The 288,358-nt window shown below is 31.3% G+C and overlaps 2 protein-coding genes across 2 annotated transcripts; one reads left to right on the top strand and one right to left on the bottom strand.

Annotated features, from left to right (window-relative positions):
* Positions 1–72,642: 72,642 nt before the first annotated feature.
* LOC131850119 (uncharacterized) lies at positions 72,643–73,874 on the bottom strand. Its single transcript, XM_059200286.1, has 2 exons — positions 73,748–73,874; positions 72,643–73,619 (listed from the first exon to the last, which is right to left on the bottom strand). Exons 1-2 carry the CDS (start codon positions 73,872–73,874, stop codon positions 72,643–72,645), a joined length of 1,104 nt encoding a protein of 367 aa, XP_059056269.1.
* Positions 73,875–111,228: 37,354 nt separating this feature from the next.
* LOC131850147 (zwei Ig domain protein zig-8-like) lies at positions 111,229–240,138 on the top strand. The gene is made up of 8 exons (XM_059200320.1): positions 111,229–111,535; positions 190,496–190,694; positions 210,047–210,180; positions 218,582–218,659; positions 219,927–220,059; positions 228,004–228,123; positions 238,326–238,523; positions 239,786–240,138. The coding sequence occupies exons 2-8, from the start codon at positions 190,589–190,591 to the stop codon at positions 239,917–239,919; spliced, it is 903 nt and encodes a 300-aa protein (XP_059056303.1). The 5' UTR covers positions 111,229–111,535; positions 190,496–190,588; the 3' UTR covers positions 239,920–240,138.
* Positions 240,139–288,358: the final 48,220 nt, after the last annotated feature.

The raw sequence follows: 288,358 nt of genomic DNA, 5'->3' as shown, positions 1-288,358 counted from the left end.
CCACCACTATCGTTTATCATATTACGAGATTCTGCTCCTCTTGTGTATGTATATCATTAGCATTATTCAACTAATTTATAGTTCAACTTAACGTTATCGATCGTCGGACGCCTCATTAATATGACTAGATGAAAAGGGGATTATTAGTTAGATTTTAGACAAATAACCCCATTGCTAGCAATGTACCACGTCGAGTTGACTTCCACGTAGTTCACACTGGAAACCATCGCAATAAATTCCTGATGAATTTACCACGATGGGCTAACTGACCTGACCTCATGTACATCTTATCATCTTCGACTGGTGCCCCGCCAGCGTAAATCGTTAGCATAGGCCGGTACACCATTATATCATTACTAAATATACCTAATGATTATGTACATGTGTTATCATTTACGAGAATCAAGATATTACTACGTCTCTACAAATTTTACTATCATATGTCATCCTTCAAAATGAAACATAATTGTACCAGTACAGAATAGATTGGCAGCAGTAATACGTATACAGACGACTTCGTATAGTTTCTCTTTAGATACTTAGTGAATGTGCCGTTTAATTAAATTAATATTTGAATAACAATGTCAAAGAACGAAATTATGGAATGCGGAGTGCAAGCAGGAGATTCCTAATGACATCCTCCAAGTAATCTGAGTAACACCGAATAGCTTTCCATTCAGTAGACGTTTATTTCAAACGTTTGGTGTAAAATAGCAGCTGATAGCGTTTTATATATGGAACTATTCGAATAGATGACGCGACTATATTAATTCTCTGTAGTGAAAATGCGATATTTTTTAGCCATAATAAAATATCTGGTGCTTTGTCTGTATATTGGCGATGGAGTCCTTTCCCACTTTTTAAAATAATACCGAATGTCATTTACTATCAAATGAAATTTACATAAAAGTATTTTTGCTTTAATATTCTAAATAGTATTTTACAGTAACCTGCTACGTTTTGTCACTTTCATAGGGTAAATAAGAAAATAATTTCTTTAATTAATAACTATATTTAATTTTATAGTACCTAATTATTGTTATTTTTAAATTGATTGAGTAATGTTTTTTAGCGAATTATTAGATAAAAATGAGTATTGATAGCTGACCGATCAATTTATATTAATGATTTACAAATATTCATAACGTTGTCACTTGCGCCCGTTTCCACTAAAATTTCTTTCTGCTTCGCCTTTTACTAAATTTTTATCTCAAGAATTCTCTGGATTACTTCCTCCCAAGTTGCCGATTTGAAATGTAATTACGAAGGTTTATATTTGGAAGTTAATTAGCATTTTCAACTTGGAAAGTTATTTGCAAGTTTTACCAACATTATATTTTTTTTGCCTGTCAGTCATTAAGCTTCTGCAAAATTTATTACATAGACTGTTGACCTTTTTCGGAATTGTGTAAATTAAAGTGATCCTAAGAGACATTATTGTAAAGGACTTGCTATTTTTTACTCTATGCTTACCCTATAGTTGAATCGTGGATAGATTATTAAAGACCTTGTCATGAAATATAACTTGAAATTTTAGTATTTAATATTTTTTTCAAATAACAATATTGATAGAATATATTAATAAAAATATAGTATATATATATATATATATATTCTACTAGAATGCGAATCCATATTAATATAAAAATATCTCTGATATATATTTCGGTCTAGTTTTACAAATAAAATGTTGAGCACAAAATAAAATTTAATATGTTTTTGTTCAGTTTGTTAAGGAATTGTTAATCAAAAGTCTGATATATAGATGAAAAAAGTATGTAATTTTTTATTAAAAATTCAGCCCATATCTCTGACTAGGTAGACAGATACAACCGACTTCCATCCGCACATACAACTCTTGTTTCATTTACATTCATGACTCGCATCGTATATACATATGTGCACGCCAGTACCAGAGACTTCAATCCTGAAACTTTTATAATAATAGATATTTATATCATTTTGAAAGATAAAAATGTCCGCCGTCTTAGAATTAAAAATCTAAAACTTATTTTTCAAATTAAGATAGGTGTATATTATTTTGATAACATCAGACTGAAATGTATCTTATTTTGTGGATACACTCCTACTTACTGTACATGTAATAGAAAATTCCAGAAAAGATTGCGCATTCCCCGGGAATGCAATCGCAACTCAAAGGGAAGCGACAATAGTTCGCTGTTTCACTCTACACAAAAACCTGTAATACCTATATCGCATATTTTGAATTCCGGCGAAATTGCGTTCCATGCAATCCAAAGAAATATTACATGGGCCAATGATTTATATTTTAGAGGGAGCATTCACGGTCTTGTGTGGCGTTGAACGCAATTTTAAATTTTCTGCTTTAAAATACAGTGGTTGGTCAAACGTGGAAAATTTTATATTTATATAATATTGTGGTCTTTTTATTGGAAATGAAAATGCTTTTTAATATATGGTATTTTAAATAAGCGTACGGTTCATCTGATGGAAAACGCTAACCGTAGTCTATGGACACTTACAACACCAGAAGCCGGCTCTTAACAATGATTGACTCTCCAGTGACAGAAACACTAATAAAAGAATTAAAATTAATCTGAGAATTGAGGCAGATCCCTTCTATTATTGTTTGATATTATATCTTATTACACGTGTAAAAAAAATTGTTAAATTTGTTTAAAGTTTAAAAATAGCTGTAGAGTTTAAAATGTACATATTTTAGTTCCAATAACAAAGAAACGGTTCACTTATCTCCGTCGATACTGAAGATGCATTTGATTAAAGTCGGTCAGTTCTCCTGTAACAATCCAGCTAAGACTTGGGTACAGGAAATTTCACCCAGAATGTTGTCTAATAGCCCGGAACAAGCGCCTAAGTGGCGAGACCACATTTTATTTACGGGTCATGCTTTCACAACGTGAGGTCCATTTTTCTCGGACTAAACCGTGAGAGAAAATACATGTTGTTCCTGTGGTAAGATAAAGAAACATTGTGTGTACCTAATATGGTAATTTTGTGGTAATTCAATTAATTTATTAAAAAAGAACACTGGTTTCGTTACAACAACCGATTAATGGTCTTTTCACATGACGAGGATTTGGTGGCTAAATGGATTGCTATAGGCTTTTATTCCATACTTTCTTTTTCTTATATTTGTGATTACTTCCCATAAACACATTTTACTAAATACGTGGGGTGAAATGGTATACCATATATTCTTACTCTATATTTAGATAAATACTGAGAATCTATTATCCTAATCCTATTTGTACACTTAAAGTGCACAATTTTTAATAGAATGACTTTATATATTTAACGTTATATGGGCGGGTATCAGTGGAGAATGATAGTGTGATTTAGCACATAATTACGTAATCACTAGAAATTAGCTTCGTAGCTAATTTCTTAAACGGGAGTTCCTAACAACTCCCATCCACCCCCTCTTTAGTTTATTTCTAAATAGAAAACTTCTTCCTTTTTACTTCTTTAGATAGAAATGACACATAAAAATGTATGCAAAATTGCATTACCTCGCGATGTGTCTAGAAGGCACATCCAATTCTATAAAATCTCATAGTAAACATTCGTATCGAAGTCGAAACTCGATTGAAAAAGGGATCTCGTCTTTATAGATGACAATAGTATCGATTTACATTCCAAAGCGGCGGGTCCTATACTAAGTTTGTTCATCGTATCGGTACTTACACACACAAATATTTATCACTTTCTCCTCAACAAAAGAAAACATTGTAAGGAATTCCCGAATCTAAAGGAATTGAAGCATCTATAAAATGTGTTGGGAGATTGGTGCAAAGCCCAATACGACACGCGAAGTACATATTCTAAACGTTGCGTATTCAAAGTAATTCAATATTCTTTATACAAGGTATCATTTTAGTTTGGCTTTATACCCGAGGTACTAGTGCTATCTTGGGAACTCTTTTTTATGTAACTATAATACTATCGGCCCACCTGATGGATCAGCCTAGAATTACTTGAGCAGCACCGTCAGTATTATAGTGAATTATTACGTTTATGTATCCCCCTCATAATAGGTGAGGGCAACCTTAATAATGACAACCCATTAGGTCTAAATCCGAAACCCACCTTACTTGTAAGCTGTATTTAGGTAGAAATGTGTAGGACTCTCTCTTACTCTGTACTTATGTACTACAAGTGTACTACAAGATATAGTAATATTAATAACTATTTAATGCGCACAGATAATAAATAAAGAATAAAAAATAGTATGTTCAAAAAGTGCATTACAAAGGAGGTCTTAACGCTATCTGTACTCTATTAGAAACGAGAGTAATTGTTATTATTAATATTTAAAAAAATCTCTTTTAAATTAGGCTTGACAACTCGAAAAAACTATTTTGTTCATAGATAGTTTATTATATAAAATAATTGTTTTTATTTTTGTAATAAAGTTCTTAAGGGAATAGAACTGAATTACTAATAAAGCAGCTGGCTTTAACTAGTATCATGTAACCACATTAAAAACTGTTAAGCTAACAATATTTATTGAAATAACATTTTCACACAGTGTTTACTTACACATACACCCATTTATATTTTGAAATATTGTTATCCGTAGAAACATAAACCATTATTCAATTGACAATAGATTTACCCGACAGTTTATTTTTTATGAAAGGATACCGTATTATTTATTTATCAATATCGAGAGAAGAATATCTGTTATTTCGTCATCAGACACATTTAAAATTTCAAAACATGATCGTCATTGTAGGAATATCCATAACGACTCGTAAATATACCCAAAATTCAGGGTCTCAGTATATAAAAACATCACAAAAATTTTATTCGTTTCTATCCAATATTCTACCCAGGTATATATAGAATTTATTCTATAATAATAGCATGATGAGCAAAAATAGACTTACTTTTGAATTTATATAATCGGTCAATAGTCAAGATTGACCTAATTTTGCAATTTCTATATTATTTATATGTTCTTGTTGCTCAATTCTCTTCTAATTCAGATTGCATGTCATTTATTTACATTTTTGACCATTTATAAAATTATTTTATGTTATGATAGTTCCTGTTTTCCGTTTAAGATAGCTACTTCAATTGATAAGAACTAGCAAGAAACTTAACTGATACCTGCAATCATCGTTCTTCTTTTAACAATCATAAATGAGATAATAAATAGAACTCTTATAACTGCTTGTTATAACGTCCATTTTGGTTTCAATATTGTAGGAAAATCCTATATAAAAAAGTTAATCCCCAAATCCTCTCGATAATCTTTGTTACCTCTACATGACTCGGGTGAGGGTACGAAGTGGTCCATTTTTCATCCCCCGCTGTTCCCACGGGCTCGCTTTAGTTTCAATAAGGGGGTGAGATAAGAGCCTCGACCGACGAGTTGGGGGTAAAAAAATAATGTTTTTGGATAAGGAATTTAGGGGTTCATCTGATAAATTAAGTATGATGTACGGTTTTCCTTTTTTAGTTTCATATTCGTTGAAGTGTAGCTAGTTTTTATGCTTATAAAAAATAACGTATGTTACACAAATTGTGACTAGAGCAGGAACACAATGATTTATTAATAAAAAATTAATAATCATAATAAATGTATATATTTCCCAAAAGGGCTCACAGCGAAGAAGAATTCAAAAGTAACATAAAAACAAATATCAAAAATTCAAAGTTCATAAAAAGAATGGTGGACAATCTGCCTGCAACACAGATGTATATCATTTCTATAGTATACAATCCGTTATTACTCTCATAAACAGAACAAACAATATATGTAATTAACATCAGCAGTAATGGCTGGCTCGTCCATCATACTACTGAACGAGTACTGCATATAGAGACTAATCTGATTAAATCACTTCGACTCATTTATTACTTATTGAGTTACTCAACCAGTTGGTACTGTATTTATTATTTTAACTGTAACAAATTAGTTGAAAAGTGTAAAGTTACAACAATTATTTAAAAGAGCAACACGCAAGTTTCTTGCTCGTTCTCCTTCTGATGAGACAGCTTTCCAAATGAGCGGTGGATTTAAAAAAAGTAAAGATTTTTCAGAAATGCTTAAACGTAAGTTTATTTGAATAAAGCTTTATTTATTCATTATTTATGTTGTACTGCTCTATTTATTTATTCTATGCTATACTTACAAAATATTTGGATTTTTCTATTACTTTGCCATATGATTATCAGCAAACGAAGAAAAATTTTGCTCTCAAAAAGCTTCTGAATAAACTCGAAACAATTGACGGGAAAGACAAAAACATAAGTTCATTAAATTCTTGGTAAGCAAAACCTAACATCATACTAAAAAAAAATTCAACTTAACGACACGGCGTAAAGTTGAAAACAAGTAAAATAATAACGTATAGTTAAAGATCTGAGCTATTATAGGGTGTAATTACGACTTGTTTAAATATAATTATGATGACATAATCACATCATAGACATAAGAAATAGACAATATTCTCTGTCAAGTTTCCAGCTCTTGAAATTCTTGTTAAGTTGCCAAGTTAATATATCCAGTTCTACTAGACATTAATTGAGGATATTTTAGGTTATATTTCAAAGTTATTATGATAGTATAATTTCCCACAGAATATTTTAGTTTATATATAATATTATTCTTACGACTCCATCTGCCAGTTTAAGATAAAAGCCTATGTCCATGTCCAGTCATGTTCAGCCTTGAGGTACAATATTAACATTCACGTCATATTTCATTTCTTCAGTTAGTCAAAAAAACAAATAGACAGACGTACAAAGATTAGCATTTATAATTAATATTCATATATATATTAGGGATCTTCAATAAATATTGTTGAAAATTGTTGCAAAACTTAAAATTAAATAATACTGACAGTAATTGTAACTTAAAATATTATAGTTTATTATGTGTGATATTTAATTTCATTCGAACCTTGCACCAGTATAATCACTACACTAGAGCAACAATAGTTTCTCTCATGTATATCTAATAAATAATTGATCCTCGTAAATGATTTCTTCTGCAATATTTAGGGTATGTGCTTTACTATTCTGAAGGTCATAAGTTCAAATCTTGTCGCCAACATAGTCAAAAGGCAAAGTCAAAATAGTTTATTTATATAGGACAGTTTAGTTGCTTATGCGTGTCAATTTTTAATCACTATACCTAGATCGACTAACTAGTTTCTTTAGTCGAGAAGAAACTAAACTGGTACATTTTTTATTCTATATTTTACTTGAGCATGTTTCCCCCATGTATTCCAATATTTGTTTTTTCTTGTTATAAAACAGGGAAACTTCTTAACGATTTGTTCTTGATTATTTAGGATGTTGATCGAGCCGCAGCCGTTTGCCTAAATGAAACTCACATAAGGGCTGTAAAGGTTACAACTGGTAAATTCGGTTGAGCAATCGTAAATCGATCTGCACCTTGATATTCTGAGAGCGTCTTCATCCGCACTGAAACACATAAATGCAATAACTTGGATTAGATTCCAACCCGAGGTATAAGTTAGGGTGGGGCGTTAATAAATTTATATGCCATACTTGAATCTCGATATAACTGTAGATTTATGTAACTCTTGTTTAGGTTAGATTTACGTCAGTCATGTTTGCGATTCAATTTGATTTATATAATTTCGTGCGAGGAATCGAATCTACAGTCACCGAAGTAAAGCTATTTAGCAATAACCAATATCAGGATCAATATTAAATTAAATTAAGCCCATTAACTTAAAAAAAATACTTAGATGTGGCAACACATGAAAACTACACGACAGTCACATGACACCGTAATATACATGATGCTGTTCATGTCAATAGATGACTGTTACCACTTTCAATTAGGTCAAACATGACCTTTTTTATAGGCATTTACATAAAAATACATTAATTGAATAATTAAGCTGAATTTTCTTTTTTGAAATGAACTACCAAGCTTTATTCGAAGAATAATATCATTACCAGGTTTCGAATTATGTATTTAAACTAATATTTATGTAAGTTATCATTATAGTAAGATCATTATTGTATGTTTTTTATATATAAATCTATATTTTATAAGTATAAAACATTTTTAGTAGTTTATACGAAAACTGTAATTTGTATATATATATACTTAAATTAACATCAATTCTCACAATATTATTATTGTTACACCTGAACTTGTCTAATCGCACCTCTCCATTCTAAGGTTGCTTGGAAAAGATTTTTAGCGAGAAGGATGCCTATTGTTACCTCTTTGTTTTGTTCATTGTCATATATTCGTAAATATACACACATTATAGAGTACATATATATGTTTTTCTGTGAGACGAACAATTAAGAATTTTTATTTCATTTCATACTTTTCTATCCGATACTATGTCATTAAATAACCTAAGTGTACATAAGCTAGCTACGTATTGCTATAGAGAAATATAACAATAACAAAGCAAGTGGTACAAGGGTGGATTTGTTATCCCTCGGAGGGATTTGTTCCAGTCGGTGTAGGGTATCAGAAGGAAGAAATTGTTTGGACGGCAATGTGTACAAATAACACTCTATATACTATATTTGTAGCTAAATAATATAATTGTTTATTAAAGATTTCAGATCAATACATTGAGAATTTACTGAAGATTTCTAATAGAAATTTTCTTTTAGATGAATAGTAAAAGAACAACATACCAACAAAATAGCTATTTAATATTTTTAAGTTGCTAAAGATAGCTATTTAATAGTTTAAATTTTATTATTTTATCTCACTCATTTCGGTTAGCAAAGCAGTTCCTTTATGATCTATATTATGCCTGGGTGTGGATATATGGCAGTCAAAATTGTAGGATTCGCAAGCCTGATGCCTTATGTTCTACTAATGGGGGTATAACGAACTTCAGATGATGAATTTGTAAGGTTCTTTTACTATATGTTAATTTCATAATTATCGAATTAAATATGATTTCTCTTTAGACTCTAGATAACTATATCTCGATAGTTTCTTCATATGTAATACTCAACTCGCAGTCCTGTCACGGTCGCATTGGAAGGATGGACATTGCGAGCTCAAAAATGACCACACCAACAACAATGAGTTAGGATATAGACCGCATTTATTAGTACGGATTACACATTACATATTTGGTCGGTGCACTATATACTACAAAGTGATTGCTGTGGTTATCTTCATATATAGACATATATATATGAAGATCATATAATATATATATATATATAGGCGACTGTAATGATTATATTCACAGAGGTAGACTTTGTAAAGTCGTCTGTGCTGATGTCTACCTATTTTAGCCGCAAAGCAGGTTTATGATGTGTATGACTGTATTTATAGTGTTCAATATTTATTAGTCAACCTGTAATAATGTCTCTTACTCCTGAAAATGCATCAGAATCCTCACAATGCTGGAAACCGGCCAGAGTCAGCGCGATACAGTCAGGACTGACGTTGTGCCGCTGTCCACAGTACAAAAAGTTCTCCAACGAGGAAACTGGTTCTAACCAATGCAGGCCAGGAATAGTCAAAACTAGATGTATCACAGCACGAGAAGATCGATACTTAATGAACACCATGCTTCGTAATCGCTTTCTCACAGGAACTGTACTTACAAATTAGTTTCGACGTCTCGGAGGAAGTAACCCAAGTGCATGGACAGTAAGACAACGACTTGCTGAAGCTAACCTGAAACCATTTAGATCTGCAAGTGGCCCTAAACTGGAGAATGGTGATCGTATTTCAAGACTAAGATATGCCCAGAATCATTTAAATTGTATTCCTGAAGATTCGTTGAAAGTTACATTCTCCGACGATAAAAATTTATGCTCTACAAGCACGATGGAAGACACAGAGTATATAGAAGACCAGGGGAAAGATTCAAGCAAGCATGCATAGAAGAAAAAGTGGGCTACGGTGGTGGTTCTATACTCGTGTCGGCCTGAATTTCATCTGAGAGTCGCACAGAACCTGATGTTCATAGAAAACGGCTCTTTAACCAGCGTAAGATATGTGGAAGAAATCCTTAATATACACGTTGGGCCATTTATGGTCAATTTGGGCGAGGATGCTATTTTTATGCATGACAATTCCCGACTTCATATAGGTATAATTGTGAATGACTACCTACAAGAGATGAACATTACTCATATGGAGTGGTCAGCACACAGCCCAGATATCAACCCGATGGAGCATGCTTGGGACGAGCTAGGGAGATGCGCAAAACAACGAAACCCTCCCCCAATTACGCTTCGTGAGCTCAAAATTGTTCTCACAAAGGAATAGGAGAATATTTCCCAAGATCGTATAAAGAACTTGGCGTACAGCGTGCCAAACCAGGTAAACGGTAAACCAGTAATGAAAGCACGAGGGTGTATGTAATGTAATGTAAGTATGTAATTTTTAATAAATAAAATATAGTGACTTATAATTTTTATTGCTTTCATTTAAGAGGTATTACATTGTCTATTAAACACAATTTATTTTATTAGGCTAGCATTCTTAGTTTCCGAGATATGTAGGTTTTTTAAGTGAGCCGAATTCATTGCTCTCGAGTGTATAAACAAAAGAATACTTTATCAGTATTATTACATTATTAAAATACATAGTTAGCATACACTAAAATACATACATAAGATGGCCGCAGATAATCTAATTTTACTATAGATACCAAAGTAATAGTAGTAGCAAACGAAGACGAATATGTCTATCTGTAAAAGTAGATGATTACAATTAATAAACATAATTATTACCATCTACCCACTGGCCTTCAGTTTATCGGTAATCATGGCTGTTAAAATACACCCGAAATAAAATATCGGGAACTCAATAAAAATAAATCGTGGTAAGATCCCGTCATCTTGTCTAACTATACGTATAAGGTACTAAAGCGACTAAAACGTATGTTTTATACTTTTTCTCGTTATAATTGTACATAAAAACATTATATAAAGGACATTTTGAGAGTTCATTCCGCTGAGTTTTTTTTATATACACGTATTTGGTATATATGGCAAAGAAGCTACACCTAGTAGGTAATGGCTATGGTTGACTATACAAATGAAGTGTCATAGACATCCTGTCAGCAAACGTGGTATCTCTAGTATTTGTCATATGTTGCCATTCCGTAAATTTAATTACCTTGTAATAAAACAGCGGTGTGAATTGACCCTAAGATTTGAAAGCCGATACAGACCGCTATATAATTGAAATAATTGAGCCCACACCCCAATTTCAATATTCAATAGCCCGTTTTACTTAGATAATGAATTTGCAACTGGATATTACTCCAAAATAATTTACTGTAACTTAATATTGTTTTGTACCTACTTCATGAATTTTATATATTGGAAACATTAATGAAATTAGGCTTAATTTGCGTAATTTACCAGATGGTCGCTAGGCTTCGCTCTACAACTTTAAAGGAATACCTATATTTTTAGGGTACAACTGAAAAAAATTTGGACTAAACGTCTGTCATAAAAATCATAGGATATAATACGATCTTGGCTTTACCTCTTAACAATCAGATCTTTCAGAAAGCCTAGCGACCAGCGCTAGGCTTCGTTCTACAACTTTAAAGGAATACTTATATTTTTAGGGCACAACTGAAACATGTTTGTATAGAATACAAAACCTATGCGTCAGTAGATTAAAAACGTTGAATCCTTTTTTAAACCACTTTATTAATGAACACAATAAAACACATTCAAATCGCTTTTTATGTAATGATTGATTTTTATATGGTTTGAATAATAGGGAAAAAATGTTAATATAAAAAAACTTAATTTTTGTAAGCAGTTAAAGTGTCCCATTTACCATGAATATGGTAAATGATTTTTTATTTGATTATATATAGTTATTATTATGCTGGCTGTTCTGCTAATTAGTCTACTTTTTTAAAGATACGTCCTACGTCCGCCCTCATGATACAATATATCTTCTCGTTAAATTTAATTATGATCCGTTGAAACGATTAGGATACCTCTCAAAAGTTCGTATTTATTATGTTACTATGGATAAATAATGGTAAGGTGAGTTAATGCCGGTATACCAGCAAATAGTGAAATTGTATGGAACATTCAAATTGAATTAAATAATCACAACTGTGATCTTCAAGGACTCAAATTCATATAATCGGAAAGATAAACCCACTCACTACCCACTGAATTATTTTGGGTACATATAAATACAAAATTCGATATATAAACATTCTTTAAATAAATATATAATATGTAATCATGAAAAACATTATCCAACTTAAACTATATTATAAATAGCATAGTGCTTAAAACTTGACTAATAAAATTTAACTAAATGCAAATATACATTTTAAATAGTTTTTAATGAAATGAGTACAATTACAAATAGCATTTAAACTTCTTTATAAATAGCATATTGTTTGTAATTAGTCCAATAAATATTTCAGCTTAACGTAATTATTAAACTAGAATTCATTACAAACTGTTATTATCTTAATGTAATTGTAAAAGTTTGAAACTTGTTTAATTATTAAAATTTTAACACGCTATTTATTCCCTGAAGATTATCTCAAACAGACTAAATGTCATAAAAATCATAGGACATAATACGAGAGTACCTATGTCTTGGCTTTATCTCTTAACAATCAGATATTTAAGAAATACCGAGGTAGATTTTGTAGAGAGAAACTTGCCTTGATATCTCTATATCATCTATATCTATCTATATAATTCAAATGAATAAAATTGTATATGACGATGTAATATATCTGTCACTATAGTCATTGACTATAGCTTGCGTGTAACCGCATCATCACTTAGCGTTAGGTGATATTGCGGTAAAACTCTCAAATTTAGAAATAAAAAAAAATATTAAAACCGTTTTCCAGTTTCATAGAATTATGTATGAATTTGTTAAAATTAGCAGAAATTATAATGGGCATTTATAGCAGTACAGGTCTTTTTCCACGCGGAAATTCTTGAGGAATACCAGAACAATTTCCTATGCGGGCCTCATAGATACTCGCGATTCATAGTCTTAGTTACTGTGTTATCAGTCATCCCAGTCTGTGGCGACTAGGATGACTGATATGATTTCATGCTATTCCTATCGATCTTCACCGCTACCCCGCGAACATCCAACGTTGGCACAGACGAGTGAATTATTAAATATTCATCCATTAAAAAGCTGGTCTATTTCTAAAACATTTATCTAAAATAAGTCAAAAGATCTTCATTTATTCACATAGACTATTACCACGCACTCATCCGATAGTTACATCTCTGAATAGCTTAACCTTTTGCAAGGCAATCCAGACAGAAAAGTAGACATTGTAGAATAAAAAATGTTGATTTCACACCACTTTCAACTTTATCACTTTAACATAAGGTTGTGGTAAACGGCTTTAATATATTTGGCTCCAAGTATTCACAGGTTTCGCTGCCTTTATGAGTAGAGTGTCCTTTCATCTCACTCCTTTTTAACCTGGAGGCTGCAATTATAGTTAGCTAGCCTCGGGCTTCCTTTAGGGATCAGTGAATTCTTATAAAATAGACATTGATAATAGTTTTAAGGCAAATACAGTATCCAATAAGAAGCTTCACATAGTGATGTAAAGAAAGCAATTTAATAAGAGCACTGACCATATGTCTGTGAGAACAAAAGGTAATTACAGCTAAACTTGTAATTGTTTAGTTTTAAAAGAAAATTTTAAGTAGGTATAAATCTATCTTCAAGATTTCAGCCACCAACTGAAATCTTGGAGACAGATTTATACTGCTTAATATTTCCTTTTAGCAGCAGGTGTGTTACGTTTCTAATGGGGAGATATGGAAAGTAAAATTATAGGGTATTAACTACTAATCATGACAACTTAACTTAATTATTCTGCGGAATGGTAACGTATTAAGGGTACCACGAAAATCCGATGTAAGGTTATATGTTTCTTTGTTTACGTTTACATACGAGAATTCTTACTTGACATAATTTGTCTTGATAGTTATTTAAAAAATAGTACTTAAATGAAGTATTTCTAACGTTTGCAATGCACTAGCCGTGCTCACAAGCAAAAAATAGTAAAGATGTTCTGTAATGAATTTTGTTATATATTACAAATACAATACAATAAACACAATATTGGCTTGAAATAGGTAACATTAAAGTGCGGTGTGCACACAAAATAAAAACATTTTTAATGTTATTTTTAATAATAAATATTCTCTTCTCCTTTACAATAAATAAAAATACGTTGTATCATTCCTAAAATAACTTGAAACTATAATTGTATCCAGTTCTTTAGTTCAAAATTATACGGACTCATTTTTATTCTCCACCCGATCTGCGCTTGGCAATTTTTCAAAGATTTTTCACCTTTTGTACTGAATGTCGCGTAGCCGGCAGTTTTTCAGTTTTTGTTGACAAAAATACAGGCTTTTTTATACTGTTTCTTCTTTACTTGACAAAGGGAGCTACGATAAATTTATGTAATTTACAGTGGTAAGATGCGGAAACACTGGAGTGGTGGAAATTAGGTTAGAGCTGCTTTCCTTGTTTCTTGAGAGTCTGTTTTTCTCAGAAAAAGCAAATGCTGAAAAATATATTTTAGCATTATAAATTATAAAAATGTATTATATAATACAAGCAAATGGATATCGTAAATGTGTAATAAAATGATGCAAGTCAGATGAAAGCAAGAATAAATATTTATGTAATAAATTTGAAAAATAGATAAATACAATACGAAATAGATATAAAAAATATGTTATTCAGTATTTTCATTGCAGGTGAGTGTTAATAAAAAGTATTAATTAATTCTTTCCTTATCGTAACACTATAAGATAAGATATGTCAGTGGTGGTTTTACTGGCCTAGTGGCTTGGTACCGTGATTAATTTTTTAATTTTGTATTTTGTTTACCTTAATTTAATTTGTTCTTTAATTTAATGAGTTTAGGACTAGAAGGCGCTGTCTCGGTTTATTTAATTTAACTCTGTCTACTTATATTGCATTTATTTTGTGGTAATGATTGATATTTAATAATATCATTTTTAAAACTCATGCTCTTTTTTACAATAATATATTTTTTTAATTATACAGTTGAACCAAAGCTTGTCATTGGAAGTAGTATCACTAGTAGTTCACTATATTTAGACAATAATTACGCCACTTCACTTCGCTAACAATCAAGACCGCAGTGTTTGTTTACATTTCCGGTAATTGCTGCCGGAAATGTTGTCTGATATTTAAACATGATTTACGGAAAATATATATTAATTTACACTTAAATATTATTTCATTATCAGGGATATAAAACTACACTACGTTTTTTTATATGACAGAGTACAAAATTAAAGTAATAAGGTTGTTTTTACGAAGTTAGTAACGCATACGAATACTTAAGACATAAGAAATTTCTGAGTTCTCCTGACTATGTAATCAAAACAAAAAGTTTATGTATTCAAAATAAACAACCCAACGGGAAAATACTTTTTTATATATACATAAATTAAGGAAATACTCTCTTCGCTTTGCTTATTGACCGTGTATTATCTTGTCTATTATAAAATTTCTTTGAAATATACATATAATATCTAACTAATTTATTAATTACAAGTTTAAATTTTTTCTACTACCGGAAATAAAATCCTTAACACTGTCCACGGGTACATGTATCCACTATATCAAGAAATCCGCTAACAAGTAATATGTGTTAATCGATCCATATACAAACATTTCATTTGTTTGTACAGCCGTTTAAACGTTATTGGTTAAAAGTACCGTCAACGCTTTCATGATTTCACGTTTATAATATAGTAAGACAACACTATTATTTGTTATGTTTATTTAAAATGCAATCCGAAAAATCCAATCACAATACTGATTCAAATTGGTTTATTTAATCCAATTAAAGCACAACAGATGCTTACATTTGTCTTACAAATTGAATCTGAAGATTTGATCAATCCAGCATCTGGGGACCATTGAAATTAAAGGCCTCGATGAAACAGATAAAAGCAATAACATCTTAAGAATTTTGTTATTTATACATTTGAATATTAAAGGCTGTAGGTAGGTGCCTGTACCTTTTTGTGTTTTTATTATTGTTATATGTTTATTTTTTTAGCTTGGTTGTCTAGCAGTTTCGCTCACCGCTTTACTTCCGATAGTAGCGGGTTAGATTCCTCGCACAGTACAAACATTTGTATTAGTGAGTATGATTGTTTGAATCGGTCTGTCTGTTTTCTATATGTATAATGTATCTATTTAAAGAAAAATGTAAGTATTTATATCAGTTGTCTAGTACCCTTAACGCAAGCTCTGCTTACCGTGGGACTAGATGACGCTGTATTAATTGTCCAGGGCTATTTATTTTTTTAACTAAAGACATTTTGTACAAAGTTGTACGTTGGTATATATGTGTCATCTGTTCGTGCTGCTAGCAACTTGCTTTGAAAGCTGTGTTTTCAAAGGAGACATGGTAGAGAAATTACCCGTAACCCAAGTATGGTATCTTAGTCTTCAGCGGTAGCACCGTATAAAGTAAAAAATATTTCTAATTTAATATGGCGATTTTCCTTAATGTAGTTGTGTAGTATACACAACTATTAAGGTAAAGCATTATGTTCTTCAAACCGACCATATAAAAGGGTTTTTAAAGGTCACGCATATGAAGAAAATAAAAGTTCCGTTATTTTGATAACCATATTGAGTTGAGTTATGTTATACGGTGAACTAAACATTTATGAAATAGTAAACTTAGCAAAAATAGTCTAGTAGTGTAGTAACCTACCAGAATAGATATTCATTGCTATCACTGAATATCATCCGTCATATAGTTTCTAGAAAGTTTTTGCTAAGCAAAGTGGAATTCCTGCCAGCAGAAGTATCAAGAAAAGAGCATATGATTTTTTATTACTGAATGGTAAACACTCATTTTTACACATGAACGTCTATAGAATGTCTGAAATATTTTCATAAAATAATTTCGATGTATATTTCTCGTACTACAGAATTTTGTATCTTGTATTATGGAAATAAAGATTAATATTTATGTAACGTGGCTTAGTTATTTGCTCATAACATTTGCCAGTTCAATACTAGGGTTTGACCTTCGTAATCCGGGAAGGAAACTGACAGTTTGACCGGCATTCTGAACGAGATACTCTTTTTGCGGAAACTCTATCGTTATTTTGATATTAACTGTACTCAGATTATATTTAATACTAGATATGCCCCGATGCTTCGCTCACTTATAAAAAAATGTTAAGTAGCGACAAATAAGAACTGGAGTAGTGAGTAGGCGGATTCGATAAATAACAATTTAGATCCTTTTACATTTATCTTATCTTATATTCACTTAAGCCCATACATTCGCTTGTATTTAGCTTAATAGCTATGCTTATAAGCATAGCAAGAACGCTTTTAGACATTTTTATACGAAATGCAAAACCGGGTAAATCAACATATACAAGAATAAAAAAATAACACGTTGTAAACATTAAACGCCTATATTCAAACTCTGTAAGAATGTTGGAAGATTTGTTTTGATTCATAATATATATATTTATAGCAACGTAAAGATTAGTATATTATTTATCAAAATTTTTAATGACTTAATCTCCCTAAAGGCATATACTTTATATGCATTTAGGGAGAATCTATTAATTCTAAATTACAAATTAGTAGATTCTCCCTAAATACATATAAAGTATATACAATACTTATATAAAAACAGCAATTTAAAAAAAAATACTGTCTGTCTGCTGTTACTTCTAACTTTGATGAATTTGACGAGAATATCACTTGCAGATTACTAATATTAATAGAAGTAACTCAGTCTACTTTTATTAAATAAATTTTATTTATTAATAAAAGTGGACTGAGTTTAGTTATATTCACGCTGACGAAGTTGCGGATAACAGCTCGCAATATATAAAAGTTAAGCTTTTTTTTTCAATAGAAGTGTCTTCAAGTTGTATGAGAAAGAAATTAGAAGATATCGTGGTATAGGACATTATATATCAGGAATGACGAGGTATGATGTAACACTGCTGTTAATCTATTTATTCTATCTATATAAAAAATATCCTCCTCATCTGCTTCTTCTTTATCCCATTCATTTGTGGTCGGCGTAGTGTGTTTTTCTCTTCCATCCCTGTTAGCTGTCATCTCGATATATATACTCCAATTCTTGCCATGTCATATCTTTTATCCTTTCTTTTTTGGCATTCGTCTGCCTCTACAACCACAGTCATGGGTTTTCACACCTAACTTAAAATATTTTCTTCATTCCTACGCATTATTATAAAAACAACACAAAGTAATTTAAAATTTGAAGCGTATTTTGTTTATACAAACTTATAGCAACATTTATTAAGATTCACGCCGAAATTAACGAATAATTTCCAAGGCGATGGTCTCGCCCCGTGAAATATTACCTATCCGAAGTAATTGGTAAAATGATACAAGCAAGATAAAGTACAAACTACTAATTCATTAAATCTGTGCTGAGTAGAGGAAATTTATAGTTTGTTACCGCCACTACTTGTACGTCGCGGGAGACTAAGGAGCTCTTTAATCTTTCTGAGTATTCAAAGTAAGGCTATTCGAATGAAAAGCAAACTTAATTTTAATTACACTATGTTTACCAATATAAACTTTGTGCAAATTTATTTGCGTGGATACTTCTGTCTCACCTATTTCAAAGGCCAAATTGCTTGTTTTTTAAGTTGTATTTTGGTTGTAGGTTGCAGATTAGGCATTGAAATTATAAGATTGAGGGCATGATTATTTTGTCTTATGCAAAGTATACAAGAGTGGTATTATAGGTGTCATGATAACGTGATGTCCAAAATCACATGTTCATGTATTTAGATGGTTACTGTATATTATAGATTCTGATCAGTAATACTTTTTACGGTAATTCACATGGGAAAAGCTGTGAAATGAAGCTAGTTAAATAATAAATATGAAGCTACAACTGTCTATCTGTAAACGAGATATCACAAATTTCTATTTCAACAAAATGTATCAAAATAGCCAGAAACAGCGACGCTTATTCGTCAAGAGAATACTGCAGAGTGAAACGTGAGTACAAAATCAAAAGAACAGTGTACAAGGACAGTGAATATAGTCGGTAAACAAAACGGGCAAAGGGTTCCGTAATAATTGCGCCCCTGGGCTGCAGCTTCAAAAGCTTTGCAGTTGTGTACAAAGCACTTGGAGCTTAAATATTTTTTAGTAAATATTATATACCATATGTGTTTATAACGATAACTAAAAATGTTTAATTAAAGAAATTCAAATTTCATAATCATTTATTCATGTAGGACGGTTTAGCCGCTTATGAACGTAATTTTTTTTTAATTATAATTATATCCCTACCGTCTAGTTTAGTATACAGATTCAATTGAGAAGAAGTGGCAAAGAAGGAACTTAATTGGATTTCTTTTCTTTGTAAAGCCAGTTAAAAATAGTGAAATATTTCGAATATTTAGAACATCTAAGATATCTTATAGGAAGTCATAGAAATTGTTTTTAATATCTATTTCACAACAAACAGTATTTCATTATCGTTGAAGTGTCAGAAAAGTTCGAGTTGTTCACTGAAAATATTTTACTATACTATTACAAAATATTTTCAGATATTAAGTATTTTTAGAACTTAAACGTGTATATTACGTGAGTAGGATGTTGGCACGGTGCTTCTACTTAAAGAAGTTATGAATTTGCTTCTCGGGCGGGTCAATTAATAAGTTTGCTAAGTAATTTTTAATTATATTTTTAATAAAAAATATTTTATTATTGAATTTAGTTACAGGATACTCTAAGTCTAATTCGTCTACATCTCTCCATATTCAGAAATAAATTCCTCAATTTCTGTCTCTATTCGTTTTATAAACATAGGTTCTATTTATATATTATTAATTTAAGCGACATCAGAACCTCTCACAGCATACAATTCCCTTCAAGGGCATTGCAAATTACATTATTTAAATAATTAAACATAATTAGCTCCTAATGTTTCAATAAGTATAAATTAAATTAAAATAAAATTAGGTTAAAATTGTTAACAATTAAATTCAATTTATAAATTTAAAATAAACCAGCTGAAATGGACCGTTTTAAGCATTTATAAATACGTTAATAATAAAACATCTGGACGTGCAGAATCGAGACGTGAATATATCTCGAGTAAGGTATTTTGTAAAGCAAATAAAATAGGTTTAACAAAGCGTTCGAAAAGGCACCCTTCGGTCTATTTTCCTAGTAATGAAGTATTCATCAGTCGCCGCTGGCTCATGTACATTATTGTCCAATTTAGAAGCGACGCGGCAGTGTTTTAATGCAATTAATTACTTTTTATACAATATTTTATACTTCAAAGAAGACGGGTATAGTTCAAAATAATTATTTATGTTTATATTTTAAAAACACCTGTGTAACTGTTTTTCTATTAGGCACGTTGATAGTGGATTAAAAAATATAATCCATCACATTTAAAATTTATGTTCTTGTTCCTACGTAATAGTTATGTCTTGCAGTTACACTGTGATGAAATCAAGAATAAATTGTATTTACTCTATATCCAGTGATATCTCCATCAGTTTCTATAATGAACTATATAAAATTAAAAAATATATGAAATTGTCCTAGAATCACTTGTTGTAATTTTAATAAATTGTTCCATAGTTTGTTTATTGAGCACTGTTTATTCTCTAAAGCTTGAGAACCGTCAGAAGCCACAAAATCAAATTTCTGTTATAAAAATATTAATCATCATATTATATCGCAGTGTACTAAATTTTGTGATTTAGGTATATATTATAATAATAAGAAATATATATTTAAATCAATGTGTTTCTTTATATCTACTTTTTTCCGTAATTTTATAAACCTAAACGAATTATCGCAGTCGTCCAGTACGAAAGTAGATAGGAATTATTTTTCATCCAAATTACATTTTGCTAAATTTCATGATGATCATTTGTCACCAAGATTTTACAAAAACAATTTTAGAAATAAGGAAATATTTTTTTTTATTTTTACCTATATATTACATTTAAAAATATGTAAACATACCATATATAATAAAAGAAGCTACAATATTATAACCACTTTATCATAATATTATCATGATTATATCTTTTATCCGCATTTTTTACCACGCAAAACTTGGACCAAGCCCTAGCAAACATTTTGAGTCGTTAATGAAACGCTATTCGTTGCTTTTGATACGAGGTAATTATACTGACGTCAGCTTATTGAGACCTACCATGTCAGTTAGACGAAGGGTATTCACTATGAACTGTTCCGTATTTTACTATGCATTAATATGTAGCTATTTTGTACAGAAAACGATTACGAACGTCTTTTTGATTTTAACATCAAAAACAGCGCTGCTTCTGACAGGTGACATTTAAAAGAGCGGGTTGGAAATTTCAAATGCATGTTATTTTGTTAAAAACAAATAATAATTTTAAACGAATATGTGTATTTGATGCAAAATATTAATTTGTATTTATTATATATAATTGTATAGCAAAAAAGCTGACGGAGTTTACATAGCAAGGTTAGACTAAGGTACCCAAGCACGGCTTTTTACCGTCTACCTCTGGTTAGATTTTTTAATGTGATTTTTTTTGATAAATAGCATGCTTGCTGACTGCCAAATTGACCCCGACATTTTAGTGCTGTATGTATAAATATTTTTTTAATTACTAGTTCCCTGACGGCTCCATGTAGCGGACTTTGAAAAAAAGGGCGAGCACAATAGATCTATGCATCGCAGTGCTACAGGTCTTAGCACCTGACAATACCCCAATACCCTCAATAATAAAAAAAATGTTTTTAAGAAAATATGTAATTCTTCAAAATACAAGATTTTTAAGAGCAATACCATATATTATGGAGACCTACTCTTCGCAGTAATTTTAAACGTACAAATTATTGTGACGAGAGATTTTAAATAATTATACAACTTTTCCAATATATACAACATGTGTAAATCTATATTTTAAAATAAATTCTGCTCCGAACTGCGAATCGCACGGTAAGCTTTTAATCCTGATTGTCATCGTTTCATCGACAGAATATTCATTACACAGTCTGGCTTTATATGGTTATTTAGTAAATTTTCATGCATTTGAAATGCAGTTCATTGGGCTCTGTTCTCCTATGGGAATGAATATATTTCGTTTAAAATGTTGTTCTTTTGATTTATAAAGAAATGAGAGTAATATTTTTCTTCAGGTATAGATAGATGAGGTGTGATGATTTGCTAGATATTACAACTAACGAGTAAAAAGAAACCTATGGTGGTCTTTATACTTATGTATAAGATATACATATGCGAAAAATTCTTTATTCTTTAGTACAAGAACAGGATTATGTAAGCTCCTAAATAAATGAAGAGATAAAAAGAACAGAATTGTGGAATTATTCCAAATGTGTGCTGAAAAACAACACTCTTATATTGTTACTATCTGTGCCGGCAAACATTGTTTTGCCATATAAATTAATAACGCTATAATAAAATAGGGGTTGATGATAGAAGAGTGAAAATTTAGGATTGCATGTATTTTTGTATGTTGTATCATAAAAAAATAGAAACTAAAAATTTTGTCTAAAAAATAACTAGGTGAACTACCTTTAACATTTAGAGGGTATGAAAAATAGATGTTGGCCGATTCTCAGACCTACTCAATTCGCTCACAAAATTTCATGAGAATCGGTCAAGCCGTTTCGGAGGAGTATGGGAGCGAAAACTGTGACACGAGAATTTTATATATAAGATAAGAACTGCTACAATATATTGCGCACCGTTCTGTTCGTAATATATTGCAAATCTACTCTGGAGTCTAATCTCAATATCTATTTAAAGCCACTCCATTTTTTACACATTTTTTAAAAATAATAAAGATTATATCGATAGAAATATCAGTAACTTCTTTTATTCACCACGAAATATGGAATTAATATGTTGCTAGTGAATATTTAGATTTATAAACTGTGTGAAACTGAAGAGTATAAAAAGTGCATTGCCACTGGATTGCTTCGTTTCGCGCTTGACATTTCATTGGATTGAAATTAGTTTCCAGAGTATATCTCGGCTGTTCAGTAAACACATAGCAATACACGTGCCCGTAGATTTATGTATGTGATATGGGGATGCTTATCTTTCTTTGATTAATTTTAGTCTATATTATTTTATACCTATTGTGTTGTACGTATTGTAAGATGGGGAATACGAGTAATAACACCAAGCATTCTATTAGCACTTCCGTTATTTGAATAGATATTCGTAGATATAGAGTATTTTATGTATCTTAATGCAATATACAATACAATAGCTCTAATTTCTTTGGATATTTATAATAACCATTTTTTAATTTTTGTAAAGTAACAATTAATGTTTACATTATGGAAATTCTAAATAAATAACCGAGAACTATTAACACAGCGCCATCTAGACCCACGGTAAGCAGAGCTTGTTTTATGGATATTAAACAACTAATATAAATACTTAGATTTTTTTTTGTATATACAGATCGACACAAAATCATACTTATTAATACAAATGTTTCCACCTTGCGAGGAATTGAACTCGTGATCATCGGAAGTAAAGCAGTATGCTATACCATTAGACTACAGAGGCAGTAAAATTGTGTTTGGATTATATTTTAAGCGTTTATAAATCAGCCATATTGCCTTCCTAAATTCACCACACAGAATCTACAAGGTTAATGGTGTAGATCTACTCGAAGGTCAGACCTATAGAATTCTACAGGGTCTGTTATTACACTCAAGTTTCTATCCCATGGGCCGGGCAGTATATCAATATTATTACACATGATATTCTGAATTATTTATTATCTAAAATATATCCATATTGGCCATTACAAGTTTTAACACTGCCAAAGTTTGAGTATATAATTTACACAAAATCATGGGATCCAACCATGTTTTGATTATAGAAGTGGTGCATGCGACTTCGTAGAAGCGCACACATATATACACTAGCTATCTATGACTGAAAGTCCTGACAAAATAGATCCAATCGTTTCAGAGATTTAATTTGCAACAACAGATAGACAGACAGAAAAATAAAAAAATATATTTAGTAAGTATATAAATACTGTACTTACATATGGTAAGTACAGTATTTACATCATACACATTCAGTGAAAAACTATTGATATGAAATTACAATCAGATTTTACGACTTTGTTTGTATAGATAAAAGATATACCTAAAAATCATAAGCGTATAGAAACTAGCTCAACTTTCCAATTTCAACTAATACAATCCATGAAGACTGAGATATCAGCCTTTTACAGAGTTCATAGGGATCTTATACCATAACCGGTGAAGGAAACGATCTGAAGTAGTGACTGGTGAGTAATAACTGCAGCCTATATGAACGAACTACTCGTTTTTGTAACATCATGTGACTCCCGTGGCATCTTTCATGGGTTAACCGGAAGACTATTATGTTATGCCTCCTTATATTGTAATTTTACTGCCTTGTCATATTCTTTATCCAAAACACCTCTTATAAATCATGCTGATTGTCAGCTGAAATGAATGAATGGCGAGACAGGGGTACACCCACGCATGTGACTTTGTACTGTTTACCTCAGTAAAAGTCCATTGTCCATTTATTGGAATTTTTCTAATGCTGTTATTCATAGTTGACCTTTACAGTTTCACTGTTCAGTGAAACTAAAATGTGGGCGAAATCATAGGGTATAATCATAAAGTCCAAATTCGAGTAAAGACTTATGAAGCAGGTCTCAATCACTATTTGAATGAGTCAGACTTTCGATTGCTGTCATGCTCATATACCCTTTAATCTAGAACAGAGCTCACAAATATAGTTGCTTAACGAAAGAAATATCCATCAAGAGACACCCAGAAATTGTTATACAAAGTTTCCTTCTGAATATTTATATATTTTATACACTAATCCCGTCCAATGTCGCCATCCTCCAGAACATTGCTGACCTCATTTATTGACACGTGTGTCCGAGAAGTTTCCATAATATACGACACCCCAGGGCCGGGGAAATTTGTGCGAACAACACCACATTAATTAATTCATCCGTTCCCTCCGAGGGACAAGTCCTTTATGGAAGACTTTGATTTAGTATTAGCTAATATACACCCCACTGTTGGGGGTGTTGTAGTGCAATGTAAATTGATGGATGATCTGGCTTTTCTATAACAAAGTTTGGAATGATACAATCTCTAATATATGATATAGGCGCCGGTTTCGTCTGTGAATCTGTTTGTATTTCTTAACTACTCAATAGTTTTTATATGGTTTTATACGCTATCATTTACAGAATTTCATTTGGAAGGTTTATATGTACAACATCTGCATATTATATACACTATACGAATATACACTCATGCGAAGCAACAGCGGGTTGTTAGTTTGATAAAATAGAACAATTTAAAAATATTGGGCCAGTCACTGAATGTTTGATTTAATTAATATGCAAATTAATGTAAAATTAATTTGATTTAAGAGGGACGTTTTATACTACGTTGTAACTATGATACTTGAATCATGTGACCCATTGAATTAACTCAGACGACTACTGGTAGCGAAATTACACAAAATTACATAAGGAATTATATGGAATGAAATGATCTTCTGCACAATAATAATTCACACAGCGACATCTAGTCCCAAGCTGTGAAGAGCTTGTGTTATGGATACTAGACAACTTATATAAGTACTTATACTATACTTTATTAAATACTATTTTATAGTTAACTAGCTACTCACCCTGGCTTCGCACGAGTTTAAATCTATTATATATATTCATATATTCCTCTTGAATCACTTTATCTATTAAAATAACCGCTTCAAAATCCGTTGCGTAGTTTTAAAGATTTAAGGGACTCACAGCGACAGCGACTTTATTTTATACTATGTAATGATAGTTTGAATTCAAACAAACTTATCTCTATAATAGCGATTTCTTCCAGGCAACCTTAGGATGGAGAGGAGTGATTAGACTGTGTCTGGTCGAGGTATAACAATTAGTTGTTGGATGTACAATTTACAATAATTTATATATCATATACACATACACATAAATACATATATATATATATATATATACATAGTGATGAGATAGCTTTCCGAATGAGCAGTATATAAAAAGAAGGATAACTATGACTATTCAAAATTACTTAAATTAAGCTCATTTGGATCAAAGGATTTTCTATTCTATTATTTTTTGTAATTTATACTTTATGTATAAGTGCGAACGGTTCCTAATCACGGTGGTTTTCTACTTTCCCTAGTCGCGCCCATCGTGAACTCTGTAAACATTAATCTTGTCACGAATTGCGAACTAGTTCAATCAGTATTGATTGCACACGCCTTAGATGGGATTGACTTGTATTTACCTTTAATAGACGGTGTGTTACGGAAAGTTATATTTGAGAACTGCATTTACTATTTTTATTATATTCGAAAACTGTTAGGATTGTTAGGAAAATGTTAGGACACTTGATACGGCACGATGAATTTCTGAAAGTTATTGTTGAGGGAAAAAGGGGAGAGGAAGACCAAGGCAGAGCTGCATCAAGCAAATTAAAGACAGAATTGGAGTCGTGACGTATCCATGTTTAAAGAGTATGACTAGAGCGTAGCTCTGAAATTATGAATCTGAAAACATCATAGGTATATACGGTCCAGATAAGAAGAGATCATGTTACATTACATATATATATGCGAGGACTGTATCTTAATGAAAGTGTATAACTATATATATATGATGGATTGATGCATTGTGTGAAAGATAATATGTATAAAAGGAGAGTAAGCTCAGATATGACGGCCGATAGAGTTCAGTGAAAGAGGATGACGTACTGCGCCGACCCCAAATAAGAAGGTGATGATGATGAGACGATAAACATTTCAATAAAATTGAAGTTTCTGTTTCTCATTTTAAATTAACAATATTTCACTTAATGCATATGAAAGTATATATATACTAGCCGTGCCCGCGGTTTCACCTACATGAAATTTATAGCCTATGTGTATAAGCTGTATAAGCTATATTACTCTATAAGCTATATTAATAAATACTATTATTTTATAATCTCATCATTCACACATTCATGACTCGATCAATCACATAAGTTTCATTTACCAAAGCTAAATAAATCAAAAGGTACGTCATCAATATAAAATCAAGGATTTTGTGATCTCTTATCCGTACGGCAGTCTAACGGTAGACAAATAGTTTCCGAGTTTATATGGGTCGTTACTACTTGATTCATAGTCGTTTAGTTTGTTTTCCTTGCTGTGATACTTGTTTTATTATTTCTACTTTATAACAATCTTCTCTTATTGTATTATTTGCCTTATTCGTAGTCATAAATGTTATGCACGCGTGCTCTTGCTAGCTAGATTAGATATAATCTTTATTCAAAGAAACTTAAATTAAGCACTTTTGAATAGTCATATTTTTTTATTCTACTACTCATTCGGAACGCAGACTCGTCTCAAGAAAAAGGAGCAAGAAGCTAGTGTGTTGCTCTTTTAAATAAAAGTTATTGTAAGTAAATACACATTAATAAGGATTACGCCTGCGACAATCAACATAGAAAACGCTACGCTATAAGATGTTTGAATCTTTTTTCTGGCACATTGAGGACTGACTCTGGCAGTTTGTTATAAAACCTTACGCAATTCCCTTAAAACAAATGATTAACTTTCGTCAAACGGCACTTAAAATACGTTTGTTAATATTTCGTAAGCTTTTATTAATGTGATTGCGATTTTAATATTATTTCTGGTATACATAATATTTTAAATTATATTGCTATACGGGCAATCTATATTGCACCATTTAGTATTAAACTAGTTATAGCTAAGCTTTTAGGTAGCTATAGATTTTAAAAAATCGTTGCCATTACATTGTTAGTTGGAGATGAGTATGGTGAAGAGGAAATTGATGAGTATATATGTACATATCACGAGACATATATTTTAGCTGAAATAAGTAGGCGAAGCCGCGGATAACAGTTAGTATATAATAGAATTCACAGCACTTAAAGACAATAAAACGGTACGTTAGTATGTTGAACGCAAACTTATGTAATACACTTGTAAACGAAACTACTGCGCTGTAGCTGAAAGCAATACAGCGAGCGAATACGAACGAAATTACCCTTTTCCAGCTGTATAGGCTGCATAACATTATTATTTATAGTGATGGGACCACCGTTAAATATATCGACTGTCGATTATTATTTTCATCTATTTTTATATTACAAATGGTAACACGGCTAATGTCTTGTAAATATCTTGTCGAAAAGTGTTTCTGTCTACATATTGAAACTGTACAAATTTGAAACGCGTGAATATTTGTAACATAGTTTTACACATTTTTGGATAAATTGGATAAATGGTTATTATTTTGTTCACTAATATTAGATCAGATTGTATAAATCGTTATATGGTTAATTACAGTAGGAAAATGTTGATACGCTTGTTTTAGTTTCTGTATTTCATCTAAATCAACAAAATAAAAAAAATATTTAGACCTATAAATATTAATATAACGTAAAATTTTAAATAAACCTAATTGAATATATAATACTAAACCTGTAGGATCCTAAACTATGGCCGACGATGTCCAAACAAAACCAATAATTAATAATAATGCTATCACTGCAGTTTTTGTGTTACATATTTAAGAACCTGATCATTAAAATAATGTCTTCAAAAATATAAACTACTGCCTTTAGATATATGCTGACATATATATTGAAATTAATAAATCGATAAAAGTTTCGAAGGCCCATCACTAGCTTCCTACGTTCCGACGAAAAGTTCAAATACACGTACAGTGTTAAGTCAATACTGAATTGTTAGAATAAGTCGTTACATTAGTACCAGCCACTGTCTCTATTGTAAGGCGAGGACCCTAGTAGTACACTGGTTAACTACCCTGATTTATAGAAATTATGGAATTACGCCTAAGCAAAACGACTTTTAGTGTATTTTTGGGGGTTTTAATAATTAAACGCGTTTTTAATTTGTTACTCGGGCGCCCATTCATCCTGGAAGGAAGATGTCCAGCCAGAACAGTATTTCATTGTAATCAAGCCTGGTCGAAGATTTGAGGGACGGTTGTTAGATTCAAAATGATTTTTATTAAATAAAAATACAATGGTTTGATAATCTCTGTTAATTTGAATTTGTTCTTTATTCATTTTTTTTATTATATTTTATGGACATGGCAACGCACATGTTTATACGTTGCCAGTTACAATTTTGTTTTTATATAGAAGTGTAAATTTTGAAATTTTATTACAGATTACAATAGTTCACAGATATATAATTTGGATACTTATCACTGTAACTTAACAGAAACTACAACACGGACAACTTTTTTACAGTCTAACTGATGTAGATCTGCTAAATCTCAGTCTCAACGATTTCAACCGACAAGCACCTTGAAAGTTGTATTTTGGTTGTAGAGTACTGATTAGGCAGTGAAATTACAGGATAAGAGGCATGACAGCTAGGCTCTCCAGAATAGCTGCATATGAGTGATATCAAGGATGTTTTCAAGTTTATATGTATATAGTATCTGAGCGACAAAGCTGTGCTCAGAGTTTTTCCTAAACTTGAACTAGATGACCTACCGACTTCTTTTTTAATCAATTGGAATAATGGAAGCACAAAATGTTTAATTACAATGCACAGACAAAAGGACAAAAATTCTAACAACAGTTTTGCGTTCCATTACATTGATAAAGCCCGGAATTATAGTGTTTGTCGTATATTTTTCATTTATAGACCGATGAGTTACATTCTTATTATAGGTATAAAGCTCGGATTATATTTACGAATAAGCCCAACTGGTAAAATCCAACTGGTTAGGCAATGTTAAATGAAAATTTCACCCGTAAAATGTTAAGGGAAAGGAAAACAAGATAATTGGAGCAGGCATCGCTTATCAGAGCTCGGAGGATGTCCGTGCCGTTAATTCCCGTCAGTTTCCGTCGTTTGAGCGTCACTGTGATTTAACTTAATGACGTCGACATATAAGATATGTTTGAATAAATTGAAATAAAATGGTAATGAGCCTTGTCATTTACTTCTTTTCACCTCAAAGCCGATAACCATACGGCCAGTCTGACATCTACGATTTCGCATGAACATATTGCAAGTATAATAGTGACATACCACGGAGACAAATTTCTAACAAGATGTTGAATAATTAAATATTAATAATAATAACCCAGGACAATTTACATAGCGCCATCTAGTCCCAATCTAAGCAGGACTTGTTGTATGAGACATATACTTAAATATATTTTACTTTTGCATTTACAATGCATGCATGTATGAAATCTACATAGAAAATACCCAGATCGACATAATCATACTCATGAATATAAATGTTTTTACCGTGCGAGGAATCGACCCCCAACCATCGGTGGCAAGGCAGTGTGCTAAGCCGCTAGATCACCAAGTCCTTCAATAAATAACTAAATATATATTAAGCGGTTCTCCGCTTCTAGTTTTCTTAGTCCTTCTGGACTCTAGTCTACTCTAGATTTTACTGAAGTATTATAGATTTGGTGAAGTCATTTGCATGCTCAAGTGTATCAATTTCAGATATATCAACCGCGAAGTAACCAAGTTGTGTTAAGGCATGAAGCTTTAGGATAAAAACGAGCATCCCATGATGACGTGATATTTACATTACTATCAAGCAGACCGTTAGTTTATTTCTTATTCTGTTAATTGCAAAGAAAGATGACGTTCTGTGATAAGCAATGAGTTTTCTTAATGTCTGATTTTAGGGATGTATTCAGGCTGTTTAAGAGGTCGTGTCATTATATTTTAGTACCATTAGCGGACAGAGATTATTAATCAGAAAAAAAATCAAATGTCTTATAAATAGAAAAATTAGGAATGATAATAATGTTAGAAAAGATCTAACTTAAAATTCATATTTAATGTTACCTGATTTAACAAAAGATGGAGTGCGTAGCGGTGTCTATGTTGATTGCCGCATGCCTAATCCATATTAATGTAAGTCTACTTAAAAAAATAATTTATTTAGAAGAGCAACACACAAGTTTCTTGCTCATTCTTCTTGTGATGAATCTGCGTTCCGAATGAATGGCAGAATAAAAAAAAATGTGACCATTCAAAATGTGCTTATATCAAGTTTATTTGAATAAAGATTATTTCTATTCTATTTTAATCTAAAAACACTTTTTCACATCTAAATCTATTCATAACTTTGACTTCAATAGTTAATCTATGGTAATTTATTTTCTTTATCCATCCAAAGTTCATTTTATCATTGTTTGTTCGTTTCCTGTGATAATGATAATGATTTATCCCATTAACTTTGGTCCAATGAAATTTAATTGACTCACAGTTAACTCTGCGGAAACGGAAGCCTTTGGCTCGTATTTCCGTTGTAAACAATCCACTGCATAAAAGTGGTATAATTTGTATTGAACAAGATAATACTGAAAATAATAAATTGAGTTGTTCATAATATTGCTAGATATAACGGCGTTGTTGATTGTTCGTGAAACATTTTGGTTATGATGTTAAAATTACCGGTTAATGGCACTTGTTGGAGTTTTGAATCTATTTATACTAACTGTTACACGCGTATTCGTCTGCTCAAAATTTCATCCCCTTCCAGATTATATAGATGAAGATCATAAAAGTCCATTCTTGTGATTCATTTTTTATGTCAAATTTATTAAGATCTTTTGTTAATTTTCAAATGTTACTAAAATAAACATTAATCATTTCAATGATAAATATCGTAATATTTTGTAAAATTATGCCAGTTTTAATTATAATACTCGTTGAGAATTAAACTTACGGTCGGATCTTTATATCATTTGTTTTGATGATTCAAATTATTAAAGTGATAAAATCAATGTAAAAAGTATAGTATAATATGTTTTGACTGATCTATTGTATGCTCCTAGTGGACATAGAGATACTTATCAATATATATTTATTTGTATTTGCATAAAATTATTTAATTACATTTAATTTTCACTTGACTGATATTACGAAAACGTTTACCATAATTCTACATGGATGACCAAAAGCATTTAATTTACTTTGATATTCAAAGCGTGTATTTAAATTACATTAATTACTTAAGCTATTTGTAGTATACACACACCGTTATTCTCTTAAAGACTGTGCCTTAATGAAGATTGACACTTAAAACGTGGAAATCATTTGTGAGATATCTGTAATAGGCATTAGGCCAAAAATAGGTAACGATATACTAACTAATATTATTAACGCAAATTATTTCACAGCGCCATCTAGTCCCAAGCAAAGTTTGTGTTATGATTACTAAACAACTGATATAAATACATTTTTTTGTAAAAACATACGGAATGTATATAGAAAATACCCAGAACGACACAAACAATCCTACTAATAAATACAAATGTTTGTAACGTGCGAGGAATCCAACCTGCGGCAATCGAATCTAAAGCGGTGTGCTAAACCGCTAGACCATCGAGGCCATATATATTTCAATTACACCATGGATATGACCACTATGTCTTGTGACATCCATATTACATAACGTCAAGATGTGGCTCTGAAATTAGAATATAGCTTAAGAAGTAAGCTGGTTGGCGGTGAAACAGGGGTAATCACAGAAACGACTTTATACACAATCTACCTCGATGAATTCTAAATTATTACAATGTGTATATTTTCATATCATAAGAACATTACCAAGGAATAGCAGTTTCGCAGATTTAAGGCAGCCCTACTTATCTTTTCAGTTCGCGGATCGCTAGAAAATGGGACACGATCTCAAGAACTTCTTTAATAAAAAAAACATAGGAATTAACTTCGGAGAACTCATTATATCAAGTAGTTATATAAACTTCATTCAATCAATCAAATTATATTTGATTATGTATTTGTTTTTGATATACATAAAAGTAGAGAATATCTTTCCACAGAGGGTTACGCCGTGATAAACAGGCGATTATGTAATTTGCTAGTAAGTTCATAGATTAGATAGCGGCCCCCATACAATTACTTGTGTACCTCCGGGGGTCTACGAACCACAGGTTCAAAAGCACTAATTTAAAGCAACAGAAACTATGTCTCAATCCAGATTGCTTCCTGTCTTTGAAGTAGTACATTTAACTAGTATCTCGTTCCCTCAGGGAAACAAATGCAAGTCCAATATGTTCAGAACCGGAGTTGACATGTCGAAGGTTGTTAAAAATTCTATTGGAAACAGAATTATCAATTGAAGTTATATTCAGTTATGTCGGCAAGTTTCATATTATTTAATTTTTGAAGACACATTATAGATAAAGTTGGAGAAGTAAGTAATAAAAAAAAATTAAATCATTTACGATAGCAGTAGTCGAGTGGTTTACACCGCTTTACTTCCAGTTGTCGCGGGTTATATTCCTCGCATGATGCAAACATTTGTATTCAGGAGTATGATCGTTTGTATCTATTTCGGCGTTTTCTATGTATATATTATTTACAAAAAGAAATATATTTAAGTAATTCTATTAGTTGCTACTAACCTTAACATAAGATCTAATTACCTTGGGACTAGATAGCTGTGTGTGAATTTTTGTGTGTGTGAGTTAATTTAAGTATTAAAACACGAAATTATGATTATTAAAATGTGACTAGCTGTATCGGAGTGTAGGGGGGAGGGGGGATGGGGGTATAAATGACTGCTCAAATTGGTGGTGTATTATTTATGAATGACTCCTAATGGAAACACCAATGTTGATATTAATCCTTAATATTAACAGCTCATAACAGTATACAGCTTTGATTGGCTTACCAGGACAGGAAATACGCTGGATTGTTGGATGAAATATATCACCCATCGAGATACGTGAAGTATTGTTTTCATGAATCGGTATTTGACAATATATTCGCGGTTTTATAAATTGGCTCAAATATATTTTTAAAACTGCATCACTGCAACGTTGGGGACCAGAGACAAAACAACGGTTACTTGAGATTCAAATTCGCTAACGATCTCTCACGATACGCATCTATTGACACAATTTTTATTAATTAAAAAACTAACTCTCCGATCTTATCTCTTCGATTTTATTTATACAACCAAATTCCTCATCTCACTAAAACGCGTATACACAATGCCTCTGACTATCCCTGTTATATGATTGTCGAGAAGGTTTAATTAACAAACTATTCCTCTCTATGTCTTCTAAGAATTTATGATGCAGACCTCTCTTATATTTATTCAAGTAAAATGTTAATTCTGTCAATAGAATTTTGTTACAAAACTTATTCAGGCGTATTACAATCTGTAACAACAATAGTAAATGTACCAAACATTGAAACCAGCAAACATTTTCTATCTTATAACCCTTACAACTCAGTAATCTGACCGGAGTTCCCTATTATTTTACAATAGCTAGATGTTATAACTTCATTAATTACTTGCCTTGAACCCTCCAAGCCAATATTTCGGTTAAAATTTAATTACAATACCTAATACAACTAAGATTTTAAGGGACTACATTAAATGTGGGATTCAAATAAATATTACAATACACTTTCATGACTGTAATTACAAAGGGATGAGCAGAATACCTTGTCAACTGTACAATTCAACTGTAAAAAGCTCCCAAGTCTATATTGAATGTACATATAATCGTTATAAGGTTTGGTGTCTAAATGCGCAAATGAAAATGGAAAGTGGAAAGTGGACTGTATATTTGATTTTTAGAATGAGAGGAGGCAAGGTATCTGGATTACTATACACCAGCACACTATGACACTCCACAAACACCAATATTGTCTATATGCAAGTCTACGAAATTAGTCTATATATTCTCCAAAATACTAATTATAATGCGGGTGAAAAAACTATGATAGCCACCATTCAAAGATCTCCGAGCTACTATGTACATGTGCGACAGCCCGAATCTTGCCGATCGGGCTCGAGTGAAACATCTCTGTCCTTTTCAGATTCCTTGCCAAGGAAAGAGATAGATGTGGCGGGGACGTAAGGAAAGAAAGATAGATATACAGGCGCAAACAAGGTTCATTTATTCACGCACTGTTGGTGTCGGTCAAGCTCTTGCCATATTCCACGATCTTTCATCAATCTGTTTAGTAGTTGACGAATTACGACACGAATTCAATTCAGTCTTTAATTTGCTTGATGTAGCTGTGTCTTGGTCTTCCCCTTCCTCTCTTTCCTTCTATTTTTCCTTCGATAATATTATATATAAGTTCGTCTTGTCGTATCAAGTGCCCCAATAATTTCCTCCGTCTATTCTATATGATATTTAAGACCTATATCTTTTCATGAACCCTTTGCAGTACTTCTTCAGTTCTTATTTTATATTTCCAGCGAATTCTTTCCATATTTTTCCAACTCTACATGTCAAAGGCTATAAGACAATATTTAGTTTTAATACAGCACTATTTTTGTCTCAAAGTAAACAAAACTTTTACGATGTGTACTAAACAACTGTTAGAACTACTTAAATACATATAACATATACATAGAAAAGACTTAATTTAAAACAAACAATGATGCTAGTGAATACAAGTTTTTGTTATCGTGTCAGGAATGGAACACGCGGACATTGGACGTAACTCGCTGTGCTACACAGCTACAGCACTGATGCCATTATAATAATAATAATAATCTTAGGACATTTCACACAGCGCCCTCTAGACCCAAGTTAAGCTAGCTAAAGCTTGTGATATGGCTACTGTATAACTGATATAAATAATACATAGATATTTTTTTGCAAATACATACATATTATACACAGAAAACACCCAGACCGATACAAACAATCATACTCATGAATACAAATGTTTGTGCCGTGTGAGGAATCGAACCCGCGACCATCGGTCGTAAAGCGGTGTGCTCTAGCGGCCTAGACCACCGAGATCGTCGAAGTATTAATTGTCGTTAAAGTATTAATTGCGGGTTTGATATTTGAGTTCACAGAAGTAGGGCGGAATGATTAGACCATCGAAGCCGAAGAATAAGAGTATAAAACAAATGAAACTTCTAGTAGAATAATCAAGCCAATTCCGAACATTAACTCTAACAACAAAGTTTGGGGCGTGCCTAAGTCATTAGGTTTCTCCTAACAAACACCTAATTACAGCAGTAGTTACTATTACTCGTATAGTTTATGACTAACATAAACATAAGCCACGTAATAAAATACTCATATAACGTTTACACACCTACTCCTGAAGCTATATTGCTGTAGTAATTTCTCGTTTCTCCACATCGCTCTTATGCGGTTTTGAGTGCTAGTTTTGATGAATTTTCAGGATCTATAGAATTAATTTTATTGATGGTTTGTATCCTAATCTGAACATATGATAAAATATTAACTAATCGTCTGTACATGCAACGAGAAAAACTTGGGGGAATTTATAAACCTAACAGAATCCATAACATTAGTTGTTAAAATTTATTTATTAAAACTTCAGTGCACATATAAACAAGTAAAGGAGATGATTTTAATTTAAATTTAAATTTAGAAGCAGTGGAGTAAATGTCAAGGGGTATTTCATTTCAGTATCTAATTATTATTCCAGTTCTAGGTACGTTTCATTAAAAAAAGTTAAATACTATTGTTATTCCAACATAAAGTTATCCAACTACTCCAGTCTCCAAGTAACTGCTTTAGCAAGCTGTGTTTCGGTTTAAGGCTGAGATACAAATTACAGAATAGGCATGTCATCTTAGTTCTACAAAATGGCAACGTGTGAAACATGCCCGTAGTATTATTCATGCATAAAGGTCACGAATAATATTATTAAGTGACTATTAATTTGTTCAGTTACATAAAACATAAAGATTTTTAAGCTACATTTACAATTGTTGCTTTGGCCTCGATAGTCTAGCGGTTTAGTACACCGCTTTACGTCCTGGTCTTTTTTCCTTCCGCATGGTCGGTGGTTCGATTCCAACAACATTTTCTATGTGTGTTATGTATGTATTTACAAAACAATATATATAAGTATTTTTATCTGTTGTCTAGTACACATAATACATGCTATGTTTACCCTAGGACTAAATGGCGCCGTGTTAAAAAAAAACTAAGGTCGTTTGTATTAGTTCAATCTCTATGCATATAGTGCATAATATCTACCAATACACTTATACCTATATTTCGGATATTCGATTCATAATCGATTCAGTCATTCCGATAGTTGGTATTTGCCTTTGTTTCTCATCAAGTTCAATATTGCTTTTGTCAGTCCGTCGTGCTGCCGCGTCTGTACATGACAGATGTCATGATTCCGAATATAGTTGGGTTTTAGCCTTTTACCTTCTGAATGTTTTGATTGTCGAAAAAAGTTTCCAATAAAAATATAGTAAGTAAGAATATTTTTTTCGTATATCAAGTCATAATCTTGATAGAATACTCATGACCAATTTAATTAATATAAAAAAAACTCACAATAAAAAAAAAAATAACCAACAGAACCAATTTCACCAAAAAACAAAATATAAATCTGAAATATAGTTTTATATTTTTCATATTAAACTAAACACATGACCGCATAGTTTATGTGATTGTTTTAAAACATATTTTTTCTTTGTTTATGTTAAAAGTTACCTAACCTACAGATAATATAATATTACATACCTAAACTTATCTATATATTTTATGAAAATTACGACAAACTTTATAAATATATAATAGTAATGGGTAACTGCTAAAAAAATATTCAAATACATTCAACTCAATGAATGTTATGTCGAATGCCACGGTCTCATTTGTTATTTAACTTTGAATTAAATTTAGTGAAGTTGTAAACTTAAATCTTTTCAATGGTTATTTACAATTGTACAGATTATATTAATGAGATATTTGCAATAATATTATTTATGAGGTCGCGATATTTCGATATTGTTACAAATGTACTTCGACATTTGTAACAATATCGAAATATCGGACCTCATATACATATAAATAAACAGCAGTTTATATGTACAATGTTTAATAATTTGTGTAAAGCCTATAGCGTACAATTACACATAGCACTTTACATATAATTGGCAGAAATTTGGAACGGTAACTGGAAACCTCTAAGCTGCTTGGGTACTTTGAACGTCTAATACTGTTGAGGAGCTATCTTGTCTCTACCATTGACTTCCGGCAAATGCCGCCGGAAACGACATGTTGCATCGTCAATTACTTGCACATGTTAGACAAGGTATGTATTCCACTTCTATTATTCGTATATAAAGCTTTATATATAATACTACATTGATTCATGGGGCGGCACATCCAAGACAATATTGCTACAATTGGCAAGAGCACAAAGATGTGTGATGTAGGCACAATGATGTGATCAGGACATTAAGTTACTTATAGTAAGACAATTATTTGTTCAAAGACTAACATTAAGGCTATATAACATTATGAATCTAGAAAGAATAAGTAATGTTATAAAATAACGCTGATATTATATTTAAAATCTTAAAATGTAACACGTCCTGTCTACAAAAACATCCCTGTTACCTTTTTTTTTTTTATAACACAGGGGACAAACGAGCATGCGGCTCACCTGATGGTAAGTGATTACCGCTGCCCATGAGCACCCGCAACACCAGGAGAATTGCAAGTACGTTGTCGGCCTTTTAAAAAGGAATAAGCTCTTTTCTTGAAGGTTTCAATATCGTATCGGTTCGGAAATACCATTGCTGGAAGGTGATTCCATAATGTGGTTGTGCGAGGCAAAAAGTTTCTAGAAAACCGCACTGTGGAAGACCGCCATTCATCCAGATGATCAGGATGGTATTTCAGTTTCTGGCGGGTGGTACGGTGGTGAAACTCAGCAGCTGGTATTAATCCGAACAATTCCTCAGATGGGCAATCTACAATAAGATAAACATTGTGCATGTTAACAGCGAATTTTACTCCTTGCAAAAATACTTTATTTAATTGGATTTTATCACTAATTTATAATAGTATGGAAGAACTGTTACAGGTCATAGGATAAAAGTAGTTATATAATGTAATCTAAATTCTTATGAAAATAGTAAATACAAAAAAAATTAATACATAAATTATACATACAAAACCTCCTCAATATATACGTATAAAAAGTATTATATTGTATGACAAATTCTCTCGTATTATCGAGTCAACTATAAATCTATGGTTGTGTTCTTAAATAAGATTTTCATTCATTTTCGTTCGCTATAAAATTACAACATTTTGTGGAGTATTTATACTCATATGCCTTTAGTTTACAAATATGTTATGTTACTATATATATATATATTATATTATCTGCATTTATGTATATTCAAATGGTATTGATCTATATCACGATTGCTATTTCCTGTTTATAGGAGAATATTTCTTTCCTCTATTTCCATAGTGTTAATTCATTCAAGCTGATCTCAGCTGATTCAGAATTCTAGACACGTAGAAAAAAAGGTCGAGATATGGTTGAAATCGAATGGAATCGAGCTCATACAGGAATTCATATAATCGCATACCGATTATTATTATGCATCGAATGCCAATTGAATAACTCGGATAGAACTCGTGAGAAACCGAGAGAAATAGGTGTATGGGACATATTTTTCGCTTGTATTATCATATTTTCTTTTGCATAATTTATTTACCTATATTTTATTTTATGGAAAGAAAAGAGGATGACCAAGCCCATCAGTGAAACAAAATATTGTAATAAGTGTATAAAATCCATAAAAAAGCATTATGCAATAAAATTCATATCTTATCTGTAAATAAATATTAAGAATAACAAATTATTTAAAAAGGTAAAGAAAATATTAAAATAAAATAAAATAAGCTTATCCATTAGTCATAAATTGCCAGATCGTGATTGAAAGTGCATATGTTATTGATTGTTACTATTTTTTTGATATATTTATTAGATTAATTACGTAACGAAAATTTCTTGTAACGTTTTCTTCCCTTATTACAACTTTTTACTAGCTACTTGCCCCGGCTTCGCCCGGTTCGGTGTACATGTATTATACATATAAACCTTCCTCTTGAATCACTCTATCTATTAAAAAAAACCTCTACAAAATCCGTTGCGTGTTTTAAAGATATAATACATAGGGACGGACAGACAGCCACAGCGACTTTGTTTTATACTATGTAATGATGATTATAATGGTGCGACTGTCATAGTGCGATTTTTACTTATACTTCTTCGCTTTTATAGTTCGGTTTGTGTTCTACAGCCGTCCGTGATATCTGGGACAACATCCAATCTAGACCTAAATTTGCTTTTCCTATATATGTAACCTAAAAAGGTATAGAACATCGGTATGTTATAATAAAAACGATAAGACTGTGGGTTGGTTACAGTGATATGTGAGTTTTATACGTCTTTTAGGTAATGTGGTAATGTAACAATGGTTTCAGTGTTTTTTTGGTTTGGTTTGTGGTTTGGCGTTTGGTTTATTTGGTAAGCACCAAATATCTAATAGAGATTATTAAGAGCGAGGTGGAGATTGCATTATAAATATAACCATCTTCAACAGTAATGTAATGTATTAATTCCTTCTAAATCGAGGAAATGTGCTAATAAATAATGTATTCATTTATTAGCACATTTCCTCGATTTAATACTTAATTTATGCTAATTTTATAATTCTATCTCCACATTCGGAATGCAGAATTAGATGATTAGAACATATAAGAACTGTAGTGCGTCCTTTTTAAAAAAAAACGTATTCAATTTTATAAAGGTAATGTTGTTATAGAAATTAAATGTATAAATTACGATTATGTATTCTTGTGGAAATTAAAAATGTAAATTATATCTTGATTTATTTCAATATTTTTTAGTTATATAATGAACTACCAAACTACCGTGGCTTCACACGGGTATTTCAATTAATTTATACAAAATCTTAACACATAAACCTTCCTCAGAAATCACTTTGTTAATATAGGAAAACTGAATAAAATCTGATCTGTAGTTTTTGAGATTATCGTGAGTACACAGACAGACGTTTAAGGGGACTCTGTTTAGATTGTTGACAATGTGAATACTTCGAAGTGTTATTGAGTATTTTGTAGTCAATTCAATAGCAAGAGCAAACTTTAATTACGGAATTATAACAAGTTTTGATACGTCTTTCATGTACTGAACGAGAATCGAAATGTAACGAAAACGACAACGTATGTTAGTATTCGGTGATTAAATTAATGAAATTCCTTTCATTTCATATAAAACGTATTGAGCAAAATTATAGGGCTCATGGAGTCTGTGTAATGCTCTTTATTTATTTACGTAATCTACAACTTATACAATATATACGTATTATTTAGTACTACATAATTAGAAACGCTAATGAGAAGCTTTTAACTTGTAATTTATTTTGTAAATTTAACAATATGAAAAAAGTAATATATAAAATATATAAACACAATTTTTTGTTTATACATTATCGACAATATATAATCGTAAAAAAATGGTTTATTTGTCTATGCGTGGTTATATGTGATATAATCTCAGAAACGGTTTAACTGATTTGGGTGTTCAATAGACTAATATATTGTGGTAAACTTCACTTAAAATTTAGTATTTGTTTCATTTCAATCAGTTTCAAAACACGCGTTATAAGCATACAAAGTCACTTATTACTTTAGTGTTACTAAATGAATAGCATATCCAGTGGTATTTAACACAAATAGAAATTTCATTAAACGTTCCATATTTGTCATAAAACAATGCTTAACCGGCTACTTTTATTGCTTCAGTTCAGAGTAGAATAGCAAAAGTTGTTATGTGTTTAACAGACTCCTGTGTACCTACTAGTATAATAGGAATAGTTTGCGTAGAATTTATCTTGACGACATGATATCCACTTGTGTATACGTTCAAGATATCAAGCTAATATATAGATAAGGTCTATCTAAAATAGTGTTTAATCATTTTGAATGTGAGAGCTTCGTAACCTTGTAGCCAATAACTAGACTTAGATCCCAATTATCGTTTGTATTCATGAGTATGATTATTTGTATATGTCTAGACCTGTCTACAGCATATATGTTGTTTTTGTAGATACATACTATTTACAAAATTTTAATTTAATGTTCAAAATTATTTTAATATTTTTATCAATTATTCAGAATTCATTGTACAAGATTCCTTTCATTAAAAAAGTTTCGAGCAAAATGTGGGCATATCTAATATTACTCATTACACAACAAATTTAATAGTTGCCTATGCCTCTAGTCAGAAGAATCAGCTATACTAGAATAAGAATGGTATCAGGTCAGTTAGACCACTGCGGAGAATTCTAGAATGAATTTCTATTTTTTATAGCCTGAGACAAACAAGCCTGGGGCTCACCTGATGGTAAGTGATTACCGTCGCCTATGAGCACCCACAATACCAGGGGAATTCTATGAGGTCATTATAATGTTTTTAGTTGATTACAATGATGTACTCTCTTTGCGCTATACGTAGATAGCATCATTTCAAGATAATGGGGTGAGGATGAACTGAGATCAGTTAGCTTAGATGGTTTTCAGGGGGGAACCGCGATAAGGTGTACCTGAAAGCTAGCAATTATGCTATTACTATCAATTATTTCCCTACTCCCCGTTTCTCTATAGTATTGTTATTTGTAGGTATTCCCTGTTGGCAAATGTTTTCAAACAAATCTAAAGTATTTCGGATTGTATCCGGAACACGGTTGGGTTAGTCCCAAGTCGTTAACGAAACCTTTATACTCGTTACACTACTGACATAAACTACGGCCCTTCGCAAACTACAGACTATCCCATTCGGTAGTTTGTCTAATTTGGACATTTTGTTTCTACAAGGCAATGTGATCATCGTAAATCATTTTATAGGTTTGATTTTCGGTCTTATCTTAGGAATGGACGTCTCTTAATTGGATTTAGTCAGCATCTTTGCAGTGTGCCTATAGGTATGAAGAATAAATAGTTGTAGAGACTAATGGCACAAGAATTTATTATATCTTAATTAGTTTGTTAGAAAACTTACTACAAATTCGTACAAGAGACACAGGCATAACGTCTTAATCGTTAAACCTAATTGGAGATTTTGTTACTACAATGTAATTTGAGAAGGAATGCTTCTCAACATGAATTATTTTATAGCTTTGATTTTCGGCCTTATCTTAGGATTGAAAATCTCTTAATTGGAGTAATTATAATAACTCTAACATACTTTATGCAATGCTATCTAGTGCTAAACATAACTGCGAATATACTAAGATTGCTTATTAAGTTATAAAAATACTTAAATATTCCGTTGTGTTGTAATAATAACAACTAACATAATTCACGCAACGCCATCTAGTCTCAAACAAAGCAGTGCATATACTAAGGTTACCAAAATAAGTGATAGAAATAATTATTTAGTCCATTGTGCTGTTCATGTAGTGGCAACGGTTACCGCTTACCATTAGGTGGACCGTCAGCTTGTTAGCCATTCCAATTAGATAAAAAAAATAACTATAAGTAAAACATAAAGTCAATACCTAAAAATAAAAAATTAAATCAAAATGAAATTGTCTATGATACTATTTTTATATATATTTTTTTTATTTTGATATATTTGTACACTCGCGCAAATTTTAGCATCTATAAACTATACGATAAACAGCTTTGTGTGCACATAAAACTATGCCACTTTTTAGCACACAGTAAATAATTTTCTTGTAAATTTCCTAATATTTATATTTAATAAAAAAAAATTGTATGCTTTTGAATTGAAACCTTCAATCATTTAGAAGTCGGTTGAAAATTAGAATTTTGTAACTAAGTAAATGCATTATATGTAGTTAGAGTAGACCACCCTTACCAGAGCCGGCGTTTACGACTCGCTCACTTTCGAAATAAAGGCTAATTTTCATTGTTGTTATTGTGTGGTTTTTTCATTATTTAAAATTTTGTATCAATTGACTTATTTTTAAATCCTTTATGTAGTCGATCGGGCTGTGGAGAAAAAAATGTATTACACGAATAAACGTTTTTTTTATGATCTGTTAATAAAAGTAGACTTATTATTGAAACAAAATTTCTTTTAGACAATTCAACAATGCCAATTAATCAAAATAAACAAAGAATACAGACAATTAATATAATGTATTAATTAAGCAATTCAAACAATCATATCCACAAATGTTTGCATAGCAAGAGCAATCGAACCCGCGACCATTGAAAATAAAACCGGATGCTGAACCGCTAGACAACCAAGTCTGTCGACAAGTTAACTTATATATATAAGTACTATATACGAGTGTCTCTTTATTATGAGGACCGTATTGGTGGTTAAACATAATTTGGCACTTCCAACCTGCACAAATTAGATTTTTTTTATACCAGAGTAGTTACACGGCTTCCATAGCCTATGAACGCCTGAAATATCTATATATATATTACTCAAAGGTGACTGACATAGTGACCTATCAACGCACAGCCCAAATCACTGGACGGATCGGGCTGAAATTTGGCATGCAGGTAGATGTTACGATGTAGGCATCCGCTAAGAAAGCATTTTGATTAATTCTACCCCCAAGGGCATAAAATAGGGAATGAAAGTTATATTTGTCAGATTTTAAACCGATCGGGCTGAGGAGAGATAAAGCTACTATGACGTAATTCCCCATAGAAAGAATTTTGATAAATTCCGTAAATTAATATAATGTAATAATATATAAAGTCCTAAACAAGTTAGAGACTATATTTGACCTAGCGAATTACTCACGTTTCACCTGAATACAGCTTTATTGTATTAATTAAGATAATATAGTTAATTACGGTGCGTACTAAGTAATTGAAATTTCAAAACTGCGTTCAGCAATTTACGTTCTATATACGTCAGTAGTTTCTGTTAGCTAGCTACGAGTAAGTACATCGAAACTTTATTATTTAGAAAGCTGATAATTATATTTGTAGATAGTAGGAGAGATAATACACCTATGTAATTTACAAGACCGTTAATATAATGTAATAATATATAACTATCTACAACGGCCTTGTAATATTTTAATGACTACAGGGTGATAATACCAAAGTATAGTTTTTTACATATTAAATAATAAATTCATTAAATAACTATAAAATTAAATATCATATATTAATAGTCGTTTAATGGTGAAGCTTATGTGATGAACCTTTTTTTTGTCTCTAGTCAGAAGAATCAGCAGCAGGTATTAGAATGAGAGTGCTATCAGGTTAGTTAGACCACTGCGGAGAATTCTAGATTGAATTTCTATTTTTTTTATAGCACGAGACAAACAAGCTTACGGCCCATGAGCAATAGGGAGAACCAGGGAAATTTCAAATGCGTTGCCGGACTTTTAAGAAGGTATTAGCTCTTTTCTTGAAGGTTTAGGAAATACCCAACCGATACAATATTGAATCGGGAAGGTGATTCCACAATGTGGTTGTGCGTGGCAAAAAGTTTCTAGAAAAAAACCTGATGAGTGAGATATTGAGGGTATATATTGATAGGAAAAATACGAAGATAATTGAAAGTACGACAGCAGTATAATATATTGTTACAAAAAAGAATATGTCAAAGGAAATATGATTATAAAATATATCAAGAAGTTTGCTACTAATGGTTTATACGGATTCATCGAGTTTGAAGCTGTTTTTTTATTTGATAGCAATTATTATAATAATTGCTATCAAATATAGAAACGATAATGATCGTAGTTATAGTTTATGAGGACCTGTCTAAACATTTAGAGACTCAAATAATTTTCTAGATGACAAAAGAACTTCAGAATTTTTTTTATGTTCAAGGAGACGAAAGTGTAGTGAACCAGAAAACGACAGCGGAGCTGTGACGCCAGAAGCCTCAGTTTTCTCGTAGTTTTTTCTTCAATGCCACCAAATAGCGCTCCATGTCAGTCGGTTTTTGAATTTTTAATATTAATCGATATTGCTAGTTAATACTTTATTAGTAATATTATAAATACGAAAGTCTATCTGTTTGTTGCGTTTTTAACTGTGAAAAGCTCATATATATGTAGCTAAGAGAACTGAATAAAATTTGGCCTGAAAGTAGACTGTATTATTAGGATGGACGTAGGCTATTATTTATCTCATAAGATATTATGAAAAGGAGTGAAAAACGGGAAAAATTTTTGCAGACGAAATTAGAGATAACAGCAACTTTTTTTATATATTAACAACTTATTTGTACATAAAATTACTTATTATTATATTATAACTTAACCCGAAACTACATGTTAAAAGGTCCACATTTGTTAACAAAGTCGTAACAAAGCGCTGTAATTTAATTTCCAAATAATAGAGTGCATAGATCATAAACTTATTGCAACAGAGTTGCATTAACTTCATGCAATTCCGCTAAATTGATGCTGTATTACATGGGAACATTTGAACTTCTGTTTCAAACTATTCAACGCGAAATTACTGTTGTTACATACCGCTTTTGAATTAGACAATGTACATATATATGTATACCTTATATGGTGTTCCAATAATTGTATATCGAGGTATAATTTACCGGTAAATAAACTGACGGTCCACCTGCTGGTAAGTGGTTACCGTCGCATATATATATGAACAGCGCAATAGTAGTCACATTATCATTTCACGAGGTTAATATAAAGATTGAGGACAAAGATGTTACGTATTTTAAGGGTAATCCTTCAACCGATACGCAGCTTCAAGGCAAACTGCCTCGCGGCTGAAGTAGGTGAGCCTGAGGTGGGTGGGAATACAGTCTCGCCTTTTCGTATATTAGCCAAACGCAGATAACTTTTTGCAGAGACTACCTGGGTAAATTGCAACTATAACTATATATAGGTATTGTAAGTAGAAACACTAATCGATAGCTGAACTGAAAACAGAATGTCCCCGCGTTACTTCAGAGTTACATTGTTGATATAGCTACGTAATTTGCATTCCACTATATGAAATACCAAACGAAACTCTCCTGGTATGTTTTTGTTTAATATTATTAAGATAAATTTAATCTCGAATGTAGTTTTAATAAACTTAGTATGTTCACATATGACAGCCAATGGATCAGTGGACGAAGATGGCATTTTGCGCCAAACCCAAATAATATAATAAAAGCAATGCAATAATAATGATGATGTTTTTATTAGAGTAAAAGTGTATTAGATATAGTCGAGAGCGTTGTGGCACAGTGGTTTATAGTACGACTTCTAGTCAAAAGTCGTGAATTCGACATAAAAACATATGTCGATTTCACGAGCATTTTATAGGTGATATATAGGTGGTATATATTGGTATGTACCGCCAATATGTACCACCTATAAACATACGTGTCAATTTATCTGAGTGATTTCTGTTGATGGAAATATTAATAAAAAATAAATTTTATTCTACTAAAGAGACGATCTTACCATTCCATGGATTCACTGTGCGGGTGCTGGGACTATCATTTGGCAAAAGGGGCAAACTCCATTCAGTTCCCAGGACTTAAGACTCAGGTTTAGGCTTAAGAGGCTCCTTGCCGACGTACCTCAACACACACCATTATCACTCGTGTGCCTTTCCCCGCCCAGCCAAATTTTGTAGGAGCCTGTTAGTGTAGCTTTAGAACATACTACAATTCTAGACAGGCCAAGATCTTTTAAAAGATTGCACAGACATTTCACTGGTATTTCTCTTGGCTCCTCAACTTCAACCGCACATAAATTAACCACATAATATTAATTAACAATATAGCCATTTATTAATTAACAATTTAGTACAGCTATTCTTCAGTTTAATAATGTTTCATCATAGATATGATGATACATTATAAAACTCAAAAATTAGAAGTATCTTACTATTTTTTTTTCATTGTTACAAAGTAATTACATGTAACCTAATCGTGTCTGAAGTCAATCAATATTTTAAATTATATGAACTTTAAATTTTCCACAAATCTTTTTATGAAATTTTCATTACATCACATTACGATATACTCCTTCTTGTGACAACCTTTAAATAAAACGTCTCATTGAAAATTATATCTACCGTATCCTGTCTCCCACATGCATTATAATAAAAAAGGCGGTACAATTTGCCGAAAATTTTCCGGTTTCTCTTTCACGTTGCGTCGAGTTTGTTTTGAGTGACATAAAAGAAAGTGCCTCATTATTTAGAGAGCCTCTTAAAGACGATTTTAGTAGACAACCCTAAGAACTTATTTATGTTAAATGCTATTCTGTAATGTATTTTTAAGAGAATTGTGTTACAGTTTCCACTGCCTTCATAAGCCATTGCTATAATACTGAATAACACTTTCGTTTGCGCAGATGAGCACATTTGATAAAATTGTGTTATTTGATAACACTGAGTTTTTTTATCGATTTTTATAGTATACGTATTACTGGTTCATACGTAAGACAAATGAAATGTAAAAAGATAAGAGTTCAAAGGTGAAATTGATTGAACTAAAATTATACTATTTCTATTCTATTACTGGAATAAAAATAATATTATTAGGACCACTATGAAATCTGTCTGACAACAAAATTATATTTGTATGTATATCTGTTTATATTTCTGACTCTCCTGTAAAGAAAATATCGATTACAAATAAAAAAAAATTCAGAGAGTGCGGTAGACTGGCTCCGTATAATGTTGAATTCAAAATAGTCGTATATTAAGCGACATATGAATACCACAAAATCTGTCAGAGAATGTCTCTGACTACCCCATCTGCGATAAGTCATAACAGTATTTCGTGGCGCCACTAGGCTCCCACTCGTATATATATATAATGCCAAACATTTTCTTTTTTCAGTTGTCTTTCACTATTTTCCGTATAAGCTTAACATTGTAAAGCCAATAGACTAACCGTTTATGAATTTCTAGAATGCAATGAAACCTTCAGAGTTGATATCACGCCTGCAAATGCTCAGACGCTGTAGGTACTCAAGGGCGAGGTAGTTTTTTGTGATTGGGTAAACAAACTCATTTGATATCCTCATAGCATGTAACTTCTTATCAAAATCACTTCATATTAAAATATAACGTCTAAGTCACTTCATATGAAAATATATACAGCTGAGGACAGAGAAGCATTATGTAGGTTCCACTTTATATTCACAGCCTGGTACCCAAATACTTAAAACTTTAAACTTATCATCATCATCATTTCAAACAAATATATTTCAGCAATGTAACTGATTCACGCATAAACATTTCCCAATGCTTCATTTATGCATCCTGTAAAAATAACAAAATCATTAGACACCGCTATTTTACAGCCCTTAAAAGGAATACGTCCCCTTATCTGTCTTTTTAGAGACATTTAAAATGTATCAAGACGTCATCGAACGGGCCCTTTTCTAATGGCCATGCCATTAAGGACTTTCAGTCTAAATTCCCAGGGACAAGTTAATGAGCGCTAGGGAGATTTACTGCAAAGAAACTCATTAGTACACCTCAATTTATATTTAAATTCTGTTTAAACGTGTAGAGTTAAGGCGTAAAACGTACATACATTAGCATAAGAATTTCATACTCAAAAAGGTATGGACAAGTAATAAAATTTAGCACTAAACACTGCAGAATTTACAAATAAACATAAGGACTAGTTGATACTGTAATTTTATTTTGAATGTATTGTAATTGTTTTATTATCTACTATACAATTAGAAAAAACAAAATAGGTTTGTTATGTGACTGGAAAGGAAAAAAGCCGCCAATGTATTGACAATTATCGGCTATATAAGTTAACAAAACCACAGATGTCACAAAATAATTTGTATTCTTTTCATACTACGATGGTGGCAATCAAGCACACGGCCCATTCCATAGTAAATGGTTACCGTAGCCTATGAACGCTTGAAACACCAGGGGTATCACGTGCACGTAGCCGACCCTTAAGAACATTTTTCTTGAAAAAGCCCCATGCTGTAGCCTCGTGAGAAAACTTCGGCAGGAAGTTCATTCCACAATCTAAGTGTATGCGGGAGGAAATTCCTCTGACACCGCACTGTCCGAGACACTACTACTTAGGTTCCAGCGTGTGATACTTCCCATTCGTTGCTTTTTCTCAGAACAGGTAATTTTACTGATATAATTGTTAAAATTATATCAGTAAAATGACTGCTTATTATATATAATTAAAATTTGAATATAGAAGTGGTATTAATATAGAAGGGTAAGTGGTTACTGTCTGTTATAGTTTTATTTTATTTGTGTATAGGTAGAACGAAAAGACTATGTATACGGAGATATATATTAGGAACGACTATTGATATAACAGAATAGAAGTATAAAACAAGAATGTACTATAAAAGAACTTTAAATTAAAAAACAAATTCAGAATATGAAATATAGTCTTATATAGATATAATATTATATATAGATATAATATTGTCGCCTATATACATTATACATGTAGATGATCACAATATAATATGATGCCTATTATGCGTTGCCATTCTGTACAACAAAAGCTATTATTTTAATTGAAACAAAACAGCAACTTTGTAATAGATGAGATGGAGGTACACCAGCCTAAGACTTTTACAAAACCTTCCTCAGTAGTTACTAAACTGCATTATACTAAGTTTGAAATGGTTTTGTAATTGTTCAGTGGAGTTAAAATGTTATAACTGACCTTAAAAATAACATGGTACCGGATATAATAGAAGGAGCGATCGATTAAACGTAGAGATCTCGTAGGCTCACCATGACGCAGTGGTTTCTATGAAAACAGCTTAGGGCTAACAAAAAGGAGATATAATTGAAGAAAATGTTTTCAAATATCATCCAAAATGGAAGATGTAAAGTGTGTAACAAGTTCCACAATAGTCAGCATGTTGTGTGATTTTTTTCAGTTAATAGATGATGATGGAATTATGCTCTAATCTGCGATAATGGATGCTGCACCAACGTATAGGTGGAACGTCAATGTAGGATGGATGATAGGATGAGGATGAAGTCAGACTGACTTCATCCCCATCTCATTATAAATTCCAAAGGGTTTAACTACAGTGGTAACAGGAAAACTCGAAGAAATGTTGGCTAGCAATTGTGGTCTTATTTCTTATTAATAAGAATCTTCTCTTCCCTGGGGTAACAAAATATTTTATAAAAATCATGCATATCCCTCCTATACCTTAGTATCTATATTGCTAAATTTGCCTAGAATATGTTGGTTTTCAGAGTGAGATATAGGAGAGTTAAATATATATTAGATGCTTTAATACTTACCTAAGGTAGCCAAAGTTTATTCACCTTGAATATGGGAAAATTTCATTCTTCTTTCTTCTAACCCTAATATCTTGTGTATGTAGGCAACCTTTATTATTTCTTACCAACCAGTAATAAATCATTTTTCCGATAAAAGCGTGAAGCGATACACGACTACTTATTTTAGTCTATACGAAATTAAACCTGTAACAACTTAATATTGTTTCAACAATACAATCAATATACTTTTTTATATTATTTACTGTTATTTGTGGTCATCAATATAAAATGACAGGATAAGAAGTAAGTTATCCTAATCCTCTGGTATGCTAACGCATGAGTGTCACTTGCTAACGTAATTCCCATAGTGCTGTTGAAGGACGTAACTAAATATTTAGGCAAAAGATACCGTTAACCATCCGCCTCTCCGATCGAACCCCGTCCAATTCAAACTGGGATCGAAATTACGACGGCCTGAGCCGAGGTTCGAATCCCTAACGGTGCCCTCAGAGTAAAGTAGTATCCGTCAGGCGGCAGTTGGCCTTTAGTCGCTCCATAAGTTCTTCGGCGGATTTAGAGTGCCATCTGCACTCGTCCCCTATCGTCTGGTGAAGAGTCTGAAAAGCCAGCTGCGCCCAACAGCATTAGAGTACTACAAAAAAAACACCCAATTGCCTGTCGGTTTGTTTCCAATAAAAAAAGAAAATACATAATACATAAAAACTGGTAATTTGGCGAGTTTAATGCCATATGACATTCTCTACCAGCTAACCATTAGGTAACAACATACAGCAATTGATGGGTGACAGAGACAGCAAGTGGTTTGAAAGGACAAACCTATAATTTTACCTAACATAGTTAAATATATCTTTATAACACTTGATATAAATATAAATACATAAAAATAAATATATACTTACTAAATACTATAATATATATATATAATAGTGACGGCTTCGGTGGTCTAGGGGTTTAGCACGTCGCCTTACTTCCGATGGTTATGGTTTCGAGTCCTCGCACGGCACAAATATTTGTATTCATGAGTATGATTGCTTGTATCGGTCTGTGTGTTGTCTATATATAATACGTATGTATTTATTAAAAATCTAGTAATAGAAACCCACAACACAAACTTTAGGTAGCCTAACTTGGTACTAGATGGTACTAGATTAATATAAATCTATATAATGTAATTTAAAATTTATTTTTATTATTGTTATGTACCAAATAAACTATTTTCTTTCTTTCTTTCTAGATGTCGCTGTGTGAATTATCCTGAGATTATTATTATAGTATATAATAATAATATCTACTACAGTGAAAATATCTCAAAAATTACAATGATAAAGGAAAATTAATAGAAGCTGCTAGTGAAATACAAAGTACATGAAAATTATAATAATTCAGCTGCGGTATGAGGAGTTTCCGGCATTAGTTTCACGGTAGTATGTTTTTACGGGCACCTCAAAGTGATTTATAGTTTAATATAAAATAGTTTTTAACCCTCCATGCAAGAAGTGGAGTGTTTTAAGTTTAAACCCTCTGTATTTATGAGCCAGAGTGTTATTGTAATATAATGTAATAATATTACATATCAACGCAACCAATATATTTTTATTAGGTACAGATCAGAGTTTATTTGTTTGAACGTGTTAATACCTAAAAAACTTACCTAATAGGCTTATTTTTTACTGTTTAAAAGTTTTAGGAGCCCAGTAAAATTTAAAAGAAAATCAGACAAACGGTCATCGAGAAACAAGCAACAAAATAGGCGGATGTTGCGACTATGAGGTAGGTCAGGATATAATACTTTTTATGATACCATAATGGTAGCAAAGAAATATATGTTCAGCATCATGTTAAATGATTATAATTGCCTATAAATGTCTGAAACACTAGGAATGTCACTTATGCAATACTGATTTATAATATAGATATTTTAAAATATTTTTTCCCGTGTAAAATGCTGATGTTGATCTATAGAACTAAAATTTAAAACCTTTTAAGTATATTTTGACGTTTTTTTATAGACATGAGAATGTAATGGTGCACTCGTCGGCGCTAACGGTATACGCTGGGGCACCAGTGGAGGATGATAAGATGAGTATGAGGTCAGGTCAGTTAGTCCAACGTGCTAAATTCGCCAGGAATTTAACATAATGGTTTCTAGGGGAGACCACGTGGAGGTCTACCTGATATGGTATATTGCTAGCGATAGGGTTATTAATCCACATTACCAACAATCCCCCTATATCGTATACGTATACGTCTTGACGTCATCCGTTAAATATAGAAATTAAATCTTTCCTTTTTACTTATTAACTTTTAGTACGTACCTGCTAGTTTAGATTTACTGTGACAGAAATAGAAAAACATTGTTGCCGGTGCACAAAAAGGGAGTAGCAATTTTGTAAGCCACGTGTTACAGTAAAAATGCAATATCAGACGTATTGCAACATGCCCGTTGTTGTGCCCGACGTCGTTATATACCCTCGTAAATCCTCAAGGGTCACCTAAGGGGAATACTTCCATATGTTTATAGTCTGCGTGGTGTTGTCCTCTTTAGTCGAATCTTGTTTGGTGAAGGTCGAATAATAAAATATACAGTTGTATTATTTAAAAAAAAAAATGTACTTTATAATAGATATATAATAATAATAATAGTGATAATATTCTTTTAAGCTCTCTGTATTATTTTTTGTTATGGAAAATATTTTTTTATTTATTGACTTTTTATTGTATCAGATGTATATTATAAGAAACTATACTATTATTTTGTACGTAAGTATAAAGATTTCACCACCGTCGTTCAACTTAATTTTTATTGATTCATAATATGTACTTACTTTCTAGAAAATTTAGCGCACATCGATAGTGTAAAATCATTATTTTTATAAATAATTATTAAATAATAGGCATTTCGGCGCAGGAAACTATAAAATTTCCTTTTTAATCTATCTGAATCATTCATCAGGGTACTATAGTTGTGCATGCATACTTGTCTGTAAGGCAACAACAGTGTTGGGTTATATATTATTACTATGTTATTTTTGTATGTTTTGTTTTATCGAAGTAGACTTTGTACAATGTCGACTAGTCTACGTGGGTATATCTGTCTCACCTATTTCAGCCCTCCAGAAACTTCTTCTGTAAACTATGTTTCGATTAGACAGTGAGATATAGCAGTTAAATTATAGCTTAGTTCTATAGAATAGCAACGAAAGAGGGGCTTTTATGAGAATGAAGTAAATGAGCATGAAGCTAGGTCAGTTTGCCCATTTTGGCAAATGGCAGTTTACTACGGTGGTTTTCAGAGGAAACCGCGTAGAGGTCGACTTGACATGGTACATTGCTGGCAATGGGGTCCTAGTCCTCATTATCATGTATCAATGACCATTTCCACTTGCCGTTACGTGGGTCATAAGCTTGTTTGATATTCCAATAATGTAATAAATAAATTTGAAAACGTTGTAACAACATTATAACATTTGTTATTCCACGTGGTTTTAAAGTAAACAATTATGCTTAGCCAACTCAAGTATTAGGTTTTTCTTTGCAAGGTAGAATAACGTAATCCTTATTTTCGTTCACTCTGCTCCGTTGTTTTGAATTAAAGCGAGAAAGCGAGCACAGTTTTATTACAAGTAAACAAAGCTGCAAATCTGGTGATGTGTAATTCTTATAAATTGCTTTAGGAATGTGAACATGTTTTGCAATTGAGAACGATTTATTGAATAAAATAAATTTAGTCGACAGAATGAAATCTTAGGTATTGTATTAACGATTCTTCGCGAATTAAATTGATTTAGTTCCTAATAGGTTAATAGGTTGTTAAGCAAAGATAATAATTAGGTATATCTATAAGTACTGACAATGCTAGACAACTTACAGATACAATTAGTTATTTTCTATTAGTAAATACCTAGTATGCATAGAAAAAACATTACCTTAATCAATACAAATATACAAATGAAAATAAATATGTTGTGTACATATAGAAACTATCACCCTCAGAGAACATGTTTCAAGCTTCCAGTATAGTGTAAGATTATATGTAGATTTAGCATAAAATTCGTTAGTTCATTACATTAAAATTGCATACTGCCTTCGTATATGTATATCCTAGAAATCGTAATATTCAATTTATAACATTCTATATTATATTCACATTGTACCTCGACCTTCATTTGTACGCACACATAATATATTTTTTTTAAACATATTATACCACGAAAATACATTTGATTAAATTACAATATATTTAATTGTTGCTAAAGGCTTGTTTAATTTATCACTTACGATTTACGCCTTGTATTTTCGATTCACAAGCATCAAATGAGATTTTGTAAAGCAGGCACACACCGTGGGTGTTAGAAATTTCATGGTGGTTAGATATATAAACGTTAATATAGATGTTTTGGTTGTATCCAGACGGATTTGTAATATGATCATGTTGGAGGCGTCTACTATCTAATGCCGCTTGTTATGATGGTAATATCCAATTTTGACCTTGCGTATACCGCGTTGTTAGTAGCGTGTACAGCGAATAAATTATGTATAACCTGCTCATACAGCCTATCTCGGTTTATTGTTATTGTAATATTACAAACAAGAGAAGATTTTTGTGAGGTTTTCTCAACATTCTATAGCAAGTTTTACACTTTAGAAAAATACATATATATATATATATATACTAGCTGTGCCCACAGTTTCACATATGTAATATAAATTTGTAGCCTATGTGATATTCTGATATATGATCTATATTATTACTACATTTGATAGCTTTAGCATGAAAGAGCATTGCATACATTCATACAACTTAACATACAAATATCCGCATTTATTAAGGTGTTTTTTAACGTCACGTATGTTTTACAATAAGATACTAAAAGATATTCCGTATTTACTGTTTTCTAAATTAAAAATTTTCATCGATCTCATTTGTGTGTAATATTTTTTTATTAAATATAAATAATATGTAATTATATGTAAGTAATATGCATATTTATCCCTAAACTTTCAATTATCGAAAATTCCTGTCGACTTTAAAATAACTACATTTATTTATTTAGACGATATATATTTTAATATATAACATCTAAATAAATCTCGGACCAAATGTATCTTTCAAATAATACAAGATATTTTCAAATCGGCCAGTAGAATCGTAGTTTTCTTTACGCATAATAAAATCTGCTTCCTTTGTATATTAATATATATATTATACAGTATGTAGACACAATAATGTAGAGTACACTCTGTGACGGCAGAATTAGGTGAGACTGCTGTACCCATGCAGATGCCTTTATTCAAATTCTAACTCTATTCTCTATCTGTTATCTAGTATTCATAGTTAACACTACCATTACCAACGCCATTTTGTCACAAAGTGAATGTTCACTTTGTGACAAAATGGCGCTGCGTGAAAATTCCAGTTTTATTTATTAGATTGTTTTGGATTTATAATAAAAAATAATATGTGTAAACAAACAGAAACTCAATTTAAGAGCAATTTTTCTGGCGCAAATTGAGATGGATCTCCATGAGATTATAACAAAACACCGCCATGGCTTGTTATTTTATAAACAGCTGTGTAATTTAGAATGTCTACCGTATGAGTGGAAAATACTACATAAAATATTGTTGAATAATTACCTATTCTACCATTTTACCGGTTATTTTACACAGTAACTGTACCTACAACGTTATCTCGTGGAAACTGCATGATTAACTCCTAATCCTACTGCGATCGTATTTTCAGAAAATGTTTAGTTTCCACTTTAACTTTATTTTGTTGTTTATTGGCTGTTGTTTATTCTCAGTTCAATTTTTCAATTATAATATAGGAAAGGTATATAAAAAATAGATACATATCTATTCTATGACCTATCTTTCAAATGTATATATGTAAGTCATAAGTATATAAACGACTTTATCTGTTAGTGATCTTTTTAACGTCTAAACAATTTAACCTATAATAATAAAATTTGGTATAGGTACATATAGCAACTCAAAACTTTTTAATTTCGATCATAAATGAAATATAGATACATATGACTATAAAAAACTTTTGTTTTTATTGAGTTCTACAGTTTTTATAGATCCTTATTTTAATTTTCTTTTTATTATTTTCTATATTTATTCACGTCAAATAAAGTTGTTCAATAGGTATGCATAATGTATTAGATTCCTTATTACCGACTAAATAATTCATTTGTACCTAGTAGATCTGTAGATTGATCTGTTTAGTGATAAATCACTTCGAGTATATTTTGTTTCATAAAAAACCTTAACAAATGTTACAATATTTAGACCGGATAATTTGAGAGTATAGTGCCCTAATTTGTTTTTTTTTTTACTATAATGTTTGCTTAGAAGATAATCAGTCTAGGGCAAGAAGATAATTGGAATCCATTCGGTTTTATTAATATCTTGTCTTTTGGCAGAAAGTTGAGAAATTTTGCAATTATAATTATTAGAATTAATTTAATAAACATAAAATAGACAACATATCACGTAAAAGATGCTGTCAAGTCTTAACCAGCATTTGTCAAGATATAAACCGAAGAAAATAACTATATGATAACAATGGTTAATCTTCCCTTTGGAAAAATGTAATCAGTATTATATAATATCTTAGAATGAATGTAGGTATATGGACCTTCCTTCATAATTTCCATTGATTAAGCGAGTAACAATCCAGGCAGAGTTATTCCCATAATAAGTGAAATCTTATTAAGAGAAATCGCCGGCTTCCCTGTAACAATGGCGCAAACGTAATAATTGTGTCGTTCATGAACAATTCTCTCTTCGAAGAGTGGAATATTGTTTTACATACAGTCGTAGTATATGCTAAACAATAGTAATAACTCTTTGTCGTACATAGAGAAGAAATACAATAAAAAAAAACAGTATTTGAAACGTAAAAACGAAAGATGTGTCATTTGTTTACCGAGGTAGACGAAGCCGTCTGCGAATCTTTTTTTTTTCTTGGAGAAAATTGCTCATGGAGACTCGCCTACCCTGGGGGAGGCAACCGGGTACTGTGACACTCCTAAAACTCCAAGGTATCCCGACGTAGCGCCTATTGCTGGAGTCGCGGGATTGCAATGTCTGTCCAGCGCGACTCCAGCAGCGTCGACACGCTTTAGTGTGCGAGCACCTTCGCTTTTTGTATTTGCGTATCTCCTATTCCAACTGCTTGATAACTATATTGTAAACTGTGTTTGATTTTGAAGGTTGTCTAACTCTAAACGTACATTGGACTCTGTTTTCTTAGTTAGTTAGTTAGTTTGACATTTAACATGCTGAGCCAAAGCTACTAACTCTAGTAACCTCAGCTGCGCTTCTGAAAGGTTGCCTTTCTAAAGCGCGACACTTAAAGTGAAATTATAGTGGTATAAGAAATTATAGTACATGGTGAAATAGCAAGTTATATAGGCTTAATACCTTAGTCCTTGAGAATGTATGTGGGTTATGTATAGGAGGTTACATAACGAAATGATAACCGTATATAACTGACACTTTCATGTATACGAACTATGCCACTTCCCATTACATATAATGTGTGTACTCCATTAAAACCTTTGATGTTTGAACCACTAATGACGATAAAGATTAATTCGCCAAACTAGTGAACAGTAAGTCACAAATATAACTCATCCTTTCCTGATCTTTATAACAGTCCTTACTAATCTATGACGGCTTACAGCTAAGCTTTGTATTTTCAGCGATCTCCAAAAAGAGGAGTTTTCTGTGTCTGTGTTTTTTTGATATGTTTTATACGTATGCTGATCTAAAAGATTCCTTTTGGAATCTAGTGGCTTTAGTTAATTGATGATTCCATAGGTATTTTTGCAATAATTTAAGTAGGATTTCTTATAAGACTATTATTTTTTAAATAAATTTCTAAATAAGTATGTATAATATCGGTTTTATTCCAAAATTCGTTGGCCAGGGAAAAGAACTCGAGTAGTAAAGATGAGTGTTGATGTGTATTGAAAAGAAAACTCCTACATCTCACAAGTCTCGAAATCTGCTCCAAGTTTTTCTACCTAATTCGCGAAAACACGACACTCATGGTAAATACATGAAATACTACGAAACTGATTATAATATCAGGAGATATTGCATCGTATTCTATTAATTTTAAAATAGGGACTTCTTTTTTAACTATTACTAAAATTATTAAGAAAGGAATATGAAGAGAAGAAAATTTGTTCCATATAATATCAACTAACTAAAAAATATGTATATATATGAATATCTACATACGTGTGGGCGATACAATGTATGGACTGCATGCGTGATCTAAATCAAACAATGGATAGAAAATGGTTAATACTTATAATGAAATACGAGTACAAACAGTATCAAAGCAAAAGTGACAAACAAAATATGATAATTCTATAAACGATTTACTAATTTACATTTAAAATTAGTACAAAATTAAATATATAAAAATGTGCAAAGATTTTGCAACAAATCGTAAAGTATTTATATATAACTGCTACGTACTCGTACGGAAGAGACGAATGGCAAAATAACCATACACCGTCTCACTCAGAGCATGACCTAGTCTGGTTTACAGACGGGTCCAAAATAGGAGATGATGTAGGATGTGGAATATGTGGTGTAAAACCAAAAATCTGCAACTATATAGGCTTAGGAAAATACGCCTCAATCTTTCAGGCAGAGACTTACGCCTTAATTAGATGTCTGGAAGTAATCCTAAGCCTCAACTACATCAATCAGAACATATACATTTATTCGGACAGTCAAGCTGCTCTACTAGCACTTAACTCGTACGAAATCCGTTCTAAACTTATTAGAAACTGTATCCTGCTACTAAATGAAGTAGGAAGCAGAAATAATATTATACTGAGATGGGTCCCCGGGCATTCAAATATTGAAGGCAATGAGAATGCCGACCATCTGGCAAAGTTAGGGGCAAAAACCATCCAACTGGGCCCCGAACCCTTCTGTAGTGTGCCTCGTTGCCTAAAACTGCGACATCTCAAATTAATAACCAAACGAGAAGCACTGAATCACTGGCAAGAAATGCCAGGATTAATACATTCAAAAGACCTAATATCGGGCTTCTCGACCAAATACTCCAATAGATTACTGCTATTGAGTAAAAGCAACATATGCATGATGACTAGGGCCCTCACAGGACACTGCAAATTGAACAAGCATATGGCTAAGCTAGGCCTATGCACGACAAGTATCTGCAGATTCTGCCAAACTGAAGAGGAAACGCCGCTTCACATCCTATGTGGTTGTAGCTCACTCATGCATAAACGAAATATCTCCTTTGGAAAGTTTACACTCTTTCCCGAGGAGATAAAAACGATCGCTCCTAAGAATATCCTTCAATTCTTGTCCCTGACGGGTCTAGGTAGCGAACTCTGAAAAGGGCGAGCACAATAGATCTATGTAGGTCGCAGTGCTACAGGTGCTACACATCTGACAATAGCCCAAACAACCCAATAAAAAGAAATAAAAAAAATACGTACTCGTATTTCGTCATATCTAATATGCTTACACTGAAGAAAAACTTTTTTCTTATAAATAACAAAAATACCGATGATCCCAACTGATCTGGCAATACCATTTAAACGGCTTAAATTTCCGGTTAAAATATTTTCTAAATAATGTAATGGACCTATATATGTCTTAATCTTAAAATACTACGCGGATTTTGGTTCGTTTTCATTTAATAGACAGAATAGATAGACTTAAGTGGAATGTTTAGGATATATAACGTCCCACTACTGTACACGGATCTTTAAACGCGCGATAACCTATATATCCTATGTCCACGCGGACAAAGCTAGTATCTAATATGCTTACACTGAAGAAAAAAGTAAATAACAAATTAATTTTATTGGATGACCCTGAACGAATGAATTACGTCTCGGACTATGAGGAAAGCAAATAAGACGTAAATATCTTACAAGAAAAACTCATCAAAGTGAAGCAAACACGGGTAATTTGTACTCCATAAACATTGTGACATAAAAAGCGAGTGTTTCTCATCGCTTCGGGGACGTCAATCCAACTTTTTAAATTAAAGCGAGTAAAGAAAGCAGGGAATAAATCTGAAATGAAAGAAACCGAGATTCGGACAATTTGATATTTACAGATTCCGCGGATTTTTGTCGGAGCGCAATTGCGTAATGACGTATCCAGGCGGAATGTCTAGACGCATAATAGAGCAGTTTAACTGTACCGACTTAGAATATTTTTGTATATATTATAGGTACATTACTTGGATGGATGTCTCACCTATTTCTGTTACCAAGTGGCTGCTTTGTAAGATGTGTTTTAAGGGTGAGAAATGGCAGTAAAATACCTGGAAGAATCACATCTTAGTTCTCACCCAATAAAAATAAAACAAATTTCAAGTAATAAGATACAAAATACGGTCTCGTCGCTTAAATTGTCTTATCTTTTGTTTATTTCGTTTGTTTGTTTATACGTTTAAATATTGCTAACAGTATTTCGGTTTTTGGTCTTGGTTTGGATTGGTCGACCTGCACATGATCTCAACTAAAAATCATCGTAGTTAATTCTTGATGAATTTACGATATTGAGCTACGCACAACACATGTTCTCGGATTATCAGTCACTGATGCCCAGTATGTACTGTTTGCTTAAGCAAGTACTATAACATCATTATCCTCTTTATAATATTAGTACAGACATATTATTTTAATAATGCAATTTTATATTTCTATCTATTTACCCTTGTGGGGTACAAGGTAGAAATGTAAAATTGCATCTATATATTACGATATTTTAAATATCACATATATAAAAATATCATTTTGCTACATTCCCTTCCAATCCTTTCCAATATACATATTGCGTTTGAATATAGACTAATCTGAAAAAGACATAATTTGTGCCAACGTGCGGAGCGATCAGTCAATTCATGATTGAATAATACGATAAACTGACATATGTACAGCATTTTTACATTAATGTCATGAGGATTCTTTGACAGACAGACAGGACAGATATGAATAACTCTTTTATTCAAAGGGTTTGGGAAAACGTACGTGATAAGATATACGGCACTTAAATCAGGGGCAATATTGGAGTTGTGATAGGGATAAAGTCGGGTGATCAGCAGACACACACGAGGCGATCTAAAAATCGATCCAAGAGAATCTCCTTCACTAATAATGCCATCTAGTTTTAGGGTCGTGTATAAAACAATAAAGGACCTATAATCCGGATTAAAATCTGTATATAAAGTTTCTTTACCAACATTTCAGTTTGCAAAATAATTATATTGTTATTTGTTTTTAACTCCGTCGTAAGACAAACTTCTTGTGCCTGTGATTGTTTGTGACTTATTTGGTACTTAACATTTTTAATTCTATTATTATTGAGGACGATCACCGATACAACGAATCATGAGTATGATTATTTGTATCGGTCTGGGTGTTTTCTATATATATTATGTATGTAATGCCAAAAAAAATATCTTAGTATTTATACGAATATCAGTTGTTTAGTACCCATACTACAAGCTCTGATTATTGTGGTACTAGTTCGCTCTGTGTTAATGGTTCAGAGTTATTTATTTATTATTATATTAACGTGTTACTAGTAGCATTTTGTAAATATTTTTACATCCTTTGCCATATTCTATTTGAGAATAAATTAACAAATGTGGTCAATGTAACTATTTAATTGCAGTGGTTGAAGAAACTTCTCTCACCAGCACCTCAAAATCTCATTCACGTATCATTCCAGCGACCCTTCCGGGATTTACCTTAAAATGTAACGGCAAAGAAGAGCCACAATTAGTAGTCTTTGTTATTTGAAGGCTTGATTATACGAATACCTTTTTGGATTTTTTAAATCAATGCTAATAACGTTTCACATATTTTTGATTATTAGTTATTAACTACTAACTAGCTTAATTCTTAATTAATAACCAGTTTAGCAAATATTATTATCACATTTTTTAAATACAGGCTGTATTTAAAAAAAATTATTATTATATTTGTTTTTACAACAATGTTAGCTAGTTTTATATGGGACACATAATTTTTCGTACAAATTAAGAGTGTACTAATTAATCGTAATATAACATAAAGAATAGAAAAATCTTAAGAACTGAGTCAGTAGAATGACTATTTATTGAGTTTTCTGATGCAGATAATAAATCTAGTATTTTCCCCTTAATGAAAGGGGTTGTAAGTAAAGAGGAGCAGTGGTCTTAATCATAGCAACATATAATTACCACTTGATTTATATGCATTTCCATCTATTAAAAAAAGGCCCTCCAAAAAAATATTGATGTAAATTTAATAGGATTAACTGCCTCGGTCATCTTATCGTTTAGCACACCGCCACTTTCGATGGTCGCGGGTTCGATTCCTCTTACATTTGTATTTATGAGTATTGAGGGTATTATCTAAAATATTATGTTTGTATTCACAAACAAGTAATCAATATATTTGTATCAGTTCTATAGTAGCCCTAACACAAGCTTTCCTATCTTGGAACTAGATGGCGTTGTTGGAATTGTCCTGAGTTATTATTATACTAAAAATAGTAAGAAATGTCAAATTTACATCAACAATTGAAAGGAAGACTTCTATATTAACGCCACAAAACCCCATTCAGTTGTCTATCCAGCGGCCATTCAGAGATACGTCTCGAAATTTCACCATAAACGAGAACCACAATTCACTTGGCTTTTGTTATCTGATGAGTTTTGAGGATATCAGTTGGATTTTTTTATAATACCACTGTCAGCATTTCAGTTACTTGAGAAATTATTCAATTGTGCGGACGACGGGAATGGAATGGATTAAGTTCTACTCCATTGTTTTAATAGCTGGATAGTAAGAACGGAGTGTTTTAATTAAAATATGAGACTATATACAGTACCAACATAATGTAATTTATCATTTATAAAAATAAATAGACTTCACATTATATAATTAAGTAGGCTATGAATGTTATAATAAAAAAAAATACTGTAATTATAATGATTGATACTAGTACCAACGTAATGTAATTTATCATTTATAAAAATAAATAGACTTCACATTTTTATAATTAAGTATGCTATGAATGTTATAATAAAAAAAATACTGTGATTATAATTATTGATACTAGTACCAACGTAATGTAATTTATCATTTATAAAAATAAATAGACTTCACATTTGTAGTGAAACACAAGCTTGTAAGATGAATACTGCTTTATTGAGAGTTGAGGGTAATATTGAAAACATAAACAGCAAACTACTCACATAATACACTACATCTTTCCCCTTAGGAAGTATAAGATACATAGATGCTAGTTACACAATGAGTAGGTATTTAAGGTGCTAAGGTACCAACATATGCTTTACAAATATATGTAGTAGCCATATTTTAAAATAACATTAATAGTTAACTATATATGCAAAACTTTATTAAATTAGTAGTAATATCTACTAGTAAGTAATATATTATTACAATAATATGCCTTGTGAATACATTTTAATATTTACTTAAATGGCACTGAAAAGTAACTAGGTTATTAAACATATTTTATATAAACTTATTGTTCCGATACTAAATTGTTAACAAACTTATACAAAACTCACTAATTTTCAAAATTATAAATAAAATTAATCTAAGGTTTTCTTATCCTTACTCGCCTTCTTTCTAATGGTTACAAATTGCGTATCATGAGAGCTCGGTAAAGTGAATGTAGTACGTGTATGATTAGAAACGCGTGTCTGGGTAGCATTTTCTGGCAGGTAAGGACTCACCTCCGCATCTGACGATGTTGCAGTACTGGATATAGGAGTCGTCAGCCCTTTTCCTGTATATTTTTTATCTGCCATACCGTCTGGACTATTCGTACCTGTGTGTGTTGTTTGCTCGCCCACTGTACGCCGCTGTCTGCAGATTATATGACGACGATTACGCCTATACCTACGACCGACACCATCTTCCAATATGTACGACCGCGGCTCCTGTGCTTTTTGTACCACTTTCATAAAACGACGTGAATTACCATCATTAATGACTACCCTGTCATTTTGTTGTAGGCTGGGAAGTTCCTTATTCCTTGCCCGTCTATCATAGGCTGACTTCTGCATTTTCTGTTTGTTTACCAAATTATCAAAATTAACCTTGTTGTCTACTTTTTCGGATAACAGCGATTCGTAAATTGGAAGACGGGTGTTTAAACGTCTTCCCATTAAAATTTGGGCAGGTGAATCCACAGAATCCCTAGGTGCGGATCTCAAATTTAATAAGCTCAACTGAAAATCATGGTCCGAATCATCGCATTTTTTTAACATATTTTTTACCGTACGTATCATACGTTCACTTTTTCCATTGGATTGTGCATATAAGGGGGATGACGTGGTATGGACAATATCCCAATCGGTCAAAAACTGTTTAAATTGTTTAGAAGAGTAAGCCGGTCCGTTGTCTGTTATTAAAAATTTTGGTATACCGTGCCTACAAAATTGCTCTTTCATTGCTCCGATAACACACGTACTTCCAATTGAATTAATTTTATTAACTTCGACATAGTTCGAAAAATAATCTACTAAAATAAGATAATATTTCTTTTTATATTCAAATATGTCCGACCCTAACTTATTCCATGGTAATTTAGGAATAGAATGCGGTACCATCGGTTCCCGCAATGGTCGCGGCGCATGCACCGCGCACGCGGCACAGTCGCGCACGACGCGCTCCACATCGCGCGACATGCCGGGCCAGAACATCACCTCACGCGCGCGACGCTTGCACCGGTCGATGCCTAAATGTCCCTCATGTATGCGGCGCAACATATCGTCTCTCAATGTACACGGAATGTATACGCGATCGTCTTTAAGAATTAAATTTTCTATATACTCTAAACTATCCCTGTATGACCATAGCAAACGTACTTCTGGTTTCACGTTATTTTTATTTCGCGGCCATCCATTATTAATATAATAAATCAAAGTTTGAGCCAGCTGGTCATTTTTTAATTGATCTCTTATTGAATCTAGTTTTTTATCACTGTACTGTAAATTTTGTAACATAAAACATGTTTGTGCTTCTAATTCGTCATTAATACGTTCATGCATAAGTACAGGGAGTGCGGCACGTGATAAGGTGTCCGCTATGTACATATATTTCCCGGGCGTATAGACAACTTTGAAATCGTAATTTTGTATACGTAACATCATGCGCTGTAGACGCGCCGGCACAGAAGATAACGATTTTTTAAATATCGCTTCTAACGGCTTATGATCCGTCTGGATAGTAACATCGTTTCTACCAAAGATATACTGATGGAAGCGTTCACACGCAAATACGATAGCCAGCATTTCTTTTTCAATTTGTGCGTAGCGCCGTTGTGTGTCGGTGAGTGTGAGTGACGCGAACTCGACCGGCCGACCTGCCTGCAGTACCACGCCACCCAACGCTTCCGCGCTCGCGTCTACTGACACAACTATAGGTATTCGGTTCGAATACAGCGCGAGGACTGGGACAGACGTGATTAAACTTTTTAATTTATTTATTGCGTTCGTATGTTCAGGTCCCCATATCCACTCCGAATCTCTCTTTAGAAGCGTTCGTAACACCACAACACTTTCAGAATAGTTCGGAATAAATTTAGAAAGATAATTCACCATACCTAAAAATCTTTCAAGACCTTTTCTGTCTTTCGGTACAGGCATATCGACTATGGCTTTCACTTTAATACTATCAGGCCTCATACCATGCTTATCAAAAACATGCCCTAAGTAAGTAACCTCCTTTACGTTAAATTTACATTTTTCTTTATTAAACCGAATCCCTATTTGTTTAGCTTTCTGAAGTAATTTTTCTAGTCTGACATTGTGTTCCTGTTCACTAGATATCCCCAAACTACAATATCATCTATGAATGATTCGATTCCTTCTATATTTTCGAGGTGCTGTCTCATCATACTATGAAATAATTCTGGTGCACAATTGATACCATAAGGTAGTCTCAAAAATTGGTACCTACCGAAAGGGGTGCCGAAGGTACAGAGGTCAGCACTGGCCTCGTCCAGCTCCAGCATCCAGAACCCGCAACGCGCGTCCAGCACGCTGAAGTGGGTGGCGCCGCGCAGCCGCGCCGCCACCTCGGTCACGGTCGGCAGCGAGTAGTGCGCGCGCCGCACCGCACGGTTCAGAGCACGCGGATCCAAGCATACACGTATATCACCGTTTTTCTTTGCAGCTATGACAATGGCATTCACCCAGTCGGTAGGATGACTCACCTTCCTTACGACTCCTAACTTCTCCATTCTTTTCAACTCAGTAAACAACTTGTCTCTCATACCGAGAGGGATTCGGCGAGTAGGACAGATAACGGGAGTGACACGATTATCCCAATATAATTTTGTGTTTCCCCGGTTGCTTACCTAGACCGTGAAACAAATCCGAGTAATTATCAATATTTAAAGTATTTATTCTTTGAACGGCTCCTATTTGCAAACATGCGTTTAAACCCAGTATATTTTGACATTGCATATCTGCGATAACAAATTTTAAATTATACAATTTATTTTTAAAATTAATTTGTAAATTACATTTGCCAATTACGGGAACTATATTGCCCGTGTACGACAACACTTTTTTATTATATGACAAAATACTATTCGGATGTATTCCCAATCGGTCAAAGTCCAACTTCGACAATACATTTATCATTGCACCTGTGTCTAATTTAAAAATAATACGCTTACCATTAAAGTCAATAATTTCTGTCCACTCGTTTGGCACATATTTTTTCTCTTTAGACACATTTACCATATTTACGTATAACACTTCATCACTCGAATCTGACATCGTAGCACTCATCGTATACACCCTCTCGCCTATCACTTTATTCGAGCACACCCGAGCGAAATGACCTCGACCGTTGCATACGAAACAAGTAGATCTCAGCGCCGGACACCGCTGCGCATCGTCACAGTAGGTATTTCCACAACGCCTACAAGGAGTGCCGCCCGCGGCTCGCTCGTGTTGTCGGCCGCCGTTGCCGCCGCCACCGCGGCGCCCGCGTTGGCGTCGCCGGCCGCGGCTCGAGCCCGCGCCACCGCCGCGCTGTGCGCCGCCGCCGTACACCGCATCCACACGCGCCCCCGACGATGTCGCCATCTCGATCTGTCTACGTTCCTCTTTAGACATCTCGGCCGCCTCACAAATCTGTACCGCCTTCGCAAGCGTCAGGTCCTCCGCCCGAAGTAACCTGTCACGCACCACGTTATCTAGGATTCCACATACTATTCTATCTCTCAGTAAACCGTCGACCAGATGTTCAAATTCACAACCCTGACTGAGTAATTTTAATGCAGTTACATACTGATTTATGGTTTCTCCCGCCACTTGGTTGCGTGTAAAAAACTTAAACCTTATGGACGTGACATTCACTTTCGTTCCAAAATGGACGTCAAATTTATTTTTCAAACATTCAATATCCTCTGCGTTTTCATCTTTTGTATAAGTAAATGTGGAGAAAATTTCATAACCCTCAGCTCCAATGAGATTCACCAGCAAGCTCGCCTGCACATCCTTGGATTCCTTACTGACATCCGATGCTTTTAAAAACACAGCAAACTGTTGCCACCATTTCCGCCATGTTTCAGCTCTAATGGCGGGATTGCCATCCACTTGTAATTCCGAAGGAGGACGTGCATGTTCCATTTTGATTAAATACAATCGGCACAGACACTATATTTAATGCTATACACACTAAATTTTATCTTTTTATTAATATTTTGCACTGTTACGTATTTATTTTATTTTAACCGCTGCCACCATGTAGTGAAACACAAGCTTGTAAGATGAATACTGCTTTATTGAGAGTTGAGGGTAATATTGAAAACATAAACAGCAAACTACTCACATAATACACTACAACATTTTTATAATTAAGTATGCTATGAATGTTATAATAAAAAAAATACTGTGATTATAATGATTGATACTAGTACCAACGTAATGTAATTTATCATTTATAAAAATAAATAGACTTCACATTTTTATAATATAAGATCAAACGAACTTCTTGAAGTGAAGTTCGATCGATATTATATGAGTTGCTTCATTCGAAGATATTATTATTTACTATGTAGTCTCTTTAATCCTACATGGTAGCATCGCACAATTTAAAAAGTTTCTAATTTGACTATTGACAGCACAATAAAGTCGTTACGTATCACGTGACTGTTTTAAAAGTTTCCCCTTCCAAAGGCTACCTCGATAGCTAGTTTCGACTGCAGACCTCATTCTTTTTAGAGTACCTAATTCTGGCAAAACTTATAGGGATACAGTAATCTATTAGTGCATAAGGGGGGGTGGGAATTTTATATCTTCGAATGAAGCAACTCATATAATATCGATCGAACTTCACTTCAAGAAGTTCGTTTGATCTTATATTATATTACGTTGCTTCATTTCTCAGATATTATTATTTACTATGTAGATGTTGAGAGTTTAAGCACGAAGTTTTGCTAAATAATACACAATGTTCATCTTCAAACAAAATATAATTATATTTCAAACAAAATATACATTATAAATAATTTTATGTAATAATAAATCATACATTTAATTTTTATTCAATCATAAAATCTAAAATATATATATTTACGCCGTTCTCACAGGCAATATTGCATTTGCAAAATTGCTTACATGGCCTATAGGACGATTATAAAATTTTGCAAATGCTTGAGACTGGGGTGTCCAGCCGGCCGTCCTGCGTATCGTGTCCAAAGAGAGACCTGCGGCTCGGGCCGCGGATGTGGCGGCGTGACGTGTGCTATGTGCACTGAACGTCGTTACGTCTACCCCACTCTCACGCATTATGTCCTTGATCCAGCGACTTATTGACTGCGCTGAAGCTGCTTTATGAGGTCGCTTGATTGTCAATATAAGGGAATCAACATTCTCGGGCCTAATCTGATTTGTAAGGAATAAATAATCATTTAAAGTTTGAGCGGGACATATACTACGACGGTCAACAAAATAAGGCAGTAATAGTATGGGTTGTTCTCTACCTGCAGCAGATGTTTTGATGATGTCTGGAATACGAATTTGTATTTGATTGTCCTCTATTTTAATATTACTGGTTTTAATTAGCGATAGTGTCTGTACACGATGCGCTGTACATAAAGCGAGTAAAATTACTAACTTTTTTGTAATTTTATTTAAAGTTAGGTCTCTGTTTGGATACCAATATGAAATATAATTGAATACAATTTGTGTATCCCAAGTAAAACTGTATTTTGGCAAACTGGGTCTTAGTTTATATACTCCCTTTAGTAGACGACTAATTTGCTCATTGGAGCCTAAGTTATTACCAATTAAAAGTGAAAGTGCAGAGCGATGACTATTTAAACTACCGTAACTAGCTCCTTTATGAAATTGTTCAGTAAGAAATGATAATATTGATGGTACGGAACTTTCAAAAATGCAATTACCACTCTTAAGGCAATAATTCCACCATAATTTGAATGTAACATTATATTGTAGCTTGGTTTTATTAGATAAGGAAGACGTCATTATATTTATTGCCTCGGCAGGGACATTTCTCCTGGTAAACGCGAGCCGGAGAGCTTCGCTGCAGCCAGGGTAATCTTGTGACGTTGCGTATGATGTTCCCTGTGAAGAGGTAAAATGTCGTGAAATAAAAGTATCTCAGATATGACGAGACTTTTTAATAAGGGAAACCAAGGTTGAGAAGGCCAGTATGGAAATACTAATATACCTGTGGCTTTATCGTCAACGACCTTTTGTAAACATTTCAAAATTAATGAGAAAGGTGGAAATGCATAAAAATGGTAATTGCTCCATATGAGAGTGAAGGCGTCTATAGCCATAGCGTCCGGGTCTCGTTTCCATGAAACATAACGTTCACATTTGGCATTAGTGCGAGAAGCAAATAGATCTATATTTGGTTGACCAAAACTATGCACTAAATTGTTAAAAACCGAGATAGGTAATTCCCATTCAATATCTGGGTTATGTTTTCTGGATTCTTCATCGGCTTCAATATTTTCTTTAGTATTAATATAAGAAGCGAACAGCCATATACTCCGCCTCTCGCACCATTGCCAAATCGTTTTAGTTAATTCGTTCAAGTGTGGGAATTGAATTCCACCCATACGATTAATATAACTAATAGCTGTTGTGTTATCGATACGTAATAATATAGTACACTGATATTTATTATATGCAAAACATTTTAATCCCATAAATACTGCAAGTAATTCCAAATAATTTATATGAAATTTAGATTCACTACGTTTCCATCTACCATTAGCGCGTTTTCCTTCACAAAATACACCCCATCCGGTTCGTGATGCGTCTGTAAATATCTCCAAATGAAAATAATTATTTTTTAGAGGGGACGCGGTAGAAAATATATTTTGTTTCCACCATTCTAAATCGCCTATGATATCTTTCGTGAGTTTAATTTTCACATCATAATTGTTATATTTTTGAAGTGCCAAATACTTTAATCTTTCAAAAGATTTAGTATATAACCATCCATATTTAACTGCGGGACAAGCGGAAGTTAGAGTTCCAATAAATTGAGCAAATTGTCTAATAGTGCAGGATGGTAATCGTAAATATTTATTTACCATTTGTACTATATTATTTCGTTTTTCGATTGGTAAAGACATAGATAAATTTACCGTATCAAATACGAAGCCCAAAAACTTACATTTTTGTTGCGGTATTAAGTTACTTTTATCGAAATTTATTATAAAACCCAAACATTGAAGAAGTTTAAGAGTTTCGTTCACATTTTCAACACATTTTTCGTAAGTATCACCAATGCACAGACAATCATCAAGGTATATCACAGAAATGAAACCGCGAAGTCTCAAATACCCTACAACTTCCCGCATAATTTTTGTAAACGTTCTCGGCGCAACAGATAGACCATACGGCATACCCACAAATTCATACATATGCGTTATAGAATTTTTATCCACGAACTGAAACCGCAAGTATTTACGATGATCTTTCGCTATAGGTACAAGTAAATATGATTCTTTTAAATCAATGGAGGCTAAAAATGAATTTTTTGTAATTAAACGAGAAGCAGTTCTATAATCTTCCATTTTAAAATGGGTTTGTTGTAAAAATCTATTAAAACATTTTAAGTTTAAAATAAATCTTTTGTCGCCGTTTGGTTTTGGCGTCAAAAATGTTTTTGAAAGAAATTGGTTCTGGGAGTGGATACATGGTGTTATTGCACCTAGTTTTAATAATTTATTAATAGCTACTTGCATGTCATGCGTTTCGTTAGAAGAAAGGTGACGAGTAGGTCTTAAAACCTGTCTAACTGGTTTACAAAATGGTAAATATATTCCTTCGTGGATCCACTTTAGAACAACAAGATTATTTGTAATCTTAACCCAGCAATTATAAAAATAGTGAAGTCTGCCTGCGTGTACCTGTATTAACGGCGTGTTGTGACACGTTGTCTCGTCAATGTCGTTCGTCTCGATGTTTGTGGAGCTGGAGCAGGTGCTGGAATTATGGACCTGCGTCCCATTGTTGATGGAAGTCTCTGCCCTCCTCGCCCCCCCCTGTTCGACGGATAGCGAGAAGGGCTTTGCCAGTTTCCCGGAAATCGCGAGCGTATCGTTGATTGGCTATTGTGGCTAGTAGAGGCTTTCGGATGATCCCCATGCTTCTTAATTTGAAGACCTTGTCTTTCTATTGTTTTTGCAGCTTTAATTTTTTCCGATAGATTCTCTCCGAATAATGTTTCATCTCTTTCCTCCTTTTCTATAATATTGACAAAGGTCTTATCTAAACTACCACATAATAATTTCGTTCTTGTTTCTGTCTCGGTGAAGTGCAAATCGGATAAAATACGGCAACTATCTGATAATATTTTTATTGCTTTAACTTTATCATCTGATTTCAGTAAAACTGTCATGGCTTTATTAATTGCAGTAATGCCTAGGCCCAGCTGCTGTTGTTTTATTTCCAGTTTTTTGTCTCTACCCCGGTTAGATTCCGCAACTGCCGCTGAAATTTCTAGATTTAACATTGGTGCTCTTAATAATTTGCAGTTTTCGGGTATTAAATATTCTTTAGTTAAGGTATCCTTAATCTCTTTGGTCAGACCTTTGCGTAATATAGGCAGCCATCTTTGTGCTAAGTCTTGGTGAATTTTTTCCCCATATTTTGGTTTTTCAACACCAGGATCACCCAAGGCACTTAAAAATTCAGCGTCCAGCGTCTCTTCTTCCATCTGCTCTTGCTGCACTTGTGGGTCTTCATGTGGTATTATTTCGGATTGCTGCACTTGTGGTACCTGATGCTTAATACATTCAGGTTTTTGCACCTCCTGGACTACAGATTGCAGTCGTAAATCGTCTTCATTTTGCCACGACGCCGTAGCCACAGAATCGTTCTGCTCGCCATCTGAAATAAAATTTCAGTATTATAAATTTCATCCTCCGTGCCAACATAGTAGTTAGCATCCGGGAAAAAATACAAGCCTTTGTGTTAGTACTACTAACATCCTGGCATGTGGCGTACTGATAACTTACCGTATATGAATTCTTCGTCGGAGGCTTCCGAGTAAGTCACCACGTGTCTTCGATTTTTCGACTCTAATTTTTTAATTTTATTTTGGTAGTGTACAATTTTTTCTTCAGCACTCCGTTTTTTCGGCATATCGCTCTGGAACGTGTGATTGCTACCACGCACGAAAAAAGAATAAGGAGGTCTGCAGTCGAAACTAGCTATCGAGGTAGCCTTTGGAAGGGGAAACTTTTAAAACAGTCACGTGATACGTAACGACTTTATTGTGCTGTCAATAGTCAAATTAGAAACTTTTTAAATTGTGCGATGCTACCATGTAGGATTAAAGAGACTACATAGTAAATAATAATATCTGAGAAATGAAGCAACGTAATATAATTAAGTATGCTATGAATGTTATAATAAAAAAAAAACCTGTAATTATAATGATTGATACTAGTACCAACGTAATGTAATTTATCATTTATAAAAATAAATAGACTTCACATTTTTATAATGAAGTATGCTATGAATGTTATAATAAAAAAAAATACTGTAATTATAATGATTGATACTAGTACCAACATCTAGCATAATTTTGAGAATAATTTAATTAAGTTCACTGGAGAAATTTCAATGCGATCATACTGTTCTTGAGTTTAGTGCAATATGCATTCAACGATTCCAAGAAAACAGAAATGCTTTTACTCCCAAGTATTTGCAGCAATTTGCGAGTTTAGTTTTATTTAGTTTCGATAGTAAGTTAAAGCTTTGATACCTATCACAACTTTAAGAGAGACGATAGAAATACCAAATTACTGGATAATACTGTTGGAAACATTCTACAGTAGTTAATAAAATGTGTCTAGGGAAATCATTGGACAACTCATTCTAGAAATGTCTAGAAAGTTTAGAATAATAATCAATACTGATGCAATACAGGTCAAAAGTTTATTTGTTTGAATGGCTAATACATATGTGAAATCATTACACGAATTAAAATTATTAATATTTTAAGGCAAACTAGGTATTAGTCCACTTGATGGAAAAATGCTACGTACTTGTTAGATAGAAGAAAATATTTTAAAGAAATTGCACATGAAGGACATGTACTTGCAAATGAGGAATTGAACATGTGGACAATGAAAGGCCAAAAAAGAGTTAGATGGACTGTGTGAATAGTGATATGGTAAGAAAGGGAGGAAATAACAGCTGACATAACAACCTCAACAAGAATGGGATAAGGCAGAAGCAGACGAATTGAAGATTTAGTGCAAAGTAATCTTATTAAATTTGAAAAGGGCCATATTTTATTTGTACACTTAGGAAATAGTCTATGTATAAATAATGTTAGTTTATTAATTTTACTTCACTTTAATCCTATCCTATTCTATATTCAATGTCTTTCAACTGAGACAAATGCTAAGTTTTAATTTTGGTTTTACACAATAAAAGCCCCTATTCCCTTAGTATTAGGCAAGATAATACTATTATCATTAAATGTCAACAATGAACTTTCAGCAAATAATAAAACATAAAAGATTATTAATTGTATTTTAAATCCAGTTCAGATTAAATATTTAATAGTTTTAATATTCATGAGTATGATTGTTTGTATCGGTCTGGGTGTTTTCTATGTATATCGTATATGTATTTACAAAAAAAAGTATATATTGGTTGTCTAGTACCCAGAACACAAGCTGTACTTACCTTGGGACTAGATAACGTTGTGTTAATGGTCCAGGGATCTTATTATTATTATAGAGTACAGAGACATGATAATGATCATGTGTATAGATTATGATTATCACTTACTATCAGGTGGCCTGTTGTTTGTTTATTGTACCAGTTACATAAAATCAATAGTTCCTTTTACTTATTTGAAGATTAATATTGTTTATTACATTTTATTAATTAACACGAAATTTGCAGTGCCTTACTGGTTGGGTAGTAATGTACCTAACATTTAGAGAGAATTCAAGATTTTAATATCCTATATCTTTCAGAGACAGGGGTTGAACGGGAAGCAATTAAGTTCACTAATTAGCTTATATGTCATTCCGTATGGCGTGTATTTATATGAACATCGGCATCAGCGTTAATCACCCTTATTCCGAGCAGCCGGCGAGCGGTTTCCTATGAAAGTACATATGAATCTTAATATATAATAACATTCACTATAGGCATATACATCTTTAGTATTAAATGAAATCGCTTCCGCAGTTTGGCAATAGATAGAGTGATTCAAGAGGAAGGTTTATATGTGTAATACATGTAGCTACTACATTATATATGATAATTGTAGAATATGAATCTCGATAATATCTATATCTCGACAAACTAAAAAGGAGTCTGTCGTTACTTTCGTACACTCAGACGATCGAGAAGTCAATATATATATATATCAATGTATAGTTCTAACTCACACGGTGAAATCGGTTTAGTAGATCGAGAGAATTCTTTCAACCTCACAAACTGTACGTTTAATATTAATGTAGATATAAATAATATAAATAATGTATATGAAACACGAAAAAAAATATTCGTGTTAAAATTCAATTACCTGTATATATTATCTGTGCCTGTATTATCAATAACTGTGCCCGCGGGTTCACCCGCATGTAATTTATAGCCTATGTGTTATTCTGATATATAAGCTATATTATTGTAAAGTTTCATCAAGATACGTTACGTCACTACGTCAGTAGTTATTGCGTGAAGGAGTAACAAACATCGAACTATCTATTTATCCATACATATTCATAAACTTTCGCGTATATACTATTAATAAGAAGACAACCTCACTTTCATGTTTATACATCTAGTATGACTAATGCTGTTGTTGTCATCTGTGTTATAATAATTTTACGTAAGGTTCCTTCTCGCATCTAACAAAAGGAGCATTTACCCTATAGTTCGTGTTAAAGGGTCCATAATATGATGAGACGGAAAGGGTCACCGACCTCATGATTGAGCATTTCGCAACGCCGGCATGTGACGCTTAAGTAGGGTCTTTACAATTGTTGAACGATGTTTATACTTACATAACTTACATAATATACAGGGGGTTACATAAAATTAATTGGAAACCTTTTTCTCGATCACGGTGCACCTTTTTTTGTTACTAAAGCAGAGGACAGAAGGTTGTGCACATTATTTAAGAAGTCATTCAGGATTTAATATATATTTATCTAATTGTATAACGCGAACTGTTAATACAGATAAAAATATAGTATTTGTTAATCAGGAATATAATCGATTTTTGTACTGTGTGTGTGTGTGTGTCACACAATAATCCAGAAGCTCTAATAAAGCTCAAAATAACATTTGAGATTACTCAGGGATGACATTACTCACATTGTTACTAAGTCAACTAAAAATAAAGATAATTTAGGTTCATAATCACCGAGGATACTGATGGATAAACATTAAAATAACATATGTACATAATAATACAATACATGCAATTTATATTATAACTCCCTCTGTCTCTCTCTCTCTCTCTTTTCTTTAAAATTATTTATTTATTTATACTTTAACGCATAAATACAGTATATAAATGTACATATGGCTAACTTAACACCAAATGGAGACTCAATTTTGTGTTAAATACCTACCGGTCAATTATATTATTTTAGTAAGTTAGAGAAAATAAAGTTTATAATTAGCTTTTGCCCGCGGCTTCGCTCGCGTTAATTTATCACTATGTCAGTCACCTTTGAGTTATATGTATATAGATTCATAGTTTTTATAATCATCTATTTAATTAACTAGTACCGGTATTAGTGAAATAATGAATAATGATTCCGCCTCTTGTACCAAATGGTACATAAAACAAATGTTTTATTTAGTCTCTCTGATATTGATTATATAACTAACTCTATCTAACAAACTAACTCTTGTACATATATTTATATTACTATTATCATAGTTCCAAAATAGTTATTCATTAAGAATTCCAACATAATTGGTAGTCTATAGAACGGTCTGTTTCATATTGAATGTAGATGCTTATCTAGAACCCGTCTGGAATATTACTAGCATCTAACTGAGCGAGGCGTCTCATGCATAAGGGATTTAATATGCCATTGACATAAACTACTATTAATTCTGATATAGCCACATTAGACAGTACATAGAAATAGAATAATAGAAATAAAATAACATAGTTATAAAAGTATATAAACAAAAAGTTCGCAAAAAAAACGAGGAGTAACGTCTAGAATTTAAAATGACACAAAAAGAAGTTTTAATGTTACGTCATATTTACTTTCGTGAATTTTGGTAGCGTAGTGTACTAGAATATTTTTATTTACGAATAATATTTCAAAACAGCGAGAAAGAAAATATTGGTTCCATTTATTTAAAACTAGCTACCCACCCCGGCTTCGCTCGGGTGTACATGTATTATATGTACATGTAAATCACTCTATCTAAAAAAAAAACGCTTTAAAATCCGTTGCGTAGTTTTAAAGATTTAAACATACATAGGGACAGACAGCGCTAGCGACTTTGTTTTATACTATGTAATGATTACATTACTTTAATTTTGCTTCAAGTTTCGATTCAAAATTTACTTCAATTAATATTCTCTTATCTGTTTGTTGACATGTGTGTGTTGACATTGTGTTTCAATGACATATGTTAATTAAACTTAAATAGTCATGTCTAAATAAATAAAAATTAGTTACATACAATTCAATTGTACTTATATAATAAAAAATATATTTTGTTCCTATATATGTTAATGTGGACAATGTTTTATGCAAACAAACAATATCTTACTTGATTTATCAGTTGATATAAATATCAATTAAATACTACATAAACTTGTAAAGAGTTGTGATTGTTGTGTTTTAAGATAAGATGAAGTACCGTCAGTGTCAATTATTTTGATTTCTTTTTGTCTATTTATAATTGCAATAAGCTACCTGATATATATTAAGTAGTAAACGAAACCTATATACATAAACAATACCATGGTATCGCTTTATCATGTAATGCCAGTAATACTTCTGTGATACTTATATATTGCTGTTACGGAGGCCTGAGATGTCATACCGCCGAAATATATGATTATACCTTATCTCAACCTAAAGCACATCTTCAAATAAAAGCAAGGTGCTTGACGGATGAAATAGGTGAAACGGAGGTACTCAAGCATATGACTTTGAATAAAGTCTACCTTGCTAGTTATATATACTTGATAGGCATATATATATAAATAATATATATAATAATACGTAATGATTAAATCTTTTCTCATATAACTCCATGTTAATTATTGATGTATGTTAGAATTACAGACTCATAATACTAATTTAAACTACTTACTAATTCTAATAAATTTATATATTTTCAATGTATTATGATGAACTTAGTACTAAACTTTATATTATGTACAGATTTCGTCGAATACATTACAATATTGTATTAATTTAGAGAAATTATTATTCCAAGAAGTTATTAGTGTTAAGGTCTGAGAATGAAAAAAATATCTTACAATAAAAACATCTTAGTACCCTAGAAAATCAATGTATGAGTGGTATCACGGATATCACATGATAACGTGATATTTATAGTGCTGTATGTATGTAAGTAACGGTTACTGCTTACCATCAGGTGGGCATGTTTACCATTCCAATTGCATAAAAAAATAGATAATACATATTTCAGCCATATTTATGTATAAGTCAATAACAAATTCTAGGTTCTGCCGCAGCATTAATTTGCAAGCCTTTATTACTTTCAATTTCACGGAATAAATCAATATGATATTGAATTTAGAGATGGGAATTTTATTCACACGCTTAATAAAAGAGACGTGAATCGCTAATAAATACGTTCAGGTTTCCAATATCAATATTGGAAGTGAATTTTTAAACGATTTAAAAAAAGAATCAATATTAAGTACAATTAATTTTTAAATATTATATATTTTTCTTTAGTTTATAGAATGACTATTATTACATAGTTAGTGATAATGTATTAGCAGTTTTTATTATAATGAATATATTCTAAATTCAGGGTTATATTTGATTTATACTCAGATATCTGTAATAGACCTATGTATAATAATAAAGAATTTCAGACGATTTGATTGACTTAATACATATACAAATAGTACTATCATATAGAAATTTTACTAGTAAACGCGAAGGTTTGTATGGATGAATGGATGTTGGTTACTCTTTTACGCAAAAACTCCTAGATAGGTTTTGATGAAACTTTACAGTAATATACTTTATAAACTAGAACAACATACAGGCTATAATTTAAAAAGATATTATGTAATTTGGGAAAAATATAATGTTAAATGTCAAGTAAATGTAATGCAGACGAAATTGCGTCAACTAATCTGAAACAATACGAATTATTAAATTATTATTATGTATTGTTGAATATTATTACAACCTATAGAAATATAACATAAAATTTATATTGAAGACTTTTATATCAAGTTAATAAATTTGATTGCAGTCACTGGTGTAAATCACAACTTGTATCCAATCGTAGAGATTAGTTCGACATTTTGATACGGGGCAAGGTCCCGGATATGTCTGCATCGTTTCCGGTTGCCGATTGCTATCAAATTTCAAATTTCGATACCGTTCCGAGGTTCAGATTTGGTTGAGACCTAAATTGTATTTCGTCGTACCTGTTACCTCAACGGTTTTTTATAGTAAACTGTAAAATAAAACATAAATCTGACAGTATAAATGAAGGTAAAAATTTCTTTAAATGCTTGGATATTTGGAATAGGAATATGAAATACAAAAAAAAATGAAAAATTCGAGACTTGAGAAAAAAATCTTAGAAACTATCATAACCTAAATTTGCAAAACGATTAGACTATTATTGAGCATTACGATATGACTTTAGAGCAAGTAAAAGGAAAACAGTTTAGTTAAATTTTTCTATGTACTTTATATATGTATTTAAAAAAATCGTAATCGAATTCTATCAGTTGTCTAGTACCCATAAGACAAGCTTTGCTTAGATTGGGTCTAGATGGCGTTGTGTGTATTGTCCAGTGATATTACTATTATTGCATTCAAGAATTAATGAAATGTAACTCGATAAGCATGTAATCAACTACGTAATAATTTGTAACGCAATCAGTATAAAATCGTCTCTATATGATTCCAATCAGAGATCGAACGAACGTGGGATATAATAAGAGTTGAACAGTTCACTCGTACAATGAGTGCGACTGAGATCAGCTAAAAGTATTCTCGATTCAGCAGAATCTGGCAGACGAGTGAAATGACATTGGGATTTTTTCAATATTTTTCCCAGACCTGAATATTCTTCAGTGTTTCCTCTATCAAAGAAAGTAGAATAATTCCTATATAATTTATCGTCTGTACGTTCATTTGAGTAAACATAGAATTAGATCATAATATTCTCATATTCTATGTATGAGAATGTTATATCTATGTTAATGGAAAAAACAGTAGTATGTTGAATAAAAGAAAACATTAATTATTCATTGATGAATCTATACATACTGACATTGTATATATGAAAACGTGTTTTATCTTTCTATGTTACCTTTTCTTTAAGCGGCTGGACGAGTAAAAAGACCTCGGATATACATATAAAACACATGAGATATGTTTAATGTAAAAAACATGAATTAAGGATAATTTTTTTTATATAACACAGGGGACAAACGACCATGCGGATCACCTGATGGTAAGTGATTACCGCCGCCCATGAGCACCCGCAACACCAGCTGAATTGCAAGTACGTTGTCGGCCTTTTAAAAAGGAATAAGTTATTTTCTTGAAGGTTTCAATATCGTATCGGTTCGGAAATACCATTGCTGGAAGGTGATTCCACAATGTGGTTGTGCGTGGCAAAAAGTTTCTAGAAAACCGCACTGTGGAAGACCGCCATTCATCCAGATGAACAGGATGGTATTTCAGTTTCTGGCGGGTGGTACGGTAAAAAACGGATATATTAGAGAATTCTAACACATTAAGTTATATTCGCGTCAAATTTTTTTTTTTTTGCATATCTAGCTCCGCTCCGTAATGGTCTCGTTACGGAGTTAAACAATATGATATAACCAGCTGTTACCTGCGACTTCATTCGCGTGGAATTAAAATACATAAAATTTCTAAAATAAGAATAGCCTAAGTTAAGCCTTATAACATTAACTATCTGCGAGTGGAAGTCCCGGCAAAATCAGTCTAACTATTTCAAAGATTAGCAAAAACAGACAGACAGAAATATTTTTTTCTTATGTAAATATCTAAGTATATACTTTCATATGCATTTAGTGAAAATCCGTGAATTTGAAATTACAAACATACAGTTTAATTTCATATATTTATATACTTATAAAGCCTATGTCCTTCTCAACACCGAGGTAAACTTTGTAAAAACTCGTCATCTTGAGTACCTGCTACTACTTGAATAGTACTAGTCTCACCTAATTCAGCCCCAAAGCTGTTTGCTTTATCAGATGTGATTCAGTTGAAGAGCGAGTTAAGACAGTAAAACTACTGAATAATATGAATACCAATAAGTCCTTCAGAATGGGAACGATTGAGTGGTATATCACAGGAGTCACTTGATAACGTGATGTTAGTAATGCTATAAATGTATATAAAGGTGTATATAATACATCTCTATAAGGCAGAGTGCCGGCGAGTTTGAAGTGTCCAGAAGGCAATTGCCCGTAACATAGACTGTCCCATTCTAAGACACTGGGTGGGACAGGTAATACGTTATATTACCTGTCCCACCCAGGTTATTGGTTTATATTTTTTATTCCATTTTTTATTACTATCATAGATTAACAAAAAATAATAATAAAATGGAAATAGTATGTAAAACAAAATTTTATGAACCTTGTTTTGACGTATGATTATGAGAGGTATGTATGTATGTTACTAATATAATGGACTATGTTGTCTGATAACAAAATATTATTATTATATAGTTGAGTTTTCTATTTTACATGCACAAAAAAAAAACAAAAGTACGTAAATATGCATATTATAGAATATCATATATCACCGAATGTGTTTATTTGAGTAAAAAAGAATTTAAAGTTGCCATCATAATTTCTGAATTTTCCACACGGAATTGAAATATTGAAATACTGAAACTTTCAATTACTATTAGTTTAGCCGTCAGATTGGCCGTTATTCCAATCAAATATGAGTATATAAAAATCCAAATTCTTAAATATATCCCTTCTAGTACATATATATATATACCTATATGTAAATAGATAGATAATATTGGCAACCGTTTTTGTTAGTTACTAGTTGTTTAAAGGTCGCTATGATAAATAGTTTCATTAGGAAACGACCTCGATATTGAGTGTTGTGCTTAGTTCTAAAATGTTCCAATATTGTTTGTTCATTATTCAGGCTCGAAAGGAAATGCGTCTGTAAACTGAAACCATCAACCATATTTCACTTGAAAATTTTAACTTTAATTAAAGGTCCTAATAACATACTATTAAATAAACTATAAACAATATTATACAAAATATATTTTATCAAAAAAGTTACTTAAGGGGATAAAATGTATATATACATATATGTAGTAGTAGCTAGTAATATAGTTATATATGTAGACCATATTTCAACCCAAGCGATTATGGGCGACTTACTAGTCGTTTAGTTAAAATTTAAACGATTAATTAAATTGGTCCGCGTATTAAATAGAACGGAGTTTGGACTTTAGCGCCAACATTAATTGAGGGCCTTTATATTATTTGAGAACGTACAAAGTTTGTATATTTATGGATATATGGAGAATAATTCAAGGCAATCTGTGAGTACTGTAACTGGAATGGCAAGCAAGCTGACGGCTCATCTGATGGAAGTTATCGATTAAATAAGTAAACGCTATTTTGGACATTAGAAATAATAATATCTTAGTCAAGGCTCACGTGTTTGAAGTTACCCCGTAAAAAGAGAGATATATAATAAAAACCTAGACAATTCACACGGTGCCATCTAGCTTAGTAGTAGTAGTTTGTGTTATGGATTATACTATATATCACTGATATAAATACTTATACATTTTCTTTTTGTAAATATATACATAATATGTACAGAAAATAACTAGTCATACTCACCAATACAAAGGTTGTATCATACAAGGAATTGAACTCTCAACCATCGGAAATGAAGCCTTGTGCTAAATCGTTAGACCACCGGGATCATCACTATATTACGCTCTAATAGTAACTAACTATGTGTTCTTATTTACCTAATAAATTTACTGTAATTTAAGAATATCACAAATTGATCAAACTATACTATTATTACATGCTATACAAAGTTATTGTATATGTAATTCTAACAATATTATTAATTACACATATTTTATATTTAAAATCTATATTGGGAAAAAATAACTTAACGGGGATTTTGGCAAAGTGCCATTTGTAAGAGGAAACTTCCAAAACAATGTGTTAGTAAGCAAACTTCGCCGCCACAAGTAAAGATGGCTACCGGATGTCTGAGGCGGCTGTGGTTAGAAACAAGAACCATAAGGGTCGAACCACGCTATAATGCCGACCCCAGTTCGTTCTCTAACCAAATTTAATTTTGTAAAATATTATTAACTAAGAAGCAACGTAATAGAATATAACTATGAGGCAACATAATAGAACAGAAATAGTATTTATTGAAATAAACATAATATAAACATTTTTGAGATACTAAAAAGAGGAGTTTTTTCTCCCCATATAGGGATGGAAGTAGGGACCTCGGGGTCCCTATTAAGATTATTTGATTAATAATTTTACTAAGACTATATGAGATGGCAACTACTGTCATGCTAAGGCTCTCAGGCCTCTCTAAGTTGAGTACCGGCTTCCCAGCCGAGTATATATTGTAATATATTTTTTACAATTATATTATTACATATTCCAATATATACTCAATTGATTCCTATATTAATTGACATGAAAGAGCTGCCAGTCGGGTTTCTTGCCATCACTCTGCTGCTAAGTGTACTAAATTGGTTAATTACATTTGCATTTAACTGCACATTCATTGAATAAATAAACGTAGAGTGGTTACATGTATATATCTAAATGTGAAGTATTTATTTTATTTTAATCCCTTAGAAAATTAAACGTAATATTTTTAATAAATTAAATGAAAACTCAATCAGTTGACCGGATAACAGAATATTACGCTGTGATATCTCGTTGAAATGATTAAATTTGTACTATAGTTTTCTTTTATTTTACTATTGTAACAAAATATTATTGTAGAAAAATAAGAAGGTATTGTAAAAAATTCTTAATGTTTCAAGTTCTGTCTTTTTTATATCGATTGTATATGTGTACAATATTTATTTACTTATTTTATTTAATAATTTACGATGCTCAAGACCAACCCCATTTCGAGAGTGGAGCGGCTGGAATTTTGCCACAAAGCCAATTTTAATTCCTTTGTCCCTTTTTGCGACGAATTTTGGTCAATAACTGTCATTTTGCGGAAATACCAGACGATATGATCAACTGTACTGGACCGGGATGATCAAATGACATAATCTCTGATCACAAAATGTGCGCACTTCGCTATATAAATTCAGTTTATCTTTTTTTTATTATGTTAAATGAAAAATAAAACAGTTAAACATAACATCCATACTTACTAATACTATAAATGAGAAATCTGTCTGTCTATTTTTTACCTTTTAATGGCTAAATAGAATTTTTTATGGATATTGATATGGCAAACAAATTTATGGCCCATCTGATGACGAATGGTAACCGTTCCCAAATAGCAACTAAATTAGAATAAAGAATTAGAGATATTTGATACAAATACTTACAGCTATATTGTGTATAGCAACTAAATTAGAATAAAGAATTAGAGATATTTGATACAAATACTTACAGTTATATTGTATTTATTTTTTCTATTTTGTAAATAAAATTATTATATTGGGTTAATACAGGAATCATACTGATAGCGAATGTATTTTAAAGTATAATGTATATGGTAAGATATATCTTTTCCTCCTTTATTATTTCTATAATATAACAATTATAGTCCCAGAGCGTAAGAAATTTACCAATAAATCAACCAATTCAAGTACTTACTACACTTGCAATATAGAATCAAATCAATTTGCTGAAAACTTTTCTAAAAACCTTATCTAAGTCCTCTCGATTCTCAGTTTCGATTAATGAAGGGCGGGAATTCTGCCCTAACAGTAATCCGTTTAACACCTTAACTTGGTGAATTTATCGCAAACTTCAGGCCCTCGGAACGAATTCCCAACTGATTATACCTATTTATTTAATATGATAAGGAGGCCGCCAGAATCGTGACGAGTAAATTCGTGACAAGTAATTTTATTCAGTAAACAATACTTTTTTTCAGCGGCGTCGTGGTTTAACAACGACAAGGCAAAGGAAGGCAAAAGTAAGAACTTAAAGATCTTACTTTAATGACATTTCCTAGATTATAACACGAATATATTTATAGTTAATAAAATAAGTTAAAGGTATATATATATATATATATATATATATATATATTTTAGGCGATAAAATCATATATAGTGATTTAATTTGATTAAACTTTTTCATAGATATCAGTTTGTGTTTAAATTTATTTTTATTATTTTAACGTAATAATAATTTCTGAGGATACCTCACACAAAGTCTCACTAAGCAGAGATTATTTATGGGTCCTAAACAATGATATAAATGTTTCGTGTGTATTTAAAAAAAATATATATATGTATATAAATTTTTTTAAATACACACGAAACATATATAGAGAATGCCCAGATCTATAAAAACAATAGTATTAATGAATACAAATGTATGTACCGTGCGAGGAATCGAACCTACGATGATGACGACATAGACATAGACAAAACGATGTGCTAAACCGGTAGACCAACGAAACCGTCAATTAAAGGAATACACAAATTACAGTTGAGTTACAAAATAAAACAGAAACCCATCCAACCAATAATTCAATTGTTTTGCTAGTATGTAAAAAATATTTTTAATTTACGAACACACAATTAGAAGAAATTAATTTCCATATTTGAAAATAGAAAATACAATAACATTTCCGAAATTCGATAACATTTCCGAATTAGAGAAAAGAAATCAAAGTACAAGCAAATGGCCAGACAAAAATCAACAAACTCCGGTTATCGAACTCGGAACCCGTCATTTGAATGGAGACAGTTTCAATTTGCTTCAATGATTCCATTAACACGCAATATAAATGTTGAAGGGCGCAGACAGAAGGGCGATACAAACAGAACAGTCGAAATTAAGACGGTTTTACAAAGGTAAATTTGTAAAATGAAATTACTATGGCGCTATAACTTGGAAAACTCTAAATTATTTGGGTATCGTGCTTGAAAGGTGAAATGGTTTATTTTTGCGAATTTCTGAATGTAACGTTATATTTTTATAATCAAGTACTAATAATAATAATGGCTCGATCTTTTTCTTAATTATGTTCGAAATTCAAATTGAAAAAAAATGTCTTCTTTTGAAAATAAATAAAAAAAATCATTCCTTTTTTCGGAATACATTTTATGGTCTAGTGAATAAACGAGTTTTTATTTTTAATGTACTAATCCGAACAGATGCATTCGATGATGTTAATTGAAAAATTCGTTCAAAATTGAATTTAATTTCTATGCATTTTTAATGGGCATTGTACGGGTATCATTTTTTAAATACATTTATTATGAATTGTTTTTGTCAAATCGACTTTAGTTTTCCTTTATTTTGTATATTATATATGTATTACATTTAGGGGTATATTTTATTCAGCATTCAACTGAATAAGACGTATAGTAACATATCATCAAATGAGAATGAATAAGCAGATATCGAATCAGTTCGAATTCATTTCTATTTTGTGTATATAAATAAATTGAACCTGTCTATTGTGCTGACCAACTCATTAGCTACCACAAACCACATTAGCGCTAACATTCCCCTAATCATTGAATTGCTACTCATTTATCAAAATTTATACTGATTGGTTGCGTTTATCTAAATGAAGTAGGAAGTTGTAGTGCGCACGCTGAAGCAGGATCAGGATTATTTAAAAAAGAGCACCATTTAAATTTCATGTATATTCTTCTTGATTGTATCTGCTTTGTATTAAGCAGGCTTTAGCAGCATCAAGATTTATTTAAAAAAAAAATCTATTAAATTTCTAGTTTATTCGTCTTGACTGAATGTGCTGACAGGATGTGATATAAAAAAAAAACAATAATATTATTAGTAATATACTAATGATCTCTTTGATAGCAATGTCAGGTTGATCTTCAATTAGTTCCAACTGGAAATGAGCCTGCTAAATTCCTGGTGAATTTGCCACGATGGGCTAACTGACCTGAAGTCATGCTCATCCTCCACTGGAGCCCCGCCAGCGTAAACCGTTAGCACTGGTACACCATTCCAAAAAAATATAAAGGTATATTCAGACGACTTTGTACAAAGTATACCTTAAGTAAAGTTTATATTGAGTTTATTAGTACACAGGTTAGTTCTATTCAGGATGTGGTCCAATCAATTATACAGGTCGTGTTATCAACCAGGCTGGAATTTCACTTCTCAATAAGATCACGTAATGTAGATTAAGTAATAGATAATTTGCTTACGGTTTGTATTTAAAGTGTATTAGTTGTTATATCATTTCTGTTTGTTCTACAAAATATATCTCACTCCTACCGATAGATACCCCGTCCAATTCAATTGGGGATTGAAATTACGACGGCCTGAGCCGCGGTTCGAACCCCTAGCGGTGCCCTCAGACGAAAGTCGGCCTTCAGCCGCTCCATAAGTCCTTCCACGGCTTTGGAGTGTCATCTGCACTCGCCCCTTATCGTCCGGTGAAGCTGTAACAGCATTAGAGTAGTGTGAAAAAACAAATCGATAAGATTACAGATTTTATTACACTATATATCTATATATTAAGATAGTCGAATGAAATAATAATATGAAAACGTAAAGTTATAAATTTACTTAATGACCACAAAGTCGGATCAAAGAACATGACGGTGGATGTTTTGTAAACTTCGACTTTGAAAACAAGCCGTCGCTATAATGTGGTTTCCCAAATGTGAACTTGCGGTCATAGCCTACAACTATGTTCAAATAATTTATACTTTAGCACTTGAGATGGAAATCCGGATAAAACTTTACATATATAGGACCAAAACTGGAATATAATAATTTTGTAATATCTTTAGTATAGTAGTATTTATATACATATTTCTTTTTTACCCTCGATTATCTAGATGGGTTCGGTAGTCTAGCGGTTGAGCACGCCGCTTTACTTCCAATGCTCGCAGGTTCGATTCCTCGCACGGTGCAAACATTTGTATTCATGAGTATGATTGTTTGTGTCGATGTTCTCTATGTATGTATTTACAAGAAAAAAAGTATTTATATAGTTGTTTAGTACTCATAACACAAGGACTGCTTACCATGGGACTAGATAGCGCTGTGTTAATTATCCAGGTTCATTTGTTTATTTATGGGTCTACGCCCATATTACGTGTTGCTCTTCTGAATGATGTATTGAACTCGGATATAGCTTAAAAGACTAGTATTGGCTGTGCGGAGAGCAAACTGCGATTCAAACAAATATTTGTGGTCTCACATGAGTTAATGATAGCGGAACTAAATAAAATAATACAAATTTATTAAGTAATGAAATGGACTTCCAAACTAACTAACTAATTCGATAGAATATTTACTTAATTTTTCGAGTATCTTGAAGAAATCTATTTCAATAACTGAACACTATTTTTGACTGCATTGCCATTGTCTTCACGCCGAGTTGCTACGTGAAAAATGTAGTTTAAGAACATTTTACTTGCCCCATTGTGAGAACTTAGCTAACTAAGTTTAGAACTTGCTGATAGATGGGTGTTTTTTGACACTTGCTAGCAATGCAGATCTCTTTATTATTGGCTACTATAGTTTAGAAATATATCGGACGCAAGATGATTCATTTCAGAACGAAAATATGTATAATTGGTTAAAAACCTACACGAATGAATACTTCAATTGAATTAAAAAAAAATTGATTTAGCATCAATAGATATTTTTTTTAAAGTTAACTAATGAAATAGTCACAATGTAACAATATTATTTAGATAAAAAATAAACAAAGAAATTCCATAAAATTAAAATGAGTGGAACTTTTGATTCCTTAACTTGCTGTATAATTAAATTAGTGAACGAGTAGTAGTCATAGTAGTAGAATATCGATATATTTTTTATTTTCAAGTTTTATTATAAATAATTTATTTTTCCTAAAATAATATTGTGTCAGTTTTGTTATAAATACTTAATTACCATAAATATCGTAAAACATTTTAAAATTTATTTTTGTGTCCTGAGAATGAAAAGTATTTTTGGCTAGAGTTTTTATAATGGATAAATTAGGTAACAGCCAATGGTGGTAGAGAACTATTGGAGGATAATAGCATAGCCCATCACGGTGAATTCACCAGGAATCAATGATAATAGTTTTAAGAGAAAACTATAAGTATATAAATATCGACTTAAGACACTAAAAATGTTATCCCCAATTCCCCATTACTAACAATTTGCTCTAAAATACTAGCGTAGTTTAAATATTGATTTATGTCTTTATGCTACAGCGTATATCGAATAACATTTTAAAATTAACTTTTCTGTACCATAAAATTCAATTTTATTATTATTAACTTGTTTTACTTGTTTAGAACTTGTTTGTTAGACTTTGTTGTACATTTTGTCCACACTATTTTAGTTTGTTATTCTATAGAGTGGCTATCAAAGTTTGTTAACACCACCTCTGTTGGGACAATATAATCATGATCAACTCGGTAATATGTATTTAGTGTAAACTGGTATACAATATTGTGACATACATTATATAATAATAATCAGAAAAAAATAAAAAAATAGATGTCTAAATAAATATTTTATTTAATAAAATTTGCTGTCTTCAACAGTTATTTTCGTTATTTATTGAATTTTTAAATGTACTAAATTTTATACCATCAATAATTTTACAAAATTACAATTTTCGTCGTTAGATAGTGTTATAACTAACATTATAGATATGCGTAAAATTATTCTTTTCAAAATCTAATACAAGTATTGTGATGCATGAAAAGCATACTGACCTTAGCTGTCCTGTTTGAGGCAGGACAACAGACCTACGTCTTTTGTAGCTCCAAAAAGGAGCGGAAGAAATTCGTGGAAGGACTTACCTTCCACGATTTTTCTCAGCTTCTTTTTCGCCCTGTGACGATATTAAATAGCCCACGGCCAACAAAATCCTGGTCAAACCACAATGCGTGACAGTAAAACACAAAATTACAATAACAGTAAAAAGCTTCTATATATAGCAGGTGCATCCCCAAACCGGCGTTTTATGGCAGAATTAATGTGAGCCGTCAATTTTACTTTATTACGTCGCGCATCGGTAGCGAGGGTGGGTACTGGAGCGGTTCTTGAATAGCTGGTGTCGGCGGTTATGAATTCCAAAGAGTAAGTTGACTATGAATAAGCATCCTCCTTCTACAGTAACGTTAACAAGCATAAATTGAAATATGTTGTTGGGGAAATAAATATGTAACAAGTAAGTTGAATTAAAGTGTTTATTTTGTTTCAGTGTTGCCATGTATTTATTATCCAGACTAATATTATTAATGAGAAAATGTGTTTGTCCAACTATTTCTTTGTTAATTTTTGACATAGTCTAAGCTCTATTTTATCAGAGACTGGAAAGTCGTATGTGTGGGTAACCTATGTCTAACCTATTTCAGCCATCAAGCAGTTTATTTTACAAAGTTTTTCGATAGAAGGATGAAGCAAGGCAGTGAAATTACAGGATAGAGGCATAATGATATCTTAGGGCTCCAGAATGACAACGGTTATCACGGGAATAACATTGAGACGTCTGTAGTACTGTTCGTATATGTAGTCGAAATCTAGCACTTACTACCAGGTGGGCTATCGCTAGTATACCATTTCAATTACATTTACCAGACTCGATCCAGTGGTTTTGCGGTCAGATATTGCATCTCTGTGAATTTTCTACCGTATATATTATGGCGAGTATTCTGAGGAATTGTTCAGATTATCTAAAAATCATCTCTAAAATATCATCCTGATCATCTGGATGAATGCGGTTTTCTAGAATCTTTATGCCATGCACAACCACATTTTGGAATCACCTTTTTTTCCACCTCCTTTCAACCGACACGATATTGAAAACTTTAAGAAAAGAACATATTCCTTCTTATAAGGCAGGCAATGCAGTTCCCCTAGTATTGCGGGTACTCATGGGCGGCAGTAATCACTTACTATCAGGTGAACCATAAGCCCGTCTGTCCCTTATGCTATATAAAACAATAAAAAAATAAAACGTACCTAAAGTAAAACGTTAACCTTGACATATTATTTAATTTGATCCCTATCCTTTCCAAGTTATACTTAATTCAAAGCTACCTATAAATATTATGCAGTCATCGCTAGCTTTTTAAGTAGATTACTTATTAAGCTTGCTTCATCGAAGTTTCGGGTGTTCGTTGGAAATTTCCAAAGTTTAAGATCTTTGAGAAACTTCTTGGCCTTGGATAGAAGTGCTAAATAGTGTTAATTTACAAATGGTTTGTTCACAGTTGCTGAATTATTATATTCTACCGAGTTATTTGAAACTAGTTTTTATTCCTGACCTCAACTCTTTATCCGGTCACCTGTTGATGTCATATTGAACACAATATTTTGCACTACTCATTTATATCGTTTACATACTTATTTATACGTTTATTTATTTATTCTTTTGCACACAAAAATGTATACATGGCGGACTTAATGCCTTATGGCATTCTCTACCAGTCAACCGTCGCGTTGATCAGAGATAATAAGGCGGTGCACTTTAATAATTAATTGAAAGAAAAAAAGAAAAACAAAAATTATAACAAATAGATACAGAAAAATAGTACATATATATATACAGATGCAAATATATAAAAATACTAATATACCAATATAAAATATATAAGTTTATGGATTACATATAAATAAAATATAAATTTAAACTACATATAATAAATATTCATATCTTCATCATATCTTGAATACTATTAAAGAAATTTGGAATAATGTTCACGCAAGGACCTCTTCAAGGTAAATTTGGTTTGACATCTTCTAAGGCCAACAGGAAGTGCATTCCAAAGGTTAATGGCAGAAATAGTGAAAGATTGAGATGAGAAATTAGAGCGATGAGAACTATTTACATATTTATTTCGTTTAAATTTTACAGTCTTCTTCAGGTTTAAACAATACATTGCATTTACATTCGAGTCTCACCTTGCATTGCGGCCTACCGCTCTCAATAATCATATGTTGCATATTGACTATTATGTAATACCTAAGAATTGCCCGTGATGACCAATCTCTCAATCAATCAATCTGTATTAATTAAAATTACAAATGAAAAAAAATGTAATAATTTTCAAAAATGTCTGTTTTTGTTTAATGCAGTTCTTTTTTTATATTTAACAATTGCTGTATGATACAAAAAGTAGCATGTGTACGCCGACCTTTAGATATCTACTCTCTGGTACTGCGAGTGAAAGATGGGCCTTACAAACTTACTCGTATTTGTCGAGTTGTATTTCTTAATAGAATTAGTAGGGCCTGTTATTCTAAGCAAATAACAAACTTTTTATTGTATTAGAAGTTTGATGGTACAGTGTTACGAAATTGGCTTGTCACCTTTAATAGGAATATTTGTAACGGTTTTATATAGACTATCGGTTAATTTAGTTTGTATAAAATGATTTTTATATTTAAATTAAAATTCAAAGTGGTATTGTACCTAATACTTCCCTAAGATAACAACATACCTTTCACATACTTCTAGAAGTTTCTATTATATTTGAGGCCGTTACTCTATTCAATACGTTTCTTATTATAGTTATACGCTAGTTTTAAGTATTTATATAAATTAACCATAATTATTTCATAACGTAAAGTAAAACACCATCAGGTTACATATTATAACTTTTCTTTTTTGTGTAATGCATACTAAATATATTATAATAATATGTATCATTGTCAATGTTGATAGCGATTATAAAAAAAATAAAAAGTAAACTTTGTACAAAGTAGTCTCCACAGATAAGTGTACGTTTTCTCAGTTTGCTTCGTAAGCTATGGTTTGGTTACTTCTATCAAGTGGCAGTGAAATTACAGGGTATAAAGATATTACTATGGTACCTAGTGCTCTGAAATGGCAATACATGAGCCTACGTGGTGTCAGTGTTGCTATTTGTGTATAGGCAATAGTTGCCACAGTTGATCGACTGAGATGGTTTGTTTGCTGTTCCATTTCCCAATAACCCTGGACAATTAACACAGCGCCATCTGGTCCCACGGTAAGCGAACTCGTGTTATGGGTACTAGACCACTGATATAAATACTTAGATATTTTTTTATGTAAATACATACCAAAATAATAATTAACTAGCTTTTGCCCTAGTAATTTATCCCCTTAGGAGTGGAATTTATCAAAATCCTTTCTTAGGAAATGCCTACGTCATAGTAGCTTTATGCATGTAAAATCTCAGCCCGATCGGTTTAAAATTGACAAAGTTTCATACAAACTTTCGTGCCCTATTTAATCCCCTTGGGGGTAGAATTGATTAAAATCCTTCCTTAGTAGATGCCTACGTCATAACATCTACCTGCATGTCAAATTTCAGTCCGATCCGTCCAGTGGTTTGGGCTGTGCGTTGATATATCACTACGTCAGTCACCTTTGAGTTATATACATAGAGATTAAAATTGTGAAGATATTTATTATTATTTGATATCAAGATATAATCTTAATGTAGTTACACCCTTAAATAAAATATTACGAACTTATAAAGTAAACATACCTCGTATTTTATGTGTGTATTTTTATATTATATTCATGTATAATCACGCGTAACTTTTAAAGTAATCCGATTAGGGTTATTCTTTTTTTATTGTATAGACTATTTGGGATCGTTGAGAAGTTGGATGGAGTGAATTAGGAGCTCAGTTGAAGCTTTTAATATCAAAAATTAGCTTTGGGTCGCCTTTACACTTTGTCACAGAGTAGCAGAGTATGGGCCATATTTTCAATGTTTAATAAATGATTTATAAATATATTAGCCATGTCCGCGATTTCACCCAATTTAAATTTCAATACAAGATATAGCCTATGTGGTATTCTGATGCATAAGATATATTATTGTAAAGTTTAATCAAAATCCGTTCAGTAATTTTTGCATGAAAAAGTAAGAAACATCCGTATTCAAACTTTCGCGTTTATAATACTAATTAAGATTAAGATGTTATTAGTTACATTATGTTTCTTACTTTCTTTTCTTTATTTCTTTCTTTCTTTCTTAATCCTACAGACATTCCTATACAGTTACCATCGAAATAAGCATTATAACATAGTCGAGAGTTACATGTGTTTGTAACTACTTATATGACATATGAAACATTCTGAAACCAATTCCCAATATATCCGATCGATCTGGGAATTCGTAATCACCTTTAGTCACCTCGAGCGCGACGGTTAATCGGAACATCTCCAATCTAGATACTCATCTATGACAAAACTTTGAATTGGACCCTTAATTTTCACATATTGGGATGGAAAACTGAGTTTGTATTACTCAAATGTGTTAATTGCGGTTTTTAATTGAATAAACGCGTCGTGATCCCTTTTGGATTGACTATCTTATTAATATTACAGACACGAAAGTTTGTGAGTACAGATAGATGTTTGTTACTCTTTCACGCATAAACGACGAACAGATTTTGATAAAACTTTAAAGTATATTATATATAGCGTTCGGGAAACTCTGATATATCTTTTCGTCCCAATTTCCGCAGTGTCTCAAGACGAAGGTTTACGACCAATGTGTGTTGCCAGTGATGACTTACGGAACAGAGTTGTGGTCGCTAACTATGGGCCCCATCAACAAGCTCAGAGTCACTCAGAGGGCAATGGAGAGGGCCATACTCGGAGTTACTCTGCGTGATCGAATCAGAAATGAGGAGATCCGCAGAAGAACCAGAGTGACCGACATAGCCCGAAGAATTGCGACTCTGAAGTGGCAATGGGCAGGGCACATAGCTCGTAGGACAGATGGCCGTTGGGGTAGTAAAGTAGCAGAGTGGCGACCACGGACCGGAAGACCCAGCGTGGGAAGGCCTCCAGCAAGGTGGACCGACGATCTGGTCAAGATCGCTGGAAGGCATTGGATGCGAGCAGCGCAGGACCGATCGTCGTGGAGATCTTTGGGGGAGGCCTATGTCCAGCAGTGGACGTCTTCCGGGCTGCGATGATAATGATGATGATGATGATGATGATATTATATATTAATTTTAAAAGATATTAAGTAAATTGGGCGGATATACAATAGAAATTAATATTGTATTTGTCAAATAACTTGTTCATCTACGTTGTATGTATGTCAAATCAATTTCAGTAGTAGTTATGTCTCATGTACCGATCAGACAATGACAAACTTCTCATCATAGAAGTTTAACTTTGTTGGATCGTTTGCGGCGTTACTTGATGAATATATAAAGTTCACTGGTAATATTGTAACAAAATCTGATCGCTTTCCATGCCCTGTAACCTACAAAACGATCAGATTTGTATATTATTATAAATGGTCAACGTAAATTTTTATATGTATATTTGAAATGACTAACAGGCTGGCGGGCCACCTGATGGAAAGTGATATCACAGTCACATGGGCCATGTGACGTCTGTGACACTCATGCATTACCATAATTTAACTTTATGACGAAAAGAAATTTCGCTATCTTAATGATTTAATTTTTAGCTGCCTTTTTTCACAGTTCTTGTTCATTTCAGCTATTAGGTTTATGTTCCTAGTTTTTAGTTCTACGTGAGTATGCCAGTAATCTCTATTCATTTTTTTCCAAATTATTTTTCTCCTAATTCTAAACTACAAACTAGCATTATTGCGTGGCCAATACTGATTTTCTATTTATCTGTATGTTTTTCATGTATTTACTTTTATTTTAGACCATTATATAACCATTCCATTATTAATGAAAACTTATAAACAATAACACTTGTTCAACTAAAGTCATAATTAATTAGCTAATGACGCCCAAGCGAGAGTTTCATATTTATAAAATAACTTAATCATTAAGAAAATGAGGGTATACTCACATTATAGCTGTTCCCTTCTACTCTATTAATATTCTACAGGCAAATATTTGCCTATAGAATCAGTCCAGACTCGCTTACGCCTGTTGAATTTCATGTAAATATTTTGGGTGTTTCCCTACACTGCGTTGATTTGTGTCGAGTTTAGGATGTTTACACAAACTTCTACGTAGTTATTACAGTTAGAATATTTTTTATATGTAAACCAGCAAGGTGACGCGTTCAACATCGTCTTAGTGACATTTTCCCCGTTATTGCTACATTTTTAACGCAGCTCCGCCTCCTATTGGTCGTTGCGTGATATTGTATAGCCTATTCGATACTTTCCAATACTAAAATAGTTAACAATATCGGTTCAGTAGATCCAAATATTACACCCTATAACTTCACAAAGTCACAAACTTCACCTCTATATAATATTAGTACAGATGGAATGAATGTTAAATAACTTGGCAGAAGACCTGATAGAAAATCGCAATAGTCGCTTATATTTATTTATTTATTTATTCAGTAATAAAATACACACTTTAATACAATATAAACTTACAGCTAATTGCCAACACGTTTATAATTTAAAACTATTATACTTAACTATATAAAGACAGGCAGATTCTAATTTTATTTATTATAGAAAGCAAGGACTCTGTGTATACGTCAGCATTGTAGACTATACCCAAAAATAAGTTTAAGAGCTGCAATTCTCGAACAATTATTAGCGTCTCTAAATACATAAACAGCACCATATAAATAACTAGCTTTTGCCCGCGGCTTCGCTCGCGTTAATTTATCCCCTTAGGGTGGAATTTATCAAAATCCTTTCTTAGAGGATGCCTACGTCATAGTAGCTTTAAGCATGAAAAGTCTCAGCCCGATCGGTTTAAAATTGACAAAGTTTTATACAAACTTTCATCCTCTATTTTATCCCCTTGAAGGTAGAATTAATCAAAATCCTTTCTTAGCGGATGCCTACGTCATAACATCAACCTGCATGCCAAATTTCAGCCAGATCCGTCCAGTGGTTTGGGCTGTGCGTTGATAGATCACTATGCCAGTCACCTTTGAGTTATATATATTTAGACTATTGTACAGTTGACAGTTACATGTTTTTTATCTTGTGATGTTAATACTTTATTTAATAGTTTCACCGCCAATCCAAACATTATCTAATAAATAAATCTCGCTAGAAATAGTTGTAACGGAGTATCCGCAATTTTCTATAAAATTTTCATAGGTAAATATAGATAGGTATGTCATGACTTTTTTTTATCATAGTTAAGACAAAGAAAGAAACTACTATTAAATAACAAAAAGGAGATGTGTAGACCCTAACCTTAAACATCCACGTGTCACAATTAATTAGTAAGAGGCCGAGGGTATTTATTTGAAGCCCCCTACCGGGTTAAATATCTACTTGTGTGTAATTGCTGACTAAACAAATTTACTGTTTTACAATGTATGCAGAAATGCTTAATTAAATTTGGTTCTAGTATACATATAACTGGATATGTTTTATGTACGCTAAGGATATTAATTATCAAAATTTACTGCCTGTGTCTATATAGTTCTACGAGTATTGTTATTATGAACTAGTGTTTACATGCGATTGTGCCCGCGTCGACTTTGAAAATATAATTTAGGATATTACAGTTGGCAATGTCTTCTTTATAGTATCTCTGGACAATTTACACAGCGCCATCTAGTCCCAATTTAAACAAAGCCTGTGTTATGGGTACAAGACAACTTTTTTAAATACTTAAATACATATTTGTAAATATGTACATAATATATATAGAAAATACCCAGATCGATATAACCATCACACTCATAAATAAAATAAAATATTTGCTTCGTGCGAGGAATCGAACTGAAGACAATCTGAAGTAAAGCGGTATGCTAAACAGCTGACGACCGTGGAATTAAATATCTACAATTGCTTAAATTCTGACTATCTCACGATATATGTAAGTTTAATAATCATAAAATACGTATTCCTAAATAATTTACAATTAAAGAAATTAGATTTCATTTTCCTTCATTAAATTATTTTTACATTCATATTAACTTATTTATTTTTTATATAAGAGAACTATGTGAACTATGATAATATAAAGTTTCAATATTTGAATATGTTTCAATTCTGTATGGCACGATATCGGAAAATTCAGAAATTAAATCGGCAACTTAAATTCCTTTTTACTCAAATAAACACGTTCGGCGACAAATATGATATTCTGTAATATATCTACTATATAACAGTATACATAATTATTTTTTTTTATTCATTTGAAATGACAAACAAGACAGCTCACCTGATGGTAAGTGATAATCGTCGCTTATATACATGAACAGCAGTAGGGCCATCACGTTATCATTTCGGAAGGCTAAAATATCTTACCACTTATTGTGTAATTTCACTGCCTTATCGTCCTTTCTATTGAAGAAACACATTTTACAAAGCAAGCTTCTTGGCGGCAGAAATAGGTGATACTTACTGATGAGTTGCAGTTTGATCGCCGAACAGTTAACACTAGCTTTCCAAGCTATTTCCGAACTCTATTCAATGCCTGATGCCTCGTTGAGAGGCGAAATGTGTCGCAAAAAGGATGTAGATTCAACAATGGTCAAAATTTGATTACGAATAGATAAGGTCGTATCGCTTTCAGAACCGAGAGTCAGATTTTCGTGTTGAATATTTGTAGTCTCACACATGTTAATAGTAGCAGAATTAAACATAATAATATTATTATGAAGGATGATTAGGAGCACGATGATTTTAGTCATCCTATCATCCTTCACTAGTGCTCCGTCAGTGTATATACTAGCGAGTGGATCATTCCTTTATGACCCATTAAAGAAAATATGTACAGTGCACTGTACTAAATTTCAGTGTCTATTTGGTCCATTGTTCAATTATGAACATAATTTAATATGTAAATGAACAAAGTTATCCAAATGTAAGCAATTTTCTAATAAGTCCTAATACATTTTCTAATTAGCTTAATTGTGATACAACGAATGTTTTAATGCATTAGTTCAATTATGTGGAATTAAACAGGATGTACTAATTAACTTAACAATAGGTTATGTATTTGCTTACTAATTACGGTAATAACATTGAATTAATTATATACTTACACATTAGTCCAACAAGTTTATGTTATATACACATCGAATTATAAAAAGATAGACACGCTTTTGACATCCGTATTCAAGTTTTGGTGGTCTAGTATATTATGGTATTTAAAGAAAAAAGTATGTAAGCATTTATATCATTATATCATTACTTTACAAGCTTCCGATGATCGCAGTATTAATTGTACAGTTCGATTCCTCGCAAAAATTTTAAATACGCAACATCTGTATTCAAGAGTATGATTGTTTGCATTGGTTTGGGTATTTACTATGTATATTATGTATGTATTTATAAAAAAAATATGTAAGTATTTATATCATTAGTGTATATGATAATGGATAAAGGATAAAGTAAGAAACGAAGAAGTGCTACACAGGGTAAAAGAAAAAAGACAAATATTGAACACAATAGAAAATAGATGAGGAAAAATGTTAGGACACTTGATATGGTACGATGATTTCATGAAAATTATTATTGAGGGGAAAATAGAAGGAAAGAGGGGGAGGGGAAGACCAAGGCATAGCTACATAAAACAAATCGAGGACAAAATGGGAGTCGTGTTGTATCAAGAATTAAAGAGCATGATGGAAGATCGCGGAAAGTGGCAAGAGCTCCACCGACAAGAGCATAGCTCTTAAATTATGAATGAATGAATGAATATTAGTATATATGTAAAAAAATATATGTAGTTACAGTAAATATAAATATATTTTTTCCTTTATTCTGAAAATTGATTGTAGTTCATATTTTTGTCACACCTCACTTGAAATACCGACATTTCGATCGCATCAATATCACAATAATCTGGTTTCAATACCAAGAGGAGATTTTACTGCCTATATTTGGATTAATTTTGTTTGTTATTGCATGAATATTATGGAAAGCAACATCTCCGGAGAGTCAGTCAGATACCTATATAAATTGATATACAATATTTTTGGTAAGAACTAGATTTGGACTCATAATAAAATATTTAAGGTCTAAATACAATAGTAAACCCCACGATGTTAACTATGTAAGAATTAAGAAGTTATAAAACCTTCTAGCACTTTCTATACTCTACATATTTAGATTTTTAAATGTGTCACTTAAGTACAATTTAATTTTAACTACAGGATGTCAGTTTAACTATGAAGTGTTCAAGTTAAAACAGTTTTTAAGCGACAAACTTGTTCTAATTAGAGTTAGTTCTCTTTTGATCTTGCACAATTTTATGTGGTATAAAAACGTTGGTAAAATTACTAACTTTCATAAATAGACGTGAAAAATGTGCAATATTTTCAGTAATATTATTTTTGAACTAGTTTCTGCCCGTAACTATATCTGCGTAACCATGTTTATAGGGATAATATTAGATAATGTCGTCTTATATTTGTAATGCTACGTAAATGTCAATTTTTATCATGATCACTTAAGTTATTTCTAAAGGTAAAATATGAATAGAGTCGTCTAGGTTTTTTTTTGTTTATTTTGCTTCGGTTGAAGGGAAGGATATGTCAGTAAAATCCATGGATATGAAATCATACATCTTAGTATTCCAGAGAGGCAAAACAACGAAGATTATTACCAGTTTTGTATTGCTGTAGCACACACATGCAGGTTTACCCTAATTGGATTGTTATACTTGCTATGTAATGTTATAATTAAGCTTATATGTGTGTACTAAGATACTAATAAAAAATATTATCTATCTGTCTATCTATTAAGGACTATATATATAATGAAGAGTACTTCCTGTAGGCGACGATTCCTACTTACAATCCAGTGATTTGTTGTTTGTTTTGCAATTCCAATAAAGATATAAACATAATAAATAAAGTAACTCTTGTATTAACCATCAATGCGTCAAATTTCTATACCATTGCGGTTTATGAAATTTATATGTACATTGGTTACTGACGTCACTCAGACTTCACCTATGACCTTTTATTTTGGGATAATAAACATATGCAAATAAACATCTTACATTGTATTATTAATATTAATATTGTTGTTAACGTTACACGCATTATCTTCTGTTCTCTTGGGAATTTCAGTAATTCCTTTCATAATTAATACCTACGCAACGAAACAATACATACTATTGGAATAACCAAAATTATAACATTAGTTTTTTAAATTGGACTCGCGTATTTATACGTAAAATGAAGAAAATCACGTGATAATATGGACCATAATTTAATTTATTTACCGTCAACTTTACCGAATATTTTACCGTCTCTCCCTGAAGAGCAACAGACTCTTTAGTTTACTCATAATCAAAGCGGTTGTAAATCTGCTCAAATCTGGAACTTAATAATAATAAATAAAACGTGGTAAGATCCTGTAATATTTGTCAACTAGTTGAGCCTATGTATCATATATTTTTGTTTGTAGATAACTATTAGAAGAAACAAACACAAAATTTAATAAAGTACTGTACCAATATACCTATAAAGAGAGAGGCCGGCTTTTGTTATGAAGAAAATAACCTCTAGTACCATTGAACCGATTTGAGCAAATTCGCAAAGTTGATGGTACCCGGGAGACACTGAAGCAAGTCACTAGTAGAAGTGATAAAATTTTGGTTCGAAAATAATATATATAACATAGTGAAATTAAAACGTTTTGCAGATGTATATTCTGTAGTCTATTTCCATATCTATATAGTATACGTGAAGTCTAGTTCGAAAATATGTAGACATCATTACATGAGTTGGCTAGTATTTTTTTAACATATAACATACCACCACTACCTTCTGTCTGTTCTCCTCTACCCAAAGGTTATCTGGATGAGAGCGCTTTAGCGGTAAGACATTTTGTGTATACTCTAAATATTCTGATTTCTTTTGTTAAGGTGCAATAAAGAGTAATAAATAAATAAAAAAAATACCGTCATGACTGTGTCAGTCAGAGACATTAAATTACTGTTGATATTGTGGTGAAGACAACTCTTGACATAACCACATTTAGCTGGTATATTTGAATCCAGGAAGCAGTGGACTAGTCTACAGCTGCAGCACTACTCCAATTTCGATATTTTTGTTTCATATCGGCGTTTCTTACACCGAAGAGTCAGTTAGATATTTAAAATAACATACAATTGAGTTTTTTTTCTTTGGTTTCAGCCAGATTTCAATTTTCGATCTTCTGAGTGTAATTCAGTACAGTGTAGGCCGCAACGCTCTCAAATTAATTAATTTATTATTATTAGTGGTTAGGTGCTTACAACCGTAAACCTTTACGAAGAACATTCAAGATACGCGTGAGAAGGCTCTATAAATATATCCTGACAATTGCTAGCTATAAAGCAGGTTTTGTCACGTGTCTACAACATCAAATCTAGTCAAAACTATCTCGTTTATTAGGTGTGGTGATAAAAGCCGGGGGTTTTGTTATAATTATGTGTATAACTGGATGTTATCACGCTACCTGTGTTCTAATATTGATACAGAAAGTAAATACATGAAGCGATCTATATGAAAGTGGATATGGTATATGTCGATTCAACAACAAATTAATTGATATTTTTATATTTTAAGTAAATAAAGGTTATGTAAATGTTGTTTATTTCACAAAGTTCATTTTTGTTTACTTTTAGCATGGATAAATCCTTCTCTCGAAACAAGTAGCTCGTAAAATTCGTGAATGTAACTTTCTACAGATACCACCTATTTTATCAATAATTACTAAAATAAAACTATTTAACTATTATTGTATTTTATTAATTAAAAACAAGCATACGAAAATGAAGATTGATAAGATATTAGTATATTAATTACCTACTGTAGTCTGAAATATTATTACTACTATTTTTTATATCAATAAATAGATACACTACGTATCATCTGCGTGCATAAATTACCTATCTTAGCCGTAAAGCAATTTTCATTGTTAACTGTGTTTTAGTTGAAGGGTATGATATGACAGTGAAATTACAGTGTACAAAAGCATGACATCTTGGTTGTCCGTAATAACATAAATAGATAGATAAAACCTCTATTCATATCCATTGAGATACGATTTATGCTACAAATAAAATGCAGAAAAGATATATTTAAAAAAACCGTGAACGCTACTGGCGTCACATTATGATGTGATTTCTGTACTGTTGTCTATGAATTTAAGACAGATAACAATTACCATGCAGAAACCATTAAAAATAATACATTCATCTATAATAATGTTCATACTCGTACAATATGATGCCATGTCCATCATAATTTTTACCACCTCCACGGATCTCTGGACAGGGCTGCACACCGAATATAAATGCGCTGATTATTTACAAATAGCCTTATTTCGTGATTCGTAGCCGACTGTTGTCCGTTCATGTTTGATCGTCAGCTCGATATTGTTTATATTGTGCTAACATTTCCGGTATGCCTATTGTTTTACTTATTTCTACTGGAAAATCCCAAAAATCTGTTGGAAAGGCAAATGACATGCAAATTCTGATACAAGTGGTATAAACAACCTAATCTTTGTATGTGAGAGGAGGTATCATTAACAATGGAGACAATCGGCTCAATTCTTAGGAAATGGGTACATTTTCTAAGAATTGAGTCTCCTGTGCTAGACTGCTGACATGTCAATTTCGATGCGGTCTTTTCTGCAAATGGTTGCCATTAATTCCTGGTGAACAAGAGCTTCCTCTAATGGACCTGACATCATCCTAATCTTCATTATATTGTCTATAAGTAGAAGAAATAGAGATATGTATGTTCTGGCGATATTGGAGCAAGTCGGTACTAATAAATATTGGAATACTTTAATGCTCTTATTTATAGTATCAAAGAATAGAATAGAAAATTCTTTATTCAAATAAACTTACATTGAACCACTTTTTTTACCCTAGACAATTAATACAGTGCTATCTAGTCCCACAGTAAGCAGAACTTTTACATTGCATTGATTATTTATTTTTTCATTCAGTAAAGTGTCTCATCACAAGGAGAAGTAGCAAAAAATTAGCTGTTGTTCTTTAACTACTAATAATACTAAATCATTAGAGTCAAAATATTGAATAGACAACCAACCGGTTGAGTAACTAAATAAATATAACCAAAACTAACAAAGCTTTTAGCTTTGTAAAATGTTCGGAAGTATAGATACGCTGTTTTACTTGTAACACGGAGAACAAAACCAAAATATAAATCTAATACTGTGGCAAATAAATAATTATACTTGTTTGATTTCACAGCCATTGGGTTTCCCCAATAATTTATGTAGTGTAACAATTTATGTTGCGTTACATCGCCACTTAGTTGTATACAATAAAATACATTGTATACAAGAATAATTCTCAGTTCTTCTCAATTGGATCTATATACCGAACTGGACGGTAGGGAAAAAAAATATAATGTAAAAACTTGACGTTCATAAGCGGCTAAAATGTCCTACATGAATAAATGATTTTTGAATTTGAATTCGAATTTAATGTATACAGGAACTTTTCCCACATATATTTATTCATATATATACTAATATTATAAAAAAGGTAAAGTTTGATAGCTTGGATGTTCAGTGTAATGACAGATACATTTTCGATTTTTTTTATTTCTGTTAGTGTTACATAGCCCATTTATGGCGGAAGGTTTCCAGACTATATAACATCATACTAAGAGCATAAGAAGCGGAGATACAATTAAATGTCGCAGAATGGGGAAATATGGGGCATATAGGAAGTTGCGTGCATATGTATGTGTGAGCATCTAAGATGGTTTGACCAAAGAAGGCCATGCTCCTTGCATCAAATGTTAGAGGATAATGGAATGTCATCCAAGGATAGGTTACGTCAATTATTAAAAAAATAAATAAATTATCCTGGACAATTAACATAGCACCATCTAGTCCGAAGGTAAGTAGAGCTTGTGTTATGGGTTATATAACTGATATAAATAATTAGATATTCTTTTACATACATAGAAAACATCCAGACCGAGTCAAACAATTATACTCATGAATATAAATGTTTGCACCGTGCAAGGAATGTAACCCGTGACCATCGGAAGTAAAGCGGTGTACCACTAGACCACCATGGCGTAGAAATGGAAATACAAAATACATAAAAATGTTAACAATTAATTTAGTTTGTTATTTGATAGCTCAAGCTTGAATGAAGTTAGAATTAGTCAGTATCGTTTTGTTTTCCGTCACCGGAGAATTAATTAGGAATATTAATTGATACACAAAGTGTTTTATTTTTTATTAAATTGTTAAATTTATAGTCTACTTGCTGACCCTCACAATTCCATCTGCAACAAACTTATTTGACATTTATAATTATATTTCGCCTAATTTACATAATATCTATTTAAATTATAGCTTAATGTTATTCTGATGAATAAGCTACATTACTGTAAAGTTTCACAAAATCCGTTCAGTAGTTTCTGCGTGAAAGAGTAACAAACATTCATCCATACTCACAAACTTTCGCATTTATAATATTAATAAGATTTTGTAGTGTCGGTTTAATCTCTCGATCTTTTAGAGTAGTCTAAATGCTATAACCATACGGAAGAATATATGTTTTTATTCTGTATGTCTAATCTGGAGTCCATCCTAATTCCAAGCTATATTATACGGGGCAGGGGACCAACCGGCCGCCGTCTCTTGGACTAATTGTGTGGCTTATTTTCGTTGTTTCGGAGATTTAGTTAGAAATATAAATTGACGGATAGTATACCAAAACTTTGTTCAAAGTCTCCCTCTCTAATAGAGTTTATTCAAATACCGTCAAATAAACTTTTAAGTGTAATTTAATGCCGGAGATTGAATTATTAGGGACATTATTTTAAAATGTAGATTGGGCGCCTCGTGTCAAACAATAGCCGTTGAAGATTGGTGGAGATCTCTTGTTAACTTCTACAATTCAGATTGCTTTGGCACTGTCTTGAGTGTTAAGATAAAGCGAAAAACATAACGCTTTATTTTTATATTTTATTCCCACAAAATACTACGATAATATAACGATACTAAAATTATTTTGTTTATTAATTAAAATTACGGTAAATATACATTGTAAATAAAGTGGCTTTTAAAAAAAAGTAATTCAATTGAGAATCTTGCCAGTTCTTCTCAATTGGATCCATATACTGAACTGGAAGGTAGGGTAAAAATTATAATATAAAAAAATTACGTTCATAAGTGGCTCAAATGTCCTACCGGAATAAATATTTTTAAATTTGAATTTAAAATTCTTTTAATGAAATGAATAGAAAAAATTGAAATGATAATCTCTATTTTTAAACCGATATAAATGGCCTGCTTGAAATTTTATTGAATTTTAATACGAACATACACCCTACGTCATTTTATTCCCACCTACCTAGAGCAATCAGCGATTTTTTATGGGGCGAGCCTATTGCCATCTCTCAGATTATTTTGGTTTGTTGACTGTGTTTCTATAACCGGAGTATCGGTCAACTATATAAATTGCCACACATTTTATTAATATTGGCTAGATTTCAACTCATAATATTTCGGTGTAAATGGGTAGTAAACCTCTAGATCACAACCCACGCTTACTGCTTTAAAATTACACCATACAACACGGCTCGAACTTTCGAGAGGTTTTTGTCTTCAAATACCACTTGAGGTTTGGCAACGGCTCGGAACAACCTGTATCATATACCTATTAAACTTAAATGGACTTTTTAGGGATCAAGCATCGATTTCCCTGTAAACGTCTATGGGCGTGATTGAAAAAGTTTCATATTTACGCTACAACAATGAGTCCGCAGGAAGTCATAAAGGTTGATCAATGAGTAAATTAAGCGGAATTACAGGATAAGAATACTTCTTATCCTGTAATTCCGCTTAATAAGTCCTCTAGAATGGTAACGAATGCTGTTCAGATATTCGACAGCCTCGGTAGTCTAGTGGTTTAGCATATCGCCTTTCTTCCAATGGTCTAGTACCTATAACACAAGCTTAAGTTAGCTTAACTTGGGTCTAGAGGGCGCTGTGTGAATTGTCCTGAGAGTATTATTATTATTTTCACTGTTGTCTTATTTTCCTAGCATTGCTGGTTCTGTATGATTATTATTATTATTACACAGGATGAAGTTTACGACATACCATCAGGTGGGCTTTCTGCTTGATTATAATTATAATTATACAAAATAAAAATCAATACCTTTTTTTTATTTCTACCTCCTTCCGGTATTATCCTAAATAACCTATATGATTAGATATCCTAAATGTTTGAATACCCTACGCAGATTTTTTAGAGTAGGTTTATATTTTAAGATGAATGACTAATTGAGTTATTTACCCTTTTATTTGGGGTTTTTAATGTAGCAATATAAATTGATGCAGTCAGCGCTGACAGTAAACGGTGGCAGTGCAATATTGGAAGATGATAGGCCGAGGATGAAGTAAAGCCATGGCATAAGCTTTATAAATTGGTTTTCGAAAAAGTCTTTCATTAAAGCAAAGTTTCAAAAGAATGACGGTTTCCAGTGGGGACCGAGTGGAGATCAACACAAATTCTTAACGGTTTTTTCTTATTTCATCTATATATAATATATGTATAAAGGAAGGAAATTATATTATAATATAAAAAATTTGACGTTCATAAGCGGCTAAAATGGCCTACATAAATAAATGATTTTTGAATTTTGAATTTAATTAATGACATGGTTTTCTGTGGTCTACATAACGTAATATACTGAGAAAAATCTTTATATAAGTACTTAGGTATTGTCTAATACTAGTAATCACATAGCGCCATCTAGTTACAAAGTAAACAAAGTTAATACTATACAGATTGAAGTGAATCAAAATATGATACCTATCAGACTTCTAAAGTATCAATTTCTTAAAATATTAGATTTTCGAGAGTCTAGATTCGAATTGCATGAAATTCCCAGAAGACTACATGTAGGTACAGAGATCCTCTATTGTGAAGATGTCTTCTTTTGAATTCAATATAAATAAATAAATGTCTTTGGATATATCACTCAACGGCATCTAGGTTCAAATGAAGAATACGTATTATGATAATAATAATAATAGATAACCCTGGATAATTAACACAGCGAGCGCCATTTAGTCCCACGATGAGCAGAGCTTATGTTGTTGGTACTAGACAACTGATATAAAAACTTAGATTTTCTTTTGTAAATACATACCATATAGTTTATATCGGTATGGGTGTACCATAACCATACCGATATAAACAATTATACTCATGAATACAAATGTTTGCACTGTGTGAGGAATCGAACCTGGGACCATCGGAAGTAAAGTGGTTTGCTAAACCATTACTAAATTAATAAACTATTAATACATTGTGTGATTAATTGTATTGTTATTGGGTGTTTTATATGTATATTATGTATATATTTGCAAAAATAACGTATCTATGTATTTATATCATTTGTTTAATGCCGATACCATAAGTTCTGATTAGCGTGGGACTATATGTCACTGTGTGAATTGTTCTGATATATTATTCTCGCTGATCTATAATAATTGATAACATCTACCAATTATTTTATGAACTCCCGAGATGCAGTTGACTTAGGCGGAATCCAGTGTATAATCATCTTTGTTTTATTTATATATTACACAATAAATAAAATTTATATATATTATTATTATTTAAAAATAGATAATATACTCCATAAATATTGTCATACAAGATATATGTTGTGAGAAACTGTATGGTTCGTGTAATCACTCAAGTAATGTTTGTGGATGTCTCGGGTAGCAAAAACGTGCATGTTTACCCAGCACTCAACGACCCCTTGCATTCAACCCCTGTTAGTACGGGATGACATTTTTAGCATAAAATATATTATATTTTCTTCTATTCTTATTTAAATAAACTGAGATTTATACAAACTTACTTATATATTTTTAAGCAAAGGTATAATCAATTGACGTAATGAATAGTAAAAATAATAATGGTAATAATGCGGTTGAACCAGATGTTAATGTTATTAAGATTCTCTTTTACGGTGCTGCATACTGGTGCCACTGAAAACTAGCGGTATACTGACCCAGAACATGTCATATTGGTACTATATATAAGGAAAAAAATTGTTTACTTAATATATTTCATTTTAATTTTATATTTATATTATAAACACTGAATGAATATTTTATTTCTAATAATTTATTGACTTTTGCATCAATGATCTACAGCTAGAAATATAAAAAGTTCAATGGCAAGAGTGAATGTTCTAGATCACATAGGTTATAAGCACAATAAATACAAATAAATAAATGACTTTGAACAACTAACACACCATTATTATACTTTATAGAGTTTATATTTATACGATACTATGTTCAATGTCATACAATATGACAGTAAACATAGTACACACGCACAAACACATCACAAATTATTAAAAAAATGCGATCTTTCATTGAATAATAAATAAAAACTTAATTTATTAATATATACGATATACGACATCTCGCCTTGTCACGGTTACGAAGAGGTAGTAATTACTTTGGTCATAATATAAGAATGCAAATTCAGTGGCGGAATGGTGCCAATATCTTGAAAATACTGCCTCCACGCGGCGCGTTGAAAAATAGTGATTACTTTAAATATTTAAATTTTAATGAATTCTTGAACTCGAATAAATAAGAAAAATAATGGATAGACACAAGAACATAGACATACAATTTAAAAGCCGCGCTGTCACAAACATCAAAGAACGTACTTAAAAAAATACACAATCCGAAAACAAATACAAATGGGTACTTGTAAATAACAAGACTTTCCCTAAAACGAATTCATATAGAATTTAATGAAAACCCCATTCTGAAAATTACCTCCTTTGTCGGCAACACACTGGATTTATAATCTGTCCTCTCACATCAGTATTTAAATAGCACCAAACACGATTTTATTTTTCAGAGGTTTCGGGCATGCGCCCAAATATTTCGTGGGTCCGTTTTTCCCCGGTTGTGCCGGTAACGCACACAAACATAACTGTAGGTGATCGGTTACAACCACATCTACAATTTTGGGTATCACGACAGCGCAAAATCACGGACACTACCGCCTGAAAACACACACAACGACAAGTCAGCGTGAATACACACTGTTCACCAATAGGGTTGTAGCACGCACACACTATCAATTCCAACCCTGGTAATGCTACGTGCGTTAGTATCGTGCAAGGTAGCGCAGTCTTCGAGCGTACTTGTCGTTATCCCGAATGCTCGTATTTTATGCTCGTTGCAAAATGTGGCCAGATGTGAATTCGTAAGCAATAAAATCGTAATTAATAGAAGTGGAGACAACTTTTTGAAATATAACTGGTTGGGAAAATTGATTGTTCGTTCCAAGAGGATTGTGAAAACTTTAAGAATTTTTAAATAAGTTTATAAGTGAAGTGAATGTATGGTGATTTTACAGTTCTAACATAAATAAGTGAAGTATATAATACACGAATTGTTTGTTAAACGGCAACAAAATTATTATAAGGATAAATTGACAGGTAAGTTTATTGTATAGCAAAATAATAGCACTATATATCATTTATGAAGTGTTATTTCAATGTGCATATTATTCAAGCATGATAAAATTTTAAATATATATATAAGTATTATTTTTTAAGATGAAAACTGTCAGATTATGCAAAATATATAGTTTACGAATTATATATATTTTCCTTCATATATTATGTACTAGCAGTGACTAAATGCATGCATATCCTTCAGTGACTAGATAAATACATACTACCGGTAATTTCTATTAACTTAATATTTACTCAATAGTAAAAGTGGAATAGTTTATTGATCATATTAAATGCAATAAGTATAACCCGCGAATTAGAGTACACCTTTCTGCCATTAGTAATTTTCTTATAAGAAAGTCAATATTATTTTGTAATATTTAAAATTCAATCTACACGACCGCAACGTTAGTCATATACGGGTTAGATACAAAAAAGTTATCACACCAGCAGATAGTGCCCGGTTTCAATAGTGTCATATGTGTTTATCTCTTTCAAAACTATGCTCGCCTAGTACAATATACTAACCGTTGCTTCTCAATTTATATATTCAAATATCCTATATGTTCATAAAAATCTTGACTTATTTCCAAAAAACAGCAATATTCATAATATTAATACAAGATTTAAAGACAAACTTGCTGTCCCCAAGTATCGTTTAGAAAAAGTTAATAGGTCTTTTATGGGAATAGGTATAAAAATTTACAATAAGATACCAAAGGATATGTTGGAATTACTCTTAAATAAATTCAAAACATCTGTTAAATCATATTTACTGAGCAAAGCCTATTACTCACTAAACGATTACTTGAATGACGAGTGTGCATGGCAATAGTTGTTCATGCACTGAATTTTCATTTAATGTTAGACATAGACACCTATATAAATATACATTGTAAATAAACTGGCTTTAAAAAAAAAAGTAATTCAATTGAGTTTCTTGCCAGTTCTTCTCAATTGGATCTATATACCGAACTGGACGGTAGGGAAAAAAATAAAATTATAATGTAAAAATTTGACGTTCATAAGCGGCTAAAATGTCCTACATGAATAAATGATTTTTGAATTTGAATTTGAATTTGAATAACATTAGACATGTTTGAGAAAAATTACGGGTAAGAACGTGGTAGTACCACGTTTTATTTATTTTTTAACGTCGTCGTATGTAATAATATCGCGTGATTTTTTCTAATTGTAATTTATAAATAATAACCGCGTCAAATGTGAAACATATATATGTAATTTTTTAACTTAAAAAAAAAACTATGGTTTTGCTAGTTATATGTGTGTGTTATTCTACCACTAGAAATAGTTCTTATTAGTGTATTTTTTGTTTGGATAAATATATAGTATTAAGAGTTCGTTTGAAAGCGTTAATGTCTTGAATTAACAGTCTATTTAAAAAATATATATATGTATTTGTTAACGTATTCTTTAAGAAGTTTTAGGTTATTTCGCTACGCCGGTAAGGGGACAGAGTAAATATAGAAGGAAAGCGAATCGACAACGAAGTAATAGCACATTATTTAAGTAATAGTTCGAGCTGGTGATATCATGCTATTGGATGCTTATGAAATTAATCAGCAAGTTAAATATTGTATAGTAATTACTTATAAGCTGATAGCTACTATAACTGAACATCTTCATAGTATAGCATACAATTCTCGCTTTAGACATTACTACTCGAGATTTTTTGATTAACTACATAAACACTACTAGTAATCTGCCCCGGATTCACACGGATTAAATTATCGAAGTGGTTTTTTATAAACCATTTTACTCTCTGCTAATATAATTCTATAGGTGTGCGATTTTTAAAAACACTTTTTTAAGTGTTTTTAAAAATCTTTTTAGAGTTTTTTTTACGTTTACAGAATATACATTTTTTTCCTCTTTGTATTATTACATTAGGTAAGTTATTTAACAATATGTTTGCATTATAAATATCAAGTTTTAATGCAAAATATATTTGTTATTATTTAAAACAATAGTAACCAAACATCTTTACTAATATTATAAATACGAAAGATTTTATTGTCTGTTTGTTTGCATTAAATAGACTCCAAAACTTTTACTTTAATTAGATTTCTTAAAAGTTGTTAAACTTTTTGATTCCTGATTTAATCCTTAATTATATTTTTTTTATTATTAATCACTGATGAACATAGGCAAAAATATTACTGATTCGTATGAAAAGTTACATAATGTAACTCAACCTATAAAAAAAATCTTGTATTGCGGACGCTACGGAAATTATTGAAAGTAGAGATTTACAAAGTGATATACTACAGTTTTATGGCGAACATTAACATCAAAGGGTTTATATGTGTGCTAAAATTTTACTAATATTATAAATACGAATGCTTGTGAGTATAGATAGATGGTTGTTGCTCTTCCACGCAAAAAATACTGAACGGATTTTGATGAAACTTTACAGTAACATAGCTTATACATCAGATATAATATACATAGGTTATAATTTAAAAAGATATTATGTAAATTGGGCGATAAATAATGATAAGTGTGAGGCAGACGTAGTCGCACGTGTCAGCTAGTATATATATTTTTTTTAATTTTGTTTAATACCCGAGCGAATCCGGTTCTGGTCGTTAGTTTTAAATTGAAATCCTAATATACCAAGTTACTTACAGAGGTATGATAATCAGAGTCGGACCAAGTTGCAAGAGTATTAGTGGGCGATGAATCCCTTACTAACTCAACACTCCACGCAACTTCAGACACTTTGATTATACAGAATCCTCAGAGCTATTAGATGTAATTTGAATCATCTTACCTATTTCTATTATACAGTAGCTATAAATGCATTGTTGTCTTTCTGTTTGTAGAATTATAGTAGGTTTGTTAGCGGTGTGTTGTTTACACGCCAGGTCACATGTTGACCGGAGCGTGTTTATTATTAAAAACTTGACCTTTAAAATTAAATAATTGCAGTAGCGCGTGATTTTATTCAAAGACTATGGCAACCTTTATCAACGACCATTCCTCAAGGACATGACCGATTGGAATTTTTTGAGTGCTGAACGATGTAGGCCCGAAGGTCAACATTCGGTTGAAATTTTGTCTGGATCGGTCAAGTATCGTTACAAAGAGTGCAAATCTGATCTCTAATATGGGTCCGCGCTTCGCTCTCCGCCCGATTAACTGATTGTCTAACGATTTAGCACACCGCTTTACTTTCAATGGTCGTATGTTACTTAAACATTTGTATTCAACAGTATGATTGTTTCTCTGAGTGTTTTCTGTGTTATATCATGTTAGCTATTCCCGCGACTTCGTCCGCGTGGAATTTAAAAAAGATTTTTTCTAAAATAAAGCCTAAGTTACTCCTTATTATATCAGCTACCTGCCAAAAAAAGTCTCGTCAAAAGCGGTCCGGCCATTTCAGGGATTAGCCAGAACAGACAAAAATTGTAAAATATGTTATTTTGGTGTATGTACCATATTTATATCATATGCATGTAGTAAAAAACGGTTATTTCAATATTGCAAACAGACACTCCAATTTTATTTATATTTTTATTATTTAAATAGATGTATTTAGAAAAAAAATGTGCCTAAATACTTATATCAGTTATCTAGTACCCATTACATAAGCTCTGCTTACCATGGGAATAGATGGTGCTGTGTTAATTTAGGGATATTATTATTATATCGATTTAACTCATCTAAGATAACAGAACTCAGATGAGTTAAATCAGAGACATGCCAACATTACGCTGTTTATATTACAATTCAGTGTGGTAGGGAGCAATCCGTCCGCCGTTTCTCGGATTGATTTAGTTTGTTATCACTTCTTTCATTACTAATCAGAAATGTGGTAGAGTCAGAAATATATAGATAATAAGCACACTATTTTTTACCCAGATCTGGGTTCTACCTGATATAGATAGCGATCTAAGTTTACAGATTATAAAACTAAAAAAATATATCGCAATTAATGATTGAACATAAAACATATTGGTCCTTAAGTGAAATGAATTTATAATGGAAACGTTTTAATCAATATCTAAAGGAGTAGTAAAATCTGAAGGGTTTACATAGGAACTTAAAATCTTGCATTTTCTTGTTTTATCCTTATATTGCCATGAAATACATTCTTGCGCCAACCACATTGTCTTATATCAAGAATTTTGAGCTCGCCCTATTTAATGGTAGAGAGTTTATATACTTAAATATTTTAGCAGGTGACTTTGAATTTGATCTCGTTCTCCAGATGCTAATCAAACGCTATTTCACTCAAGATATACACATAGGTATAAGTTACAATCAAAATATCTACGCATTAGAAAATGAAGATCCTAAATTACATAATATTATATGGAATAACCACACACTAATCACGGACCTTACGTAAGTAATATGAGGCATAAATAGTTGAAATTTAGTAGATAGTATATACGCAAGCAACCGCTGAGCGAGGAATTTTGGAAATTCTCACGGGAGTAGAAAATAACTGTGGGGGTAAAGATGCGTGTTTACTTACAGTTCGTAATATAGATATAGTAAATGTAAATAATATACTTGTATAAGTGTCGTACCCATAAGGGTTCAAGACGTTGGGATTATAGTCCACTACAGTGGTAAGTGCGGATTGGTATATTTATTCGAATCTCGTCCCAAGTATTTACATTATGTTACGTTATCCAGAGGTTTATTCGGTATCTACTCGTGTATATTGAATACTGAATAGCATGGAACACATTTAGAATATACGTGGCAACATAATAAAAACCGATAATACAAAAAAGGAAACTTTCAATTACTTTCGTGTTCCTCAAAAGTATATAATTTCAGATTGTGCACGTGGCGGCCTTGGTGGTCCATCGGAAACCATCGGAAGTAAAGTGGTTTAGCGCACAGCTTTACTTCCGATGGTCGCGGGTTCCATTCCTCGCATAGTGCAAATATTAGTAATCATTAGTATGTTTGTTTGTGCCGATCTGGGTATTTTCTATGTATATTATGTATTTACAAAAAAAAATATCTAATCATTTATATCAGTTGTCTAATATAACACTAGCTCTGCATACCGTGGGTTTAGATAGTGCTCTGTTAATTGGCCGGGATCATTTATTATTAAGTGAAAGTTTTGATATGATGACTAGAATTACAAAAACTTATATAAATGAAAATATGGATTGATTTGCAGACAGTAAATTTGAAAGTAACAGTATTTCCAATTCTATTTTGATAAAATACATTCATAGTTACCTATGAAAAGAAGCGAAATCAAATTACCTGAAACTCCATTATATATGTTAAATACACATGTATTATACAAAAATTCAATGACTCTTTTAGCAATTCCATATCCTTTTGTAGAAATTTTATTATGATTAAGGTCGCTTTCTATTGTAAAATAAAGTAATATATGCGAATAGTCTATTTATCAACGTATATACTATACACTTATTACACTTTTATAATTAAGTTGAATATAAAAATACCACATTTAATATATTAAATTAATCTGAACGCTGTATTTAAGGTCATGAAATTCTATATATAATTTTATATATGTGTGCAAATAATTCAATGAATATGTAAATGACTGAATGAAAACACATAGAAAATCTGAAAAGAATCAATAAAACAATACATTCGCAGAACTCGAGACTCACGAGTAATTTTAGGTCAAACATTATTTGACATTCCAACTGTTCAAATACTTCCCTGGAATGTTCAAACAGACTTGTTTGTTTCCCGACTCAATGTTCGAAATAATTCCCACGTTTTTCAATTTGGCTCGGTTTCCGAACTGTGGCTTTTAATTTTTAATTTAAGAAGAACGCAGCGTTTTAACTCTCCGGATGAATTTATTCTTATTTATGAGAGTCGTCGTTTCGACAGCGCCTTGTCGTAGTGGGTTACAAGCTCGACTTACATCAAAAGGTCGGGAGTTCAAAGTTTCGTTTTCGTGGAACAAAATATTATTGTATTATATTATTGTAGTATTATTAGAAACTAGTATTATTTAAAAATAAGACATTCAGTAGGTATGTTTTCGTTATTATTTTCTGATGTCTTTATAAATAATAAATTTATTTAGTTCCGCCGTGCCTTTGCCTTGTACTCATAACTTTGTGAGTTATATATTAGCAGAGCATAAAGTCCATATCACCCTGGAATTTCAAACAGTGAAATAGTTTTTAAATCAGTCAGTTTTTGGAAATTATACATTACTAGTCTAAAAAATAAAACCTTACACTTATATAATATTACAGTACCCAAAAGTATTATTACTTACTAATAATAATATTAAACCGGCGATCTCTGTAGTCTATGGGTTTAGCATACCGTTTTACTTCCGATGGAGCGGGTTCGATTTGTATTCATGAGTAAGATTGTTGTTATTGGTCTAGATGTTCATCAGTTATCTAGTATCTATAATACAAGCTGTGTTTAGTTTGGAACTAGATGGCGCTATGTGGTATCCAGGATTGAACAAATATCTGATCTATACTATGTTTATAACTTAATATTGTTTCAGTAAATATTGTATAGTTCGCCTATTCGTTCTATTGGTACGATCACAGCATCTGTATCTATATCGAGTAACGTTAAGTAACTCATTTTTCGTGTCTAAGTTTATCTTGAAACTTCCCTCCTAAGAGATTGTTGCCTCTTGTTCGAGAAGCACGGACTTCCTTATTATTTGATCGATATATCGCCAGTGGAGTTATAATACCGCGTTTGTCAAATATATAACATTTTATAAAAAAAACTAGCGACCCGCCCCGGCTTCGCATGGGGGATTACAAATCTTTGAATTTCTCAGCTTGTTCTATACTATAACACGCATGCATTATACATATAATTTGTAGACAGTATTTCTGTTAAAAACACAATACAAGATAACAATATTATTAATCTAAAATTAAAAACTTTACAAAATACATATAATTACGTATTAAAGTTCAAATTGACTTTTAAGTATTGTTACGAAGTCGTTTGTATGGGAGTGTAGAAAAGTTGTTATCTTTAGACTTTTACAGGCAATTTTTAAAAATCTTATCTCCGTAGAATAATAATGAGACTTGCAGTCCCTTTGTCAGTATAATATATCAGTCAACTTCCACGCCACCCCTTTGAAAATCATCGAAGTTAATTCCTGGTAAATTCGACACGATGGGCTAACTGACCTGATTTCATGTTCATATAATGATCATTACATTGGTGCGAATACTGTTAGCGCAGGAGGATGCACCGCACCATTATCACCCATTAAACATTCTTATATATAATAATAATATAATATATAATATACTAATAATGGGGAAAAAACCAGTGTAAATAATTTAAGAATAGAAACAGGAAAGTAAATACTACATGGCTTTTATACATGTATTTTTTTTTATTTCATGGTAACTAATTAATAACCCTCAGCTATACAGATGGATAGCATATCATTATTTGACGTCCAGAGTATTTTGTATCCATTTCCATTCCGGAGAACTTCATACCGTGTCATTTTACTACTATATCACACTATATTTGTGACAGAGGACTGTATTAGGCTGATTTAAAATGAGACGCGTTCTTAGGTGAGGTGAAATGTGTATCAGCTATAGGAGAAAACGAAAACTAAAAACTAGGAATATAATAACAATCGGCATATAAAAATAGAACGTCATAATACACAAACATATGTAAACATAAAATATCAAAAGGTAAAATTGAAGTTTGTAACATTTGAGATATGCATTATTAGAAAAAGCATTTAGAAGCAAAATCGCCGCTTAGACATTTCGTTTTTAATTGGTTTAAAGAAAGCACATACTTAATATTTCCTTTAACGATAAATATTAAAAACTGCATATAAATGATTACTCATTTATGATAGTTTACAAAAAAATATATATTTATTTAAAAATAAATAATGTAAATAAATGAATTTTTGAATGTTAGAACTTCACTAATCCAATTTATTCTACGCTTATATTATTTGTGATATGATGTCATGGGATGTCAGCTAGTTTTAGGTGAACGATGCCCTCCGAGCTATAAATAGGAGATCAACCTTGACGAAATGTGATAGTATTTTTAGATTTTCAATCTGGAGCACGATGGTACTCTGTAAAAATGGGCTCGTTTATTTTACGCATACTCAGGAAATGTGATGAGATCGGAAGCTAGTTCTGTTCCCGAGTAAAAAAAAAAGTATTATTATAAAAATAATGTTAATTTGTTTCTTTCAAGAATAAAAATGCCTGCTAGCAGCATACACTGGCAGGGTTCTAGTAGAGGACGATAGAAAGAGAATGAAGTCAGGTCAGATAGCACATCGTGGTCAGTATAAAACCATGATAATTTCTAAGGGTGTCGATCGTGGATGTCGATCTGACAGAGTACATAGCAATGGGGGCGACTATTCGTCATTAGAATAGAATAGAAAATCTTATTAAAATTAATTTATTTTAAGCAATTTTGAATAGTCATCACAAATTTTTTACCGTCGATTTGAGGGTTATCTCATCACGAGGAGAAAGAGCATACAATAGTGTGTTGCTCTTTTAAATAATCATTTTAGGTTTAAATTTTTAAGTGGAATCGTGTGAATACGAACTACTAACTAGTATTAATTTATTAAGGCCAAATAAATACACAGTAAGATTAAATCAATCGTAGTGATTAGACGAGACCAGTCCCTACAAGCAGCACTCGTTGACGAGTATGACGTATGAGACAGCCATCACTACGCTCGACCATATTATGACCCAATGACCCGTTACTAACAATCCCTTCCCTTAAATATTAATTTGTAGCGAGCGGAACAATGTTTCAACATATATCTATTAAGTAATAGTTGAGAGTTTGATATTAATACAAATATGTTTATTCCTGTGACTCTAAAGATATCTCTGACACATAATTAAGTAGAGATGTAGGTATCTCTACTCTGCAAGGGACTACCAAAATTTTTTTAAATAAAGTACAGAGTAGTACTGTTTGAAAACAAGTATGAAAATAAACGCATTAAAATATCCAATTATATAATTATAAGTAGCGGTAGATTAAAAAATGTAATGACTATTCAAAAGTGCTTCAATGTAAGTTTATTTGAATAAATGATTTTCTATTCTATTTCTATTCTATAAATTTATGTATACACTGATAAATGTTATCTAATATAAAAAGTTGCTTTAATTAAAAATAATCAGCTTTGTAAATGTTATTTAAAGAGACTTAAAATTTTGAACGTAGTCTAGTTAATGTATTCAATGAAAATTAATTATACGTCCGAGTAAAGGAAAGTCAAATGAGTTTTTTAAATAAGAAGATTACGAGTATATTTATTTCTGTTGAATAACGTCAGTATCTTATAAGCAATACGTAATATATATTTGTATTTGCTTACAGTATAATTTATGTTAATCGAATTTAATAAGTATGAGGAAAAAGAAGTCTGTAACTATGCTAAAAAATATTAATATTATGGTTTTTTCGCTAGTAGTCCTACATAATCAACAAACAAACGATTTCGTTGTATATTTTATTTAATTTGAACAATATTAAAAATATACACATTTTAACTGTTGTCTTAACAGGTCTGTCTTTGGTCTCAACCAGATATACCTTAGTCTCACCTATTTGCAGCATAAGCAGCTTGCTTTGTCAACTGTATTTCAGTTGAAGAGTGGCATAACATCTTATTCCTTTGGAATAGCAACGTAGTCATACGTTAACAGCAGTCAGTATAATAAAATAAAAAGTTCTAGACAACTGATAAAAATACTTAGATATTTTTTTATAAATACATATGTACATAATATACATACATAGAAAACACCCAGACCTAAACAATCATTCTCATGAATACAAATGTTTTTACCGTGCGAGGAATCGAATCTGCGATCATGGGAAGTAAATGTATCACAGGCATCACATAATAACGTTATGTGGTTCATGTATACAGGGACCAACAGGTTGCAATCAGCTTGTTTGCAATTATGCATTGGCTTATACTAAAGGTTAAACCTTTATAACAGTAAACCCAGGTGGGTAGTATGTATAAGGCATATATATATATTCTATCAAATCATATCAACTATGTATATGGTCAATGCAACACATGATAATATATAATCTAGGAAAATTTCATTAAGTATATTATTAATCGAACGTGACAAGGAGCGAACGTACCGCCGTCTCTCGGATTAATTTGATTTCTTATCGGTATTTCTATCGCTCATTGTACGAAGCAGAATGAAAGTAGAATGAAAGTAATCAAAAATCAAACACAGCATAGAATATGCAGATTCTGAAGGATACATATACATTAATAATATGCAAATACGTGAGCCAGTGCGCTTGAAAAATAGTGTGGCTGTAAATATACGATATGTTCGTGAGGGATAACGAATTGATTGAAGGATATCTCATCCAGTGAAATTACAGGTTAAGAGGTATGATGTCTAAGTCCACCGGAATGACAATGCGTAGATGGTGGTAGGCATTACCGTCATATACATAAGTAAGGATTACCATTTACTATCAGGTCTTACAAGGCTGTTACACCATTCCGTTGTGATGTGTCATGAAATCGGTTTCTTTAATGAATATAAGCTGTTTGGATACATTCGGTATATCACGTATGTTTAGATATAATAAAATAAATATATTTTTTTTAATTAAATTTAAATTTAAGCACTTCTGAATTAGATCTGAATCATATTGATCGCATTTTTAAAGTACATTTCGAAAGCCGCTGAACACAAGAAAAATGAGAAATAAACTTGCGTGTTGCTCCTCTAAATAATTGTTCGAACATTACATTTTTAAATTAAATTGTGTGAATATAAACTATCAAATAACGATAATTTATTAGTCATATATATAAATAAAATATCGACTTTTGCTAAATACGATATACGTTTTACGTCTTAAGTTTTAAGTCTAAAGGCAAACTTGTTAGTACTCGCACTAAAGTGGACAGTACATTATTATATTGTGAGTGCACTTTAGCACTAAGAACATAACAAAACAACGGGACGCTATTGGTATCTGCCATATGTTCCCTTTCTATACAACTACGGTATTATACCTATTACTGTGTAATGAGCCTATTAACAGCTTCTTGGCGGCTGAATTAGGTGAGACTGAGGTAGCCCGCAGAAGACTAAAATTTTCCCTCTCTAGAAAGATAGACAAGACTTGCTATTATTTTTAACTTTAATTGATTTTATAGGATTTGTTTTACACGATAAAATTCTCTTCCCGCATCAAAGAACTGACAAACAAAGAATGTTAGATAGAACAAAAGACGGAGGAAAAAGTTACTTATTTCATAAGTGTTACAAGTGAACTTCATTTAGCGGAAATCCGGTGACACTTTCCTGTTCTCGGATTTAGAGGCAATTTACGAGAATAATTTTGAGTGTGGTGTTGTTACAAAGGGTTTGTACAAATGTTTCAATTAATTTCTTTTATTACGATATAGTATGTGTTAGTACTAATGACGATTTTGCATAGTGTCGTTTGCGTCTGATCTATTATGATATTTTTTTCTATTCAATAGATTAAAAAGATATATCTATAAGTCTTCTGGCTATTCTAATATATTTTTCTTATGGTATACTACTTCTGTTCTGTTCCCGAATTCGTCCGCGTAGTATTTAGCTTTATTTTTCTAAAATAAAAGTAACATAAGTTCTTCCTGCTACCTGCCAAAAAAAGTCCCATCAAAATCGATCCAGCCATTTCAGAGATTAGCCGAAACAAACAAATGTTATTTTGGTGTATGTACCGTATTTATATTCAAATGCATATGTAAAAAACAGTTATTTCAATATTACAAATAGACACTCTAATTTTATTTACATGTTATTTATTTATCAACATTATTCATATATTTACATTTTTTTGCTATATGTATATTTTTCGAACTTTTTAAATTGGTCATGCAGTCAAAAACTGCATTTAGAGAGACTAACGATTTTAGAGAGATCCCTTGATTTTATATCCATATATCATGTGTTCTTTGAACTATTTACATAAGCCTTTGTTGGCCCGATTCCATGTATCGTGTTTAGCACTTGCTTTATGTCTCCAAAACCTAACTTGAACAAATAACGTAATATGTCAATGATTTTATTCGATACGTTTTCACAAAACTTTACAGCACTTGTAATTTTGGAGGATACTTTGACAGTAATGATGATACTGCAGATTGAATTCTGAACACGAAAAAACTTTTGAAAAACGTAACCATTATTTATTGAGTTGATGTCGTTTGCAGTTTGTTTGATTTTGAAACGTTGTTACTTTTGGCATGATTTGAAAAGTATCGTTTATTGTATAAAAGATTTTTATGTATTTATTGTTGCAATTAGACAAAAGAATATTAGCAAAACTTTTTTTATGATTGTTTGCACTTATATACATTATATAAGTAGGACCTGATACGAAGTTAACATTAACAGCAAAAAAAAAGTAAATGATGACCCTCCTTCCTCCTCATTGAGGAAAAATGACAATTCTACCAATATATATATACATACATACATATATATGAACAACACTACTTTGGATACTTGGATTTGGAAGGACTATTATGGAGATGTCATGCATAATACAATTTCATTGTCATTTCTTACCGGAAAATAGGATATAGACTTTCAAAGCCACCACCTTGGAGGCTGCAATGGGTAACGTACAAAGTCTACTCTACAAATTCGATCGATCATTTCATAAACTAGTAGTTTGTTTCACAAAAAAAGTCAACTAAGACTAGATTTTTACTCTAACAGTGTGTTCTTGCCTACAAGGTTAGTGAACATAGAAACAATGAATTGCAAGAAGTTACTCTTTCAAAAGTAACAGACGTACAAGATTTGGTTTCGATGTACCTTATTATTTATACATATTTCTTATTCTAACTCAATAAATAATTAGTTAAAGTATTTTTGTGTTTAATTTTAAACTGCAGTGTGACATAGTGGCCCCTGCGCAGAACAAAATTTAAACATGATTTTCTTAAATCAAAATAACTATACAAGAACGCAATAGCAAATATTTCAATACGACACCAATATGGTATAGAAATATTCTACTTCCATAAACACATTACTTTATTTTTCGAGTCATAAAACAGTAAGATTATTCTGAGAATCCGGTCGTAAAAAAAATAAATCGTATCCTCATCTCAAATGAAGTACAATCCACTTTACGCTTGACATAATCGCAGATATTCAATTTATATTGTACCTCTCGGATGATCCAAGAAAGAAAATACCATTATACTATGCCGGATATATTATTGACTACAGTATTATTATAAATATGTATATATACACCAATAATATATCTTAACGAAATCTTTTAAAGCGATAGTGGAAATCCATGACCAAAAATACTAATTAATATATAAATTGTATTTTCTCGGAATCTTTAAAGGCGTTAGGTAGGCAATACCGAGTGAAAAATCATGAATCTTTCGTAACCTCTGTATTAATTTTTATACCATATTTATATTTTTAAGAACTCTTATAGGGGTATTTGGTCTATCATATTATGTTTATATACGATACCTATACAAAAAAAAAAACTGAAATGAATATGTAACTCTAACCGTATATTACAATCACTTCCAAATGCTCCACGATTTTTTTTCTAACTAACTATTGCAAATAAAGTTTAAAAAATATTTTTTCTAACAGTTAACGCGTTTTAGAAAACTCAAATAAAAACGAACAGAAAACTACGCGTTACTGAAATAGAAACTTGGCGATAAAAAAAAACGAAGCCTAATCAAGACCCCGGCTGCAATATTTCAAGGAACTGAATCTCTAAATTGGCCTCAATGCAAATTTCTAATGGTACAATACAAAAATTATAAAACGCTACAAAGGAGGTAAATTTATAAAGGCATCGTTACTTTGATAAATCGCGTTGTACCATTCACAATCACAGAAATTTCACTCAAAGGAATAAAGTACGAGGCAAACATACCGATACGAAGAAAAATTAGGCTTTGATAATACTGAATTTGTTCAGTATTGTTGGAATTTGTATTATATTTGTAGACTATTCTATGTTTGAAATGCATACAAATTTAAGTTTCCGCGTATCTCATAGCATAGCGTAGCAAGGAAATTTAATTTTCTAGTTTTGTAACATTGTTACATTTTGGTTATCAGAGAAGCCATCCCAACTAAAACAATATTTTCTTAAAGTATTGAAATTTTCTTGAAAACCTTTGTGTCACTTTACGTTTTTATCCAACTCTGTGCCGACGGAAATGAAGATATCAAACCAAAATTTATCTTCTGAAAAATTGCCGTAAGCTGGCGCCCTTCTGAACGAAATATGGACTTAAAGTCTTGAGTTCGGTACAACATCGAGAGTTGACAATGGCTCTGACTAGCCCATTTGGGACTAACAGTCGTGATGGTATTTTAGACGTTTTGTTAGATATACTTTTTATTGTTTATTTCTCAAATTTTTGTATTCGTAATACATTAACACGTATTTTGAAGATATAAAATTATTTTGCATATCCTTCCTGGCATGCGATTTCTCATATACACATGGGAGTTATACCTTTTGCAGAGTTATAAGATAGCCTCTACGGTGCATACATATAATCTATTTTGAAAAATGATTCTCTACAGAAATAGACAGAAATAAATATCAGATATTGTGCTACGGCACCCGTGTCTATCCCTATGGAATAAGTATGCGCTAAACAAAATAGTAGGTCAGTGGAACTTGTATGAAATATGACTTAGTAATTTTGTGTTAACATTATTCTAATTTTTAATATAATTTAAATGAAGACGGTTCTCAGTAGGAATTTCTATAATTGCTTTACGTAGATACGTATGACATTAAGTGAGTACTGAAAGTCTTCGATTCAGAATTGAAGATTAACTGAATTCACAATGCATTCATTTAATTCCAGCTACCCGCCCCGGCTTCGCCCAAGTAATAATTATTTTATATGTTTAACACCTTTATTTTGTACCTTTCTCTTTTCACTCTATATATTGCTAAAAACTGCATTAAAATCCGTTGCGCAGTTTTAAAGATCTAAGTGAACAAACAGCAAAAGCGACTTCATTTTATACTATACTAGCTGTACCGGTAAACGTGTGTTTTACCTTAAAATAAAAAAAAATTTAGGGGTGGCCTACCCCTAACATTTAGTGGGATCAAAAATAGATGTTGGCCGATTTTCAGACCTACTCAATACGCTCACAAAATTTCATGAGAATCGGTCAAGACCTTTCGGAGGAGTATGGGAACGAAAACTGTAACACGGGAATTTTATATATAAGATAAAGTATGCGTAGTATAATTTTACATAAATAATATACATACATACATTTTATATATACAATTGGTAATTTTATATAAATAATAATGTAAAGCAAACTAGCTGCAATTTGATATATGTTATAATTTTCACTACCGTTTTGAGAATTTCTTTCTAAAGGTTTTAAGGTTAATACGATCTCTTCCATATATATTAAACACCCGTGCAATTCGATGTGGGTCGCTGGTATTATAAACAAGACATTAATTACTACAAAAAGACGTTACCGACATCCGAAAAACAAATAAATCACGCCTTTATTTATATACAACAATAATTTACTTCCTTTCTTCAAGGAAAACGTTACATGGAATTGTAGTGAACAGAACATTGGCCTATTTGTATAATACAAACATATAAATATTTGTAAAAAACATATCTGTTTTCTATCACCAGTCTTTTATTTCTTTTTAAGGTGAAATAGATTAGCATTTAGAAATAATAATCTTTTATTATTCGTTTAGACATATTGTAATTTTAAAGTATATTTTTAAGATGTACATTTATAATTCAATAAATAAATAAGAATCTGCAGGTTGTCTAAAGTTAATATTATTTTTTAATATTAATGTGAGCTAATTTTTAAATAATTATATTATTTACGTTGGAATAATTAGTTCAGCAAAGGACGTCTTCCGGGCTGAGATGACGATGATGAATTATGTAGAATTGGAATAATGTACACAACATCCAATTTTAATTTCACTTTCTATACGACGAAACATCAGGTATTTATCTCTTCATTTATACATACTAAGTAATTTACAAATACGAAACCAAATAGTAATAATAATAACATATTTTGCAAAGATACACTGAATCCAAAACATGAATTAACGACTAAATGTAATAGTAATACAAATAAATAAAATATATTAATTTCAATAATTCATTGTAGTAATTTAAAAGAAAATGCTACAATTGGGTAGGTACTTACCTTTTTTTAAATGAAAATATCAAAAACTTAATAAATACAGTTTATAACATTTTAACAGCTTAAATTTAACGAGGGGGAAAGCCTACGGAATTAGGTTTATGGATACTGCATCCAGGCATTTGTGCCCTCTCTGTTGGATCACATACAATAGAAAGACATGGCAATACGTGGCGACATCTGTGTGAAATTTCACGCTGGCTTTCCTATTGTTGAAATTGCTTCAGTGGGTTTGATCCACACATATTGAAAGTAGATATTGTCTCACAGATATGTTGTTTCAATCTTCTTATATTACACTAGTATTCTCACCCTGCATCGCTTGTATGCAACATTTGTCAAAATTTTTAATTTTTCGGAAATGAAATACATTTTTCTTTATTTCAAAGCAACATTGCTATTTATAAAATCCGTTTAGTATTTTTTGAGCATATTTAATGATAATTATTGCTTAGATGTAGCCCTTTGAAGATGATAAAATCGCATTCTATAAAAAAATAAGTGATACAGATGTATAAACCTAATTAATATAATTGAATTAATTCAATACCAGTCTTATTCAAAGTCTATCTCTAATAAGTAATTACTAGAGATAGGCTTTGTATAAAATTGCCAGCGTGGGTGTCTCTGTCTAATCTATTTCAGCTGATCGCAAAGCAGCTTTTTCGTAAACTGTGGCAGTTAAATATGAAGATATTTTACTGCAGCATATGAAGCGATAGTCCAATATATATATTTTTTCTATAAATATTGAATTCATATATATATATTCATGGATGATAATAGTATGGTGCTCCCGCCTGCGCTAAAGGTATACACTGGTGGGGTACTAGTGGAGGATGATAAGATGAGCATGAGGTCAGGTCAGTTAGTCCATCGTTACAAATGCACTAGGAATTTATCACGATGGTTTCCCAGGGGGAAGTACGTTGAGGTCAACCTGACATCAAAAGGACAAGCAATGTACCATATTGCTAACATCAGTCCACATCACATCACACACATACTAACAATCCCCTTTCCCCCTAGTTAGATATTCCGATTTGTTACAGTAGACAAATAAATATCTATAATGGTTAAAATATTAAAGAGGTATTGACCTACTTAGAGAAACTCGGCGAAAAATAAAAGTACACCATAAAGCTTCGGGTAAGTCTGTTTCTTATCTCCCAAGTTTATTCTGCCTTCAAACAAGATTACTCCGGAATATTATACCTAGTTTATTATTTATTTACGTAAAGGTTTTTCGTATTCGTGTTATAAGTTTGTTATAAGCAACGCTTAAAGCCTCTTTAATTATTTTATATCTGACTAAAGAAAGTTAAACTTCACATTTGTTTTGAAATATTCGAAATTTGAAAAAGAACTCGTTTGTTTGTAATAATTTATTGTACAATAAAACTTTAGCATAACAGGATACAAAGATCTTGAATGTATAATATAATATATAAAGTTAGAACACTTGTTTAAACGTGAACTTAGTAAGTTTCTTATTCTTCTTGTGATGAAATAGCATTCTGAATTAGGATACTATTTACATATATTTAAGTATATTTGAATAAAGAATATTTTATTCTTAATCAATAAATTAGTGCAATGGCGGAATTATCCCATACATCTATATTTTTTTTATTTATATGACTTTTATGCACACAGTACATTTGGTGTACTTAATACCATGCTGTATTTTCTACCAGTCAACCATAAGTAGTGCTGTGAATAATTCTCGGTGGTTAAATTAATCACAAAAAAACTCAAGACACAAAATGTGATATAATAATATTGATAAGCAACTGTATTTCTGTGTTTCCTAATATACCTTTATAATCAAGTATTATTATTTTGCATACATTATTCTACACTAGCTATTACCTGCAGCTTAGTCTGCAGAAACATACTATCGACAACCACCATTTGGGGTAACAGCCGTGACGGTAGATGCCTGTCTATTTTAAACATATGAAGTTCTTCTCTGTATGTAATGAAGAGTTGTTATTTATAATTTTAAATAATAATACGCAGAAATATAAAGAGTTATATATATTGTAACATTAATAGTTTGTATTAAATTAAAATAAAAATGTTTTGACTTGGTGCGGCCCTGCAAAATCACCCTTATTCTTCTGGTACAGTAACCATATTGGAATTAAAGTGGAACGTCATGTTGTTTACAATTTTTGATTGCAAAATAAACGCATCTGTACCTTACTAAAAGTTGCTACCTCACTACTGATTTTTGGACAATATGGCTTATTATTTCCTCCAGATGATATATCAATATTTCTTATTTTCGCTTTCCTCAACGTATTGTAACGCCTGTCAGGACTGTCACACGAAATGAGATATAAATCTCTTTATGAAGCTCCCATTATACCTTGAGCTACATGAGGGCGTAAAACCTTACGCCTTAGTTTCAGATATGTATTTTACAAAAGAACGCTGCGGATCAACATTAGTTGGCCATCTCGTATCGGTGACATGCGTCTTGGTTATTTCTATATACTTATGGCTACCTTTGATTTCTATTATTGGTGTAGGGATATAGAGATATTGGGTGATTTAGAGCTTTGGATGTATTTTTTGTGATCTGTATGTAAGACGGATGGAAGCGACTTTTCATTTGGTTTTGAGATGTTACCTGAAAATGTACAAAGACATTTAAGTAAATAAATTACATTAATTAGAAGACAATTCGTTACAACATGTAACGAATTGTCTTTCTACCAGTTATTTAGTAACTATAGTAAACACTCAGCTTAGTTTGGAAACAGATGATGCTGTGTTCATAATCCTTTGTATTATATTTTATAAGCAATTTTAATGAATATCATTAAATACATCTCTTAGTTGAAATTCACTAGTAGACTGTTATTGTTATTATAACAATAAGAGTCTATTAGTGAATTACCAGCTATGCCCGCTATTTCAGCTGCATGAAATTTGTAGCGTTTATGTTAGTTTGATCTAGAAGAGATGTTAGTGCAAAGTTTCATCAAAATCGGTTCAGTAGTTTTTACGTGAAAGAGTAACAATAATTACTAACTTTCGCGTTTGTAGTATTAGTAAGAAGAAGTGTACATCATCATCCAGCTACATAAAATAATATTACATACATACATTAGGTCTGATTACGTCATCACTGTTATCCCAAATGGGAGAGTCATAGGCATTATCAATTATCGATGCTGTGGTGAACGCAATGTTTGACATACCCACATTTTACAATGAATAATTTGAATTCAACATCTCTTGGATTACTTTTGTTTTAGTGCTTCTTTTACTGCAGAGACAGTCAGAAAAATAAATTAATATGTAAAGTTTTTTTTGGAGTCGGCCGGATATGAACTAATTACCTCTTGGGTGTAATTCAGTATATGCATGTTAAATGCGTGTTAAGAATCACTTATATATTATTAGCTCTATGCACCTTAACCAAATGAAGAAAAAATATTTATTCATCATTGACTTATTTTCATACAAACTTACATCCTCTATTTAATTTTACTCCTTGAGGTTAAATTTTTTACAAACTTTAAAAATCACATTTCAACAACCTTAGAAGTAATTTGTCACCTTCTAGCTCTAAAAATGACGATACTCCCATACAAACTTTCGTCTCCCCTTTCAACCAGTTAAAACCCTTTTTTCGCATTAAAAATTAACTTATGTCCTTTCTAAGTGTCTAGAATGTTAATGAACCTGTTTACTAAATTTCATTTAAATCAGTTCAATAGTTTTGGTGTGAAAGCGCGACAGACAGAGTTACTTTTGCATTTATAATATTAAGTAAAGATAAATTAATAATATCAATGAACATTTCCCGCTGACATATACTAATATTAATCTTATTTTATAACAAATCGTATAGCCATCAAAGAGAGAAGATTAAATTGGTTATGTGATGGGTAACAGCTTTATTGGCCCATAAATTTGGGCTATCCTGAGGAGATATTTTATTAAGAGAGCAAATAAAAGCATCATACAGGGATAACCTACTTGGCCATAAATATAAATTGCTTTGCAATACCTTGGATCACCTTTAGCTTACCTCGTGTTAGTTTCATTTGCAATGAAATATATTTTTAAATGATATATAAGAATCAGACGATAAATAATTAAATATATCATAAATATACAGAATAAAATATTGCATCTGTTGCAATTTTATTTTGCTGATACTATAAAGGAAGAGGTTGTCAAATTTATTTTTTTGTGTAGTATTTAGCCATTAGGCACAATAATATGTTGTATATCGAATTTTTTAGTTTGGTTATGAGGAATAACATATTTCAATATTTCTTCCATATTAATATTTAAACGAATAGTCACTACTACCACAGATAATATAATATTACATAATATCTTTGACACTTGATGTATTTGTAAAATATAATTTATTTTTTACTCGGTTATTGATTTATTAGTTGTAACTAAATCAGCACTGAAAATAAATTTATGTTTAAGGAATATTAATAGATTTTTATATTATCTGTAGTGTAAGTAACAGTCTAAGATATAGACTGTTACTTGAAAATAGCTCTAGAGAAACATTATCATATATGTATGAATAAAGCATAAGTTTAAACTGCCTTAGTTAAAACTATTTAGACTAAATTTCGGCGAGCGGATATAAATATTTATCAGTAACAAACTGACCCTGCAAACGTTGTTTTGCCATATAAATTAAAATCGCTATTAAAAATAGGGGTTGGTGGTAGAAGGGTGAACATTTTGGGTTGTATATCTGTTAAACATACACACAATCTAAAATTTTCATGCTTTATAAAAAATAACAAGAACTGGCTAATTCTCAGACCTACGCGATATGCACACAAAATTTCATAAAAATCGGTGAAGCCGTTTCGAAGGAGTATGGCAACTAATATTGGGACACAAGAATTTTATATATATAAGATTTTCTTCTTACAACAAAAGAAGGAAATATAAGAAACTACAACCATTACTCTAATAAGTATGAAGTCACAAACACATGCCGCTATGGTGTTTTTCATTTAACACACACGGTACACGTAGAACACGGGAAATTCTGCCAAATGTTACCGCTTTAGGCCAATTTATGATGGTACGTGAGAGGATTTCCACTCAAACTTCTTTGAGATCAGACTTTGCACCTGCACACCCTTTTTGGCAAATTTGACAATACCGTAATTTTCTTGGAGATAATCTTTGAAGAGTAAGTAAAGTGTAAAACTACATTCCAATGTGTTTGTTATAGTAATAATATCACAAAATGCAAAGCAACACAGCTTTGGTCGTCTAGCAGACACACCGTCATACTCCCAATGGTTGCGGGTTCTATTCCTCGTATGGTGTAAACATTTGTATTCATGAGTATGATTGTTTGTATCGGCTTAGTGTTTTCTATATATGTATTTACACAAAAATTCATATCAGTTGACTAGTATCCGTAACACGAGTTCTGATTAGCTGGAGCTAGATGGCGCTGTGTGAATTCTCTTATAATAATCACATAAGTTCACGACTATAATATCCCGGATGGGGTAGTCGTGGTGAACGTAACACTTGACATGCCCATATTTCGCTGGGTATATTTGAATATAACGTGGCAAGCAGCGAGCCTATTGCCATCTCGATTAATTATTGTTCTTGTGTTTCCTTTTTGTGTTGGCTAGACTTTAACTCACGACCTTTTTACTGTTAAGCAGTATAGTAAAGTTAGGTAATAGAAATATAAAATAAGGCAGTGTTTTTTTGAGTTTATATAACTCACAAACTTTTGAGTGTAAATCGAGGTAGTTAAGTTAGTACTTAACCCTAGTGGGCCGCATAAACTATAAAAATATCACAAGTTACGATATTTAAGTTATACTACATTAGCGCAACATTAAAAGGAATGTTCGTTAATTACACTGTATGTATGTAAGTAGTATTCGGATGACTGATGTCCACATTGGGGGTGAAGGGATTATTAGCGATCCTATTGTTATTTTTTTACCATGTCAAGTTGACCTCCACGACTGTAAACTCGTGGTTAATTCGTATTTAGATATTATAATAAACTTGATTTCTAAAATTCATTCCAGTTTAAAATGTAAATGTAAATTATCTACACTAATTCTAGTTAATTTAAAATATATGTTAGATTATGTATGGTAGTTGTGTCCATAGTTTTACTTGCATGAAATTTGTAGCTTATGTGTTATTCTGATGTACATATAAGATATATGTATTACTGTAAAATTTTATCAAAATTCGTTCAGTTTTTTTGCGTGAAAGGATTACAAACATCCATCCATCCATACTTATATTATAATAGGATTTTTTTATTTATTGTAAAAAATATTTGCTTTCTCTTCGTAACTGTGCAGAATTGCATCATACTTCCAACATAGCTTAATTTTCGTAAAAAAGGATACAAAGTTTTGCTTCCCGAATGAATATTATAACATTAACTCGGACAGTACTTAATAAGTAATTCTAAGAATTTATGAACCAATGAGGATGAACCTCATAACCGCTCTGTTAAATCAAAGCGTTGTTTACTTGCCGCATCGTCGGTCAGATATATTTGCTCGTCTACTTTCCCTCCCCTTGTTTTTGCCGTTACGACGACCTATTTCCCTCGTTGTACTCATCATTCATCAGCGGCTTTGTTCCTTGATATATGGATATCTTCAAATCAGAGAGCGAGATCGCTTACCGCGACTACGTCTTTGCTAAGATTGCAGTAATTTTTGGCAAACCTAATTAATTTACTAGTGTTCTTAATATAAATTGACAAGGATTTATCATGGCGAACATTTTTGGCACTTTGTATATGATTTAAAACATTATCGCTTAAAAGAGTTTCTGTGATTGTTTTGATTTGAATGTTATTTCAGTGCTTTAAATAGGGGAAAAATTAACATGTTGTTTTTCAAACTTCAATTAAATTTTTTCAAATCATATTTACTTATATTGGTGAATGTATTTCACATTTTTAACTCAAATAATCGATTTTACATGTGTTATTCCTATTGTGTGTAATATTCCAATTGTTTCAAAGAAGTTTATATGTTTGGATTTGCATAAATAAATGTATTTAAGTATTTATATCAGTTATTTAGTACCAATTACAAAAAAAATACTCTTTTATTTTGTTCACTAAAATCGTTAATCCAGACTATTAGCGCATAAACAAAACCATAAAGTCTAGAAAACTGAAGACCATGAAAGGCTTGTTATGTAATTTTAACAACACCTCGTTAACCAATTCTTAATTAAACTAAAGACCTATATGTATTTAGTATATGCAAGATTTTTTTAGCATGCTATTATTTTAATATTTTAATAGCACTTGGCACTTTATTATTGTGATACCTAATAGGTATCATTTTTTGAGCAAATAAAGATAAACAATACATTATTACAAGTCTTCTCAAGTACTTACTATTGTTAATAATCTATATATGTATATTATAAAACAAAATTTATTAGAACTACATTATTAATTTTATAACGATCCTTTATTGCTATAGCGAGTCTTTTGCTAAATATACATATTTTACTTTTATAATTCATTATATTTATCAATAAATTATTACACATTAAACCCCTACAGGTACGTAAGTTAAAGATAAGCTCAGAAATTACTAAATCAATTTTCGTGCGATTTTCTTTTATAAACAGTGTTTTATGAGGAAGGCTTAGATATACAATATTATTAAGCGAAGCCGAGGCGAAACCCTAATAGAATATAATTAAAATAGCCCATACATTTTATTATACCTATTACCCTGTCCAATACATCGAATTGGCACAGATGTCCGCAAAATTATAGAGGCTATTATCACTTTCGCATATTGAGTTTCGGATATTTGAATATCAATGACCGCATCCAACCCTACGCTGACAAAAGGCAACCCTAAAAGGCAATCGATGGACCAAACAATCATCTACATATATAATATATACATGTACAAACATTATATCCCAGCCAATATTGTTCTAGTGATGACAAAAACACCCATTGTGCAAACTCCCTGCCTTGTATTAGGTAAAATTAATACTGACTTTTAATACTTATCTACGCATAAATATAGATGTTATTTTTATATTGATTTCACTGTTAAATGTTTTGGAAGAACATACTTATCGTTTTTAACGCTGCATAATTAACACAGCATCATCTAGTCGCACGGTAAGCAGAGCTTATATTTTTATATATTTTAGATATACTTTATGTATATATATTTTTAAATATATACATAGAAAATACCCAGACCGATACAAGCAACCATGCTTATGAATACAAATATTTGCGAGGAATCGAACCCATGACGATAGGAAGTAAAGCGGTGTGCAAAACCACTAGATCATATACCACGAAAATGAAGTGTTGCATATACCACGTCGACAGATGGGTACTAGACCCATAACACAAGCTCTGCTTACCGTGGGACTAGATGGTGCTGTGTTAATTGCACAGGGTTATTTGTTTATTACTATGACCACATTTCATGGGGTATATTTGAATCTACCGTGACGGCTGAAAAGCCTGCCGTTGTCTCTTAGATTAATTTTTGTTTTACTATCGGTGTTTCCATTGGAGAGTATATCAGAAATAATATAAGATACACTAAAATTTGTTAATAAATCTTACCCTTATTTGAAGAATGTATCTATTAGTAGATTTATTAGTTTAGGATAGTCAAGTCTGCACTTGACGGGATGGATACATCATTAATTTACCTATTACAATAGACGCAGTCCAGATGGACAATCACGTGTAACTTCTTACAGGCTAGTGTATGAATCAATCGATTCGCATAAGAAAGATTAAGACGCCGAATATTGCTATCTTGTTCTGTCTTATGTGTATAGTTATAATCTACTCACTATACTATCGATAGATCAATTTACCACTCTTCTATAAGTAATACTCAGGACAGGATATCTATACGAGTGTTCTCATATATTTCTCGTATATAAGTATAGTACAGTTATGCCACAAAATTAAACACCAATTGTCTAGACAATATTTATTATAATGGTTTATACTAATTTTATAATAGATGTATAACCATCTCAAGAACGCTGTAAACTTTTAGATTTTACTTAAAAAATAAGCGCAAGATTCAAACTGAACTTAAACGTTTATGATTATATTAAAAGCATTATTCCATAATAGCAGTCGACAAAAACAACTCCAAGTTAATTAAAGTTTTTCCTATTAAAGCTTGTTGTTCGTTATTTTCTGGTTGCGTATAGTTTCTTGAAAAAAAGGTGCAATTCACAAGCGAAGTAACAGCCGTAAACTAAGTTAATTAAAATAAAAATCACATTTATAAAGAAGAAGGAAACCTCAAGACAAAGAAAATTAAATGTAGAATAAATTATATGCTTATTTTATACTGTCTACACCCACATTTTTAAATAATTCTATAAAAGTATAAAATATATGTTATTGAATTAGTCTTTATCAAATTTCATTTAAATTCTTTCAAGCAGCTCATGTAAGTAACAAATATCACAATAAATATTATAAAAATTGGAAATACCTTAATTATAATTATTTCCTAATAAGTATAAATACATTTTAAATATTTACTACATTCAGCCATTTATATGTTGCATCGTTTGCCTGTACATATATTTATTTATTTATTTATTAAAACTTTAATGCACAAATACACAAACAAAAGAACATATGGTAGACTTAACACCTTAAGGCATTTTCTTCTAGTCAAATATAGGGCAAACAATGTGATATATATAAATGTATGTAAAAGAAAAACTGTGATTCAGATTAAACGAGTCCATTATTATAAATGATAATATATCCTGTTTGTTAATCTGTGCCATTACCCATTTATGTTCTTTTATTCAAAACTGCTAACATAGCTAAGAATCATATTATGATCAAACGTCCACAAATCTTTACTTATTTATTTATTATGATACAATATATTGACCAATTGTAGATATAGTTATACATTGAATAAAATGTATAATGCGTTAATTTTTGAAACTTTATATTTAATTAGATTATGAAGTTTTTCATACCACTTACCTGGTGTGTTTACATTTTGTATTTCGGTTTTGTACGATATAAAAGTCAGGGCAGTTGCTGTCACAGGAGATGTCAGGTGATTAACACGACCGTGGTACCTCAACAAGCAGACTTTCAGAGTCAAGCGAAGTATTATATTCAAATTAGTAGAACATTTTTAATGCTTTTTGAGCACTATTATTATATTTACTTTTTCAATATAAAATAGAAAAAAATAAGATTTCTCATATGGTAGTTTTTAATAAATAATAAAAGTATATATTATGGATATACCTAATATTATAAATGCGAATATAATATTATAATTTCGAATTTCAGACACAATGATTGTCTGTTTGTTACCCGTTCATGGCTAAACGGCTGAATGGATCTTAATAAAATTTATTATGAAGGTAGACCACGAAGATATATTTTATTTCAATGTAGTTGTGGGTAATAGCTAAAAATATAAATTTAAAATAATTTTTTATTTATATTTAACACAACACAGATAATACACTGGTGATCTAAGTTATTATTAATGAAGTTCATCGGATTTTCAAACGTAAACTTATAATTTTATGGTAAAAACGGTATCTCTCGATGTTTCGACTAGGTAGCAATCGCAGTAGTCATGAGCTGACTGAAGTATAAAATAAATACCATACTTTTTCTATGATATACATAGGTGCCAGCAGTGTGCAATTACCGTCACTAGTTGTCGCAACACTCACAGTATCCTTACAATTATTCACTAGATTCCATAAAAAAAATATTTTGTCATTATGTATTTGAAACAGGAAAGTATAGAAACAAATATATAATGTTTATCTTATATTTCTTATACGTTAAAATCTCAAATTAAAACTGATCAAAGACTGATAATAAATATACCAGGAGCGGTCACTGGAGTCTGGTCCAGTCGAGTGATTCAGAAAGTGTGTAATTTACTGAGAGAATCGATTACCGCATAATAAATATATAATAATGATTAAGAAACAAAATGGTGTGATAACAACTGGTCTTGCTGTCATTATTGTACTTTTTAGTAAAATAATAGTAATAATGATTTTTCCGTTCTGTTTATCGTGTCACTTTCAGTCAGCAGATCTTTCCTAGATAATATTTCTTTCATATATAGCTAATATTGCAAAATTTCATGCCGTTTGATCAAAATGAGTGTAGGTCATGTTTAACTCGAAGAATACGAAAAAAAAAGAAAGTCTGACGCCATCTTTCTTACCAATCTTCATTTAAAGTTTAAAACGTAGCGTATAATTACCGCTATCTCTTGTACATTGGGTCATATCGTCGGAACATAGAGAAAATGTAGCAAAATGATTTGGCAACAATCCAAACCTGCCATGTCGGCTACAAGCACTGGATTTATCATGTTATTGTGGACAACACGTTTTAATAACCCCGACTGTACTTTGCAGTTATTTCTGCAGCCCATTTTTCAGTTAATTAACCCCTGAAAAGAACCTTTGTCTTATTACGAGATATTTTTTTTTACATCTCCATAGCTCAAGGCACGGTATTATATAGGGAGCTTCTTATTTTATTTGGTTATAAAATTTTATCGCTGAAATAAAACCTGCAAGTAAGAACGGCCGCAGAACGTACAGATTTTCGAAAGGAATTTGATACCTACGTTAGTAATCAGAATGGCTGAAATGCATATTACAGGATACAAATTTATTTTGTGATGTCTGTCTTACTGTTTTTGTATAGCTTATATATTTTTATACCGTTTGTATTCAAATGAGGACGTATACATTATATAAAGCAGTAATATAAATTAAACTGAAGTAAAAAACACATAGTCCTATTAGCCTTTTCTAATCTATTTTCTATGTATGTATATTTAAAAGATCATTCATTTACTTATAACAGTCGCAGTAGCATTTTGTTTTGTATAATATGTTTCGGTTAAAGATTGAAATAAGTTAGTGCAATTACAGGATAAGAGGTATGACATCTTAGTAATTTGAAAGTGATGAAACGCGTAAGTGGTATCCCGGATGTCACATGATAACGTGATGTGTGTATTTATATATAGTTACTATTTACCATTAGGCGAGCGGCAAGCTTGTTTGCCATTAAAATTACATAAAAAAACCTCATTCGTAACTAATTTAATATGAGAATGATATTAGAGTAAGGCCGTTAAATTATAGTAACAAAGTTTCAAAACTATCTACTACTACATACATGTAAAAGAAATAAAGCCGAGTCTCATTGACTCGGCTTGTATATTTGTTCTTTAAAAAATTAAAAAGATTTTTTCTAAGTCTAAGTCTATTTTCTAAGTCTAGCGAAAAAAGTTTCCATTATATTCGTCTACTGATTTTAATTTTACAATAACAATAACTCTGTCTGCCGGCAATGAATTTATTACATTATTTTTTCCTAAAACATTACATTTGAGTAATATCTAATTAAGTCTACAAAGTACCTATTGTATTTTAATATAAAAATAAAGGATTATACAAGTTTACTCGTTAATGAAATACAACCTATTGTATCAAATTGATTCTTTAACAAAAATGTTAGTAGGTATTCGTAATTTGTGTTTTTTTCATAACTGTACCGCGTCCATTTGGATCAATCGTCAATGCTCAGTATAACGATTGAACTCAGGCAGCTTCCGCAGCCTATAAAGGCTTATAACAGAGCAGTTCAATAAAAGAAAAAATCGGCACCCAATTAGATAACATTGTATACAAGTTACCTATATTTTTTACCCAACTGTACTGAATCCTATTGAAAGGATTAAACACATAATCTGTCCTTTTAGCAATCAATGTGTATACTTGTATTTACCTTATATTATACGAACTAAAATAATTTGAAACGACTATAGATAGACTCAAAATGGACAGTCGAATGGAATACCTACAAGGTTCAAAATTGAATACAAAAAAGTAGCGTAAGTTCTTTCAATGGTGGTATGATGTGATATGGTAATTATGTTAAACTTCAATTTTTCAATCAATTCAATCCAAATATCAAGAAGATTGATAACACCGTTAATGTGTGAAAGTAAAAGTAATATAGAAACAATGATGTTGCTCTATAAAAATGATTACCCTTTAAAATTAAATATTCACATAACAATGGCCCATAAATTTCAACTAATATCAACAGTCAAAAACATTATCTGATAAACACGAAACCTCGTTTACAGCAATTATTATGAATACCCCAAGTTACGTGGCAAAAACTAATTTATTGTACGTTACCATAAGCCTAAAATTGATATGGGTAACACTGATATGGGTTGTTCTAAGCCCGTCGTATATTCATTGCTATAATTTATATGTATAACAGACGAATTGTGGTTTCCAGTTGCTTGCTGGAGGCGTTTTGTTCATTATATCTCGGAGACGCTTTTCAATGGGACTTGTGCTTTGAATTTCAACTTTCGACTGTCAAATGTGGTAAGTGAAGGTCAGACAGAATTCACAATTAGTCTTTATCTGTCACTTAATACTAGCAAAGTCCGCGACTTCTATTTATATATACATATATATAGGTATATATATATATATTGCAGGTTATGAAGTTTATAATATACTCTTGTATACAATTTATTGTTTCGCCCAAAAGTGAAATATTTATTTTGAAAACTGCAATCCTAGAAAGAAATAAACAATATTTATTCTATCACTCCATGAAGATTTACGACATGAAAGTATGATATCGTATCGAGACAAAGCAAAATGGAATAAACTGAAGTAGTCAAAATCATACAGCGACTCGGTTTAGTACATTACAATTTATGGTAGCAACATATAAAGTGATACTGTGTGATACGCAATGATATAAAAGAATTGCATACCGAGGTTACAATATAAAATAAAAGTAGTAATTTTTTAGTACATACTTCTGTATTATTAAAATAAATAATAGAAATAGAAATAATCTTTATTCAAATAAACTTAATATAAGCACTTTTGAATAGTCAAGTTTTTTTATTCTACCGCTTAATCGGAATGCAGATTCATCACTAGAAGAATAAGCAAGAAACTTGGGTCTTGCTCTTTTAAATAAATATTGATTTACTTATATTTAACTAACAACAAGGATTAGGCATGCGACAATCAACATAGAAACCGCTACGCACTTAATCTCTGTTCAATCAGATAACATTGTCAGAGCTATGAATTTTAAGTTCTATATATCTACAAAAACATTATTATCATTTATAAATTCTTCAATTTTATAATAAGCTTTTATACAAAGAAAATATTTAATGACACATTTGAATTTTTTTTCTGTCAAATTGACTACAGACTCTGGGAGTTTGTTGTAAAACCTTACGCAATTTTCATAAAACGAATTACTGACTTTCGTCAAACGGCACTTAGGTAAAACTAGTTTGTTGACATTACGTAAGCTTTTATTAGTGTAATCACCTACTTTTTTAAAACAGTTAATGTTTTTCCTGGCATACATAATATTTTCGTAGATGTATTGAGAAGCAACAGTGAGGATATTTGATTCTTTAAAACATTCAATAACAATAATAATAAGATATACCTATAATACTTCGCACAAAGATAGTAATAATTAAATGATAAAGGACGATCATTATGATATTTTGTAGACATGTTCTTGGAGGTACTAGAATGAACATAGGATACTTTTTATTTAATTGTAATGATCTCCCATACTTATTTATGGGATTCAATGCGATCGAAACCGTGGTAAAGCTAGTATATAATAAAAGAAACAATTTTATTAATAACTATTAAACATATAGCCACAACTATTATCCCGAATGGGGCGCTGTCATTTTTCGATGTCGCGGTGATAGGTCTTGGTGCGTGCTTGGCAAGTTTACATTTCGCTGTGAATATTTGAATCCAATGTGGCAAGGGGCGAGCCTACCGTAATCTGTTGGATTAATTTCGGTTTTATTGTTAGTGTTTTCTGTCAACTGAGTGTTCGTTATAAAGTTTTTAACGCTGGCCATGGCTAGTTGGCTGATTGTCTAACTATAGTAGTAAAGTGCTAAATCAAAATGCTTTTTTTTTACAGAAACTAAGTAATAATTGATTTTTGTATCGTTATATGTGTATCTATTAGGAGCAAAGCGTTTTTTAAAGAAACTACTACCAAGATCTTTCGGCGCGTTGTACGTATCTACTTTAGGACTAAAAAAGTGAACCTTAATTGTGAATATATGTATTATATAATGTTTACAACCATATGAATAACCATGAATTGGAATGAACATGGAAGCTATTAAAATGAAAGCTATATTAAATATAATTGCCTACATCGCATTGTTATCATAACAATCACGCAATAATGGAATGTAGGTATTACCAAAACCCCATATAAAAATAATGAAATGTAAATACAACATTTCTTTATTTATTTATGTTCTTTATTACACCAAATATTTAAAATGAGTAAATATTTTAAATATTTTCTATAGATGGATTTCAAGCCATAATGCGTAAAAGAGCTGCATCACTGATGTCTAGAATTCGGAGGAGTACAAACAGCATCCTAAAAACTGTTGCGAGTATACCTGATTGTCCGCTCCAGAGGCATTGGATGTCGTTGCATTGTGGACCCAGTGCTTCTGGACGTGGACACAGATATATAAATTAAATATATCTCTGTATCTGTATATTATAAGTTACAAACAAATATATGTTGTTACTAACAAAATATGGGTGTAATCCGAATTAAAATAAATAATAATAAAAATAATAATAGATATAATTATAATTTACCCATTTTAACATTAATTGATACAAATTTAGGTGGATAAAGAATGTAAAGATAATAAAATGGTAAGTGACACACTTTATAAACAGAAATATATATCTACCTATATAAATTAACATATTAATACATACATAATAAATTAATATACACTTTATATATACTTAATAGCACGTATATTTGGAAAGAAAATATAAAAAGGGACCATGAGTTTAAAAGTACAATAAGAAAATAAAGCGAAAGAACGTGGGATTAAACAGAGACTTTGAAGCTGGAATACGGGATAAAATGAGAACCAGTTAAATATTATAGAGATGATTTTCTTTTATAAAACAATAAATTGTTAAAAAAATATCACACACACACACACATACACACACACATTGCAATACGTTTAACACATGCACATGCACGTATACTCAAATTGTTTTTTCTTTTAGTTCAAAGTAAAAATTTTACCAATATTATTTTGCAAACTTTAATGGATCGGTGGACTGTATGGGTGTCTAAATGATGAAAACACGTAGCTTATGATAACATAATATATTGAAATACAATTGCGAACTATCTAAAAAACAATGGGAGAATAATAAAGTGAAGTATATCAAATAACATGATATATAAAAAATGAATTGTTCTAAAAATATATAAATTTAGAAATAATAATAATATCAAAGGAGTACGGTGGTCGGTCGCCAACACAGACCTAAGGGATTATTTGAAAATCGTTACAAAAAAAATCTAGCTTTAATATCAGTGACTTGGCTAGAAACTTGTTCCACTTGGCAACCACGTCGCCTGATGTTGCTCTTTACTGCTTACTTACACCATAAAAGCTATCGACTCAGCTTGAAGTTTTTATGGTGAATATTTTACAGGGTTTTTGTTTTAGGACCAAGTGGCGCTGTTTTGTTTTACTGTTTGCTCTCATACTGATATTAAGTTGTTAATTTTTATCGTTTTTGCTTATAACGTATAATGCATTCCATACGTTAGAGGCAAAAACGATAAAAAATAAGTGTCTATTTTTACGTAACATTTTTCATCATACTGCACATACTATTTTGAAAATAAACTTATATTAAATAAAAACCAATAGAGTTTTAAATATCCATAACATATTTATAATTGAAGCCTGTACCTCCGGATATTTTTTTTTTTTGGTATGTAGGTATCTGCAATCAGTACTGGTACTATAAGCAGGTGAGTTGTTGGTAGTAGGCGTGGGAGGATCTCTATCCTTTGACAAGGTCCCCATGTTTCAGCTAGCTAGAAATCTTTCATCCAGCTCAAGGATATTTGATCTTTTTAATCTTTTTCTGTACCTCCGGATATGATGCTACAAAGTATGTTATATTAAAATTATATTATATTACTCTCCCTACCATTAGTCTAGTCTATATCAATTTATTTAAAAGTATACTATAATATTAATAATTCGTTTACACCGGATGGAGGTTAACCTGAAGGAATACTTTCCTAATAATGCAGCCATTTATTACTAATACTCTTTTACCTAAAATAATGTTCAAAAGAACGTTTCTACTAATTTTATGTCGTCAAATTTAATCATTTAAAAATTCTGATATATTACAATAATATAATTATGGATTAACTGACTGTGCCCGCGGTTTTATCCGCGGTTTTTTTTGTAGCCCATGTATTATTCTGCTGTATAAGTTATATTACTGTAAAGTTTCATCAAAATAACTTTTGCGTGAAGGTGTAACAAACATCGATCCATCCATACTCACAAACTTTCAGGATTATATTATTAGTAAAATAATTCCTTTAATTTGTGTTTAAATATATTATTTCGTAGATCTTTTATGTACCTATATAAGTAATGTATTATAAAATTTTGTCCCATACATAATATACTGTTATATATAAGCTTTATGGTACATTCTTTAAGACCTAATTTATCATTGTTACGTTGATTGCGTTTTACTGTGTCAGTGAGTCCTTGTTTATTTTAATCAATACGCCTATTCCATTGACATACATTGTGGATACTGTTAATATGACATAAACAATAGTTAAACTAAGGCATACAACTGTTAGTAATTATATGATTTGTCGGGTTCTTAGTACATTATACAGATAATCATTATATGTCCTTTATAAAGCCCATACATTTAGTTTAGTGTGGGCGAGGCTGTAAGCATAACAAGATTTCAATACAGGGTTGATGTTCCAGAAATAGATGAATTGAAAGGAAAATAATATGTGTGGGTAGGTATTGGATGAACTTAAAGGTATTGATGACATTTTTTTTTGACAAATCTAAATACATTTTTTGCTATCCTTACCATTTTTTGGAAAGAAAATGATATATTTTATATAAAAGACCTGTCACTAGGTTGTTTGTAATAGCGTCGATATGAAGCTCATAAATAATATTATAATAGTAAATGACCCGATTACATAATGTTTACAAATGTAAATAACTATTAAAAAAAGTAGAACGGTATTTTAGCAAAAACTAGTTTGAATCATTACAAAATATCATAAAATCATTAGATAATTATACAATTAATTAAACAAACTCTTCAGACTTCTAATATTAGTCAGTATTATAAATAGGATGAGTTTGTTTGGTTGAACGCGCTAATCTCAGCAACTACTTGTCCGAATTAAATAAAATATATCGCTTTTTGATAGTTCAGTTATTGAGGAAGCCTGTGGGTTATATAACATTACGCTACAGCCAATACCAGCGCAGAATTAATAAAAAATGTTGTAAAAACGGAGAATTTCATTTCTTTTGAGAGCATTTTCTATCTATCACAGACGAAATATCGCTGGTCTGAGTAAAATATTCTTAATGTCATAGTACATTTAAAACTGCGATAAAAAACTCTCTGTCATAAAGGTTTAAACTAATAAAGATTTATTTATATAATCCATATTACAAGCTTTAAATTCTTTTAGCTATAGATGAAAAAATAAAGAGCATCCAAAGATGTAAATATATTCACAATTTTCATATTTATCTTACAATAATATAATTTAATCCAAATATAGTCGTAAACTTTTCTTGTCAGTTCTTTCTATAATTCAGGTGCTTAAATGAAACTTATTAAGAAATCTTTTATGTTCGGATATATATTTTCACCACACGACCTTCTCAAGACATTGACTTTAAAGTTCTATAAATTTATAAACTACTATAATACATTTGAACGAATTAATTATCATTGAAACTAATAAATAAATTCAATAATACATTGAATTTTTACAGCCATATTGTTATAAATTCGGTTGAATGTTTTAACATTCAAACTAATTTATAACAGCAATGACTAATGAAAGAAATATTAATGAAAACAATAAACTTTTAAATGATACTTTGAAGTATCTCCTTTTTAGATTCTTTATAATAAGGCTTTATTAACAATTAGGGTATGAGTAAGGATACTTATGCACTTCAAAAGATTTATACCATTTCTATCCCGCTACACAATTAATTATCAAAACGTTCAGTTTTGATGTTGACGTCGTTTAACTTCAAATTACGAATAACTATCGTCTGTAGTCTTGTACAGAGACAAAGGTAAACAATTGTGCCCAATTTAACATTGCCTACAAAATGTACATCAAACGATGACCACTCTAGACCTCGTAATGTACACACCAAAGGCTCTGTGCGATAAATTCGACAATTTATACACTTCCAAGATGGGGTAATTTAATAAAGTTGGGTTAGGAAACACAGACTGATTGCCGCAGGGAACGAGCTGGAGCGGATGTGAACCGCAGTTCTTATTGGTGAAGACTTTATAAATTGAACTCTATTATTGCAATTTCAAGTTAATTTATTTAATTCTATTTAATATATTTTTCATTTATAGAATAAGTCTCTAATTACTTTAAAAGTTTTTCGTTTCAACACATAATCTATAAAAAATCATAAAGCCAAGATTGTGTACCCTTTTGTTACAAAAATAACGCGAATAGAGGATATTCGCGTTATTTTCGTAGTTAATGATAAAGAAGTGTGTGAAGTAAGAAGAAGAAAAAGAAGAAGTGAAGTGAAGTGTGAGTGATAAAGAAAATGGAATTTGGTACAGTTAAAGTTTATATTGAAAATGAATACAGAAACCATTTTTTTTTGTTAATGCTTAAGAATATATTTAATAAATTAATAAAATAAATATTATATTTATAGTCATTTACAATATAACAACAATATTAAACTTTAAATTTAACCAAATTATGGTGGAAGTTTGCCCACTGGGCTACCACTATATTAATAAAGAATACATACATAATAATATATATACTTATATTTTTCTTACAAGCTTATTGTGTAAACATGTAATTCAATTTATTTTAACACATTATTTTTTGTAACATTCATTATATATCGTTGCTATATTAGTTGTATATTTTTAATTATCTAGATTTTTTCTTCTAAAAATCAACAAAACCCATCACATATATTAGATACTTCCTCACGTCAGTTAGTAATAATATACTAACTGCTATCATCAAGATATTATTGTCTATATTATCATTTATCTTAATTATCATATGACATACGAGTATACCGTATCGATACGATACGATTACTATTGTATTAATTAATTCTCGCTTCCTCTTGTGGCTTATGTCATTGCCTATTAGTAAGTTTATTTAGGTTGCCCCTGGTTACAGTGTCCGAACTAAATTTAATTTCATAACATAATTCGAGTAAAGCCCTACTAAAAGCATTGGACCTACTGAAGCGGTCTACAAGCGTGGCTTTAGCTTTCTGCAAAGACTTTGAACTTAGCGTGGGATAAAAATAATATAGTATTATTCTTCTATTTCTAACATTTTAATGAAAAATAAAATTAACTTAGGTAGTAAAGTAATGCATAAATATGCATATATTTATACAATTGACATCATACTCTTGTAAAGTCGACGTCAGTCGCTAATAGTAAAATAAGATATTAATCATAATATCAATATTTCGATTTATTGGAGGTGTCATATGTATTATAATAACCGAGGTCGACTTTGTACAAAGTCATCAACATGGGGATTTCTATTTGAACTATTTCACAGTACTTTATAAGCTATTCTTCCAAAATTACCACTCTGGAGGACTTAGCATTCTGCATGATGTATTATATCTATAATAATATATATATATAGTTGCCATTTAGTAGATGAAACATTTGTTTTCCATTTCAATTATATAAAAAAATGTACAATGTATACTCCAAATGAGGTACATTAATTAAACTGTAAGTATAGATGCGTGAATCGCCACGATCCACTGGCCAGAGATTGCTGGGCGTGAAATTGACGCACTTCACTTCAGTCCCCACTAAATACACATCTTTTCATGCGTGATTGGCTGGGGAAGCGTAAAATTAGCGTTTTTTTTTCTCCCCCACATTTGTGTGGATATATAAAACGTATTAATCGATAGGGTCATTGAAAGTGATATACTTAGCCGATAGGTACGTTAAAATTAAGTATGGAGATATTGATTTATATGTTAATCGAGCAGGAAGCCTGTAGTTATATATTCACGGTCTTAGTGGTGTAACGGCTTAGCGCACTGCCATACATTCAATGGTCGCGAATTTGATTCTCAAACGATACAAATATTTGTGGTGTATATGTTTGTTTGTATTGGTTTGATTGTTTTCTATATAGGGATGTTTATAAGAAAAATTAAGTATTTTTATTAGTACCCATTGGTAGTAAAAGCTTCCTTTAGGACTGACTTATCCCGGGATATTTAAATATTTATGAGTTTTCGAAGTTAGAATCTGTAATAAACTTTATTAGTAGTAAACCATAACGTACGACGTTCACACACACCAAAAACTAAGTTTTGAATCTAATATTTGTAATATCATCCATTTAACAAGGATGTCTTAGAACGTACCAAAGTTAACATACGACTTATCCTTTACACCGTATTTCAAACAATGATCCATGTTTATAAGAGCTGTTATCGTAGCCCATGTTGAACATTAATCCCTCCAAGTTATATTGTCATGCCATATCTCAACGCACGCATTCCCCAGTTGGGAACAATGTATCTCGAAAGTTGAATAATTGTGGAACTCCTGATATCTCTTAGTAATTCGAGTTTCAATCGAGTGACGGTTTCAAGTTTACAATGTATAAATGGTTTTCATATGATATATATTTCTATAACTTTGTGAATTATGATAGCGTTTAATCTAAATACTTGGTACATACGTATAATCTTATTTGAAAATAACTTAAGTTTGATAGTATTTATTATTTTTATGATATGTTGTTTTTGATCATATAATATAATATTATGAATTCCAAAATGCCCATGTCTGTCTGTTTATTCATTATTCAGCATCATTGTCTATTTAGTGTACAGTAAAATATTACGAACAAACATTCCATAATATAGATTTCTACACTAATTTACTTTGATTATAAGTAAATTAAATCATATTATAATTAATAATATCTACATATATCGTATAAAATTACTAATTTGCTGTTGACGTCATTTGCAGTATCTGTTTTCTTATTTCTTTTAATATCATTGTTAAGTAGTTTATTATGACTTATTTTTTACACAAATCCTAACGAATAAAGTAATGTTCCGTGTGTTCATTTAAAATGTAATCGGTTTGTTTTACCCTCATTAGCATTCAAATCGCCGCGCGGAATCGTTGTATTGTTAGTGATAGCCCAACTGTATTAAAGATATTTTTCTTTTGTAATCCAAACATTTTTGTTACGGTTTGTCTAAAAAATAGAAACAATTCTAATTTTTATTCAATATAACAACATATTAAGCATTTTCGAACAGTTAATTTCTTAATTTGTCTAGACTAGCAAAGTGTATATTAAATCGAGAATAATGGGACAAATGTTGGGAATGAATTGAAATACTAATTTAGTTAGAAATTTAACATTGTTAAACTAAATTTAGTACCAGACATACTTAAGTACATTTCTTGTAAGTACATGATGAATACACAGAAAACTGAGTAAAACATTGTTCGAAGTCATCTGCCTTGTGTACTAGGCGTCCATAAGCTACGGTAACCATTTACCATGAGATGGACCGAATGCTTGATTGTCACCTTCGTGGAATAAAACAACCTAAATCGCTGGACCACGGAGGCGGCAATTGACGGCTGAGATAGAAGTTATTGTATATGTTATAATTACTCACGACTTTACATATTTATAATAAAAATTTGCAAGTACATTAATTAATGAGTTCTAATTTTAATATAAATTCATGTTTTTAAGTGTAGTAGTATAGTATAGTAGCTCTATACAGAGTTGCTTGCTTCACTTCTGTAACACATTTCTTTTATTTGTATATTTCTTTTGTCTGTATGATGAATAAAGAATTTATCTATCTATCTATAGTATATAAAGGTATGTTATCTACTAAAATGTCATGAATCGAAGGGCCACGTATGAGTGTCAGCGTGGACGATACATAATGATGTGATGTAAGTGAGTTCATGTACATAGGCGAAGGTCACCTTTTACCATCAAATGTGTCGTCAACTTTTGTCTTTTCGATTACATTAAAATAAAAACACACTAGTACAAATAGATATACTCATTAACACAAATATTTGTATTGTATACAGTCGAACACGCAACCATCAGAAATAAGGTTATTTTGAAAACCTATGGTACATCGAGGTCGTCATTCGTATAAATAGTATACTTACGTAAATACTTATATATATAATTTAAATTGATGTTTCTCCGTAAATCTGCTATTTGCAAAGCAAAGTATTTCTTCATGAATAATGAAACATGAAATACATTTCCTTATTCTAAGGGAAACCTACAAAGCCTTTCACCCTATTTATTTTTGTAAGCAAGCCTTTTAGAACTGTTGATTTCCAGCGATATTTTACTAGAGCAGTCATTACCGCCTACCACACTAAAGAAATAAATAAAAGTAAACAAACAAACACATCGACGAAATGACGGTATTGTCGGCAAACAAGAAAATTCGAGAGAATAACACTTTGTTTTGACAAGTCCTATAGCCAATTTATAGTCAGCGTCGGTACGTTGTTTGTTGGGAATAAAAAAGTGGTCAAGTTTGAGACGTATAACAATGAAGCTGATTCCGTTGTAATTGCATAAAGGTTGATGTGAGAAAATTTTATATATTTCAATGATAATGTTATTAATTCATTAGTATTAAATATACAATACGTAGATATATTTTCATTAAATTTATGTATTAATTAAAATAAATTTACAATTATGAGATATGGCAGTGAAACTATAGGGTTATATAGGTCATACATTATAGTTGGCAATGACATATTATTACTGAATGGGTATACATCAAATGTATAACAGGCTCACGATGATGTAAAACCCGTGGTGTAATTCATATAAATAAATGGTATACCTTGGTTGCTATTCAAATTTTTTTTTATATTTTACCTTCACAGTATCGATTGTGTTGTGCATCTCTAAATTGTATTCTGTAAATTGCATCAACCAGAAAGTGTCAACAACGGACAACAACAACGACATAACTCAATATTGTTTTTTAATTTATTAATTTTCTCGTTTATTAGTTCTGAAAAGTCCGCTCCGGTATAATGATAATATGGTGTTTCTGAAATTACTCGGAATAAAATGACTCTTAAAATTCTATTAATAATGACTATTAAAAATGATCTAGGTATATAAAGGAAATATAATAATAAAAGAATATTCTAGGAATAACAACTTTATTTATTGAAACGTGAAAGTTTAAAATTAAACGTTAGATATTATTCCCTTTGAATACCTTAGTTTTTTTTACAACATATTACATAAATAATAAACAGCCTGTTTGCGATCCCAAATAGCTATTATATATTTGAATAATATTGCAGTAGTATGTTCGACGTTCGATTTTTAATATGACATATTAAAAATACATTGTAAATAAACTGGCTTTAAAAAAAAAAAGTAATTCAATTGAGTTTCTTGCTAGTTCTTCTTAATTGGATCTATATACCAAACTGGACGGTAGGGAAAAAATAAAATTATAATGTAAAAATTTGACGTTCATAAGCGGCTAAAATGTCCTACATGAATAAATGATTTTTGAATTTTTGAATTTTAAAAATCGTACGTCGAACATACTACTGCAATATTATTTTGTTTCGTACTTATTTCTTATGGTTTCGCCATTAGCCATGTCTTTTCTTATTGTAAAATAAGCATTTCTTCTCCCTATGCCGCATATGCTCCCACAAAATCTGTAATAAACGCATATATCAAGTGCGCAAAACGACTTACCATTTTTTATTATTATGTACAAGTACATACCTCTCGGTTTTGTGATTATATACAACGTGCAATATAACTCCACCAAACACGATCTTTAAAGTATATTTAAAGTTATAAAACAATTACGGTGGTCTGCAATTTTCTGTAAATCTAGGAGTGTCACTTTGCAAGTAACTCTGAAGAATCCTTAAAATAATTATTTTGAGATGCTGTGCTCTAATCTCTTGAGAGAAGCTAGGTAGGAAGCTCATTCTACAATCTTAGAGTTTGTTGCATAAATTCCTCTGACATCATATTCTACAAGAGGAATTAGGTAGGGAAAAATTATAATATAAAAATATGACGTTCACAAGCGGCTAAAATGAATGACTAAAAGATTTTTGAAGTTGAATTTGAATTTTAGAGTCTTTAATATTATGGAAGTGAATTTGCAATTGTCCTGGTAATTGCGAGTGAGCCAATGAAGAATATAAATGGTAATATTATTTAAATCATAATATCTACAGTAGAAATATAAAAATATAGAATAGAATAGAATAGAATAGAATAGAATAGAATAGAATAGAATAGAATAGAATAGAATAGAATAGAATAAAATAGAAATATTTGTTAAAATATGTCAAGTATATTATTTCCAAATAAACTTACATACATATATATAGACAGTATTTTTCTATTTAATAATATTAGTATTACAATTATAACACAATAAAAAATATTTATATATTATAATATATATAAAATATGCTGATAAAAAGTATCCAATATTGTACCTATTCCAGAAAATAATCTATTTATGTACCAAATTTCATTAAAATCCGTTCAATGGATTTTGCGTGATAAAGTTATAAAGATTCATGCATTCTTATGATCTAAATAATAATGAAGACTTTATATTAATAACAATGTATATATTATTATTACTCCTACTTCTTAACTTTTATACTATATAAGTCCATATATAAGTATTAATCCAATATTAAGCTCAAACAATGCGATTGTTTTCTGGTGTATGTCAGTATAAATAAAGCCCGATGATAACCGACTAGAACAATCACACTCAAGGGAAACGTTCCGTGATTATTTTTAACCTTTTATTTAGAGAAACAGAAAGGTTTTTGTCAAATACTAAAAAGTATTAATATAAAAATATTACTTAACAAATATCTCTGATATATTTACATACATGTATAAAGTTTGTAACATTATATATATTTTATATAAGTTAAGCAGTTTCTGATATTAGCGTGAGTATAGACACACTGTAGTTCGCCATTTTTTTTTTATTTCACTAGAAATATAAAATTAAATATGTATTCAGTAAAAAGCTCACAAGGTCAACAAAACCAACAAATGAATAGAAAATGTTTTTCTTTATCTGATATTTTCATAATAAATTTCCAATACAGACAAAAATAAAAAAAATGGTTTTGAAGTAGGTTGCATAACGACTTAAAATATTTTATGTAAAATTGTATTATTTGAGACAGCTAGTTCACATATTTATGATAATATATGAATTGTATAATAAAAGCAACACAAGTATTTTTCTCTCTCTTACTTTTCTCATATTTTCATGTGTTTTTACTATTTGTTGTGGAACCCAAGGCATACTATTTTTTGAAGTTATAAAACTTTGTGCTCTGGGTGACAGCGTCAAACAAACAAGCCCTTTTCATTATGATCTCAGATTTGTTCGGGTCAATATTAGCATCGCTTCAATCATACCTCTATTGTGTTTTTTTATTGTCAATAGTCACTGAAATTTTTAGCATTGTTACGATTGCCGTATTGTGATTTTATTTTTTCATGATACACAAATAAAATTTTTGTTTCTATACACTTTTTCTAACAAATTTTATATTTTTACTGAGATTCTCTGTTACTATGCGTTGAGACTATTTTTTTTTCAAAGTTTGTATTTTAATTTTCTTGCTCTTAGTGTCGCTTGACACACCTTTTTGTATTATGCAGTAATTTAAAAGAAATGCTGTCTGCCGTAGCTGTTCTTTTTAGCTTGATCATATGAAAATGGCTGCGAGTGTACTCCGAAAATGGTACTCCAAATCCAAAGCTTATACGTGACTACTATTTGAATTTTTTGGTATTCCAAAACTTACTAATATAATTATTAGCAAATTTTGGATCCATCTAATAATACAGATTTATTTGACACAATATATAGCGCCATAGTTACGTACAATATATAAATTACATTTAACACAGATCTCGCACACAATATTCCCTTATTTCTTAAACATTTAATTTAAAATTTTATTGTTATTCAAGTTATTATGGGCGCCAATGAAATTCTATAACTCCATGCAAATTGCAGATGCAAGTTTATGCTCTTTTCTTGAAAGAATATCGTATTGTAAAAAGTTTATGAAGTGGAGGACCGCAATTAACCAGAAAATGGGAGTGGAATTTTAATTCGTGACTATATAATACTGAAATTCAGTAGATGGCATAAATCTGTACAATATCTTAGACCACTATCCATGATAATACTATACGTACAAAGTGGCTAGGATGTTAGGATAATTATTGTAATAATTTTAAATTACTTAATGATTTTTAACATTATACACAAATATTATATCCGATTTATTGTGCGTTGTCACCTAATAGTTTATAACTTCCACTTATGGCCCGCTAGACTCAAACCCTCTGTGCTATGATCAGTTCATTTGTACGGAATTGACGCCTCCGTTCCGTGACGGTTCCGTATTTGAACAACCGTATTAGGAAACCGTATAAACTATCTGAAAAGTGTAAAGGGTCTTATTATTATATCGATCCAGCTGATGGCAAAATCCTTTCTGCTGTCACATTTCTCAGATGATGGAAACACCGATAAAAAACCAAAATAATTCAAGTATTGGCGATAAGCTATATGAGGGCATGATATGTGTTGTATTCACCATGATTTGGCAATATATCTGGCTACTCTATATAGGATAACTGTAACTGTAAAAACTATTTTTTTACGTAGCTGAAATAACAAACTAGCTGATGTTGTAGCTTAATTGAAAGAGACAATCGTCGCTTATGTTCATGAAGAGTATTATTGACATCATCATGTGATGATTATTGTGCTCCTCATTCGTTGCCATTGCTTATGGCATGACATCTTATATTATGACTCCTTACCAGGTAATTTCATTGCTATATCTCAATCTCCAATTATGACATACTTTCCAAAGAAGCTGCTTTGCGGCTGCTTGAAATGTGTGAGACAAAGTTATAAACGTAGCTAATTAACGTAGGTAAGAAATTTATATATTTAGAGATAGACTTTGTACTAAGTCTATATCTAAAAATATAAATTGTTAAACTTTAAGCCAAATAGCAGGCCTTTAGGTAATTGGAATGATGGTGGAAGACAAAAACGAAAATTGTCCAATTATATGCCTCAATTGCTAACTAACCAATCTTTAAAAGCTTCCATAATTTAATTTCTGAAGTATTTTATCCTGCGTAAAGATTTTGTTAGGAAAAATTAACGTTCGGAAATTTGTAGGTACTTAAAATTACTTCGTGTAAAAGGAAAAGTGCTTAACTCAATGTTTTTTTATAAATTATTTATACAGTGTAGCCATAAAAAATATTTATTGACAATAACTGGAATTAATAAAATGAAAGGTGATATAACACAGTGGATATACAACCTTTATCACTGTGTTATTAAACGGGGTGGTCAGACAGTTTATCACTTGTTAAAGTCGTAGGACTGTGAAACATATCACTGGGTTTGTTTGAGATACAACGTATCAAGGGGCGAGTTTACTGTCATATCTTTGATTAATTTAGTTTTATTATCAATGTTTCCAGCACCGAAAACTTCTATAATCTAAATATAGTAAAGTATAATATCAAAAGAGTTCCCGACAGCCGGTCGCCAACAATATTTTCCTATTACATTAACAAACAACTGATTATGATTTAACAGCACGTTTCGTACGTCGTTCGTCAATAATTAAGTAAACAATCAAACAATATTTGGTGTGGTATTCTCGGGAAATTCTCCAGTGTACGCTAATACTCATGTCAATATTAATTTAGGGAGGTTTGATTACTTCGTCCTTAGGGTCCCATTGTTGGATCTCTCGGCGTTCTACGCGTTAACCTGAATAATGCGCCACTAGGGCTTTTTCGTACTTACCAATAGTCTTTATCGTTTTAGATTCCAAACCAACGCTAAATGTTTATCAGCGAGGAGGGGATTGTCAGTAATGGGGAATAGTGCTTCCATTGCTATAAATTTACCATCCCAGGTTGGTTAATTACATGACTACGTTATCTGCCAAATATAACACTGCAATAAATATGTATTATCATTCGATTATAAGATATACCTATATAAAATTCTCGTGTCACAATGTTATTTATCATACTATACTATATATACTATACTATACTATACTATACATATATATAAATATATGAATATTTAATATTACTAGCTGACCCCGGAAGCGTTGTTTCGCCATATAAATTAAAATATCTCTTAAAAAATAGAGGTTGATGATAGAAGGGTGAGAATTAAAAACAAATTGTCAAAAAAAATATGTTTCGGGGTGGACAACCTTCATCACTAAGGTATATGTAAAATATAACTAAATAGTAGCCGATTCTCAGACTTACTGAATATGCATATAAAATTTAATAAAAATCGGTGAAACCATTTCGGAGGAGTATGATAAATAACTTTGTGACATGAGAATTATATATATATGTAACTAAAATAACAAAAAAAAATCAATGTCATATTTGACGATATTTTATTAGGAAGGTGCAACAAAACATAGACGGAAACGGTGCAAAAGCCTTATATTTATAAATTATAGTAAACAGACGTAATATATTTCGTACTTTTATATTAATGACTGCGTAATAACCTCATGTTTTATCTCTTTTGATGTCATTGAGAAACAGGAAAAGTGGGCAAATTGGATATATTTGATGATAAATGGAATCTTTGACCTGTAAATGACACGAGGAAGAGATACGTAGTATTTCTCTTTGTTACTCCTTCGAGAAAATGTGAGGTAGTCCGAATGATGGATAAGTTATTGAATTGTATATAAATTGTAAGATTATTTTTTATATAGTAACAAGATTACATTTTGTATAAGCAAGTAAATAGACGTGCTATATTGCTATCTACTATATTATAGGATACACGAGGATTACTACTCTATTTTTTATGTAATTAGAATGTCATATAAGCTGACGATCCACCTAAGGGCACTATAGATAAGGTAGAAATGGTCCATTACTATTCTTTAAAACTAAGAAGTATGCGTGTCTAAATATTTAATAATTTATGCAAATCTACAACATAATATATATATTTTCGTGGGACTACTTCTATAGGGGCTGTGGTGCAGCTAATGATGGTAGTAATTAAACGTATATAACAATATACGTACGTACGTACTCAGCTTACTGTATACAGAAAATTGGTCGAAAGGTCAATAAAATGTATATAAACAAAACAAATTACAAAAGAAATAATAATATCAAAATATGACATATGTCCTTGGTGGTCTAGCAGTTTGGCACACCGCCATCCGATGGTCGCAGGTTCAATTCCTTGTACATTACAAATAAATGTTAGTCTGAGTGTTTTCTATGTTTATTATGTATGTATTTACAAAATCATGTATTTAAATATTTCTATCTATACGTTAGTACCCGTTACACTAGTTTTGTTTAGCTTGGGACTAGATGGCTGTGTGAAGTGTTCATGGTTATTATTATTATTAACATTATTATTTAAAATTTCTGTACAATACTACATTTTAAAGAAACTTCTTCCAAGTGCTCTTAACTTTATCAGGATTAAATTTAGCTTAAAATATTAGCTATACAAATTTCTTGACGATTGATTAAGGCGTGAAAGCGGAACAAATATGGATAATACTGCCGAATTTTCAATGTTAGGGTATGGTTCTAGTCGAATACACTAGACGAAAAGTGAAATTGTCGCCAGTATCGGAGAAGTAGAAGATATACCTATATATATAGTTAAGAATATTTCAAAGAAAGTGTTATGTATGAATGTAGGGGTAAGGGTAGAGAAAGGCCGAAAAAGAAATGGATGGACTGTATGAAAGATGATATAGCAAGACAGGAAGTGAATAACGAGATGACTGCAAACAGGGATGAATGGTAGAAAAAACATAATAAGACCCCGAATGAATGGGATAAGGAAGAAGCAAATGATGAGGGTATGGCTGTAGCGACTTAGATAAAAATTATTAATAAGTGATTTATATTTTGATAAATCTTGACAGTATAGCATCCCCATGTAGCTATTTTTAGTTAGTATTGTAACGCGAAGAAATTTATAAGATATCGAACATAACTCAATCGCCCTTTGTACATACATTATTAATAAAAAAGTATTCTATATGTATTTGAAAAAGAAAATATGAAGAGAGACATTTTTGTCTAGTGTTTTTCCGCCATCTTTTAATACAATATCCATCATTCTATTGAATATAGACATTCGCTATAGTTCATCATAATATTGGAAAAAATATCAGATGTTTATGTCATCCCATAATATATCGATATAACAAAAAAATCTTATCCAGTTAATCTGATCCGTGGAAGTGACATTCGGGGCGGAATATTTTTAATTCGAAAGGAAGTATTGTAGAAAATAAATCGTACTAATACTATAAATGCAAAACTGTCTGTCTGACTGTTACCTTTTAGCTGCTTAACGGCTAAAAGGTAAAAGTCAGACAGACACTTGCTTAATCGTAATGAAAGACACGGAGATAGATTCTTCCACTCAAACAGATATAGACTAAATTAGACTATATATATAGTCTTTTATCTAAAAAAGCAGGCAAATTTGCATATAATAATTGGTAATACTTAGTATATATAAATAATAATAGTAATAATAATAATCTCAGGACAATTCACACAGCGCCATCTAGTCCCAAGTAAAGCTAGCTAAAGCTTGTGTTATAGGTACTAGATAATTCATACAAGTACATAGTTTTTTTTTTCGTAAATACATACATATTATACATAGAAAATACCCAGACCGATACAAACAATCATACTCATGAAAACAAATGTTTGTGCCGTGCGAGGAATCGAACCCGAACCCGTCGGACTTAAAGCGATGAGCTTGACCGCTAGACCAGCGAGGTCGTCAATATATAAATAAGTATATTATACATATATAAATATTAATATATGTATTTATATATGAAATATCATCTATATTTGGTGGTTTATTGTTATTATAATAGTATGGCAGAGTAATTAGTAAAAATCACGGGATCTTACCACGTTTTATTTTTATTGAGTTCCCGATATTTCGGCAATGTTTCAACATGATCACTTACTAATTGTGCGTATAAATAATGACTGCCTCAAATTTAAAATGGTATACTATGGTATTGTTTTTATTAATAATATTACTAACTAGTACCCGCAACTTCGCCTGTTTTTTTTGTATATAGTTTACTACTACTATTTCGCATATTTATGTGTATATTTTCGTATAATACTTATAAAAAATCCTAATGCATTTAACTACTATAATAAAAATGTCACTGTCTATATAATGTAATAGCTGTTTACATATAGAAGACATGAAAAAAATATTATTGGAGGATTTTATCAACTTAAAAGAGATTATTTGGTTTTATTTATTAAATAAACTACGTATAAAATATACATAACAGGTTTTAATAATTCAGTCACCCATATATTATCGAATAAAATAGGTAGGGTAATATGCAGGCAACGCCGCGAGACGCAGCTAATAAAAAGTTCAAATTCAACTTATGAACTGTAATTTACGAATTCCGGTACCATAATCTAAACACGTACTGTGAGGTTTAAATGGAGTTAGGTGGCATGAAAAAACAATCGTGTTTTTATACAAAATTTGAAGCCTCCGAAACGGTGCGTAGGAGTTAAATAAAATACAATGTATTATTTTTTCATTATGGAACATATCTATTATATTGTGTTTCTCTTTTATTATATACCTGTCTCTTTTCAACTGATTTCAAAAATTGTGTATCTGCAAAGTAGAATAAGTTTAACTTATATTGCGGAAAACTTAACCTATGTAACATTTTATCTATGACTTCACACTAGCCTGTATCGTATTGTGTTGGAAAGATACCATTAAAACATACGTTTTATACTATTATAAAACGGCGGCTATTATAAAAATATTATATGTAACGGCCTCTGTGGTCTAGTGGTTTAGCACACCTTACTTCCGATGGTCGCGGGTTCGATTCCTCGCATGGCACAAACATTTATATTCATGAGTATGATTGTTTGTATCAATTTGGCTGTGTCCTGTGTTATGTTTGAAGAAATATGTATGTATTTGTATCAGTTGTCAAGCACCCATAACAAAAGCTATAGCTGGCTTAACTTGGGGCTTGATGGCGCTGTGTGTACTGTTATTAGAATATAAAATATTTCAAAATTAAATTGCTTTAAAATTCCCCGTTACTTCAATGAATAATTTTATATTGTCGCCATTTCTGGGAACAACTGTACGTTCCCAGATTATGCAGGTAATTCCAAAAAGTCGTAATTACTACGATCCAAATTTAGAGATGATATTTCAGAAACAAACCAGTTAGTTACAACCGGATTATATGAACACGATTTGGCATTGTTATTTTGTCCGTTATATTCAATAACTTTATAATAAAATTATTAAAATTTTATAAAAAATGTTTTTTTAATCATTTTTTAAATGCTGTTAAAAATGTTAGATGGATTTTCCATAATTTTATAATAAAAAGGTTTTATTTTTTCTTTTCAGGTAAACGCAGATATTATGATAACAATTAGAGTAATATGTAAGTACAAGTTATATGGTTGACCGGTAAGTAAATATTACTAATGCTGCTGAGCGAGCGAATTTTGTATCCTAACAGTTTCGCAACATACATACTGACAGGATGACAGATTGATCGACTGATCTGAAACAATCTGAAATGATTGAGACCAATCAGCTTGATACTGACAGTTGTTGTTTTTCTTCTTGATATTACATTCATAGTCTATATATTATCAGTATTTGAGGAGAAGACGAATCAAACAGAAAGTGTCAAAATCCATCCAGCCATTCTAGAATTTAAAATTATATAACTAGCCTACTTTTTTATATACTTATATAAAATTATTTGGTCTTTCGAGGCAAGCAGCTATGTAGTATACACATTTTTTAATTATTTATTTGTACACTTTTGCGCCGTGTTTATATACAGAAAAGTATTAATATAAAATAGTAAAATAAACTTGTACAATAGCAGGTCTTATCGTTAAGCAATTTCTTTCAGACGATCTGTAAGTAGAAGATGAAGATACAAGTGAAAGAGTAGAGAATGCACATAAGAGCACAGACAAAATATAAAAGAAGAAATAATATATATTGCTTTTATTTAAATTGAATAAACATATTTATTATTTCACAATATTATGTTATAATGTGTATAATCTTAACTGAAACATCAAACAAGCTTACGATCTATTCCATGAAAAATGTTAACTACTTATTTGTACAGCGTGAATATCAGTTCTTCATCTAAAGCTACTAGTACAACGAATACGATCTATTCCGGAGAACTAAAATATCACATATTCATACCCTATAATTTAACTACCATATCTCAACCAATAACAGAAACATCCTGTATAGCAATCGGGATTTACAAAGTGTATGTACCTCATTAAGATTATTACATTGCCTTCAGATATTGTAAACAATAATTAATCATATATATTTGTTCATTATTTAGTTATTAAAGGAAATACAACTCGTGTAAACATCACAGGAATTACACTAAATAAGTCAATAAACGGATTAAACTGTGCGTGATCCTTTGATACAGTATTTAATATCAATCACGGGGTTACTTTGATTGATATTCTAATCTATATGGTATATAAACCATTCGGTTCGTGTGTTTGTAATCGATTATGGAAGATCAACAGTTTATGTGGCTACACAGTATCGTAAATATTTACAAATAAGCATACTCTTACTATAAGTTTTAACTATAATAAGACACAGTTTTAAACTTTATTTTCATATACAAAATAACTTACTATGTTACGTTGTTTATAGATATAGATATATATTTTACGATGTAAGGACAATTCCTTACATCGTAAAAAGTACACTGTATTTAGTTGCATAGAATTTCTATGTATAAACAGATATAGTGAAGGTAGTTTTAATTTTATACACATATTGTTCAACAAATTGCATTCGCTATGTAATTGTATTCACAGTTTTTTTTTTATAATTATTAGAAATATAAAGAAAGTAGGAGCGATTTTTAAAATTTGGGTAGTATTCAGGAATTAAATAGGTATAAGATATAACAAAAAAAAAAAAGTTTAAGTCAGTAAGCTTGTCGGTAAGCTGTTCATAAAACTGGTTGTATGTTTAATTGTTATTATATATTGCGTGTCTTAGTTGTATGTTTCATTGTTGTGTATTTAAAAAAAAAAAAAATGGTCGGTAAGATAACATACATAATTATTAAGAATTATTTAAGTTCATTAAAATTCAAATTCAGCTGATCCATTCCACTAATGTACCTCATCATTTGTAATATTGCATTTGTTTTCCTTATAAATATTTTTTTTTATTTATTTAAATAGACTACCTGCTTACTTTATTTCCAATTTACTTAAATAAATGAAAATAAATCATATTATTATTAATAATTCGAATTCCTCGACGTACCCACTTTAGGTAGCTACCTCTGTAATTTTATCCTTTAAAAAGAATATTATGAGTTGGTTAGATTAGGTACTTTATATCTTATTTTCCCTCTCATTTTCCTCGTATTATGGTATGAAATATTTTATTAGATCTTACGTAGAAATAGACAAAGTTTGTTGCCGTGAATGAAATAACATGTTTACGTTGTTATTTCCATATTTCTTTTATTATCAATATTTAACTTTTTCTTTCTTTCTACTAGTACCAAAAATTATACCTCTAAAAAATATACAAGAATATTTTTTACAAGTATAATTTTTGGTTAATGTTAGCTAAGTTATTGAAAATTAAGATGAACAAATAGATTTTACAAAATAAATTATTATGCCCATATGTAGGTAACCTGTATATGGTATAACGTATGTGATAGCCACATATGTAGCCCATATGTTGCTATCACATACGTTGCTAATCTATTTGATAATATTTGTGGCTTAATCCCAACGGCCTCGGTGTTCTAGCGGTTTAGCACACCGCTTAACTTCTTATGGTCGCGGATTCAATTTCTCGCACATGAAAATGTTTGCAGGTTTCCTACCACCTGCAAACATTTTCATGAGTATGATTGTTTCTATTGGTCTGGGTATTTCTATGTATATCTTAGTATTTATGTTAGTTGACTAGTATCCATAACATAAGCTCTACTTAGCTTGGACTAAATGGCATTCTGCAAATTTTCGAGCGATATCACATTAATCATATAAACATATTATTAATGGATTATGGTGGAACAGTGCACCCTCAAACGCTAACGGTATTCATTATCAGGACATCAATGAGGATTAATAGAAAAGTATGATGAAGTTAGGTCAGTTAGCACATCGGGACGAACTCACAACTAAATAATCACAACAGTTTCCATAGGTCTGTGTAGAAATCGAATACATCCGAAATCGACTATCTATATCTCCATTTCTAGTAAGGTGGAGGTTAGTCTCTATTTCTTACAATCAATAATAAATTGATTTCTATAATATAAAATTAATTTCTCGGTAGTTAGTACATACGAACAAATCAAATTAATAGAAGAACAAGAAGTCCTTACCTCCTTTCGAGTTGAATTAAAATTTTTTTGTGTCTACAAAATCCATGATGATTTAATTCTGCCTACCCCATCGTAGATAATAGACATAAAGACGTATCGCCCTAAGACAAATTATAACTGTAGACAGGCTTCACTTGTTTGCAAACTTCCTTTGGTACAGAAATAAACTTTGATAATTAACTTTACTGGAAAATCGATGTCTCCTAATAAGCCCCATTGTTCCACGAAAAATTTTAGATATTCAGTAATCTCATATTCAAAGTGGCCGGGTGCTCCCCAGGGCGTCGTCAGTTCTCTCACTTGACGTAACTAGGGCATTTGAATGTGGCATTATTTTAACCACTAAAATTGCTATTTTGATTTTTTGGATGTGAGCGAACTAGCTTAGTATTTGGTATTCGTATTGGTACAAAAGGAATCACGTTTTCTCTGTCGTTCATTTATCTGCATTACCATAGTATTTTGATAGGATGAATGTAAACTCTGGAAACACTACATAGATTTGACAATTTTTCTTACTGTTTAAAATGTAATTATTTCAGAGATATATGTAAATATATAGAAATATTACATGTTTGTTATCGGCCGGGCGAAAGTGGGACGGCCCACGAGTTTTTTTACGTAACAACTAACTATTATATCGGATGAGGTAGGCATTAGAAATTATCGTCCTTATGGACGCAACACTTTACATTACGCGGGATTAATCAGGAACTATTAAATTTAATACGTAAAAAGCTAGTAATGCTATAAAAAGAAGTGAGACATTATGCTTTTTCGTAACACTTTAGAAGCGTCGTAAGCGTAACGTTTTTACAAAAGAGTTATCGTAACCGTTTCTTTTCACGCATCAACGCTTGAATGTGTTTATCACAAAGTGCGTCACGTATACCTATCACATGCTACCACGTGTAATGGAACGTCACTTCAATAAAACAGTGATATTTGATAAAGGTGAACACGTGAGATATTACCTTGAAATGTTTGTGACAACCCACATTTCGGGTCCACTACAGGAGAGAATTTGAGTACTTATGTTTCTAGAAAACATTGGTAATATTCAAAGTTTTATCGACGTTAAGTTCTGTGTTAACATACCTTATGTAAATAAAGGAATATAGGTCCATTCTGAAATACTTATTCATTTATTTTCTACTTAATTTTATTATGTCATCATATGGGAATTCATCCCCACATGCTAGAACCTAAGTGATCTCGAACTGTGCGGTTTCAGAGGAGCTTTCTTTCCTATTTATTGTTAGGTGGTATGTCACTACTTATTGTAAACATCACTAGTGACGCTTCGCCCTCTTACGTTGCCATACTGTATAGTCTTACTAAAGTAAATTCATTGTAAATTATACCGTCTCTTCATAAGTGATCCTATGAAGAGACGGTATAATTTACAATCACGTAATAAACGGGATCATTATTATATAAGTAACATGAAGAAAACATCCTAAACAATAACATAACATTTATAACATGGTTATACATATACTATTGTAAACAAGTATGAAAAAAATCGAATTTATCAAATTCTTTGAATGCAATAAACCACGATATTGTTAACAGTATTTCATGTGATTTATAGCGCTCATTAAATCACTGGATTCCGACGACATTTGCTAAGGTACATTCGCATACCTCATGGCATGTTATGATTTCTGAACGGATAACCGTTTGATGTTCTGTTGTAAGTATAAATAATTAATTATTGCCATTTATAGACCAATATTTTTTTACTTAAATAATATTACATACAAGGTGATAACTGATTGATGGTAAGTGGTAACCGTCGCCTATACAGGACCACATACATCACGTTGTCATTTGACGCCTGTAATACTTATGCGTTGTGATTCCGGAGGACCAATATCTCATGTATCCATATTCTATAATTTAATTTCGACTCTTCAACGGAAACAGCGAAAAAGCAATCTGCAACCATTCATCTCCCCTTTCAACCCCTTATAATTCTTATTCGCATTAAAATTGTCCTTTCTCAGAGTCTAGACTATTTGTGTACCAAATTTCTTTTAAATCCTTTCTGTGGTTTTGGCGTAATCGCGAGAGACAGACAAAGTTACTTTCGAATTTATTATATTAGTAAGGATAATAAGTTGTAAATAACTAGATATACTTATTTACGTATATTGCAGCCTAGTAATGACCTTGAAATTGACAACAATATCGAAATAAATAATGATTACCTAAATCCATTTGTTACCCATCCAAATCCAATTTCTCGGAATCTATTTCGATTCATATCAGATTTAAATTTATGTTATGGAGCTGAATAACAACATAAGGTAACAATTGGTATCAATATTTATCTGTTTCAAGGATAATAACGGCATTTATTTGTAGCCTCTCTATTGTCGCTTACATGCTTGTAAAACAACTTGAATTGCTGCATATTATTGTAAGCTCTTTGTGCAAACCTCACAATACTATGTCTATACTAATATTATCCCCTCCGATCGATCCCCCATCCAATTCAAACGGGGATCGAAATTACGACGGCCTGAGCTGAGGTTCAAACTCCTAGTGGTGCCCTCAGACTAAAGTCGTATCCGTCAGGCAGGAGTTGGCCTTCAGCCGCTCCATAAGTCCTTCCGCGGGTTTGGAGTGCCATCTGCACTCGCCCGTTACCTTTCGGACTCTAACATCCGGTGAAGCTGTAAAGGCTGCGGCATTAGAGTAGTCCGAAAAAAAAAACTAATATTATGAAGAGAGGGAGAGACTGAATATTGTTAGTCCCCAACACAAAATAGATGTTTTATAAGTTTGACGTATCTATGTATGTCTGTATTATTGTACATCCTAAACGAATGGATCGATTATTATCCAGTATATTTTTATTGAAAGCTGACATAATCAATATAGTTCTTAACTATAATTATTTAGGGTTGTTTTTTATTTGGGCCTTACTGAATGTTATAATTATAGAAAGTGAACTCCAGAACCGCTATACCGATTTTATAAATTCTTTCAGTATTTAAAGGTACATTATTCCAGTGAAATTAAGGTAATATGCAGGAAACTCATACAGTTATGAGTACGTTGATACTATGAGGATCGATTGATTGCAACTCTCTTCCCACTTTATGCAAATATAACGTATACAGATAGTAAAAAATAGTTGCCGCGGGTCTAGCAACTGCGCACTTTTTTTAATAAATGATAATCTATCTATAATCATCATCTACTCCCAAACTGAACAGAGCTTGCATTATTGCTACTAAAAACTGATAAAGGAAATAAATAATTCCTAATTAATATTTTTTTGTAAATACATATATAATACAACAGAAAACAAATGTTTGTATCGAGCGTGGAATAAAAACCGCGACTCACGGTAATAAAGCAGTGTAATACAATTATCGCTAGGGCACCACGACCGTAAAAAAATACATTAATTATAGAAATCTGATATTTGGCCTAAATTAATAGAATTTAGACCAAATACTTGATTAACTAATACCGCTCATAGACGTGAGATGTATTTCATAGTGGATTGAATTAATTACAGGCCTAGACATGAAAGATGTATCAATTAAGTCGGTGCTACATTATATAGTAAGTTTCTGGTGTCATGTAACAAATTGCTATTTTCTGTATATAATGTACATTCACGACTGTAATTCCAAACAGGGTAGACAAGTTAATATGTCCAGATTTTATAGATTATATTTAGAATTCAACTGTAAATTGAATGTGGCGCAATATTGGAGATGTTGAAATATAATCGTCTATCAGGGTATGGGAATTTAATGCGTAGGAATAAAGAGAATATTTTAAACAAAGTATAACATATGAATGTGGATGGTTATAAGAGTAAAGCAAGGTTGAAATTGAGATGGATAGACTGTGTGAAAGATTATATGGCAAAAAAGGGAGTACATAACGAGATGACTGCAAACAGTGATGAATGATATAAACAAGAAGCAGATGATGACTGTTTATATTAGGCGACGGTGATAACTCATCAGATAAGTCAACAGCTTGTTTGCTATACTAATTACATAAAAATAGTTTTTTCATTGACCACACAACATGGGGTATATTGCTAGTGAACAAATTAACTATAGTTCTAATAGCCCGTAAACCAGCCACGAGGGATGAACCTCAAAATGAACAACTAATAGTTAATTTTGAAAATTGATTTCATAGTTTTTGAATTTGTGTTACACGGAGTATAAGAACGATATATAGTAGTACAACGCCATCTGTGTCGATTTTAGCTGGCTTCATTATTTGGGTGTCGTTCTATATTACCTCATGTATCAGTACAAGGAATGGGTCGTTGCCAATCGGCCCGTGCCACTTGCCAAGAATACGAGTGCATTGGCTATCCAATGTACGAGCACTGCAGTTTTAATGATCTTCCTTAAACGTTTAATTATATTTTACTTTTATAACATGAAACTGCATATTATAATTTCTAAAGGAATTATATGTACCGAATCATTTACGTGTTAAATATTTTTAGAAATAAATGATAGCCAATATTCGTCCTCGAGATACATGTTAAATTCTATTTTGCTAAATTTTATTACAATGTTTAGTCGAGACAAGTCTTATTGGCTTTTCTACACAGACATTTTTACATTCGTAATTATGTAGAATTATTAGAAGTGTAAAAATGAACAGTATGAATTTATAAACAGTGCTTAGGTTGAAGTATATATCATACACCTAGCATAATACTCGTATAATTAAAAAAATATAAAATGATTTGGTACTCCAAAAAATTCTAACTATAAATCTAATTGCGTTTATAAATAATATTATAAACGCGAATTTATGAGCATGAATGGATGGATTGCTGGATGGAAGTTTGTTCCTCTTTCAAGCAAAAACTACTGAATGGAGTTTGGTGAAACTTTACAACAATGTAGCTTATACATCAGAATAACACATAAAATTCTATGTAAATTGGGCGAAACATAATGATTTATCATTATATTGATTGATGCAGACAAAGTTGCGCGGATCAGCTAGTATACTTATAATTGTTAGTCTGTTTGTAACACTTTGTTATATAATAAAATTATATATAAATAGACACAATTATATATAAATTAATATACTATAAGTAATAACAATATATATACATATAAATTGTACGGCACGTGCGACATGAAATAACGCGAAGTCAGGGCAATAGCTAGTTTTGTATAACCTACAAAGTTACAGTGATTATATTCAGCATTTGGCAACCGAATTAAGCCTAACTGTAACTTATAACCCGGTGATTAATTATAAGCCAGTGTGGTCATAAATATCGCACTGATAGTAATTTATTACTCTGTTCAAACGTTTCATTGATTATATTTCCGATTAAACCGATAAAATACATTCATACATAAATTAATATAATTATTACATGAAAATGTAATAAACAGTTGTTAATTTAAAGTATATTTTTAATAAATCTAATATCAATAATACAGTTACATTTTTGGTAAATCTTATTTTTCTCATTTTTTATTGAATATTTTTATCATGTTTCAGGAATACGGCAATGAAAATATGTTAGAAAAATCCGAAAATAATAAAAAAAAAATAGAAAACTCAGAATATGAAAATATACGATTTTTTAAAATATATTTTATAGTATTGAAAAGAAAAAGAATTTAGTCTCTTGTCAAATCCCCGTCAGTTAGCTTATGCTGTAAAAAAAGCTACATGATATAGTTTGCTAAATATAAGAATGAATAAAAATAAAAGGAAAACAGATAAATTTCAATGTAAAATGTATTGAGGTCTTAAATAACTTCGCATTACTTTATTTCCAGAAAAAAATTATTCATTAAAATAATACGTACGATCATAAGGAAAAACGTGGGCTAGAACAAAAATACTGAAGTGAAAATGACATCAAACGCTCACGCCTGATTAATTTGGGACAGATAAAAACCTTCAGCACACAAAGCATCTTTGTAAATAACTTCCACTCGATTCCTTAATTCGATTCTATTCGTTTCATTCACTCTTTCAACCATTCACTCGTTCTATCTTTCATTTGTTTATAAATGTTACCATTTGAATAGAAGCATAATAAAATTTGATATTTCATTTCATTATATTTTTGCAGTCACTGTCGAATATTGTTGTGAAAAGTACGGAAATTTCATACTATGTACAGTTGTCATTATAAAAAAACAAAGAAGTTTTGTACTAATAATAAAGGTAGAAAAATTTATATTTCCACTTGATTTCCACGAGTCTATTTCTATATTTATGTAATCAGTGTTATAGAGGCCGGAATATTGTAATAGTAATTATCTATTAAAGAATATTTCAATTGAACCGAGATAGTATGAGTATGTGAGTAATTTAAATTTAATACAATGTCTCTCTAACTCTTTTTATAAAAAAATCCATATTAACGTAATGTTAGATTTCCTTACATATTAAATTATTTAAGTTATATTTAAAAACCTGCTATCTGATTGGTTTGGTCGATCTGTTGGATTGTTAAAATTTACCTCGTGAGTGTTTCAGTAGAATTAGTGTATGAAAGTGAGAGCAACGAGTATAATTATTTTATTGTTTATTTAAGATTAAAGAAATTTCTTTTGAAATACATTTTTAAAAGCTATCTTACCCATAAGAAAGTGGAAATATATATATTATATTTAATACTTATATTCCATTCAAAAAGAAGTAAGAAAGAATAAAATTACTATTCACCTCGTACGAGTTTGCAGCTGTTATTGCGTCACGTAGCAATGGAGAAAGACAAAAGCTTTTATTAGTGTCACTAGGTGAACATGACCACGACAATGTTCTCTTTGTTGTAGCCCGTTCTAATTTTAGTGCACTCTGTTTTTCTTATCTAAGGTTCCGCAACTTTTGCCAGTGACCGCTTTGTATGTATTCATCCATGAACGCTCTACATGGGCAATTTTGTTCAGTCTATTTATACAGACATATATATGGTTATTCATTGTATAAAGTCCTTTTTTATGACTAGTTTAAAAGCAACAAATGGTTTTAGTGACGGGATATCAATGGAGGATGATAGGACGCTAGTAAACCTGCCTCGATCAATTTAGCAGAACTTAGACGTGGTTTATGGGGTACAGCGTGTATCTGAGATGGTACCATAGTAGTCATAGGGCTATTAGTTTACTAGCAGCCTCATTGTATAGGCTAAAACTTGTCTAATTACTTTTTGTTTGAAAAATAATAGTAGAATATCTTTTTTTCTTTTTTTTTTAATTCTTAAACAATCTTAAATTTAATATATTTGACAATTCATATTAATCACTAGACTGTCTGCTGTTTTGAGATAAAATATAGGTAAACCTATTATTAAGTTAAAATGTATTTAGATCTAATAAATCATTCATCCCAAAGAGACACATTTTCGCATTTATAAATTATTAGTATGTACTAAGGGACTAATAGTGGTAACTATTCTCTGCGTGAAAATTTAGATGCGTCCATTTCCGAGCTTTAGGCAATGTCAGTCGATCAATTTCAATTAAGTGCACCGGAGGCCAAATTTCATTGATATAGATCTAATAGGTTATAACTTAATAAACGGACGCGTATAGGCTTTTGTTACGACACTGTTACAAAATGTAATCTATTACTAAAGGCGATTCTCTATAGTGTATGCAATAAATTTTATATTAAAAATTTCACTTATTATAATTTTTTATCTAATATTCTAATGAAATTGTACTTAGCTCGTTCATATCACGCTCTGACGATTGAAAAATAAACATTTCCTGTGAACGATACGACTACATGTTGATGATTAATATCGAAAATTTATTACAAAACAAAATTAATCATACAAATAAAAATAACAGACTTAGTATATACATTCATTATTTTTCTATACATACAGTATAGAGAAATACATAAATCAGTTAAGGGGGTCTTCCTATGTGATGGGTTGAAAAAATCGATTTTTTTTTTTTCATAAATTGCTCCCTTAACATGTCTAGAATACGGTAGTAAAGCGATTTTAGAAAATTCGAAGTCGTTTTAAAGATACAGCAGATAAAAGAAAGAACGGTTCGGAGCGGTGAGTTGGCAGTTAGAGACCGGGCCTATTGTGTACCGTCGCCTTTATACCTGGCCTCCCTTTTATTAATATATTTGTTTATACAAGTTTAGACACGTTTCTACAGACTTAAACAGAAAAGGAGCAGGTAAACTTACTGATAAAGTTATCCAAGAAATTACAAAATTCTACGGATTAGCAATTCGACGCCATCCAGATTCGCTTGAAGATATGAGAAAGGAAGTTTGGGCAACGTACTATCACAAATGTTCTTCTGATGAAAACCCTCAGCATCAATTTTGTCCAGAAGGCGAAGACAGTTGGTGTAAATGGCGTAAGGCTGAAGCTAATAATGAACTGGACCAATTTCATCACGATAAACCACCTCTAATTCCGCAAGTCCAAGAAGCTATCAAACCGGTTTTCGAAGATTTATCGAAAGACGAATTATTAATTCGTTGTTTAGGAGCAGAGACACAAAACAATAACGAATCTTTGAATTCTTTGATTTGGACTTTCGCTCCTAAACATCTTCATTCTGGTCCCAAAGTTGTTGAAATTGCTAGCTACTTAGCAGTTATTATCTTTAATGAAGGTTTTCAAGGTATTTTAAAAGTTATGTCGATTATGGGATGCCCTGTTGGTCGTGAAGCCCAAGCGTATGTTGAGAAACGGGATGAAAAGCGAATCTTACGCTCTGAGCGGCGCGTAAGTGATGTCGTTAAACAAGCCAGGATTGACTCAAGAGCTGAACAATCTGCTTTAAAAGAGTTTCACGAGGAAGAGGAAGGAATACTCTATGGACCAGGCATCGCCGATTGAGAGTAAGTTGATATTTTAATAGTTTTTAACGGACTTGAAACTTTAAACGCGTTTTTCTCAAAACTGTGTTTTTCAAACTTTCCTCCATTGTATCTCAGAAACGGCTGGACCAAATTACTTGAAATTTACAGGGCACACTCAATATATGTAAACGCATGGAATGAACTATTATCAATCGAAAATTTTCAAAACTTCGATTTTTTTATAGCAAAAAACAAAAAAAAAAAAACGCCTAATTTGCAACTTTTATTTCAAATGTCTATCAAAAATCCAATTTTTTTTATATTCATTTGATTATAGGTCATTCCGTGCTTTTAAGCCTACAAATTAAAACGCCGTTTTTTTTTTTTTCAGATAAGCCGATCAGCCGGAATCGTGGAGGAAGTGGGAGCTCTTTTTTTCGAGGCGGGGGTGTTCAGAGCGCTGTAACTCTAGTTTGACTGAATATTTTTAGCTGAAATTTTATATTTATACTGTCCAAATATGTGTTAATAAATGATAAAAAACTTGAAGCTCTAAATATTTACTGGTCGTAGAAAAAAAATCCTAAAATATCCCTAAAAAACAGGCCGTCACATAGGAAGACCCCCTTAACATGTAGAAAAGGTACATCATTTACAATCAAATTTTTAATAAAGTTCGTTATAGGCTTAAAAATAGTGCTGATTTTCACATTTCATATATCTTATTCTTATCTTACTAATATTATAAACGCGAAAGTTTATGTGTACGGAGGAATGGATGGATTTTGTTTTGTTACTCTTATAAGCAAAAACTACTGAGCGGTTTTGTTAAACCTTTACAGTAATATAGCTTATACATCTGATATCACAAAGGCTATAAATTTCATGCAGATAACACCGCAGACACAGATTTGTGTGATATAATATATATGACATGGGAAATTAATATGATTTTGAAATTTCATTACTTTCACCATTCATTTTCCCATCATGCGTCTTTTACACGTCTTATGTACGTGATTTTCCAGTTGATAAATATGTAAGGTATCTAATAATATTTCTGAACGAGGCCATGTCATGACCCGTTACCCCCACTTTTCTCACATGCCGTTCGTGCAAAAAATATCTCATGATCAAAATTGATGGGATCTGTTTACACGAGAGATCAAACAGAATACCCTCTATTAACATTTCATATGCTTTTTATAATAAATTTGATATTTCCACGCTAATGTTTTGCGAATATATGCTTTATATTTGGTACATATAATATAATATAAACATCAACTAAATCGGATTTTAATAATAAAAGCACTTAACTTATAAATCTAATTTCAAATCTAACTAATCTATAAAGTACCAATAACTACAGCATGTTATTTAATATTGAGATTTTAAAAAAGAGTATATCCTTATATATATGTATTCAATGCTTTAGCAACTATAGTTGCAGCGCTATAAAATGTTAAACGATGTACTCTGATACTTTCTACATATACAATTTAACGATGTTCACAGTATGAACTCGCCCGATAGTTTGTCAATTTTTTATTCAATCGAAGTGGTAAACAAACTGACTGTCAACTAGATAGCAAGTGGTCACCATCGTCTATATACACGGACATCGCCTACGGATTACATTACCGTCCATTCCAGGCGAATTTATATACAATGTACTAAATGATATGACGTCACGCTCATTATATTATCCTTTACTGCTACCTCAACTGCACAGGCAGGCATCATTCTAGATTAATCCAATAAAAAGCTAAGTAAGTATGGAGTGGAGTCCATTGAGTTACTAAGGATTTTAAATTTTATGTAAATAAACATTTAGCTATTTTTTTCCAATAGATTCTGTAAAAATCTCCTATTGGCCGCTTATATAATATTTTTATAAAGACTGTAGTAGATTTTTTTATGAAAAAAAAATCTTCCATACGTTTACGTCGCAATTTCCGTGTACTTACCCTTGTTATAAGAATTCTTCGTGTCATCTTTCACAGCCTTTACCTGATTTCTATTTTAAGGATAATAATGATATCGAAATTGAAAGTAATATGTATTGATATTTCTGTATGTATTTTAAATCCACACTAATGTTTTCAACGTCTATCTATCAATTTGCCATTTCATTTCAGACGTTCAGTCTGAACGGATGAATAAAGTTTGGCGAGAAGATAGAGTGTATATCTTTTGTCTCAAAACAGCAGACGAAATCGCAGGCAAAATATAGTATGGTATAATTTGACAATAATATTCATAGTCAAAATATAACCTGTCCACAAATGAATACGGTACTGAGCTATAGTGTTCAGAAATATGAAGATGCTTAACACGTAATTTATATTTTATGTATTAGATTTTGAAATAATATTAATATCTGAGGACAGTTCACACAGCGCCATCTAGTTTCAAACTCAGCAGACCTTGTATTACTAGACAACATATACCAACAAAACTGTATTTATTTTGTAAATACCTACTTACATAATATTTAAAGAAAACCGATGCAAACAATCAAATCCATGAATATAAATTATTGTACCGTGCGACAAAAATTGAACCCGCAACCATCTAAAGTAAAGTAGTAATAGTCATATTCAGAGGTAAATTTCATAATAGTCAGAAAGAGGTGTCTACCTCTTTCTCACCTATTATAACTAGTCGCGAAGCAACTTTTCATAAATAGAGATTCTGTTGGAGGGTGAATATGATAGTGTCCTGAAAAGGTACGAAAGTATAACCTCTTAGTCTTCTGGTATGATAACGCATAAGTGGTACTACGGGCGTCATACGAAATAAATGTTTTTTTTTCGAACCAGTCTAATGCTGCTTGGCTGGCGTTCACAGCTTTACCGAAAGATATATGGTGAGTGCAGATGGCACTCCATATGGGATATTCTTTATATGAATATGCAACTTACCTCCAGGTGAGCCGCTTATTGGCTATTCCAATTACGATTTTTCTGTATCTCTTTTTATTTTTTTAAATATGAAATAATCTTGATTAGTAGAAATAGAAATAATCTTTATTCAAACAAACTTAATATAAACACCTTTGAATCGTCATATTTTTTATTCTACCACTCATTCGGAACGAAGACTCATCAAAAATAGAACGAACAAGAAACTTGCAATAAACATAGCTTCATTTCATTTAAACAACATTATATGAAAGAATAAAATATAGATGATCGTTTCTGAAGCTGCACTTGATACATACGTCGTTCTTAATTTACATCCTAGTACTTGTAAGTCTAAGAACATTTTAAATAGACAGTGAAAAATTACTAAGCAACGAATGATTGATGGCATTCTGACGTTTAAAAAACGATTCGGAAGCTTAATTTTTCTGTCGTCAGATGTCACTTGTGTCACAACTTGATGGATCGAGTTTCAAGTCCATTACTGTTCTTTTTTTCTACTTTAAATGTGTTTTCAGTACTCACAATATTAACTGGTGTTTTTTATTTACATTTTTTTCTAATTTTTGTCGACAAAAATTTAAAGCATTCTGGTTATAAGCTAAGTAAGCTTATTCCACAGGTACTAAACAAACAAAGTTATGCATTTTTAACTTACACATATGAAAAAACTTTTAAAAATACGTATTTTTTTTAATGGATGATAATAGAATGATGTATCCGCCTGCGCTAACTGTTTACGCTAGCAGGGCACCAGTGGAGGATATACTCACATCGTCCGCTGGTGCCCCGTTAGCGTATACTCAAATGATCAGGTCAGTTAGCAACTATGTGGGGATTAATCTGACTTGGTGCATTGCTAGCAGACACATCATATAAGAGCGTTGTAGTAATGAACACGAATCAGACCATGTCCGAAAGAAATAATACTTCTGTATCATTCTCCAGTATTGAAAACGCCTAATAAACCAACTTAATTCGAAAAACTGTGGTAATTCGTCTTCGCGCCCTCATACCTAAAACTTCATTGAAATATATTATGCATGTGGGCATGTTGATTAGGTACATGAAGGACGATGTCGATAGTCGTTTCCTTCTGGTTTCCCTATCTGAAATACTAGCGTGAAGGTACATTAATATTAAAAATTATCAAATAAATATAAAGGCCCACCTACTAATTTGCCTTTTAATCCAAAGACCTTTGCAAAATAGAAACTATGATACCGTTTTAACGTAGGTCAAGTAGGCACCTATATTTATGTATATATATATAAATTTTAATAGATGCTGTTCCAGACTTCGACCAATGTCAGCTACACAGTTAGCTTTCAATAAGCTGAAACCACGAAACTTAGTGCTATCGCCAATTTATTCCGTTAATAGCGTACCCTACTTTTGAATAAATAGCTCCCGTGAATATAGATCAGTTATAAATAGGCGAGACGACGGCAAGGTTCCTAACTTTAGATAGCGCTATTCAGCTTCCTACTCTGTGCAGATATTTTAATGCTAATTCACTATCTATTCTAACGAGGTACAAATAAAGTTTCAATATCAGTTGACTGTTAAATATTGACTTTATTAGATTTGTTTATAAAAGTATATTTATATCAACAAAACTGGAAGAGATTTCTATGAAATATTTAATTGGTATACTCGTGTATCGGATTTTTAATGCTGTAATGCATAGTGCATCCGCCTATGTTATTGGTTTACGCTGGCGGGGAAAATTTCCAGGAACTTATCATGACGGTTTCTATTAGAAATGAGGTCTAGTGACCCCATTATTAATAACTATCAGAGTTGCTATAGCCCCATCACCTATCGATGATGTGGCTTGGGGCATCATGTCGTCAGATACAGATATTCATTCGAAAGCTGCTACCTCCAAGGCATAACTTAGTGGCGTACTCTAACAATTTTCTTACGATAGCAACCCACATTTTCTATTTTATCTTGTATCACATTGTCATTGTCAACCAATTCAATAAAATGGGGCTGCTGCCTCAAAAATTTGAAAAATGAACATACTTTAGCAAAGTTCCACTTTGTATAAGTAATTACAGTTTATTTTTATTACAACATTTAAAAAGCTGTAAGTACAATGAATAACATCGTCAGATACAGATATTCATTCTAGAAATGTAGTCTGGAAAATCTAAAGCTGCTACCTCCAAGGCATAACTTAGTGGCGCACTTTAACAACTTACTTACAATATACAATAGCAACACACATTTTATAGGAAAATCTTGTATCCCATTGTCAACCAATTTAATAAATTGGATGCTGCTGCCTCAAAAATTAGAAAAGTGAACATATCTTAGCAAAGTTCCGCAATGTATAAATAATTGCAGTTTATTTTTTATTACAACATTTAAAAAGCTGTAAGTACAATCAATATATGAATATTGCTAAATTACATCAAATACTTTTAATTAACAAGGGAAAAACTAGGTTATTTCTCTATAGAGGGTTGTAACCAATTAATATAGTTAAATTAATCAAGCGCAGTTTACAGAGATGAACTTAAATTTAATAAGTAACACGAATAGTATAATTAATTAACTCTTTAAATTTTATAATTTTATAATTTAAATGCTTTCAATATAGCAAAATTTATAATGGCTTTCTCACCTCACGCCTAGATGTTAAAAGCTTACAAAGCAAGCACTCACCTACTTTAGCAGCCCTAAGGCCCTAAAGTGTGGGAGACGCGATCGCCTTTGGATAAAGTCTATATCGGTAGTAAAATAATGGTCGTTAGTTAAATTCTTGTACAACACAAATTGATTCAAATGGTACTCATGAGTATAATTTTGTATTATTGGTCAAGAAGTTTCCTATGTATACTATATTTATATTAATTTTTAGCTCAAAATGAACTATTTATCATTTAAACAGTAATGAAAAAGCTATTGGTACGACTCTAAACTTTATGGCTCTACTGTGTCTTCTTTATTTAAGCCGCCTGGAGTCATAAACCAGAAATAAGTGTCGGTAAGCCAAAAAAATCACATTTTAATATTTTTCACATATCGTTAAAACACACGAGAGTCTAAAATATTCAGTCATAAATAAAAAGGCCGAAACCCATTTGGAGTGTTTCCAAATATGAATAAATAAGGCGCACAAATATGCTAAAATGTGGGGACTTATTTTTTCACTCCTTTGGTGCGAATAAAACTGCGATGCTACAGTACATGAATTCCTATCTGATTAATCCTATACTATCCCTAAGACTATAATTCCACATGGGGTAGTCAGCTATTGAGGTCCCGGTAAACACAAACTCTGCTGAAAACTACATCAATAACAAACTAAATTAATTCAAAAACAGTAATAGGCCGCCCTCTATCCAGGTGCGTTCAAATATATTAAGCTGTATGTGGCGATGTAAAGTATTGAATTTACTATGACGTCAACGTTTGATAATGCAACAGACTATATCACCTAATATTTTTTTTATTAAATTCACAAACTAAAATAGTAACAGATAAGCACACTGTCACTGGTAGTGTGTGGTAACCGTCGCCTGTATACATGAACAACACAACGGATATCATGTTATCACCAGTGATACCACTCATGCTTTGCCAATCCAAAGGTCTAAGATGTCATCCTTATCATGATATATAAAAAATGTTGACTATTCAAAAGTGCTTAAATTAAGTTTATTTGAATAAATGATTTTCTATTCTATTCTATTCTATTATCAAGTCTGACCTTCCAACCAAAACACAGTTTACAAAACAAATTGCTTGGCTGCTGAAATAGGTGAGATTGATATATGTACCCTCTCAAACGACTTTTTACAGTCACTCTCTAGTAAATAATTACGAAGTATCTTTTTTTGAAGGATTGCTCTTTAACAGTACTAAAAATATAAAGAAAAATATGCTCTGTTATCATGTGATTCTAATATTTTAAGTGACGGCACGTGTAGATATGTTTTTTAATTTTATAGAACCACTTTGAGTTAATCTCTACGTGGGTACTAAACGTTAATAAAAATTAAAAAGAAAGGAGTTTGAAAGGATTAGTTTCTTTCGTTTCCGTTTAACTTTTACGTAATTAAAATCTTTTCCTTCCTTGTTTTATTTCAAAATATTATATTACCGTTACTCTAAGATTTCATTGCAAAAAATCTTTGTAGTAATCGAAATATTTGCACAGGTACGCTATGTATTAATGTAAAAAATACTCCAATTACAAGCCGAATTAAACATTCCCGCCATTTTTATGTCATTTTATATATATATATATACTTTATTGCACTTATTATATTAATAAACAAAGACAGTTATACAAAAATGTGAGCAAGGGCAGGCTTATCTCTGCAAGAGATCTCTATATTCTATTATAGGGTAAACAAATGCAGTGTATATTACTTGCTAAATATCGCTAAATTCATTTAGAATATCTACTTATTTAACAATGATGTACCTACTTATCAATAAATATACTATTTATCGTCAGGAAAACCCTTTATGGTATCAGACTTTTATACATGAAATATTTCAAGAACTGATCTCATCTATTTCCGCAAATAAATCACATGGGTAAGCAGAAGTTTCAGTTCAAAGAGATCTCTTTCGTTTGCACCATATAAAGATAAAGGAGCAGCGAATCAAACAATACTTTAACCATGTTAACAATTTCTGTCTGAAACTATATAAGTATACTAATATTATAAGGAAGTAATGTTTGTGATCTGATCTGGATCACATAACAAACTTTACCTCTTTATATACTATACCATTAGTGGTATAGTCCATTTATCGAGGAAGGCCATAGGCTATATAACATCACGGTATCATCAATAGGATCGGAACTGCAATGAAAACTGTTGTAAAAACGGGGAAAATATAACGCAGATGAAGTTGTGCGGGTCAGCTTGTGAACAATCAAATAGATTTGCTTAAAATAATAAGAGCCATGCGAAGCCCGGATGAGTCGCTAGTATAATCGAGACAATATATTCAAACGTTACGTAAAATATGAATAATGTATATACACAACCAATCGGTGTAAATTTCTGTATCAACGGCGCACTTCTCTTTAACTCGTGTCCATTGTCTGTGAAAAATATATTTTCCCAAGGCTTTGTTTGGGATACGTCATGAATAAATTCCCTAAGAATGGCTTAGGCAAAGTCCTTTCCAATATCGTTTTCTATGTGCCCGGTCTTCTAAACTTGTGCTAAAAGAATACTATGTTTATATACAAAATGAAGGTTTTTCGACGTTGATTAAATTTTGTTTAGAAGGGAGATCTGATACGAGAAAAAATGTTAGCGAAATGAACGCTTTGTTTCTGACAGTACCAGACCGAATGCGAAATAGGACAGAGTCAATTTTCGTCTTAAATTAAACGGATTTCACTCAAGTGCAACCGAATCGAAAATCACTGCACGCTTCTTAAATACTGTTGTGGTTATATTTGCGCTCAGTTTTGGCTATGTGTATGATTTTATACTTATTTAGTTAATTGACGACCTTAAAATGTAATAAGTCATAGTGTATGTATGACTTTTGTATAATTCGTAGTTTGAATAAATAATAAATTAAGAAAAAAAAAAACTTCGGGTTCTACCTAGGTAGACTCTATAGTATTGTGAGTACCTATGTCTCACTTATATTAACCGCCTATTACAAAGCACAGAACAAAAATTACTGTTCTCCAAAATAATAATGTATGAGTATTTACTCTTCAATACTATGATTTGTTAGTGTGTTGTTGTCTTGTCATATTGTAACATTTCAACATTTATGTCTCACTAGTATTTTAATTAAATTAAACTAATATTTCCTTATTGTTATTGATATCGTTTTCTACAAGTGAGGTACTTTTGGCGTCTCTTAATAAGGTGTTGCCGTGCTGCCGATCATGTGTATAGGCAACGGTCACCACTTACCATCAGCTAGGCCAACTTATTTACCATTCCGGATATGTAAAAATAATAAGAATGGCGGTTTAGCACATTCCAATAATAAGTTTGATTCTAAAAACTATTAAACGCAATAAATATTATCTGCTGTAATATTATTCAAAAACATTATTCAAAAACAACGTAACATAAATATGTTTTCATATATATAATATAAAGTAAAAAAAAGAGCATTTTATTTGGCTAAATTCTATTAAGGCTTGATATCAGGCCATGAAATCTTAATGTCATGTTGAGTCATAAACTCTTTCCATATGTTTGTACAAATATACGGAAAGTATTACGTAAATAATTCCTACACTTACAACCGTTTACACTAGATCAGTTTTTAGATATCACAATATTGCACTGTCATTGAATTTTTCTCCTTTATACATAACTCCCTAGTTATTCATGCTATTTTGGAGAAATGTTGACAAAGATAATCGGAGACATGACGGAGGAACAGCGAGAGGGTTGTATATTCTTATTCACAAAAAAACACATAGTGTACCTATGAGCTTCCGATGCCGAAGTCATGGGGTCATCTTAGTTAACTATCGCGATGCGCTCACCCTGGCTTCACGTAATAAAGAGGTCGTCAAACAATACGAATATTTTTCTTATATATTCGGGTTTGTAATCGGTAAAGGCCCGGCAGTACTCGCCTACCACCCGAGGCGGGCGGGTCTCCATGACGACATTCTCCAAGTTAAAAAAAATAAAGTAGCTACAACCACAGCTAACAATTTTTGTTGAGAATATTTCCCTCTTTTAATTCAAATTCCGATAACAATCGAAACAAATCTTTATTGGTAAATCTATAACTTAATAAGGCATTTCAAGAATTAAAACGAAGTTCTAATTACTGTTTCAGATGCGATAAAGTAGAATAGAGACAAACACCGCTGAACGAGAGATAAACTGGCAAACAGCGCATTGGAGCGATGTAATAAATCAGTTCAATTTTGAAATCTAAACTATTTAAAGAAGGCACGAAGTTTTATCTTCCCAACAGTTTCGTGTTGCAGGTAGATAAAGACTTTGATTTATGTTTCGTTTATTTGTTACTTCTCATTTTTGATTATTAAACGTTTGGCTTTTTCATAACGTTTTTTATCGAGGAAGGCTTTGTACAGTCATTTGTTTGGTTACCTCTGTCTCACCTACTTCTGTTCTTCTTCTTCTTCTGAAGGCTGGATAATAAATATACGTATAGGTAAATAATATACTCTACTTTTAGCGGCGCCGTAGTTGAAAAAAAGTTTGTCTATCAGTTGTCCGATATTCAATATAAACTCTGTTTAGTCTTAGACTAGATGACTATGTAAAGTATTCAGCGTATTTTCCTGCTATTTAATTATTTATTTTAATTATGTAGCAGAAATATTGTAGTAATGAAAAATATTCATCTCTGCGTCGCGCGCACGAAGACAATTTTTCGGTTTTTTTTCTCACGAACGAATATGCCTCAGGAGACGACGCGGTAGATTGCCTCACGCATTTATATGTAATTTTTCAACTCTGTCATTAGAATCAAGGTCGTATTTTTTCGTGCATGAAAAATATGGAAATTTCCAAGAAATGAACGTTTTCGTTAAACGTCTACGTGCTTAGTAGACGAGAAAAAAATCATTGATCGGTTACGAGATATGTGAGATAAGAGATATTAAAGAATGCGATAATTATATTATGTTCCACTAAAAACAAATCAAGTCGTCTGCAATACCAGGAATTTCTTTATGTGACTGTATTATAATCATAAAATTTCGTACAATTAATGAACGTAAAAATACAGTCCGACTAAGTAGATAATTCCTCTTTCTGGAAATCGGTTTTAACTTATTTTAACATTTTACTTTATAATTGCTTGAAAATACTGCTTTACTTAACTATTGTGGGTAATTTAAAACAATAAATTAAAACACTTCTAGTATTCTTTATGAAACAATTCGTAGTAAGTATTTAATTCAATTTTTAGTCCCAGCGCTTCCGTAAAATAGCTATGCTATAGCGAAACATCGTACAATTTACATAAACAAGACGGAGATGCTTTGAATAATAATACGAGAAAGTAATAATAAAATTGAAGATACTCACGTATAGTTAGCGTAAGTTACTGCGTATCGGTACCTGTATTTTCCTCTCATGAATAAGTATATACATACCAATGAACATATCGAAGAACAGGTATAGAAATATGAGAATTCCAATTTATTGGACTGTAATAAATAAACAAACCATAGTATCACGATTTGACGGCTTCGGTGGTCTAGCGGTTTAACACACCGATTTACTTCCGATGGTCACAGGTTCGGTTCCTAACGCGGTACAAATATTTTGTATCAGTCTGTGTTAACTTTATATGTTATGTATGTATTTACAGAAAAATTTATCTATCTATTAGTGTGTGAAAATATAAATTAAATTAAACCTATCTTGTTTAGTAGTTAGTAGTAGTAAAAAGTCTTACATCTCTGAGAGCACACCCATTATCATATATATTTTTAGCGTCATCTTTAATTTACAAATGTATATACCTTTATATTATTCTTTTATCATATTCATTCTTTCGTAGAAATATTCATTGAATATATTTACAATCACTTTATATTCAGGTAAAAAGAATGAACTTCATAAATTCGTGGAAAAAAACACGGCCTTCGGCTTGAATTGTTCTCGTACAGGTTTAAAACAAATTTATACAAGAATAGAAATAAGTACAAGTTATAAAATTAAGCCAATTTTAAATAGAATGTGGTTACGGGTCGACTGTTTTTTAATATGCCACTTACGGTCTTATTACAAAAAATCTATAAAAACTCGTACGAAACGTGGTCTAAATTGTTGTGGTTTAAACCATTCCTAATGTTAATACTTGAAATAAACCTAACATTATTACGAATCCAGATCTAACAGAGGACTACTTAGTACTACAGTTAAATCGTTTATTATATATTCCCCACAGATAATATACAGAAATCAGTCTCTCATATCTGTCAGCGTACAAATTACGCTCCATTTTACCAGAAAACTGAAATGATCAAAACGAAATTACTTAAAAGATAAGTGTATAAAGTAAAAACAAAAAATATTTGTATTTATCTACGTCTTCATTATAACTATTTAATTAATATATAATATTTATTGACGTACTATTAGGCTAAAAATAGTTTAATTTTAAATTACAAGTAAGGACGGAGTTACGGAGAAAAGGAACGGCGAGATATTTTTATTGGATCGATTCAAATGGTGACTACTTAAAGTCAAAAGAGTGCAATAACAAATGACGTCTTTTATATATTTTTATTATTATTAACTAAAAATATTTAAAGCTAATTGTACAAGTTAGCCTTAAATATTTTTAGTTAATATATTTCTAATTTAGTTAAGCCTTTTTTCTAAAAACAACAACTTACAATACAATATTTAAAAATGGAGTTTGACTTTTTGCATTTAGACTCAGTAGTCCCTAGCTTAACAGTAAGCTAGGGGCATCGCAGATCTAACTTTAGACCAGAGACGAATCACAGTTTAGAGTTAATCTTCGTTTTGTAATAAGGAATACTTTGGTCAATGGTTTATTACTAGTGCTAAACCAGATTTATCTTTTTGTAATAAGACAGTTAGAGTTTAACGTTGATAATTTTGAATACATTTTTATGACTCTTCGAAATATACAAGTAGGAATATGATTAGTGGGTCTGTTGTTTTCTGTACAACTGGAATATAAAATAAGATACGGCCTACCTGATGGAAAGTGATAGCCGTCACCTGTGAATACGAGGAAACACCGTATACATAATATTTCTCAATTTTTCTGTATATTATTTCTAACAGAGAGAGGTAAATACCTTTATTTACATTAATACATTACTAAGAAAGATTATATGCTTGGTATCACTACATAGTATAAAACAAAGTCGCAGTCGCTGTCTGTCCGTGCCTATGTATGTTTAAATTTTTAAAACTACGCAACAAATTTTAAAGCTGTTTTTTTAATAGATAGAGTGATTCAAGAGGAAACTTTATACGTATAATACATATACATACACCAATGCAAAGCCGGGGTGAGTAGCTAGTATTCAATAATAGATTATCTAAAAGAATAGTTACATAAGGGAATTAAAAAAATATACTATTTGTAGTTTATGCGCTATAGATTGTATTAATATATACAAAACTCTATAATATTGTATATATATGTAAGTAGTGTATATAAACTATTATTATTTAGTATTGCTATGTCTTTTTTTAATTCCCTAGTCCATTCTTGCACCATCTACCACTTTCTGTCTTCTCTCTACTACCCAAAGGTTGTCTGGAAGAGATTGCTTACGCGATAAAACCGCCTTTTGTACCTTATTACTTATTATCTGTTTGTTCTGTGTATTATACTTTGGTGCAATAAATAGTAAATAATTTAAAAAAATGAAATATTCAAAAATATTTAAATTGAAGCTCATAAAGTTATAAGCACTAGTATTGGGCGAGTGACTAGTATATAAGTATTATATTTAACATATGCCCACTTGGTTAGGCATTAAACATTTCCGACTATCACAAAAACACTATAGGCTAAAATACTCAGAAATAACGTAGCTTTGTATTGTTAAAAACGTTTCGAAATCGGTTCTGTAGATTCATAGATTACTCTCCCAGAACCTCATAAACTCAAATACCATATACCTACAAGAAAAATTCTATTGTACTTACAAAATACGTTTTAAAAATGAGCTCTTAATGTCTATTTGAATTGTTTTCAAAAAGGTGATAATTTTATTTTATTCTCAATGTAAGTTGAGTTGTATAGAATAAAATAAAACAATATTTATGTATAAATGGATATTTTCTAACATTATTTCCGTCGTAATCAAAGAAAATGAGGAAACACCGAGGGTAAATATGATTGCCGCTTCGGGAAATAAGAATATAACGTATTTCCAGTGGTACATATCGGTCTAATGGATTTCTCGCAACTGTAGTTAATGAAGGCCATTACCATCGTGCCATGTCATGGTGGAGGCATCCCTTTCTGACAAGAATTTAATATGTAGCTGTAAGCAGGATATTTTAGGTTCTACATAGTTAATGTAAGTTGTTCCTACATGTTGGTTTAACATAACAACCATTGTTCGCAGAATGGAACAGGAATAACTTTTACCATACATAGAGAATTGTGATTTTAGATAATATATGTATGTACTATCATATGTATAAAAAATTTGATCGAAATGATGGCAGATATATTCGTTATGCTCGTAACATGACTTCTAAGAATTCGTCTGTTATACTCGCTACGAATGATTAAGTGGAAAAAACACTGTTCATAATTGCCCAAAACAAAGTTTAATGGAAAAAAACACTGCTTAAATATAAGTTTATTTAAAGTAGAGGTGATTTATGTATACTCTACATATATATGTAGAGTATACCACTCTACATATACAGCAAATTTTTGCATAATTTTACTTTCTAAACTTGTGTTTTGACAAACAAGAAAGCACTAATTCTGATTTGCATTTTGCGTTGATGAAATTCATGATTATTGGAGAGTATAATAATAATAAAGTGGATAAATAATAGAGTAGTATATACTACTACACTACCGAGATAGTTGAGAACTGTTTTTAGTTCACACTGTATTATTTTCATCTGCAGTTATCTATGGGCCTGATTAAAGAGAGATAAAGATTTTTTTATATAACAGATGGTTTGAATAAAAATTTTGTTTGTAGGGGTAATATAAAGTATATATACTTTATATTATATGTATTTATTCGTTTTAAGTGTTCAAATCATATAAAAAATTGTGTTGTTACAAAATATACTACTTTTTTATGTCGTTAGGTATTTTATAGATATTTTTGAACACTGCTTCAGTTCCGGAGACAATTATAGATCTACCGTACACAATCAAATTGGATATCGTAAAGTGATATTTATTATTGTTCCTATTTATTTTTATATAAATACCTGTTAACAAAATGTCCCCAAAAATATTGTATTGTGTTGCTTCTAGGCATAGGTATATACTGTTAGATTACAAACCAATTTTGTGCCAATTGTACGCTTCCAAATAAATGAATGCTTCTTTACCTTTTCTAATTAAAACTTTTTTTCATCTAATTATAAAAAATAATGATTACGTTTGCAACACCTAGCCCACTGGTTCGGGGAAGGGGTGTAAAATCTAAAAGAGATGTTTTTATTTGTGCGTCCAACCGTGTCACAACAAAGAAATTTCTCACAGAAGACATTAAAACTTGCACGTTGGTAACTCCGGTGATTCTAAAAGACGCTTTAATGGTTGGGGGGTTCGGCAACTTTCTTTGTGAGCGGTAAACTCGCTAATTGAGAAGTTTTCTTGCGAATGAACAAAAGATCCCGAAATATTGCAGGGTTGACAATTATTTATATCGACCGAATTCAAATAGTAGTATATTCGGCACCACAAAAACACTGATTACAGGCGGCAATTATATCTATATTTGTTAACGCCTATAAACGATCAGGGTTGCATACATATAGTCACAATTATTATCTCGGATGGGGTAATTAAAAACATTGTCCATTTCTGACGTCGCTCGTAGTAAACGCGACTCTTGACATAACATATATCCGCCGCCTCTCGGATTAATTTTTAGTATTGTTTTCTGTATTTCTCTAGCTAGATTTAAAGGTAGATAATAAACCAAATTAATTGGAGAGACAAAGGTAAGCTTATTCCAGTCACGTTCAAATATACCTAACGATATGTGAACATCTCAAGTATTGTATTAACCATGACATGGACAATGCCTATGACTATCCCATCTTACTTGTAAATACATACATAATGTACATAGAAAACACCTACACCGATACAAACAATTATACTCATGAATACAAATGTTTGCACCGTGCGAGGAATCGAACCCGCTACCATAGGAAGTAAAAGGGTGTGCTAAACCGCTAGTCCATCAACCCCATTATTTATTTATTAACGTCATTGTTATTTATTACTTGTAGTTGAACTCCGAGGCCAACCCTAACTTCATGCTATGAAGACCACGAGAGTAAAAGTAAAATAATTAGGATGTACAAGAATGACGTGTAACTTTATTTAAAAAAAATATTATGTTGTTAATAACTTCATATTTGCGCAATGATAATTTATGAATATAAAAAAAAGTTTGTAACTCATTTAACAAAATAAGTCCACTTTTCTTTGATATAAGACAATGAATGATCGATAGTCTAGTACCGATATATAATATGTAATGAAACATGTAGATTAATTATTGATATAAATTATTATAAGAGTTATTGAGAAATGGACACATTTTATATTAGTATAATGTCTAATTTAGCAAAATATGAAATAGTTAATTTTATTCGTAGTTGACTTAAATCGTAAGTAAGATAATTCAATTCTCAATTAGTGTATGTACGAGGTCTTAGTCTTAATTTAGCAAAATAAATGTTTTTCTATTTTTCGATAGTGAGTGAGATTATTCTAGTCAATTATGGATTCTGTAGGAATATAATGCCTAATTGCCCACTGTACTGTGAAAATATCAATAGATATGTATTTGTATAGATGTATATGTGTGTAATACCTCAACAAATATATTGAAATAACTCAACCCAATTTTAAAAAATGTAGCACAAAGTAACCGTCAAGACTGTAAACTTGTTATATGTAAATTATTCGGCTAAAATACCAAGTAGAACTAGTATTTAATATGTATTTTCTTATGCAATTTGAATGGCAATGGCACCTAATCGTAAGTGGTTATTGTCTCCTATATAGATCCTGATGAATATCACCAACGTTACCATATGACACCCGTAGTAATCCTTATCTATTGGCATCCTGGAGGACTAAGAAATCATGTATGTATATTGTAAATTCACTGCCATATTAACCTTAAGTCATAGATATATATAGATAACCGATTTGTTTGTGTATTAAGCACAAATATAACATCAAAACCAAAAAGTGAAACAAAACAAATAACGAAATGAATTCATGTGTGCGGTGCAGCAAACCCAAAATGGTCAATAGCTCTGATTATTGTGTCGTTTTCAATAAAGCAAAACTCTAATTTTACAAAACAATATCTCATATCGATATTTTGATTGTTTCAGATAATGCATCATCCAAAAACTAACAAGACGCATCGTGTTGAAGACACGAAGCTGTACAACGAATGGATGAGAGAAGGCTGAGACATTATCGTGATGTGGAGGGCGGTGGAAGTCCATACCATGTCAGTTAGCTACCGACTCAAGATCGGAGTGGTAGTTATTGTTATTATGGTACTAGGATTCTTCAATGAGAGTCAAGGTTTGTATTGGAATTTTTAAATATTTATTAATCATTAAAATATTCACACTAACGTTTTCGATTGAAGATACAATACTGGCCATTATGAATAGTATTATTTGTACATTTTTATGGATTACGTCATCAAAAACTATTTCCTAAAGCATACTCGATCACATCGTAACATCATGCTACGCGACGCTAACGCCTCTTCACAGTAACATGTTTGTTTGCGATAGCGTCCGTCAAACATAATGAATAGCGCTGGCTCTGCGTGACACGCCCATTGCTGAATAATCTCACTCAAATGCAATAATGAAAATCGTAATATAACGATAATATCACATTACGTAACGCTATCGCATATTCGCAATATCGTTTTTCTTAAGCGTTACCATTAGTCGAACGGAACGGATAGCGATGACGCTGCAAATACTCCAGATTCTATACTAATATTTATTATAATGAGATATAGTTTGTATGTTTGTTTATTAGGAGTAATCTCCGGTTCTACCCAATTTTAAAAATAGATATTATCTCTGAGTGTTATAGGATATATATCTATGATATTGTTACTGCTACGACCACCAAGGGGAGAGCAGCAATGAAAAATATGGGCAAAATATTCATTTTGAGTGCTTCCGGTGCGTGCTCTGTTGAAACGGCCAAAGTTACACAAAAATATGTATGACAGAATTGTTCTCCTTTTAATGTTCTAAAAAAAAGTCCGCGATAACACATATTTCTCTTTTAAGGTTAACTCACTATAGATAGACATTAAAACTTGCACGTTGGTAACTCCGGTGATTCTAAAAGACGCTTTAATGGTTGGGGGGTTCGGCAACTTTCTTTGTGAGCGGTAAACTCGCTAATTGAGAAGTTTTCTTGCGAATGAACAAAAGATCCCGAAATATTGCAGGGTTGACAATTATTTATATCGACCGAATTCAAATAGTAGTATATTCGGCACCACAAAAACACTGATTACAGGCGGCAATTATATCACAATTATATTTGTTAACGCCTATAAACGATCAGGGTTGCATACATATAGTCACAATTATTATCTCGGATGGGGTAATTAAAAACATTGTCCATTTCTGACGTCGCTCGTAGTAAACGCGACTCTTGACATAACATGTATCCGCCGCTTCTCGGATTAATTTTTAGTATTGTTTTCTGTATTTCTCTAGCTAGATTTAAAAGTAGATAATAAACCTATAACTTAACTCACTATAAACTTTGTTATGCATAATATATTTAGCACTTACGAAGTCGGGTCGGGTTGCTAGTAACTAATAAATGTGACGATGTATAAACTATTGTATTAACCATTACCATAGGATATCCAAACGGCGTTTACACTGCAAATACGTTTAGCAAACACCTACACTCTAGAAACAACATTCAGAAAGTTTATCCAAGTTGTCTAGAACACAGATTGCTTCATTTTGTTGGTGAAATATGTCTGTGAAACTGCGGAGTCGTTTTTGAAACGAAAATGCAATGACAAGACCACAGGTGTTGTAGTTTCTTCTGTATTTGTTAGGGCACTGTTCATGCTATTGTATGCGATTATTATCACTTTTCATATTGTATGGTATTCACATATACCTGTAGCGGAAAAAAACAACTATCATTAAAAAACTGAATAATTGTTCAGGTATGTATTCCTAACAGGGTTCGCAGAAAAAGTGGGCTAAAGTGACATATAAAAACCAAATATCTAAATAATACAAGATTTATAAAAAGAAAGGTCGACATGCAGCCAGCAACAGCATGCTCTCCTGCTATCACTATAGTATTCTCAGATTATTTATTAATATGAAAAAGATTTATGACCATGCTGATATAGCATAATATTAAAAAGAATATCCAAGTTAATTTACTTTAATTTTTTTAAACATATCTCTATATGGTATTTTTTTAAACTGTGATTAGTGATTATTGTAATTAGAGTAGCAAACTACTCGAAGGAACACCTGACTACATGAACAGTACTACACTCATCGCATTATCATGTGACATCCGTGCCACTTATGCATTATAATTCCAGAGGATTATGTTTCATATGTAACTGCCTCGCGTCCTTCAACCGAAACATCTTAAAAAGCAAGCTGCTTGGCGGCTGGAATAGGGAGACTGAGATACCCACGCAGATGACATCGAAATCTATCTATCTCAGTAAAAATTCTTGGTTACTCAAGGTAGTAAACTTTTTGTGGTAACTGCAGTAAAATGAAATTATATATCACAATGAATGTGCTAATTATACAGATGTACTTGATGATATTCCCGATATTCCGCCTATTAGACATGCAAAAAAAAAATATTTTTAACTAATTGTGCCCGCAGTTTCATCCACTTTAAAATACAATATGTAAATTTCAGTAAAAATTATATGTAATTTTTAGTTAAAAATTATATGTAATTATAGTCTATATATTATTCTGATGCCTAATATATATTACTGTTAGGTTTCAACAAAATCGGTTCATTGTTTTTGCGTGAAAGATTAACAAACCCATACTAATAATATAATATCTATACTATAAATGCGAATTTATTTATAGTATAGATATAATATTATTAGGATATACATATTAAATTATGTCGGCTTATATAACTTGTTCTACAATTATAATATTACAATTATAACATCTAAAATGCATAGAATGAAGAATATTATAATATTAACAAATAACAATTCATATAATCCATTTTACCTATAAAATAGTTTTTGAATAAGTAAAAACACTTATTTATCAACCATTTCATTAGTTTCTCTTTGAACAATTTTAAGCAGAAATTTGTAACTATAGTAGGTAATTTATTATAGATATTTATGTAGTATGTAGTATTGGTATACGGTTAACAATATACAATAGTATTAAATTTATATTCACCATTGCTGTCCGCGTTTGCTATATCAAAAGAACTTGTATAACATGAATATCACCAAATGGGAAAAGTTTTCAAAGCTATTGCTTTATCTAACAAAAGTATTTAAATTTAAACGAACCAACAAGAACTTGTGTTTCAAGTAACTTTGTTATTACTTAAGAGTATATATCCACTTATTAGGTGGAAACTATTTTGCCTCTTCTTTGTCTCGCATTCATAAATATTGAAACCTACAAAGTCATTAACTAATTAGAGTTCAATCAATCACTTTCTTTCAAATAATAACAAATATTATAGAATCCAAAACATTTCATATAGCGCCATCTAGTCTCCGACTATACGGAATATGGGTAGTACAAAACAGCTAATAGGTATGTATTTTTTTTATAAAGGCATAATATAGGGCGTTTATACGGCATTATTAATATTAAGAACTAGTGATCCAATGCTACCATTTTAGGTCGACCTCCTCGCGGTCCCTCCTCATGATCATCATCAACGATTACATCTGTGTACAATTCCATTATGGTCCATAAGAAAGCAAAAAATAGGTATGTACTTAATATACATAGATAGAAAACAACCACGCTAGTATCAATATTTTTACAGCGCAAGAATCCGCGACCATTGATAGTAAGGCTGGGTGCTAAACCACTAGACCACCGTGTCCGAAGTGAAGTAAATAACTTAAAATAAAAAGACGGATTAGTTAATTAGCAAAAGAGATTTAAATGACACTTGACATTTTCATGGATAAAAGACTAGAAATAGAAATGGAATAGAAATACGAGTACACTTGGATAAAGGGGTAGATATTGCAATTAATATAAATGAAATCCAGTACTAAGACAGGTTGTCAGATATAATAGTATTTCATTTTGAGAAGTTCTGAAGCTTAACAAAGCTTCAAAACCTAACCTAACAATATCTAATAAAGTAAAGCCTACTTAACCTCATGAAACTGGTTTCGTTGTCTTTTGTCCTGGTATTCTTTTGTATGGCTCAATCGATTTGTCTAGCTGTCATTTATTACTATTATTTCATTATTATAATTGAGTACTAATTACAAACAAAACATTACGACTGTTATCCAAGATGGTATACATTATTTAAATTATTAACCGGGTCTTAACACGAATAATTTTATGGCAAATAAAGGTATTTACCTCTCTCGACGTTTCGACTAGGTTGCACTAGCCGTGGTCACGAGCTGACTGTATAATGCTGATGGTATAGTCGGAAGCATTCTCAACTGACAATTTTGCAGTAAACGCGACACTTGACTTGCCAGCAATTCACTCGGTATATATCAATCCAATGCAGAAGGTAAAGCATTAGGCAAGCTTATCGCCATCTCTCAGAGTAATTTATAGAATTATACATATTTTTTATTCAAATAAACTGAATATAAGCACTTCAGAATGATCATGTTTTCATTCGGAAAATAGAGTCATGACAAAAAGAACAATCTTGAAACTTGGGTGTTGCTTTGTTACATCATTGTTGTTCGGGGTAAATTGACACACAAAAGTTTTTTGGTGTTACTCAGAATTGAACTCATGACCTCTTTGCTGTAATTTAGGACAGGACTATCAAAAATCTTATTAATTCAAAATTTAATCTTTATTTGTATTGATGTCTAATTGTCTGCGTAAGTTATTTGTTTGTGAACCAATTGTAATAAAACAAACGCTAAATAAATAAATAAAGCTTCAATCAGTTTAATCATTTCTAAGAGTAAATCGCACAAACCCACTGACAAATAGACAAACAAAATTATAAGAATTCGATATAATGTGTATATCGATTAGCTTGTATATATTTATTAACGCCACAATATAAAAAAAAAAATATTAGGGGTGGACAACCATTATCACTTAGGGGTATGAAAAATACATAATAATAGTAGCCGATTCTCAGGCCTACTGAATATGAATATAAAAATTCATAAAAATCGGTCTCCTGCGAAACGGTCGCAGGAGTATGGTAACTAAATTGTGACACGAGACTTTCAAAATGAAATTCAGTAGTCGAATGAAAACATGTTACATCTAGCCAGTGTAACTAAAGCCGCTTCACTTTACATTAGCTATTTGGCCAAATACACAGTTTGTGAGTTTGTGGCACCCATTAACTTGCAGCAACTTTGTTTTACTTATTTAATATGCACATAACGTAGGTAATTATTTCAATTTGAATGCATTTTGCATATTTAATTTATTTGTACATTGTATAAAACTTCATGTTTTATGCAGTTTAATGTTTATTGGCTTACTTTGTTGATATCCAACATTGGTGTTGTCGTATTTATTTAATGTTCTACTACGCGTGCTCGTTTGCTTATTTTCCCAATACGAAGTGAAACTACAAAAGTGGATTTAGTACGTAAATTAAGTATCGGTGTAGTTTTTCCACAAAGTGATTTCTTCTTTACTGTACTCGTATGTTCTGAACACAATTTTAGCATGTTATTTTTATTGTATTTGAAATACGTAAAAATGTAATAATGCCTATATTGTATGTCCAATTGATAGCCGATTTTGTTTATTCTTTTATTAACCATAAAAAAGGTTTATTTCACATTGTTTATTTATACATTCTCCAGTACTTGAAAAGGCTTCTTTTCAAAGTTAATCTACTTGTTAATACTAATTTCAATGTTAATCTACTTGACGACCTCGGTGGTCTAGCGGTCTAGCACACTGCTTTACGTCCGATGGTCGCGGGTTCGATTCCTCGCACGGTACAAACATTTGTATTCATGAGTATGATTGTTTGTATCGGTCTGGGTATTTTCTATGTATAATATGTATGTATTTACGAAAAAAAAAATATCTATGTATTTGTATCAGTTGTCTAGTACCCATAACAGAAGCTTTAGCTAGCGTAACTTGTCTAGATGGCGCTGTGTGAATTGTCCTGAGATTATTATTATTATTATTGTAGTGATTGACTTCCATGTGATAGTCGCGGGTTCGATCTTCGTCCGATTCCAATCAGTATTTACGAAATGTCACCGTGGAAATTGCCAAAAGTTATAAACTAATTTAGCAGAAATGTAACTGTTTAACTTTTAATAGTTAGTTATTTTATTACTAGTTTGCCCGCACTTTCAACGAAAAACAACATCTATAAAACAATGAAATTCAGCATATTCCCACTATTTCATATAAATTAGCCCGAATAATATTACCCTTGGAAAATAACGGAGTAATATTAACCGAGTACAGCACAAAAGAGGGTACAATTTCCGAAATCGTACAAGAAACAAAAGACATTTTAGTGTGCGCAGATGTTATTAATGCGTTTCATTAGAGCTTGGCGACAAAGAAGCGAATAACTAGAAGTGGCAGTTGTGATATTAAATGAGAAGCAAAACAAATATGAAATTACGTATCGACAGACTGCAGTCGTAGAAATTAGAATACAGAAATATAATGTTCTTTTCTGTAACTGAATCAGCAAATAAGCTGACGGCCAACCTGATGCTAAAACAAAACATAACATGAATTGTACCACAAATTTCCCGTTGTTATATGACCCTCATGATAATTTTAATGTGTTGCCGTTTCAGACGAGAAAAGTGCCATGACTCTATACTTTCCTACTCTCTCTTGACTCCCTATAATTTGATGCGCAAATTCTATAGTTCGTGATCAATGATAAAGTTACTGATATTGTTATCGATTTAATCGTTATAGTCTTGTTTACATTTCAAAATATCATAGTAATACTGGATTGGATTGATATTGGTGTATCCAAAGTAAAAAGAGTCGAAGAGAAAAATCAGATTTATTTTAATTGGTAATGGCATATTATATTATATTATTATATTCGTAACATCATTAATGCAATTACCATATTCTCAAAAAATTATCACTTCGTTCAGGCCGTTAAATTCTTTTCGACTCCAAAAGTCTTACTTATTAGTTCTTTTAAAGCAATTTGGCCTACATATCTATATAGATCAAACCTATCTGTATTTAGTTATTGTTTTGAAGGCCGGGTTGAAATCGTGCGATCATCCCACACACACAAACTTGGCGAACAACTGCCCACCAAACTTTAGTTCAACTTGTGACAATACTGTTTAATAGTCCAGTATTATACTAGTATTGTCCAATAGTATCGTGTCTTGATGGTCGCAAGTTTATCGAATCGAACTACATACAAGGTGAAACTAGGTCTGCTAAACTCTAACATATTACTCAACCCTAATTTTAATTGACCCTACTGGCCTACTCAGGTGTTTATTATCTCTTGTTCCTGTATGGCAATGACTAAAAGATCTTTTAAAATGTTAGACTTTACAGGAAAATGTACGAAAATGTCCATCGAATATAAAACCTAAAAATTTGAGGTGATATTGTATATATTATTATTATGGAGTAGTAGTGATTCTTATTTTAACCATCTATGTTGTTTCTGATCTTTATCTATGTTTCAAACAGAGTCTAAAGATCTGATACTGAGTACTCTGAGTAATTATCATCTTACATTATCAGTATCACTTTCTTAAATCATTGCAGTCATTGTTCATTGTACTGTACATCACTTATGATAACGAATTGCTTATTTAAACACATCTATTTTAATTTATGATATTTGTGTCAGTTGATAAATAGTTCTAGATGCTGTCTACATATATAGGACCAGCTTCTCTTATGTCTATAAACCTGAATATTTATTTAAAACTTTACAAATTACATACAGTTCATTCAAGGCAAGGTTCACAATAATTATCAGGTTACTGTTCAAATAATTTATTATTACAATAAAATATATTCTTCAAAATAATAAGTAAGAAAGAAGTTAAGTATTTATTAATAAATGCAAATACATGCCTTTTACCAAAGTACTTCAAATTATTGTGTGAGCTGTGTCAAGAATTCTTACTAGCTATCTTAAGGAAGCTAGATGAGAAATTTGAACTGTGCAGTATTACTGTTATGCAGAAAATTTTACAAATAGTCAGCGGAGTGCTATTTCACTTCTAAATCCGTATTTAAATTATCAATAACTCTTAAGACTTTTCCAATTATCTCTAACTCGAGGTTGAGTAATAATCAAGCAACGGAAAGGACCCGTGAATTTCGCTATAACCATACTAATTACTGAATTTAGTCCTGCATTTAGTTCATTGAATGTTGATTTACGAGTGTCGTTTAAATTTTCAATAAATACGTTTATATCATTGAATTTCTATTATATAATTTAGAATTCGATTGAAAATTTATTTGTGTTTAATATTCTCTCGTTTTTATTTAAATTGGTATCAATGTAAATAATAATAAATAAATAAATAATACTATGTTGTCTATGTGTAGGTAGGTGGGTAGGCATAGTTATAGGTACTAGACAACTAATATGAATGCTTCTACATATTTTTCGAAAATACATGCATAACATATAGAGAAAACACCCATACCGATACAAACAATCATACTCATAAATACAAATGTGGATACACCGTGCGAGGAATCGAATAATAATAATAATAATATCAGGATAATTCACACAATGCCATCTGGACCTACTAGACAACATCCAGACCGATACAAACAACTCATGAATACAAATATTTGTGCTGTACGACGAATCGAACCTTATAATTAGTAAAATTAAATTTAGTCGAGAATTGGGATTGAAATATCACGAACGAACGAATGAGTTAATCGCGACAATCGTTAATTGAATCATTTAGATACAATCACATCTCACACGTGGGTTCGGTTATGACAGTGAAAATATTCAATCGTTTGAACACCGTTTCCCGTGACGATAGTACTCAAATAAAAATAAACTCTATACATTGATGTTTGAGTTTTTAGTCTATATACTTATTGTGATGAAATAGTGTTTAGCACGTCCTAAACACTATGACCATCTAAGATTCAAGTATGAAAATGATTATCTATGAAAATTTTAATAATTTAAAAGTTTGATAAGATTAAAAAAAAACACGTCTTGAAACTTCAGAGGGAGAGGGAGTTTCAGTGTGTGTGTTACTTAAGAGTAGGTACTTTACCCATATATGTTGAAATAAAGCAGAAGTATTAATATGACGCAAAATATAAATATATTATTTTTAAAATATTAATCCATATGTATGTTAGTCTATAAGGTATTTGTAATATAGACCTAGTTGCCCGAAATAAATAAATTAAAAATAAATAAATAAATAATATAATTACTGATATTGTAAGACATTAAAAAATCTGTGTTACTGATTTTTTTATTTTATAAAACAAAAACATAAATTTTTATTGAACGTTTGTGTAAACAAAGTAATGTCTCGTAATTCCAATTCTAGTCAAAAACAAAACAACTGAATAAGTTAAATTTTTTATACCACAATATATAAATATTATCACTTTTTTTTAATAATTTCAAATAATAATTTCAAATTTCATCCATAACGTTGACGCCTCAAATTCTTCTTGCAATTATGCTACTCAGGATAAATTGCCCAGTCAAAAGTTTTCTTTATTGCGGAGAATATTTCACAGTATACTTATGAGCTACTTAAATATCCTTAAAGTATGGCCGGGTACTTAAGTTATTATATAGTTATATGCATGTAATAGATGAGCCCGTCACTTTTTACCTTTATAACTTTTATCGTTGTACTTGTATTGAAATAAAATAGGCATTAGATTTTAACATACATCCATTTACCACATATATTAATACAAACTAGGTAATCTATAATTTTATTTCGCAGTTTTTTTACACATTATCAATTATATAAATAATCAAGAAAACATGGCTCCATTCTTATTTGAATTTTAGTTTTAATTATTTTTATCCGTTTTATTAAATTTTAGATCATATTTAATTATTATATAATATAATTTTAGTTGAGACGCCGAAGCAGAAAATTCACGATAAAATGTTAATGATAAAGTTCTTGAAAACAATTTAATTAACAAATTAACAAGGGTCCGGATCGTTAGCTGTGTAAAAAAGAGAAAAAGGTATATACATATATACCATATGTCCGTACGTATATCAAATGTACTAGTTTACAACTTAGTTACTTAGTAGAGCCCGCGACTTCCTATATCTATTGATTATGATTAAACAATAACAATAAACATAGCATCTAAATGACGTTATCGTTTAGTTGATTTATTTAGCAGAAAAATTGAAAAAGATAAACAAAAAATTATATCATTAGTATCTTGAATACATAGTGAAAAATAGAAGATGAAAGGAACTTATTCTATTTATTTATTCATTCAGTTATTCAGAAATCAATTATTATACATTGGACCCCGCACTAGGCGATCCTGTATTGAAGTCCACAAAAGAATCCACGAATAATGGAGGAAGAAACAAAATAAATTAAAAATATATTTATTTACAACACTTAATTGCACCAACAGAAAAGATATTCACAAAATTAAAACGCTAATGCAATCTCTTCCAGACAAACTTTGGAAAGAGATTACTAAAAATAGAGTACGTGAGGCATGAGTGGAAATATAAAATTATGTACACTTAATTAAATAAAAGAAATGTCAGCGAACGTTCCTGTGTAAGTAAGAAATTAAGTGCTACTATACAATATACATACATAAATTTAAAATAAACAATAAAAATACATATATGTATACATTTATGAAATGAAATGGCTCTACTCAGTTTTATGTCATGTTTTATACGAACGAGTCAGTGGTTTCAAGAGTAAACGTGGTGGCACGAGTAAAAAAAGAGAGATACTTTTAAAATCCTTCTACCTACTGTATTTATAGGAGCTTGTTAGAAGCTCAATTCAACGAACTCCAAACTACAAAAGTTGAGGTGCGTATTTGACTATTACCAACACCAGGTGGACCGTTAGCCCTCGATAAGAAAAGTAAGGCCATTCAATAAACCGAAAATTACGGTACAATATTCAGAGCCTATGGGTGAGGCTGGTCGCCAATCTAAGTAGAACATGTGATGCAAACGAGCGACTTTTTGTAGCTGTCACTAAATTCACAAATACAAGGTTCGTTTTTATATATATGTAGTTAAATATCTCATTTATTTCATATAATTGTTTGACGGTCCTAATTACACCCACCTTACGAGAATCGAGTGTGATTCCCGCAGAATAGAAACATTTGTATTCATGAATGTAATTGTTTGTACAACTCTGGGTGTTTTTCCGTGCTTATTATGTGTATGTATTTAAAAAAAAAACCAATTATCAGCCTAAGAAGATGGCGCTGTATTAATAGACACAGCGCCGGATTTTTATTACTTTGTAAATAGTATGTAATATAAACTGTGCACTTGTGCAAATAAAACATTACCTAAAAGCATTCCTGTTAAAACATATTGACATGTTACATACCTGCTTTTTGCAACGAATTTTCATTTTATTGCAACGATAGTAGTAATGGAGTGCACGGCGCTGTCGGTTTCAATCAATCGATATTGAAGTTTTAACGTTTATCCTTGTTCATGTTCTAGAATTGCATATCAGTCAGGTATTGCGTAGTCACTGACTGAACTTAAATAATATTGTAATCAATTTATTTGGTGATATTTTCGTTTTAACAAACAGTTTTGAAATTGAAATATCTATGCGATTATATTCAAGAACTTATGATATATTCAAAATACTAGAAGCATCAGTATAAATACAATCCCGACTATAAGAGTGTAACCCAACTATAAGTGATGTATGACTATAAGATGAATGGTGGATCTTATAGTCACACATCACTCATCAAATCGAATACAGGTATTGACTTTAATAAAAGTAGGTACCTCAGTCTCACCTATTTCGTCCGCCAAACAGCTTGCTTTGTAAGCTGTTGGTTGAAGTGTGAGAAGGTAGTGAAATTACAGGATAAGAGGCATGGTATCTTAGTTCTACAGAATGGAAATGCACATGATTCTGATATAATGCTTGTGTTTGTACATCTCTCGTGTATATAAACTTACAGGTATTTGTCATTCATATTATATGAACTCATTAATCAATTATTATTATTGTTAATATTTAGTCTGATAATAATAATTAATTTATTTTGTTCCGAGCAACTTTTTCATCGCCAATATGTAGCGGACTGGTGTTCATTGTGTATTCTCTTGTAACGTCGGGTCTTCATTGCTACCGAAAGTTTGAGGTGCCAACAGAAGAAGGCAATCTGTATTCAAAGCGTGAATCACGATACCGCGAACATTTCACTTGATCGGGTAAAATCATTACTACTTTGTGTAAAAGGAGTGGGAAAGTTTCTGTGTGGGTGGCCTTTATACGACGAAGTGTGGTTATGAAAATATCGGAGTAATATACTAACTTGTTCTATATATATAGCAATCAGAATTGAATGAATGAAAGTTATCTTTAATTATAAAGTAACCTTTACCTCTGTGGTAGGGGAGAAGTGGCACAAAGGAGTCAGCATTTGTTAGAGCCTTTTACATTGTTAGGGTTGTTTTTTTTAAATGGTTACAATGATTTCTCGGCACCTGTAAATATTTTACTAAATGTAAAGAATGCTGGTGTTGAGTAAGCATTTTAAAGACTGAGAAGTATTTGGTTGTGATTTAGTTAAAACTGTCTTTAACTATTTTTTATGCTTATTATTTTGCACCACTTTATTCGTAAAACACTATGCTGCATACATGGTTATGCAGCACGAGTACGATTTTGCACCACTTTATTCGTAAAACACTATGCTGCATACATGGTTATGCAGCACGAGTACGCCCGTTCGAATCGGAAATACCACACCTCTTCCAAATACCTGCATTAAGTGTTATCGTTTTTTGCGCCATGGGTCCATGTTCCAAACGCTATGTTCCCTCTTTATTTCTTCCTCTACTCATCTCTTCTCCAAAGGCTGGCCTTCACTATTTACTGTATTTTACTGGGTAACTCATATGCAATTCCTCAGATATTGCGGCTGCTCATTGGCGACAGTAATTACTTACCATCAAGTATGCGACATACCTGATGGTAAGTAATTACCGCTTGTTTCGCAGCTTGTTTGCCTTTATACCATGAAAAAGATAATTTATAAAAATGGTCATTAAATGTCACTTCAGTAAGTTCAGAAGTAATTCTAATAAGTACGTAAGTAGTTTTTTATCAATTGTTAAATTTTGATAAAGCATTACAGAAATAAGATACGTCTTTTTTATCTGTTTTCAAATGTAAATTTTTGTGTCTGTTTTCATTTCTAAATAAAAGAGAAATTGTCATACTACTGCAACCCCTATTAATGTAATAACCGTTTGAAATTGCGAGCTCCTTTAGAAATCCTAAGCGAGTTAGTCTAAGCTATTAGGTCAAGTGGCTTGTAGGCTTCCTTAACTAAAGCTGATTATATTAATATCTGGGTCTAGACTGTATCTGACACTTTTAATAACTAGTCTAGTGCATGAGCATAACTAACTAAATTTTGAAGAGATAATAAACTTTAAATGTATGTTAAGTTTTGTGAATAATATGTGTTATCGAATAGTTTAATTAGCTATTAGGTATGGAAGTGGAATTTTTTTTTTCAAATAAACGTAAACACTTTTGAATAGTATTTCCTTTTTATTTTGCTACTATAGGAAAGTAAATTCAGTCAAAATAGAACTAGCCTGAAGCCGTTATAAATAGTATCAAATACAACTTTATATTTTTAGGATTTTGTGAATACAAACTACATACTAAATAGCACGAATTTATGAGGTAAAATAACAATATTAACTATATTGTTATTTTACTCTCATAAATTCGTACAATACAATAAAGTAAAAAAAAATCTGTGATCTAGTAAAGGTAAATTATATATTTTCAATGTTTTTATGAATGTCACAATGTATGGTATCGTTCATGTTTCTAAATCGTGTACAAAACCACTATATTGTAATGGTACATGCCAAAATCTGTGTAAGTATTTTATGAATCTAATAAACATTCTTACTTCTTTTCTTCATTTATAAAAACGTCACAAGACAGTAATGGCGAAAATTGTGAATCAACTCTTTTTTATGAATCAACTCTTTATGTTACTAAACATGTAATACAAGAATTATACTGAATAGATGTTTTTTCATATACAAAAGCCGGTCTTATCACTCAAGCAATCTTTTTCAGACAACCTTTGATAAAGAAAAATAGGCAAATTGGTATAAAAAAAGGTGATGTAAGAATTCAGTATATATATAGGTATATAGCTTTATTTCACTATTCGCCACAAATATAATAATAACCTTCGTATAAATAAATATATCAGCTTGCATTAAATGAAATTATTTCCTCTATGAGCAACAATATGTTTTATATTCACATACGCCGCGTATATTAATATATTATTAAAATGTAAATACCCTAACCCTCCTTCAGGGCACGACCTTTCCCGTGTTACTTTTTATCTCAAATATTAAGCCCAAAACTATATTACGTTAATTAAATAGCAAAGAAAACCGCAATTGCGTACAACATCCACTTTCATTGTCATACACCTGGCGTAACAACGCTGTGGAATATTCGACTTTACCCACCGTATAATAAGCGTAAATATTGTATGACGTGGGTAACTCTTTTAAAAACATCCAGTAGTATCGTAAAAAGGGGGTAAATGAGATGTGAACCGCGCGATTTAAGTCTGGCAATTTGGCTAAATGACGGTGGTTTCGTTGTAAAAGGGTACGACGTAGATGATAGAAACGGTTTTGGACTCGGTATTATCGTGTTTGCGGTAATTAAACGACAAATTGCTTTTTTGTTTTGTTTTCTCCTGGCAAATGATATCATAATTGGACGCATAATGGTCGGGGTGACCGCTCTGTTTGTTACTATACACAGGTATTGAAACTTTGTATATTTGAAAAGTAAAATTGGAAATGAAAACTTTTATTCGAAAGGGTTTTACAAATAGTATTTATTTGTTAGAAATATAAATCATTTTGTTACTTAACTTTTATATTTACTGATTGATTGATTGATAACAATTTGATACAGCTGTGAAGTCGAGGTGGTAACCACTAGCAATGTGTTAATACAAATCTGGTCCAAAAAACAATTTCGCATATTATACTTTCAACTTGTAAACCTGTCTCATTCCAAGATTGATTGTTAATCGTTAATTGACACTAGAAAAAATAGCAGGTATATTGTCAATTCCAAAACAGTTTCTTTTTATTTTAATAAAATTTTCAATTCCACATAGTAGCGAGTAAAAATTAAATTTCTATAAGATCTAGAGTTCAAACTGTATCATAAACGACACCGGCATACATTTTGTGTTATTAGTGTTTTATGATCACCTTTAGTGAACAATGTTGCTTTGAAAATTATTGGTGCAAGTATTAAAACGAAGTGTAAGACTGAATTTTAAGATGCACCGGTGTGTGACGTATGTACTTTTCATTTTTATATCGCTTACTTTGTTAGAATTTATGTCTTCTTTTCTCGTAGAGTTTTATAAATATATTGTTTAAATAAACTGCGATTTATGTAGCTAAAAATGTTGTGTAACTTTTGTATACAGGCGATGAATATCTAGTGGTAATAGAAAAGGTATACTGTATGCAAGCTCTAATACCGTTTTCTGAATACGAAGAAATCTACTTTAATCGTATTATTAAGGACAACTCGAAAAGCAAAACAGATCTTGATCAAATTCGTACGGAACTACACACGAAGCACCAGTACGCAAATAAAAAAAAAGATTAATAAAATACTAATTTTATTATTATCTTAGAACTTTTTTCTACGTGAACTATAACGTAGAAAAAAGTTCTAAGATAACGAACACAAAAAAACCATTCAATCGAATTTAGAATTCTTCTTTTTCTTTGTCTGTTGAAAACTACCATGCAACCGTATTGTTTACTAGTGACTCGGTTAAGCTTTCCACGGTTTTTACAGTTTTTCTTTTAACTCAATTATATATGAATATACTTTTTGAGGGCGTCGTGTTTAAGTGATTCATAACTGCGATTAAGCCTACAAAGTAGTGAGTTCAAATCTGACCAAAATAAAACTTGTCAATTTATATTTCTCACTAACTATCCATTGTAGGAAATACCGATATCAAACCAAAAATTCATGTATTATCATGTCGGGAGCAAGTCTAGTGCCATCTATTGATGACTAGCCTTGCTCTCTGCCACGTCGTATTCAATTATATCATGTGTATGTATGTGCTTATGCCATACATACACATGATATAATTTCTTGTGCCAGTATGGGCTATCAAGTGTTGCGTTCACCCCAACATCGACAGTTGACTTTACCTCTGTCTCCTTCGATCGATCCCCCATTCAATTCCAATGAGGATCGAAATTAGGGCGGCCTGAGCCAGCTGAGGTTCGAAACCCTAGGGTGCTCTCAGACTAAAGTCGTATCCATCAGGCAGGAGTTATCCTTCAACTAATCTATAAGTCCTTCCGCGGGTTTAGAGTACCATCCGCACTCGCCTCCTATCGGTGAAGCTGTAAAGGCTAGATGCGGCCAACAACATTAGAGCAGTCCTGAAAAAAAATATACCTCTGACTATTTTGGATAACATGTTTTTTGTTGATCAAAATATTTTTATACATTTCATACTAAATTACCATATCCAATAATTTGTAATATTGTATAAAGGGTTAGGTTATATGGTGCACAGGCAAATTTCACTTAAAATTAAGGTTATCCTCCGCTTTACTCCACGTGACACATACATATATATATTATACATCTTATATTTATATAAATACTAATTTTATAACATAACATAGCTCTACCTGAATATTTAGCTGAGTCATATATTTTTGGAACCTATAGTATACTTTGTTTACTGAATTATTAAACAACAATAGATTTTGTACAAAGATGTCATTGAATCTTCCTTGATAAGATGTGTTTAGATCGAAGGAAGTGAAATTACAGAGCATGGAGGCATGACAAGATGTATTTTCGTACTCTGAAATGGCAACGTATCAGTTGTACCATGGCCGTTACATATTAATGTGATGCTATTCATGTATATACTTACCAGGTGAACGTCAGCTTATTTGCTATTCCAATAACACTAAAAAGCAGAAAAAATTATATTATCCATATTTATTTTAAAAATTATACACAAGAACAGTAATTTTCAAAAAATCTTTTTAAGTAATTGTAAGTCGATAATGTATGTAATTATAAGGGTACTACCCTAAAATTAAAGGTACCACGTAAGTACATGACAGCTCAGATGTTACATCCCGGATAATTTCTTAATCAACACACCTTTGTATACACTAATCGTGTCATTTGAAATTCTATTTGGGTTCAAACAAAAGTGAAGGAATGGAGGCGCAAAATGTTCAGTAATAGATTTTGTTTTGTCGTTGTTGTCTTCATAATATGCTTCGTTTAGAATTTATTTAAAAAAAAACACGTCTCGAATGGAATAACATAGTTATTTCTAGGACTGTATTTTCAAATTTGACATTGAAAAATATAATTTATTTGTTACTTACAAAGGAGTTGAATATAGTTCTAAATTACAATACCTATTAAAATGTCTACTTTTTATTTCAATGTAAAAAGAAGGAGATCCTAAATTCAAGTGTACTTTTATATTCAAATGGCATTATTCGTCTATTTTGAATTTTGGTGGATTGTATTGTTTTAAATGGAAACTATTTACTATATCTATAGAGACATACATATTACATTTAAAAATGACTGTAGTCATAGTTACCGAATTAATTTAAACTTCTGAAAATTTTCCTTATACAAAACAGTTGCAAAATATACATATCTAACAAAATATTCGTAATTTTAATTTATTGCTAGCATTTATTTAAATATTTTTTAAAAAAAGTCTTTTTTTTTATTTAATCATTACAGAAGTATAAAAATTCAAATATGTTCTCTTTATAACATTACTATAGAAATTAATATGTAGAACACTGAAATTACAAACATATCCATGTTCCCAGTTTCAATAGCTTCAGCTCCTATGCCAGTCACCCTGTTTCTGTTTTCATTTTAATTTTATATTAAGTTGAGATTAATTTTAATCAAATTAATTAGTTGCAATTCCTTCCTTGTATATGAATAGTTCATGACTGTCTAATTTGTCTACCTCTATGTCGGCTTGAGACCCTCTAAAGCGTAGTGGTTAACCATATCTATGTTTGGCGTCGCCTGAATTACCAAAATATATCCTGCGTTATTTACGGTCCATGTTTGTTGTTTATTTCTTAATGTAATTAAATTTTGTACACACATTATTATATGTGTATGTAATCCATTATGATATATTATATATAACATTTTATATATCACTAGCTACTCGCCCAGCTTCGCACGGGTGTACATGTATTATATATGTAAACCTTCCGCTTGAACCACTCTATCTATTAAAAATCGCTTCAAAATCCGTTGCGTAGTTTTAAAGATTTAAACATACATAGGGACGGTCAGACAGTGACAGCTACTTTGTTTTATACTATGTAATGATAATGTACCCCGGCCTCCCCCAGTTGCAAAGATTTGTCATACCCTAAATCTATACATTGACTTAGTATTTCTATTATTATTTTTAATCCTATATGTACATACCTCTCTAATAGTAAATATTTGAATATTTAAATACGATTTTACGTTCTAAAATCTATTTTGATAGTCACGCGACTTGCGACATTCTGTGAATTAAATTATTTTACTCCAATTATATTAAGGTACAAAACCGTATAGGTCCATTAGGGCATTATAAATGAATTATAAATTGTGGATAATGTGATACTGAGTTCTGTCTATTGAATAGTAAAAACGACAAATAATTAAAACAATTAGAAACTTAGAATAGTAGTCTAAATGATCTAGAGTCCATTGGTCCAATATTTTACCCTTTATATTATATCTATTCGTTTATTTGACTAGCCCCAGAAATATTTAGCATACGATCTAGACTTTTTACATAATCATTTGTATTCATAAATAAGTTTGTATTGCTGACTATTGTCTAAATCACAGCATTGGGAATTTCTGTCAGTTATTTAGTGCCCATGACAGCTCTACTTTAGGTAATTATTTGGTCTATTTTCATTTATATTTACATAGACATTATTTTACACTCACACATTATTTATGAACTATTACTACACTACGATGTGAGTAGGTTCATTTGTTTGATACCTCACATTTTGACTGTTCCATAATTTGCCATATTTTTATATAGAGGTAATACAATTGGAAAAACCATGAATTATTTTCTTTTCGATCTATAAAGGTGAATTGTTTTTTTGAACGTGGACACTACATAGTTCGGCATAAGATTAATAATTAATATACTCTTAAATACACGTAATACAGAGATAAAAGTAAATATGGCAGACTTATCGCCTAGTGGCATTTTCCACCAGTCAACTATGGGGGCACAGATAAGTTGTTGTCATTAAGTGTGATCTGTAGTAATACAAAAAGGTCGCAAGTTCTGAGCTACTGTCATCATAAAACTGTAGTAATAAACCTCTTTATCTTTTCATTACAGGTACAGCCCATTATGGGGAAGACAGTGTCGGCTCATTTCCATACTTCGAGTACAACGTGCCTCGCAATGTGACCACAGTTGTTGGACAGACCGCCTTCTTGCATTGTAGGGTTGAACAACTTGGGGATAAGGCGGTAAGTGCGAGTAATCTGGCTCTATTTATGACGTATAAACATTTATAACGGTATTTTTAAATTACAATTTTTAATTGCGTAGTCAAAATTCCTGTAAAAGTAAAGTTTAGAATAGTTTTTGATGTTGGCAAATAGTGGAAATAATTTCTAATTGAAGAAACTAGTTCTCCTATCTGTGAAGTTCTGTTTCTTAGATGTTTTGATTATACACAATTTGTTGTAGAAAATCTGTCAACGCATATTTTAAAACTCGAATTATTTTTTTAATAATCGGTTAACTACTAATTAGTACATTTTTTTAGAAATTATAAAATATTTTTTCAGTTGCTTAATTTAAGAAAGGAATTCTATTTTCAAAATTTCTGTATTTCTCTTTCTTAGATTTATTTAAAAATAGAATCTTTGCGATAACAATAATTTTACTTAATTTTAGAAACAAATGCCTCGTTCAAATATTCTTTGAAATATTTTCTTAGATTTTCTTTATAAATATAAAATTTGTTTTAACAATAGAACTTTAAGTGTAATTTCATAAATTACAAGGCATCCTTAGCTGTACTCGGGTGGCTGTGTACTTGACGGAAGTCGTAAAACTTATCCGTACTGTATATATGGATGAATAAATTCTCTAATTTATAAAGATAACCTTATCAAATTTCGTTAACTGCTTTATAGTAATTGATGAAATATAAAGTGGAAATTGCGACTGAGCTTTCTACTATTTATTTATTTTATTTATTTATTTAATTTTAATTCGGATTACATCCATATTGTGTTAGTAAACAAATTATAAACTATGTTAGTAATTTATAATATACATATACGTAGATATATTTAATTCATATGTCTGTGTCCACGTCCAGAAGCAATGAGTCCACAATGCAACGTTATCTAGTGCCTCTGGAGTGTTTGGAGATTTTTATTCTTTGATAGTGCACGTTAACTATGAAAGTCTTTTTTTTTCTCTAATCTTTATAGAATCAGTAGATTATATTGCTTATTATTCAAATTATTACTAGCAAATAGAATGTAAGTTAAAATTTTTAACGATAAATATTAAAATAATTGGTCAGTAAGTATCTAACACGGTTCTTAAATCTCTACATAAATGTATTGATTCACTATTTGCTTGTTATAAAGTAATTTTCCTTAATTGAGTTCTTTTACAAAATAATTATCAGTATTTTTTCAATTTTAAGCAACATTCTTAAATCTTTAAAATACCTACAATATATTTCGTTATATAAGTTTAAAGTATAGAGTCCATCTAAAAAGTGACAATGAATCATTTGCGAAACTAGATTTCATGCAAATATCTATTTGAGTTCAATATTGTTAGAAAAATTTCGATATTTTAGTTAAAGAATTGTCTGAGTCGTCGTAATCAATCCAAATTTATTAAATACAACAAAATTTATACGTCTGACAAGTAATAATTCAATTTCAGGAGATTTTAATCTGTGACCTTTTCTAAGATAATTGATAATGAATATTTATAAAATACTGGCAGAGTCCCGCTACTTCGTGTGCTTTTTAAAAACGAAGGATAGATTACGTCTATCCTCATTATAGTATCCAGGTTTATACAAAAATTTTATCCGAATAAAATTTTTGTATAACAGATGGCGTTATACATGGTTTATTTAATCTTCTTGTTTTATTTTATCATCATCATCATCATGGTGATATACAAATGTACACACGTACAAAACCACGGACACCACAGTTAATTAATATATATGTACAGATAAAATATCCATTGATACAAATACATTTGGCTAGGTTATCGAAATCATGACCCTAGGGGTTTCAACAAGCTCGCGACAGCTGGAGTATTGATCAGTCTATTTTCGAACAAGCAATCTCGGATCAGAATAAATTGGCTGTATATTCAACGTCAACTATCGTTATACTAATCTGCAACTAAGATATATTATATTAAATTGAAATTCAAAATATCTTTATTCATGTAAATCTATTACAGACGCTTATGTTATGTCAAATCTACCGTCAGTTCTAAATTATGTCGAGATGAGAAGAACTGACAAAGAACTCAGCATGTATTTTAAAAGATTAAAATAAATGTTGTACATATTTACAACAATACAGATTCATTTCTAAATTCAAATGTGGGATAGATTATAGAATTATAATAGAGTGACCACCAGCATTCGTAACCCGAACAGACCAGTCCCCATAACTGCACCCGTTCACGACTATGACGGATATATATAAAGCTTCGAACAGAGTTTTGATCGACTATTGAATTGGTAAATAGCGTTATGGCTATAATCCCTCTTCATAAAAGGTTTATTTTGTTTGATACTGTTTGAAAAGTGCCTCAATCCAGTGTTACATACCTACTTATATCATCAACATCATCATTGCAGCCCGGGAGACGTCCACTGCTGGACATAGGCCTCCCCCAAAGATCTCCACGAGCACCTACTTATAATATTTATGAAAATGCGATAGTGTGCTTGTCTGCCTATCTAAATGACCTTTTTTAGGACTACTTAAATGCTGTTAGCCACAGCTGGCGAGTGCACGACTATGGAACGGTTGAAGACCAATTCCTGTTTGACGGATAAGACATATACAGGTTATTATTATCTTAAAAAATAATCTGGAAAGAGGAAAAATTGGGCTTGATAGTTTGTGAAGACGAGTTGCGGGTTATAGTAATTAAGCTTTATGTTCTCATATACATGCATGCATTCATGTACTGAGAAAATTATGAACACTGTATGAAAGTTTTAGCCACTAAACTCTTAGTATGGCCAGTATTAATACAAGGGTGGAGGTATTGAGACCAAACTTTATGATTTGTATGCATAATATAATGTATTAAAAGTTAGTAACAGAAATGAAAATTGACATATAATTAAGTCAATCAATTCACAATGAATAATACAACAAATATTACGTTGGTAGAAGAAGAATTTCTGTAGTCTTTTTATTTTTCAGATTAAAACAAAATCCGCCACAGATTTACAATATTGCACAGCACGTAGCCGCGATTGAATAACGAGCACGTCATAGCTGTATGAGCTATTAAAACTTTGCTTCAGTATTTCTTCTAAAAAAAATTTTTGGAGAATAGCAACAAAAACGCAAAGTGAAAAAATGCAAACGAATCCATAGTCGATAGTTATCTCTAGTGTCTGTTTCTCACAGAACTCAACAAGAACAGCAAATAAACTTTAGCATCATTCATTATTGCTAACACTCGCATTAGTTTATTTAAGCTTGCAAGAAAACATCCCGTGTTCCGATTCTAAGATGATATACGAGTACTTAACACACAGACAAACTTACGTGAAACTTTCCTCCCTTTCCAAAAGTTCTATTTCAAATAGCATTAACTAATGGTTTTCTACAAAACAAACAGATGCCAATAACAAAAACGAATTGGAGTGTACGATTTCACAACGGTGGAGTTATACTTATAGGATTACCTCAAGTTTTTATGTTATTCTATTCCTTAACAAACTTCCAGTATTTCTTCTGTAGTCTATGATTAAATGGAATTAAAGTATACTCTATGTTCTGTTTTTTGGACACTTTCTTCTCAGTTTCTTGGTTCGTTTATAAAGGAAAAGGGCATTTGCCATAACTGGCCACTAAGAAGAAACAAATGGCCACTTAATTTTACAAAAAAATAATATATTTAAAATTGGAACTGTTATACGAAAGATGCTCAGAATTTATTGTATTGACACTAAAATAATGGAATAATTTTATTTTTAATAATAAATCTACACTTTAGAGTATTTCGGTATTAAACTATATACTACACATCAGGAGGTGAGCAAAGCTGAGCGTTTGATGTTACTTAGCTTTACTTTGGAGTGTTCGGAGTTTGGAAGGCATTCTTTCTAAGCGAAATCGTATTTTTCCTTCTTTCAAAATTTCCTTTCCTTTTATAAAATATAGTCCACTTCTATTTTTTATTAGTTATTACTCATAGTATTGGATCCCGTACCTGTGTACAGGATCCAATACTATGAGTATGTTGTAGTCGAGTAGTTGAAGACCCGACTTAAATACTTAGGTTGTAACGTCAAATCTAGCCGAACCTAAAAAAATGTCCAACAATATATATTAACTGACTTTCCAATGACGAAACTTCCTTGGCAGTAGGCTTGCCAAGTTGCCAAGTTGAAGTTGCTTATTGGCAAACAAAGTGTTACGATCACCACACAACGACTAAAGTATTCTAAAAAAACACCAGATATTTCCCTAAATGGAATGACAGAAGTTTAGATAACATTAAAGAAAATAACTCACGCCACTAGAGTCTTGGCTGTAGGCAATTTGAGATTATTGAACCGAGATATCCATTACTCTAGTTTCAAAGTCATTGAGTGTAATCTGCCTCCTATTATTGCCTTTATTCTATTCTTTCGGTCGAAATTTAATATCCGAATCTTTATAAGTTTTATGTAACTGGAAGAGGCATTGAAACTGGCTAGTAAGTGGCAACAGTCGGCTATATACTTAATAATATTAATTAAAAAAAAAACCAGCAAAAGCTGAAACACTGTAAAACGAAAAATTAATAAACTCTTTATTTTGCACATAGAATACAATAAGAAAAATGGTAAATAAAAAAAATACAAAACCTTAAACAGCACTCTTAACTTATTTCTCTAATAGAATCCCATGTGCATCACATGATGATACCCATGGAATTATATTAGCCATATGATATGAGCTGATGATGGAATATGACTATGAAATTAAGGGACCTACAGACAACTCATACCTACTACATATCTACTTGCACTTACTCTATATATTATTAGTGGTCACCCAGTGGCCGAAATTTGATCATAATTAATTTAAATGATAAATTTAAACATTGTTAAGATCTAATTAGACTAAACTAGATTACTGCTATAAAACTTTTTGTGTTCGACGTTCAGTTAGACTATAGACAAATAATATTAATCTATTTTCAATTTACCACAGAATTTAACAATATACAAAAAAACATATATCCGTGTGTGTTAAATACATGGTACTATGTGTAATGTTTTTATTATTGACTGATTGTATTTTTTAGGAATAATTTTCTAAAAATATTATCATTATGTACTCCTTCTCTATATAAAGTATAAGTATGGGAAATTTCATAATCCTTCAATTGCGCAATTTTCTTAGAAAAGGGTACAAAATTCAAAATACGAAAAATCTAATATTCATGTAGGACATTTTAGCCGCTTATGTTCATAAGCGGTTATATAAAAATTTGACGTTCGTCAAATTTTTTATATTATATATTTTCCCTACTGTAAAGTTTTTGCTTCAGGTATTAATATAATTATTTATTTGCTCTTGTTTCCATGTGAAACTATAACTATTTGATGAGGAGGACTGACCACAAATTGATATTTATAACCGGTGGTTAGTCTAACTATTATTAAGCCTACACCTAAATTACTATATATATGTATACACGTATGTATAACACGTTTTCCCTTTAAATTATACGAGCACCATCCTGTAATTAATCGATCGAAGCTTATAGATAGAAACGTATTCCAGTCCGTTCAGTGCGGATTACAGTTGTAGTCTAGATTGTGAATGGTAACCCTAGTTAAATTTTAAATGTGACACAGTACAAAAGTATTAATATACATTATTTATTTGTAACCCTATCTCACCAAGCGGCTTATTTGTAATCTGTGTTCCAATATAAACAGATAAAGTAGAATAGAATAGAAAACTTATTCAAATAAACATACATTGAAATAGTTTTCAATAGTCATCACTTTTTTTTTTAATCTACTCATAAGGCTTATGATAAACCCAAAACTTTGCTGAACGGGTCTTGAACTGTCATGGGTTACCTCTTATAAGAAAAAAGAGACATTTTACTTTGTATCGAATTTGGTAGCACTTTGTGGAAATCTATTTCATTAGTTAGGTTTGGATGCGTTATCAGGTAATGAATAGAACTCAAACTTATAGCTTCGAAACCCAATTTTGTTTCGTTAGTCGTAGTTTGATCACTGAAAACTGAACACTGAGCTTCTAAAGTATACGTCTCGTTCAAGGGCAAAACACGTGTCGCAATGGGAGTAGATTCAATAACAGTCAGAATTTTATCACCAATAAAGAAGGTCGTAACGCTTTCAGTAGCGGTGATCATATTTTCGCACAGAATATTAGTGGTCTTACAAATGCTAATTTTAGCGGTATTATTCAAAATAATATAAATCCATTAATTAAATTATACTTTTACTCTATCTATTTACTTCCAACATTTTATTTCCCATCCTGACGGACAGACGTCGACTTTTCTCTCTGAAATAGACGGTCCCGTGACGTCATGTCTTATATATATGATAATATATTCGTGTACTTTAGTCAAAAACGTGGGTACAGCGCAGGTAACTTAATACAAAGTAAAACATCAAATTTGTGTATTTAATTCAGCTAACAGCAAGCAAAACTGTTGCTATAAATTTAGTATAACGAAACAAAATTGGTGATTTAAAATATAGCGAAGATTAACACTCTAGTTTTAGTTTGTGTACATTTTTATCATTTACAATAATTGTATAAATATTTACATACATGAAAGAGAAGGTATGATTTATCATTTAAGCTTAGTACTGTTCCTTAACAATGATAATATATGTTTTTTTATGGATGATAGTGGAATGGTGCACCCACTTGTGCTAATGCTTTGCGCTGGCGGGGCACTAGTAAAGAATGATAAAATGAACATTAAGTCAGGTCAGTTAGTCCATCGTGACAAATTCACCAAGAATTTATCACGATGGTTTCCAGGGAGAACCACGTGGTGGTCAACTTGACATGGTAGATAACATCATCAGTCCACATTACTAACAATCCTCTTTCCCCCAATAATATATGTTATATATCAATAAATGTTTTATTGTTGACTACTTGTAACATATATGCAGAATCTTGCGGTCCTAAGTAACAACAAAGAAATCAAATGTCCCCTAACGAAAAAAGGTTGGAAACCACTGATCTATATGAATATGTCAAATTACATCAGATTGTTTACCAATAGTAACGTATAAATGTATTCATCAATTCCTATTTATATAGCCTCTGAGGTTGTAGCCGTATACTTAATAAATAACATACATACAAATTAGGTTTGCAAATTACTCATATTCAGCCTACTTAGTGAATACTGAACATTCTTAGTCGTGATAAATGAATTAGCTGTGGCTAATGATAATGATACATTTGGAGTGGTGCCATAGATTCAGAAATAATACATAGAAAATAACATACATAGAAATTATTCCATTAATATCTTATATTTATGTCTACAAACGACACTAAAATTGGTGACTTTGGAGTACGAGCCATGGAGGTAAAATCGGTCGAGGGGCGCAATGGATAAGAATAATAATAATGTCCCTGAACAATTTGCACAGCGCTATCTAGTCTACGCTAAGCAAAGCTTGTGTTATTTGTACTAGACAACTGACATAAATACATTTTTTTTTGTGAATACATATATAATACACATAGAAAACACCCAGACCGCTACAACATACTCATGAATACAAATATTTGTACCGTGCGAGTAATCGCACCCGCAATCATCGGAAATAAAGCGGTGTGCTAAACCGCTCGACCACCGAGGCCGTCATAATGACGTAATTGCTTAATCGAGGCTTTTAATTTGTGTTTCGGTAGAAGAGTCGAGATAACAAAGTGAAATTATGCAATATGAGGCATAAAATCTATTCGTCTGAAATAGCATCGTGGGCGATATGTAATCACGTAATATTCGTAATACTGTTCACTGATTTAGAGAATGGTTACCGATTATGAGTGCACACATAATCAGTAATGTAACATGCCTAAAATATAACATGTCACTAACATAATTTTGGTGCTAGCATAATTTTATTTATTTTTTTATATATGTATATATAGATTAACATTTACATTTATATATAGATTTACAGTTATTTACTATAATAGAATTTTCTTTCTATTATCAGTAGTCCCCAAACTAGGTCAGGCCTGTATCTTGCGGACAACGGTTAACTATTTTTATGCAAAGATTATTTTATATTTAGATTATACCTAAGGCTTTGTCTAAGAAGCAAAATATCTAATAGTCACTACTCAGATATTATAATTGTCTAAATCTTACCCTTATATTGAAGTGGGCCATCAGCATGTTTGACATTACAATTTTATTAAAGAAATAGATTTATGGTAAATGACGTTTTCAAGGCTCCTATAATATTATTGTTTGTATCATTCCAAGTATTTCATAAATTACATTACGTTATCTGAAATATTACGCGCTATTTTAAAATCGATGTGTACTATTGCTTGCTCTTGCTCTTTATTATTAGTAAGATTGCACAATAATGATTTTTGTTTGTTTCAGGTATCGTGGATAAGAAAAAGAGATTTACATATACTAACAGCGGGTATATTAACTTACACATCAGACCAGAGATTTCAGGTATATTTTCCTTATATATGTAGAGAAAGAAATTTATTTCATAACTTTTTTTATATTCTGTATTTATATAAATATTTGTTCTTGTTATAATAATAGATATAAGTACATTGTTAGACGTATATTATTTTTTTTAAAAGCCTATTTTGTGAACCGTTTGAAGATTTTATTTTTCGTTCTGTTTCTATCATCTCGTCTAATTTACGAATGTCCAAAACATAAATACATATTAAGTACATAAGTACACAATGTAATTTATTTTGGTACAAAGTATTAAACTCAATATTAATATTATAAATGCGAAAGTGCGTCCGTCCGTCTGGCTGTCTCGTAGTTAAGTGCCTTTTAAAAGCAAAGGGCCGGACGCATCCTAATAAAATTTATAATGAAGATAGATTGTATCACCAGGACGGATATAGGCTATATTTTATCTTAAAAATAATGTAGAAGGGATTGAAATAAGGGTTGAAAATTTATGCAAACAAAGTCACAGGTAATGCTAGTACTTAATTTATATATCAGTATATTTTTTTCTGATGTTGATGAAATGGCCCAAAGCAGAATCTATTCGCCGGGAATAAATCAAGATGTTTTCCAGTGATATTAATAGGTCAACCGATGAGACATATTTTTTATGCGATTGGGTTATGGTACAAGAACTAACAAATTTAAAGTAGCAGCAATCGCCTATATGTATATTTTCATAAGTATTCTTTTTGCTTAGCCGTAGACAGATAAAAAGTACCACTAACATCACGTTAACTCATGATGTCTTACGCGTTTCCATACATGAGGTCTAAGGTATTATACTTGAGAACCTTATAATGTGAATATAGCTGTGTTAGCTATCTTACTCTTGACACCGGATGATACCAATAAACACATTCACAAGGTAAGGCTTTTGATAGCTTAAATAGGTGAGATAGACTTGATCAAAGTACTACTGCTACAACTTTTACTAGTACTAGTAGCTTTCTGTACAGTCGACATGGTATTTTATTTTCTATTAATTTTATTTACTATGAGTTAAAAAAAGTATTTAACATTAACGTGTATGGATGGAAAGTGATATAACGATGTATGGATTATATGAAAGATATATATAAAAGGGAGTAAGGTAAGATATGAAGGCCGATAGGGATAAGTGAAAGAAGTTGACATAGTGCACCCTAGATAATGAGATAATAAGGAGGAAAGGCTATATATGATTAATTTTATTTTTATTCAACTGTACAAATTCTATGTCTAAATTAATATTTGTCTTCAACAGGTTATAAGACCAGACAAATCTGAAAACTGGACGTTACAAATTAAGTTTCCGCAAGAGAGAGACGCGGGCATTTACGAGTGCCAAGTGAATACAGAGCCAAAAATGTCATTGGCGTTTCAGCTGAATGTCGTTGGTGAGTCTATATGATTTTATATTAATCATTATTAATATAACAACAAAATACAATACAAACATTCTTTATTGTTTCAAATTCGACGCCACAGAACTCTGTTCTGGGTTATCTGTATAGTAAGGTTGTCCTGGTCCATCTGCTGTTCCACCAAGTGGCGCGTGGCCTGCCCCTACCTATGGTCAAATTTGATATCTTGAGCACTTTTTAACCACATAATCGTCTTCGCGTCGTAAAATACGAGAAATAATTATGCGCATATATTTGTATTATAAGGATTCATAATAAACTTAATAGTGACATTAAAAAAGAGTACCAAAATAATATAAAGATTAAAAAAAGGGTGGAAGGATGTGCAAACTGATAGGAACACAAAAATTAGTCGATACTCATAGTGTTTGTTATTTAAGTCTTCTTATATCTCCTAGTAAATAAGTTGTGATCGCCATTATATCGGCACGTTAGCCACAGCACCACGTCTTTACTACGCGGCATCTGCGCCGGGAATATATGTATGTATATCTTCCCTCATGCGCACCACGGCCCATGTACGCTCGACTCGAGATGATAGGTTAATGAATCGCCAGTGTTACATACACGAATGATTACGTTTACGTTTTTTATGTAACTGAAATTGCAAATAAACTGGCATAACAGAGAACGTTTTTGAAAGAAAAGAAAGAAAGAAAATTGTTTATTTGGTACACTGAAAATAATTTTTAAATTTTAATTTACATTTTTATATTAATATTTTATATTAATTTTACAGTACCAAATAGGTCTCCGCTCAGCATATGTCGTGACGGGGTGCCACGACGCTGGTTTTCTGCGGATACATTCATATATAATAAATATAATAAAATAATAATAATAATTTATAATAATAATATTTTTTGTGGTAGATGATGGAATGGCGCACTTGCTATATATATAAGCTATCAATGGAGCATTGTTCTCTATAACATTCGCTGATCCTCCTATTCCAGAAGACTCAAGTGTCACACCTCCATGTCAGTGACTAATGTGACAGCCTTATCTAACTTTTTATTGCCGATTATAAGTACATTTTGCATTCGGGTAGGTATCATAGTTCTTTCCTTCACATTGACCGATTCTCAACTCTAGAAAACATCTACTCCAAAGGCTATAATTCAACTTTACTAATTTAATACTATCAAAAGTACTTCGCGTTCAGCCGTCAAAGAAATAAGTTTGTAACTTTTTTGTTGTTTGTTTTAGAATTAACTTTTATAAATTGGAAAATAACAACAAGAAACTGTTCCTTTTTCATTCGTACTATAATAATCTAGACTCGAGAAGTTCGTTAAGAGTTTTAATTCAGCTTTTTCCGGACTACTAAATGTAATTTCTATGTAGTCTACAAGTTGCGTCACGTCGTCAGTTTCAGAGACAGTGTCTTATTTGTACTTTTAGATATATAAGTATACTCTAGTAGCTGTATTATAATAATATAACTATAGGCCTGTTATTCTGTGGAAATCAAAGGAATACACATGGCGACGTTATAGGGAACTCCTGGCTTGACATGCTCATATTCCTTTAAGTATATTTTTACACCATATGCCAGGAGGCGAGCCTACCGTCATCTCAGAGATTAATTTTGTCTACAGAAATATAAATTATTACACAAAGATTTTTGGTGTTAGCTACATCCATATCCATGGCCTTATTAAGTCTGGGTTATAAATCATTAGACTACGGCGCTATGTATTTTATTTTTATGTGATTAGAAACAAGCTGACAGATGTATCCATCGCCTATTCTTATGAACATCACTATGGACATCACGTTATCATGTGAGACCCTTGATAGCACTTATGCCATAAGTTTCTAGAGGACTCCTTTCTTGTCCTGTAATTTAATTTGCCTAGTCGGCCTAATAAATCCTATGACTGAAACGGCTTACCAAGCAGGCTACTTGGCGGATAAAATAGATGAGACCGAGGCACCCACGGTGATGATTTACATAATTCAAATATTACCTCTTATATAAAAAAATACTGTAATATTTTTTTTTATAAAACAAACAGCATTTAAACATTCTAAATTGAATGAAAGTTAGCCAAACTGGTAGCAGATAAAAAAGAAAAATTTCTCAGAAGTTAATCAAATTAATGAAAGTAAAGTAAGATGTGTATGACATATACCGAGAATTCCATGATGAGAATCCAACAAACTACTAAATGTCCAAATAAGGTGACAGGTACACAAAAGTACAATAAAAAAAACATTCTAAATTTAGACCTAACATTTAATATATAGCGGTTTCAGTTTCTTGTTTTATGTAACCTAATAAAATTCAGGCAGGTAACATAAAGCCTTATTAAAAATAGGTCTAGAAGCATGAAATTTTTAGTACGATTTATGTTTGCTCAAATCAAGCGGGAAAATCCAAGGGTAATTAGTAGTATTTAAATATAAAACTGACTAAATGGGATTTCTTTTTCACTTACTATGGTGTTATTTCAGATGTTACGTAAAGGTATTTCACACGATTAAAAATAGTTTTTGAATAAATAAATAAATTTTAGTCCTAAGGCAAATTAAATTGCAATTGTAACACACCACGAACAGCGACTTGTATTCAAATATTATTGTCTCTCAAATATCAGTGTAATATATATATATATATAATTTTATATTATGTATATTATATGTAATGAATCCCGTTAGCATCTTAATTCTATACTAATATTATAAAGAGAAATACAGGCATACAATATTATAAAGAGCGAATTTTGTTATCCGAAAAGTAATCTCGGCACCACGGCAACGAATTGAAACAATTTTTCAGTGTTTGGAAGGTACTTTTCCAGAATGATATACTATGATAAACCCACATAAAACCCACAAAGTTACGAACACCCGGGAAAAGCCTAACCACTAATAAACAGACACGATAAACTTTATAAAAAGTTGTCTGCGTGCGCATGTCAGTCTTACCTATATCAGCAAAGCAAACAGCTTACTTTGTAAGCTGAGTTCCAGATGTAGGGTGAGAAAAGGCAGTAAAATTACAGGATAAGAGACATGATATAATAGTCTTTCGTAATAGTAACATATGGGGTGGAAGGTGATTGTTAGTAATGTGGATTGATAACCCCATTGCTAGCAATGTACCATGTCACGTCGACCTCCACGCGGTTCCCCCTGGAAACCATCGTGTTAAATTCCTGGTGAATTTGTCACGATGGGCTAACTGACCTGACCTCATGGTCATCTTATCATCCTCCACTGGTGCCCCGCCAGTGTAAACCGTTAGCGCAGGCGGGTGCAACATTCCATTATCATCCACAAAAAAAAAATAGTAACATATGAGCAGTAACGGGCGATCCATCTGAACCTGGTATCCGTAGTGGTATTCATGGTATCCATAGGTGTTTCTATATCCATCAATGGTAGGCGAAGGTTAGTTACTGTACTTCCCAATATATAGACTGCCAAATGGTTTTCCATTTTAATCACTTAAAGAAAAACAATATATTAGTATTAACTTTATTAACAGCTACACAGACTCACGATCCTTTCTTTCTAATTTGTTTCAAGACTTAATAAATAATAACAGAAATAAAACATTGCACTTATTACTGGACTGTAATTAATTCACGAATCCACTCCGTCATTCTTGAATAACAAGGCTTCTCGTTTCCTAAAGAATTAATTAATATTCCAAAAGCAAATAAACACAACGACAACAACTTGACACTGTCGCCCTTTATCAAATTTTCAATAAAGCTGAACTTTGTAACATTATAATAATATTATACACCTTCAGGGTTGTTATACCAGATGAGGTAGGCAGAGGTATTATCAGCTATGTGTAGTGGTGATTGGACATTTGACGGAGTATATTTGAAACAACGGGATCGAAGCAAAGCAAATTCATTATACATATTGAATTCAAATATTTACATAGCATGCATACATGTGCGTAGCGAGTCGTAGCAGGAGGACTGACCGCCGTGGTTCACATTAATTTTGTTTTCGGTGCTACCATCATTGGATAGTCAATTCAAACATAATATATATAACAATAATCTCAGGACAATTCACACATCGCCATCGAGACCCAAGTTAAGCTAGCTAAAGCTTGTGTAATGGATGCTAGTTAACTGATACAAATACATAGATTTTTTTTTTCGTAAAAACATATATATTATACATAGAAAACACTCTAGGTGTTTACGATACAAACAATCATACTCATGAATTCAAATGTTTATGAACTTTTATACTCATGAACCGGCGACCATCGGAAGTAAGGCAGTATTTTAAACCGCCAGACCACCGAGGCCGCCAAAATAATCTTTCAGGTATAAATTTATACTAGACGTTTCGATGATGTCATATCCAAACCTACAACCATTGAGATCAAAGTCTGGTAGCAAACCGCTATTTCACAACGCTCAACACTTACAAGCAAACGTTCATTAATGACAAAGTTTCTCGTGTCTAAGTTGAAAACTACAATGCAACACTACGCTTAGCGTCACTTGACATTGCAATTTTGTATGCTTCTCTTGTTAGTACTTACATTGTACCTAATGACTTAGCAAGGCTTTGTAGTGTCAAGTGAGTTAGGTAACATTTTGTTGTCTATATAATTTATGAATTTGTACTACAAAATAATATTGAATACTGTGACTATGACGGCCACGGTGGTGTAGCGGTCTAACACACCACTTTACCTTCTTTGGTCGCGAGTTCGAATCCTCACATCGTTCAAACATTTGTATTCATGCATATGACTGTTTGTATCTGTCTTGGTGTTTTCTATGTATATTAGGTATGTATTTACAAAATGATATCATATTTACAATAATAAATATTTATATCAGTTGTCTAGTACCCATAACACAAGCTCTGCTTACTGTGGAACTAGATCGCGCTGTGTTAAATGTCCCGGGTTATTATTATTATATGTATATTGTTATATATATACTTGTGTATATGTATATAGACTTGACTATTATTATTAATCTTTTAGTACAGAATTGATATTAATTTTAGTTTTTTCAAAAATTTATATCCAAATGATAGAAATGGTCTAAAAATCTTAACATAACAATTTTTATGAAATAACATACTTGAAAAATAAAGAAATGTTTTGTTGTTGTCTGTGACAATTTTTATTATACATTAAAATATTTTGTATACAAAAATATATAATAAAATTCTTAATAATAAAAATACAATATTATATGTACTTAAAAATTATGTGGCCAGTACGTTAGCAACAGTTTCTCTAATTTATTTTCGCTCGTTACAAAAATATTAATAAAGTCATATTTGTCGATATTTAGTAATACACGTATTTAGTATAGAATATTGAATGTGTGAAGTTTTATCGAATATCAACGTATATAATAGCTGTTCATATTCTTCTTGTACTTTAACGACGTAGAAGATATATATAATGTTTTTATAGTCAATAGAAATTCTACTGAAGAGAATTGTAATGCTGTGAAATAATATCTGCGGTATTAGGCATTAAATTTATGCCGGAAGCTTAGTGAAAGTAACAACAATTTCCATTTTATTAAACATAAAATTCAGCAGATGTTGGAATACTAATTGAGTGTTTTTTTTAGAAATCTAAGCCATAACTCTTAATTATTCAAGACGGTATTAAAGGCGATGATTAATCAACCAACGACAGTTCCGTTTATACAAGTTTTTGTCTTATTATTGCCTACATAGTAATTATTTATGCAGATTTTTTTATAAGAAATATAGCGAATAGTCTGACGGCTCACGTAAGTGGTAACCGTAATCTATATCATGAAATCGGATCAGTAGAACCGGAGATTACCCCGAACATCCAAACTCATAAACTTTACCTCCTTACACTATTAGTATAGATTGTTGTGATTGTTAATATAATATAGCCGTGATAATATTCATTTAAATTATTTGGCAAACTCAAAACATTTAATACTATAATGATATAAAATAGATAATATGTTATTATAGAGGTATGGAAAGGGCTATGCTTGGAGTTTCTCTGAGAGATCAAATCCGTAACGAAGTAATTCGCAAGAGAACTAGGGTCACCGACATAGCTCTTCGTATTTGCAAGTTGAAGTGGCAGTGGGCTGGTCATATCTGTCGTAGAACCGATGCTCGCTGGAGTAGGCGTGTTCTAGAATGGAGACCGCGAATTGGCAAACGTAGTGTAGGACGCCCCGCAGCTAGGTAGAGCGACGACATACGTAGGGTTGCGGGTAAAAAATGGAAGAGAAAGGCTGAAGATCAGGCCCAGTGGCGTGCCTTGGTAGAGGCCTATGTTCAGCAGTGGACTGCAGTGGGCTGATGATGATGTTATTATATTTTACCAGAGTAGATGTAGATGTTAAAAATTCTGCACAGACTTTGTCGCACATATTTCAGCCACCACTTGCTTTGTAAGCTGTCTTTCGGTTGAGTGCAGATTGGGTAGTGAAATTACAGAATGAGAAGCATGACATTCTTTGCTCTCTGCCAATGTTTTAGTGGTATCGCGGATGTCATATAATAACGTGATGTCCATAGTGTTATTCATGCATTTACGAGACGTTATCGATTACTATCAGTCGGTTTCGTTCGCATTTGGTGAGGCTTTAAAGGGCAGCTGTAGCTAACAGAATTAGAATAGTTCGGAAAAAAAATCAAATGGACCATCAGCTTGTTTGTAAAACAATTAGGTTATAAATATAATTCCTCTATCTACCAATACAGGATTATAATCATTTTGATACTAATGATAAGATATTTCAAGCTTTTCAAATTATTAACCTTGAAAATTCTATTTCATAAAAACGAAGAATGTCGAAATACCGTTAAGATGCAAAACGAAAGCCGTAGAGAAAGGCCCCCAGATTTAATCTCGATTCAAATTTTTTCTCGAGCATTTTTTAGGGTCTTATCCCAGTCGTTGGGTACTGAAACGTGCTATATCAGGTCTAGTCCCTATTCGATAGCTACTTTTTCCTTTAATATCTTAACAAGAGCAATCTACAAAATTACATTGCTTAAAAAACTGAGAAGCTTTTTGTTGATTTGATTTCATTACTTTAAGATTAAAATTACTGTAATGGTAACTTACTACCTCTCATAGATCTCTTCATTTTCATTTTAATTAGTATCTTACCGGTGGTTTCTAGACTCTCCATAGAATGGAAAAATATATACTACTTTTTAGAGGACAATAATGATAATCTATGTAAAGTTATTGTAATATGATCATGTATTTTTAATCACAGATACTTTTCAGATATATTGTAGATTATATGGAGTAATAGAGCTTTTGCTTACAATACAATTATTAATATTTTTTTATGAATATTCCAATACATATTTGGAGTACATTTTATATAATTTCATCTGTTTCCTGTCAACTTGACGAAGATTTATATTCTCTTGAAAATAACGTTAAACCATTAACAGTTATATTTATAAATATCATAGTATTTAGATTTTTAAGATTTTTAATCAAAGGGAAACTTTGTAGATCTCTATTTCTCGTATTTCCGTCTTCAGCAGCTTAGCTTAATCCTGTTTTAACTGAAGGTATAGCAGGGAAATTGCAAGGTATATATAGAGGAGTAACACCGGAGAACTCAGAAATGGCCACGCATGAGTTCTTTATAACATTCAGTATAGTTAATGATGCCTGTGATACCGTATATATACATATATATACTCGTAAGTGTATGTACGACGGTTACCTTGTCTGTTATTTCAGCTACATCAATTTTTTTTAAACTTAAATGGGGATCCTTATTATTATTGATATAGTTAAACTATGTGCAATCTAACCGAAACGCTAAGTTAGGTAAATATTTTACATAAAATTATTCGTGTTAAAACTCATTTAACTAGATCAATAAAAACAATTGGTTTAGATATGTAGAATGTAATAGATATATTTTTTCTTTTTGTCAACAGAGGCTAAAGCTCACATCTTGGGTCCCGTAGATCTATACGTGAAGACAGGGAGTACGTTATCACTTACGTGCATCCTGAGTCAAGGTCCACATGATTTGGGCACCATATTTTGGTATAAGGGTAAGTATAATTTTACAGTTTTCTTCTAGTTTAAGTAGTATACGTGTATTCCTATTTTATATTTTTTGACATATTTCCTTAATAGCGTATTTGGTTAGCATACTGTTTGTGTATCGATGTTATTATGATTATTTAATTGAATACTTTTAAATAAACATTTATATTCGTGAATACAATTAATGTATGTATATATTTACTTATTACTATACACTACTTCAATAAGAATATAAGTATAGGAGACTAAGCTCAGATATGAAGGAATAACTGGAAGAAAATCCTTACGAGATACATACTGCGCTGATCTCCAATAATGGAACAAAGGCAATGCAAAGATAATATAGATATATATTTGTATATATATAGTCTGGATATTTTACTATTGTTATCTATATTTTTGTAAATCAGCTTAAATCTCAAAATAAATCTTGCTTAGATACTAAAAATTATACGGCACCAGCTAACAAAAACTTCCCTTGAAGTTGCCAACGATAACATTTTATACCTATTACGTGGAAAGTTCTATAAGCCCCTCAATCCAGATAGATTTTCTAACCCGCCCAAAAAGTATTTAATCTCACCTTTATAAATTGGTCGTCCTTTCCCGTTCAGTTTTCTTGTTCATTATTCTTTCATCGGAACTTCAGTCATTGGATGTAATCCCAGAACTATTTATCTAACTTCACCTTCAAGCGATTAGACTAATCGAGCTTCCTTCCTACCGTATATAACTGCTGTATAGCGGACACCGATAATTACGTAATTACGCCCTCGATATTTTTCAATTGAGTTTCTCATTTCCTCTAACAAATTAGACCACATTCGTTTCGGTAACCCAAGCTAATGGTGCAATAGCGGTTTTTTGTTTTATGTATTATGTTTACTTACGTAACAAGATTGGATAAATTGGCAGCATATTACATTTTTCGTATCAATATTAAACAGATTCTATACTGTGAATGTAGAGAACTACATGGAGTAAATTCAAAACTTATGCATAAAATACGTTCACTAGTAACATATAATATACATCGCAGTATAGTAATATGTAGTTTATTTTACAGAAGAAAATATAGATTTTAAATAATGTAATTCCCTGGAATAGATACCATATTTCTGATGCACTCTATTTAAATTTCAAAATAACCCTGAACTGCTTTTAAATGTAAATATCAAATGTTTAAAATAATATTTGATGTTGGTTACTCGTTGATAATGTATCTGAAAATGGCAAATGAAATACTTTTTTTTATATTTATCAAGTATTTTTTGAGTACGTAAATAAACAACAAATAAAAATATTTTTTCAATTTAATTAGTTTGAACAACTTTCAACTGTAACAATATTAAAGTTCACAGTAAGTAGTCAACAGAAAACTATTAAATAAAAGTGGTAGGACACTTCAGCATATTTTATAGTATTTTTTTAATGGATAATAATATTGTGCACCCGGCTGCGCTAATGATTGATATTGACAAGGCACCAGTTGAGGAATATATGATGAACATAAGGTCAGGTCAGTTAGCCATCGTGACAAGTTAACCAAGAATTTATCACAATGGTTTCCAGGGGATCCGCATGGAAGTTCACCAGACGTGGTGCATTGCTAGCAATGGGGTTATTAGTTCATATTACTAACAATCCCTTTCCCACCATTCTAATGACATTCCGAATGTCCCCATACTATTGCATTGTTAACAAACAATACAAGTATCAGACGTTTTGACTTATTACCGGGGAAACCTGAAAGTGGCTTACTTATACAAAACCGTTACCTTGAGAATATGAATGCGATTATTATGGGCACGACGGAGGCCGAAATAAGGCACTCAAATGTGTTAGTATATACAAGTCTCTCCGGAACACACTAAGACATTTATCATTCACTCCTCAGTGAAAGAAAATGTAGTGGAACACGCGTGAAAATGTATTTCAAGACGTATATGATATGGGCCATAAGAAATTCATGGAGATATACGAATAACAACGCTATCCTAGATATTTATGTCTTCAATGAATGCTTTTTAATGATTCAAGTAAGAATAAAAAACATTTTTTGGTGACTGTAATCATAAATAATAATGACATCAGTGTTCACATCAACACTGATATGTGTTGATGTGAACACTGATACAGCGCCATCCAGTCCAGATAAGGTAATGAACAAATAGGTACCGTGAGGTCAAAAAGCTACTATTGAGGGTTCCAATTGAAACTACCATTCAATAGGGATGATAGGAATTTATTAAAAAATATTACTATAGGGAGGTCATTAAAACAAAAAAAATCTTAATAGCGCCATCTACATTTACCTGTGGCGCCATCTAGTTTGCACGGAGTGAACTAATATTACACATTCGTATCTATCTTAAACATACCGCCCACCAAGGACACCATGGCCTTAACAATCTTATTATAAACAACACAACCGCCCACCATGAATAACCTAAGCACAAAATAAATTGAACCATTAAAAGTTATATTTATAAACCTAAATACATTTTTCAAACAAATTCTATAATATACAATTATGACTAACTCCATAGTAGACTGTATAAATAAAACAATAAACGAAAACAAAGTCCTTCACTTAAATTCATCAAAAAAAATACATCTAGTAGGTTAAACATGTATCAAGTATTTATATATGTAAATAACAAATCATTTTACACTTTACTATTATCATCAGTAACTGGCAATATACATACTTTAGAAACAGGGCGTTTGATCTGAGAATTTTTACATTTTAATGTAACTACACGCGTAATATTATCAGCTCCAGTATGTTTTGCGACAATTTTACCCAAAAGCCATTTAGTTGGAGGCAAATCATCCTCTTTAATCAAGACAACATCGCCAATTTGAGGTTCGGGAATTTGATGTGTCCACTTATATCTTTGCATACAATGTGACAAATACTCATTGGACCATCTACGCCAGAAGTGTTGTAGCATTCGTTGGACCAATTGCCATCTTTTTAATGAACTAATATTTAAGTTTTCATAATTTGGTGAAGGAACATTTACTAGAGGTTCTCCTATTAAAAAATGTCCCGGAGTTAATGGTAATGGTTCCTCTAGATTATTACTCATTATTGAAATTGGGCGCGAATTCAAACATGCCTCCACTTGGCACAGAAGTGTAGACATTTCCTCAAATGTTAAAGTAGCGTCCCCAATCACGCGTTTTACGTGGAATTTTGTGGACTTGATCCCTGCCTCCCATAAACCAGCAAAATTAGGTGCCCTAGGAGGTATAAACTTCCATGAAGTACCATCTGTAGCTAAAATTTCAGCTATTTCCTTGGACATCGACGAATTTTCTACATTAAATAAACATTTTAATTCTTTAGAAGCACCTACAAAATTTGATCCATTATCGCTCCATATCTCAGAACAATAACCACGACGTGATACAAACCGTTTAAATGCATCAATAAAACCTTTAGTTGACAAGTCACTCACTACCTCAAGATGGACTGCCCTTGTCACCATACACACAAACAAACATATATATCCTTTGTACGATTTATGACCTCGACCTTTTGATGTTCTCAAATTTATCGGACCCGCATAATCGACTCCGCTACGTAAAAATGCACGTGCAGGAGTAACTCGAACAGAAGGTAAATTACCCATAAATGGAGTTTGTGTTCTTGCCTTATGCCTTATACATGTTATGCATTTGCGTACGTACTGTTTAACTACATTTTTTGCTCTGATAATCCAATAAGCTGTACGTAAGTAATTCTGCATTAGTTGTGGACCACCATGCAGCGTTTTTTTGTGAGCATTGGCTACAATAAGGTGTGTTAAGTGCGAATTATGAGGTAGTAAAATAGGATTCTTTACATTATTATTTTCCAGTGACTGCTGAATTCTCCCTCCAACTCTAATTACACTATCTTTATCAATAAATGGGCTTAAATTAGTTATTTTGCTTGTCTTTATTTTAATTTGTCCATATTTTTTCAGTTCTAATATTTCCTGTGAAAATTCTCTTTGTTGACACAATTTAATACAACACATTAATGCTTCATCCAGTTCCCATTTGTTTAAATAATTTAATTGTCCATTCTCTGCTAAAATCCTTTGTTTTGTAATAATACGTCTACACCATGCTATAATTTTAATAAGCTTTGTAAGATCCGAATATTTATCTACAATAAAATTCTCTATAGTTATATGATGTACCTTTACATGTTCTTCCAAATGAGTTTCATTGCATTTTAATTTAGAATATTCTATATCTTTATTCCATAAAAATTCAGGACCGGAATTCCAAAGATCATGGGCGATAAGAAGCGATGGACTCAATCCTCGAGAGGCACAATCCGCAGGGTTTTGTTTGGATGACACGTGATACCAATGAGAGGAATCTAAAACTGTTAATATCTCCGATACCCTGTTCGCTACGAAGGTCTTCCAACTACTCGGGTGCTTACTCAACCAAGCCAATACTACCGTGGAATCGGTCCATGCCTTTACGTTTGTTATTGGAACAACTAATATATCTGCAACTTCTACTAGTAATTTTGCTAACAATACTGCACCGCAGAGTTCTAAGCGTGGTATACTAATTTGTTTTATAGGAGCTACTCGGCTCCTTGAACTAACTAATGACACGTGTACTACTCCACTCGAATCTATAATTCGAGCATATACCACAGCTGCGTATGCTATTTGAGATGCATCGCTAAAGCCATGCAATTCAACGCTGACATTATCATTCTTAGTGTACATCCATCGGGGAATCTTATATGCAGTAAGTTGTGGCAGTTCTGAACGGTAAGTAAGCCATTCTTTTATTAACTCTTTAGGTGCTTCTTCATCCCATTCTAAACCGGCCAACCAGAGTTTCTGTATCATTACTTTAGCTATTACTACACTAGGTGCTATCCAACCCATCGGGTCATATAACCTAGCTACATCTGACAATATTTTTCTTTTAGTTACAGGTGCGGACAGCGGCGGCAACTTCACTGAATATTGGAATTCATCGCGGTTTCTATTCCAGGTAAGTCCTAATATGTTAATAGTATTATCTGTTTTTATTTCTATATTTTCTATTTTTGTATCTGTATTATTAATCTCCTTTTCTCTTCCTTCTCTCTCTTTATCATTTTGTATTACCTCCATAATTTCATCTTTATTGCTATTCCATTTTTGTAATTTAAATCCCGCTTTCATTAATAGTTCATTCATTTCATGATATATTTGTAAACATTCCTGTACTGTTTCTCCTCCGGTCATTAAATCATCCATATAGAACTCTTTAGCAACCCGTGCTGCAGCCAAAGGATACCTTTCTCCTTCATCATAAGCCACCTGATTAAGTGCTCTGACTGCTAAAAAGGGAGCTGATGATGTTCCGAAGGTGACAGTTAATAATTTGTAGTCTTTTATTTCATCATTTATATTCTCTCTCCATACAATTCGTTGATAATCATTATCTTCTTCTGCTATTTTAATCATTCTATACATTTTAATTATGTCCGCTGTTAAACATACGGGATAGCTTCTCCAGCGCATAATAAGGTGACGTAACTCGCCTTGTATCGTAGGTCCTACTAATAATGTATCATTTAATGATATACCGTTTTCATTTTTGCAAGATGCATCGAACACAACTCTTGTTTTGGTGGTAGACTTATCTTCACGGACCACGGCATGATGAGGTAAGTAAACTGACTCATTTGCTTTATAATCTGGCTGTTTTATTAATTTCATATGGTTCATAGACAAATACTCATTTATCACTTTAGTATATTCATTCTTAAGCTTGTTATTCTTTGCTAATTTCTTCTCTAAATTATAAAAACGCTTGATAGCTATTTCTCTGGAATTACCGCCTTTACAAGGAGGATCATCCGTACGAAATGGTAACTTAACAATATATTTACCATCAGAATCTCTTTTTGTAGTTGCAACAAAAATGTCTTCGCACTTTTGTTCATCTAGTGTTAATATTTTCTTACAGCAATTATCCGCCATTTCAATCTCCCAGAAACGTTTCAACGTGTCATCTTCTTGGACGTGAGTATGCATAACAACATTAACAATTCTTTGTTTACCAGGACTTACAGAATTAATGGGACCAGACAAAATCCATCCTAGTGAAGTACATTGGGCAACTGGAGATCCCGCAAAACTCTTTATTACTCCATCTTTAATAATCTGACTGTACACTTCAGCCCCTAATAACACGTCTATTTTATTAGGTGTATCATAATGTGGATCTGCTAAGCTAATATTCTTGAATTCATCCCAATCGCCAATAGACACACGTGACTCAGGTAAGTATGAAGTAATTTGCTTTAAAACATAAGCTTTTACGTCCATTGTAAAGGATGGTTCTGTTGTTGATTTTAACTTTAGCATGACAATATATTTTGAAACAACTGAACTTTTACCTCCAATTCCAGATATTGTTCCTTTTGTAGGAATCTTTTTTAAACCGAACATCTGCACTATGGATTCCGAAATAAAAGAAGCTTGTGATCCCTGATCAATCAAGGCTCGAACCATCTTATACTCCCCGGTTCTTGTTTTAATATTAACTGAAGCAGTAGCTAATAATATTGTACTAACTTTATTTTGACTAAAACAAGAGACAATTGGTCCACTCGAAGCATTACCAATTTCCTGACTCGTAGAAGGAATCGCATCAACCGTTTGTACTATGTTACCTTGATTAACGGTTGACGACCCTGCTTGAGGATGAAGAAGAGAGTGGTGACGTCTCTTGCATATTCTACAACTAATGGGCTTTCGACAAAATTTTACCGAATGGTTACTCCCTAAACAGTTGAAACAAATACGTTGATTAACTACAAATTCATGTCTTTTGTTATAACTCTCAGAAGCAAACTGTTTACAAAAACACAATTTATGATTGCCTGAACAAAATTCACAAGCTATATTTGTAACATTTGTAACATGTAGTGCCTTTGTTTTTACAGGATTATTAAGTGAACATCTATTCTCAAATTTCTTATTGTGTGGTTCTACAAACTCTAGTGCTCTATATCTACTAGTTAAAAATTCTTTAAATTGATTAAATGTAGGCAACGAATCGGAATTAGTATTACTAGTGACGTTAAGCTCCCACTGTTTACGGGATTCAGGGTCAAGTTTTAAAGTTAATACATGAATGACAATTATATCCCATGAGCTTACGTTAATACCAATATTAGACAAGGCACTCAAACACTCCGACGATGTATCTAGTAATTCCTTTAAAAAACTAGATGACTCTGAGGACGCATTTTTTTGACTAAGTAGTCTTTTTAATATACAATGAGACAAGTACTTCTTGTTATTATAACGTTCTTCTAATTGTTTCCAACAAAGATCATAGTTACATTCCGATACTTGAATATGTCGAACAAGTTGTTCCGCCTCACCCGTTAAATACCCTTTTAAATAGTGTAACTTCTGAACTTTATCTAATGAGTCATTATTATGAATCATCGAAATAAATAAATCTCTAAATGTTGGCCATTCTGTGTATTTTCCTGAGAAACTACCAATAATGATGCGGGGTAATTTAACATGGCTCGACTTAACATTTACAACATCATTGGATACATTGACACTACTACTATTTTTATTTTCAAAACTTTTTAACAACTTTAACAATTCACATTTATAATCGAAATACAACTCTTCTGATTTATCAAACAATTGTTCTGTTACATACTCATGACTTTTTAATTTACCAGGAGCAGCTATTTTTAATATTTCTTTATGGCCCTCCTTAAATTCTAACCATAACTCTTCTAATGCTTGTAATCTACTATCTAAATATTCTTGTGTAATACGTTCCTTCGGACTCTTTTTAAAATTAGTTCTATATTTATTCAATCTTAAATTGATATCATTTTGTATATTAAATAACGGATCCATGTTTTTTATTTACCACTAAGTATACTATTCAATAATAAAATATAAAAGAAAAACTATTTTTATTCAAAGTAAAAGTTTGTACTATTTCACTGCTACTTATATGTAAATGGCATTAATATTTACTTTGTATTATTGTAGGTATAATAGATAATCTAATAAATATATATGAGAAATTTTCTAAGTTAAAAATTTTCAAAATTTTTCTAAGTGTTTGAGAAACCTAGGGAAAATTGGGCATAGGTTCCCCGTACCTTCGTTTTTTCGCTTACAATTCTAAGTCTAAAACTACACTTAATAACTATTAACACTATATGAAAATATTACAAGTCCCAAATAGACACTTAAATATTCAAAGTTTTTGATCTCTTGCAAATAAGGTTGAAATTAGTTCAGCTTATTAAACAGATATTTATTTTTTATGTTTCTTCTCTTCGCTTGATATAAGGTTCAATTTCGCCTATCATTGAATTTTTAATAATTTAAATGTACTCACGGTTTCACTTCACATTCCACTCACACACTGATGGCACTGTGACGTAATACTTTCCTCCGCCCTTGACTCTTCTCCTGACGACTGCTCGCGCGCCGTCCGCAATTAGTACCGCCGACGTCCGGTAGGTGGCGCCACCGTAGAACCGCCGACTGCTCGTACTACTTGCTGCACTTGAGTCAAGGGAACTCCTTTCCACAGCAATCCACTGCGACTTAGGAGTTGAACTGGTACCACCTTGAACTTGGTTAACACGTTCGGCTCGAAGACGACCAATGAACAAATAGGTACCGTGAGGTCAAAAAGCTACTATTGAGGGTTCCAATTGAAACTACCATTCAATAGGGATGATAGGAATTTATTAAAAAATATTACTATAGGGAGGTCATTAAAACAAAAAAAATCTTAATAGCGCCATCTACATTTACCTGTGGCGCCATCTAGTTTGCACGGAGTGAACTAATATTACACATTCGTATCTATCTTAAACATCCTAAGCTTCTATAAATGGTACTTACTATACTCAATTGCATTTTCTTTTGTAAATACATGCATAATATATATATATATATATATATATATAGCAAACTTCCAGACTTCAACAAGAAATACTAAGTCAAACTGGGCGTATTATATATAACGTGGCTAGTGAACAACACCTCCAGGTTAAATTTGGGTTTTTAACAGGAATTCTATCACCCAGACTTGAACTCGAATCGACGGCAAGAACGGCGAAGCGACCTATATGTAGAAAATATCTAACCCAAAATGTCCGTAAAATGTATTTCAAAATACTTCAAAATCAGACTTCTTTATGTATTGAAATATTTATATACAACATCTATTTTAATTATTATAGACTTTATACTAGTGCATTCCTATCTTCTGTTTTCTTTTACTACGATAGTGGGAAACAAACATACGGCCCATCTGATGTTAAATGGTTACCGTAGGCTATGGACGCCTGGAATTCTTGAAATTTTTCTGTATCCTAATTCTAAACTATTATAAATATTATAATGAACACAAAAGTATGTCCGTTAAGTTACTACATTTTAATGGTTTGACCAATCACAATGACATTTGGCATATAGCCATAGTATTTTAAATAGAGAGAGACACGAGTTTCTGTCATTCAAAGTCACTGGCTGTATATATTTATTAAAGTTAGCAATGTTAATAACTTTTAAAAAGACTAAAAGAATTTCAGTAATTTCTAGACGATGTCAAAAGTTACTGAGGATTGAATGATGAATATCGCGTTGTAATTTTTATATTTAGAACATTATGACTGAGAGACCTTTTGCAAACAGTCTAGCTTTCTTAAATAAAAAGTTGCCTGGTAAATTATGTACTTTGTTTGCTTTATGAAGGCAAGTTAAACGTCGGTTCGCGTGATGCATTGATTTGTTGTTCTATTCCCAGAATATGGCATTATAATTGTATCCTGTTTTCGATGTTAGTCACCCTATTTCTATTCTAGGAATTGTAATGGTAAAACCAGGTTTAATTATCGACTAATGTACTTTGTTACGTAGTTTCGTTTTAGTGCAATTTGTTCTTTTAATATTGATAATTATTTTTAGAGGGAAGTTCGTATTTATAGATTGGATTGTAATAATAAAATTAGAAATAAATAAATATAATTCTTTTTGTAAAAGATATGTTCGTTTTTAGGTAAAAACAAGTTTATTAGAACTATAAATGTATGTAACCGAAATAGAATTTGAATCTTCTAGAGAGTATGCCAACAACTGCAGTTTGTCATTATTATAAAAAAACATTAATAATTATCCCCTTTTTTCAGGATCAAAACTAATAGAGTATAAGGAAGTAGAAGAGAATGAGATAGTGGAAGAGCCGAGAGTTCGGTTGAGAACAGAATGGACGGAACAGCTGACGTCACGGCTGACGATTGAGAAGCTGTTACCAGGTGACAGCGGAAACTACAGCTGCGTGCCTACAATGGCAGAGGCTGCTTCAGTGAATGTTCATGTTATTAATGGTCAGTAATTTTATAGTATAGCATTATCTATACATATAAATAAAATTGGAGTGTCTGTTTGTAATATTGAAATAACCGTCTTTTACTACATGCATATGTATATAAATGCGGTACATACACCAATATATTTTTTTTTACAATTTTTATCTGTCATTCTGTCTGTCTTATTATTCCGGCTAATCTCTAAAATGGCTAGATCGATTTTGACGGGACTTTTATTGGCAGGTAGCTGATGTAATAAGGAGTAACTTAGGCTACTTTTATTTTAGAAAAATAAAGTTATATTCCACGCGGACGATTTCGCGGGAACAGCTAGTTTTACTATATAAGTGAGTTGAGATGGTTGTAACACACTGGCGGATATAGCACTATCAGCACAAGCCAAAGGCGAGGGCGTAATACAGCCGAGGGTATTAAATACTCCCGTACGTTGAAAAACGTCGTACGATACAGGTGCGTGTTTAACACACTCGTCTATATTTATTACGTCCTCGCCTTCGAGATACTACGTTTATAACGCACGAGTGTTTTATGAGTTGCAAGTGTGTTAAAAATATTTTTTATATAATTGGAATGGCAATCAAGCTGTCCTCAGAAAATAAAATAATAGATTCATTTTTACCTATCTAGTAAATTCTACTAATTACATGTCATAATATAGATGTAATTTTTGTGTTTTAATATTCGTTGTGTTCCTTATTATACGTTTAGTAATGGTTTGTATCATTTAAAAACAATTAAGTTCAAGAGCGGGGTGCTTTACTAAAAATATTAAAGTGAAGGACATCGTTAGAAAACGATTTGCCATTATTGTTTTCAAATAAAATTTCATTACTATACACTTCCTCGGAACAATGTTTTAAATTATTCAATATTATTTATACACCTATATAGTAGTTACTACTAAAAAAATTATAACGAATTCCATTAGATTCTTAGTTATCGACGAAGATACATTAGTGACGGCCTCAGTGGTCTAGCGGTTTAGCACTCCGTTTTACTTATGGTTCGATTCCTAGCACAGTGCAAATATTTGTATTTATGAGCATGATTGTTTGTATCTGTCTGGGTGTTTTCTATTTATATATATATATAATATTATAATACTAGACTACTCATATATATAATATATATATTGGAATAATATTTGTTCATATTTTTCCCTCCATATTTTGAATGCCGAATAAGAGTTCGCATTCATTGATTTGTTAATGGACAATAACTTTGGTTAGTCACTAATTATATTTATATTTTTTCAACAGGAGAGCATCCTGCTGCGATGCAGCACGGGAACGCAAACACAGCATCACCCTGTGCGCTGTCGGTCAACCTCCTCATCTCTCTCTATTGCACCCTCGCAACTTTATACACTAGTACAGTTGACGGCTTCAGATGAAAATTACAAAACACAGCTTTAAATAATCGTTTGATCAAATTGTAAATTAAAAGTAGTTTTCTTTTATCTTAATTTTGTATAGTGTAAGTTTTATGTTGGTATACAGTTATAGAAATACATTCATAACGTTAACATTAAAGATGAAGGGATCGTGTTACTTTTTCATAAGAATATATCAAAATTTAATTGTCACTGAATGCTAAAACTGGGAATGGTATCAAAAGCACTCGATATGTAATGTAATATAGAAAAAATAAAAAGAATATATTTTCATGAAATCATTTATTTATTATGCAAAAGTCAATAAGAAAAGCGTCTAAAACATAAACCTATTTCTCAAATATTACAATTTTGTGAATAAAAAAAATAAGGACATATAAACTGTACCTATATTAAATGGCCTTCTTGTTTCGGCGAAACGAAATGTAAATAACTTAAATAAAAAAATTAGATAGATTTTATAATGTGAGTGACAGGCAGTAGCGGTGCGACTAGCGGAAATCATTTTTCAATTATTTTTATTTTAATTATGATTTAACTATTTCTCAAGAAACTAGTAACCGTTGTCTATGTTTGAGAAGTTAGAAAAAAATATAGCCTGTATTATGGCAATGTCTTTGATAAAGCCTGTTTTATTTTATATAATTAAATAAAAAAAGACATGGACATATGATAGTGTACAAAATAACTAGTATTTACTGGTGGTAGAAAAACCTACTTGGCATAATGTTGCCATATTGTACTACACATTATTAATAATTGTAATAAAACACTAATAAATACATATTTTACACTATACGGCACTATAGCTGTAACGGATATACTAAGCTAAATTCTAGTTTGATTACTAATAAAACTGAATCACAATCACCAAAAACATATTCGAAATCTGAAATAAATGTTGAACATTTCATATTGAAATGGTTTAAAAGCATATTTATTACCTTAAAAAAATTTTCTACATTTTTTTTACTGATTTGTTTGGGCTATTGTCAGGTGCTTGGACCTGTAGCACTGCGACCTACGTACATCTATTGTGTTCGCCTTTTTCAGAGACCCGTCAGGGACAAGAACCACGTTACTTCTTGGAACTATTAGTTCAGTGTGATGAAAAAATCAATTATTTTTTACTTTATATTACAAACACTGCGTTATACATGGGCTGTATTAAAATAATTTTACGCTTGTCGCATCGATTGTTTGTGATGTGACGATTCGGTTCATAACAATGTTGTCATATACATCAATATTGCGGTTGATGTATATTTTTTTTCAAATCATTTAACTATTAAATACATATTGATAGAACAGAGTGTAAATTCCCCTTAGATATTAATGAGACCAAATTGTGCTTTAAATAACTTTAGTTCTACGTCTATTTGAATCTATTTTTGTCTCATTTCTAAAATTTTATCCTATTCAATATTTTTTACAATTCGTCTTTACTCAATTGTATATAAGTTAAAATAGGAAATGTTTTTTTGTATACTAGTAGAAATGTAATTGATCATAGCTCTACAGGATTGAAATTTCTTGAAATAAACTATACATTACTCTTCTATGAATTCAAAACAGAATTATTTTATATGTGATACTAATATCGTGCTATATATTTTGTATATGTTGTTTTGAGACTCAAATAATTAATGTATTTAAAGTGGTCTCATTAAAAACACAAACCTTGTATTAAATCAATTAAATTAAATTCATGCTTGTCAAATAATAAAATAGCACACCGCCTACCTCTTCCAACTTGGAACCCTAATGTCACTTTCTTTTATTCTATTTACGAAATCTTTTACAGAATTTAATTTAAATTTAAAAGATTATTAAAGCAATTTGAATCCCTTTTCGAGTAATTGCACGATTCTTCAATAAAAGTAAGATTGTTTTGATTTTATATATAATTGAGATTACTGTAAAGTGTTATTAATTTGACTTTTATATACAGAAATGAGATATTTCAATTATTGTTCTCAGGAATACAATAATGAAAAATATATTTAATTAATTTGTGATAAAATTATTTCTAAATATATTTTATGTTCCTGACGTAGTACGTAATTAATAACACAACTTGATTTATTAATAAATACGTTTATTTTAGTACTATTACTGATATAAATAACAAGGTATTAATTTTATTAGGTTAAAAATTAGTGAAATTTTATAAATAGAAATATTTATTGTTTATTATTTATAAAATATAAATTAATGTAAAATTGTAAATAGTATTATTGTAAATAGTTTGAAACGTAATTTCTATGATTAAATATGACACAGTAAGATACGTTACTTCCTTAGTTTTGCGAACGAATTGTAATAGAGTTTATAAAAGTGATCAAAATAAATTATTTATGAGATGTTTTATTTTACTTTGTGTGTAGTTGGACACATTTATAAACAGATTATGTAACTAAAATTATAAAATTAAGGTAAAATTTGACAAATAAAGATAGCAACACTAAATAAGTGTTATCATTTGAATGTGTTTTTACACAGTTATCCACCTATCAAATGTTTAGTCACAACAAATTTCCCCAAATGAAGACAATCCATACTTTTATTGTTGATGTAAAAATGTGTGTGTCTGTCTGTTAGTTAACTTTTCATATCTAGGCAGCCGACCTTAATGCAATTATGTGTCATAAAATCGCCAACCCAAAAATAGAAGAGCAGTTTTAATAAAATACTCTTCTAATCTCTAAGCTTGCCCGATTCAGAATCAAACCTTCGGAACCAGGCTGCATTTAGATTATGCGACTAGTTTTCATCTCCTTTTAACCTTGAATACTATTGATATATTTTACAAAATCATTATATAAATAAATCGACAGTCTTTCTTACTAATCACACTAATACTAATTAGACCAATACAAACAATCAAACTCGTAAATAAAAATGTTTGCATCATGCGAGGAATCGAACCCCCAACCAATATAAGGCTACATCACCGAGGCTGTAAAATTTTATTACTTTTTAGTGTGTAGGCTTTTGTTTTTTTTTCAGAGCACCGATATTTCAACTGTTTCCAGGGGCATATCCATAACGTAAATTTTAATGTGTGTACGAAATAACAATGGTAGCCCCATTGTTATTTCGTACACACATTAAAATTATAGATAATATTATGATGTTTAACCTGAATATAAACCTACATTTTCACGAACGGCAATATTTGAATGATATTACTCATGTTTTCTACCAGCATGATATAATAATATGATATCGTCGACCTGTACTCGTATATAGGCGACAACTACCAATTACCATCAAATGAAGGTAAAAATAATTTATTCATGTAGGACATTTTAGCGGCTTATGAACGTCAAATTTTTGGAATAATATTTGTATTTTTCCCTACCGTCCATATCAGTAAACAGATTGAGAAGAACTAGCAAGAAACTTAGCTAAGTTTCTATTTATTTCATGAGTCTCTATTTTAAAAGCTGGTTTGTTTACATTTTGTTCTCATGTAGGTGTCTATGTCTAACATTAAGTTAAAATCCCGTGCATGAACTACTATTGCCATGCACGTTCGTCATTCAAGTAATCGTTTAGTGTGTAATAGGCTTTGCTCAATAAATATTATTTAATCATCACTTAGTCGTCAGCTTGTTTAATGTATTAATAATGCAAATAATATAAAATAAACGTCAAAATCACGAATTTGAGAATGACTAATTTTATTCATGAAATAATAGAAAAAAAATTGCTCGTTCAAGAACGTTTTATCTCAAGTGGCAGTCGTAAATCTAATAATATTCTCTTTTAGAGCCCCAGAAGTGTTGAAGGTCATAAAGTCATAACCATAGATTTATATTCAAAAGATAGTAAAAACATGAGCCAATAAAACGTGTCATAAACCGACAGACGTCGCTCTATGCTTCATTATACGTGTGTAACTTTCTTTTATGAGTCATCCCGAAGATGTCTCATATTTTCAAAAGACAATGCTTTTGAAATTTTTAAGACAATTGCTAAATATATGTGAATAACCGAAATTACCCAAGTAATGAGCGTAATATAAAAAAAATAAAGAGGAATCATAATATGTATATAATTTTATACTACATATAATTCTCCTGTAACATTAGATACATACTATTTACTATTACATTGGTAAAACATTTTTTACACTTTGTTACTAGTACAACAACAGCAACGTTGACAATTTATGACATTACTTTATACTAGTAACAGCCACGTTGAAAATTTACGATATTTACTTTAGTTTAGTAAAAAGCTTTTTTATAATTATATCGAATCTGAATTATCGTTTATAGCTAATATGCTTCGGAGATAAATAAATTAGTTATTTATGTAGATCAAAATTAGTAGTATTTTTTATATATTAAGCATATTTTTTATATAAGAAGTCTTAAATATAATTATTAAAAACATCCACATAAAATACGAGTGCGTGTAAACGGAAAACAAACATAAAGAAGAATAATCACATAAAATATTAGTGCCTGATAAAAAAAGAATGATATATTATTTTAAATAAAATAATAAATTTTCTATTATATTTTATTTACGTTATATTAAAAAAAGTCCTCAATATTTACAAAAGTAACTCCCTACAAAGCCATCTTGCCAAACGACTAATTAAAATTCAAGATAAATCTCTCGCTGCTGAAATTTTAAGCCTCAACAAAAACAAGTACGCGGGTTTCATCTCCACTTGTTGCTTATCTTGCGACATTATATTCATTTTACAAATGTGATGAACAGATAACTAAGCTACGTGTATTTAATACTAACGAACCACCCCTGCTTTACGCAGACATTTTATTGTAGGCATATCCAACTTTAAAAATGAGGGGGCTATAAAGATCTCACAAACATCTCTTGCCGCTACAGCAGTCGCGGAAGAAATCAAAAGTACTTCCCGTGGCTTGTTGCCTTGGCATACCGAATAACACAGTGGAGTTATTAGTGACTAACAATCTCATATATCCAACCCGATCCCCTAGAAAGTAGTAGTAGATAAAAAATTTCTCCAAGTTAAAAAAGGCATCTCTAATTATAATTAAAAAAAAACAGTCCACCTTTCACGCTAATCATGCCATATCTCGTACGAGATAGATTTATTACAATGGGTTAAGTATTTTTTGCATTTATAAATAACATACGTAGATATATAGATAGATAAGTAGCAATAATTATTCTTGCACTGGATTTTCAATAAGTTTTAGACATAGACACCAAAATAAAAAGACTTACTAACAAAAAAAGGTTAAAAAATATAAATTCACTTGCGTTTCTTACTAGTTGTTATAAATAGAGTTAACATTGAAGCAATCTTTATTATTTTCTTTCAGATGGGTTATTAATCTGTTTGGCTGTCATAGTAGTAAAACAAACCTATTTTTATATTATTACATACAAAATATGGTTCCATTTGGTAATATATCTGTAGTACAGTAATTAAAATCATCCACACCTACTATTACATACATTATTCATAACTCTTTACTAATGTACATGAATTACACATAGATCTCACTTAGCATAATGCTTGCATGAACTTAGCATGTAAGTATCTTTGAATGTCCTACATTCAGGGATAATATTTACACGGTTACATGTATACACTTTACATGCTTTGGAAAATATTATACAAGAGAGTGAACTTGAAAAGGCTATTGAGGACTCAAGGCTTTGTGCCTAATGGTATGTTGTTACAAAAGATTTTTTATCAGCGCTGTGGTATTCATATTTAGATAATTTAAGGTAACGTGCAATGAGATAAATATATATAGTAAATCTTTTGTTTTTTCTTTCCTATGAATAATTAACACGGCGTCTAGTCCTAAGCTAAGCGAACCTTGAGTTATACATACTATACATCTAATAAAAATACTTAAGTACATTGTTTTTGTAAATACATACATAATAAATTTGAAAATACTCAAAGTACAGACAGTCTTATACGTGAATATAAATATTTACATCGTTCGAGGAATCCAACCCGCAACCATCGGATGTGAGGCGGTGTTGTACTAAACCTCTAACCATCGAGACCATCAAAGTCGAAAACTTATTTTATTCAAGGTACGGAGCAAGTTTCCCTAAAAAGTATTGTATATAAGTTGATTATATTTTTTAAAAAATTACATATAAAAATTACAAGTATAAGAGGCATAATAGTTTTTAAGAATGGCAACGCCTGAGTCGTATCACGGCATCTATATACGCGACAATTTCTGCTTATAAACAGAATAGCCGTTAGCTTGTTTGCTTTACTACATGACTTTTTTTTCTAGGATTATTAATTTCTTTTTTAATGAAAATGATTCTATTTTACTAGTGAACTTGGCTTTAGACAACCCTATATATAGTAAAAAAACTGCAGCAATCTTAAATATTTTTACACTACCGATTATCGTAGTATATTAAGTAATAGGATAAAATTTTTCCACGTGATTTGACTTTATTCCGCCCAGACACCGGGGAGCAGAAGTTTCCGGTCAAACTATACAAAACAACAGACGCCCCGTGAGGTCTACTATCATAAGTATGGACAACTTGTTCGATTTGTTATTACATATTTTGACAGATATGTCAATGTCCTAGTTAGTTAATGTAACTTTATCTAATGCTAGGAAATCGGATTCGTATAAGGACAAGATTGCGGGACTACGTCTTTTTTTTTTAATAAAATACTACCCGTGTTACTAGCTCATAACATAGATTTTCATATATCGCATATATGTCCATTACAACCAAAAAAACAATATTTCCTATTTCTAAAACAAATTTAAACAAGCTACTAAGATGTGTGAATTTATTCTCTTCTTAATGCTTGTACAAATTAATATTAAAAATACGATAGCGTGTCTCTTTGTTACGTTTTTACGACTAAACATCTGAACAGATCTTATATTGAAATCTGAAGTAGGGATAGATTGTTTTGAGTACGAACATAAAAGTTTGATCTTTTAGCTCTAAACAAACAATGATCTCGTGTCTTATCACACTCTATTAGGCTATCTATATGCAATACTGCACTCAGGAAACACTATACATAATTTTTTACTTATTTAGATTAAACAAAAAGTTTCAGCAGAATGAATCAATCAGTCACTCAATCTGTATTTAACGAAAAACAAATAATAATCTAGCAAATTTTCATGAAAAACATAATGTATAGGCCTCAATAATTTCATACATATCTGTATTAATACTAATACATAAATAGAACTTAGTAAATTTATTAGAAAACGAACTATGATTCCAATTAAATTGATTTCATATTGGCAATTATAATTTTAAGTGCACAATTTTTTTTTATATTTGTTCAGCGTCTGTTTGTATATATTATACAAAAACAATGGCCGCTCATATTAGTATCTACAACACAAGAAAAATTACTATGGTTTTGATAGAAGACTAGTAAACTGCATGAACTTCGTCAGAGTTCTCATAACTTTTGTAAGTTTTGTATATATTAACATAATGTAACCTATGTCGCACTGTGTTGAGTTTCTTGTTAGTTCTTATCAACTAAAGTAACTAGTCAAATTGGATAGTAATGTTAATGATAAAAAACGTGTATTAGAGGTCGAATATGAATAAATTATTTTGAGTTTGAGTTTGCCTCTGGAAATAAATGAAAGAAACAAATCAGTGAAAGAAAAATTTTTCACATTTTTAAAATCAATGTAGCGATTCTGGACTGTACTTTCCTAACTAACTAACTGTACCTCCTTTTTCTTTATAATATAGTGTATGTATGAACAATAATGTATTGTAAGAAAGAACAGTCTATGTCTAAGCTAAGAGCAGTAATGCGTCCTCCCAATGTTCATTCTTACAATAACTTGTAATTCCGGGTGTATAAATAACCCATGCTGTTTTCAGAATAATATAGTAAATTGATTTGAACGTAATATTAAAATAATTCGCTTACTATAAGTGTAGAAATTTATTATCGTGATTATATCTGAAAGTCAAGTAATTTACTAAAGATACTGGGCAACTTTTAGTATTATAAATAATGAACAGCGTTAAAGAAAAAAATAGATAAAACATTCAAAATTCGCTTCCATCATCAAAGATTCACTTATTCAATATTGGCGGGAATAAACCTGAGGACCAATATCACAATGGCACAGGTACAAAAGGAGGGGCGCACTCAAAAGAGAAAATTACTTCTCCAAATTGGAGAGATATAAAGGACGTTTTGTCAATATTAAAAAATTTTTCGCTAACCCCCGTCTTCCCCACGTACTTCCCAAGATTCTCTGGGAATTAAAAAGCCCTTGACTTGACTTTTCATTTATATTTCTGTATTCATATATATTATAACGTGTGACCAATCCTGGCTTTGCTTCGTTTACTTCATGTTTCAAAAATATCTGAAATTTTTTTCAGTTCAAGGCTGCAAGTTTTGGCGCTCTGTCCTCGATATTTGATACGGCTCACGAGACGTATAAACTCGTTGAACAGTTGTTTATATTAGAGAGTGAAGTGATGCCTAAATGCGGAAAACATGGTCCAATATAAAATACAATACAAGTGTCAAGAATAGAACTCAACAAGGAAGATAGTAGCGATCGGAAACTGAAAACTAACGAAAGATTGGTCATCCTCGGAATGTGAACCTCCTATTTTTTTATGTAATTGTAATGACGAGCAAGCTAATAACAATATCCTACCAACCGATAATGGTAAGAGGTAACTGTCGCCTATATACATGAATGGCACTAATGACATTACATTATCATATTACTCCCGCAATACAACTAATGTATTGTCATTGGAAAGCAGTGAAATCATCATAGTCAGAGGATATGATTTCACTGCTTTCCTCATCTTTCAACTGAAACACAGTTTACAATTCATGCACATAAGTCTGAGGTCCTACATGAAGACTTTTTAAAGTCTATCTCTCATATTATTATGGAATAATACGGATTGGATATAAAAACATCGATAAAATTAAACAAATATAAATTAAAATGACGACGTAATTAAATTATAGTTTTCTAACCTTTCCAAAAATCACTTTATTTCTGGTTTTAAGAAGCTGTCAATAAAAGATATCCGACATTAAAAAAAGTACTTTACTTTCCATTAAAAAAAAGTCAATTTCGTATATTAGAGCATTCACCTCATTTCGTACCTTGTAATTTATTCACAACAAAGAATTTTGACGGCGTTCTCTAATTAAGACATGGATATTGTGACATTTGTTACAAACAGTAGGTACCTGCCCTTTTTAAAGAAATTGCAGCGTTCTGGCTAAACACGAGTAATTACTAAGAGTTGTTCTTCCAATTTACTTAAGTGTTTTCAATATTTTTAACACTAATAGACCAAGCATATCTATATAGATATGCTTGGTCTATTAGTGTATATATATATACAAATTGTATGTCATAAACATATAATAAAATCGTAATAACACAACTAGGAGGAAATTATCTATTAGTCTTTTTGTTTAAACAAACAAAGACTTTAAATTTGGATAAGAGCTGAAAAAGCTGGATAATATTTTGGTTAAATATATAGACGAAGGAACATTAAGAAAAATTAAATAAGTTAAATATTTTAAATTCGTTGTCTACAATTTTATTAGTAAAATAATGGATGGTACTATATAAATGTTTTATTCATTACTGTCCTTTAATTCATATATATATATAATTTAATTTAATGCATACACCTATAGCTGGCGTCTACAAATATATTCGCCCCTATATTTACCCCTCTCTCAAGTCGAGAGCATAACTAGTTTAGTTATAACTGATTAATCAAAATTTTCTGACATTGTATTTATGCTTTTTTTCTGCTTTCATAATATCATATTTCACTCCATTTGACTCCAACTTCCTTCGGTCTGTGTACAACATTATTTAGTTATATTACATAAAAATATTACCACATCCAAAATACACCATAATAATACTTAATACTACTTTATATTAAAAAATGTAAAGAAAAGAACAGAACTTGGATTAAGCTATAATGAGTGCTCCTTGATTTAAATTGGTTATTTTAAAAGTAAACAAACTGCGAAAAGGTTTTCAATTTAAGATTAGTCACTTTACCAGGAAGAAACTTAAAGAACATAAATATATCACAACGTAACATATCAATTAACATCCACTAACTTTGGAGGTTAAAAAATAAGTAATTGCATAACCAATACCTATATATATCAATAAGAAATTTATGTCACTTTTGTAAACTTAATTCTCTCAGTTACTGAATATCTTTACCGTTGTCAAAAACTTATTAAACTCGTTCAACGTATATGAATGGCCCTTAATATATTTAGCAAAATTATAGTAGAAATTCCTTAAATAGCAATAAGTCATTGCATCTGACTCAAGTTTAACCCCAATATTACTTTATACGCGGGATATGTAGTAAATAAACATGCTTAGGCTCCCTTTCATGTAACTGTGGCTCCATTATTGCGAGTTTAATAAGCTCGTTAGTGTAATAATGAAGTCATTTAGAAGCCCTTGAATGTTATGTAGCTAGTTATGGATGGTACAGTTAAACTACTCGGTACAAAGAACTTTATGCTATCCAAGTAGTTTCATTGTAAAAAATATGATGTTTATCCGCTTATGTTATACTACCTGTGCTTACGGTTGCACCCGCATGAAATTTATAGCCTATGTATTATTCTGATGTATAAGCTGTATTATTGTAAAGTTTTATTAGTTTAGTAGTTTTTGTGTGAAAGAGTAAAAAACATCAATCCATCTGTAGACAGATGGATACATCCATACTCATAAAAACTTTTGCATTTATAATATTAGAAATATTTTCTACCGCTTTCTTCTATATATTATTTATAATGTATAGTAAAATCGTTGATTTAGTCAGTCGGTTTCTTGCTTTACATCGTCTGAAATGCGGAAAAGGTTTTGATACTGTTTTCATTATCATTTCGAGAGTTTCTTTCTGAAGGTTTATAACTATAAGTATGTAATTATATTATGTGATTTCTGATAAAAACGCTGTACGCCCGTGAGGAACCGAAGTGGGAACTGGCTGAAATATAAATATATAAATTAGAGGAGTTTCTTAAAAACGATTTTTATAGTTCTATTACGGAACATTTTACGAATTAAAAATATAATTTTATTCTTTCTCTTTATTGAAAGAATGTACTACAATAAATAATAACATCGTTGTATTTGTATTTATTTATATTTGTTCCTGTGTGTGTTCTGTTATAAATTTATTAGTAATAATTATTTTAATAGTTTCTATATAGTCAGTAGGTAATATCATCATTATATATTTCTATATTAATAAGCTCAAAGTTTTAATATTTTTAATTTCACAAGCCACCCTAATAGCCGTGTCAGTTGTCAGACTGGCTTTTTGCGTAAACATCGTTAATCCATCCCGAGAGGAGAAAGACCCGTTTTATTTAATTAAGTAGATACAGTCAGCTCCATAAATATATATGTGATAAGATAAAAATAATAATTAATTATGTGGGGGATAATTTAACTCTAACTTTAAATTACTTCGAAATATAATTAAAAATTTAACGACTTTCCTATCAAATGTTTCTCACTCAACAACTCGATTGATCACTCATTCTTCTTTAAAACCTACCCACTAGTTACATAATGACTTCGGTGATCTAGCAGTTTAGTATACCGTCTTACTTCTGAAGATCGGGCATTGAATTATTGCACAATATAAATACTTGTACATATTAATAAATATAATATTTTGTATTGATATGGCTCTTTTTTATGTATTTAAAAAAAATCCCTCAGCTGTTTAGTACTTACAGTATATTACCCTGATTAATTTGGAACATCTAGTTCCAAATTAATCAGGGTTAATATAAATTATTCTGTAATCCAGAATTTTATTATTATCATAAAAAAAAGAAAATTTTATTATCATAAAATCAAAGTCAATATAATTGATTACTACTGTGTGTTAATATACTAACGTACGTTAAACATTTTTATAGCCATCCCATTATTTATTCATTTATATACTCTTTATTTCATCAGATAAATTACAGGAACAAAAATTAACAGAATAATAGGACACAAAGGCGGGCTTATCGCACAAAAGAAGGCCTTCTAACATATTTTTTATATTGAAATCCTATGCCTAAGCAACTATCGCCAGATATGAGCGCTAAAATTTATACCTTATTGACAAATTTTGACGATCGCAAACAGAATGCTATATAAATATTATGTTGATTGTAACACAACTGAATATTACATAGACGTAGTCAATATCCTCCGGGACCTCTGATCTCGATGATTTCTAAACGTTTTTTTGCCACCCCTAGTCTCTGGGGACATCCTTGATTTTCAGAGCGTAAAAAGTGCGTAGCGTGAAAATTTAATTTTGTAATGGCGTCCATCTTAGTAATATCCTAGTGGTGTAGTGACTTGGTAAATTACTTATTTTCTGATGATCGCAGGTTCGATCCCCGCTTAATACAAATATGTTTTCCATGAAACTTCGATTTTGATGATTTTTTTTATTTTTTTATATAGCATATGCTGGTGGTCACTCTATTCTCCCAAATTTGAATTCAAATTAAATAGTATTATTGTAAATATGTACAACATTAAAAAAAAAATACGAGCTGAGTTTCTTGTCAGTTCTTCCCATCTCGAAATCATTCCGAACTGACGATATTTGACATGTCATAAGAGTATGTAATAGACCTACATGATAAAGATAAAGATATTTTGAATGTTGATTTTTTTTTTAATTTTGATAAGAACACTTCAATAACGTTTCTCGTTGAAAGTAATTTCTCGTATCATTTGATTTTTAATCAATTTTTCCTTATATGCTACCACATATTCTTTAGGGACATGTTCTAAATTTGATCGTGAACATGGGAAGAAAATTGAATTCAGACATTATATGCATCTAAGACATTATTTTTATTTACAACTTTTCCAAAATGGAGTTTCCCTATATGCTGTATTTGTGTTGTGTATGTGTATGTCTATGTGTGTATAAGTGGGTTATCATCTATATCCTCCAATATATAAACCCGTTTCTACCAGCTTGATTTGTTGTTTTGTACATTGTTAACTCTAATTTATTATTATAATAACTAGCTGTGTCTGCGGTTTCACCCGCATGAAATTTATAGCCCATACGTTATTCTGACGTATACTATATTACTGTAAAGTTTTATCAAAATCCGTTCAGTAGTTTTTGCGTGAAAGAGTAATAAACATCCATCCATACTCACAACCTTTTGGCATTTATAATGTTCACATTTATTCAGATTTAATGTACCTGGATTTTCTTTTATAATAATAATTACAAACAATCAGACACTACATCTAATAGTAAGCACTAATCGCCTATATAGATATATGAACAGCACCACGGAAATCATATTATTATTAACGTGTGACACCCATGATACTACTCATGAGTTGGCATTCCAGATAACTAAGACGATTTCTATTCTGTACTTTATGAAATAAACAGTGCATTCGTTAAACATGGAATTATATTTTTGTATATTTCTAAATATTTATAACAATGGATATTTGATTTACATCTTTATTTTGTACACTATAAGTATAATTTATCATTTATTTTTTGTCAATTTGAGTCAGCTCGTGGTCACGGCTAGTGAAAGACGTTTCGACTAAGTTACACTAGCCGTGGCCACGAGCTGACTCAAATTATTCGTGTTAAGACCCGGTTAATAATATAAATAACGTATTAAACAGAAAAGTTTAAAAATAACTACCATTTATTAATTAACATTTCATATAATTTGCAACGATCATAACGAGCCCTTGAAATAATGAACAACAGGAAATATTATTTACACTTTATTTATGCATCATCAAGAGCCAATATAATATCGAATCTTTTAATCAGATTTCATCGACTGGAAAAATTATCATTACCGATTCCAAAGTGGTCTCCAACTTCGAAATAAGTTTTAGGACATTAAATCTTCGTTTTCAGAGCATTTGCATTATAAAAGTGTCATAATAGATCCCCTTAAGCATGGCCAATGTTCTAAAAGACCGAGAAAAAAAAGAACTGGGATCCTGTGAAAGTATTTTCTTCATCTACATTTTATTAACTCCGTACAATCTTGGTGAAACTTTGAGGCGCAATGATTGAATATTTTTATTAAAAAGTTCCAAGGACCAGCCTCGTTTTCTTATTTTCATTTGATTTTTGGAATTTCGGGCTCGTAAATAAGGGGGGAGGTTGTTTATGTTAGTAACTTTTCATATAAACTTGTTATTTTTTAATAATACAATCGATAAATATTCCATTAAACTTTTAAATATTTCATAAAGTTAAAATAAGTAATGTGTATAAACGAGTATAACGAGAATTGATTCGTATGATTCTTTATACAATTTTATCATGTAATCGATATTAGATAGCTTGCTTTGATAATTAAGAAACTACACAAATCATGCTGCTTGTCCACACATATACTAACTGAAACTAAAGGTGGATGGCTAATTAGACGCTAAGTTTATCACAATAAAAATCACAGAATTCTCACAACTCCACACGCTTTTTTGAATGGATTAAGTTTTTTTTATATTATGAGAGTAATTATATTGTCACTTGTTTTATAAAAATACGTGGATATTCTATGTTTTGTATTTATGACAAGACCCAGACTATCAATGTTTTATTAGAGTCAAATATTTCTGAAATTGTAATATTTTTTATTTAAAATCTTAGTATAGTGAATTTAGAGTATCAGTAAAATAAACATTACATACTATTTTCATATTAGGTATAGGTATACCTACAAGGCAAGGCAGCAACAAGGCAAGTGCCTTACCTGACCTTCAAATCTTTGCCAAATGCCAAACTTCATAACACACATCCATTCCATCCGTGCCATCTATCCCATATGTAGTATTCTACATATAGAGAAAGAACAATACCAATACCATCGACCAGATCAATTAGGTAATGAATTGTATTCTTCGTGGATACTTTTACTAAAGCAATTTTAATTGTAATCGACTGACAATATAGATATTCGAGCGATAGTCTCAAATCAATCAGTATTGATATCATAATAATTTTTACCAAGTTAGACTTTGTATGAGGTCGCATATCTCTCAAACGAGTCGGTATTAATAACATATTATTTTTTACTTAGATAGACTTTGTAAAACTGTTTACCTCGATCTCGACTAATTGAGTCATCATATAGTTTACTGTGTAAGATGTGTTTTGATTGAAGTGTGATTCGAGGTTTTCCTATGAGACTACAGCATGGGGATTTTCAAGAAGGGTATATTAAGGTTTCTTAAGGGTCGGCAACTCGCACGTGATACCCGTGTTTCAGGTGTTCATAGGCTACGGTAACCGTTTACCATCAGATGCGCCGTATGCTTGATTGCCACCATCATAGTATTAAAAAAAAATCAAATTACAGAATATAACATATTAGTCGTCCGCAATGGCAATGCATAATGAAGGAACTTATATAGTACTATTCCTGTATATTGACGATGGTTGCCACATAATATCAGGAGGGCCATTCCAGATATAAACAATGAAAATAAAGACGAACTACAGTGTATATATAAGTTGATGCATTAAACGTAAGTAGTAAACATTTCATTTAGCTTTTATATCAAACGTTATATAAGTTATCTGTTTAATTCTGAACTTTATACGAAGATCAAAAGAGTACAAAATTCATGTATACAACAATGTAGGTGCTGTGAATAATTTTATGGCGGTAATGGATTCTTCAAAATACTTTGTATCAAGCGCTAAAAACTAAATAGCGCCGCTTTACAACGGTAAAAAGCTCTCGCTTTACGGCGATGGTGAAGTTTTTACTGGAACCTGTAAAGTCTTGCCGAAGTACTGAATGTTGAAAGCAAATTTATTATTTTTAACTCACAATGAAACTAATTTGTATTTATTAAAATAAACAAATTGAATTCTATTTTCGTATTCATTCAGTCCAGTTTCCATTAATCGATATTAAGTATTAAAATTTAATAATTAAAGCAATAATTGAGTTACGGCTTAATACGTCTGAATAACTTAATTTTATTCAGAATTTATACATATTTTAAAACAAGATGCGCCGTTTATCTATATATTCGAAGTAATCATAAAAAATATCCATACAAAGCCGGGATAGATTGCTAGTTATTATTATTAAACAGATATTTACATTATATTTATTAAACAGATTGTTCCATAGAAACTGACAAAAGATAGTCTATATATTATATGTAAGAAGCAGTCTACCCGCGGGTAATATGTAGTTAACCTTAATATAACAGGAACCTTATTATATTCTTATTTTACGCAAATTTGAGTTTTTTTAAATATATTTCATATATATAAAAAAAATATTCAGTGTGATCTCATATATTAGGTCATCATTTAAAGATCGCAACTGATATAACTTATATGCGTAGGTACTTATAATAAACAGGCCTTCAGAAACCCAAGGGTATTCCACGTTGTCTGCCCAAGACCGAGAAGTTCATTGTAATTGTTCCTACGTACTTTTAATAAAACTTTTCACATAACGTACTCACCCGCGGGAGCTGTTCGTGAACGGTGCACAGTGCAAATCTTGTTTATTTTAAACGTTTATTTTCGAGATACCTTTGAAAAATACTGTCTGAAAACTCACAAATTTGAAATAATGTGCGTTGAGTGTGATCTACCTAGTATTATTATATTGCTAGTTACATATCCTATTTTATACTTTTTTATATCACTTAAATTACCCAGCTATTACTAAGTTGTAACTACCATTCATTTATATGAAGAATCACGGACATAACATCATCATGTGACGCCCAGAGATAGCTCTTGTATGTTACTCGTATGTAATTTCACTCCCTTTTCTCACTCTATACACCGAAACACATTTTACAACGCAAGTTGCTTGGCTGTTGAGGTTATACTAAGGTATTTATATAGTATGAAGGAAATGTCTATCTATTAGAACAATACCAATATTCAAAACAAGTCATAAACTTTACAACAGATACCACTGGCTACATCAGAATTTAAGAGGCAACATCGCAGAAGGGTTTGCACCTGAGGCTCGTTAGTGAAGGGCTCTCAGGGATTACGGGGTCCTGCGTCAGTTGACCAACTCTGATAATGATTTTTTCAGGATTTGGTGCATAAAAAATCTGAACTGGCGGAACTGGCGACAAAAGGTGTTTCTAAATATTATTTTTTAACATTCACTAATGATAGTTCTAATGTGTTATGTATATCTTTTAATACTATTGAAGACGCATATCCTGCCTTTCGTTAGATTATGTAATATTATGTTATCTGTGGTTAGATCAATTCTTTATTCACCAATTGCAAACACATAGCATAATTAAGGTACAGAAACAATAAATAAACAAATAAAAGAAATAGCGGTAGCATCAACCACATCTTGGGTTATTTTATACCAATGGTTTATAATGAAACGGTGCACTCACTTTTGTTAACTGTATACGCTGGCGGACTCCAATGAAGAATGATAGGATAGGAATGAAGTCAGGCTAGCCGTCTAGGCCAATTGACAAGTTCCCCCTTGGAAACATCCTTAGAATGAATGAACTAATAGAACATGAATAAAAAAAGCATTTACAGTTCAGAGCCCGAAAAAGACCGGTCTCTTCGCCGAAAAACGTGGCATAGAGATCTTAAACAGGGACATACCGATTAAATCCGGACAGTTGGTAACCCTAGTCCTGCGGTTCCGATACAAGAAACCCAAGCTTGGGATGCAGTTTTTGTTATATTATTATTACATACCACGGGTATGACCATTTTCTTTGTTGCCCGTGTAAATATGACATTATGTTTATTAACAAAATGCGGTGAGTTAAAACTTTTTGGAACTGATGTAAAAAGTAGGGTTTTTAGTTTGAAACCATTGGTTATGTTTATATTATAACATCTATACCAATTTAAAACAAAGGTTTGGGTGTTTTCTATGTATACCACGTATGTATTTACAAAAAAAAATCTAAGTACGAGTATTTATATCAATAGTAACACAAACTCTACAGTTATTTATTATTAATACTTATAATTAAAACTTCTTTAAAATTAATCTTAAATATGTAACATTACAAAATAATATAATTGCATAAATAAAGAAAGAAAGAAAAATATTGTTGTCAATGCAATATAAAAAATACTTACCTCCCTATATACACATTAAAATATAACGCTAGATAGATGAGATAAAAAAACTGTTATTATTAAACATTATAACTAATCATCAACGTAATAGAACACAAAATGCATTGCTAGAATTTTTATTACGTTCGTTCATATATGCGCTTTAATCTCAGAAAATGCTCAATGATTAATATATTATTTATATCCAACATTAGATATGTCTAACATTACTTAAGGCGTTTTATGCCTCAAGATGTGGCGGTGTGGCCGCAGGGCAGAACTTTATGGGATTACGTGGGTACAATAGCGTGATCAACTCTGACATCCTTCGTATACTGACCGAAATGAGGTTATCAGGTTATATTACCAGGGTAGCTCTACTCTTGCAATATCATATTTGTGTTAAAAATATGATTTATGTTTCTATATGTAGTATAGTAACTAAGTATTCTATAGTATAGTAATAATATTTGACTAAAGTGAAACTATACAGTTTCAAACTAACTAGTTATCACACATAATGGTCATAATAACGACCTGTATACATGATCATGTAGTGACGCCCGTGTTACTTCTCAAAATTATAGAAGTATTTTTTTTTAGGATTTATATTAAATTATAATTAACGCTGAAATATTTAAATATTAAAACGAAACATGTCTACAATGTTACTGAAGAACAATAACATTTACAGTAATATAAAACAGTGTTGCTTCACCGAGTTTATATATTTCCAAAATATTAAAGAAATTTCATAATTAATTGCAACTTCATTTACAAACATTAGCACAATATAATATCCATCATCAAAAAGCCAATTTCACCATTTTTTTGTAAGGGTCTCTTTCAAACAATTATTTGCTGTACTAGTTAAATACTGCTATCTGTATATTAAAGATATATATAAAGCAAAACTGTTATGGTGATTTTTGTTATTGTTATAGAATACAAAACTCATTGTCGATATTTTTGTATGGCTGACACTAACACTGTACAACTTGGAATCCGACAGAAATGTGCTGTCAGTTGCTACGTCCATCACTGTCTGTCGATGGGTATTGGTTACCCAATTCAATGACATCGGACTGTGCAGGAGGAGTGAGAGGAGCTGCTTGTCAATAATGTCACGTATGGTAGACTCACGCAACATCACCACCATCATCCTAACTATAGTACAATCTGAAATTTCTTGTTCAAAACAACCAAAAATGGCTGGCTCATATAGACTTATGCAAAAATACTAAAATATGCGTACGAATAAATATAATAAAAAAGTGAGATACATATCAAGGGTGTCCAAAACATATCAATCTAAAAGTAACACAAAACCGCACCCTAAACAAATCCAAGAATATCCTGTCTGTATGTATAACAAAATGGAGGCGTGCGCGAAATTGTGAACGACAAAAATTCCCGCGTACAAACCGTTTGTACCCAGGGTGATGCAAAAACGGCTCGGCCACCGTTTTTGTCTCCTCCGTCATATGTGACAAGGGTAACGGATAAGCCGGCATGTGTACACCCCTTTAATTATTTTCAATTTCTTGTGCAAATTTCAGGGTAGGTAAATGACCTTTAGATGATTAAGAGGCAAACACCGGACTGGAATACTTGATTTTTGTTGTAAAAGTTTTTAGCTCATAAGTTTCAATTTACTTTATACATTACATTTTACTTTTTAAGTAATAAGAAAAGAAAACCAAGTGATTGTCCACCTGTAGGTAAATCGCAACCGTTATCTATTATATATCCATGAATAGCATCACCTCTTCATGTAACACCCATAATATCCCTCATGCAATCCAGTTATCCAGCGTTCATACACTACTACAGCTTGGTAATACTGCTTGGTGGTTGAATGTAATAGGTGAGACTAGAACTAAAGAGAACGAATGTTACTGCCACATGTTTACCTGATGGTATACCTCTCAGTTCATAAAAATCGAGGATACGAGAAAGAAATAATCTACCATATTTTGCATAAAGGTTTGTCATCAGTATTATTACACAAATTAAGAGATTAACACTATAAAGAACTCAATTTACTAGTTGACTAACAATTTAAAACTTCAGTTTGCCCTCGGGGCATCTCAATTTTGTTTAATACCTTATAAAGGCACAGAGAAATCTGTAGAGAACCACTATTTTTGTTACATTGGAATAAATGCATAGCTTACTCCCGCAAAGCTCGATAGTCTAAAAGGCTCGACTGTTCTTTGCAGTAGTCTAAATCTGCTTATGTCTTCTTATATGTTTTATCTAAGCATTTTTGATGCAGCAGTGGTAAAGCAGTAGTATAAATATTTAAAATTTATGTATAATGCGTTAATTGAATTGAACGAGTCTGAATTATTGTTTTTACAAACATTTTTAACAATATTCGTATCATTATTGTTAAATATAAAAAAAACAATAACTATATTTTAACGAGTGTATGTCATATATTCATGACCAGTATATATGTTATACATTATACCTATGTCGAGAATTGTGGATTACTTAATATATCGTATTTATATTTAATTAGTAAAGAAAAAAAACTTAAATATAAATTTTCTTCCGACTTCTCCAATATTTCTGTCCAGCTGCACAAAGTAAATTTTTCAACAGTAACTATTTAATTTTAACTGAAACAACAATTTTAATAAAACTACTAGTTATGCTAATAGTAAGGTGATGTCTATGCAATTTACTATACTAAAGAACTGTCTCTGACTGTAAGCATATAGTACGTACCAGACTAACTTTAGTTAATTAAGTGCTATACTACCTAATTTAAGGCTAAAAGTTAAGACTCTAATTGATATGTAGTATTTAAGTATTATTATAGTATCTGTCTGGGTATTTTCTATATATATTATGTATGTATTTACAAAAAAATATATCTAAGTATCAGTTGTCTAGTACTCACACAAGCTCTATATGTTGAGACTAGATATCACTTTGTTAATTGTCCAGAGTTATTAATTATTTATTTAAAAGAATTTCAGTATCATGAAATTAATATAGAGGACCGGGGAGTCGAAATAATAAAATTTCTGTACAATACAAATTCAATTTTGCCAAATATAATAAAATTTACAATAAAAGTAGTTAGCAAAACGGTCGGGTAGTAATCATTCTAACGTACAACTTAGTCATTCCTCGCCTTAATCTTATAGTCCTATATATATATAATCTTAATCCATTCTCTCGTTACTTGTGTTCCAATTCATGCATACAACATTCAGTTAATATAGTCGTTCCGTTACATATCAATCCACAACTATGATTCACGATATCTACATATAATATTGTTTATCTTTATGAACTGGGAATTAAATATTTTTATAGGCTAAAAATTTTTCCCTAGTATTTACGTAATTGTCCCGTCCCTATGTGGCAATCACTACAAACAATGCCACCACTGTAGGAACCGACCAATCCGGGGCACTCGCGGCCGCCCGCCCGCTCACTATTTTATTATTATATATCAACTGTACCAATAAGATAAGTAGTATAACTTACAGTTAGTTAAGGCAGGTGTAATATGGTCGGCATAAAGTTTTGTGTATTTTACAAAACACCATAAAAACCCTGAGATCCTCACGCCCATATCAGGTGCCCATATCTGGCAGCCGTAATTACATATTATATTATATCACTGTCCAACCAAAACACGGCTGTTTCGCGGTGAGAAAGAGTTACTCACGCAGACGACTTTGTAGAAAGTGTACCTCTGGTAAATAATAACGCTAAATAAATATTAACTAAATTAAATAACAAAATTAGTGCCATATTCTTTTTCAACATTATAATACAATAGTATCTTGGCTCTCTTGTGTGCTACAATAATTAATTTATTAATTAAATGTGTATGATCCGACAAAGAGATAAATAAGTCTAACCTTTACGTCGTACCTTCTGATTAAGTAAATGTTTATTAAAATATTCTCAGCTACTATTGGAGAGTATTAAGGAATAGGGGAAAAGGGAATGTTAGTAATATGGACTAATAAATACGTTGATTATCAATGTGCTATCAAGTTGACCACCTCATGGTTCCCCCTGGAAACCATCGTAATAAATTCATGGTGAATTTACCACGATGGGCTAACTGACCTGATCTCATACTCATCTTATCATTCTCCACTATAAGATTATTCAGGAATAACTATAACGTGTGTAACTTTTCCTTAAATAAGTACCTAAAGGAACTTATCAAGCAATAGTATAGAGTATAATTTTCCTATTTATATTCTGTCATTTATCATATCGGGATCTCATAATATAGAATTACGATATCCCGATATGAAGTATCCAAGCTAATTGATTTGATGAAAGTATCAACATTACCATAAATAGATTATACTTGGAATTTGACCGCAAACAGCGAATGTTGGTACAGAAAAGAATTAATGAGATATCTCTTTCTTTCTACAAAATATAAATAATGCATTTTTACTTGATAGTGATCTTAGTATATCTTAATAATATTATAAACGTAAAAGTTTGTGAGTTTTGCGTGAAAGAGTAACAAACACATTACTCTTTCACGCAAAAATTACTGAATGGATTTTGATGAAATTTTACAGCAATATAGTTTACGTATCAGCTATATTTTATATTGAAATTTAATTTGTAGTCAACTAGTAACTATCTTGGTAGCAATGTTACATGTTATGTCGATCTCCATGTGATCCTAGGTACAAATTAATTTACAACAACAAAACCTTAACGACTTACAGATAAAGTTTTCTCAAAAATCACGTGATTTCTTCTTGCTGTTGATGTATGAAAGTGTCATAATAATTTCGATCAGTAGTTTTTCAGAATATTGTTGCTGGCAGTTTGTCCACTATTATTTTTATAAATATTTGTATTATTTGATACCTCTTATTTAGTGTATAACTTTTGACTTTTTAAAGAGTCCCTTTGGAATTATATCTATACGTATAAGTTCCTACCGTCTTTATTAAATAATTGTAGTGATTCAGCTCCAGTCACAAACATCACGAACATACAGACAGATATGGCTAGGAACTTTGTAATATAATATGAGATACTAAGAGACTTAGTACGTCTTAAACATGAATGCTGATATAAAAAGCCTCATAAACCGCAGACAACTGATCTATATGTACCAATCCAATTTTTTTTTGCCTCATAGTTATTCCGAAGCGTTATCTACAAAAGGCCAGCCGTCAAACGCAACGCTGATTTATTCTCGACAAGTGAGCCAAGTCACGTAATGCCGTTTGAGTTATTTTTCGAAATCGCCGTTCTCACCGCCCCTCAACGGATCCACTCATTTCTCATTTGGTCCGAAGTGAACAAATTACAAGCAGTTACAGTGCCACTAACGTCCAAAGTTTGTGCCCTACTAATGGTGTTTTGGCTTTCAAATTATTCGGCTTCAATTTAAATTTCGATCGAATATTGACGGCTCCAGTGGTTTAGCGGCAACCACACCGTCTTACTTCCAATGGTCGTTCGACACTCGTGCTATACAAATATTTTATTTCAAGAATATGATTGTTTGTATCGGTATTTTCTAAGTTATATGTGTATTTGCAAAAAAACAAAGCCATGAAGGTATACAAGTATGTTAACGCTAAATGCAGACACAAACTTACATTATTTCTTTGTTTTTATTGAAATAAAACTAAAATAAAAATGAATAGTCATCTTTGTTTTAATTATTGTATACAATTTTAATGAAAATAAATACGTTACCTAGAAATATACCCTTTTCGAACTTCTGACATGTGGGTAGTCAATTTAATATTCACATATTCATACATAATATAAATGCACTTTGTACTTTTTAAAAGTATATTTCGCTTGCATTTATTACATTTAAACTAGAACAACCTTACATTAAATATTATACAAAAGGAATGTCATCAATATACGCTTCTTTTTTTTATTACCTCGTACGTATATAGATCTTTAATAAATCATATTTCGCTTTAGTGTCCATTGTACTGTAGATAGTTCTGCTTGATTAGAGACTAAAAAGCTCTGTGTGAATTAACCTGAAACATAAAATGAATAAAAACATAGTTGTGGCGGTTTAAACACTCAGCATAGAATATTTATAATATACCCTGGATTTTCTGTGGTAGATTCGTTAAATTACCTGGAATTGCAGTTAACCGTTTTGTATGAGTGAGATATTATAGAATTTACGAGTTCAATGCGAGATAATGCAGACATTTGGTAAGGGTGATCAGCCTGAATAATACGAAATAATACGTAGCAGCCCACTCATTAAGCCTAGAACAATATTGTTCAAGTAATAAGTATTTCTAGAAAGTATTGTTTGTTTATTTGATTTTTATATCACGTTAGTAAAAAGATACTCTATTTATTAAAAACTAGCTACTCGCCCTGGCTTCGCATGGGTGTACATGTATTATATATAAAAACTTTCCTCTTAAATCACTCTATCTATTAAAAAAACCCGATCCAAAATCCGTTGAGTAGTTTAAAGATTTAAGCATACATACGGACAGACAGACAGCGACAGCGACTTTGTTTTATGCTATGTAATGATGTACACTCAGCGATACCACCTGTATACTAAAAAAAACTGTAAATTTAATTTAATTCCCATAAAGTATGTTTTAAAAATTTATATTAAACAGAATACCAAACGATTCCATTCATTCTTATATAAAGTTTTCAATACTCTTAATCTTATAGCTGATATCCAAAAGGTTATTCGAAAGAATATTTTGAGCGAATATAAACATAAAAAAAATATTTTTCATATATATCCTCATCTGTAACATTTCTTCGAATAAAATAAAAGAGGAAATTATTCTTTGAATTTGACTGTATTTTTATGGAAATGAATAATATTTCACGATATCATTCCACTTATTGTAAAACATAGTATATGATTATTTTTCTACAGTTTCCTTCTGGTTTTATATCAATTTTGATAGAACGAACGTCCTCGATGGTCTAAAAATTCCTTGCACGACACATTAATTGGTATTCATGAGCATGATTAAAACTTGCTTTGTCTATGTATTTATAACAATAAAACGTTTATATATTTGTATGTGTATGCTGTCTAGTACTCATAATATAAGCTCTTTATAGCCTAGTAACTTTAGCGCTGTGTTAAATGTCCGGGGTGTATTACTCTTTAGCCGTTGTATTTGTAAAATATTTTTTATAGAATTCGATATACTTTTTTTTATCGCTGCATTCCGTTGTATATCATTGACAATATTGAAGACACTAAAGTGGATATAAAATAATGGAAATGACAATGATTTATTTAAACTTAAACAAATATTAAGATAGTATTTTAATCTTGTGAGAAAAGTCACAACTCTCTGACTTTCAATGGTCCGATGATGTTTATGAACTGAAAAAAGAACCTATTTTGTGGTCATTCTATATGGGCATAAAGTATTTGCGCTAACGATTTACGCTGGCGGGGCACCAGTGGAGGATGATAAAATAAGTATGAGGTCAGGTCAATTAAACCATCGTGGTAAATACGCCATGAATTTATCACGATGGTTCCCTGGGGAACCACATGGAGGTCAACTTAATATTGCTAGCAATGGGGTTATTAGTCATACTACTAATAATCCCCTTAGCCCCCTATAAAAAAGGTTTTTAAGCAACAATTCTAATGCTGTTGGCCGTAGTTATCTTAGACGAAAATAATAAGATATCTAATACGGATAAGTACATGCCATGAATTAATAAAGATTTTGTATCTATCTAAATTATGTATTTAAGTGCAATAAAGAATATTTAATTATATCTACCTGTATAACTATTAGCAAATACTATTGTAATTATAATTCAAACAAACCATTACCCATTCAATAACTGAACGTTTCAAAATGCATGTGATGCATAGATTCTAGTCTGAGATCGCAGGTGCTACGGGGCCATTCAAGGAAACCATTAATATGCCAGATTCAGATCCGATACGAACGCATGGCAGCACAAAACGTTTGTTTGCGGTGTGTGATTAATATTGGTGCACTTCTAGCCAACTTAGCTTGTATACAATGGTCAATATTGCGTATTTACGCTAGCGAATTAATAAAATATGAACGTTCAACGGAAATTTGTTCACACATCTGTTAAGGGAAGTAAAATTAAAGAAACACATCATTTCTTTCATTATAAACGTTTATGTGTGGATGAATGGATGTTTGTTACTCTTTCATGCAAAAACTACTGAATGGATTTTAATGAAACATTACAATAATATAGCTAAAACATCAGAATAACACATATGTTGTATTTCATGTGGGTGAAACCTCTGACACAGCTAGTGTTCCACATATTATGAGTCAGTGAAATTTATTTTTCTTTTGTTCTGTGTCTATTAACCAAAATAACTATCAAATAAACCATTCATATATCTATCTATCTTTGTTAATATAAATGCTAATTGAGTTTTTTTATTTGTAAGTTTTTACGTCTATTGTTATTTAACAATCATTGTAAAGAGTGGATCAGTATTATTTAAAATATATATAACCTATATATACTGAGTAACTTTTCCAATATCTGAAATATAACTTTTAACAGCATGTCACCTGCAGACAATTTAAGAACGGGTTCCGCTTATCTTATTTGGGAGATGTATCAATAATAATAATAAATAGTAATAGGTAATTCATTTAGCGCGAACTAGTCCCAAACTAAGCAGAGCTACAAGCTCAAAGGGTACTAAACAACTGATAGAAATATTTAAATAGATATTTTTCGTATATGCATATTATATATACACAGTAAACTGCTGGACCAATATCAATATAAACAATCATACACGTAAATTGTTAATAATAAATGTTTGTACGAACAAGAATTGAACCTACTGTCATCAGAAGTACATGCTAAACTGCTTGACCAACTAGACCGTCAAACGAATGAATTTGTTTGTAAAAATGTGAGTACTACATATAATCAACATAATTCAACAAAATCTGTGTTCTTACCTTAATTTTACTGTGTTTCTATGTGAAAATTATACTGAACTAGTAAAATTAATGTTTTCACTGCAGACTAATGGCACTTTTAGTTCAAACAATTCCATGTCCACACTATGAGTGCATGTCTCCCGTAAAATTGAGTTCCGTTTCGATGGAATGCGGTCGACATGCTGTACCTACCAAGCTATTAATTCTCACAAATAAACCCTTATTTCAAAGCCATATCGTCCATTTTTGTGCAACACAAGCTGAAAATAATTTTGACAAACGTAAAAGACTACCACATCGACCAATGAAAAGCGAACCATGCTTTATTTCTTGTACACCCCGGAGTTTTCACTTGGAAATACTCTTTGAGAGACTCGCGAAGGGTCGTGTTATCCTGGTTAGTTGTACATTTGTTGTGCTAGAAAATGTTTTAAACTACCAGAGTTTGACACTTCCAAGCATGAATGACTGCCGGATATTACTTGTAGGTTATCTATCTTTCACGAGTACATATTTTATAGGCACTGGTGCTGGACTTTTTGAAAGAAGTTTCATATTGTTCGCAGTATTAAAAGATAGTAGCGATTTTTTTAAGTTTAGAATTATATTAATTACTACCCTCATAATCTACACATATTAACAAAATCTACACATTTTATGAAACAATCCCCCTAATGTCTGTCGTTATATTCGCGATAATCTCAAAAACTACAGAATAGATTTTCTTACGGTTTTTATACATTAACAGATCTGATGTGAGTATCATTCGTTAAAATTTTGCGTAAATTGGTTAAAATACCCGTGCGAAGATGGAACGAGTTGCTAACTTACAATTGATGCGTATGTAAAACCTCTTATTATACTCAGAATGAATTGAAATTGTTTCTAACAAAATGCATTCATACCTTTCGAATCTATTATTGATAATAAACGAGCATCTCAATAAAATGAACGTTTAAATTAACACTATTAACGGCAACTAGTAAACTATTCATTAAAACGTAAACAAAGCTTAAAATAGCATTTTCAACACAACAACTGCGACAAGAACAGGCGTCGGAGACAGATGTCACCTGACGATACCCGAGCGTTCCTACCGTAGTAATATTCAGTTGTATCACAGAATACAAGAATAGAATGCACTGACAAATACTTTCCGAGAACTTGCAAAATGCCGGGAATATTCCGGATATATACTGTGATGGAGTACCCGCTCTGACGATGTACGAGGATACCCAAGAAAAATTGACAGTCGTTTTAAATTTCAACGCTGCGTTCAAACGTGACGTGTTGAGTGATTTGTCTACTGCGGAGTGTATAGGATAACAGAATGTTTGGCGATCTATCAGCGTGTTCTTTTCAGACTTAATTAGGGAAATAGAGTTGTAAAATACCCCGTTCAAGCACTGGGTCATTGTATGCTATATTATAATAATATATGAAAATTATAGACAATCTAGACTAAATTAATATTATGAACAGGAAACATTTGGTCAAGGTTTCTAATTGAAAATTTTATAAATTACTTAATCGACTTTAGCCCATGTTACTTGTCATCGAATAACATGAGCTAAATAAATATTAATTACATTAAATAAAAGTTCTGTGTGTTTCACTAAAATACTCATAGATCTTAAAATTGAATACAATACTTACTTACAATACTTTATATTGTATAAATATTAAAAAAAATACTAATGAAAATAAAATATAATTTCAAAAATTATATTTTATTTTCATTACTAATGAAAATAAAATATAATTTTTGAAATTATATTTTAGTATAGCCATGAATATATTTTATTGAGCCATGGCTATAATTTATTAGTTAAACTATTTAAAACATTACCTAATTACCATTAAGTATTCGTATTAAAAAAAGTTTAATTATACTCCGCAAGCTATAAATTATCGCTATACCTGTATTTTTAAATTTAAAAGTCTAGACTTAAAATATTTTCCTTCAACACCAGACTGAACTGTAATATTGTTAGTCTGTCTGGTTACAAGAAGGATTTATTAAACCCTGTTATGATATTGCATGCATTAAGTATATATTATGCATAATATGTACACAGAGATTTGTTATATCTAATAAATAAGATAGACGCTTAAAAAGAGGGAAGATTTACCGCTCCTTTGTTTAATTCAAGAAAATATGTATATATGTTTCAATCTTTGTAAGCTATATTAACACGGTAATTTATGTTGAACAAATGGACCAGTCTAAATCCAATGTACCTTTAATATTTGAGAATTTCCATCTTTGTCATCTTCTTTTCAATTTGAAGTCTAAAAATATGAAAATTCACAAAGAAAAATAATATCACCTATTCTAAATTTCATAAAAATATTCATAAAGTTCAGAGTGCCCTTTGAATCCATACAGTGATTTATTTATAATACGGTATATTTAATCCTTGAATATAAAACCTCAAATTACAATGAATGAAGGCTATGGAAAATATTGTCCAAGTTATTGTGACGTAAATGATAATTTTAAAATGGCTACTCAGATGACTTTATAAAAAGTCTACCTAGATAAAAAATACTTGTTTACAAAATATATAATGTCATAAATTTTTAATTTAATCCTTAATACATAATCAAATGAGTCAAAAGTAAGATGATATGTAATATCAGAATATCGGTGAACACAATGAGCTGAGTTTTTTTGCCTTTTCCTGCAATGTTAACGGGGTAATTGAAATATTTAAAATAGTATTAACCACACAAAATAATCCTCAATCTTTTTTTTCTGAAATTTACAATATTATTTCTATTCTTATCGATTGACTGCTGTTAGGAAATTCAAAGATATTGTTATTACATTAATTCAAACCGATTACTCACTTGACATTCTTGACTGATATTATTGAAGTATTCAGAAATCCACTAGTTAAGGTACGTATAATTTACTCTAAAGTTACACATTTAGGCGGTTTAACTACAGCATTAGTTCTGAACAACAAAGCTCCAACTATTGTACGAACTTTTCACCAAGTCTTAACAAACTCAAACAAATTTAGAACCATTAACGGATAGCAAATATCCTTTGTTCCAAATAATCAGACAATATAAATGATGCTGTGGTAGAATCATTGCTTCTTTAGTTGAAGTTGTTTGTATTTACATAGAAATTTGGTATTGAATTCAAATTTCATTACGGAATTAGTAGAATGAGACTAATTTCAAGTTTCACGATAATTTGTGACACTTTAATGAAAATATTTAACAACTACGTAAGGCCCTTTTTATATTGACTAATAATTAAATAAAAAATAATTATATTATAAACAACGAATGCGTTAGTTGCTTGGTGCAATGGATTGTAAATTAGCATCGAGGAAGGCAGTAATTTTACCTTAACAAAACAAAATACAAGTTTTTCAATAATGTATATCATCCACTAAATCAATTTTAAATCTCCAGTCATCAAGAGATTACTGTTCGAAAAGTCTGTGTACTTACGAGGAAACCCAAGAAGAATCACGTCTCCCTCATATTTTTTTAGGCTCATGAATATTTTGTATAGCATAAATTATGCCAACCTTGGACTTTTTTGCAGCTGAAATAGGAATGAAAGACAATATTTTTATAAGAATGAACTTGTTGCGTTACTTCTCTTTTGAATCCACAAATAAATTTCCTGAAATTGATACGCTTAATTAAATTATCTTAGCCGTTTGTTATTAACTTTACCCTGTGCCCGCAACTTTGTATTCGTGGAGTTTAATTATGCAAAGTAACAATTTTTTTTATTATTAAAATAGTAGATGGCATATTGAAAAAATATAGACATATATATAAAAATATAGCCCGTGGAGAGGCCCTCGTAAAAATTGTAGCCTATGTTATTGTGATATATATTAGATACTGTAAAATTTCATCAAAATCCGTTTAGTAGTTTTGCGTGAAAGAGTAACAAACACTCATCCATCTAGCAATACTAACAAAGTTTGCATTTATAATATTAATAAGATTACTGTTGCAACCCTTAAAAATATATTTTTCTGAACTTTCTTTAGCCACTAATTAACAAAATATTCTATCAATTGTCATACTAATTTCTCTAACCGTTTTGAACGTGCATTGCGCAATGGTCAGTTTCTGTTATATGTAAACATATTAATGCAAATCTAAATAATATATAATATCTTCTTTTATCTGGTACATAAGTTCTTTGATATATTTTCTGAACAAATTTATAAAATCCATTCCCAGCAGAGTTCGCGCGTAAAAATCCTCCGTGCATCACTCCACCGCAATTTGACTACAAAGGAACTTTAAAGAATTGCAAAGAACCGTTATCATGCAAGTTTGTTTTTGCTATACTTCTACAAATGCTGGATTCCATACATATTTTAAGATGTATCCGTTTGAAACAGAATTCTATTAATAATATAGGTAGTGGTTTTATCATTACTAAGTTTATGTTAAATAAAATATGTCCTATTTACGTATTGACTATGTCGCACTAGCCGTAGTCACGAGCTGACTTTAGCATAGCACTATCGGTAGGTATTAGCGGTTTGTTTCTACCATCACTAGTTTGTCTACAGAGAGATCGTGGCAGAATTCTACATATATTCAAATACTTTTTAAGTAAGATATAATTTGGGTTGCTAGATAATTACTCTATAACAATGAAATGAAATAACTTTGTGATATAAACATACAATCTTATCACTTTTCTTTAGAAATATTTGGTATCTAATGTCCTAATAAATCTTAAAAAAACATATATGAAAGAGCGGGATGTACCTGACACTGATATTGTTATGCTTACTAGGTTACCTCAACACTGTGTTATTGTAATCCAATTGTTTTTATTAAGGGATAAACATTTTTTCATTTCATCACTACTTGTTCTCACAAGATCACTGTAAAGATAACCAACAAAATAAAGTACAGATACGTGGATTTAAGAAAATTAATGTATAAAACTTTATAACGAGTTACCTAACTTAGTATTAAGCTAGATCCTTCTCTTACAAGAAAAGACACGTACCTAGTAATGGAACAATATAGGTAGTATTATAACGCAATGTTAAAAAAAGTGCAACTGCATATAAATTCAAACTTATGCCGTATTAATGCAAATAGTGAGTCCCAATTGCGTCATAGATTTGGAATAGAGGTATTGGTCGTGGGATCTGTATTTTATTCACAGCTGCAGTGTATGGAGAATTGTAGATTGAGTAAATCAAGTTAAGAATATTTATTCTTTGGCAGAATAACCGTAAGTCCACAGTATTGACGAGAGATATAGAGAGTGCTAAGAGTACGTATAACATACCTTACATATATAATTATACCCAATATTTATAATATTCATCATGTTTATTGGACACCAAAGAATGGCAACGCATTGTAATGTCTGAACTGAAGTAAGTTACTTTGAGGTAAGTCTAAGTTACTTTGTAAAAGTTATATGCGTATGCATGCTTGCTTTTTAAGTTGTACTTCGGTTGGAAGGTCAAGATATAGAAGTGAAATTACAGGATGAAAGGATGACATCTTAGTCCTCGGATTGATACCGCAGGGTACCACATATCCGTTGCCCTGTTGCTATAGACAGACGATGGTTAACACTTAATATCAACTTGATTACCATTCCAGATACATAAAAAACTCACTACGAGAGTCTAGTAGCCTAAAACAGTGGCACAGACCACACTGTGTTGAACTACTGCCTTTTGCCTTCTGCAGCTGTTACACGCTACCGCGTGAATAGTTTGCACACATTTTATACCCAGTTTAGTTGCGTCTTTTATATTTACGGCAGACATTAAATGCGTTTAGATCAGGAACGAGAACGTGAACTGAATTGAGAAAACCGTTACGTATTTGTTTATTATTATTCGCAGTAATGCTGTTATAGTGTACAGTAAATATAGAATATGTAGATCTCACGTTTATTTTGTATCAGCAGCTTTGTCTACGAGATAATCAATGGATTGTATCACAATGATGGACATAGGCTATGCTATCCTTTATCTTAAAAAAACAGATGTAGGTTTTAGAATGAATTCTTTTTTATACTATGATGGTGGCAAACAAGCATATGGGCTATCTGATGATAAATGATTACCGTAGCCTATGGACGCCTGAGAAACCAGGGGTGTCTATTACGCATTACCGATCCTTAAGAAATCTTAATATATCCTTCTTGAAAAACCCCATGCCATAGTCTCGTGAGAAAATCTCGGCACGTAGTTTATTCTACAATCTAAGTTTAATTAATAAGGAATGATACACAGTCCTAGTGGAAGACAGGTCAGTCAGCGTATCGAGGCGAATGGTCCAGAACTTAACTGCCGTTTCTAGGGAGGTTGGCCTGACATGGTACATTTCCAATGACACTAACATCTCTTCACTAACATACCCAGAAAAATTATTATACACATGAATACTTTGAATTTCTGAATTACGCTAGGAATCTAACCTACGACAATTGGAAGTAAGGCAGAACTAAACCGCTGGACAACAGAGGTCGTCTTTAATTGAGTATATCTATTCTGATTCACGGCTAAACTAATAAAAAACGAATCATTGTCAGCATTATACACCTAAGTTATAAAACAAATAAGACATAGTGGAAAATTTTCTCTTCACCTCGTAAACGTACGATTCAGCCATCTTCAAACATTTCCCTTTAAAATCACTATTGGAATTCGTTCCGTCGGGATCCGTCACATCCGCTTTCCCTACTTATTTCAAGAGTTATGATAGGAAGGAATTGTTTTGACAGTGTTGACAGAGATATAGATTTGAGAAATACAAATTCGACTTGACATATTGAGAAGAATTTTTTACGAAATATTTTATGTGAATACGCAATGAATTACAGATAAAATAATAGTTTAGAATAAAGTAATTCTTTTTAAAACGAACATATATATACCTAGTCGATTTCATAAAATATAACTTTTCATTTATTAGTCAATCGAAACAATACTAAAGTGCTAAATTTTGGTGTATTCCACTATAATCTCCACATAGTCGTAAAAAAAATCACTTGATCCGCGATTAAAAATTTCAAAAGGAAAATTAAAATGCATTGCAGTGTGTCATAGGTCAAAAGAAGCATCTCCGTGAGTCCTATATAACTGTAAAAAGTGTGTAAATAACAATATACTAATGAAATTGTTCAGATTTGTGAAGTTGTATCTGTGATTAGTCTACAGAAACCAACAGATACAAATAGTTCTAACAATAATTGTTTTGGGTTCTTTTCACGTTAATTATATCCGCCCATTATAGTGTTCATATTCAAAGACCGGTCAGCATTTTTATAATATACATATGTATATATTTTTATATAGTACACAAGTTAAAGTAAGTACAATAATAAGTGTAAAATTTAGAAATTTCTTCACTATATTATTTATAAAAAAATATTTAATTTATTATTTTTATAACGTTAATGCTAGCATTAACATACTGATTGTGTTAGTTTCTAGAATATGAAATATGTGCTTACACATACATATACATATAATAACTTAAATTTATCAAAGGGAAACTACACCCTCAAACGTACCGTAACGTTCGTATAGAGGTTGTACAAAGTTAGAATTAAATGAAACATTGCATGTTTCCATGCAGTCACATATAATTAATAGGTACCCCAGAATACAACTATTACCAGTCACCAATGTTCTCGTTTAAAGGTAAATTGTCATATAGGTCGTCTCGATGATTGCGGTATGATGCGATAGAGTGCGGTGCGTTGTTTTAATAAGGGTCCATTGATAAATTGCGTCAGATGAATATTATGACTTTTGACTTCTTCCCAAATCTTGTCACAGCCGTTCACGCTTGTGAGTTTAAGCATAGCGTCTTTTTATTTGAGACGCTTTGCTATGCTGACAGAGAAACTCTAACAACAAGTATTTTTTCTTTTTTTGTTCGAAATACTAAAAATACTTTTCTAGACGTGGAATTTACCGCCACTTAAATAACACTTTAGAAAAAGGGAGACAAGAATTTTTCAGAAGTCATAAACTTACCAAAATACTTGGAAATATATAAAATTGGCAGAAAAAGTATATTTTAAATGAAAAAAAGAATTTAACAGAAGATAAAATCTATTTTAATCTACAGCCACATAAACGTTTCGTGTCGATCTCAGAGGGTTAACAAAAGACAAACCTAATTTCCTCTTGGAAATGAAGTGAGGCATAATGAAAGGTGAACGCTCTGTTTTATGAAAATTCCGTTACCATATTCTTGATATAGACAGACAAGAACGAGAAATATAATCATTTTAATAAAAAGATGGTACAGGATATGAATCTGTATTTAATATTTAAATATTATTTTCAGAGTATACTGCTTGTAATTTAATTTCTGTGAAGTGGTCCGTATGTATACCGAGATGTAATTTATATCATTTAATATGCATTTAATAGGTATGCCAATATTTAATAAAATTCTATTATTAAAAAGTATTAAACTGCGAAATATTTATGTTTGCCCGGAATAAATTCTGAAACTACATAACCAATTTTCATGCAATTTGACTCGCTGTGTGTATAATTCGGCTGAACTTAAAAGATGGGATATTAATTATAATATTTTTTTATTATTATGCATTATAAAGGATTAATAAACGTGTGTATAAGTTTATTTTTTATTTAGCATAGTAAGCATAGCTAGCGGGTAAATTCAAGTTGACCGCTAATAGTTTAAGTTATGATTTCAAAACAAATAAAATATGTAGAAATAGTCTTCAGTTACATAACATTAATCTTATCATGAGAATACAATATTTTAAATTTATCATTATACGCATTTAAGTATATTTTGAATTGCGTACTAATTTGAATACAGGCGTATGTGGGCTACGGTAACTGCTCACCATCAAATGGGATGTACGCTTGTTTGTCAGCATCGTAGTATATAAAAAATATTAATCGTAAACACGTGCATACGTGACAATCACAAAACATGATAAACTGATATTTTTATATTTATATAATGAAAGTTTCAAATATTTTTACACGAATTTTATTGTAAACATTTACCAAATTACTTTTGTCTGAGTCAGCTTTTGTTTGTACCGTCTTCCCCACCGTGAATTTGTTGTCTCCCCATTTATCATTCCGAGTAAACCCTTTTTTTCTCAGCACATTAGAACGTCGTTCTGTTGACATTTTATGAATGGTATTATGGCACTGTCTTCTTAATAACAAGACCAGAGAGAAAAAGTCGCTTCAACTGAAGCCTATCATTATTTGTAAACACAATAGAATTTTTTTTAATAAATTATCATTTTAATTAACAATTAACGTTGATAAAAATTATTTAAAACTGTTTTCAATATTGCAAATTAAATAATGTTAATTTTTTACAAAGTTTTCCTTGAACTTTTATTTTCATATTTATTTATGTATTCTTTTTCTTTATTTTTCTTTTTTTATATATAAATATCTGTTATTGCACGCCTTAATATCTTTCATCACCACGGTGGTTGATTGGTGGAGAATGCCATCAGGTATGAAGTCTGCCATGTATACGATTGTGCAAAAGAATATATAAATATTTTTATTTATTCTTCTCATAAAAATATGATTATGGTAATTATTAACATTAGCCAAGTATTTAAATATTTCATTATATCGAAAAGTTACCTTTTGAATTTCACGATGCATAGTTGAATGTCTAAAGTGCAGGTCGTTGTAATTATCACTAATGTAAAAGTGTTCTTACTAGCAAATAAAGATTCATTAATTATTATTTACAAAGTTAGACTCTGCATAATACAGTGTGTGGGTGCCTCAGATGAGACTGAGGTATTATTTCAGCCGCTAAATACCTTGCTTGTGCTTGAAATGTGTTTCGATTGTAGGGCGATATTAGGTAGTGAAGAAGAGAAGGTACAAGAGAAGAAGAATGGCATCGTAGTCCACCAGAATGGCAACTTATGGATGGTATCGCAGGCTTCGCATAATAACGTGATATCCATATTGCCATTCGTGTACGTAGGTGACAGTTATCAGTTTACATCAGGTGGGACGTCTTGTTTGCTATTAACATAAAAAAATACACATATATAAGTGATGAGTATGGAATTATTTAATTTTGTTACTCTGTATGTAATACGGTTTGCTTTTTCAGCTTGTATACAGATGAAATTATGTTTAATTGTATATTCCGTTGCATAATTAATTAAAAACATACCAATTTCATTTCACATTTTACGCTCGAACATTTTGCGTAATAACATTGTAAATTTTCTGTATTATTTAACAGAGTCGTATATTAAATTACTTAATACTAAATAAGTATAACTTTTATAGGTAATAAATTTAGTAACTAAGTAGAGGTTGTTCGTTAAAGGCACTGTAATATTTAATAGTAATCCACTCTCTATAATATTTTCATGACCCTCTATTGGAATAAATTATGGCACGTTTTGACTCTATTTTATCGATAAGAGGTAAAGAGAAAATATTAGCTGCCCCAATTTTATATACAGGATACTTGTGCGTCACCTCGGGTTTACACAGTATATATAACAGCTGTTTATATGCATATAGATTTTTTCGAAATAATAGTGAAAACTACATCCACAGAATAATATAATAGATGAACATTATATAGGTATAACATTTATTATACTACTAAAATATAGTACGATAGTAGTAAAATAAAATATATTATTTTAACGTCTATAACGTAAACTGTAGTTCTACAGAATTTCTGTTATTTCAACGTAAACTCGGTATAATCGGTTAACACAGGTACAGTCATAGAAAACAGCTAGTCTATAACAAATTTAGAATGTCTAACAAGATCCGTATAATAGAGTTACAATATTAAACTTGAAAGTTAGTCTAAAATAACGAGAAGGTCATGTCCAGGAATACAAAATGTCCGGATAGACATCAAAAGGTCCGGGGCTCATTAAATAACCTAAAATTTTCCACCATGGAATACATAATTTGAGAATTTCCATCTCCGAGATAGTATTAAGATAATGGCGTAGATTAAATATCACGCTAAAATTTAAGTTTAACACTTCGTCTTAATGAGGTTTAGTAATTGTTCATTTTAATTAAAGGTTTTTAATATTCTTAAATAGATTTCTGCTAAATTCCTTATTTCAAATTGTTAAATAATTTCTGGATATTAGTATAAAAACTATGTATTTAGAACAACATTTTGAGTCAAATATATTTTTTTATAGTGTCATTGGTGTGAAAACACTAAAATTGATCTCTTCATTTTTAAGCGTGCGTAACGGAAATACTGAATCTTTAATGAATCTTTAAATATTCAAGGAGGTTATGGGTCACCATAAGTATTATTAAGAAGACTGGCTGTATTCTGTGTTATCTATTAACCGTCGTTCCGCAACTAAACCGCTGAATGGATGTTAATGATTGAATTTGACAAGAAGACGTTTTCTATTATGAGTAAAGGCTTATGCCTTTACTTTAGGATACCATAAGGTATCCTAAAGTAAATAAAATCCTTATGGTATCCTATAAAGTAGAAGCAGATGAAGTTACGGTTAACAGAATACCTGATTTATGATAAAGAAATAATGAAGATTTTGAAATTCCTAAATTTATTTCCTATACTACATATACATATATTATACATTTCTTCATACACTCATACATATTTCTTTATTTTTGATTATAATTTCTTTATATATGGTGTACAATAATGGATGTTAAATAAACAACTTCTAAAAATCCACACTTTTAAAACAAAACCATTTTGTCTGAAAGGTATTTCTTGTTCAATATAACAAATTGCAGTCTGTCGTGCAAAGATGTGTTTACTACCAGGTAATGTAACTTTGACAAATGCTGGAGCTACATCATTTCACCCATTTTCACGGGAGATTTGAAATTTTCGCGCAAAATGTTTTAGGTATAAACCCGAAGACATTACCTCAGATGGATGTTATCATTACCATAGCCGAAGCTGAAAAGGCGGGAGAGATTTTTTTTGGACATTTTCTCAGGTCTATTTAAATTCAAGTTTCACGTGTCAGTAATTCATTCCTGACGCGATAACTTGATGTAAATTGTGGAAATATTTAGCAGATGATAACTAAATCGATATTTATGTATTCGACAGGTTTATAACTAGTAGTAGTAACATTATAATGCTATATTTTTATTTTTGGGATCCTCTCGGTTCCATAGTGTATCAGGGAATTGTATTGGCGCAAAGTTCATATCTGGCCGACACCAAAAAGGAAAAAAAATCTTTGTGTATCAATCAATATTTCTTACTGACACTCTCCGATAAAGAAAACATCGATATCAAACCAAATATTAATCCTGGCCAGGGCGATAGGCTCGTTCCTTGCCCTGCACATTGGATTAAAAATAACGAGCGAAATGTGCATATCAAGTATTGAATTGCCTACAACGTCGACAGTTGGTATTACCTCTGACTACTCTATTTGAATTAAACAATTGTGACGTTATGTTGAGTTACAAAAACTCGTCTACAGCATCTCTATTTCTTTTTTACTTTTCACCTATTTAAGAAATCAAAGTAAGCTATTACTGTGTAAGCTGAGTTTCTGTTCACAGGTGAAATATAGTCATGAAATTACAAGTTAGGGGGGCATGACATGAGATCTGAGACCCCTATAATGGTTAACACGTGCGTGATAACGCGGGTGTGATGGAAAATGTGATGTTGGTAACACTATTCTTATATTGTTTGGCTGAAAGGAAATTTCCAGGGCCGTAAAATACTTAATAAAAAAAATATATATATGTATACCTACTCGTCGGTGACAGTACCAATTACACTTACAAATTACTTATTACTTATCGCTCTAATAATATTATGAGCACCTCATTCAATCGTAGACATAATCTATAAACATTATAAAAGATTGCGAATTTTGTTGTGAGGAAAGTAAATTCTAGAGCTATTGATTTGAAAAATTCTTTCACTCTTGTAAAGTATAAGTTCCAAATTCTATAGATAAACATTAAATTAATATTTTATAACTATATATTCGGAAATTTAATGCACTTTACTATATTTCCCTTTTCGCTACATTTTGTCAAAATAAAATAATGAGGACGCGGGGTAGGCACTTGTTTGGTATAAATCAATGCCATTTCTATAGAAAATTAGTAGCGCAAATCTGCGAATCGATTGAACACGATCGTGCCGGATGAGAAACAACAAAAAACGAAATGAAGTAGCAGAAAAGAGGAAAGAATTGGAAATCAACTTTGGTGTGAATCGGAAAGACGGTTCAAAGGGAAAATGAAAAATATGACCAAAATTACGAAGAAAAAATAAGAAAAGTGCTTACTGTGTGAAATGTAATAATTACCAAAGATACAGAATCTTAGGACATTGAGTTTTATTATTATTTAGTTATGAGTTACATTTACGTACTTATTTTTTCATATATCTTTCACTGATAGGACTGACTAGGACAGTTAATGTTTTTTTTAACTATACAGAGAAATAAGCTGTCTCTTACCTGATTGATAGAACAGTAACTGACCGACAGTTTAATTTATGAATAGCACTACGAACTTTATATTATTATGAGCCGCCCGTGATATACCTAACGAGTTTCCATTACGGAGGACCAAGGTATCATGCCTCCATGCTATGCAATTTAACTCCTTTTTTTCACTCTACACACCGAAACACAATACTTACAAGCTGTTTGGTGGCTGAGGTGAGAGTGAGGTATTTATTATTTAGTTATTTACATAGTATGGAGGTAATGTCTATCTATTCAACCTAACATATCTCACACTTCAAGGCGTAGCTTATAAAGCAACCTAAAATAAATAAAACGAGCGACTTTGCAAGAAGTTTAACTAAATATTAATTAATTAATGTATAATAATTATATTGATGAACGTACTAATATCATATCTATAAATTTTTGTAATTATATAGATTGACTGGGTCATTGGTCTTATACGAAATGCCCTCTTAACAAACTCCATTTATTTTGTTAACTTAGTTATTAATTTAAGTAATTGAGGCGTAAAGGTTAGTAATTGCTATTCGTTCTACAATTTCAGCAATTAACAAACCTGACGGTACGTACTCACTATGTTTTGAGATCAAATGAATGTATTCATTAAATATTGTGCCAAGGATATACCTTCAAAACTATCTTATATATAAAATTTTCGTGTCACAATGTTAGTTGCCATACTCTTCTAAAACAGCTTGACCGACTTTTATGAAATTTTATAAGTATATTCAGCAGGTTTGAGAATCAACTACTATCTATTTTTCATGTAAGTGATAAGAGTTATCCACCCCATTTATTTTTTATATTTTGGACAAATAATGTAGCAATAAAAAATAGATACAACCTTAAATATTCACCCTTTTACCATCAACTCCTATTTTTTATAGCGATATTAATGTATATTATTTTATTAATATAAAAATGTAGGTTAATGAATCAATGTCATTGACAGCAAAATATTTTTAATATTTTTTTAATATACACACAAATACTGTCACTACTGTTCCCCCCAGTAGTCGAGGCAAGTCAACTGTCGATGTTCGACGCAACACTTAACATGCCAACATAGATCTATTTGAATACAACATGGCAGAGAGCGAGCCTTCGGTGTACCCTCAGCGAAGAGTCAGTTTGTAATATAAATTGACAAACAGTTCATTTTAGTTTTCGGCCAGATATGAATTCACGACTGGTTAATTCAAGCTAGTAAACCACTCCAGTATTTTTAATAGCTATTATTGTAACTTTTGCTCTGTTACTTTTGTACGCTGATATAATACGTATACAATCCCATGAATCAGGTCTTATTTTAAACAGTTTCTTGGTACACATTATTATTATTATAGCCTTTAATCAGGTCAACTTATACATTATTTTAAAAATAAACAATACTTGAAAAAAGTAAAAATGAAAAAAAAAAATTGTAGTATTTGTTTCTTGTTCAATTTCTGCAGATCTGTTTGCCAATCCGCAAAGGCCTCCTCCAATCGTTTCCATTCTCCTCTTTCTTGAGCCACTCTGTTCCACATTACCCCTGGCACTACCCTAATATCAACATCCCATCATAATTGGAGTCTGCCTCTTTTTCTTTTTCCTTCCCTGGGATACCATCTTATCACTTTCTTACTCCATTTAACATATTCCCTTATTATATGACCTTCCTATCTCCATATGAGTCTTTGAGTCTTTTTCATTGTACATAGCTCTTTCACATCCGGATACGACTGATAAAGTCATTATCGACTATCATGTCATCGACTCGCCCACGTGTCCCTTAATATATTTGAAACCAACTTGCCTGGGGGCGAACCAATATACAGTAGTCTCTTGGGTTAACTTTCATACCTATAATGTAGCAATAGTTAGATAATATTTAGACTTTACACCGCCTACTTCAGATGGTCGGGGGTTCGATTCCTCGCACGGTACAAACATTTGTATTCATAAGTATGATTGTATTCGTCTGGATGTTTTCTATGTATAATATGTATTTATGAAAATATACATAAATATATATATTTGTACCAGTAGTATTGTCTAGGACCCATAACACAAGCTCTTAATAGCAAAACTTGGGTCTCGATAACGCTGTGTGAATTGTCCTGAGATTATTATTATTATAGTAAGAATGCACTTAGCCTGGTTACATACATTCCGTTTTTTTTTAGTGGATGTTAATCGTATGGTGCCTCTGTTTGTGCTAATGGTTTACGTTGTCATTGCATCAGTAAAAGATGGTGAGATGAGAATTAAGTCGTGTGATTTAGGCCGTCGTTAATAATGCACCAGAAAATTATGTAAAGTGGCAAGAAAGGTCCTATATGAATAAATAACTATTATTTTTAATTTCACTAATAATCTTAATATATTAAAGTAGTAATTAATATAATTAAACCTAATTAAAAATCACGTTAATGAGGTACAATTTATTTTTGTTTCTGCCAAGACCACGCTTCCCCCAGCAATCGATCACAACTGACTGAAAATAAATGAAACTGTCCATCAAACTTGAGGTACAACGCAACAGTAAGTAAAACGTATATATTTAATACAGTATGAATAATCTATCTTAAACATTTCTTGCATATTCTGGTATATTAAATTATCATTTGCCATATCTGATCAGTTTTTTTTTTTGTATAATTGAAATCTGAAAATAAACTGATCCACCTGATGATAGCTATTGTCTTTATACGTGAATAACATTACCAACATAACGTCATCATGTGATACCCGCTGTATGACTCATGGTTGCCATTCATGAGAACGAAGATTTTTAGATTACAGGATAAAGGTCATTACGCCCCTTATATTGTAATAAATAAATAAATATATAACCCTGGACAATTAACAGCGCCATATAGTTCCACGGTAAGTAGAGCTTATATTATGGGTACTATACAACTGATATAAATACTTAGTTTTTTTTTGTAAATGCATACATAATATACATAGAAAACACCCAAACCGATACAAACATTTATAATCCAATGTTTGTATCAACGCGGAATCAAACCCGCGACCATCGGAAGTAAAGTTTTGTACTAAACCGCTAGACCACCGCCGCCTTCGTAATTTCATAGCCTAATCTGAGCTTACACAGAAATGCACAAACAGACAAAAAACTACTGTAATAAAACTCCCCAATAATAGATTTTTCATATATCTTTCAGTATATACGGAATTAGTTGAAACAAGTTAGTTAAAACTGCCTCTAATTTATACGTAAAATAAAAATGAAACTAATCGCTGTCTGTACATAAAAAATGTACATGAAAAAAATCTACTACTGCGAAATTTTTATTTCGTTCTGTACATGTTAAGTTACTATTATTGCTCCGTAAATAATAAAAAAGGAAACAGTGTCCTGTTTTTTCATATTTTACATGGTTATGTACAACAGTAAACAAATTATCACTAACTGGGTGCTTAGGAACAATTTACGATGAAAATTTACAATGTGTTTACTTCACGACGCACGTATCTCCACGCTCCATATAATAACTAGAAAGGAACCCGGGGCTTTCTTAACATTAACTTCATATTCATTTCGTTCGTCAGTTTTGGTGTAACATTCAATAGGACATTTTACATACCTCCAATATAGTCTTCTATCACTGTAATATCCCAGATCTTGTTAAATGTTCCACTCTCCAAATTCCTTTAAAAATTCTCAAACATATTTCATGGGACTAGAATTATAGGTAATATTTATTTATGTATTAGCACCACAAAAAGTTTAACTATTGTTTACTGATTCCAAATAATCTCTGTCCAGTCTGACTCGGAGGTAAGACGGTCTAGCACGCTGCCTTACCTTCCTTATATGGTATAAACCTATGTATTCATGAGTATGATTGTTTGTATTAGTCTGGGTATTTTAATTATATAGCAGTATAATGCATTCGGCATTTGAAAAAAATATATTTGAGTATTTCTGTTAACATAGACTTTGCTTACCTTGGTACGGAATAGCGCAGTGTGATGAGTTCGTGGTTATTATTATTATTATTACAGATAATAATTTTTCGTTTCTTTCCTTATCTTTAAATTATGAACATAGCTTTCTTAGCAAACTTCTTGTAGTACATAATAGATGAGATAGAGGTATTTATGTATGGTATTGTGCAGTCTCTTTCTTATACACTATATTTTTTTTATACATTTGATTATTATATAATGTTTTGAAAACTTGCATGGCAATAAATTCTTGCTTCGATTACATATTGCAGAAAAATTCACTAGTGATCCATCTCGGCCTCTCATGGATGTACACTTTATCTGAGTTTGTTTATATACTACCATAGGTAGGTACATATACCCTTCAGGAGGATATTCCCAAAATGATAGTGAAAATCGTAATAAAATCCGTAGTGTAATTTAGAGACGTAAGAGAAAAAACAAACAAACAGTGACTTTGATTCGAACTACGGAGAACAGAAACTTTCTTTTCTTCTCGAGTCTACTCCTGTCTATTTTATTATTTATTTTATAAATATTAATATTTCGTGTATAAGAAATGATCTCAAGACATTTCAGTTTAAATGGTATAGTAAGTCGCCAAGCTAAGACACTTTCCTTTATCTATTTACTATTTTTATTAATAGAACTGTTCCAGTTATAGAACGTGGATAGTTTTATGCAGTGTTTAAGGTTACACTGATACATATAGCCTACCGCAGTGACGTGAAGTGAACCAACAAACAAGACATTTATCGACATTTATCTGTATCTTGACCCCGAATCGCAGACTTGCCGGCGTCTACCCTCCCCACGGCATCGATCAAACGGAACAAGATTTGCTTATTTTGATGTAATTTATGGCACAGACACGTTTGAATTGACTTGATACTGTCTATACCTGAAATTATGATACAAGAAAAGAATAGCGAGTAGAATTTACATATGTATAATAGTTATAAAAAAATTCTTTGAAATAATGATGGAATAAACTTTTAAATGTTGACGTTGCTGCCAACATCTGGAGGACAGTATAAAACCAGATTTTAATCAATTTATAAAATACTGTTTTAAATTTGACGCAGTCATTATTTATACGAATAATTGACAAAGTGTGTGTGTAGTGTGTGTACTAATAACTCGTATGATTCACTTCCCATTACAGTGATCAGTGTAGGCACCTTCTGAACCTCCACAACTTCATTTATAATAAAGTTCTGCTCCAGGCGTTCAATGTAGGTCTCCTAGTTACCGTTAACCACGTCGAACGGTAAAATTTTTCCGACTGACATTTTTGTTCACTTTTTATTTTTACTGCACACAGTATAAATACTAATTATATTATGTGTGCAGCTCTATACTCGTCGCCACTAAAGAATATATAAAAATTCCTTGTATTACTAGGAATATACGGGAATAAAGAAAACACGTCTTGCTACTACTCAATATAATAACGGACAAAGACAAAAACAACCCACATTTGACACACAATTGTTACATTACCTATAATTATTACAAATACCTACATAACACTGTCGAAATATCGGGAACTCATCCCGTGGTTTTTCCTAATTATAAGTATCAATGTATAAGAAATTCTAAATTGAGGAAAGCCGGGACCTCTTTCTAGGGAAGTAATATATCAATAGCTGTACTGTGTAAATTTTAACAGACTAAAAATATTTCTACTTCGCTTACACACATGTTAAAATCGTATATTGGAGAAGTATAGCAACTAACATTTATATTATTTGTCCAATCTATATGTGAAAATTCTGTTCTGTCCACTCGCTATCCAGTTATCTCTTTTATATTTCATTTGGTTATAAGTAAAAAACAAAACTAAGATGGAAGTTCTTGTAAAACAACTTCGCGTCTAAACTACACGGCAACTTCGTGGAAAAATTTCGTGTTGTTTATGACTTTCCCGAGACTTTAAACAGAGTGCAGATGTGAATTAATCTGTATACTGAATTCATTTTCATCTAACAATCATGGCCTCGGTGGTATAGCGGTTTAGCATAAGGCTTTGCTTTTGATAGTCACTGGTTCCATTCCTCGCCCTGTGCAAATATTCATATAATGACTATTATTGTTTGTATTTGTCTGGACGTGTTCTATCATAGCACCCAGATCATATTTATTATGTATTTACAAAAATATATACATAAGTATTTCTATCGCTTATCTAAAACCCACAGAATAAGCTCTGCTTATTTTGAGACTAGATAGCTTATTCAAGGCTATTATTATATTATTATTTGCCGTGAGGGTTGCTGAAGATTGCTTGTACATTCCCCTAACTCTGATAAAAGGTTAATAGAAAGAACACCTTGGGGTTTTTAGTCTACCTCCCCCGGGGCTGACGGGTCTCCATGAGGCTTTTCCCCAAGTTAAAAAAAGGGTATTATTATTTACTAGTAAACAACTGCGGCTACATGTGGTTGGTAGTATATATGGTCTTACAAGCATATATACACGTTGAGTTTAATATATTTGCACCATAAAAATCACCCGATTGTTACTTATATGTATATATAATAATACATTGTAGTAATTTTATAGGAGACGCGCGTCCGACGCGGTAGCTGTAATAACATCAACTGGTTATCGATGTTAGTAATTAATGTTAAACATGTTATAAAATTATTGCTGACATGAGTAGCTGAATATAAGTGCAATATACGTAACACGTATAATATATATAAACATGATGGCCTCGATGGTATAGCGGTTTAGCATACCGCGTTAGATTTGATTTTATTTGTGTTGACTTTACAGCTTGTCCTTAGTCACCTTACGAAGCATAAGGTTATAAGACTGTATATATCCCGCTATATACTGTGTAAATTATTGAACGAACATAGTGACATCGTAGACATCCACTTCGACGCAATCCGTACATATCTAAAAAATATATACGAACATTTAACAGCTCCATTGGAATAGTAACATATATTGTATATTATAAGTATATAGTATAAGTAATAGATAATAAGCATAAATTATAATATAAAAGAAACAGTTAAATTAAGATTTCCTTTTTTTTTTATATAACTTTTGTATGCCGTGTTCGTCTTTAAATGATTGTACAATTAGACCATAACCCATCACATGTAATTAAATTAATTGTATAATTGTAACAATTGTTGGTGATTCTAAATAAAATAAAAAAAAAATCAGTCATTTTACTGGCATTTACCTAATCAAATAATTTAACACATATAGCCATTATAATTATATAAAGAAAACGTAAAGGAGATCCAAAGTTCAATTTACAGTTAGGTAAATTCTGAATATTAACTGTCTAATATCATTACGGCTTACAAATTCTGGATTATAGTTTTCCCATAACCAGAACCAGTTGGAAACTGTATAAACTATAAAGTTTTCTACATGTATAGTTATTTATTAACTTAAGATTAAGTATATTATTAGACGAATCTAATTTTCGGGAGATTGGTAACCTGAAATTTGTAAAAATGTTTTAAGGTACCCTAAATATGGCAAAATAATTTATTTTACTAATTTGCTGTTTGTATAACAGACGTGTTAAAAATATAATATAAAACGAATATAGTGTTAAGAAACATCATAATAAATTTAAGCATAATAATCCAGGATAATTTCAACAGCGCTTGGTCTCAAACTGAGCTTGAATTATGAGTATTAAGCAACTCATAAAATTACTTATTTATTTATTTATTTATTTATATAACTTTAATGCACAAAATACCAAGGTAAAAGTACATATGGCGGACTTAACGCCTTAAGGCCTTAAGGCAACTTATATATTTTTATTTTTGTAAATAATATATACATTTGTTTATGTATATAAACACTTCAATAATATAAATGTTTGCAGCGGAAGAGGAAGTAAACCGTTGAC

The sequence above is a fragment of the Achroia grisella genome, unplaced genomic scaffold, assembly GCF_030625045.1.
Source record: "Achroia grisella isolate CSIRO2021 unplaced genomic scaffold, CSIRO_AGI_Agris_v1 utg702, whole genome shotgun sequence".
Lineage (NCBI taxonomy): Eukaryota > Metazoa > Arthropoda > Insecta > Lepidoptera > Pyralidae > Achroia > Achroia grisella.
The sequence above is the reverse complement of the archived record's forward strand: the minus strand, read 5'-3'. Positions and strand labels throughout refer to the sequence as shown.

What these genes read in the sequence shown, in the direction of transcription:
- LOC131850147 (XM_059200320.1), top strand. Translation starts at nt 190,589, where the DNA reads ATGTGGAGGGCGGTGGAAGTCCATACCATGTCAGTTAGCTACCGACTC. An exon ending in AACAACTTGGGGATAAGGCG is followed by an intron (nt 210,181 to 218,581) that starts GTAAGTGCGAGT and finishes TGTTTGTTTCAG; the next exon opens with GTATCGTGGATAAGAAAAAG. An exon ending in CATCAGACCAGAGATTTCAG is followed by an intron (nt 218,660 to 219,926) that starts GTATATTTTCCT and finishes TGTCTTCAACAG; the next exon opens with GTTATAAGACCAGACAAATC.
- LOC131850119 (XM_059200286.1), bottom strand. Translation starts at nt 73,874, where the DNA reads ATGCCGAAAAAACGGAGTGCTGAAGAAAAAATTGTACACTACCAAAAT. An exon ending in CGACGAAGAATTCATATACG is followed by an intron (nt 73,620 to 73,747) that starts GTAAGTTATCAG and finishes ATTTTATTTCAG; the next exon opens with ATGGCGAGCAGAACGATTCT.